At 40.3% G+C, this 253,261-nt stretch overlaps 9 protein-coding genes across 43 annotated transcripts in view; 7 read left to right on the top strand and 2 right to left on the bottom strand.

Annotated features, from left to right (window-relative positions):
- Positions 1-4,941, top strand: part of salm (spalt major) — a 71,396-nt gene extending 66,455 nt beyond the window's left edge. For 4 of the 7 annotated variants that reach the window (XM_069120921.1, XM_069120922.1, XM_069120920.1 and 1 more), the window contains exons 4-8: positions 1,339-1,614; positions 2,065-2,332; positions 2,891-3,039; positions 3,506-3,679; positions 4,212-4,941. In XM_069120921.1, coding sequence (XP_068977022.1) covers positions 1,339-1,614; positions 2,065-2,332; positions 2,891-3,039; positions 3,506-3,679; positions 4,212-4,619 — 1,275 coding nt within the window. In that variant the 3' untranslated portion in view covers positions 4,620-4,941. The remainder of the gene's footprint in view (positions 1-1,338; positions 1,615-2,064; positions 2,333-2,890; positions 3,040-3,505; positions 3,680-4,211) is intronic. The other 3 variants (XM_069120923.1, XM_069120925.1, XM_069120926.1) reach the window with 3 other exon arrangements.
- Positions 4,942-10,152: 5,211 nt separating this feature from the next.
- Positions 10,153-16,403, top strand: LOC138182962 (uncharacterized). 2 transcript variants are annotated; one of them, XM_069119443.1, is made up of 5 exons: positions 10,153-11,503; positions 11,808-12,005; positions 13,411-13,627; positions 13,757-14,054; positions 14,307-16,403. In XM_069119443.1, exons 2-5 carry the CDS (start codon positions 11,919-11,921, stop codon positions 15,820-15,822), a joined length of 2,118 nt encoding a protein of 705 aa, XP_068975544.1. In that variant the 5' UTR covers positions 10,153-11,503; positions 11,808-11,918; the 3' UTR covers positions 15,823-16,403. The 2 variants fall into 2 exon arrangements, with proteins under 2 accessions (XP_068975544.1, XP_068975543.1); XM_069119442.1 differs by having other exon boundaries at positions 11,680-12,005.
- Positions 16,404-17,161: 758 nt separating this feature from the next.
- shv (DnaJ heat shock protein family member shriveled) lies at positions 17,162-19,580 on the bottom strand. The gene is made up of 4 exons (XM_069119445.1): positions 19,407-19,580; positions 18,684-19,068; positions 18,064-18,619; positions 17,162-17,981 (listed from the first exon to the last, which is right to left on the bottom strand). Exons 1-4 carry the CDS (start codon positions 19,499-19,501, stop codon positions 17,917-17,919), a joined length of 1,101 nt encoding a protein of 366 aa, XP_068975546.1. The 5' UTR covers positions 19,502-19,580; the 3' UTR covers positions 17,162-17,916.
- A 431-nt stretch (positions 19,581-20,011) lies between these two features.
- Positions 20,012-27,500, top strand: Als2 (Amyotrophic lateral sclerosis 2). Its single transcript, XM_069119441.1, has 14 exons — positions 20,012-20,644; positions 20,707-22,029; positions 22,108-22,674; positions 23,288-23,657; positions 23,744-23,945; positions 24,068-24,248; positions 24,333-24,499; positions 24,605-24,714; positions 24,784-24,995; positions 25,067-25,624; positions 25,722-25,898; positions 25,965-26,133; positions 26,199-26,381; positions 26,467-27,500. The coding sequence occupies exons 1-14, from the start codon at positions 20,304-20,306 to the stop codon at positions 26,512-26,514; spliced, it is 4,608 nt and encodes a 1,535-aa protein (XP_068975542.1). The 5' UTR covers positions 20,012-20,303; the 3' UTR covers positions 26,515-27,500.
- A 965-nt stretch (positions 27,501-28,465) lies between these two features.
- LOC138183671 (corrinoid adenosyltransferase MMAB) lies at positions 28,466-30,117 on the top strand. Of its 2 annotated transcripts, none has more exons than XM_069120962.1 (3): positions 28,466-28,667; positions 29,266-29,632; positions 29,700-30,117. In XM_069120962.1, the coding sequence occupies exons 1-3, from the start codon at positions 28,591-28,593 to the stop codon at positions 29,931-29,933; spliced, it is 678 nt and encodes a 225-aa protein (XP_068977063.1). In that variant the 5' UTR covers positions 28,466-28,590; the 3' UTR covers positions 29,934-30,117. The 2 variants fall into 2 exon arrangements, with proteins under 2 accessions (XP_068977063.1, XP_068977062.1); XM_069120961.1 differs by having other exon boundaries at positions 28,467-28,667; positions 29,263-29,632.
- A 503-nt stretch (positions 30,118-30,620) lies between these two features.
- Positions 30,621-31,789, bottom strand: Sbds (SBDS ribosome maturation factor). Its single transcript, XM_069120960.1, has 2 exons — positions 31,439-31,789; positions 30,621-31,266 (listed from the first exon to the last, which is right to left on the bottom strand). The coding sequence occupies exons 1-2, from the start codon at positions 31,567-31,569 to the stop codon at positions 30,639-30,641; spliced, it is 759 nt and encodes a 252-aa protein (XP_068977061.1). The 5' UTR covers positions 31,570-31,789; the 3' UTR covers positions 30,621-30,638.
- A 623-nt stretch (positions 31,790-32,412) lies between these two features.
- Positions 32,413-105,548, top strand: ssh (Protein phosphatase Slingshot). 6 transcript variants are annotated; one of them, XM_069120928.1, is made up of 9 exons: positions 32,413-32,638; positions 38,699-38,754; positions 57,419-57,578; positions 78,274-78,452; positions 83,186-83,251; positions 101,407-101,601; positions 101,813-102,082; positions 102,386-102,942; positions 103,050-105,548. In XM_069120928.1, exons 1-9 carry the CDS (start codon positions 32,582-32,584, stop codon positions 105,119-105,121), a joined length of 3,612 nt encoding a protein of 1,203 aa, XP_068977029.1. In that variant the 5' UTR covers positions 32,413-32,581; the 3' UTR covers positions 105,122-105,548. The 6 variants fall into 6 exon arrangements, with proteins under 6 accessions (XP_068977029.1, XP_068977030.1, XP_068977028.1 ...); XM_069120929.1 differs by lacking the exons at positions 32,413-32,638; positions 38,699-38,754 and adding an exon at positions 44,657-44,736; XM_069120927.1 differs by lacking the exons at positions 32,413-32,638; positions 38,699-38,754 and adding an exon at positions 47,463-47,945.
- A 9,040-nt stretch (positions 105,549-114,588) lies between these two features.
- Positions 114,589-137,490, top strand: Gprk1 (G protein-coupled receptor kinase 1). Of its 2 annotated transcripts, XM_069120957.1 has the most exons (15): positions 114,590-115,198; positions 124,647-124,723; positions 129,523-129,596; positions 129,699-129,800; positions 132,549-132,623; positions 133,081-133,142; positions 133,231-133,282; positions 133,403-133,594; positions 134,168-134,475; positions 134,557-134,731; positions 134,864-135,241; positions 135,335-135,389; positions 135,468-135,616; positions 136,200-136,292; positions 136,410-137,490. In XM_069120957.1, the coding sequence occupies exons 1-15, from the start codon at positions 115,086-115,088 to the stop codon at positions 136,566-136,568; spliced, it is 2,064 nt and encodes a 687-aa protein (XP_068977058.1). In that variant the 5' UTR covers positions 114,590-115,085; the 3' UTR covers positions 136,569-137,490. The 2 variants fall into 2 exon arrangements, with proteins under 2 accessions (XP_068977059.1, XP_068977058.1); XM_069120958.1 differs by lacking the exon at positions 132,549-132,623 and having other exon boundaries at positions 114,589-115,198.
- A 23,811-nt stretch (positions 137,491-161,301) lies between these two features.
- The window catches only part of LOC138183667 (protein muscleblind), a 401,637-nt gene continuing 309,677 nt past the window's right edge, over positions 161,302-253,261 (top strand). For 5 of the 21 annotated variants that reach the window (XM_069120953.1, XM_069120952.1, XM_069120942.1 and 2 more), the window contains exons 1-3: positions 161,313-162,207; positions 180,834-182,726; positions 183,640-183,995. In XM_069120953.1, the coding sequence (XP_068977054.1) occupies positions 183,810-183,995 (186 nt within the window). In that variant the 5' untranslated portion in view covers positions 161,313-162,207; positions 180,834-182,726; positions 183,640-183,809. Of the gene's footprint in view, positions 162,208-180,833; positions 182,727-183,634; positions 183,996-251,664; positions 252,096-253,261 lie in introns of those variants that run through there. The other 16 variants (XM_069120937.1, XM_069120941.1, XM_069120939.1 and 13 more) reach the window with 9 other exon arrangements.

Raw genomic sequence — 253,261 nt, 5'->3', positions numbered from 1 at the left:
GAACGCGAAGAAACGTTTGTACACGAAGGGAGGATTTTCGTAGGTGTAAGCGGACGCGTCTCGTGCCAATCCGTTAGACGGAAATTAAGATTTCGGATTTCGAGTGCATCGGATTGCTCTCTGTCTGCCGATATGTACGAATCGATGTAAAAGTAACGCTATATCATATCGATACTATATATATATATATATATGTCGGAGATGAAAGGAAAGCCGAAGCCGTTCCTTGGAAATTTTGGGAACATCCTCTAGTACTCTAGCCTGGATTTTATCATAGCTGTAATTGTTCGAAATTTGTGATAGAGAGATTGGGTTCGAGGTGACAATTGGTCGCCGAACGTAGCCACGGTCACGGGATGTACGTTTTGCCTAACGGAGGTCTGGAGTGGTTGTATGGGTTTTCCGAGAAATGTGGTTGTGGCCTCGGAAGCGGGCCTAGCCACGTGTGATACAATGGGTCGTACATTGTATTACGAATCAAACTCCAGGCAGAAACTGCCTAACAACGGCGTTTGAAACCTTCTCGATGCTTCCAAACGGGTATAGAAAAACAAATGCAATCGTACAGCGAGAAAAATCTCCACGAGGCTGGAGCATTCTTGCAACTGCTTTGGAGAGTGACACGTCGAGTTTTCAACCATCGTCTTTCTGTGCTTAAGATCAGTCTACGCTTAGTAAAGAGTTATCCCGTTGGCCGTGGATTCGTTTGAACTCAAAAATATTGTTAATAGCGTTCATTAAACTTATTGTTCGTAAATCATACTATTCATTGAACTTACTATTCGTTAAACTTATTATTCATTAGACTTATTATTTGTTAGACTTATTATTCGTTCAACTTATTATCCACTAACTTTATTATTTGTTAAGCTTATTATTCACATGACTTATTATTTGTTAATCTTTGTAGTAGACTTGTGTATACGTGTAAATATAATCTCGGTTGTGTAAAACAATGGTTAATTCGCGTGAAGAGTTGTTACGCGCCCAAAATTCCAACCATAACCCGACATATATATATATATATATATATATATATATATATATATATATATATACTAGGATTAACGCTACGACTAATACCACGTTTAAAAAAAATACACGCAAGTCGGCGATCCAGTTGCGCGATTCCTTCGCGGCGAACGCTTACGCTTTGTTGCTTTTAGAGAGGGAAATAGATACCAACGCGATATATCCGAATTAACGAATTAACGTATTAACGGAAACTCGAACGACGAATCGATAATCGTGAAAAAATAGAAAATGACGATGCAAATCGCGCCAGTCGGTCCAGGTTTGGCCAGCTCTGTATCTTTGTTTTTTCTACGATACTTTCAGAACGATGGTTCCGGGCAGCAAGCATGCATCTGTGCGTCTCAACCGTTGCCCGCTAACAGTTCGATCACTTCACCCGATCCTCAATTTGGATCAGCGTGCGCCAGTAGTCGAGAAAAAGCGAAACGCAGGCGGCGGCGGCGACCTGAGGATCGGAAGAACCGGGGGCGGAAAGGAGCCGGAGGGGGGCGGGGGCTGACGCCTGTCTATCCTGCCATCCGCCTACCCCCGCTGATGTCGCCCGCCCTCGGACTTCTACCCTCGGCGCACGGCCTCCTGGTAAGAGCCTGCTGCATTTTGACAATGAAACAACAACTATGATAACACCACTATGTATTCTTCGTTCGACCTTACGCCATTCATTTTCTCTTTCCTCTTTTCTTCTTTCTTCTCTCTTCTTTCTTCTCTCTTCTCTCTTCTCTCTTCTCTCTTATCTCTTCTCTCTTCTTTCTTCTTTTTTCCTGGCAAGACAAGCGTATAGAACGTCGACTCAATTTGGGCTAGTCGACTAATTGAAAAAGCCTTGGAATTTGTCGTACGATTCGACCGTGATTGCTCCTTTTGTCCGAATAACCTATAGAAAATATTTGTCTAAGTAAGGAAAAGTTGAAAAGCGATACGACGTCGAATCGCGAGAAATTATGCAGAGTGGTGTGATCGATGAAGTGATTGAACTCGAAGCCGTCTGGTTCGCGACGATGTAACCGAGCAATGTTTTCTCTCACACAGGGGAACATGAAGCAGCACATGCTGACTCACAAGATCCGCGACATGCCGCCGCATTTGTTCAGCGACTCGAAGCAGCAACACCAACAGCAATCTCAGGAGCACGAAACCTCGAGAAGTCCGATGTGCGCGGAGGATTCGAGCTTACCGCCGCCGCCGCCACCGCCCCCACCGCCTCCTCCGCCGATGCCTCCGACTTCGATGGAACAAAGCATCGCCGTGAAGAGATCGCCGCCAGAGGGGGAGCTACCAGCACCAAAGAGACCAGCCAGTAAGTAGCTCGGAAACCGGTTGAAAAGCGTTTGATCGGTCTGCTTCTTCATCGAGCACAGTTCGAACGATCCAAGAGGCTTCGCTTGCCAGGTTCAACCGTTTCTCGCTACCAGAGATCGCCGTCGAGCTTCGGTCTAAACGCGAAAGTAGCCACCGCTGTTTCACGTATATACACCAGCTTCGCTTACTCGTGCACTCGCTTACGCTTCCCTTCGCATCGCGCGCTTTCTCCCCTGCCGACAGGTTGCTTCGCTTTCTCTTTCATTTCTCGTTTCTTTCGTCTTCCGTCCTGAATCTCGCCCGCGAACGGATCATTTTTCCGAGATAAAACTCTCTCTCTCTCTCTCTCTCTCTATTTATCTATCTATCTATCTCTATCTATCTATCTCCCTCCTCTCTCTCTCTCTCCTCTCTCTCTCCCTCTCTCTCTCACTCTCTCTCTCTCTTTCTCTCTCTATCTCTCTCACTCTCTCTCGAAGAAAAGAGACAAGCTTGAGAACCTTCGTTAAACTTGCGTCAGGGTCTGTTCAGCGAAACTCTGTGTGTGTATTTGCAGGCGTGCCGAGCAAACACTTGTGCCAGATTTGCAATAAGAATTTCTCCTCATCTTCGGCGCTGCAGATCCATATGAGAACTCACACAGGCGACAAACCGTTCCGATGCACCGTCTGCCAGAAGGCGTTCACCACCAAGGGCAATCTCAAGGTATACGCATCATTTTTCCTGTTTCTCTCCGTCTGTCTGTCTCTCTCACTCTCACTCTCATTCTCACACTCTGTCTCTGTCTCTCTCTATGTCTCTCTCTCTCTCTCTCTCTCTCTCTCTCTATCTATCTATCTATCTATCTATCTATCTATCTATCTATCTATCTATATATATATCTCTCTCTCTCTGTCTTTCTTTCTATTTCTGTCTCTTACCGTTACTTTCTTTGTTATCCGTCAGTTTTCCCGTCTCTCTTCTCTTTCCGCTATCCTGTTATCCCCGTGTCTCTGGATTCTTCGAGTTTATTCACTAACATCAGCTAGCTGCTACCGCTTGTACTAACGCTGACGCGTAACGTACAGGAACGAAAAAGAAAGATACTGCAAAGCTCGATGAAAGATCAGCGACACCGAAGAAGATCGTTAACAGTCGCGTTGACTGGAGGTTTCGCTTCTTCTGATCGTAGGTACACATGGGTACTCATATGTGGACCAACGGAGCTTCTCGACGAGGTCGACGAATGTCCCTGGATCTGCCTCCCCTACCCATCACTCCCAAGGACTCGGAGTTTCTGCAGCGTCGGCCGGATCTTTTCTATCCGTATCTACCCGCGCCATTCCTTAACGGCGTGCAGCAGAAGGTGGGCGATTATTTGAAAATTTCTTATCGCGAAGAGAGATTTCGATCTCGTTTCGCCTCGATCGTTACCATTTCGATGATATCGAGCAGGATCGGAGGAATCGAACGGTACGGCTGCGTCGACTACTCGTTGACTCTTTGAATCGCCAGTGCTTGGAAACGCGCGGAGAAAAGCACGAAGACGGGATCGATCGGATTTCGATAAACGGGATAGTCGTGCATCGACCGAACCGCGTACGATACATTTTGACCTATCGTTATCAACTAAAAGCTAACTACCTGAAGAATAATGCCAGACAAAGTACCACCACTAAATGACCGGATACCGCGAAAGAAAAAACCGTGATCGTACTTTTTCTCCAACGATATGAAAATACGCGCGATCTAAAGAAGATATCGAGAAAGCCAAAGGGCCTGGTCCGGCATCTAGAGTCTGCGTCGCGATTCCGAAAAATAATCCTTCCTCTTAGTTGAGTAATTCCGTTCGATCGCCGTCGAATAAAACTAACGGGTGGGGCGCGCGTTGCTTACAGCTGAACGAGATCTCGGTGATTCAAAGCAACAACGGTCTACCGAGTCACTCGGTGGCCGCTGGCAAGTACGCTGGATTATTCGGCTCGGTGTACGCGGCTGGAGCTGGCTTCCCCCTCGACAAGCAACCGATGGTGGCAGCGAACAGTAACGGGCCGCTGCTCGACGGCAAGTCCTCGATACCGTCTGGCTCCATGCTCTTTCAAACGCCATCGCCCTCCCACTCACCGGGCACGCCGAGTTCCAACGGAAGCAATCAGAGCAGCGCGAACGTGTCCTCGTGGACAGGAGACGCTCTTCAGCATCATTTCGACAGGGAGCCGCCGACCAGATCGGAGGGCAACTCGACTCCACCTTCGGCTCGACTTCCGCCGCCCGCGGCGGCCAGGGGTGAAGGACTGGCCACGTGAACCTCCGTCAACGACACATATCCTTCTTCCTCGAGGCTTCACGTTTTCGGTGACTGAACTCCGTCCTGGCTGTCATACGGACATAGAGACAGGGAGAGCGAGAGAGAACGAGAGAGAACGAGAGAGAAAGAGAGAGAACGGGAGAGAGAGAGAATGAAAGAGAGAGAGAGAAAGAGAGAATGAGAGAGAGAGAGAGAATAAGAGAGAGAGAGAGAGAGAGAGCAACGAGACGTTTATATGAAGCCGGAAGTAGTGTTTCAGTGCATTTCGCGAGTCGAAGAACTCGGACGTGTCGAACGTCCGACGACATATCTTTCTTGATCCCCAGAGCCAGAGCAGATACCATGTTCCTATTGTCACACTAGTCTTAAACGCGATCGAGAGGACCTTGGAAGGAGCACGAACTTCGATAACCGGGTCCCTCTTGAGAACTCTTCCCCGCGTCACGTGCTTTCGCACGAGGGACGACGGACGCGGTGCCTAGACTGAGTCCACGAGGGCCGCAAGACACGTGGCGCCGCGACGTCCTGGCCCTCCACACTCTGACCGTCCATACGCGACAGTGGTGGTCACCTCACTTAGAGTTATCGTACGTTATTATTATAAAATGCGCCTATACGGGGTATATTGTCTGATCGATACCACCTCCGAACGTCGTGGTTCTCGTACGCGATGCAACACGGAGGTTAAAACGCGCGTCGTCGTCCATTTCAAAATTTCGGTGTCGATTGGAATCTCGAGCCGATCTCTTTTCGGCATTTCACTTTATTTCGTAAACGAAAATAAGAATGTTCGAGGTACAACCACCGGTTATACGAGATATCCCGTACAGGAAGATATAAATATATACATAAAGAAAGAAGATGATATATATATATATATATACATAAATATATATAAATATATAGATATATAAATATTGTATCGATGCGAAAATGTACGAGTTGTATACACGTGCGAGTACATGCGTCGCTTTCTTTCTCGTTTCTTCTTTTTTTCTTTCATTTTTTTTTTTTTCTTTTTTTCCTTTTTTTCCTCCGAGAGAACGACGTTTTTAGGAGTTTCGAAGCGGGCCCGGCAGCGCCCTCGCTGTGATACGAGAGGAGCAGCCTGCAATCATTTAAACCAATGTACTTATACTTTGTATCATAGTATTATTATTATTTACACTGGATGTACAGCGCGCACCGCCAACGTGTCCCGTCGTTATTTTATACGGAAAGACAGCCGACGTCGTTTTGCGTTCCCCCGATACCCATCGATCTCGAGTGTTTTCCTAGGTCCGACACCTCGTTCGACCGCCGTTCGGTCAAACTGCGATTCTTTCTCGGTCAACGATGCATCGTTACGCGTAGAATCGACGCTGTGTTATCAGGCACCTATGATTGCACGTGCGTTTATACGGAATCCACGAGACTGGTCTTCCTCTTTCTTCTGATTTCTTCTTATCCAAGATAAGTGTATCGTTACTACGTTGCATCGTAAACTAACTTCCGACGATGATCTATCGACGATCGAATTAAAAGAAACAGATAAAGTTACGGAGTAACTTGCGAGTAAAGTTTATATAAAAATTTGTTCACGCTTTTTATCCGATTTGTCATCGAACGTGAAAGATCGTAAGTATTGAAAGAAGAATGGAAAAAGCTAAACCGGGACAAGCGACGTTATTTTCTCGAAGAGTTGTTACGTGGAAGCGCGCGAACGATAATGTCGCTTGATCGGAGCGTGCGTTTGTCAGGTGGACATCGTGGATATGGAAGTGAAAAGCAGGCAAAGGTTGGAAATGGATATAGCGCGAGCTCAGTGGTTACGAAGAGACGCGTAACCTCGCTTAGCGAGGCCGCGTGGCGAGAAAGAACGGGAATTCGAAGAAATTATTCGTTATCGGTAATCGTACGTTGGAAAGAAATCTATCGAATACGATGCGAATACGAGACGATCGAACAGGCATACGTCGTGGACTGTGCGCGATCGATCGCGTTCGTTCGTACTCGAAAAGTTAATACTCTCGTGTATAATGGCTTTCCTGTATGTTCTCGCGTCTAATCGTCAAATGCGAGCAAAGGATAGATAAATAAATAAAAATACTAATAATAGATGAGATACGATACGCATGTAAAGAAACGTGTAAAAAGTAACGATAGCAATGCTGCATACGTGTGTCCATTAAGCACTTTACGTAACCTATCTGATTTTTAACTAGCTTAGATGTAACTTTTTAAGAACTCGGTCGATTCGACGACTCTCGTTGCAAAACAAGAGGATAATAACAGGAGCCACGGTGTATCGCGGTGTCGCGGTTCCCGGGATCTCCACGGTGGCTATACGTTGATCAAGAATTGCGGAAAACGACTAGTTATTACGATCGAGGACGTTAGATAGGAATGCTTGGCGAGTTTCAGACGAAAGTTTCGTACGAAGATACGCGGATACCGTGTAACGGTGGAAATAAAATATATATTTTAACAGAATCAGCCTTTTCGACGAATTGAAAGGAGAAAATATATTTGAAGGATATTCGATGGAACCGTCTCTGGTTTGCACGCCAATTTCTCTCTGTTCGATTCTCTCTGTTTTCGTATTTCTTAACAACGATTCGGTAACTCGGTGAAATTTCATTGCATCGTTGTATCCGCGTGAAAGCGAGAAAAGCGCGAACCGGATAAAAAACTAACGGCTTCGATCAGCAGGAATAAATTTGTATAAAATAAATTTGTATGGGACGAGTGTATGGAAGAAGCAGCCGAAAGAACAAAGGGTACGAATGTTTTTTAACGTTCTCGCGTAAATGTGTTTCTGAAAATATGGCTCACGAAACGGAATCGATTCACGGTCGACCGTCTGCCAGTGACGGTCGAATCCACCTGCCTTTAGCGGTATTTCGTTTCTTAGGTTCGTTGTGAAATTCGTTAAAAACCATGTCGATAAACATACGTGTCTATCTGTACGGCGGTTATGCGTTTATTTTACGATAGTAATCGTTGGTCGTGCGAATCCACGACAAAAGAAATTAACTGCGATAATTTATCACCGTTTTTTATAAAGAAACACGGTCCGATAATGATTGTCGATTCATCCCGGAACAACGAGAAGACAAAATGAAGCAACAAGAAGAAGAAGAAGAAGAAGAAACGGAAATTCGAGTAAATGTAAAATTCGAGTTAGAAAGGAAAAGAAGAAAACGATACGATTGATACTAGGAGAGAGAGCGCTCGAGAGTGTAAAAGGTAGCGTTTAGGGAAACAATCAAAAGGTCTCCTTTCACAGTGACTATCGTATACATATATACGTGTATATAGATACCGTTGTAAATAACAAACACACGATAAGTATAAAAGGCGAAAAAATGTCGGGTTAGAGAAGTGGATGTAAGTCGTTAGTGTGCTATTAAAAATGTTTCGTAAGTTATATGGAACGTTTACTAGTTTCACGAGTGCAGATGTTTCGCGTGCTTGCACACAATGGTCGTTTTTAAATTAAGGAATGGACGAGAAAAAGGAAAAATGAAAAAAGTAAAAGGAAAAGAGAAGAAAAGATGGGAAAGGGGGCACGGAAAGGCTGGCAGCTATTCCCCGATTGCGAGTCCTGTGAAGTTGTCCGAAACAAAGTATTGCTTGTACGATCTTAGGTTTTCTGTACATATTGTATAATCCATGTATAAACACGAATCTTGCTAGTTACGCAACTTGTCTCATTGTAGTTGAATTACGTTACGGATCATTATATCTATATCACTTCAACAATAAACAATTATTATGAGAACGAGCTGCATCCGGTGTTTTCATTTTCGTTTCGCTACGTGGAAATCGTTAAACGTCGATTTGCTTCGCGGCCTGCAAAAATACTTTTCATACTCGCGACGATCCATATTCGCAAATTTACGTTCGTTCGCGTTCTACTTTCCCGACCAGCCTGTATACCAACGTATCCGTCCCTATCGTACCGACTGTCGATATCGTGGCAAATGTAGCGATAACTACCGTATCGTAGAGTAGGAATAGACGCTCGTCTGCAATTTCAATGGAAAACGACTAGACGCGATAATCGCCACCGATACGCGTTGAATATGTCACCGACGAGGTACGTAGTCGATAATTTCATAGACTGTGAAACTAAACTTATACTCATAAAATATAACTCATAAAATGCCTTACCATCCGAACGTCCTATTTCGCGTTACCGACAAACGGATGGATGATGCATTAATTATAAAAATCCTAAATTCGATGGAAAATATTAAGACAAAAAGTCTTCTTTCTCCTCTTTTTTCCTTTTTCTTCTTTTTACTTTCTTTTTCTTTTTCTTTTTCTTTTTTCGTTTCATCAAGGAATGAACTCGCGTAGAATTTGCCAGAAGAACGTTTGCTACATAGCTTGACTTTGCATTTACGCGTGAACGTTTAAACGTTTATTTCTGCTTGTGTCGTCGGAACGAGTGACATTCCTGTGAAAATAACCGCGTGTACTGCCATGTAATTATCGTTTATTAGGCGCGCGTGAGTTTTCTGTACTTAAAGTTTCCTTAGAACGTCTATAGTGTACATACGATGTTCCTACGAATCGGCTAGGGTGACTTGGTCTTTTCCCTATATCGCGTCCTGTGTTTACCTATAATTTCCTCCGTTACGATTGATATTTTCCGGTCTTTCCTTCTTTTTCACCACTTCTAACGTATCACGGTGCACCGACCACTAGTTTACTAGCTTATCTTCGAGGAACGAATTTGGATGACGGCGCGACAAGCGCAAAATATCGGGCGTGTGTAGATTTTGGGTATTGCGGTGTTGTTTAACGAGATCGGCGTAGTTATTAGGAAATTTTCAAAGACCTTGCTCAAAATATACATTTTATCGTATCGTTGATCGCGATCAAAGTCATTTCCAAGAACCAGCACGGTTTTAATTTGAACGATTCTGTAAACTGACAATCGTCGGACGAAGCAAGAGGACGAGGAGAGTCACGCTTTAGTTTCTTTCGATTAGATGACTTTTTAAGCATAGTTTCGTAAGTTATTCTGTTATTCCGTGCTATTACGCGTCGCACGATTGTATTTTCAGTTATACAAGGACTTTGATTTGCAGATAACTGGCAGTGATAAATTTATCTTGTTCTTCGAGCAAAAAGGACGAAAAGAAAATCTATCGCGAACATATATTTGAAATATGATACGCGACGCAGATAGTCCGAATGCGACCAATTGATAATACCAACGTATAATAAAAGTAAAATCGGTATCAAGGTAATGATAAATAATATTTAATGATAAATAAAAGGTTGGCGAGTAGATAACGCTTGTTCGCGTTAGAGCCAGCGGCTCTGTTAAGCCGCTGCGCTGGACCAGAGTAAGAGGAAACGGCTGTTAACTGGCCCGTGGCGACGCGCGACGCGCGACGCGCGACGCGACGTATCGCCGAGGTGCAGAAGAGGCCGTGGGCGCGCGCGCGCGCGCCCGCTCTACCGCGTCTATCGACCAGATTCTCTCGTCTCTCCTCCTCTCGTTACCTCGCTGCCTATGGCCCCTGTATGTATTCCGCTAGGATCCCAGCCACGGCCACGGCAACGCCTCGTCGCTATCTCCGACGTGTTCCGGGAATTGGGGACTGACCGACGGTTCCCACGTGGCCACGTGGAGAACACGAGGAAAAGAAGATTGTTCGTTCTTCGATGACTCTGTTCCCGTTCCCGGACTACGTTTTACGCTCATTTTCCATCTTCGAACTGGTCCAGACGCTGCTCGCCGCATTATTTCATCCAGCGTCTCGTCGTGTCAACGTCGAGTACGGTCATCTAATCGTAAAATCGTTCGCACCGTCGTACCGCATCGTGCCTCCTAATCGTGTATCACCGTTCCGATCACGCTGTTGCAAGATCCGCGAGCGATCACGCAGGTATTCGTGGAGCAGTCGCAAAGTGAACAGCCGCAATGACGTAACACGCGGCGATGGTGATGGTGATGGTTTATGGCGATTTTGGCATCCGACAGTTCCGTTTATGCGGTCCGGTAAATTCGATCGGCGGGCATTGCGATCGGCAACCATTGCTGCGGACAATTGAACGGAAAAGGGTGTTCCGGCCGTGAAAGGGAAACCCGATGGAAACGCGTGAAATCCGACCTGTTCTGGAAAACAAGGAGATGCGAGTAAGGAGAGCGGCGCGAGGGCGGCGAGAAACTCGGCTGCCGAAACCACCACCCTCTCGTTAAAATGCATCGAGACGAGAACTTGGTTACGTTAAAGTGCACTGAATCGAACCTTCCTGACGTTAGACGACGTCGAATCGAGGCGTTCAGCGAGCCGTTCAACTGTGTCAAATTGCAGGATCGACGAATTTTCCTCGCAGACCATCGCCAATCTCGTACAAACGTCGCGTATATCATTACATAACCGTACTTGTGTGGTTTCATTTTGCACCCAAAGTATTTTTAAAGGAGAAACGAGTAAGCTGAATTTACAGATTTTTCAAAATCTCTGGAGGAACAGCAATTTGAAACCGAGTATTCGCTTATAGAGGAAACACAGCCTTGTTAACGGCCTGGTACTTGTTCGAAATAGCCAGCGAACAAACCCCCTTTGCGTCGAGAGTAAAGAGGACGAGTTTTTCAGGTGTGCAACCATCGTGCAGACGTATTTTCACACAGCCGCTTCCAAGCAATCGTCGAATCGATTGGCAAACGTTTCTCCATTTTTCTTCTCACCGCGAAAAATCGTGGTCGAACCGAGCAAAGTTTCATCGTGGAAATCGTGGAGATGCGATGAAATGGTGGAAGAAACCTGTTAAAAAGCTTAGTGAGATTTACTCAACGATGCCTGCGCTTGGGGTCGTTTCGATAGAGGCTGACGGTGAAAAAAGCGGCGGAAAAAGCAGGATCGAAAGAATCCATCGGTAAGTCGGATAATTTCGCTTTAACGCAAAATTAAAAGCTAACGGTTCAAATTAGAATCGGAATTAATAATATGCGTAAAGTACAGCGTAATTTTTCGTTCGCATTTCCCTTTCCAATCTCGTTTCTTTCTCCTTATCTGTCCTGTGATCGCGATTTTCGCCTCTTTCTTCTTTAGTTTCCTATCTCTGTTTAACATGCGATCGAGATAGCGCGATGTACGAAACATCTTACGATGTCTTACGATAACGTGATTTTATATTTTGCCAGTCGGTGCAATTTCTTGCGTGATTGCGAACATTACAGTTCGACGGGAAGGTCTAGTCGTAAATTACAGACGTCCGAATCTATACCAAAGACAACGACAACGACCTCGAATAATCCTCTTTACGATAAGATCTGGATATCGGATGATGCATGTACCTGTTTCCGGTATCTTTCAAACGTTCAAAGGTGATTAGCAAGGAAGGTTGGCCTGGCATGTGCGATCAATCTCAAAATAAGGTAAGTTAGGATATCGCTAATTTGCGATATTTTATCGTTGTCGTTCCTTCGATCCGAACTGTATCGAACCTCGTGAATCCAACGATAAACATAAAGTTCGAATATAATAATGGCGTTATAACGGTGAACAGGTATTTTTTAAATATTTGAGAAAGAACGTGAAAACCGAAGGGAATAAAGCGAACGAGACGTTACTTTTTTAATAGTCGAACGATACTTTTATAATATACGATTACCAAGCAATATCAGCAACCGATTACAACGACATTTTTAACAAAATTTTCACTCTTTCGAGAAGTCAACGACAAATTTTTATCGATTCTCGTCTTTTAATAAACGTGTATTTTTTTCAATCGATGGACATGCTCTTCGCGAATATCGCGATTTTATAAAAGCGAAAGAGAGTGAACTCTTCAACTTGGATTTATAACGGAAGAATCCTACTAATCTTGTTTTTACCTTCGCACCGCGCTCTCAGCCCAGTGAAAGTATCTTATATTTTCAAAAACTTCGTTACCTTTAAATTCGAATAGTTTGATTTGATGAAAGTGTTTCCAGTTAAATATAATATTCGATCCTATCGATTGCTTTTCATTATCATTTATAGTTATCATTTATAGTTGGTTAAGTTAAATTTGAGCAAATTAAGGAATATTTCTTTTTCATCGTTGACGAGTAAACTGTACTTATCGTGTGTGTACATTTCCAGTTTGGTTGTTATTATGCCTGTTTTTTATGTACTTTAGATTAAATTGTGTATTCAGATGAAAATTAATAACAAATCGCCAACTTCTCCGCTAAATTTGAATCGCTTCGCTACTTCTTCTTTCTTATTTATTCTTGTCGTTACATATACCGAGCATGGATATTCGGATGATATAGAAAGATATAAATATACGATGTAAAGATATACATATATTCAGGTCCGAACATACGCCGACAAACGAGAAGCTTGAATCACGAAAGCTTCGATTACTAAAAGTACCAATGTTTAAACATACATACATACATACTTATAGAGTATTCGAACGAATGTGTTAATCTATAAATGCCAATTTTCTTGTTTTATTTATCGAATTAGTTATTGGACGCGGAACTTTTAGTTTTCGATATATTATATTCTATATATACTATACTATATTCTATACTAATATCCTTCCTAATATACCGAATCGTGTCCTTTCTTAAAGAAACAAACCAAAGAGAAATCATTCGAATAGAAAAATGTATAAAGACAACGTAACGAGATGCAAGCGAAACTTTCTGACGATAAAATATCAGCAAAATCGTTTAAGCTATAAAACGGGTGAATGTTAAGTTCCATCAGAGCGGATGGAAATAATACGATAGGGTATTGTATCGAATATTTAACGATAATATTTTATCTGATAATTTGTATTTTTAGGTACTGTTTCGTGGCGATAAAAAAGCGCTAGATGACGAACCTGACACTTTTAATTTCGAGTTGCATAACAAAATATACAAAAGTCGATCGCGGCTACAAAAATGGTTAATAGGGCTGCTGATCTTCCTATTTGTATCGTTAATCGTGATAAACACGTTCAACACGGATCAGTTTCGAGCGACACGGTATGGAGCTATTATCAACGATACCTCGCAAGGTATACCTATACCTATTTTTACTAAAAGCATAGGACTAGGAGGACGTTTAAGCGAAGCTCGTTTAAACATCTCTCTGTCGTTGTTGATTAATTGATCGAACGAACGATGAACGTATACTTTATTTTCAGACAATTACGTGGAATTGAAGTCTTTGTTCGCGTCCATAGCGAACTCTGGTTTCGTAGTCCGCAACAAAGGTTGTCGAATTCCAGCGATGGATCCTTTCGATTCAGCGATCGCACGATTTATCGAGAAGGAAAAACCACTTATTTGCGAGCACGGAAGTCATTTACCGCTGGTCGATTCGAACGACACAGCGCTCTACATAAATCCAAATGCGATCGGCCATTTTTACAACAATTCAGGGGAAATCGATTGCTGCTGGCGCCCGTTCTGGCGAACGAAGGACGAAGATAACGTTGTTACGTCAGTAAGACTGATCATTCTTACTTTTATCGATCGTCTACGATTTCTTATCTCATTTTAGTGCATTGTTCGAACCACGTGCAATTTTATAGCAAGGTTTAGCGAAAACCGTAGCAGGATTAAATCTGTTATACGTATTTGCCTCTTTATCGCTTTAGTCTCTTTCTTAATTTCAAGCGTAATATATTTATTTGATATTCGTAATTTGTAATTCGTGATTCGTAATTCGTAATTCGTAATTCGTATTTATAGGTACGGTAACGAGTGTTTCAAATTCGAAAACGCGACGGCCGTAAACACCGAGTTTGTGAAAGTGGAATGTTCGCGCAACAACGAGGTGATATACAAGGATTATCACGCGTTTGTACCTCGTTTGCAATCGGTAGAGAGGAAATACGAGCGAGCCAGAGCGACCAATATGAAAACTGAACAGCTCAGCGTGTTAATAATCGGCCTTGACTCGATTTCACGACTAAATTTTCATCGTATGATGCCGAATACTGTCCACGCGTTGAAAGAACTCGGAGCGGTTGAATTCTTGGGTTACACCAAAGTGGCTGATAACACGTATCCGAATTTAGTGCCTGTCTTAAGCGGTTTATCCGAGAAACAACTGCACGATCTATGTTGGCAAACTAAAGATAAAACGTTCGACGACTGCCCATTCATTTGGAAAAATTTCAGCGCATCTGGTTATCGAACGGGTTTCGGCGAGGATGCCTGTGGCATGACGACCTTCAATTATCTAAAACGAGGCTTCCGAGTTCAACCGACTGACTATTATCTCAGACCATTCTGTATCGCATCCGAGAAGGATATCGGTAATACGCACAAATTAAACGCGAATCTCTGCGTGGGAACCAGAAAAACGTTCGAAAACTTACTGGACTACGCTAAGAAATTCGCCTCGCGATTTTACAGGGACCCATACTTCGCGATGATCTGGCAAGCCAGCCTCACCCACGATTTCTTCAACTATCCGCAACTAGGTGACAATTCCTACTACAACCTCGTCACCTATTTGTTCACGAAACGGTTGCTAAATCAAACAGCGTTGATAGTGATGAGCGACCATGGTATGAGATGGGGAAGCTTTCGGCAGACTTATCAAGGAAGAATGGAGGACAGCCTTCCGTTTGTGTTCGTGGTGATGCCTCGATGGTGGAAGGAAAAGTATCAAGTAGCTTGGGCGAATTTCCGAAGAAACACGCGCAGTCTAACGACAGCTTTCGACTTGCACGAGACCTTGATGGACATACTGCATTCGGAAAATCTGCAGGAACCGCGTCTTAAGGCCCGACTTCGAGCGATGCCGAAAGATGACAATTTGCCCCGTGGAATCAGCTGGTTTTTGCCGATTCCTGACTACAGGACATGCTCCATGGCGGGTATAGCTAGTCATTGGTGCATGTGTCATAACAGCTACGATGTTTCTTCGGACGACGAAAGTCTTCGGGACAAGGCAGTTTTCTTGGTCTCGGAATTGAATAACATGCTGAACAAGTTCGTACAATGCGCGGTATTGAAATTGAAAGAAATTAAAGCCGCGAAAGCGTGGAAGGGCGACGGTGAGAAGAACCAACTGATCGATTACACGATCACGATTCAAACGGAACCTGGTGACGCGATATTCGAGGGTACGATACGGTATAGAAACGAGAGTAAGACCAACAAGTTGGTAGGGTCGGTTAGCAGATTGAACGCGTACGGAAAACAAAGCGCCTGTGTCGATGAATTCAATATGAGGCTATACTGCTATTGTTTGTAGCTTAATCTGCCTCTTTTTATCATCTTTTTTTCTTCTTTTCTTCTTCTTTTCTATTCATTTTTCGAAAACTTTAAGAGATTCGCTTTGACGAACATACTCTCGAATGACTCTCGAACGAAATTAGAGTACGGTAGCCAGTATACTGGTACAAAAAAGAAAAAAAAAAAAAAAAAAAAGAAAAAAGTCACACTGTGATAAAATGCTTGCTTTAAAGATGCGATTCACGGTAATTTCGTACTTAACAAATTAAGCGTCAACTAATAGTAGTATCGTTTTTATTGTGTACGATGATAATAAATACGCACAGTGTAATATGTTAATACACGAATAAGTAATAAGTAAACGTAATTGGCGTGGTGCAGCGATATCATTGAATTTAAACATGACCATATATACATGCGTTTAGTCTACTATGGGATACAAATGTACGTGTACAGACGTATGTATAAAAATGCAATTGCAGATAGATACGATCCTTTTACGTTACAAAAATACATTTTCTTCCTATATAGTAGTAAATGACAGCAACTTTTAAATACGACGTTTGATTTGTTAAGCATACTTAAGCATACTGTGAACAATTTTCAACTAAATTCAAAGAAAGACCTAATATGTGCTAGTATTTTAATTACTAGACGCGACTCGCAGACTTCCTGCGAAAATAAGTTAAAATACTTCATTCGTCTTTTTACAATAATATGCATTCGACGAAAAACACTGATATTACGTAAAATTACGGCTTTGCAATGGTCCTATTGTCCTGTAATTACCTAAAGATTTAACTAGCCTTCAACTCGAACAACTATCTTCTTGTGATTGTATTTTCTCAAACTTTTATTAACAACATTTGTATATTGTGTTTCACGTTTATGATACAGATTTATATATCTACGCCACAAAAAAAGGTATCAAATAATTTATTTATTATTTTGAGACAAGAGAAACAGAAAAGTCACATTATCGGTCTAACGATACCTGTCTTAAGATTTTGTCAAACTGATTAATCATTCGCTGAAAAAGAAAATATTTACCGCTAAACGCGTATGCGTATATTTTTCGATAGAACCATGATATCGTTCAATGATATTGGTTCAATGCGAATAACTTCTTTTACCTGTGCTAAAACGAGATGAAAGCAAGCTCGATTGTTCAATGGCCGAATACAGAGTTGCAGAGTTGCAGAATTAAAACCATCGGTTCGTAATAAAATGTTTGTGCGCTAATTTTTAATACGATTGTAAAACGAATCGGTGACATACTTGAGATAGTTATAGAAACTCAACTATAAATTAACAAAAACTACAGGTAATTACATAGGTAAGTACATTAGAATTACGTATAAAGATACAAAAATTATAATTTATTTATGGCCTCCTTTTTATGAGAGATTTTAAAGTTGCTGTGTACAAAGCAACAAAACGTTACAACATACCGTGTTGTATCTGACGAAAGAATTATACTTTAATTTTTGTAAATGAAGTGTACGCAAAGGTACTGAAATAAAATCTTTGTAAAATATAAACTAATGTACAATTTAATGCGAAACATTTTTAATAAGTATTTGAAACGCAAGTTAAATGATTGCACAATCCTTTAGAGTTATCGATGACAGATGGTGTTGTACATTTTATTGCGAATAATTTCAATAGAAAAATCGTAATACAATACTTTATTATTGGATACTAGGTCCGATATTTAAAAACATTTTTATCGAGTACTCCTCGCTATTTAAATGCAAAATTTCTGTTCATGTAAAACACTCATACATCACCCGCGCGTGTTAAAGGAAAAATAACTTATTTTGTTAAATAAACTGCACAACCATTCCTAACATCCGCATAAGTAATCGACAATAATATATATGACCAGTTTCTTATAATCAAAGAGGAAGTACGTGTACTCGCAATGGTTATTATGTTTGCTACATGTATCCATTTCGACTGACCTCATGGTTGGCTACCAAACCTGTTGGTATCCACATTTCAAGGAAGCGAAAGCACCACTTGGTATAGAAACACACTGAGTCAACACGCGCACCTCGGTTGTATGCACATTTTATACTGTCACTTTGTACATACGTTACACTTAAAGTTCTTAATTTCCCCTTATTCCATTATAAATTCGACTTACAGAATCTTGTTGTAGTAGATTTTTTATTTCTGCGAAAAGGGTAAAGAAAGATTGAACAAACACAAACGATCGTGTTATATCTCACGAGCGTTATATGTTAAAATAACTTACCTTCCTTTTGGGTATCCGTGAATTCTGTCTCAGGGAAAGCAACATCGAATGTAATATATAAGGTGCCATGAAGATTATTATTCTCGTAATTAGGCATGCCTTCTCCTTTTTTCCTAATACGGGCTCCCGGTTTGGTTACTTTATCCCTTTGAATAGCTACTTTGTGACCATCTAAATGTTCTATATCCATTTTAAAACCTATTAACGCGTCCTGCATAGATATAGTAACGTTCGTATATAGATCGTCGCCAATTCTTTCAAAAACTGGATGTGGTTGTGTTCGTATTTTTAAGATTAAATCTCCAGGTTCCCCATCCAAATGTGGTTCACCTTCTGCTATAAATTTAGTTTCTTGTCCATCTACCATGCCAGGTTCTACTTCAACCTCTAATACACGTTCTTCCGTAACAAATTTAACATTTGGACATTCTGAACAAACTGATTGTTGCATCATTTGAAATCTTCCATTTCCTAAATTGCGAGTAACCAATTCTTGTCTGCAATTACACTTTCTTGTTCCTTTTGCTGCCTTCGTAACTGGCTTATTTCTTGTTATCTGAAAGATAAACAATTTTGTATGTCCCGTTTACGTATCTTCTCGATTAGCTATAAAATCTTACCTCTATAAAATTTCCACTATATAATTCTTCTAAAGTAACTACTAAGTCCATTACAATATTAGATCCTTTAGGTGTTTCTTGCTGGTGATGAGATTCTCCGCCAAAGTGAAAGCCAAAATCACCAAAGAAACTTGCAAATGGATCAGCATTATTCATCATACCATCCTTTTTCAAACATTCTTCTCCGCATCTGTCATACATTTCTCTCTTTTCGTTATCCGACAGAACCTCGTAAGCTGCACCCAGATCTTGAAATTTCTGAGAGGCATTCGGATCGTCTTTATTTTTGTCAGGATGCAATTCTTTTGCCAATTTTCTGTATGCCTTTTTTATCGCATGTTGACTTGCTGTCGATGGTATGCCTAAAATGGCATAAAAATCTCTCCTGCAAAGATATATACATACTTTAATTCCTACTTCTAATGTATCATGTACTGTAAACACTTCAAATTAGCAGCCTAAATTGTTAGATCATTCGACATCAATTACATGAATGTATAACTATACAAGATTGTAATGTTTTTTTTAGTAGAATTCTTAACAGAAAACATAAATAATGAAGTCGATCTACAAACGTACTTTAAACTTTATTTAATCCTTTTCGTATTAATAGCTTCCGTAGATGGTTTACAAAGTAAAAGGTTATAAAATTATCATAAAGCAAATATCTTTGATATTCAAAATAATTAAATTTTATAAGCATAGACAAGGTTCTCCACTTACCCTGCCACAGTTAGAATTACACATATTATTAAATTTATTAATAAAGACCAAGTCAGTTTTATCGCTGCCATTCTAGCAGACGTTACAACAAACATCGGAGCTTAGGATCGTGGGTGCTCCTGATTGGTGGGTGCTCCGAATTCAATTTATCCGACTTTGATCGACGATAAATGAGTTTTTAGGCGCGTACATATTCAACGAAAATGCTTAGATTTAACGTTTGGCAGTAAAAAATGATTGGTTGAATTTGACACAGGTACAAGATTTTTTTATACTTCGGCACTATTTCTAAAAATATAAAACAAATTCCAATAAACTTAATCCTTTGACACTTAATTATATATTTTATTATTATAGATAAATCTTTGATTCCTACTTCTTGGATGAATATAATAAGTATTAACATGCAACAGGTGAAATGTTATGTAAAATTATTTTAAAATTATTTTGCTTTACTACGACTGGCAGTACAAAAATTTCTAATATTTGTCGCGCCTCAGTCTTATTTTAATAAAGTTAAATTATTAATATTCGTCTTAATTCTACTGAAAACCACACTTAACAATAAAAATCTACTCCCACCCCTACAATATAGTAAAATGATCATGTGACAGATCATATTGGGTATCAAAGTGTCAGTAACAGTGTAGCAAAAGTAAAGTGTACTGTACAGGTTTGTGGTACGTGTTGTTAAACCAACTCTCGGTATTGTAATAAGGAAATCATTAGTTTAATCATGTCAATATGTAAATTGCCTCGAGTACTCTTGCACGAAAATTCAGTGAAAGGGATTCAGTCAAGAATCACATGACGAAAGCATTATTGACTAAAAACACTATCCTCTAAAATAAGATATCTCTAGGTTATGCATAGTTTATCTGTCAAACATCCTACAAAATGGAGAAACACATGCATTTATGGAGAGGTGTTGATAAGTTATCATACATTTTCGGTGACCAACCAAATGGCATAATTTGTAGACTGGTTACCATTAAAGATCACATTTTTGTAGCAACAACTACTAACAGTCTATACTATGGAGAGGTATCATTTTTGGAGAACAGTCCTCCGTCATTGGTTTTCAAAAGGGCTCAATTTGATGTGATCGATATAGCATCCAATTCGGATTATTTATTTATTGTAGATAATAATGGACATGTTTTGAAAGTAAATCCTCAGGATATGAGTGTAACAGATACAATAATTCTAAAAGAAGAAGTTAAATGTTGTAGTCATGGGTAGGTTCCATAAAATCTTTATGTATTTTTACATTATACTCAAATAATTTATACCATTGCAGATATAAACAAGAAAATGAAATTGTCAAAGTGAAATCAATAGCTGTTAGTGATCAAGCAGCGTTATTTGTAACAGAAAACGGACAACTTTGGGCTAGTGGAAATCAATCTCAAATAGATATCAACAGTACAGAGCCTAAAAAGGTCAAGTTTTTCGAGGGTAGAACTGTGTCTGCTGTTGCATGTGGTTCAAACTTTAATGTAGTTGCAGTGAGAAAAACACCAAAAACTTTAAAAGATGATACTGACAGCGAGAATGAATTAGAAGAAGAAGTTTTCGTTAATTCATGTCCTCAGTGTCTCAACACCGTGCTGTTAAGTCCTACAAGTCTAACATCATCAGATACTTGTCCTACTGGACTTCATGTACAGCAATCTAGTGAAGATCACTCAACCAATTCTATTAGCGCTTTATCTGTTGCTAGTAAAGAACAAGAGATTTCATTTGCCGAAAATAGTAAAAAGGAACAAATTTCTGAAGTGGTAGAAAATGGAGAACTGTGTGCCAATAATCCTATAGATTCTGAAAAAGAAGAAAAAAGGAATGTTATTTTTATAAATACAGAAGCTGCAAGGCAATTCTTAACCAGACAATTGTCATGGGTTTCATCTTATGGAAGTGTTAAAGAAGATATACCTTTAGATAACATTGAAAAACCGACTAGACTAATAAAACAAAATGTATCTAATGTAGCTAATTTAGTATATGAAGGAGTGAAAAACGTGGGAGGTAAAGTTGTTACATTATCCAGGCATATGAGTGGAAGTTCAGATATAAATGAGTTTAAAGATGATAGTAGTGAACATTTGGAACTAGGAGAAGAATATCCAAAACCTGCTGCTACCAGTTTGGCACTCAGTTTACGCTGTGAAGAATTTCCTTGGTCATCAAGTACTGGTTCCTCTGAGCATGAATTGTCTCAACAAGGATTAAATGAAAGAATCAGTACACTAACTCGTACTGGCAATAGTATTCTATCTACTGAACTTTGGACGTGGGGTGATATTCAATATGGACAATTAGGAACAGGAGATATTGTTAAACGCTCGCGACCTATTTTGGTGGCAAAACTCAGTAATACTGGACTTAGAAAAATTTCATGTGGTGCATTTCATATTCTTGCTCTAACTCTAGATGGAAGAGTTTTTGCTTGGGGCAGGAATAACCATAAACAAGTGACATTGGAATCGAATGTGTATCAGAGTGCACCTCGTTTATTTACTACGAAATTATTTCCAAACGAAAGAGCTAAAGACATGGCAGCTGGTAGTTTTCATAGTTTAGTTATGATGCATCATGGTTTATACTTTATTGGACAGTCAAGGTAAATAATTTAATTATGAAAAGTATCAATAAGAAATGAGAGTTCTATTTACTCACAAAAGTTGTCATGTGGTTTCAGTAAAACTGGTGAAATGTTCCAACTTGATATTGAGACAAGCAATAAGTGCAGTCCCCAACAAATTTTTAGCTCTGGTAACTACAGTTGCTGTTCTGTGATAAATGAACCTAAGATAAATATCTCTGAGGATTTGATAAGTGAACAAATCTTCTTGGAAGAAATATTAATTGTTTACCAAAATTTAATTAGGCCATTCCAGAAAAGAGGAGGTGCTATGCAGGAATCAAATGTTTATGAAACATTATGTCGATGTTACACTGAGTTATTAAGTTTCAGTGTATTAAATGTTATTAGTTTATGGGATTATTTTAATCATATTGGTGAAGCATATGAAGTGACAATTGTAGCTAATGTTGAAGAATATATTACTGTATATAAATATTACTTGAATGCAGTGTGTGACATAATTTCTTTGAGTGGATTTACATATATTGCAAAAATAATTGAAATACCACAAGTAATAACAAATTTATTTATGGATAAATTAAAAACTAATGAAACCAAAAAAGTTGCTGATGAAATTACAATTACTATGGCATTGCAACATCCACTACATAAATTGAACAGGTAAATATATCTAAATATGTATTATTATTTATTTCTTATCTATGCTTTGAATAACTTCCAATTACATTTTCATTTACATTTGCATTTATATTTTACATTTTATCTAGCAGCCTTACAACCTAATTGTCTTAAGGTACATATCCACTTATGAGTAAAACTGTCGCGAGTTGCTCTCGGGAGTATTTCTTTCGTTGGCTACATTGAGAGCGATTATCTGAGTCACTATCAGATCAGATTCTGCTCCTCTTCCTCCACTTCCGCTGTTATGCATTTCATCTTTTTGCCCACAACCTCTGATTAGAGGTCCTCCTCATTTCTCCTTTTCTTTCCTCCCAGTTATATTTAGACACATAAGTGTAATAGCTTTCATTATTTTTTAACTATTAAAAATTGGCAAAATAATTATAAGAAAAGATTATTAGTTTACAAGAGGCAATGAATTTGCTGCCTCAAAAATAAAAATTATTCTTTATGTTATAAAGGATCGTTTAAGGAATTATATTCTTACATTATGTCAAACATATTTAAAAAATTAATATTGCTATAAACATCTTAAATATACTAGTGATCCATTATTTTCTTATTTATGATAACAGACATCATCTTTGTACAGATATAAGAATATGGTTTTAAATTTGATGAAATGTAATGGTGCAAGAATGGGTGTAGAACGATTACAAGAAGCATTAATAAAGTGGGAACAAATATGTGATGATCAGGAGAAACAACAAAAAGAAGCTGAAGTGACTAAATTATTTTGGGAAAGTTCTGGAAAACTTGGGGAATTATTAAGATTTCCTGATAGAAGACTTATTAGAGAGTCACGAGCACATCCTTTATCAATACTTAATTCTGGAAGATTTTCTACACATTGGTTTGTTTTATTAACTGATATATTTATCCATGTTACTGGTACATCTCATGTGGTACATCCACTTAAAACTCTATGGGTAGAACCTTTACCAGACTCTGAAATAGTACAAGTATGTTAAGTAAACCTCTTTGGAATTCAAATATAAATGTACATTTACAAATGTGCAATTTTTGTATTTGTATTTCTATGTTTCAGAATGCTATATCAGTAGTAGCTCCAGAGGACACATTTGTATTATATACTCCAACACCTTCTGAACGAAATGAATGGCTGTATGCTTTGCAAAATGGCATAAAATGTAGTCTACAAAGAGTTATTGGGCATGTGCCTCCAATAGTACGTTCTAGCTCATTCTCATTCACTAAGCACAGTGTTTTCAAAGATGCAAAATATACTGGTTCGTATGTCGTTAACAACAGTATTGTATCTCACGCGTTTTATATCATATTTCATATTCTGAAAATACATAAATATACATATATGTATACGAAAAATACTATCTTTTATTTTGGTACATAGGACGCTGGTTAAGTGGTAAGCCGCACGGTTCTGGAAAATTAGAATGGTCTGACGGACGAAAATATGCAGGACAATTTCATAAAGGTATTATTCATGGTACTGGTAAAATGGAAATTCCATCACAAGGTGTATACGAAGGACAGTGGAAAGATGGTCAACAGAATGGATATGGGACGATGAAGTCAGTTTTTAAATAACAATTTAAATTCTAAGCGTAAATAAATAAAATATACAATATATAAGAAGGTAATATAAACTATTCTAGATACAATAATGGAGACTTTTATGAAGGATATTTCAAAGACGGATTACCACATGGTCATGGTGTTAAAAAGGAAGGTCATTTTATGGCATCTGTAGCATCTGTTTATATTGGGGAATGGGCTGCAGGTGTTAAACAGGGATATGGAATTATGGACGACATTATGACAGGTAATTATAACGTAATTACAAATAGGAAAAGAAATCGTTGTTCTAGTAAAATTAAATCTTTATAAATAAGTATTGTTTTATTGAACAGTATGTATATTATTTCAGGCGAGAAATACTTAGGATCATGGAGTAATGGTATGAAACATGGTTGTGGTTTAATAGTAACTTTAGATGGTATTTACTATGAAGGAGTTTTCATGCAAGACGTTTTAACGGTAAATAATTAAAAATAATTCAAAATTTAGTAAATATAAAATATTGAAATAAAATGCTTATGTTAAAAGGGTCATGGAGTCATGGTGTTTGAAGATGGTACTCATTACGAAGGTGAATTTAAATCAGCTGGTATTTTTTATGGTAAAGGTACTTTAACCTTCACTAGTGGTGACAGACTAGAAGGTAATATGAATGGTGCATGGAACGAAGGAGTAAAAGTTATTGCAACATTACATATGAATAAAGCTAGCGGAAATATACAAACTAATTCGAAACCGACGTAAGTAGTTTATTGTGAGCAATATTTATTTGAGCGTAATTTTAAGTTTATTTGTTTTTTATTTAATACAGATCTTTTGGTAAATTATGTGTATCACCAGATCAAAAATGGAAAGCTATATTTAGGCAATGTTATCAACAACTTGGTGTACCTGAACCAGGTTCGAAAGCTATAGGTATAACTGATAAGTCTGCAGAGACACAACGTGTTTGGCAAAATATTGCTAGTATAATAACTAAGTCACATCAAAAAGCTTTACAACGAAAAAAACTTCTGACAATTACTAGTACCGGTAAAGAGAAAAATAACGAAGTAATTGATGAGTTGGATAAAATTCCTTGTTTCGGGAGAGATAAACTTACAATTCAAAGCTATAGAGAAATTCATAAGTACTTGATTAAAGCGTTTGATAGCTCACTTCATCCATTAGGAGCGCTTTTAACAGAAGTTGCTGCTGTATATACAGCTACGTATGGTGGTGTAAGAGTTCATCCTTTATTACTCAGTCATGCTGTGTCTGAACTTCGTAGTATCACATCAAGAATATATGAAATAGCTACTCTGTTATTTCCGGCGTTACCCCGAGGTGGTAAAGAATACGTATTAGAAACAGAAAATGAAGAAGAAGAGTATGTTTTAATTAATTTTCTATATGATTTATTATTTATTTATCATAATTATACAAATATCATGTTCCATTATTTTAACTTTGCACTTTGTTGTTAGTCAAGTTATAAGTGCTGCAGCGATACTTCATCCAATATTGTTACCTCGTGTGCATTCAGCACTTTTTGTACTGTATGCTTTACATAATAAGAAAGAAGATGATGCCTATTGGGAAAGATTAATGAAATGGAACAAACAACCTGATATAACGCTAATGGCTTTTTTGGACATCGATCAGTGAGTAATATCGTTGAAAATACAAAAATGACAGTGACTTTATTAAATTTTAAATAATAATTTCAGAAAATTTTGGAAGAATACAAACGTAATGAATTTAAACGAAAACGGATTACCGTATCAAAGTGAACCGTATTTTAGCGAGGCAATAGAAACATTACAACAATTGAAAACCACGTTTTCTCCGTTAGAAAAGTTATTAGTCGTTAGGAATACATTTGAACAAATGACACAAGTAAGCTAGCTTCTTTGCTGTATATTTTTATTTGTTTGTTAAATCTCACATGATTTTTATAACAGGCAGTTCAAAAGCAATTGGGGACTACATATTTATGGACAATGGATGAATTATTTCCTGTGTTTTGTTTTGTTGTTGTCCGTGCCAGCGTATTACAATTGGGCAGTGAAATACATTTTATAGAAGATTTTATGGAGCCTTATTTACAAAATGGAGAACTTGGAATTATGTTCACTACCCTTAAGGTAAAATATTATATTCGCGAGAAACTCTATATAAAATTTTAGAGCTTAAGCAATATATATATATATATAAATATATATCTTTTAGGCCTGCTACTACCAAATATTACAAGAAAAAATTAATGTGGGTGACTGAACATGACATAATAATTTTCATAAATAAATAGAATTATAAAATATAAAGGAAGTTTCAATGATAAATTATTATAATACATTGTTAATATAACAAATAAATAAAATATATGCACTCAACTCGATAAAGGGGTACCTCAAAATCTAACATTTAGTTGAAATAATATAATTTAATAAAATGTTAGACATCGTAAAATGAATTTTGTGCATTATGACTATTAAAAGTGATTATACTTATTTATTATAATTAATGAAAATAGAAGCTATAATATGTATGAAACAGATAGATTGTCAGGTCGTAATAATGTAAGTAGTAAAATTACATATCATGTTCTATAAAAGTATTAATGTACAGTGTATATACATTTAGAACGAATTTGAAGCTTTATTTATGTTAATTTTCTCGTTTCCAAGAAGGTAATTGTACAATAAAAGTTTATAGGAACAGCCATATATTTGAACATTTTGTTATAATTTTAAATATCACTGCATTTTAAGTTCAATTTTAATTTAGCATTTATTCATTACTATTGTATGAGATTGTTCAAAGCAAACTTAGAAATATATAAAGAATACTATGCTATACAGAATGATTTTTTGGTATTTCTACAAATAATATCAATACCAATATGATATAATTCTTTAATTCATCTAACTGCCATAAGTATCACTTAATAATATTATAATGTAATAATTTTTCTTTATTCTGTTATATTATTGATGTAATGAACTGTATTTAAAAGGCATTAATTGAAAAATTAATGTCAAATGATATACCTGTGTTATATATTTCATAATAACAGCAACTTTGTGATATTTCGTGCAATATCGTAAACCTATACATGCCATAAAAATAGTAATATAACGATTGGAATTTTATGTTACATATTGAATATGCATTTTAAATGTTTTATGCCTACTATGTATAGTTTATAAGTATCTGTATCAAATGAACAAAACTGTATGTTTAAAAATAGCAAATACATTTAATTCCATATTATAAATTACATATGTATTTCATAATTTTACCTTAGAATTTAAATACACAAACATAATTCATTTTACTATAATATAAATTTCCCGATTAAGTAATCTTAATAAATCAGTTATTAAGAGACAATTCTGTTGCTTTCTTTTACTAAATTTTATTTATTATTTCATAGCCTTATTTTGTATCGGGTTTCCCTTTTTTTCTTTAAATTATGATTTAATCAAGTTACCACTTTGTACATTAAATGTTTGCAATTTTTGAATAAATATGGAACGTAACTATGAAATAGAATATTTCATTCTGTAAAATTTTTAAATCAGCTCTTGTTTCACCAGTTGCGTACACATGTACGTACGTATGTAAGTATAGATTATATAACTTTTATATTAATAATTATATTAATATATTAATTATATATTATATTAATAATATATAATTATATTAATAAGTATAGATTATATAACTGTTATAACTATAAATGACTCCAATTATTTATTTAGGAGTTTTCCAAAGCTAGAATATGTGATAAAGACAAAGAGCCCATAATAAAAATTTAAATATTTAATGAAAAGTTCTGATATTAATCACTCAGGAATTTACCGTTTGTCGTTAAAACAATGCATGAAAATTTTTACATTCTTTTAATTGCCACATAGTTGATAAAATTTTGTATACATGCAAATCAGGCAATTTAAATCATACAAATAATAAAAAGCATTTCAAAAAATAAAATGTTTGCCCGTGAAATCTGGTTGTTTTCTTCTTACACACTAAATACATTTTTCTTAGTTACATATTTTGATATATATTTAGATATGTGTATTTTCTTGGAATAAAAATTCGATTCATACAAATTTTTTTGTAAATATATATAATCCCTTTATGTAGTATATTTAATCAAAACTTTTAAAAATCATCTGTAACGCGCAGGTTTAACCAGCAGCATGATCACAAATTACGAAGTAACTTAACGTCTAACGATTGATATGTCGTTATCGTTACTCTGTTACTTTAACTGAAGCTGTTACGCTTAGAAATACATACTATATTGACGTAATTACGTTTATGTTATAGATATTCATTATAGATATGGAAGTAATTAGAAATGTATGGAAAAATCCTATTTTGTTGTATAAAACTGTCTTACGGGCATCATTTAGAGATAGGTATTTATGTACATGACAAATGTTTAATATAACCTGAATCTTATTTTATACTTTATGATATAACATGTATTAATATCGGGCTATAAAATATATATTTTATTGTGATATTCTTTTTCTTATTATACTTTAATAGCCTTTATTATAATATAAGTATAAAATCTTAATTTGTTGTTGCATCTAAATATCATAGACATTAGTCTATAAATGTTTTATAGCTTTATTTTTATCAATTGCTACATTAACAGATTTGGTATATTTGCAACTTAGAAATATTATAGAAATTATTTGTCTTTATATAATCTATTGCTTTTGAGCACATGTTAATATATTCTTTTTGGATTATACGCTAGGAAACTATAAAAACTGTCGAGACTTGTTATATGTTCCTTTTGTTTGTTATATATAATGAAGTATATCTTTTAATAAATCTCCTTACTTTATCATAGATAAGAAAAAATGTAAAAAATATTCTGTAATAATGAATTAAATAATGGTTTTTTAGCATGTTCACATAAATGTAATTCTTAATAAATTGCAGAAAGTATGTATAAATAATTAGCAAAGGTAATATCAACATAAAATTATTTCATTGCAGTAGCAGTTCAGCATCAAAAGTAACGAAAAAGGAAAATGTTTCTATGCAAGACAGCGATTTACAATTATCAAGTATAGACACAGATGTAACTGCGCAAAATGATGTAACATTTAATGCTCTTGTTTCAACGGAAGAGTTATTAGCACAAATAGGGTTGGCAAGGGAATTTGCAACAGATAGTAAAGTTGAACATCCTTATGTTGATAAATTAAAGAGGGTGCAAATGATTCTGTTTGATTTGAGTCATGCTATATCAAAACCAATACCTGGAAAAGTTCAAGCATTTGAAAGTAAACATATTAATGATTTGGACGAATGGATAGCAGAATATGCCAATCAACTACCTCCCCAGGAAACATATATTATTCCGGTAAAAAGAACATTTCCATCTTACGCTTTCTGTTAAATATCTTACATTTCATTTTATATTCTAATAGGGTGGTGGTAAAGCTTGTTCTATGCTACACTCAGCAAAAGCGATATGCAAACGTGTAGAACGAAATGTTGCATCTTTGGTTCAACATGGCTTATTAAATAAGGAAGCACAAACATATTTAAACAAATTACAAAACTTTCTATTAACAACCTCAAGAATTGCAGCAAAGTGTGATCAACGTACAGAAAATATATATATTCCTAGAGTAGAGGTTGAAAAAAATGAGGATAACTGAATCATAGACTTTATAAAACAAAAATCTGTAGACTATTTCCTACTGCTTTTATTGTAAAAGTAATATAAATAACCGAATACTTTACATAAATATTTTGCAATAATATTATTTTTAAATATGTTTTTAAAGTAGGCACGTTGTAAATATTCTATAATGAGAAATTATAAATGTCAGTTACTGATTATATTCTATTACTATATTACTATATTATTAAATGTACATAGTAATTGATTAGTATATCAAAGTAGTTGATATATAAAGATTTAAAAAGAAAAAGTTAAAAGTACAGTATAGTCTTAAAATATTATACAAAGATTTTTTGACATATTGTCACATAAAGTGGTCACGATTCATAAAATGTTTTGTTAATTCTAAATAATTACATACGACTTCATTAAAATACATCTGTCTAAGTAACAAAAATAAAGTAGATCTTTAAAATTATATTATATATACATTAATAGATTGCTGAATAGGAATTTATCATTTTGCAATAAATTTTTGTTGCTATATATATATATACATATATGGTAGAAAAATATTTATAGAAAAAAATATTGTAAATGTACAATTTCAAATTTAAATATGAAAATAAATATATATATATACAATATACATATATATATATATATATATATATACACACACATATATACATATATATAAAGGTTAAAGACGATAACAACATTCAATAAAATTAATTATTTATTCCAAAACTTCATCCCCCTCAACAATTTCTTTTAAATTAAGTAATTCCAATAATCCAGAACCTTTAGTTTCGGATGTTACTAATTCATTTATCTCTCTATAATGTCCAGGATCAATTAAACAAATCAAATTTAACGTTCCGTTATCCCATTCTTCTGTCTCTAATTTTGTTATTGACTTTACTATTTTATCTCTTATCTTTTTAGCCTCCTTACCTGAGGCTAAAACTCTGAGTCTCATTTGAGCTCGTTCTAATGGCATTATAGTCTGTAATTGAGGAATTACATCCAAAGCTTGCTGTTTTGCATTTCGGTTTGGCTTTACTGAAAAATGTATATCCTTCATGGCTCTTTCTATCATAGTTACTGTATATGGACGTTTAGTTTCTGGATTTATACATTTGTTAGCAACAGTTGTAGCAATATCTTTAAACATAGAATCTAAAGCCAAATGCCGTTCTTTGTCAGAAACCTGAAGTTCTCCTTTTGTGAGAATCTCTTTACAAATTTCTGTCTGATCATCCGTACCAAAAGCTTTTACAAGATCTTCCTTCTTCGCTACTTGGCCTTTTGAAACGTTTATAAATACTGTATGTGTTTGTAAAACTTCATCGATGTCTTTTTCTCTGAAATGTAATTTTGTTATTACGATTAATAGAAAATTTAATATGTATTGTGTACATAAAAAGAGAGTAAGATATGTTATAAGGACAAAATACGTATAGGTTAGATGACACGAACGTACAATACGAATAATGTAACGTACGTTTTAGATTTGATCGTCTGATAAAGACTTACAGTTTATTTCTCCATGAGATAACCTTGTTCCTATAACAAGCAATTTCAAATCGCTTTCCTGCTTTTTTCATACGAACCACGGCAACGTTGGTTAATCTTATTTGATTTGTTGGTGTAAAAATTTTCGACATTTTTGAACAAATATAAATATAATACTGTCTTCTGGTTTAAGAAATATAAGATACGCAATTTTTATTTTACGTGTAATGCGATCTTTATGTATTATTGTATATATATCGTACAAACGTTTCCAATGCGATTTCGATCTCTCGATTTATAATCGATTCACTGACATATCCAATATTCAACTTCCTCTTCTAATATCGATAAACTTTTGAAACATCTTAAACGCATGAATTTACGCTACACATACGCAAATCAGTTCATAATTAATTTTATCAAAATAACAGAACACGCGAGCGCGACGATAACAATTTTTTGTAAAATTTTATACGAAATCTTCGATATCTTACAAAAATATGTCGATTATATATTATATGTATAGAAATATCTTTTCTCAAATATAATTATAGCCATAAATAAATGTAAACGTAGTAAATATAAATTTGTCGGTAGTTACAAGAAATGTTATAGAAAGTATGGAAAATAAAGAATTGTGTAAATATATTTTGTTTTATAACCTTTAAGAGGATAATATTCAAATGAAGTATAAATTAATTCAGAATTATATGATTACAAGAAAGATTTGAAAAGACGATTATTCGATGTTTTATAATTTTTACATGCTTATACTGTATATGTTAAAAATAAGTAACATCATTCAATGCAATCAGATTCTTAGAAAGGTACGGATTTAGGTTTATTTATAATTTTAATTTTATAATTTCGAGGTAAGTTTATTATACTTTATACTTAAAGAAATGAAAATGTGTAGTCCATGACTATGACGTCATTGTATGATAAGGAAAATCGCGGGTGTGCGCACGCCGTGGCTAGACGCATGCGTAGACTGGCCGCTACGTTAGACCGTATCGAATATGGCTGCCGCGAGCGTGATGCCGTTAGAAGTGCGTGAAAAATGATCGTTTTTCCGTGGTTCAAACGATCCGACCGTTTTTACGTGTGTGCATAGTGACAGTGAGTGTTGTCTCCAACATCTCAACAACGTGGCAGGTCCTTATCATGGCGTTGGTCACCGTGCAACGGTCTCCAAGTATATCCAATTCCCCGCAGAGTTCGGTAAGTTTTCTTGCTTCTGTGCGTCTTTGTCGATAGCTGCTGTCAATTTTTACTGGGAATGCATTGTTTTGAAATTTACCATTATCGCTGTTCGAAATACCGTGTCGCAAATACATTAGAGATCGTTCGGGTCTGTTCGAACAGCCTTTCCTTATTTGGCGTATTGATAGCCAATTGAAAAAGGGAATTGTGAAAATTCCATGTTCTCTACTCGATATACGTAGTGACGGTAAGCGAGGGAAGCTTATGGCCATAGATAAACTATGTCTGCGGTAAACAAAGAGTTGTTTTGACGTTTCCCTCCCGCGACCAAAGACTACAACGCAACACCGCACGAGTACGTGGTTAATCGTCACTTATCTAATTCGCTAGAGTCACACATGTTTGTATCATAGACTATGGTTCCTGGAAATCTATATCAATTAATTGTACAAAATGACTCGTTTCATGCGTGACTTATTATCGTACCTGGTATCTTTGTATCTTTTTCAATTGTGTGCGATTACATGATTTTTTAGACGCGCTTGCAAATCTAGTTGCATCAAGATCTTTGCGTTTCGTTTCATGAGAGAAGATAGATAGATTTTCAACAAAAATAAGAATGAAAATATAGCTAACGAATTTGTATAACACGGGCTATACAAACCTCATAATACGAACCACATGGATTATACCAATTCAGATACGAGGGATAAACATTTACATCTTTTACAACTATTAATCTTTCCATGTATATATAAACCAAACATAAACGTCGCATTAAGAAAAAAAGTTTTTTTTTATAGGTTAGCTATTTTTACATATCTTGGGAAGTCTAAATTTTTACTTTCGATCGGCCGCATATTATTAGATGAAAAGCAGAAAAGTTATTGCTTGTGGGAGTTACGAATAACATTGCGGTGGTATCGAAGGACGATAATGTTAAAATAAAATTCTCCTCTTGTGAATGAAATTTCAGTTATGACAGTCTTTAAGGGTTGATAATCAAAATTTCAAAATATCCTTTCCACGAACAAAAAGAGCTTCTTAGTTTCTGTTTCGCTGTTCGAGGAATGTAGCCCCGCATCGTCAGGGTTCGTCGCGTCGCGTCGCAATGCCACCGATTGTTTGTGACTTGTGACTGCGACACTCGTGTGCACCGGAGTCAGCAGTGGTGGCGTCGCGATGATGGTGACTGTCTTAGTCGAGTTAGAACTCGCTACGACACCGGTGCGACGAAAGAAAGTTGAAAAAGAGAGCGAAAGGAACACGTGGTTCCAGCGTATACGTATCTCCTATTCGAAAACGAGTGCCGTGACGAGTGCGTTTCCTTCCACCGGTAGAATGATTTTGCTGAAACGAGTAGAGTCTGCATTTCGCAAAATCTGCGTTTTGTCAGCTTCAACGATGACCAATCACGAGCTTGCCGTTGGTTTGTTCGTCCATCCTGATTTGGTTTGAAAACGGGGCGGTCCTTTCGACGAGTAGTTTTTTCCACGATGCAATCGGAAGACGAAGCGAGCTTTTCTGCGACATTGAACAGCTGTTTGACGAAAGAAAACGAAACGAAATTTAATTAATATGCCATACTTTCTTTAAAAATCTTTTACGTTCTTGCGAAAAATAACGGAGAAGTATTTCGGATCCTATTCTATTTAATCGTTATGCAACTCGCGTTATGTATATCGCGTTCGATATTAAGTAATTAAGTAATTGCAACGTAATTAAATAACGAACGAGAGAAATTTTCCTACGAGGCACTTTATGATTATTGCAAACAGATTGTTATAGGATTTTCTAGTAATTCGAGTGAAAATCTGCATGTGTCATCTATATCAACAATAACATGTTGTGAAATATCAAAAATAACATGTTTCGCGAATGTCTTGTTGCTACGATCGAACGTTCTTTCCACATTTCGCGTTTGCTTCGATTCATAATGGTTGGCTTCCTGCGAAGTAAATTTGGAGTTGATTGGGTTCCTACTAATTGCGAGAAATTTGCGATTTGAACTTTTCTTTGTGGTAGTACTTTTAACACTACATTCAACATGACATTACATTCTTTTCCACTAAAACTATTTACATCGTTTACCATGTAAACCCCTCAATTAGCGTGTATCGTTGTTTTTCACAAGGAAATATTTGTATTTCTATGGATAGTTTGGATCAAAATTTCACGTGTAATGCATTACTGATTATTGCACATCGCGAAGAAAGTAAACACGAATGTAGAAAATGTCTGGGAGTATGTCTTACGAAGTGGACCTATTGTTCAGTGTTTCTGAGATGGCCGTCTCAAGAGCTAATGTCTGGACACTGTCTTTAGCCTCTTGTCTTATATCATCTTGCTTGCTGTTTCATTTTAAAGATTTAATTATATTTTTTGTTATATCGTAAGTTTAATTCAAAAAAATTCCAAGCGAGATAATAAATAGTTTCCGAAGGGATCATTTCTCTCAAAAGCATCCTTTTCAGGCGTAGATCATTTTTCTATAATTATCTTGATAAACTTCCGTTTACTACAGATATATAGATGTATCTCGATCATTTTTTACTACTAACATCGAATGTATTTCAAAGCGCGTGCTAAAGATATTACAGGACATTACAGGACTAAGCTTATTTAAATTCCAGCAGCACGTGATAAACGTTCAGATCTGCCCTGTGGTACTTTATTTCTCTGATAAAGAGATGGCAAGTGGCGTTTCTTGTCCACCAAAGCCAGTTTACTTATCCAGATATGGAGAGTTCTATGGTCCGGTATTCTCGACATGGCAGAAGAAGCAACGTTCCGAGCTTTCTTTGCTTATAAACTTGATCAACTGAAACGAGCTGTAACTATGGAAATTATCGGTTTTTCTTCCGCTCTTATGGGCTCTTGCTTGGTGCGGAGAGATCTCGAGGATCGATACGATTCAAGGATGGGCGGGAAAGATAAAAGCTGCGTTAAGCTGTGCGAAGATGCCGTACTTGCGATTCTTTCCTTCCAACTTTGCACCATTTGCTATTTCGTTAGGAAATAAACTCGAACTTGATACGGAGAAAAGCTGCGCGAGATGATAATGGCAATGTGAAACGAAAGTTACGATAAATGGAGCGGAAAATAGCGCTCTTGTTTCTGCCAGTTGTAAAGTACAGTACTCAAAGTTTTTACCAGTTCGAAAGTACTCAGAATTTCTGCGAATTCCAAACCGACAAAAGTTTCTATGAGCGTAAAGAAGCGGTTAATCCCAGAGATTCGTAAAGTAAACAGGACAGAACGAAATAGACGATCGCCTCAAGTATATGAAAACTTTGGTCGACTCAACGTATCACGATAGTATGTAGTACATGTTAATAATTCATCGTAAATATAGTTTGCCAAAGTATAGAAAATGCTGTTAAATTAACTCGTTGAAAGCTATCGTTACGTGAATGTAGTATTTCATTTTCTAGCCGGTTTACGTTGTTGAATTCTATCTCTTAAAATCGTGATTACGAAGGGAAATTTCAAAGATTTTTTTATTATTTTTGTAGTGAATTTTCAAAAAACTGCGTCGCTCGTACCATATTTCCTCTGATCTTCTTACCTGGTCATGTTTCGAAAGTTGGGTGTACGTGCATATATCTTTGTAAATATTATGGCATTCGTATCAGCGTGCAATTCGGCTTGAAAATTACGATTAGAAGACTGTGGCGTAATTTTCTTTTTAGCGGACAAAACGGGTGCTAATAGCAACCGTTGCTTTATGACCGCGCAGGATGAATTCCCTCGAGAAATTCGAAGATAGATATAAACATAAACCCAGATGTTTATCTTTATTTTCGTGAACGCGAATTCTGATCGCTGATCGTTACTTCGCCGGTCCCTTCTACTATAATATTTCTTACTTTTTTTTTCTTTTTTTTTTTTTGTTTTTATTGCAAATTATTTTGGTAGACAGAACGACAGAATTTTATTACAACATATTTTTGTAACGTGTTATCATCATCAAAGTGGCAAGATATCGTGTTATTAGCTGTAAAAATAGTTGTTGATAAAGGCGGATAACTCAGTAACACGCGGTGTATTTAGGTGTATTTAAAGTTTTAGGTGTGTAGCTTTAACGATTTGGTATTTGCATAAAGTAGTACAAGTTCGCTGTTGTACGCAAAGGGTTGCGAGCGTCTGCCTTATGTGATTTTAGTTATCGCTTTTGCACTATTTGCAATTCATCGATGCGAAGGGCTTCCCTTTCCAGCTTAGTCCCCTTTCAAACACTCTGATCGAATCTCGTTTTACGATTGTTCTCGAACGAACATGTATTGCATTATTGATTGTATATCTTTATTTTTGCGCTGTTATCTACCTATCTACTATTACTAATTTTTCTTCTTTTTATAAAGTTTACATCACTTCTATTTTATCTTTCATAAACAGTTTTACCCGTTATTTTGAGGAAAACTAAAGTCTCGCACATCGCACGGCGAAAACCGTAATTACAAATTGCTATTGTTATAGTTGGCTTCAAGCAATTGTATCTAATTTTTCGAATCTTTCAAATTCGAGGAATAAACAGAGAATGGGGGATAGTGGAATTTAATGTTAATACAGATAATACATCTGATTGCGACGTTTATCTTAAAACGAATAACTTAGATTTGGTACGCGTCGAACCTTGGAATCTCGTGGGCGACGTTATGCGATACCGAAGGAAATGTTCCGCGATGCAATGAGAGATTCAGGGGGGTGACTAACTCGCAGGGTCCTTGGAGCAAGGGAGCCGAAAGAGGGTTCGCGTCTCCCATCATGCACTTTGCATGCGCTGAATGCTTCGCGGCCTACGAAGTGCACTCACCGTCCGAAAGGGTAGTTGCATTTTTCTAACGTGTCCAGAGGGGGTGGATTCGACAGGGGACACAGGCCTATTGATTTTAAAGGCTCGTTTTCTGCGTGGCATGCTCGACAGCGACAGTATCCTGGTACCCCTGTAATATTTTATTAACACGTTTGAAATTGATGGAATTAAACGACTCGGGGTAAAAGATTTGAAACGATTTCGCTCGATGTGTCTTTCGAACCTTCTTTGAAATCCTATACGGAATCTCCAGCGAGCGGTGGCTGGTTTTAGCCGAAAATAATTTGCTCTCTGCTCGTTTTACGTAAACTTTGTTCGAATAAATTTTGCTCGATGTCTTTGGTATCAGCGACGGTATCCTTTGTAGCGGGTGCGCGAATTATCGCATAACGACCCGCGGAAGGCAAGTGGTTGGCACTTTTGAGGCACAACGCGTAAAATCGTTTAACAAAGGCAGCCTTAACAGGTGCTTAGCTGGTGGCGTGGCGTTCTGCCTTTTTTTTTTTTTCACCACGCACACTCGAGTGTGCATCGGACACGTGTAAGTGCACGTGTGGTTTCATTCACCGACGTCGAGATTTACCTTTGTTGATAAAATAATCGACGCGTATTTTTGTAATTAACATACGCGACCGTTATGAATTTTTATTGCCATTCAAACAGCTATAACGCGGACACATATATACGTTAGAAATAGACGTACATACCTACTTGGATTTTTTCATGACGCGAGATTGCTGATTAAAGCGCTGAATATGTAAATCAGGAGGTTTTCCAATTCATTGGCTCGTGATATTTACGTTAGCAACAATTACGTTAGCTTAATTCTATTAGGTCGCTGCATAATAAACGTCGCTCTCAGATTAACGATATCCACAAATATAATTTCTTTCAAAATAGACAAATTTTAATTCGGTGAAAACTATGTACGGGCATATATGAATCTATATATATAGGAGGAATTTGTACTATTTTAACAGGTGGATATACATCCTGAACGAAATTGCTTTTAGCTCGAAAGCTACGTTCTTCGGGCTTTCCTTTCGCTCGCGTTTCAATTATCTTTGCTAGGGATCCAAGAAGCGTATATTCTCTTTATTCGGGAAGTGCTGTATTCCATTATGTACACAGATCAAATTAAAGACTCTAGATTCTAAAAGCAGCGATTACTAAAGTTGCTTTGCCAGATGAACAATTTTCAAATTATTAGACTGGCGGCACTTTGTTACTAATCAGGTTTGATTTTTCGTTTCTTTTTTCAGGATTCTGGTGCTGGTGCGCCAGCAGATGACGACGAAGCGGCGAGGAGTTGTAAAAGGTGAGTTTTAGACGTAAATTAGTATATCTAAAATTATTATGTTGTCAGACAAATATATTTTCAATTAGAGAACGGTAATCTGGATATGCTTTGGATCTTTTTGTGCCGTTTCCCAAAATAAGGATATTATATTTCCATATGATAATGTTCCCTTTTAATCGTTATCGGCCATCAGCACATAGAATTAAGCGAACCGCAATAATCCTAAAGAACCGTCATAAAACTAAGCATTTGTATTTTACCGTTAGGGCCCTTAATTGTTATAAAATACATTCAAGTCGAGACGTTCCTTATGGTTATTGTTCATTGTATGTATTGGTTGTTGTTGTATTGGGCAAACGTGGGTTTTACCCGCAAGCGACCAATAGTAGGGCGATCACCACCGAGTAAGAGTTTTCCTTTGCAACAGCATCGTCATACCGGACTTCACTGGTTCATCATCTTTAGAACAGTCAACATTTCTTTACCGGGTTTTCACCCTTCAATCATTCTCACCTAATAAACTTATACATTACGCACCAGCGTAACTATCATTTCTACAAAGTTGTTGGAGATATATAATATCTTTGAACTGTTAATCAAGCGTTATACTGATTAAACCACCTCTATTATCCTAACCGAAATAGGGGATCGATCAGTTCGTGGCGTCGATTGTCAAATCGTAACGGCAATTTACGAATCCCGTTGACGCGCTTCCTCGCGATCTCGTCTCTCCGCGACTGGTCGGAAAAACACTCGTATTAAAAATCCTTTGATACAACCGTGACCAGAATCTCAGCACCTTATCTCCTCGTATTTCTATCAATTCGCTTGCTCCGACACCAGAAACGTGTTAATTTCACTTCTGATTGATCGTTTGATTGCGCTATATCGCAAGGAAAATTATAACGGCACAGAATAAGACCTTGGTCGGTCTGCTCGAGATTCTATTTGATGGTGGAAATGTACAGCGATTTAAACCTGTTTCTAGTTGATACGAAACGTCATTGGCTACCGGCACCGTGGTTACATGTTAGAATCGAAACGCGTTTGTCAATCGGTCAGTCCCTCGAAGGGGTCCAGTTTCCAAAGGTCCAGAAGCTTCCATCTTAAGTGTATTGTAAGATATATACGAACGCGATCGTCTGTGTGTGCGTGTAAATACGCGTTTACGTACTCTGGCCTACAACTCCGATAAGATCGAATCGCGTGGTTCGTGCCATTAAGGCTGGTACAGCTACGGGTACACTAAAGTTGTCAACCGTCTTCCTTGGTATTCTCCCTCTTGTACCTCATACATGCCAAAAAAACTTTGGATATCGAGAAATTCCTGTATCGGTATCCCTCCTTTTTCGGTTTTCAAAACATCGAGTTTCAGATGAATCCTCCGTTGCATCCAAAGCGGTTTTTGTCCTTCGAATAAGTAAACGGATATACTACGTTTATTACGGCAGCCTGTCGATTTTTATCGCACGATGCAGCAAACGATTCGATTTTTCATTCGATCAACTAATTAATTCAAAAAGGGTTAGCTTTGGCGGAGTGTCTGTAATTTAGCTCGTACTGTCCATCGCTGAAATTCACGCAGAGTGGCTGTACCGAGAGGCTAGTCGTTCGCCAACATTTTTTTCTTATTAAAACCTGTCTTCGAGGCTTGTGGTCGCACGTTTCGTTGCCAAGTATAAGCCATCTAAACCATCTTTTGACTATCGAGAAGCGAACGTTGTCGTGCAAACGGGATAATCTGTATGACGCGACATTTTCAATGATTTTTCGATGGATATTTATATTCAGTCGTGCTTTTTCTTTTTTCCGCTTTTACTTCTGGCGGATCTGCTTGGTTGAAATTTGCCACAAGTATTCCACAGTGGCGAACAAAAGAAAGTACAATTGACAACGGCCATGTATAGGTGTAACGTGTATTATGTAACTCTCATAGACTATGTGAATCAGAATATGTGACCCTTAGGTACGTGATGAGAAATGTACTATTCAAATTTTACTGTAATATTCGTAATATAGGTAGACCATTCGTATACCAATTTTAAGCTTCCCTTAGTTCGTCATTTCATATCCAATTATCTAGTCTTTGTCATAAATCTTTTATGACTCGTTTTAATCTTTCTAATACATGGAAATCTTCTGATCTTCGCAGAAAATTTCTATATACATTTAATTTCCCTATTTGCATTCTATGAAACTATCCATTTGCATGAACATCCGGAGTCTAACGATAAGCGTACTTAGGTTAAGTAAGCACCGTTCGATTTCCTCGGTGCGACGCGCCGGATCAAATTAATCGAAAGCAAGCGTTCGCGAACTCGGTTCTCAGGAAATAATTTCAGGACAAGGAACTGTTACTTAATCAGGCAGACGAGTTCCTTTCTTGGGAAAAAGACTTCTCGTCCCCGCGGCTTCCTTCTTCTGGCAATAATTCAATTAAGCCAGCTGCACGGCCTAAGGAAAGTCTCGTGCGAACTTCCTTGAGTCTTTGCGATGTAAACATTCGTTAATTTGCAGGAAGTCGAAGCGAGCTCGTCTCTTTTCTTGCCTTAATCGTTCGACTTTCTACGCTGCGGGTTGCGTAATCTGTGTAAGTCGCGACCGTGTAATATCATCACCCTCTCTGAGAGTCAGGAAAGGTGCCGGAAATGAAGGTTCCTCGTTTCGTGAACGGCGACGCACTTTCACAGTTTGGGAGATCAGGTCAATTGCCTCAGACGACGTTTTTCACATCTTCCGCGACGAGGAGCAAAACGTTTTTAGAATTTGAGATAGCACAGAGGTGGGATGATGCTTCGCAGTCCGAAAACTCGCATGATACGATTTGACCAGCAAGTCTAACATCAGCGATGTCTATCTTTCCAGCAGAAGAAGATTGTAAATGTTTGTACAATAGATCTTTTTGCTGCGATACCTTTCTTTCCTTTCTTTTCAAAAATAATTTTTAAATCACGTAAATTACATTTGGGAAACGTGTATCGATGATAGTTTCTAGCAGCTTCGATGCTTTGCATACTATTTTTGGCCAAGCCATTTAGAAAACCGTTTTATAAACAGATACGTGACCTTTAGCCTAGCTGAAGTTAAAGGTCACGACGCGAAATAGTCCGACCCAGCCAAAGGAATGGTTTCCTCTTCATGGTGGAAAGAGAATCGTCGCTGATATTGGGTGCTTTCGCGAGCTTATTCTCTTCGAAATAGACTCGTGCGATGCGAGTCGGACGAAAAAACTTTGTACGACATGAGAATTATGATTGTCGTAGAGCGATGTAATTCATGCCAGCCGATTCATACAGCGGTGAACACCTCTCTGCAAACGTACATATACAGGGTGTCCTATTTTCAACAGCTAGCAACTGATAAATAGCAACTGATTGAGAAACGATTGATTACTTTTATGAACATAAGCATTTAATCGAAATCTACCGATCATTTGGATACTAAAAAGTTACTTATTAGGTCTTTCACGAGTTCGAACGTTCAATTCGTTCTTGGAAGGATCGAGAAATCCATGTTTCGCAAAGTTTATCGTTCAAATACTGAAAATTTCACTTTTTGCCTACGATAGTCTTTGGATTTCTTCCTTTCCAAAGATAGAAAAGAGTCGGATTTTTCGATTGATCTAATAGACTGAAAACGTACACCCCGTAAACGGTTCGACAAAGGTGACCGATATGTGTAGATCGTCGTAGATTGTAGATGAAACGAGAAGCTCTATATAAGAGAGCGTTCTCACATACAAACGAGGCAGATTTATGGACGCGCGAAAACGAATGATCGTCCCGCCGGCAGTATTTTACGTATAATTGAACTTGTCTTTAGAGCAATTCGATTTGGCTTGAGCGCGAATGAACAAAACGCTGATTATCTGTGCGCTGTTTATTATCGTGAAATCTGCTCCTCCTGCTTGCGGCATCTGATCACAGTTCTTTTGAAATAGTTAGAATGCAGGCCTGTGATAAAATTCGGTAAAATTCGGAAAAGTTTGAAAGTTTCTAGGAATCGTCGAAGAAAGATGATTGGGACAACTACTCTTCGTGTATAGATCAAGCAAACTTGCATCTTTGTGATTAAGCTTCAAGTTCGATATCGACCGAACAATAAAATATATGTTGTTCGCCTCTAAATACAGGAACTCTTTGATACATTAAAGAAAGCATAATTATCGAGCAATAAAATCTATGCCGTGCGATCTTGCAAATATTGAATCCTGCATCAAGTTCCATCGTCCGGAAGAAACGTCGCCAACAATGGAAGGAAGTTTTCCTTTTGAAGACGGCAAACCTCCGCACGAAGCTCCGTTCGGTTTATAGGCACGGGTTCCCGTGGCAGACGCTAATAAGTTTGCGGTCGGGTATTGAATTGACGGTAGGTCATACGGAACGTGAAAGTGCACCACAATCCCTGTTGTCGGAGCATCGCTGAGCATCGTACTCGATTCTGGTGAAATTGTATTTCTTTCCGTGGAACATGTTACATTTTCTTAGCTTTCCTATATAATTTCTTGATTAATGATCTTTATTAGATGAAACCTGTACAAATTTTCGAAGGATCGGATAATTCGAGCGATCGAGTAATCAGGCATGTGCGTTCGTATTTGAGGAACAATCGTGCTGAAATATCGAGTTTTCACTTGTAACGTCCATCGTGCCGCTCGCATCAGGTGAAAAGGAGAAACACAGGTTGCGAATAATTCTGACGACCCGTTTGGATATCGAAGCCGACCAAGGTAGTCTACCTTGAACGGAATTCTCGGTCGTTCGTAAATTTCACTAACAAAGACCCGCCACTCTCGTTGAGAATAATGGCCGGACGTTGCATATCTTTTCCTTCGTTAACGATGCTCGCCTGGACAATACCGATGGCACCTTGCACGAGTAAACAGCATAGATTCAAAATATGTACGTACTACGCGGTATCTCCGCTCTTTGATGCTCTCCATGGGGGAAAAACATATTAAATTTAGAATCGCTGTTGCGTGTCGGAATGAGTTTGTTTCATGATGCAGTGGCAGTCGAGTAACTGGAAACCATGGTATCAGCGAACGAAACGCTTCTATTTTTAAAAAATAGATAAGTAAGTTGAAGATGCCGTGCAGCTATTAATTGTACGTGGGAAAACGTGTATAATGTAAATTACGTTTGAAAATTGTCGATGATTTCTAAAGATATACATATACATACATGTGTCACATTATGGTGTAATAGAATAAAATATTTATAAGATAAAAAAAAATGTAGATGCTACGCGATTATTAAGCCCAATTGTTAGCATATCTACTAAACTGACGAAAGTCTCGTCAATTACAAGATTTTTATGCGAGATGTTATCAAGGCCTATATCTACACACCGATAATTAATACGTAGAATAATTCTGCAGACTGCATTGAATATTGCATTAGCCGCACAGAAGAAACAAAAAAGCACGGTATGCTGTTATTAATCATGGCACGTAGAAGCTGTTGTTAGACTAGCATATCATTCTAATCCAATCAGTCATCTGAGCAATGATGAAAATTGACGTTCTCTATTTAAATAACGGGCTAAGTTCTTAAACAAATACAAACAATGGATTCCCTTTTTTTTTTGTAAAATTAAGTTGTGAATTTCATTCGACTAATTAGCTTATCGGGACACTATACGAATTGATGATTCTTTTCGAATTACAAATTCAAAAAGTCACTTGAAAACCGGCAACATTTCAAAATACGGTTCCTCTTTAAGTTTGACTAACTTTTTCTAAGCCGCGGTTACTAATGAATTTTGCGTGTTTGATACCCCTCATTCACAAGACGAAGAAGAAGAAGAAGAAGACGAAGGAGAAGAAGAAAAAGGAGAAGAAGAAGAAAAAGAAAGAGGAGAAGGAGAAGAAGAAAAAGGAGAAGAAGAAGAAGAAGAAGAAAGGAAGAGGAGAAGAAGGGAAAGAAGTGACTCCGGTCGGGACGATTTCTCGGCATTAATTGCCCCCTGGTCGTAAATGGCATCGTTGCCAGGAACGAGGTAATGGTTTGTGCGTGCAGAAAACGCGTCGGGCATCGCAACGATCGCTGAAAGCGGATTCGCGCGAACTTGCGTGAAACAGACTAAACACAACCGTGTCCGAGAGAGAATAACACCTTGCGTATCTTATTGTGCCCGAGTATTTACGTAATGCATGGCACTTTCTGCATTTCTTCCCTGGTTTTTGCTCGATGCTGAACGCACAGAAGATGCGCACGGTAAAATGCGGAGCGTGTCTACACGGCCGTTACGCCATTTAGATACACTTACCGAGGAAAGCGACAGCCGTACAGGGTGTTTCATTTCAATCGAATTTCGCAAATATTTGTGAAACCGTTAACAAAACGTGACATCTTATTTGAAAATCCAATAAACGGTTGTATTCGATGCATGTGACAATTCGATTAAATTTCTTTTAACGTTATCGAAATAGTTTCTGCGATATCTACGATACGAACGAAGCACAAAATTGTATTTAAATTGTAAGCTAGGTGGAAATTTATTCGAACGCCGTTCGAATCGTAAAAGTTAAAGCATAGAATTCTTTCAATGTATCTATCGTTTTTGATTTTTGCCATGACTGTCGATAAGTACATCCGTGGCTGGATATACATTGATTTTTTTAGTTTGTAGTTCTCTTTAGAGGTCATTCACCTTCGACTCGTGCAGCCGCAGCTGCTGTTAGATTCTTCACTGTACTCTCTGTTTATCGCCCACTTGTCAATGGGCTTGGTAATGAGACGCACAAAACACTCGCTATTTATGTTTCTATCGCAGACGCGAATTTTTCTCGTTGACTGGTTCGAAAGGTCGCGCGTATTTCCTGTCGACGATGTTCCAGAGGCGGTATCGATATTCAACAATTGTGATGCTTGGTTAGCTTAAAGTTGATACGTTGAATTATAGCTTTACCACTAGATATTTTTGTTCGATAAATATTTAGTAGATTTTAAATATTTTGTGCTTTAATACAACAATTTGTACTGATTTCCTCATGGATTTTGCAAATCAAGTACTCTCGTTAGAGTTATGCAAATACGAGCGTCACGTCGTATCGCGTTTCAGAAGGAAAAATTCAATAGACGTGATATATTCTTTGTTGACACAATCGGAGTAGGCATCGCTAGATTTCTGGACAATCGATATCACTTTCCAAGGATTTCAGTATCCATTGCGCGACAATATCTATAATCCATCTATAGTCTATACGATCGTAAGGAACACCACGCTGGAAGGTTGTGGTCTCTTCGTTTCAAACAATGATTCACCAATTCATCGCGAGTAAGATTTTCAAGTTTTGATAACATAAAATAATCCCGCATTGTTTTCTTCTTAATATCTTGCATACAGCAACGAGTTACTTCGTTAAAAAAACGGTTTAATGATTATAAATAAATCACAAGCAACGTTAATAACTGTCATTCAATATCAAAGCGATCGATAGTTATACGCTTCGTTTCTATTCGTTTCTAATTCGTTTTTCTATTGGCGTCGGCTCGCTACTCTTTCAAGGCGATTAAAGTCCATGATCAACCACCAAACTGTGTAAAAAATAAGCAGTCATCGATTAGATCGCTTTGTGCGTGGAAAGAGCAAAGGGTTGCACAAGGGGAGAGAAAAGAGGGAAACGCAGCAGACGACGCCGTGCGGGTGAGTGGATTAGCGATCGAGTTAACGATCAGACGAGTTCTCCTTTGTCTACGTTCATCGGATGGTAAAAATTTTTGGCGGCTCACCGTCTGCCGATGAGATTTAAAACGAGAGAAAAGAAAAATATAGCTGATGGTTTACGCCTTCGTAGATACGAGCTTTTGTGATTGTGAATGGATATGCACACGTACGAGCAGAGAGAAAAAAAGGACTATGGTTGCGTATATCTGAAATCTCGGTGTTCCGTCGAGGGTGAAACGCATGACAGAAAATTCTCAAGGTCTTCCTTTGTATCTGCCCAAGATGAAAATACTGTGGATTCGTGATATACATTTTGCTGTCTATTACGTATTGTGTAATATTTAATTGAACGTGAAATTGTTATACCGTCGTATAACATAAAAATAATAAAGGGCACATAGTAATTAATTTTCATGGTCGAAAGTATATTTTTATTGAAACTGTAATTTATAATTTGTAACGATACTTGGAAAATTGTTCTTCGTTTTGTCAGCTTTTTACAGATCGATACCTCTTTGAGATTGGAACATATTTCAGATTTAGATTCTCCCTAATTTTCACTGTATCTGCCGTTCTTTGACATCCCGACGAGAACGAGGCGGGTCCTGAAGTAGGGGAATAAATATATGTATTTTTATATCCTGTAACAGATCGACGCTGTAATTCCTGTTTGCCTTCGAGTGTCATTTCCCTTTATCTACATTTTGTAAGCGTATCCCCTGTTTTCCAAGCAACATCTCCATTCGTTCTAAATTACGATAAGAGACGAACGGATAAAAGGGACAAAGGTAGAAGCGGAACGCATGCGCAAAGAAATTGTATATAGATAGACAGAGAATCGTAAACAGAGGGCGGAAATGTGTTATGGTGCCATGGAACACGTCCTTCCCTCCGTTTTCCATGCTTCCACACTTCCACGCTTTCCTCGATCGACCGACTCGCATTTCGGTCCGATAGGTTAGGTTAGGGTCGGTTGCGGTGCGAATAGCGGTGAGATGGAGGGGCGAGGGGACGAGAGGTATAACCGGACTCCCACTGTTCCACGATTCGCTCCGCACTTCAGTTGCCTCGCGTACGTTGAATCGTGAACGTCTATTCCGTTTCGTTCCTTCTCAGTTGCTTGAACACGTTGTTGTATCTCATTTTATCGCGTGCCCTTATCGGATTCTGACTAACGCGTAGTTCGCGCCACCGAATTTCCAAGTGTCTCCGTTCGAGTCCCTTCTTTACCGACCGATGGACTCGGAACGAAGGATTTTTGGTGATCAGTTTTCTCGCACGCGATGGTCGAGATTTCCGATAATAGTGTAAGATGCTTCTCCTCGAAGCATCGTTTGTGAACGGATTCGTGAGCCATGAAGTGAATCGGTGTGCAGTGTCTAGATTCGTCGAATGATCGAATCTCGTGACTCGTGGAAAGAGGTTTATGATCGCTGGCTCGTGGCATGTGTTGACTCGATGGTCTTCGAGAGCGTCGAGATGCGGAACCCGGGGTTCCTCCTCGAAGACGCCAGACATGGATATATCCAGTATATCAGGTACAGTTCTTGCGATGCTTTTCTATTTTTGTTTCGTTTTCTCGCCTTCCTTCGTCCACTGGGAATCATGGGAAAGGAAAAGTGGTTTCTTTGTAAACGCGTGCATTCTCACAATGCGTTATGCGTCCTGCAGCGATGTGAATAGAATAATGTGTCCATAAACCAGACATTGACTATGTATTGTTCGTGGTAGAGATGACTGTTCGCGGAAAGATCGATATTTCAGCGAGTATCGATCACGTCTGAGCCAGTTTCGCCGTTTTCGAACGCCGCGGTCTTCGATTTAGTTATCGGTTTATCGAAACTCACACTAACCCCCGAATGTTCCCGGATTATTTATTTGACAAGAAAAATTCGCTTGGATTTTTTGATGGAAAAAAAAAATACGAAATAGGCGTTTGAAATTATCCTAAAAGGGTTATAATAACAATTATTATTAATTTGTATTTACCCGTTTAAAATATTTCGGTCTTATCCTCTCGTTTGACCTTGATACTAATACTTAATTATAGAAAACGAAAATATGGAGATAATGTATCCGAGCTTTCGGCTATACAGAGTAGATCTCGCAATCAGCTTACTTACAATCCACGATAAAAGAAATGTACGCTTTACTAGGAAGTAAATGTCGATCAGTAGCTTTTGAATAAACATTTTCTTCCATATATAATCGATTCACGGCATTTGTGCGTTTCAGTCTTTTCTTATAAATGCATGTTTATAGTGAATTTTTACCGTGAATGAACTTTGTGTTAGGATAGTCGACGTGAACGGTGAGATAACTGAAATTCAACAAATTTCGTTTTGTTTGTTTCTCAAATCAAAATATTGCCTAGGACTTTGTATGTGTAATGTACCTACGTAGAGACTCGACTCTTCCTTTCTCTGTCTGTCTGTCTGTCTGTCTGTCTCTCTCTCTCTCCCTCTCTCTCTCTTTTAATAGAATTCGTTATAAATTCAGTAAATTCTATCTGTCTTACGTTCTGTGGATTTCTGTGAATTTCTGTGGAAAGGATCGCTAATATTTGAAATTGCGCAAAGACCTTGCGGATATTACGTAAAGTTGATTTTCGAAGCTAGGAACGATCGAAACGATTTAACACTGGAATCCCAAAAATTTCACTCTACTAGTGTATTTACCGTTTAGTTATTTCGTGCACATATGTGTACACGGTTATTACTATCTAATTCATGTAAAAAAAAATGCCTATATTTTCTTACTTTCAAGTTTTATTTTTACTTGTTATGCGTTACTGTTTCGTCGAATCGTATTTAATCGTCTTTCTATTCTATTTGCTAAATATAAAGATTAACCAATAATTCTATACGTAATTGTCGAAATTTGTAAAACTAACATATTTTATTTGAAATTCAACATATAGCGAACTAATATCAAGCTACAAAAACCTAGTAGTTTTAAATGGTTAGAAATAGCGTTTATCAAAATGAAAACGAGCGTATCCGGGATTCTAGCGTTAGCAGAAATGATCGTACTGTGTTCGTAAAGGCGAAGTGCTCAGGGGTCGAAATCCACATGTCGTTCATTTTCCTCTTATTGGACATCTTATTTTCGGAAATAGCATGCAAATCGGAGAGGCTGGCTCGAGTAATTCTGTGAGTCTCATTCTGCCACGATCCTCAATTTGACTCACGTGCGCATAAAATCTATTTTTGAGCTGTGTTCCAGTGAAATATGTTAGGAATATACGCCGCGTATGTAGTAATTTTATTTCCCAAAATCACCTTAATACAGAATTAGCATTTAGTCGATTTTAGAGCAAAAGGTAATTCTTTGTTCGAATATTACTCTTCGGTGCTTTTACATATCTTTCGTTGCAGATTTTCTTAATTTAAATAAGTTTAGTATTTATATATTATGAGTATTTGTCTATTACAGAATGTATATAATCTGCATGAATATATGTACGATAATAATATTTCTCTTTCTCTCTCCCTCCCTCCCTCTCTCTCTTTCTCTCTCTCTCTCTCTCTCTCTATCTATCTATCTGCCTGTCCGTCAATTTTCCGTAACTAATTTTCTTATATCGTGTGAAGGTAAATGTAAAAATTACTTAATGCGTAGATGGTATTTGATAGTACCAATATCCCTGTTTACCAGTAAGGTGGTTACATTTCGTGTCAGCTGACTCGGAGCAACAGCTGCACGCTTTGTACCATCGCGGATGAAAGGGGACCCTCGAAAGCAATTATTTTTCAGAGGAGAGTCGTCGAGAAGCTGCCTAGCTTTTTGTACAACTTTTGAATTTCTCACGGTAGTTGGTTCAAATCTTTGATCGATTCGTCGCCGACGCGTTTTGCTTTCAAGGCCATATAGTTGATCTTTTGGCAATAATAATTTGTCGAAATTTCACATCGTGTATAGATAGGTTTGTATATTTATAAATATTAAAATACGCAAGTTATTCATCTATAATAAATGTTAATGGAATGAGATTAAATTTCAATTATCAAAGTTGACAAGTTAAAAAAACTACAAACACGTCCATGTCGTATCGAGCGTGGAATTGTAGATATATAAATTGGATCTTGAAAATGAAAATGCTATCGATCGTAAAAATTGCGCAAACAATTTCGCGGCAGTTATGTATTTGAAATTCGCAAATGAGAGCGGAGAGTTGGTTCATCGGTCGAAATACGATACTTGCGCAATAATGTTGTCATACTTACTGGTGTTTATTTGTTGCGTTCGAAAGTTAATCCTAGGTGTATTCGTTTGTAAGTTTCACTAATTTCGACATCGTCTCGACGCGCAGTCGATCATCGTTTCTGGCGAATCGTACAGCAATGCGGTGTTGCTTAGAGACGGGGAACACAACACGAAGCTTCGCAGTCGATGTGATAATAATCGTTATTCAAATTTCGATAACCACTTTCTTAGCTGGCCGACACAGGGTATATATTATGACAGACAGACAGTATAACGTTTATAAATGGAGGGTAATTAAGGAAAGAAAGTGGATAATATCATGTAAGGCGTGTTGTAACATCGATGGCATTGCTTCCTGGTTTCGCGTTAGACAGGCTGGCGCCAGACTGGGTCGATATGTCATCGGACTGGAACTTATTTTGAATGCCATTAATATACCTCCCTTTGTGAAACGGTTTGAATATGCAAGCAAACCCGCGTTACGTACGATAATCGAGAAAAAATATTTTCATTAACATTTACCGTGTCTATCGATATTAGTTGTGTCGTATTCGTCGATATTGCGAGTCAAGATTATTAATCGCAAATGTATTTCGTACTTATCTGTTTGGAAACATAATTTGTTTCGAAGGATGCAAATAAGCTATATTAACACAATTATCGTTTTCTATAAGGGAACAATAATAGCGCAGTTCGTTATTTTCTCATTTCCTAACTTCTCTACACATTATTATCCATTATTATATCCATTACGTGCACTAATGATACATGCAATAACAAACACGAATAATCTAGTAACAATTTTCCAAGGTTTCCAAATGAAAGCTTAGTCAACGCCACTTTAGCCTTTTGCTCAGATCCTGCCGACTCGGCTCTTTTACCTTTGTCCAAAGTCTTCTTCTTTCGGTTCGCGATTTAAACTTGGGATCATCGGAACAGGTAGAGAGATGCTGAGGCATCTGTCGTGCTGTTTCCGATTGCTGCGCGAAGAGAAGAAACGTATAGGCGTATATAGTCGATGAAACAGACATATTAGCGAGATCGTATAGCAACGAGTATAGTAAACGTTAATTTAATACGATTTAATCTCAATCACACTGACGAATGTAACCGTGTTTAGAACTATATGGAATTTATCGTTAATTGTTATTTTTTATTATTTAATAATTATGTCAGATTTCTTTGTGACATCTGTGCATTACGTAAACGACAGCAAATTGCGCGTCTCTAGAGTGTATAATATACGCATTTTCTGAAAATATTCTACGAAGAAAGAAACAATTGTGAATTGTCACCGCGCAGTCCTCAACGAGATCTGAATTCTTTTTCAATTACTCGTACGTATGTCAAATTATTTGTTTCAATTCTCGGAACTTATGAATTTCAGTTCATCGATGACGATCGATTTTTGACAATTCCGCTGTATCTCTCGCAGCAATTATACGATTGAAAGAAGGAATCGGATTAAAGTTGGATCGAACGAGAGGAACACGTGTTCTCTGGAAGAAACTGGCCCAGGATCGCCAGCCAGGCCAATGTTTGTATTATCCCTTATTATCTGGCGCATCGTCCCCCTCCTCCCCCCTCCGCACCCGGTAGCTGCGCGCTTTTCTCCATTTCGATGCGGAGAATCGAAAGGCTTTGAAAGGTTGCCGCGATCTCCCGTTCGCCGGTGGTCGTCGTGTTCATCGTTTCCGCTCTAGTTGGCCGAGTTCCAGTGGTTCGTTGGACGTATTCTTTCTTCTCGACGCGGGACGCAATTTTCTCCATGTTAAACGTCGCTTTTTCCGTTCATCGCTCGTCGAGTTGCGTCACCGGGGATCACGGCCGCGGTGAAAGCGATCGTTCGATCGACTCTCGATGCGCGTGGAAGTGCACCGATGCTCGCGCGGACCGATTCGAACTTCCAGCAGAGATCGTTGTTCGATCCCGACCAGAGTTCATAATTTTAAATCGTGAGTCTCTCTGAAGACAAATCGATCGACTCAGCTTTTTGTTAAAATTTGTTTCTTAATTTCGGTATATAAGTGTCTATAAATAAGTGACTCGGCTTGTCTTGACTCGGAGAAATACAATGATCGCAGCAATATATTTAATAGGAAATTCTTCCGAGCCGCGTAAGGAAGAAGGCATTTTCTTTATTTAATAAGGAATCGTCGAAGACAGGGATAGATAACTAATTTTCGTCGGAACTATCGAAGCAACTTTCCATATTCTGTAATCTGTGCTAGCATACATGGTGTTTCCGCGGCAATTTTTCTAATCTCTACCGGGCAGCAAGACGCGTGGACGCAATTGCATGTGCATGCGTATCGAGTCACTGGAACTGATTACTTCAATGGCCGGAAAGTATGGTCAGGTTCATCGGGAAACCGCGTGCAATCCAACGGAATTACGTTGCCGATTTGTATCTTTCTCGTTATAATTGCGTCGTTGAATGCAGCGAATCCAAGGTGCTCGAACCATTGAACTTTGTTGCAAGACCGGTTTTGAAAAGATTTCTTTAGTCTCTTTTGATGTTCAAAGCGGACTAAGTAAAAGGAGAGGGAGAAATAAGCGATTTAACCAGTTAATCGGGACGAATGAGTCTTGGTTCAGATCTCCTATTTCCTATTTCTTGGATGGTGCAATTTCTTTATTTATGGATCTGCCATTTTGTAACGCGATAGCATCTATGTACGTATTTCTGTCAGAAATAGATTCTACTTGGGTATACTTATCGAGCTGTATAAACTTTACTTTAAGATATTTCATCCTGGAAATTCTATTCTTTGTTAGCAAGTGTTTTGAAAACGCGTGACGAACGTCATTAACGTCCATTAATGACCTTGTTCTAATAGCGACGCGACGGTGCGGCCTGTCGTTTCCGATCTGCACGTTAACCGATTTACCGGAAGTTTGCGTCGATTACACACGCGTCACGGTGGATGTGGTCCGTCGAAAGCTGTGTATATTGATAAGAAAACAGAACTGTTTCCGTGGTCGACCCTCTTCATACGAATGATTTTACTCGTTTTCTCTCGCATAGAAAGGAAAACAACAAAATAATAATACCTATAACGATCAAAGGAAAAGTGTCGTGCTTGCGTTTGAAATTCTTTTGCGATTAAAGTGTTGTTTGCGCTTTAACAGGTGAGAAACGATATAGCTTGTCACGTTAACGAGCAGACGCTCGTATATCGTGGTGAACGATATTTCATTAACAATCGGTAACAATAAGAATACTTTAGAGTAACGATGAGAGAAGAAACGACGAAACGATGTAGAAATATCGGCGCGAATGAACTTGTTCGATCCAATGGAAAAGAAGCTAGATCCAGGGACTGGAAATTGTAATTCGTTTAATCGATGTAACACGCGGCAAAAGATCAATTGGACGAATCTTTGAGAACGGAGAGTCATCGGAAGGCTCTGATATGGCGGTAACCAAGCGTAAAATCAGGTTTGCCGATGTTTGAGCGACGTGTACCGGTACGTGACACACTTTAACGGGGTTATGCGAATTGCATTTTGCTCGAAAGGTCCCCGTCGTACACCGATGACAATTGCAGATGCGATCTCGGATGCACATTCACCGGCGCGTTGTCGAGACGTTTCGCTCGACCTAAAGTCGTGCTACTCGTGTCAAATGACATCATCGCTGTTGCCTCCATTTGTATCTACATATCTGTTAAGGCGTAGGATAGACTGGATAAAGTCGAAGAATGTGTTATTTGTCATGAAAATCGTCGTTATACTCGTGTTATATCGTCGAATGCTCTTGTAACACGTTTAACGGTTAAAAGTATCAATTAATAAGTATTCCGCATGGATCTGTTTTTTATTTGTCCGTTTTGACATCTTGTTGAAACTTTTAATTCAACGTCACACGGATCAATACATATCGTTGATATATACACGAAGTGGTACTTTCTCTGGAACATTTATTTCTGCCAACAATGTTGCATGCAAATGAAACAAAGGCCAGACAAATGGAGAGAAAGTTTTAACGCAGATATCGTACCAATGCTTCAACGGAGCCTGATATAATTTTTTCCATGTTGTTGCTCAAGTTCTGCGCAAAAGTACAGAGCTTTTAAATCGCATTAATAGTTAGACTTCAACAGGGTGTCGCGAGTTCGCGCAAAGTTATCGAGCTTCAGCGATATCCAGTCACGGTGGTAGTTGTATATATATATACACGTACCGTTTCACTTGATATTTCGAGCGTCAGCAAAAGTGCAAAAATATCGTACTATGCAATGGAAATAAACTGTACATGTGCTACGAACTTGTAGATTTTTCTAACGTAGGAACACGTTATACACGTAATTTACGCGTAAATTTTGTTGGAATGCTTGTTTTAACGAGCTTCGAATAATTCGATTCGATAGGCGATGTCTGTTACGAGTCGAGCGTTCTCTTTAGCCAATTTCAATTCGATTGCCTCCTGGCTACATGCTTCTTACAAACGTTTCCAAGGAACGTGTTATGGATCATAAGAGAGGAATAAGATGCATTCATTTTGATAGCGTTTTATAAAGAACCTATATAGAAGATGAGATTAGTCGGGGAACAACGAGAAAAGATTCTGCTTTTCCATGAATTCTTTGGTTTTGCGAGCGCGAAAACGCGCGACAAGCAGCGTGCAATCTCCTCGCAGGCTAATAATACGAGCTGCAAAAGTCTGCTTGGCGAAGACGCGCCCACGCGTCGCAGTTTCTAGTTCGAATCTCGAGATGATTTTAGTATCTCGTCGTTCTTCGCCCTAATCGCGCGTCCGAGTTCCATTCTGTTCGCGTTTTCACACCGAAAAGGCGTTTCGCAGTTGGCGTGTTCGACGATCAAATTAATCGTCTACCTTCTTTTTCGATTTGTCGAAAAGGAATTATTGTTATATTTATGAATAGAAATCGTTTGATAATATTAACATTTTTAATAGATTTTTCGATGTACAGTTGGTCGTTCGCGAAAAAGTTGAGGTATATTCGTTCCCCTTGGAATTGGTGAATTTCGATCGGTGGTGATGTTTCTATAGTTCATCGAGGCGGCTATTGCGCTATTGACTATCGTTCGTGAAAGTTGTTCGAGAGCGCACCAATACGGAGAAGTCGGGAAAGGACACCCCTGCGAAAGAAAAGGCAGGGCTACCAACAAGCATTTGCGTAAACGGGTACGAAAATGCATTTCTTCGCGTTCGCTTTGTAGCTGATCTGTATCGACTATAATATCGGATTATTAAGAAAACGCTGCTATTGCTTTTCACGATCGACTATGTTGCCGATATTTTCTTCTCTTGTTTCTGAAAATGTAAAGTATAAGAAAAGCAAATGACCGTGAAAGTCTAAAACGTTAAACCGACTTGTAACTTTTTCCTCCTGGGGCATCGATCAGTCCGTTCGAGAGACGAGGTTGGATGATTCATAAAAATAATTGATTTCAAAATTAGTTGCGCATTCCGCGCGATAAATCTTCCTCTGACAGGCTCGTTGCCAACGTTGCCCACACTTGAACCAAAAAGACCATGTTCGTTAATGACTGTTGAAAAAATCTAACGTTCGCGAAGTAAATTATGGTTTCTCGTCGTCCGTTTTGTTCTGTGTCGTTTCCATGAAATTCTCATCTATCACGTTCCACCTAGAAATCCAGCGTGGTGCACGATCTCGGCGTTCACACCGAGATAAATCTCAGTTCCGTGAAAATCTCGTGGAGGGTTAATAATCGAGAAGTGGTGTGGAGCGAAGAAAAGTGGGGAAAAGTGGGAATTGGCGGTGCGGTGCGGTGGCAGGAGTGGGAGGATCAGGGGCGCGAAAATCACTACAGAGAAATCAAGTCGCTCCAGTTTTGCTAATAAGGCCGCCGTCGCTAATTGCTTTCCGTCACGGCAGCTGGTCCCTTATCGTGTGAAAGTAATCGTCACAGCTCTCGATAACGAAGATCGTGGAAGAGCGCATTGCCGAAGATAGATTCTCAGGTTTCTCTTTTCTACGGTTACTTACACGCGTGTAATCGCTACCCCTCGTGAAAGAGAAACTCTTCCCATTGTATGGCACGAGCGTAAACGCGCGTGCGCTACCGGAAGCTTACACGTGTACTTACTACTTCCTACTTACTACTTACTACTTACTACTTACTACTTACTACTTACTACTTACTACTTACTATCTACTATCTACTACGTATTACAGTTCGGTGCGTGAAACACCATGTGCGTCCGACGAGCGCACGATGCTCCTTACAACGAGAGTGTAGCTCTCCGCGACAGATTTGGCAGACGTTGGAGCACCGGCTAACTTTAACGCTTTCCCTGCTATAGAAATTTCATATTCTTTACGACTAACGGTGATACTATCTTTTTTTACCAGAAATATTTTTCAACCTAGTCCCTAGTTATCAAGCATTATTTCGGCAAATAATTGTCAAAAATCAGCGAGTAAAAACACTATCACTGACTCGCATATAAATCTCGCATTTTACTATTAAAATTAGTTTTTATTTATCATTTTATACGTAGCTAATATATATATGTATGGTAAAAAGTAAACATTGGAATTCTGTTCCTCTTAAACGATATTGTGATTATAGAAAGAAGTAAAAGAAGAAAGGTGAAAGCTTTTAGGCGTAAAAAGAGCGTAAATTCGTAGCGTAATTCTTTTTAATTAACTGCAGTGCCAAGACAAATTAAAGCGGTATATCGTGAATAATTGGCATCGAAACACGTTAAAATACGTGAGTTGTCCTTTAAATCTTAAACATTTACGTCGCACAGGCGTCGCCCATGACTTTCCACTCTATGTTAATAGACTTTTCCTTGTTTCTGTTGCAGCCTAAGCGAATGTTACTTCGCGGGCAAGGGCGCGGCCTTGGTTTTACCTCCGAACGAAAGGGCCAGACCGTCGAGAAAGGTTTCCGCAGCAGGATGCGACATTCAACAGCACCTGCAATCTATGTTTTATCTGCTCAGACCGGAGGAAACCCTCAAAATGGTGAGTTACGAGATCTTAGAAGATACAACCGTGTTTAGTTGCGAAGAAAGTTTTCTTTATAGCGAAAGATGGTTTTTTAGTTTACTAAGAACAAAGCATATATATCTGGTTGTAACGTTCGTTCGAACACTTACGATTCGTAAATGTAGATTACGCGAACAAGCGTATACGTATATAGTTTGTCTGCAGCGGTTTATGTAACGTTGAAAGTTGTTTCGCGTATCTTTTGCTCGAAACATTATTGGAAATTCTTTGGCGTTCCCCTTGCAACGGTACGATGAAAAAATCGCTACAAGGTAAAAACAAAGATAAAAACGGGCTTGCATGTATCGATTATGCGCATACGATCGATCGAGCACCGGCCATGACATTTTGCGCGGACAAAAGCTCAAGGATAGAATCTATTTTATTTGAAACGTGCGTTGCAATCGATATCTCGAGACCGCGAATTGTCTGCCAATTCCGGGATCTTGAAATTGACGGTAGAGGTTTGTTTAGATGTTCTGGCGCGCGGTTTCAACCATGTTTCTTGTCAACAGACGTAAGATATTTTCACGATTGACATTTATCTGCAATTTAATGACTAGACTGCGCATTTGTACGCATTCCTACATCTTTATGGACATACCTGAAGAAAGGGAATTTACATAGAAATTTGTTTCATCTACCAAATATTATTATAACAAATACACTCTATTTTGAGTATTTTATATAGGCATCTTTGCAAAAATTTCTTTTTCATTAGATCTAGCAAAAAATGCATAAAATTCCGGTAATTTCGATATTATTTTTCCGAATTTTTTTAACACCTTGCTTTCTTTCGAATTATTTATCTATTTTTGCTTAAAATATACAAAAAGCATTTCTCTCGTCAAAGACGAGCTAATGGTCGAGTATCCTTGAACGCATTTTCCATTGGAGAAATTGGAAACGAGCGTCTCGTCTAAAATTATCATGCTTCGCTATGTCGTTTACGTTGCCACTGCAGAAAGTCCAGAACCTGTGTGAACAACCGACAGGTAATAGCACCGTGACGTCAGGCAATCCTAACGAGAGCAAACCAGCGATCGGTGATTGCGAAATCTCTGACCAACGCGTAGCTTTCTACGTTCGGAATGAAAAGTGGTCACTGTTGTTTCGGAAAAACGTAGCTGCCTCGGTGCGATTCGAAAGTTAAAGACCGACCGATGTTGATCGTTACACGATTTCGGTTTATGTTAGTTTTGGAATACGAATAAACGTACGTTCATCGGAATTGGAAGCAATGTAAACGATATAAGTAACCATTTCGACCCTTTCGCGCGAAAACCTCGAATATGCAAATTTTCACTTTTACGGCAACGAAGTATCGATATCTTTTTCTTTCGTCCTTAATTGTATGAATCGAAGCAAGGAACGTGGGATGAGAAAGGTGACATTTTGCGTATTGAACGTACATAAGCATTCACCACCAAAGATCGATGAAACGGACTTTGACGCCGATATCAGTTCGTGAAGCGCGCGCACGAGGAAGTCTGGCTCGATGATAAGAAACTGGTCGCGTAAGTCTTTTGAAACGACAAACACGTCTCGAGTCGTTTGCCGAGCGGAAGCGGTCGTTTCTCATCGGCCGCGACCTCAATGTGTCGCGTTCGCCGACGACCCGCGCATGTGGGTCGCCTTTAGCCCACTTCGCGATAGTTCCAACGACACCAGCGACTCGTACCGATCCCACGTGGAAGATTCCAGGTCGTCACGCGTGTGTCGCGTGTTGGACGCGACGGTGACAGTACTTTTTGAATTAGAGCGACAACTCTCAATGCCGTTGACCCTATGTCTGATCATATGTCGAATTAGATTGGAGATTCTATTTCATTCGATTCTTTTAACTCCTCCCTCCGCCCCCTCCAATCTTTTTGTAATCACTTTAAGAAAAATTCGATTTCACCGTTTAAACTGTCTTAAATTCTAAATAAAAGCTAAAAGAAATGATCGAGCATGGTGCATTCCCTTTGTCCAGACGAGATTACGTATTTTTAATGCGATAGCACTATGCGAAAAAAGAAAAGAAAAAAAAAAAGACGAAAAGGCTCGTATCGAGTGCAGAAACACGAATTTCACGTCGTCCTTGACACGGGTCTACTCCGGCAGGGATGCAAACTGGCCTCTAGAAAAATAAGCTTCGACGAACCTCGACCCAGTTCAAACTTGTTACATCGCCGACGAGGAGCAGAATAGCGACTTCTGCGGATCGCCTGTTGTGTTTCAATAATAACCTTCGATCTGCATAACGATGGTCCACGATGCTCCTACGGAATGAAATTGAAATAAGAAACGGTTCGATCGTTACTGACAAGATGGTGTTAGCCGCTAGATGCTGTTGAAATTCAAATATTTTACGAAATCTGAAATATCGAATGTCACTTTTTGGAATTATACAAATTGAGTAATTTACGTTCAAGCTTAACGCTTTGATCCAACGAATTGGAATATAATATCTTCGGTTACTTTTTCAAGAAAGTCGGTAAACGTGTCTCTTCGTTACTTGCTTCAAATTTTTAATTTACAAACATTTAAAGTTATTAAACATTTAAAAATGTCGTACTCAATCGCAAATTAGATTATTTACTCGCATGACTAGTGTAATGATCAATGAAGTTCTAACCTAAATAGATCAGAGTTTCAACTAGGATTTTGAATTTCTCTTGTATAGGTTGTGTTCCGTTATTTAAAAAAAAAAAAGAAACAAAAGAAAAACAAGAAACGAAAACGTGGGAAATCAGTTGAAATAATACGTTATTTCGAGTTGTTATTTATCTGGCTATGTACTAATGGAAGAAAAGATCGACCGCTATCGGAGAAACACATCCACGTGACAATCAGCTGATCGGTCGTAGCCATTCAACTGCATAGAACTCAGGACCATTTGATCTTGACATTCTCTATAGCTGGCCAAGTTATCGACGTACGAGTCACGAAACAAGCAATAGGAACAGAATGTACGCGTTGGGTACGAGCGAAATATGGTATTAGAATTCTGGACGGAACAAGCATTCGCGCTTGTTAAAGCTGTCGGGATTCCTCTGCGAGCGGTTGCGGGACGAGAAACTGGTCCCTACAAGGACAACGAGGTAAGGGGAACGTATGATTCGCCACAGATCGTTTCGTCCACTGCTTTTCAGCAGGGCCCGTTACTTTTTACGCTCGCAGTTAAACGCACGCATGCAACTTGCCCTCGAGTCGAACCTTTTATGCGGAAAGTGTCAGTGACCCGGCCGACCATTAACCTATTCGCTTGCCCACTTCCGGTGCATTGTGCTTTTGGTTTTCGTTTATTCGCTGGAATCGGGATTTTTCCTGGTGACGCACGCTTCGATCGATCGTGTTTCGTTTTATTGGCGAAGGAAACTTCTAAACATTGTAGGTAGTTTTTCGCTTTTACAGGGATTTCAGCGTATGTTTTGTAGATAAAAATACGGCGTGAAATTGGTAAATTGGCTATCCGTTTCGATAAACGCGGTGGAAATAGCGTAGTAGTTGAGTGAAATTGGATCAACTAACTAAAATAGGTATCCATTTCTGAGGAAAACGATACATACGTACGTACATACATGCACATTCTCTTGTATATTTCGAGAAATGAAATGCTTTTATTGGTCTATATTAGCGTAATTAAATGGCAATACAACGCGGTTACATCAGGTGAATATACACGATGATGTAAACTATCCATATTCTATCGATATACGTTAGCCGCGCAGTAACGTAATCTGTAGTACGTTGTCTTGATCGAGCAGAACGAGTTGCCTATAATTAATTGAACGCGGATGAATGGCGATGAGATTGCTTTAGGTCGTCTAGTTAATGGTGAATGTCGTCAGCGATGATTTCAATGTGTCACAGGGATTCGCGATAAACAATGCTTCTGTCATTTGACGTACGATGTCGATTTCACGAATGTTGCGTTTGACTTTTGACAACGAATTTCTTCCCGATAAGACAATAATGTTCCCTATGTCGTGATTGATCGATTTGATATCATTTATAGTATGCTCTTTTTTTTACAAAGCAATGATATAAAAAGAGAATTATAAATTATGCATTCATACGGGATACGGGTAGATGTTGGACCGTTCGCGGTAGATCGCGTCAACGAGAGTCTCGTAAATTCTCGTTACGATTCGACAATCCACGCCACGAATTGGTCGATCTCCTATTTCGTTTAGGATAATGGAGGTGATTGACTGATTGTAACACTAAAGTAACAGCTTATAATATATACTTTATTCCAACAACTTTGTACATATAAATAGTTAGGCGACTTGCGTACAGACCTATTCTCAGAGACGTATAAATAGTAAGTTAATACCGATGACTGATCAACGAACGAAAAACCAGTCAAGACATTGACTGGTCAACGGATGAAAAACCAGTCGAGAGATGTTGACTCTAAGGCTGACAAACCAGTCAAGTTCGGTGACGATGCTGTCGCAGAGGAAAACTATTGCGGGAGGTCGGTCGCCCCACCATCGGTCGTTTGCGGGTGGAAATGACCGTCGAACATGGGAAAAAGCCGACCTGACTGAGCAATAACGATAAGAAACGTCTCGACTTGAATGTATTTTATAACAATTAAGGGCGCCAACGGTAAAATACATGTGCTTAGTTTTATGACAGTTCCTTAGGATTATTGCGGTCCGACTAATTATATTTGCACAGCTAGCTAGTGATCGCCTCGAACGTGGGATGGTTTCTTGTTTATGTAAAGAGCCACCGGACGTAACAGTAGACAGAGATTAAAGTTGTAAGACAAGAACGATATAGGTATGTCGGATTTGTCAGGTTGGCGCTGGTTTTATGGGCGCGTTGTGTTTCTTCGTTAGGACAAGCCATTGTAGTTGTTCAAAGAGGTTTATATTTACAGTGGTATGTACAAGTGTTGATTTAACAGTAAGAAAAGATTAGAGAAAGTAAAGACAATGTTCTTAGGTTCAAACGAATCCACGGTCAACGGGATAACTCTTTGTACAATTGGATATGTTTTGTAACTCAAAGTGACATTAGCTGTGACGTACGGTATCTTTCAGACTGACTGACCAGACGTTGTGCGTAAACTTTCCAAGGTGATCATAAGAATAAAAGACTGACACGATCGCACTTGTCAATTGCGTATTGATCGGGGTTATCGACAAAATTCCAGGTGCCGTTACTAGGCAGACTCGATATTGGTACTTCTACTGTTAAGTAAAACGTTCATCCCGTGACCGTGGCTACGTTCGGTGACCAGTTGTGTCACCTCGACCCCAAGCCCACTGTTATAATACTATAATGAACAGCTATAACGAACAGTTTAGACCAAAGTATTGGGAATCTTCCGAAAATTCCAAAAGAAAGGCCCGTTATCCCTACATCTCCGACAGGTATATACGTGTAATCATATTTCAATCTTGATAAGCCAACATCGATCGAAAGTTAACGTTAATTTTACCGAAAGCTTTGGTAAGTGTCGATAGTAATTTAAAAAAAAAGGTGGGGAGGGGGGAAGGAAAAATAAACTAAAACGAGTCGTTTCGTCGAGTTTGATAGTTGCGGTGATAAACCACGTGGCAGTCACGGACCAAACAGTACTCGTGTGATACTTATCGCGTAACATTAGTGGACGTAGTGGCAGGATAAATTGATCGAACGTACGCAACGTTTGAGCGTTCGTCTGGAGCTGAGATGATCGTCCGGAATATCGACGTCAACGTGGTTTTATCGGTAACGCTGACCTTACGAAACCGCGGAAAAGCAGTGTCGCGTGGGCGACGATAATTTATCGCGATAGTTCCGTCCACTGAACGGGAGAACGATTTATAGCCGCAGAAGCGTGTTTTAGATCCGGCCGAACTTGTTCTTTGCTACTGTATCAGCTATGTACCGCGACAGAGTTGAACGAAATTGGACGTCGCGTCGTGTCGCGTCGTTTCGCGTCGTTTCGCGTCGTGTCTTAAAAGCCAAGTTACCATAGGGAGTTGATAGGAACCGAGGAAGATTATATGTATAATGCGGTAGTTAGAAAGGAAGCCAATTTTCCAGATTTTTGTCCATCAGTGGAAAATTTTGTATCCGTAATCATCTATGTTTTTGAAAATGTAATATTTAATTCGAAATTATGACAGTCTTTCATAGGAGAGCTGTAAAAGGAATTCTCTCGAATGGTAGACGTGGCATAAAATGTACGAAATAAAATTAAAAGACACGAGTAAATATCGATAAAATTCTGCTTCGAACCGTAAAGAAACATCTATCGAACGTTATCGGAGAATCGGAACAAATCGTATAATTTATATTTACGTTACGATGAAAATCACCATATAGCTAATCAGCTATAAAAACGCGATTCACGATACTTTTATTTATTTGACCGATTGGAAACGTATTTCTTTTAAACGGATTTTATATTCGTTCGTCAAACAGATTTTCTATTCACGATGAAGCATCTCGTCGGAAGTCAACGAGTCTAATTTCAATGTTCGAACACTCTCTGAACAAAACTGGGCTATCTCGCCACTCGAGCTCTGCTAAAACGGGTTTTACGACCGGCTTCTGGCCACCACCTTTCTTGCTTCTTTTTGCTTCTCGTTCGATTCTTCTTGCCGCGCCCTGTTCAATTTCAAGGCACTGGCCTCGTGAAAATTCTCTTTTCTCGCCCTTCCTTCACTGTCAGATGCGTCGAGATTGCCTAACGCGTAACGCAGTCCACTCGATCGCACGCATCAAAAATATCTCATAGATGGGACAAAGGATCGTTTAAAAAAGTCTACTTTCCTGCCACTTTTGCCAAATTTAAATTTACGCAAGATTGTCGTACGAATATTCCGACTATTCGCGATATACTTATTATACGGTTTCTTAATATAGAATATACTTGATTCGTAGCAAATCTCTTCTTTAATTTCTTTCTTCTTTAATGCGATTGATCATTGACGACAGGATAACGTTTTGAGAGCGCCTTTGATCTGATAAAAAGCTTGAATCTTCTTTTTCATTTTTTAGATTTATACACGATTTTTCTTTTCGCGTTCCTACGAAAAGTAGCTATCGAACGAATAGCTTGCCCAAGAAATCAGTGACGTAAAATGTCGGTAAAATACGGTAGCCTGTCTCAATACCGTTGGCCGTTTTATTCCGACATAAATCCCGTGAAACGAATTTCTTCGAATCTTTTCGCCTGGACACCAGCCAATGGCCATTAAGCGCAGTCCGCCTATTACGCGATACCGTAACTTTTAAGTAGTTTTTCTGATCTGTACGTCCGGGTATGTCCCGTGAAGTGAACGCACGCATTCGGGCCACGATATACGCACAAGCTGTTGGTCTCAGTGTCTTTGGTACCTGTTCACCTTCGCTCCAACAGGATGCCGTGAATTTGCAAACGCAGGTGTAATTGGCCTGTCCGGCCGATCCTGCGAGTACCCACTTGGACGCGATGATAAGACCCATGTTTCCGACCACTTTCAAGATTTACGGTACTCTTTGGTGGTGGTTTCTCGTTTTCGCATTGTTTCCAGAGAAGAATGTATACGAGCGCGAAACGCGTGAAATCGATGCTATGCTAGGTTTTAAATTATGGTACTTTGGTATCGTTAACGAGATTTGTACACTTTGTCGAGAAACATTGAAAGGCAGAACAAAGATGAAACGTGGAGCGATTCGCGAATGTCGTTTAAAATCTTTTGTACAACACATTCGATATATTTCACCGTATGGATACCGATTTAGAAGGATTTCCGCAACGAAAACTTGTTGCACGAAGGCGGAAGGTCGTTGGTTAGCGACGATGACAAAGGTTCGAAGCAGGGAAGAAAATTCGCAAACGGCGCGATTACATAAATAAACGATGGTATCGCAGACCCGTTCGTCACGGTTCGCGACGAAGCAACTGGTCCGCGGACTTGAGCGATTCCATTCGCTGACAAAAGCCGCCACGGTTTTGCAACCGAGCCGTGTCAAAATGTGCACGCGGTGCTCTTGATATAATCGCGCTTGCCTAACGTGAGAAAAAATACGGTCTCGTTGCGTAATCGGTGATCCACGCAGCGATTTCGACGAAAGCCTTATTTTTCTTCGGTAATCGCGAAAGAGTACAGAGCTTTCGGGGTTGATAACGGTTTTATGGCTATAGAGATAAATTGGTAAATCGTAGAAAGTAATTTGTGAGCAGATGTGAGATAAGGTGTCGATAATAAATATGTTGATTTGTAAAGTATCAACGTGTCTGTTAACGTATAGCTAATTAAAAACTAATTTCAAATGAAAAGCTTATCGTTGATTAATTCTATTATTTGTACATTATTTTATCGTATTTCTGATTGGACGAAGACGATACAGGAGCTTAAATAATTTATTCAAAGTTGTAAATAATATTCCACCGTATCTGACTAATGGGCGGAACATCCCTTTTAAAATTTCGCTAAAATCCTCTATCTACTCTCGTTCTTTCAATCGTTATTCAGTTCTAACGATCCACTTTCCTCTAGGCATCCAGGAAGCGTTCAACGGCGCAAAGTCCAAAATTGAAAGAACGAGTTTGATCGAAAAGTTGCAACACAACTGAGATGAAATGTTAAAACTCTGACCGATGGAAGCCACGTACCGGTAGGCGCATTCGTTGTCGTCGAGCAACGCTGCTCGTATCTCGTCGACTTATAATTACTCGAGTTTTTACGCAGCGCAGAATCTCGGAGGACACCTGTGCAACTGGAACGAACATTCTCGGACAGTCTGGACTGCATCTCACAGAACTGGCGTTCGTTTCACCGATCTGCTTATTAGCTTGATAAAAACTCGTTAGTCGAGTCGTAGCCCGTCGAGTTTACGTGTGTGTACGTAAAGCTCGAGATAGAAGTCTACTTTAGAACGGGTTGCGCGTTCAGTTAGCGGTGAAATAACACTTATCCGTGTCTGTTTGTTTCCTTTTCACCGGATATGTATCGCGTTTGGTTCGGTCGTTGTTTTATTTTCTTTAAAATAATATATACTAGCACGAGAAAATTTGCGATATTGTTTCAGCGTGGTAATATTTCTGATGGTTTTTCGTAACATTTTGTTAGGATGAAAATCAAATATACCGGAGGTAACGACGATTTTCAAAATTAATCTGCTGTTGGAAATCTGGTCAATTCTTGGACGAAGCGAAGAAACTTAATCGGAAGTCTTAACTTGAACGATAGGTTCTATCGAAATTCCGAACATTCTCTTTTCACGTAATTAACACCTGCCGAGGAACGCCATTTTCTCTACGAAATTTTCTAAAATATCAATCGAACAGGTGTCGTAATTACGAAAATCAAAATCTATTCTGTCGATAAAAGTTAAATAAACACGACGATAGGATTCTCGATTCATATTAGAATTTCACGATAATGAGATTTGAAAATTATTCAATTTCAAAATCTTGGGATACGTAATACGATATATTCCAGCTATTAAATGAATCTTCCGATTCTCGTTGTCGCTTATACGATTAATCCTTTTTGTTACGCTAATGGTTTGGTATTTTTCGGACTGTGCACGAATTTTAGAATAACTAATCCGTCATGTCGGACCATGATTTGCGTTTACCAGTCGACTCACGTGCAAGTCGTTACACAATACCGTTACTCGTTTGACGAGCAGCCTGGGAAACGCTATTTATCGTCAAATACGCTTTCATAGCTACGATACAATGAACCTGATTTTTCTCATAATCAAGAAAATCATACGCGTAATCGGAGGTCAATGAAACACGGCAACAGCTTTGCTTATATAGCTTCAAGAAAATGGTTCGCTTCGCTGTAACTTCCTGATGCACCAGATCGCCACTGTGCTCCACTCTTTTATGTATAGACTTTTTCTGTTCGCGATCCTCCTTCAGATATTACGCGTATTAAAGAACATTGTTAGCAACGATCGACTTGTAACCGAATTGTATACTAAAGGATTACCTAACGGTAAGTAATAATAATGATAAGAAGAGCATTCTTCCGTCTTTTTCTAGAATGCTTTTATCTATGTGCCCATAGTCGTATCTCTGATGGATGCTAGATTCGGCAAATTCTCTGCAGGACGTGTTCGACAAACTCCTTCGTGATAAACCGCCTAATTTTTGACGGGTTAAGCGCTAATCGTGTCATTAGGCTAATAACAAAATCTCTAACTAACAGAAAAAGTGATAGTTTAAATTTTCGCTTACAAGATATAGACACGAGGCGTTTGAAATAAACTGCGATCAGCAACAGACAAGTCTTAATTTTCACGTATACTTACTGACTATGAATACCAGATCACTACGCTCACGAATTTATGTTACTTATATTTACAGACAAGGTTATCTTCCTATACACGCAGAAAGTTTTATCTATCGTTAAATGTTTCGATTTCAGGATATCGCTTATAAAGAAATAAATAAATTAAATGTAATGTTTAACGAATTGTTATACTCACGTTATACGACCAGACATTATAAAAGTTGAATCAAACGAGGAAGAGAGTAGGAAACGATATCACCGACACAAGTAAAATGCATCGTAATTACGTAAGTAACGAAACAACTTTTTCTTCCGCAATGAGAGAGCAGAGCAAAAAATTGTGAGTCATGTACGAAACATCGTATACACCAGTTAAAATGGAACCTAGTTTTTTTCTTTTTTTTTTTTTAAGTTCAGCAAGGAATTATTTTCAAAGAATATTGATATATAAAAGAATGTAACAATCATCGCGTTATATATGTCGGAGATGTAAGAACAGTGGGATTTTCCGTCTGGAATGTTGGGAAAAAATCCCAATACCCTAGTCCAGACTTTTACGATGGGAAAGGGATTCCGTCAGTTAAGTAGTCGTTGGACGAATCGCTGCTTGCATTATCGAGAAGGTTACCCGAGTCTTGCATTACGCCATCCCGTGTACCGTGGATTCGTTATCGAAACTGAATTCGTCGTCACCATCATCTCGACCATCCTATCGCCGCTATTGATCATAGCCTCTTGTAGAGTACACATTGGTACCGATAAACATTAGCTACATCCGCGATGGTAAAGGAAGTAAAGGTTCATCGAACGCCCCGAAAGTCCAACCTGACTCCGACATATACAATAGGAGAAGAAAGTTCAGCATTTTATTAGTTACGTTACTTTGAACTTTATGAGCGATAATATATTACTCCGAGTTTTCAAATACCATACAATTCAGTTTAACACGGTTTAGATATTATATATGTCGGAGATGAAAGAACATTGAAGCCTTCACTTTGGAATTTCGGGGAAATCCCCTAATGCCGTAATCTAGATTCTATCATAGGCGTAATTAAACAATTGTCGTCTTTCGATCCGATTGTATTTGTTCGAGATTTGTGATAATGAGCTTGCGCTCGAGGCGACCGCCAGTCGTCGAACGTAGCCGTGGTCACGGGATGAACGCTTTGTCTAACAAAGGTACGGAGTAATTCTATAGCTTTCCTCAAAAGAAATATTTGTAGCGGCACGCGACAGTAAACACTCCAACGGTTTCTGTCCCGTGGCTCGCCACACGCAGATCCTATTCTTCGGGTATGATGGTTACCAGATGTCGACGCGTCTCCACAGTACGTGATCAGCTAGCCCGAGGGTCGTTATAAACACTAAGATCTAGTTACCTAAAGTCCTTCAAACAGACAAACAGTCTTTGTCCCAACTACGGGAAGATGTATTTTTTTCAAGGAACGACGTCTCCCACTAGCAACTTTCCCTCGAGGGCGGCTAGCATCTTTTTCTAACCACCGATATGGAGATTGACCAATTAGCAGCAACGCCAATTTCCCTCACCTTCCGAACGAAGGCTATCCTCGACGAATCCGACGATCTCGTGTCCTTAGACACACCCCATCATAGTTTTCCTCTGTAGCATCATCGCGACGGAAAGTCATTCTCTCGTGAGGTCGTATCAGCGAGTTACTTAGCGTCTGTACGCTCGGTGGATATTCCCCGTTTTAACAAAGAGTCCGACTTAGATTTTGCGAGCATGTTCATCTATCATCCCGTTTACCGCGGATTCGTTATCGAACCTAGGATCATTGTCATTAGTCTCTCGAATATCTAATTACCACGGTTACTTGTCCAATTCTATAATAATCGTATTTGCACTAGTCAATGTCTTCTCTATTGCATAACGACAATGTGTGATCCAAACGAAGATTCGTTTCACGCCCCTAACCCTAATTCTAATGTAAACCCGACATATATGTAGTACGAATATTTATTACGATTGTTATGTTTTAGGAATTGCAGTTTTGCGATAAATGTTAAAGTAGAATCTTCCGTGATTTGTAGTAAAATGATTAAATCTATAATGGATTTTGAGGAGAATTAAACTTAGTATCATTACCATTTCTAACGAATTATATCGCTCATCCCATCCAAACTTTTTTTTTTTTTGAAACGAGCGACGATGAATAACCATCGATCTGTTGTTTTCCTAAATTTAGTTTTAAAATATAAAATATATAATTTTAAAACGGAGCATTCACAAATCCCGCAAGCTAAATGAAAGAAATTTGTTTGTCGACAGAACCGTTTTTCATCATTTTCACGTAATGTATTCGCTATTTTCGTTACGTGACGAGCATCGACGTGAAATACCTATTGCACAACACAAAGCGTGAAAAAGGTATCGATCTCGTAGAAGTGAAATCTCTGACAGTAACAAATATCGTGCCTCTCGAGAATATCGTGATGAAAAAATCCGTAATAAGATAGGAAAAGCAAAGTGACTCGAAAATAGAATACTATTGGCAATCAGAACGTTGAAACGATTCATTTTATACTAGGAAATTAAGATTAATCGATGAAAGAAACGGACGAAAGAAATCTAAAGATTCTGGTTAAATGCTTCTGGTTATTATCTCTGTACCTCTGTCTCTATACCTTCGCCAAATATTATTATTGGTTTGAAGCATAGCAGCACGAAATTAAACGAAAAAGAGTGGGGGAGAAAGAAACGAGAAACGTTTAATAGCCATGAGTTCAACGTAAATCGCTTGACGAAGAACGGTGTTAGCAAATACGGTGGAAAAGTGGGACAAGCTCGTAAATAATACCAGAAAACATGTAATTGAGTAAATGGAGTGATTTTTCCAGAAAGTTTGTCCTTTTTACGTACGATTCTCTGGCCGGCGACTTTCTATCGAGGTTAACGGAGAGTACAGAGATATTGTCGTAACCGAGTCGACGCGACGTTATGGACGAGAAAGACGCGTCCGATCCGTTGACCTCGATGTCTCTTGGTCGTACAAGATGTGGACAAAGTTGTGGTGTGCAAGAAATCACCTCGTCTGTCACGGCCCTCTTCCGACCAAGAAATTACCCATTAGACCAAGTATATTTTAAGTAGCTTCGAATCTGGCCAGAAAACTTTGAACGCTTCACGAGCACTTTGGAAATAAGATCGATACGTTTTGTTCGAACTCTTCATAAATGTCTTACCGATATGAATATTTCAAGAGATAATATGTGATCGATAGTTTCAAGTACGATCGAACATGGAATTAAAATTATAATTTAACTTGTTTTCAAAGGTTATGTCGTAGAAAGCGTGTGCCAAATAATAAAAAGTAAGTCACTTTCATCGCTAGAGAGAGAGTGTTTTTTTGTTTTCTTTTTAGAAAATAACCATAGTAATGAACATTAAGACGTCGTTAGGATAGACCTCCTGTCGTCCAGTGGAAAACGAATTAACCGTAATTAAGCACGGCGACATTGGGTTAAAAGACAACGTGACGCAGAACAGCTACGGCTAACCTGCCATCACGACATCCGATAAACTTGCTCCACTTTCGAAAGGGCCGACACGACGTTTTGCACCCGTGAAACTGGTTCGGCACGAGTTAACTCGCTACACCTTTTATCATGCGCGAGCGCGCGCGGGCACACACACTCACACCAGCATAACAATTGATATCGAATGGTACCACTCTTGGCCGTTCTCGTTTTTCTTCTTTCTATTGACGACTAGGCATTTTCAAAGGTTTTTAAAATGCTAGACTTTAATTGCAGAATTACAAATATATATGGTAGATAATTAAATATATAATTACTACATTTGTTAACAAATAAATTTAAACTTGATCTGACAATTGTCAGACACTTGTAACGAACGGTAACGTGACTAACATTTAGTTACAGGTAATAGACGCGCTGAATAATACGATACGATCCAACGATATAAAGTCAACGTCGCTATATTATGAATGCATAAATTTGTGATCGAAGCGTGCATCGATTACTCTTGTTCTCCGATCGAAAACCGACGGATGTCTGCGGTGAGCCAATACTCGCGAATGCTTCGTTCTCGTGTCGCAAGTAATTGGATCGTCCTGAGAAAGTTCACTGACTTTCGGAGCTCGTGTTCGAATCGGTCACAGTTTCTTGCTTCGACCAAATGGAGCCTCCTTTTGACCCAGTCAGCGTACGTTCCCTGCCCACTAAGAGAGGGTAAGAAATTGTTTCGTTGCTCGTATTGGACGTAGATACGCATTTTGGCTTGAGTTATTTCGCGTGAATGAGTTTAAACTCTTGATATTTCTTGGCGTGTGTTCTTCCCGCCTGCGCGAGATTTACGGATAGAATATGCTTCGGCTTATTTTGTTTCTCGATAAAACAAACCGTAGGATGATGATTAAAAGTAGCACTATCTTAAGGTCATGTGTAAAGTATGCGTCATCGTAGATGAGCCATCTAGCGTTCATTACCCGTTATAGCTACGTATTAATTCGATACGTCCATTTTTAGTGGTTACATTATTCTCCATATTACTCGATGTATTCGTCGTTACGCTTGTGGTATCGCTAGTATCGCTAGTATCGCTAGTATAGCAAGCTAAATTACTACGTTTCTATAGAAGAATATATGTATTTTGTCATACGTTTTAGCACAACGCACTGTCTTTGGCACGTCTAACCCTTTCACCGCGACGATGTTACAACAGGGATCGCTCTCGGACCATACAATGGCGTTAGCACACCTGCGAGCCAAGTCTCGAAACGATCAACGGACGAGCATGCCTAGCGCATCATCGCGGTCGTTGGTGACTTATGACAAAACTGATTTCTCATGTTGGCACCCATCGTGCGACCGCGATCTTCGTTTCCCAAAAGCTGGTGGTAGCTTTCGCGAAAACCACGTGGCTAACCAAAAACGTCGACATCGAAACGCGATCGTGGCTCTTCCGGCCAACTATTTCTACCGGCCTCTTGACAACACGAGCTGTTTACCGAACCGTTTACCGGAGCCACGTCCACCTGTACCGTATCAAGCAATAACGCTGTTTGCGACACGATATCGACGCTATAGCGTATACATCTCTCAAAGAGAAATATGCGAGTGTCTAGCGTCGAAGGTATTGACCATGATTTATTATACGATGAAGATGAAAATAATAGAACAGTAGATACCGAATATGTACGAGATTGCTCATCATCGTACGAACGAGATCAGAGTCATGGAGCGTTTTCAAGCTTTTGGCCGGTACTGTATCAGCTCGTTCGCTCGTACGGCCATTTCTCGATGTATTATTTCGCTCACACAACGAGAGAAAGAGAAAGAGAGTCGGTTGTGTATAGCGTGGGGCGATGGTAAGACTCGTTCGCAGAATGGAACGAAGCGACCGTGTGAATTTATCATCGATCGCGAATAGAAAGGGAAAAAGGAGCGACTGCGGCGAGGGGAAGCGGTGGATCGGGAACCTTTTAGTCCTGACTTCTGGCTGCGGGGTCCCGTTCGATGATCCGAAACGACGCGACGTCTCTCAACGATTCGCTTTCGTTTCACGACGCTGCAGCTGCACCGCGGCGACGCGGCACGCTCACGAAGCACAGGCATCGTCGATCGCGAAACACTTTCACGGTGGCCTTTCCCGATTCCTTCTCGTGGGATCCTCGTGGGATCCTCGTGGGATCCTCGTAGCTTCGTCGAATCGAATCATCTCGAGCTCGAACAGATCCTTCTTTCGATCGCCAGACACAGATAGCGGCAGGTACGGCGTGGTGGGATTGCCCAAGTCGACGCACAAAATCCTTGACGCGCTTGAAATTGAAAGTGAAATTGTGTTTAACAGCAGGGCGTACGATATTTCAATTACAGATCCTAGACAACGCTATCTCTTTTATTCAGGATGTTCCTACAATTGTTCCTACTATGTATTTAGCGCAGCATTTTTGCGATCTAGAATAATATTTATCAATTATTCTTTGTTTAAATTAAAAAATAAAATTGCGCGAAGAAATTTCAAACGATCAAACGTACACGTGTGTACATACAACGAAGTATGTAAAAAAAATATAGTGTAACCGAAATTTGTGGACCAATGGTATCGACCGGTATATTCGGTAATTTATCGACTACCGTTATCTAGCCAGACGAAGATCGATGTATTCTCGATGTAGAATCGATTTTGCAGAAATCAGCTTCGTTGGCGATTTGCGTGCTCTTTCGCGACCGATATCTCGAACTAGTTACACGATTGCGTTTCTTCTCGTCACGCGCATAATCGTATGACATAGGTACAACGACCCAGTTTGCTATCCTGTACGAGCTGATACGCATTTTCTCAGACCGAGCGGATACAACGCGCGTCTACGTTGCGATACTAGATGTGAGATTGCGAGAGACTCGCTCGTACGGACTGTTACGGTTCATCGGCCAACAATGTCCCGATAAAACGATCGAAGCTGCCCAACAATTAGACGTTTTGTTTAGTTTAAACGCTGCAACGATGATATCTCGCTGGTTTTTATTAAGAACCATAGCAAGTTGCAGTCATTTAACTCTAATAACTGGCGAGACCCTGAACGTAAAAGAGGAAAAGGTATAGCAGCGAGTAGGAAGAGACGATGGTTGCGTCAAAGCTGGTCAGCGTCGAAAGCGAGAGACGCGCAGTCGGACATCGAGAGGGAGAGTTTGATACGGGCAGAGCACGAGTTGCAGTTATACGAGGACGATAACATCTCCAGACGTTTCTGCCGAGCTCTCAGACGACACTCGAAAGCACGCTGCGTGCCGGCCACTGCTCGCGTCTCCTGCCTACTGAATATCTTCGGTTCTTCGTCACGCGTACGTCCTTGAAGAGGGCGAGTTGAGATGAACGCGGGACGAGTTATCCAAGGTCGCGTTTGCCAGCCACTCGAACGCGTTCTGGCCTTTTTCCATATCTTGCTCTCAGGTACGCGCGACAAAAGGGCTCGTGCGTGTTTGCGAAACACTCGGCCATTACCTCTTCCGGCGCCAACGTACCGTTCCATCGTCTTCGGTAAAATATTTTCCACCGAGAATGCGTTACCTGTATTTGGATGCCACCTTGTCGCCACACGGTCTCTGTCAAATACATGGCGGAGAAATTGTATAGCGGAAAACTGTGTGCACTTACAGTTTCGGATCTGTAACTTGATAATTTACGAAAGTATGCAAAATTGTACAGCTGATTTGTCTCTATTGTTCTTTTATATTTTTCTGTATATGACTCGAAGAGAAGGAAACAAACTTCTCCGCGGATTAATTCGTTCGACTGGATAAAAATATAGCGGATGAAATCGGGAGTATCTAATTCGAGATAACGTTTCTAGACTCGAACTCTCGTATGATCGTCGTTCGATGTTAATTTCCGGATGCCGTGATAGCCGTGTATAGCGGCTGGAACGAAAGACAACGTCGAGTCAGACTCGGTGGTTAATTACCTTTATCGAGCGATTTTATTCGCTAAACACGCGTTACAAAACTTTGGCAGCTAAACGCATCGCGGAAGGAAATAGGCATGGCTGCTGATGTTGTCCCATAAGGAGACGCGGTCTGCCTAATTAACCGTTTAACAGGGTTAAGTGTGGATAATTACTGGGCCCGGAAGTGCAATGTCCCAGCAATTGAACGCGCCACCACACAAAATGTACAGTCAACAGCTTCGTATCGCGAGTTATATTCCCTTGAAAATTTCACCGATAACGAGCAATTTGTTTATTTTTATGCTTTACTCGCTTTCTCATGCAAAATCATCCGATTAGATGCTTATCGGATACAGTTTGCTGGACATTGTTAAAAAGAAACAACACCGGTCGGGTTGTTTTACCTTAATTATTTTCTGCCGCTTGTAGAATAGCGTTTCGTGCAATATAACGATATAACGATGCAACAAAGTACATATACCAGAATACCTGCATAATTAGATATTAGATATTTCAAGCAGTTAATCGTTGTAGTTTCACTAGGAATAGGAGTATACCTACGTTCTCGGCACCTTAAGCTCAATTTCGTGAAAAAGGGCATTTCTCAAATTTACACAGGCAAATTGCGCCGAATCGTAAATCTTTACTTACTTTGTTTCTATTTATTTTATCTAGTTCGTTCTATGGTGTATGGTAATTATAACTTTTGTTGTAGTTGTGAAATAATATAATGGAATGTAGACTATTAAACTTCGTAAAGACTAGGAAAAGTGACTGTTTCGTGGCTTCTCAGAAGTAGTTACGGTTCGTAGTAACTTGAATAACAAAAGGAAAACGAAAAAGCAAAACATCCTACCAGGATGTTCTTACCGTAATTTCCTGACGCTGCGCTGGTTTCTTACCTGTCTCGGCTTCGCTCGAAAGTGACTTTACTTTTTCCATACTTCTAGATGCAACCTGCATAGCAATCGAACGTCCAATTTTTTAACGATACCGTTCATTCTATATTGTTACACGATAGAATCCTATCTCGTATTGTTTTCTTTCAAATAGCAAGTCGAATCAACTGCATTACAAATTTGGCGATTATAATTCCCTTTCTCTTGCTATCTATGCGTGGTATATCTCTGATCTCGTGTGTCTAATTATTATGAAAATGTTGGTCGAAGCGTGGTAAAATAAAAATGATAGAACAAGGCAAAAAAGGTTTGTGGGCCTAGCGAAACTTGTGGATCGAGCGAAACTGTCGACGTACGATCGATATTTATCAGCGAGTTTATCCACTAAATTCCGAATTTACTAGCTTCGCGATAGAATCGAGACGTTCGATTACGGTTACAGTAACTATAGGAACGAAATATTTTATTTTATCACCGTAAACACACCTGTCGTATTGGCGAATTGCAAGCTGAACTTGTTCGAAGGAGAAATAAAAACAAATTACTGTAACGCTCGTAGAGCGAGAAATTTATACGCTCATGAGAAAAAGAGTGCTACGGATTGTTGGTTGTTGTACCGTACCCGGAGATTCTTTACGTTTCGTCGCTTCGTTTAGTTTAATTAGAACGAATTAATGGACTGACCCAAAAGGTCTTACACGTTATGTAACCTAGACTGCGTGTTATTTAAAAAAAAAGATGAAGAAAAGGAGAGCTGTAGGGAACGCAATTCTAAAAATTGAAATATCGTTTGTAAGTCTACTGTAAATTTGATATAATTTTTTAAATAGAAATGATTATAGTGGATGCGCAGAGCTAATATCGACCGACAAATCAGTATTATGTTCGCGATGCATGCACTTTACCATTCATGAACACTTACTGATGCGTTTTATTAAGCGAGAAAGGATTTCAACGCCTCCTCTTCATTCGGATCTTGATTTCCATTCAGACAACGAGCCGAGTAAAATATTCGTTAATTCTATGTGTTTTCCTATGTTCGGTCTTTGGATTTAACTCGGTAAATTTATTCGGATATTAAGTAAACATTTGCTTAATATCTCGATAAGTAACAGTTTACTCAATATCCGAAGCTATTGATTTAAAATATTATAATTTAATTTTTCTACCTATTTTAAATACAAATTAAGTTTCCGTCTAGAGTAATATTTATCACAATATACGATGTAAGATTATTACGATTTATAATTAATTCCGTCTGTACTTATCGATTCAAGTACGTATAGTTTATGACAAATTAACTTATTAACCCAGCGGAAACATCAAGACGACAAACGCGTGTTATTCTGTATAATATTTGATCCGTCGTAACTAATACCACGTTCCCAAGGAATTTCTTAGAAATCTCGACACGCAGTTATTACTTTTCCGTTTCTCTTCTCTTGTTGCAACGAAATTATAGTCGCTATCAGTCGTAGCTCGTACAAAGAAAGAGAGAGTGGTAATAGACGTCGGGTTTAATATCGATATCGATAGAAGCAGGAAACAGTGGCGAAGCGGAAACGGTTGGGAACGTTACGGTTGTGCAACCGCACTTCGCGATGTCATTAACCTGCAGGAAACTCGTGTTTCGCGAAACGCGACTTTGCGATTGCGATCTCTGGTCCGATCAGAATCCTTCAACATTTTTATTTCTGTTTCCTCTTTGCTCTTCGTTGGGCCTAAATGTTGCAAAAATACTGTCTATAGTTTGTGTTGTTTCATGTCCATACTCTACCATGCTCTATCAGATGGAAAAGAAGTTAAATTATAAATCTAAATAGTATATCTTTCTGGACTAAAAACGAATACCTATCGGTGATAGAAATTACTGCTGTTTTACTTTCCTTTTCTTTTTCTTTTCTTTGCCGATTTACGTCTTGATAAAACGAACGAAGGTGGAATTAATAATGGAATTTAATTTCGCTACCAAAGAATTATATACGAAACAAAATTTTACCAAATATCTTTGAGAATCGACGATAAAAAGACAGAGTTCGATCGTTCTTTTCAGTTGGGAGTTTGCTTGACCGGAAGTTTAATCGGGCGTTCGTAACGTTCGTTCTGATTTCAGGCGGTGAAACTGGAGTCAGTGCATCCAGGAAGGACGAGATACCTGGTCGTAGTATCCTGCACTGGGAGGCAGGACGCGGAGGAGAGCTGCCTTCTTGGTATCGATTGTCACGCTAGGGCGACCGTTGGTCTTGTACTTCGGGTTCTGGCCGACACTGCCATTACTCTCGACGGCGACGGGTATGTTGGCTATTTTCGAATTTAACCGATCCCTGTATCTCTTGCTATCTTCCTGTCCGTTGCTTGCTACTTTATCGTCCAATCATCGCGATACATTCTTCCTACCTAGCTTTCGTTTAAACGAATCGCGCGCACACACACACATATACACAAGTTACACGATAAATTACAACGTGAAATTTAAATAAATTTATTCGATCGAAGTTCAAAATGAGTAGTCTTTTTCGACGATATTTTAATCGCATCGATATTTAACAGATCGAAGTTTGAAAACGCATTACATATCGGCATGATAGAAATGCGTAAGACAACTAGACGATAAGAAACGAAGAAAATAAACTCTTGGGAATAAAATGAATCCGATAGTTGATTGGCAGGCACGTCGATATGACGGAAAGAAATTGCTACCGAATGTTTTCAATTAGTTACAGAAGTAAGTACATGCGGTATATGATTTTATCCTGTTTTGTATGTGTATAGCCTGTTCTGCACGGTTTTGTGTAGGTTTCCCTCATTCCCGATTCGTTGAAGGCACGGCGAAAGTACGCCGGATTTTACAGGTTATCAGATTTTTGCTCCAGCCGGCAGATAGTTCCGTACTTTCTCCTCCAACTCGATATTCCCCTATTCCGCGTCGAATAAAAACGCGACGTAGCCGCGCGCGGACAAATCGCTCGACGCCGCGCCGCGCCAGCTTAACCCGCAATTAAAAGCTTGCCTTGCCATGCGTAACGGAGATTTTCGATCTCGCTAAAATCTGCCAATAAGGTATCCGATCGGTGAGCCGACCACTTTCTAACCGGTCGTACTCCGCTCGTCTCACGCGTGTTCATGCATTTGTGTGCGTACCCGTTTATGAAGTATAGTACAAAAGTCTTGGGCTATGTGCGATAGCCATCTTGCAATGGCGAGGAAATCGATCGTTCTTTTAGAAAACCTTATAGGATCCGCGTTCTTTCCATTACTAATTTTCGTCTCTGTCACGTAGTAACGATATCGTTTGCCGTTTCAACCTGGCAATTAAGACGGCGCAATAACCCAGACACACCGACATACAGAGGTATTTTTATGTTTACTCGTAAAAAGACAAAACGTATCATTTTGTTAAACGATCGAAGAATTTTGCACGGTACTGTATAGATACGTGTACGAGTGTCCGGTTCCTTTCAGCTCAGGCAGTGAGTCATTAGCGTGGCATGCGGCCGTATGCGAACTCTCGGTAATTAGGCGAATAAACCGCGGCTCGAAACGGTACATCGGGCCGTGGATCGAGAAACGAACGCACCGCTCGAGCTACCGCGGTGCGGAAAGGTGAACGCGAAGGTCAGCACCGCTCTCTTTTGCACGAGACTCATACGTACGTACGTCGGCTGTAGGGAAATGGAGCGCGTTACCGTAAGCCGTGTTAGAGCAGCAAGGTGCTTGACAGGTGAGCACCAAGGTCACGATGGAAGGTCGTGCTCCACGATCGCCAAGCCATTTTTCAGAGTTCGTTGGTTTCGTGATCTTGAAAGTGCCAGGATGCTCTTGCCGAAAATCATACCAAACGCAACTACGTTTGAACGAATTCCAGTTACACGAGATCATCTTTATATCGTTCCGACTTTGTATCTTTTTGATTTTTCACTCTCACTCTACTTCACTCTCACTCGCTCAACTACCAACTAACAAACCGAAGGGACATAACAAATCTTCGATTACAAGAACACCCATCGCGATTAATAATTATGATTATATAATTTTGCTATTGCCATATATATCGTTATATACGTATGTAATTGTAGCCAGAATTATTAACCCGCTGGAAAACTAATCAAGTAAAAGAAAATGTTCACGATCAAAGTGTACGGAGTTTGAAATTTACCATCGTCGTAGCATGTTCATTCGGTGAAACAAAAGCCACTAACGATGACAAATTTCTTCTCGTTTGCTCCCTGTTTCTTTTGCTCGAGTATGCTATATAGTCGGTTCGCCTACACAAGAACGAATCTAAACGGTTTGAGACAGTGAATCACGCGAGCAATTCGCGGCAAATTAGCGATAAAGAGGCGGCCGTTCGCCAGAAAAGGATCGAGAACGAAAAGAAAATGAGCACAAGTACTGGTCAGCTCGCGTTCCTGCGTCGTGGATCATTTTTGTATCATCTTTTTCTCCGTTCGTTCTTTCCCCCTTTTCTATAAACGCTCCGCCGTCGCGGCAGTCTTTTTCCTTCTTTCTTCCTTTAATTGCACGTGACTCGATAAATCCTTTTTCCATTAATTTCTAGTCGAGGCAACGGTCGTTGAACGAAGAATTTAAGCAATTATCTTGTATCGTGCGCGAAGTTTCAAACAGATATCGTACAAGTTAAGAAACGGCAAAAGTAACGTAAAGTAAGTCTCGTAAAAATATGCAGCGTTGATGGCTGCGTTTCAAAGTACTTGCCGAATAAGAAACAAAAAATTCATAAGATTCAACAAGATTTACCGCTTGAAAAGATTATTGTTTAAAATGAAAAAGTCATTGCTTACGATATTTGGTGATATTGGCTATTATAATATTAACAAAATTCGCTTACGTTATTTCACTTATCGTTAGTTGTCAAATATCCTTTAACATCGCATAGACGACTGCATAGACTGACGTTCTCTCGTTCGAAGCAATGTGTCTTTCTATCGATACATTTTCGACCGATAATTTTTTTTACAATTGACATTCACCAAGTGGTGAAAGTGGTCAAAGTGGTCAAAACGAATCAAGAACGAATGCCCCGTCGAGCCGTAAAGTTAATTCGGTGTATCGTTGTTAACGGCGTGCGTGGCCGTAATGACGAACCAGTACCGTTTCCTCGGGGAAAGCTGATCGCGGAATCGACATGGGTTTCCCGGAAACGTCGGTCGAGAACTTGTGCCTCTGGTCGGAATAAAGCGACGCGGCGGCGTGACGTTCACTTGGTCACCGATTTTGCACGAATCCCTCCGCTCTTTACATAATGCGTAATTAACGGTTATGTTGGATGTGTGTAACGCGTGTCGTAACGCGATGCAAGAGGGGAATTGTGTTACCGTTGTAATTTCGAGTTGAGAGTTTGCTCGACCGCGTGGCCACGATTACAACTTGGAAATCGAGGCTCGGAGCTGTCGTGACGGAAATCATTTTAAAGTAGCAATAAACAGTATTTTAAAGTTGCAATCGGAAGGAGTAGACGGTACGAGCGAGTGAAAAAGCGTGCGTTATTATGTTTGGACAGTGAGAGGCGATCTTTTTTGCGCGACTTATCGTGCTCGGTTTTAATTCGAAGACGAGTTAATTGATTTATCGCTCTATCTTGTAGCATGTCGTCCGTTTCTCTGAGATAGAAGAGCGAGATAGAAGTCTAGTTTGTACGTAGTACGGGCATATCCGAAAAGCAACGCGTTCTTAGTTGGTTGCATTGGTTCGTTTTTAGAAATAGATACGCGATATTCCCCGGAAATGGCACCAACTTTAATACGAAAGTTATTTTTACGCGACAGAGATCCGTTCCGTTGTGCGCTGTTTAATACTGTACGCTCGCTTCGATCTACGATACGTGACCTCGGAATTATATCTGACTCTTTGTTAATCTTTCATAATCATTGCGAGCTACGTAACGAGCAAATTGTACGCCGCTTTAGGATACTCATGCAGCAACCTACGACTAACTTTAGAAGCCCTTTCACTCTAAAAACGTTCTTTGTCTGTGTTACCACTCCTTGAAAGTATTCGAACGTGTAATTTGGCTTCTATCGCGCTCTGAATGTTGTGCTTTACCAAACTGGAAAACTCGTTTTTGCAGTGTACGATTTTACGAACGATCGTATATGAATCGAATTGGTTATGAATTATATTTTATAAAGCTAATAATTAGTGGTAATTAATAGCAGAGAGCTAACAATTGAAACCAAGGCTGCGTACAGTTACATTTCGCAGGTTTAACGAATAAATTTATTCGTAGAAAGAAAGATATTATATATAATTGTGTAATTGCAAATTTTATATTTGAAATTCTAACGATATCTAATCCTGTAGCGCAGAAAGATAATTGACGTCTGAATCTATTAAGATGCTAACCTTTCCACTTCTTTCTTTCTTTCTTCTCTCTGTTTTTTTTTCTTTTTTTTTTCTTGCCTTAATAGTTCTCGTTTTGTTGCGAAATATTTTCATCCTATCGTACTATGAACAGAATACATTTTATTCTCGAAGGCTTTACCACAACGCGAGGGATAACTTTTGGCTCTTACGTTTCTGGACGATACCCGAAACATATAAAAACGATCCCTAGCACCTGCCTCAGTAAGTAGAACGTCCCTGAAAGGTTCGAACGAAGTTTCGGTACGAAACGTAGGAACTATTGCGTAATAAAGAAGAGTAATACATCTTCGTCGATAATTTAACTAAACTAAACAGGATTAAACATAAGACTTGGAAGATTTTCTTATCTTCTATCAATTTTGCCCAAAGTTTCTTACTTTACGAGTGGATCCGCAATTTTCAGAATCTTTTACAATGTAGGAAAACCGTGTTTCCAAAGCACGAGGGTTACCTGTAACCAACCGAGCTTGCTCGAAAATAACCAGCGAGTTTCGTAGAACGGAGAAGTTGGCCCGCTTCGGCTGGCAATAAAATAGCTCGTCGATTCGATCGGCTGACCATCCTGTATAAGGTGAATGGTGTGACCCTCGATGCTTCCCGAAGGCACGCGTTCTGATTCTTTTTCTCTTTTTCCGTTGCAGAGGCTTCAGCGTCAGCGTCTGCGGTTCGCAGCACATCTTCAAGCCAGTATCGGTACAGGCGATGTGGTAAGTCGAGTTTTTCGATATTTTACAGCTCATGCTCCGTGATTAGAAAAGCGTGGCCTTAAACCGTTTTTTAAAATAGCGAAATAACGAAACGATTCCTTCATCTTGGAGTTGGACGATCGTTGTTATTATTAGCAGTTGTATATTACCACGTTGGCAATGACCGTTTCGTCGTGGTTACGAATAGCTTCGCGAATTTCTCATTGTAATCGTAAGAATGTTTAATTCGATCGAAAAGTTGCACGCGCCGTTTCGAAAATAAACGACTCGGTTAAAGAGGAATGGTCTCATCGCGGTATACCTAATAGCCGTGACTAATAAATAACCTCGTATAATTACAACGGGATGGTCCGAGACACGATGCGACACCCACGGAAGACATATAGGGTCAGTCGATAGAACGTATGAAAGGGTTCGACCCACGTAGGCACGGGCTGCGATCGATGTTCTAAATGAAACTAATAATAAGCGCAGTCCTGTTGCACATGCAGACGTGTCTTTCGCTTTTTTCTTGCCAACAGACCCATTCGTATTAACACGATTCACATTCAAAAAGAGAAAAAATTGTTTGATTATTCCGACTGAATATTCCATTTTCGTCAACCAGAACTTTTTTTTTTGCGCTTTATATCTTATCGTAATTTTAGTCAATCGTTGCATAGCTACAGGCTACAGCTAAGATTGTACGATCCATAATTATCAGGCAAGCCATGGAACGTACGCTTTTGCTTTTTTAGTATTTTTCGATATTCCTACTGCGTTCCTGCTGTATTTCTGCCGTATTCCTGCTGTATTCCTGTTGTATTTCTGGTGTATTCCTACCGTATTCCTACAGTTCACTGTCGTACGAAGATAAACTTTTCCGACGAAGCCTCGAATTTATATCATAGTATGTACATACGGAATAATAATTGTGCCGAACCGTTCATACTTTTATACTATAGCCTTGTGGATTTGATTCAAGATCAAAGTTAAACTACAGAGTTACCACGAAGATTATATCGCCTAAATTAATATCAGGCAATGGGTTACTAGGAATTTAGTAAAGAAATTAAGATTCGATCGAAGTTGCTTTAGTGGTCTGGAAAAGAAATACCTTATAGACTTGGCAACTCGATTATGGATGCTTTTACGACTAAACAGAAATGATAATGCCAGTTTGATAAAAATTCTATATAAAATTACCGCAATGATATTTCCGATGGTGCGATCCATCATTGAAAAGAGAAAGCAGAAAAAATAGTGTAAAATGTTTGCGAAGCTTTATAATGGTTAAATGCCTATTGTTAGAATAGATCGCAGAATCTGGGCGAAGAAAAATCGTTTGTCAACGGAGACAGGAGGCTGGAAAAGAAGAATCGAAGCGCAACCGAGATGCTATCGACGCGGAAGAGGATCAAACTGAATGGAAAGAAAAATGAAGCGTGGGCCGTGGCTTAATTGGTCGGTATCGCAATTGTTTTATGCAGGACTGGACGAAGAGGAACTTTCTTACCTGCCCAACCTCTTCCGTTCGCGGATTTTTCAGCGCGGGTGAAAACACGCTTGCTCTGCCCACGTGAATTCTCTTCTTGCGATTGTTTCGCTATAAACAATGACCGGGAAAAATAAATTTTCAGGAAATGAAAGTTCGAGACGGAAAATTACCCGCAATTCGATCATTTACCGATCGACGAATCTTTTTTGTTTTACAATTTTCGAGTAAAATAGTCTTTGAGTTTTAAGCTATATCGCTATGCGACAGTGTAATAAGGTTAACGATATTAAAGTTGATACTGCAAACTTTAGAACGACGAACAGCTTTAAACGTAAAGGCTTTTAGTTTTCGCTGGTATAGAACATGTTGATTTGAAAAATCAGTTGGCTTCGTGTGGACACGATAAAGTGTCATCGACGAGTTGCAACAACCTTCGTGGCATCTATTGTCGGGAAACAGACGGCGTGAAGTTCGTCACGGCACCGGGAACTCCGTCGGTCTATCGTCGTTGATGTTGTCGTCGTCCTATTTTTGGAGAAGCCTCGTTGGACCCGACCATCATCGTGGTGGGGTTGCTCGCGACCATGGACCACCGGCCGCGCCATTTATGGGCGCGCTGCGTCGCGTGGTCACTTTGTATAATTCTACTTTGCAACCCCGAGATTACTCGCGTTCTTGTCACCCCAATTACTACAGACGTTATGCTCTGCTTTAACTTTCGACTTTGTTTTATCGAGCGTAACGTTATTATTAGCAGTAGCAACTCGTTCGATCGAACGTTTTCGATCGAATTTTAACAACGAATGAAGATTTATCAGTTTTTATTAGGATTAAAAAATTAAATAAACGAACGAGAAAATTGTTGAATTGTAACGAAAAAAGTACGAATGGGAGGGACATTGGATAGTAAAAGTAGTTTCATCCCGGGACAATAATTTCTCACTCACTCGTAAGGAAAGTTCTCTGCTGATGAGACATTTGCCTGACAAATTCTAACACTTTCTCCCACGGGTCATGTTTCTCCGAGAAGTTCTTCGCCGCACAGATTTAAAGAGTCAATATATTTAACGAGTTCCAGCAACGAGTCAATCTTGCTCGAACAGATAATCGAAAAACCATGCGATCAAACAAATTGACGATCGTTACATCGTCTGCATAAACAAGATAAACGAAAGTTGGCAAACCACTTAATCTCTGTTCGGTTATTTGCAGTGAGTTTTCATTGACATATCGTGCATTTCAATTTTTAACTAATCAGTCGCAATATATATACCGCTGTTATAAATCAAATCTTTATCAGATTTGTAAACATACCGAAATATATGGAATATGTGGAATACGCTATAATTTGCCATGTTTAGAGCTATTTTTAAGAAAGGAAGCACAAGGAATCGATGGATAGATCGGTCGAAAGAAGATTTAATAACCCGGTTATCCGTCCACGTATATCGGTCGCATACGTCCTCCACTCCCATTCTGCACTTCTATCTAACTTCTATCGAGTTGTCGTAGTGAGCACGGTTTATGGTCGAAACGCCATAGTTCTATTCAAATTCATATTTAAATAACGGTAAGAGATATACTGTGATTTACCAAGGATATACCACGATCGATGACTTATCAAGCTGGTTTGAAAAGCTAGCTTGTCTGACATCGATCTCTTTCCGAGATGTTCTCATCGATTTTCTTTGGCATGGCGCTACGGCTTGACACAGAAATCACGAACGAGCTGCTAACCGGTCTAATAATAGACAATAATAGGCAAAGAATATTAATTAATGCGCATAACACTGCATAATTCTGTCGCTGAAGAGTAAAAGGTAGAATCGAGACTCGATGTTCTTCGCGCCTAAAATTTTCATAAATTATATCGTTAGATCGTTTCGTGAGAAGAAAACACGTTGAATCGAGAGGCGTATTCAACGTCAACGAGGGATAAATAATTATCGCACCTCGCGATGGTATTTACATAAGTAATTAACGATCGTGAAGGAGGAGACTCGTCGAACTCGAAGGCAGGTGACTTATGGTTCTCTTGGCCCGTCTACTTTCACTGTACTATCGCTGCTGCACGTTGATTCGCAATGCTGCATAGTATGTATCGGTACGTTAGATAATCTATGAATAAACGGAGCGACAGCACAGAAAGAAAGTGTTGCTTCGTCGAGGAATTTCGAGCTTCGAATGTATCGCGAATCAAACGCGAGATTGTCGACGGAAAAAGAGATTCTTCGGAGCAGGAAAGTAGAGAAGGAACAAGGGAAAAGTTGTTCGGATCGTCGTTGTTGTATACGCTAGTCTGATAATTTTTAGTATATTTTTCGACAGTTTTCGAAAGCTCGTTTTAATAGAGGAAATATAACTTGAAATTACAAGATAATTCGAATTCTTAAGATTCTTTCCAAGAAATTTCTGAAGTTTCAACGAATCGATGTACAACGCGTTCTTTTGTGTCGTTTCTGTCACGAGTAAGTTCATCGAACCAACAGAACAGATTTGAATTAACTCTACCTGATATTCAATTCATACACAAATCCCAAGCCTTGGTAAAAATTCTCAACGAACACGAAGTAGACCTCAATTATATTTTTATCGCGGTTAATTAAATTTCAGTTTGCATTAAATGTAATTCGAGTTTTATCGGCGCTTTAGATCTTCTGAATCTCTAGGTTATTAAATATAATTATTCGTCTGCGAAAGGAATACCGTTTACTATAGAATAAAGGGAGAAAGAAAGATCGTAAGAACTGCGCTTTATCTGTTTTGCAATATTCCTCGTGATAGATAATTGTGGTTTAGCTTAGATACAGAGGATTAATGCTAGTTGTTTTTTTTTATCAATTTATTTAAGCATTATTTAAACATTCGATTAACTTAAGTATTCTTTATCCAGCAAACGGATGTATGTTATTTCATAAATTTAATCTCTAGTTCGTAAATATCGTTTTATTATATTCACCATGGATTGATTACTTACTTTCATTACGTACTACGATAAATATATATTTTACATTTTGTGGAGTATCTATCGAAACGATCGCCAATACGACGGCCTAGTTTCTTTTAACAGTTATCCGCAGGATAGCCAGTTTGCTTTAGCTTAATTTTACGATTAGAACTATTCTGTACAATCTTGGCGTTTTTTCTCCTTCGTTTTGGCCGATAATCTCTAATTTCCTACCAAATATTTCGTTTAATTCTATCGACGATCGATGGCAGCTGCAATTAGCAGTGGCTCTAAACGAGTAGAAAATTGTTGGCTAATTACTTGGATCGTTAAACAAACTGCAAACACGGCATGAAATTTTATCAGATACTTTTAATGATCCTATTGCTTATTATACGGGATAAGCATCGTAATTAGAACAAGTTAGTTTCCTCGTTTTTATTGGCATCGAAGAGGAAACGGTAAAAGAAGAGAATCTATTTAGGTATGGCCTAACGTCTGCTAATTTTAACCTTTGAGATAAATATAACGATGTAGCTGTGGAATGCTGTTTCATTGTACTAAACTTGCGATATTGTTTACGATATTTTGCACGCGATTATTAGAGTAATGTATTCAACGAAGTTAAGATGACGCGATCAAGTCACCAGAGCCCGGTGAAATATTGTAAAGAAAGTAAATAAAAAAGAAATGAAATATTGTCGGCGTTTAAGCCCCGTACTACGAAGAGCACGGTTTTATCTCAGTAAACGTTGGTATTATCTTTTTGTCGAAAGCAACCGTAGTATACCTTTCGCAGAAAGAAAATTTGTCACTTATAGCTCTAAACCTATTATCGTTAATGTGCGTATAAAAATCAACTCCTAAGAGCTATAGAGCTATAGAGCTATAGATCTAAGTCTTTCTTAATCTTCTTCTTAATCTCGCAGTATTTCTCATTCTCGACTAATTCGAATTAACAGGCTGGCAAACTATGTGGCAATTAATAAATATCAGTGTAACAGTGTAATCGTGTAACAGACGGTTCGCAAATCGAGTACATAAATTGCCGTGAAAATCTCGCGCGTTTCCTGCAACGTTATTCATCGTTCAGCATCCAGGTAGCCACTTCTCCGAGAAGGCTTCCCCTTAGTCCGGTTTTTATTCTGCCAGCGCATAAAAGATGTCGAGTTTGCCGGTTTCCAGGTCGCCACTAACAGGTTTGGGCGTGGTGACTGTCCAGAGATAAGTGTGTTCCTCTTTCTCGGGCATGCAAAACGTTCCACCTTCGATTCTCATTAACCATAAGCGTCGATTTCGATTACGGCTCTTATCCTTCGACTTCTTTATACCGTATCTCGACTTATTAACGCGACTATTTCTCCACTTTCTTCTTTCCCTTTCCGAATCCTCTTTTTAATCAGAGCAGGAAGAGCTTCTCGGATTAGCGAAGAATCAATGAACCTTGGCGAGTCTCGAACCGGTTTCCAGCCGGATGACGTTACAACGAAATGACACCTGGTTCCACGATAAGGAGCCAGTGATGGGATCAACTTCGATATAGATGGATAGTTATCGATGCGAGTCAGTTGCCATACAAATATTTTCCTTCGCGATACTCGGAAAGAATTCTCTTATCCGGAGCAGGTTCGAGTCTGCCTTAAAGTCATTGTTTCCTCTTTTCAAACTATTCGTAAGTTATTCGAAACTTTCTAGATAAACACGAGGCTACTTGCAATGCGTGTACGTATGCATACTTGATTCCATCGCTAATAAGATCCACCGATATTCCATCCACTGGATATTCTCGATGGTCTGGTCGGACCTGAGATTTCATAGCTTCGGCCGAGCCTATCGTTGCTGCTTCTTTGCCGATTCGATTATAGGTTCGACGACCAGCGTGATATCGCGAGACGCAACTTTCGTCAGAGTCTCCTTTTTACGTCATCGCGAGAGACTCGTTCATACTGCGTGGCGTTCACCGATCTCTGCTGGCCGTTTTCACTTTTTGTCAGAGAAATCGCGGTGTCTGTCCCTGTACGCCACTGTACGCCACGGGTACGCCACGGGTACGCCACGGGTACGCCACGTACCGAATACCTCTTGGCGACGAGCGTATGAACCATGAAACCGCTGGTCGTGTCACTCGAGCCGAGATGCACCGGAGGAAGATGGTCGAAATTTGTTTCTTGGAGATATCGTGTCGATCTGCACAGATGTTTTCCTACAATTAGAAATCACGCGAACGAACTTTGAATCGTGCAAGTGCAGTTTGATTAGTCTGTCAACCGGATTCTCTGTTAGAAATTTTCCTAGACATGGAATTATCGGAGAATTATGAAGCAAACGTTGACAGAGCCGAATTGGTTTACGCTACCATTCAGAAGTAAAAAAATAAGTCGAACGAGCATTTTTGTTGGCTCGGTGAAACGACAGTGTCACGATCAGGCGCGATACCGAGAGGAACGATTTTTATCGAAGACCGTTCGGTGGGCGTGAATCGGCAACAGCTTTCGAAACTGGTTCCGCCTATCAAAGCGGCGGACGTCAATGGATAACAACAGGTTGCTGTACGTCGTATTATCAGAATAATACAGAACCGAGCCAGTGATAATGACAGCTGATGAAAACGGATCGGCACAATGGATCGTCGTTGATCGACGCCCATCGGCTGGCTCTGCCAACCACGGCCAACTCGCGCTCATCCATCCTCCTGTGAACACTATAGCGGTCTATGTCTACTACGCATATAGGTTTATGCGTGTACCTACTCTATATGCGTATACCAGCTCTGATTAATAGACTGTGGATGTTTATGCAAGTTAAATACGCAAGGAACACACGATGTTTCTACACTTAAAATATCTATGCAGATATACGTGAAAAATATGCGCATGTTATATACGAGCGTTATACATATATTTAACCCTGGATAATATCTCTAACTAACGTTTCGTAAAAATGACAATCGCAACATTAGTAATAACGTTACTCGCAAGTAGCTCAGTTATCTAGGGTTAAATACCAAATATCGTGTACGGTACGATATTTAACGATTGATTAATGTTTGCAAATCTAATATATCGAATACTCTCCGTACAATACGATGTCTTATAAATCGTACGATATACGTGCCCGTATGCATTTTGTTTTTGCACGTGAACTCTGTTAATTGAGAGGATTCTTTTGCCTGTACGAGTGTCAATCGCCATGTATGTGGCTGAACTATGACGACGAACGATCGTGACGTTTTTCTTCCGCTGCGTCCGATGTGTTGCTAAAGTATCATCCTGTTATGATTACTTCCGTTTCATTGTTTGCCGCGTTTCAATTGAAATATCGATTGTATAGTCTAGCTGTGCGGACGATCGATCGCGTCGTTGTGTTTAACAATAACCTATTGTATAGATTCTTGTCGGATAAATTTTCGTGTTCTATTCGTTAAAAACGCAAATCTATTACAGGTCTGTCGACGCAGGAAATACTTTTTAACGATCGAGGGTTTCGTTTCGAGAAGAAAGAAGCGATAAACGTTGGTAAATTTATTCGTACGGTAGACTTCTTTCGTTCCCGATAAAATCGGCACAAGCGATGATCTCGATGTCACGAGTATCGCTATAGAAGCGTGAATGGAGTAACCAAGTGATTAAATTTTAAATGACTGGCGGACGATCCTCGGGTTTGTTACGACTGGTGAGAAAAGTGTACAGCGGTTTGCCTCGACAGTAAAGAGACTCGGGGTAGATCGTTATCGACGGTAGTTAATGCAGCGACTACAGGCATTGTTGATGTCACCGGCTGTTCTCGCCGCGTCCCCGTGTGCAATAACGCGCGTGTCACACTATAATCGCTTCTATTCCTTTCACTGTTGTCACTACGACATAGAACAGGTTGCAGGGTTATAACACGAGGAATCGTGCACGCAGCTCGTTCTGCTTCGCGGAATAACCGTTCGTAAGCCGCGTTGTCACGATCTAGATCCATTCGCGGATCATTACATCGGATGATCCGGGAGAATAGCCATGCCATGCCGAGGCGATCGGACGGTGTGTTTCGTCGCTGCTGATGGACCTTCTTCGATGGACGCTTTACTCGGCTGTTTAATCTTTTATAACTATAAAGTATATGCGATTAAGATAGCAACTATCGGTCCTAAAAGTATAGAATTGCGCCAGTACACGTTGCATGTTCATTTAAGACGCAATATGTACTGAATATGTCTATTTTTTCAGAAAAATAATTACAAGTTATCTAATTTTATTTTACGATTTCTGTAGTAGTACTAGTCGTACCACCTAACTTAACTTTTCGATCTTAATTTGAGATGGTTAGATTTTTTTTTTTTTTTTTTAAATAGCTATCGGCAATTAAGAATCTAATACATTCGGTCTAGATCTGAAACAAAGGAAAAGTATGGCAATATTGGAAAAAAGTTCCATTACTTCTGAGTTAAGTGGTTTCGATGCTTTCTCCACCATTGTAAACGATTCGAGACGATTCGACGCGATTCGACGCGATTCGACGCGATTCGAAACGATTCGAGACAACGTGATACACATGTGTACATATTCGGAACGCGCGGCTTCACTTTCGATAACCACGCTCGATCGTCTCTCGTTATCACGACACGCGAAAGCTCAGCGACCCGTTGCCCATTGTAAAGTGACGATCGGCAACAGCGGAGAAGCCGATCGCTGGCGACTTTCACGATTCTTTTAGCAACGGGCCGGCACGATTATTTCTGGTCGGGATTGTTCCACTTTTGCGACGCGCCCGTAAACTTCTCGCGCTGCGAAACACGAAGAACGAGTCCGGCAACGCTTTGAAACTCGGTCGAATTACTCTATAGCCTCCTTACGACGCTACGACGAATTTCCTTCGACGATCGGAGCACGAAACAACGTGCTTTATGATTTTCCCCGTTCCACGTATTTTATGATCGCACCTGATGATTGTTCGTTGTTCGGGCATTATGCGTGCACAGATTTCTAAGAAGGATTGCAGAGAATGATCAACCTCGCTTACTCGTAAATTATGAATTTCATGAACGACTCTGAGCAAAAATTTAAGAACCCACCAGTCTCGCTTATTAATTCTTTGTTTTCTGTACATTTATTTATTTATTTATTTATTTACACGTCTCCATCGATACATTGTAGTTTTTGGATACGATCGATTGCCCTAAACCTATAAAACAGTCTTACCTAGATCATAAACGTAAAACCTGGGACCTACAACTTATACACAGTTAACCTGTACGGTACGAACTCCTTAGTTAGGAATTTCGATTAGTTACTGCTCTTAAAAGTATTAAATTAAATAAGAGTAGAGCTACATGGGTCTCTCTCAAACTAGAAACGATCGTGTAGGAACCTCAAAGGTGATGGATTAATTCCTTCACCACGAGTTTTCAAATCGACCAAGATTTTTGTTCGTTGTTCAACATCGCCGTTCCTAGACCCATTGACCGATAAAACACATCCAAAAAGAACTAGTCCAAGGTCAAACCACGAACAAATCAAGATCAACACACTTACGCGATATGCATCGACGAGCAAAACTTTCCTTTTCAAGGAACGATAATTAAATTACAAAACGTTGGAATCAGACGTTCTCAGACGTCCGTCGTAGATTAAATGGAAGAGAAGATGGTAGATTCAGCGCGTTTCTCATAATTCAGCCATTGTTAGTATCGGCACTGGTGGTCACAGGTTGAATAAGTCCATATACCGTATGCGTGCTTCTAAAATGACTCACCTTCGCTTCGAAGATTGCACAAACGAAAAGCATAGTCGCAGGTGCGTCCTCTGGTGCATCGTGAGGTGCATCTGCCTCGTCAAACAGACTTCCATTGTTTCTTCGACGATGGCGAATGATTTATCGGAGATTATTGTTGTTCGATCGAATTATCCGATAAATATGAAATAGCAGACGCTGGAGGTGAAGCGAATTCTTGGCCACTGTTCGTACGTAACATTTGAAAAATGGTTATTCGAGTAACGAAAATAAACGTGCGAAACAGGTAAAATAAAAATGCGGATCTAACAGCCCGGTGACGATTCTGTGGCACGCGTATAGACTTTCAAGAAACTTGTCCGCGAAATGAGCGTAAAACCTCGATTTCTTAAGAAGCGTCGATAACAAGAACGACGATCTGTGTGACGATTCCTCGAATTGTAAAAGACTGCGACCCACGCGCCTATAGTCTCCAACCAATGGACTTGTAAAACTTCGCCCAGGTCAAGATCCACTTTCTTTTCCGCGACGAGAGATTATGCTCCTTTCTCCTGCTTCCGGTACTGGCGTTGTTGCGCGTTGTTGATGAGACTGGTCTCTTTTGAACACGCGAAAAAAAACCGCCGACACATCGACACTCTAAATATGGCTGGAGTCGGTCGTTTGTCACGACCCCACCACTCGGCAAAGCCTGTCCTACGCATACTATTCTGATTTGCCAGATCCTACGATTCGATCGGAGCTTGTTCCGCCAGTCGACGGAACGTGGCCGTGCTAAGAAAAACTCGTCGAAATTTAGACTCTCAGCGTCTGTTGATCCTCGAGCTATAGACGTCTGGTTTCTCCGACTGCTCGACTGGTCTTCCCAACAAACACCGGATATTCGGAAGTTTCCCGGCTATGTTTTGACAAGCATTTCTTCTATTTCCAACCATGGAATAATCTTTGAACAGATATTACGAGCTTCGTTTATGCGCGACGGGAAATCAGTTTGTATCGCGTATACACGTGAGATCGACGAAAGACATAGTAGGCGACGTAATTTGCGCTGGACACGATTTTATAATCGGTAGCTTGGGATAGTTCTAAGCGTACAAAGTCGGCTGTGAAAGCTTCTAATTTTTATCTAGAATTAGTTCGATTCGAGATTATAGTTGATTCGAAGAGGAGTGTTCGGAGGTTAGGAAAGCGAGTAAGACGCTGGAGCCGGAAGTTGGTTGATTCGACCGAGCTCGAGGAAGAGACGGGTCGATAAGAAGAGAGAGGATCGCTCTTTCGTTCCTAATGCCGACTGTTAGTTGGTCATCCGCGTTGCGACAAAGGATACGTGGAAAACTGATGCGAATTCAGCATCGAAACGGGTAGCTTGGATTTACCTGGAATCGAGCTAATCAACGTTGGAACAAAGCCGTTGGAACTAGTCTGAAAAAGGGGCAATGGACTCTTTAACCGGGGCGGTCCGATGACCTTGACGAGAATAACTCGCAAGGCCGGACATCAGCCTGAGAGGAAACATGGTGACGCGTGGTTCCGTTTACGTGGCGGTTCTCTTTGTTTTGCCTTTGATCCTCTGGGTCTTTGGAAACCACAGAAGAAGCAAGATCCTCGCCGACGTCCTGGAAGCCGCTAGGTAAGAGCCCTTGCGGAACTCTGTCGGGTTTCCTGTCATTGTTGGATTTCCGCGAAGGAATGTAGCCAGGGAACACGCATTGGTGATGCGTTAGCGAGATGTGGTGGATGAACGTTGTTTCTGTGATGAACGTACAGCGTGTACATCGATAGCAACGAATGTGGCATGCGACGTGTTGTTTAACTCGGGTAGCACGATAGTACTGGCTTCGGTGGATCGTAGGTAGCTATATTATAACAAGCGTGTCGAGATAAGACCGGTTAATTTTTAATCTCTTCGGAGTCGAATTCTTTTTACCCTTGAAATGAATATTTCTTCTATTATTAGGTATCAACGGTAGAAATGAAAATTCGCAGGAACCAGTCTTACCGTAAAGAAGCGTATTTGTCGCGTAATTGATAATTTGCTAAAGAACGATACCGCGTGCACACAAGCATGCAACGGTTGAATAGTTTTTTTCTTCCTTTGCGTATACGAACACACGGTGTTATAAAGCGTTGATTCGAGCGGAAAGGCGTGAATATCCGAATATAGGAAGCTCGGAAGGGTAACCGCAATTGCATCGCTTAAAGTCTTGAGTGCTTTTCCAAATAAGAAATTTCAGGCAACGCGCGACCCGCTCAGATTTATTATTTTTATTCCACTGGACTATTATGTCTCAGGTATTTCAGCGTGAACGCGATTCAGCATGTGCCGTTGCTCCGATATTCTTTGTCCTTTCGTACGCCGATCCGTTTTATGCTGCTCTTTCTCTTTCCTCTCCGTTGCGCTGGCAGCTGGCCAGCCGGGAATTCGCCCAGGAAAATATGCGCGTGTAACGAGACGTTCTTCTCGGGCTCGGTGCACTGATCTTTTTGCGATTATCGCCTTCTGTCTCGAATTTTTTTCTTTTTTTTTTTTTTTAAGGTAAAATAACGTCGATACATGAAACGCAGACGTATCGGACGTACGATAGATTAGACAAAGGTATCGGTGAGTCTCGAACGAGATAAAATTACGAAGAAGAATAATATTAAATTATCATAGATACCGAGGGAATAATATTACGAAACTGTAAAAGCAACGTTTGAGTAATTTTTAAATTGCAGCAGTAACGATTACGTTGCAGATGTGGTATGAAAAAATTGATCGTTGGAAAGAGTGCACGGAATATATCATGTGGAGATTATTCTTATTTAACGTTAGATATATCCAAGAAATTATGCGCGATTAAAGCTTTAATTGTGAAAACAGAATGCATCTACCCGATACGATAAAACACTCTCACTTATCCGCAACGAAGATACCCTGCTCTAACTAATTGCCCATCTAACGGTCTGCTTTGCTGTGGAAACAATTCTTCCACGATAAAACGGTGTTGCTCCTAAAACGCTTTCACCTGTTCTTAGTTATAACTAGCTTTATAATTATGCAAACAGTAGTAGTAGCATTCGGTTGTCGGTACTTGGCATAAACTTGTCAAACCGTGCGAGAGCACTACGTTCGCCAAAACGATTCTCTAAGAATTTGATCAAACCATCTGTGGAAATGTGGAAAGGGATGGAAAGACGGTTCTATAAATATATTCAAGTCCATTTCCTTAGTCAGCGTCAACAGGTTCGCAGTAAGTTGAATTCTCGTCGACTCTTGTCGATTCTCGTCGTCTCCGATCAATTAACCGCATAACGGATGGACGGCGACGACATCGAGTTGGATTCGTGATCGAGCAATCGAATCGTCATTGCTTGCTTCATCGGCCGTTCCATTTAGGATCACCCGATGACGCGACACATTATAATTACGATGCTACGCCTCGAGTCTCAGTCTCTACCGTGCTATCGTCCTCGCTTGTTGCGCAAACCGACAGAACGTCCACTTGCGATTAATCGATCGTCCGCGATTCGTCGTGCTTTTTACGCTACGTTTACCTGAACGTGAACACGTGGACGTCGAACGGTACCAACGTATAAAGCATTCGTAAGTTTGATCGGTATCGGCGAATAGAAAATTCGATGACTCGAGGATTCTTAATTGCGCTATCGGTAAACATAAGTATGTTTTGTCATACCTTGTCGTTTCGATCATAAGCCACAAGCCTAAATTCATGTTACTTCGCGATAGAAATATCTCTGTATAAATAGCTTTTCTCTATTTCTATCGCATTAATACGACGATCTATCAGTGTCTGACGTTCCATCTTTATCTTCGCGCACAAGCGTAAGACGCGTAGAATTTCTATGCAGAAGAAGAAAGATTCTGTTCTCGAAAGCCGCAATTGGCATCGGCCAAGCTGAACCAGGCTATCGACAGAATCGGTACCGGTTAAATGTGAACGCGTTACGTAAAATGTTTAATTATAAATACGCTTACCGTCCTCGTCGTTGAGGATCGTTGTCACTGTTGTCAGTTACGCAAAACCATGCGAAGGCTTGTTCTCGATCGACAGGGCGAGGAACGAGTTAAATCGACCAGACCTCCGACGGTCTTGGCATGGTTCGCGTCGGAAGCATAAAAAAGCCGGAAACGGTTTTATCTAATCGCTGTGCAAGAAGTGGAAGGGAAAGGTCTACGCTTACTCGACGATCCAAGCGTATCGTATGCTATCTCTAGATACCGATAAAAATAAACTGCCTCTTAAGTGTACCTCGTGGTGTCTAAATTTAATTCTACGTACAACGAGACACGAAACTCGCGTTTTTCTGGATGATATTCTAACTTGAAGTTGATCCGTTGATCCGTTGATTCATCCGCTTCGCAGACCCTACAATCTCGGTTCGCACTCAACGTCGTAACAGTTACGAAACGCTCGATACTAAGATTTTTAAGGCCACGTTCCCTTGGGGCTGTACAAGCAAAAACGTCTACCAAACGTAGATACCGCGGATTTTCTGCGTTATCGATCGCTTTCACCGTTAGAACGATACTCAATATAACGACGCAAGAAAGTATTAAGTATTTTTCAAATAAACGAGTTAATAAGAGCTATTACTACCTTTATACCCAACTATCGCATTGGTAAATATTATAAATCTACATACGATAGTTGCTCGTTGTAACACGGAGCGATAATTTTTACGTGTAAAACTTTTACGTAATCTCGGTGTTGGATATTCAGGGAGCGCGGGATTTCCAGCATTTTGCAAGCAAGCTTCGATCGTTGGAAGATCTGTTGATTAGGAATAAACCACGCCGCTTGAGGCGGTCGTTTCGTTCGTCAAAAAACTGCTGATTGTTCGAAAAGTTACCTCACAGTTGCCTAAGAAGTTAGTTTATACCGAATAACAGATCACCAAGTTACGTCACGTTTCTTAAATATCTTGCAACATTCGTTCCGGGCTTGTGAATCGTGAGAGGATTTCTTCGGCTTCGGTTTCCTTATTACCTCAGATTCGCTTTGATACATTTCTTCGACTTTCCTCTGATTATTACATAAACGCTATACATACTACGCTTTTCGAAATGATCGAAAATAAGATTAGAACGCTTCGAGACAAAGTAATTTTGGGTGAAAAGTAAGGCGATCGGGTAAAGGTGATTTTTTCCCAATTAATTATAGAAGCGCGTTGTTTGTTCGCGTATATGAAACTCGGAGAATGTTACGTACATTGTTCAAGTAAATAGAAGTTGGTAGATAACGAACGAACGAACGAGGACGTGAAAGCAGTTACGAAGCAGTTACTCTAGCTCGAAATAAATTAGATAGAAGGACAACAAGGATGAAGGAGAAAACATACGCATGCACACGCCGTCAGGTGCAAACAAATCGAATCGTTGGACGCTTAACCACGGCCAACTGGGTTATCTTTATCGTAGAGAAACGATGCGATCGTCCGTCTTGTGCCGTTTATCGCGGCTAATCTGTCGTTAGCGGTTTCCTAGGTTTCCTAAGGAGCGTGGTTCGTAAATTCTCCTACCAATCGCGTCACAATACGATCTTCTTGGGTACGGTGCGTGCGCTCTTCCTAGATATCTGGATCCTCGGAACGTTATGACTTGGATTTTCACGGGAATTTCCGACCAGCCGGTTTTTCCTTTCGCCGTTTCATCGACGGGCGTGAGAAACGCGCGAACCTATAGCGAGAATGCTGGCAAAGAAAACCAAATCGCATTCTGGCTCTGGTAAAGTTCAGCTGCAGTCGTAAAGGATCGACTTAGCATCGGTTCAAAGAATTTTATCCGCGATGAAGTTTTACGACGAAAGATTTGGAGTTCGATGGTCAATGACGATGGTCTTGCGCGATGCATGATACTGTTACTTTTAGTGTCTTTCGCGTTTGGTAGATTCGATAGATTCGAGTAGATCGAAGTTTTCTTACTGCCTAAGCGTGTCAATGTTTATACGTTGTCTCTTCTCTTTTGATAAACATTGCGTCCGCTAAACTCGCCACATTCGTATTTATTCGAGGCTGTTACAAATACAGATTTAACATTTGCCTTATATCTTAGGTTAAGAAGAGCTCGACTCGATGAAAACTTATGTTGAGAGATTTGTTAAGTTATGTGGATCGTCGCGATTCTCGAAGAAAAATAAATATGTAATTAGGACTCGCGATGTGAATTTACGATACGATTCAATTATGTATATATTTATTTATTTATCTTATAAGATGCGTAAGGATTTCGTTCTGCAAATCGACTATTGGAAAATCCATCGAACGTTGGCATTCCTCGATATTTCGCGCAAACCTTAAAGTAGAAACTTTCTATTATTCCAAAAAAAAACCGCAATTCGCTGCGATTAAGGCGAGGGTAAAAAGACAAAGTATGTATATGCATCTAATATCAACGGCCATTAATATGTCAACTTTGATCGCCACTGACGATCGAAACATGTCGAAAGTTTACACGCGATTACATCGGAAAAAAACAGTAGGAAAAAACGAGTCAAACGACAACCTTCGAACTTTAAGGGAAAATTAAACGATCAACTGGAATGGTGTAAGAGGCGAGAAGAAGAAACGTTCTCTCTTCGTACGATATTTTTTGCTCTCTTCGTCCTACGGTCGAACGATCACGATGAGCGATCACAAAATTTCGTCATTTATCAAGGTAGCCAGACGTCGTTGCGAACATTTGTCATTTGCGCGTTGTTACGTTTTCAATGCAAAAACCGGACTACTGTTCGAGTAGAAATGTTCACAGATAGATCTCTCTTTGACTAGATACCGTCATCCAACGATACACCGGCAATTTTGTCATCCGTTTAACCGAGACTGAGTTCGATCCGAGACTCCAGGAGTCTTCGATTCATCGTTCAAAGGAGAAACGAAAGGATCTTTTGCGATATTTGCGAGAAAATATCGATAATCAGTCGCACGAGATTGATCTGGAATTATGCCGAAGATGGAGAAAAAGAATAAAGGCGGAAAAGAAGGGGAAGGGAAAGATAAAAATAGATGGAAAGGGAAGTTACCTGTTAGCTTTACTCTGCCGGGGCCAAATCAATATCGATATCAAATATTACGAAACAGCTGATATAATTGCTGCTCTTATCGAGCGATGTTCCTTTGTTTCGCCTGAAACTTTGTGCACCGAGTAACTTTATAGCGCATATCTTAGATACTGCGAAGCTTTTATATATCATCTGGTTGATATGGTTTCCGTATTAATGACTTGATAGGAACACGTTGTTGTAATTTTATCGGTTACTATCTTTTAACCGCGAAACGATTACGTCTATCCGTTTAAAGCGTCGGTATTTTCCTAGCGATGTCCGTGAAACGGCAATGCATTCGCCGATACAAACGTACAGAGCTCTGAATAATATATTTAACCGTTAAAACACGATCTTCTTTATGATCGAATGCTTGAAAATGTAAAAATCGTAATTTAAAAGTTGCAGCGTAGAAAGTGTAAAAGCGCGCAAATGGAATCCAGTTATAGATGGAAGCTGGCGCGAAATATTCCGCTGTATCGAAGTAAAATTATATGAGTCGCGATACGAAGAACTAATTTCTTTTATCCCGAATATAACGAACTCGAACCACTGAGAAAGGAAAGACAACCAAACCAAGTATGTATTTGCTGTTGCCTGGAAGCGGAAGCGGTTTGCGTTCGAGATAAGTAATTCTCTTTGACCATTCGGTCTAAGCTTTGCTTCGTCACCGAAAAGTTAACGATGACTTCTCTTTCACCTGTTTGAGGGAATGCGTGTATAAACCTTTCGCGATTACCGTGCTGGAATGTTATTTTCGATCAACGATAGGAGACGCGAGAATCCCTCGATCTTACCGCGATGAAACGTTCCATCGAGTTTTCTGACTTTCTCGCAGCATATCATGGTAAATGGTTTCACGACGGTGATCGAAGCTTTTCTAAACAAAGAGGCCATCTTTAAAATGCTCAAACTTGCAGAAAGATAGCAAACGATTATAATAATTTGAAATTTTCATGCAACTTTTGTACAGGTCGGCCTTGCAGACGTTGCACAAAGTGTCGAGTAAGGCACGCGAACAGAACTACTTCCTGGGTGGGCTGTCACACGACTGGGTCAGTTACTATGAGCAACGAATCGAGAGCGATCGCTCGTGTCTTAACGAGTGGCATACTATGGACAACCTGGAATCTCGAAGACCACCGTCGCCGGACAGCGTACGCACCAAGTAAGTTCGTTAATTACCATCTCTGGTTACTTTATAGCACTATTTACGCCATACTGCTTATGTTGAAGCAAATTCGTACCTTTTTTCGGCTCGACTAAAAAAGCGATACCCCCGAGTAAAGATTTCTTTTATCCCTGAGATACTGTAATGTGTATTTTATTTCGGACATTTTGGCCTTTTTCGTTTCTAAATATGTATTCGTTGGCGACAGACCCAGAGAAAGGGACGAGACTGAGCGCGTGATCCGATCGACGTTGAAGGAGATCATGATGTCCGTGGACCTCGACGAGGTAACCTCGAAGTACATTCGAGGTCGTCTCGAGGAAGACCTCGACATGGATCTCGGGGAGTTTAAGCCATTCATCGATCAGGAGATGCTCACCATTCTGGGTCAGATGGACGCGCCGACTGAAATATTTGACCACGTTTATCTAGGAAGCGAGTGGAACGCGAGCAACTTGGAGGAGCTCCAGAAGAATGGGTGAGTCCCTATCTTCCTGTTACCTCGAGATCCTTCCGTCCTTTTAGCTTTATCCGATTTGCAGTTGACCATTCTGTCCATTTAAGCTTGCGCTGTTTACTCGAGAACGACCTCATTTTTCCAATCATAGTAGAGTAACGTTAAATTCGAATATATGGTAATAAGGATTTATCTCGTACAAATATTCGTTGCATTGTTATCGAACCGCCAAGAACAAGTTTTGCTACGCTACGTACAGATTGATAATAATTCACAATTATCTCTGAATAATCTTCCCTATACTAAAAATTCTTTAATATCCAGTGTCAGGCATATCCTGAACGTAACTCGAGAGATCGACAACTTCTTCCCCGGGATGTTCACGTATTTGAACGTACGCGTGTATGACGACGAAAAGACCGATCTGCTGAAGCACTGGGACGATACGTTCAAATACATCACGAAGGCAAAGAAAGAAGGTTCGAAAGTGCTGGTGCACTGTAAAATGGGAGTGTCAAGATCTGCCTCGGTAGTGATCGCGTACGCGATGAAAGCGTATAACTGGGACTTCTCTCAAGCCTGGAAGCACGTAAAAGAGAAACGGAACTGCATCAAACCTAACAACAGCTTTCTGCTGCAATTGGAGACCTATCAGGGTATACTGGACGCGATGAAAAACAAGGAGAAGCTTCAGAGGTCCAAGTCGGATACGAACTTGAAGTCTCCTACGTCGACGAAAGATCAGTCGAAGAAGGAGGAAAAGTCTGGCAACGTGGACAATGATTTGCAAACTGTATCGGGCTTTGAATTAAAAAAGACCAGCCAGAGGCCGAAAAGTTGGTCGCCGAATGTGAAAATTAGCGAAACCATGTTGCCTTCTGGTACGTTTACTACTCGTTTAATTCCATTTTATTAAGTTTGGCATGCTATTTTTATAGTTATGTTTATATTGTAATCTCGAACTCGACCTGTTTTCGTTCCCTTTTAGTTCCTCTTTCGCAGTCCCTCGAAAGCATCGATAAGACAGGAAGTACGGAAGTGACCAGAGAAGATCTGCTACGTTCCAACAACCAGAAGACCAGTATGTCGCAAGAAGCTCGGAACGTTTTGATGCCATGCGGCAACGGACAATCCTACAGCGTATCTCAAAACAAAATCGTCCACCTACCAGGTCCCTCGCCAGACACTCCGACCGTGAAGAACCGAATTAGCAAGTTAGAAACGCAGCAGGGTCAAAGGAGGAAAGGATTGGTGCTGAACCTGACGAATCAATTCGAAGCAGTCAGCAGCAAGCCATCTTCTCCGAGTTCCGATTCAGACGGCGGGAAACCGTTGCCACAGAGTCCGATCTCCGAACTGAACGAGAATGGACTCGGTATGCAGAAGCCTTCGTCGGAAGCTTCGTCTACGGTGGCAGTGAAGCAAAGCGTGTGGGATCCCGGCGAGAAGCAAAGCAAGAGAACGGAAATCGGTAGTAATAGTGAATGTCTAGTCTGGACTGCATCATCGTCCGATGCAACATGTACCAATTCGTGTAGTAACGCTAAGACTAACAGAGAAGTGAGTGCGGAGAGTGAGTGTATCGCGACGACCACGACGACCACGACAACGACAACGACGACAGTGTATCCTGGTACGTTAACGCGAAAGACCAAGAAGGACGGTGACCCGTTTAGTACGCACGTTGACCGAGTGTTCGATCGGGAAGAAAGGCAAGGCGAGCCGGTGACGAGAGACTCTCCGAGCCGACAGAGCTCTTGGAGCAGTTACGACAGTGCCGTAGTCCTCGATAACAATTCGGTGCACAGCTCCTGGGCCACGTTACCGTCGAGGAACAGCTCTTGGGGCTCGTACGACATGCGGCCTTCGGATCTGCTCGGATCCAGTGGCCTCTTCCCTTACGACAAGGAGGAGATACCTTGGCACCCAGGCACAGTGAAACGTACGAAGCAAAAGCTCGAGGAGAACACCAGCTCAGGGACGGTGAAACGCGTGTGCACGCAAAATTCCGACACGGAAGAGAAAGACAGATTACCAGTTGAGGAAGAATCGTACAATCCGGTACTTCTTCAGCATGCCGCGTCGCCAACGCCACGAAGGAGGGATTCCTCGCCTAGCCAGGAACACGGTTTGAAGGTAGATCCTGCTAGAAATTCTCCAAGTCCTATCAGAGGAATAGACATCTCACCAGCGTCGATTCGTCAAGTTGGAAGACTATCGACGAGCGCTCCGGCGCCATCTTCTCTCTCTTCGGACTCGGACTTACCCCTATCCTTGAGATCCTGCAGGTCAGAGAGCGAAACATCCAGTCCGTGCGTGGTCAACACTACTCAGTGTCTTTCGGTGAAGCAACACAAGATGGTCTTGGAGAACCTGAGTAACAAATCTATATTTAACAAACGTTGTTTGTCGGTAGACGATTCGCCAGACACCGAGTGTCCGCGAAGTACCTCCGGTATCGTAAAGAATCTCAAGAAGGAATTCGAGGCGAAGTCGACGAAGTCGGAAAAGAGTCCGGAGAACAGCTTCGAGAACGACTCGTCGATTACGGTCTGTCGACCGAAAAGGGACGTAAAGATCAGAAGTTTGCCCTCCTCACCGGTGATTCCCCACAACGAATCGAAGATCCAAGCCCCGTCCGAGGTCAAAGAGAAAGAGAAGTCGAGCGCCGACTCGATGACGGCTACTCAGGACAACTTGGAAGACAGGTCGGTGAGAGTTTTGGTTGGTAAGTACGAGGTGAAGCCCGAGTCCAGGAAGTCCTCGGAGATCCAGCTGCGTGTGCACAAAGACAAGGATTGGGAGTCGGTGGACTCACAACACAGCAACAAGTCGAAAATTGGTGTAGAATATAGTAGGAGGTCTGCACCGATCATGATTAACAATCATTCATCTGCTCCTCTGTTTAATGAAGCGCCGGAAGCACCTGGCAGGCCACCAGTCCCATCGGCTGGTGTTGTGGCAGCTAGTAAGAAGCAGCAACAGCACGGCAGAACGCATCCTCTTGCCAGGCTGCAGGTCAGGCCTAGGCACAGCAGTCCGGTTTACAACACCATGTAAGAAAGGAAAAAAAAGGGAAACTTTTACGCGTTTGGTTGTTTCTCTCTCCCATTGAGTCGAATCTAAGCGCTCGTACCTGAATGCATGGGTATGTTGCGTTATCGTGGCCACGATGTGAAACTGTGTGATCTCTATTTGATGCCAACGAGTCGAGGATCGTTTCTCTTCGAGCTCGACGACTAAATCGACGGGGACACAGGATTTTTCTATAGATTCGTTTCCCACCATCTCTTCGATGTACAATTCTAATCTTTGCGAGAACGTCCTATACTATGCTGTGCGACGATACGACAGAGCACCCGTATTTTTTCGATGCTTCTTCAAACGGACACGGTGTACAAGCTTCTCGTATCTACCTGGCAAAGCCATGCTTTTTGTGTGTGTGTGCGTGTGCGTGTGCGCGTGTGTGTGCGTGTGTGTGAGAGAGAAAGAGAGAGAGAGAGAGAGAGAGAGAGAGAGAGAGAGAGAGAGAGCAAAATCATTTGCGATGTTTTTGTGTTCGTTAGCTTTAGTGTTATTGTTGGAGCAAAATTTACACAGTTTGTATTCTTTAATTCCTGTACGAGCAAGTATTAATTATTTGCGATGTCGAAGAACAGCCCGAATAATAGCTTCTGAAATACTACGTTTTGTCCAAATTTTTAGGTAGAAATTAATGTGAATTAGAAATTAATTGTATTTATCACCGCCATCCTATTTAAACGCTACATATTATGTATTCGTCCAGCAGAGTATGTTCGCGTGGAATATTTAATAAGCAGTTTGATAAGCAGATACATAGTTGATAAGCGAAGTGAAAATGAAAAAGGAAGAAAGACAAAAGAGAAACGACCAGTTTCTACGTTGGTATAGATTTCAAGGGATATCGAAAAGATACAAGTGCCTTGTCCTACCGTCAACGACTGTATACATATAATTGTAAAAAGGCACGTTCAAGGTCCTTCAACGTTTTATGTTCCTTCTTCGTCAGACGTGTCCTTGGCCTGCTCTTAATTAGTTCAATTATTTTTTAAGCTGGAAATGCAACAATTCTCGGAGGACGCGGAAAACACTGTTATTCCTACGACGTGTCGTCACCTAATAGACCTAATATGGGCTTGGAATCAAACGTGATGTGTTGTGTATGCGGGGATGTTGCGTAGAAGTTGGAGCCAGCGTGTTCTTGAATCGGGACACAAGATAGCGTCGGCTCCGGTCAGGCTGTGAACGAAAGGTCCGGGCCTCGCGTTATGTACTAAAATATCGCTCTGACTCCTCCTTCTGCTGTCTACGTTGTGATCGCCGAGGCGTATGCAAGATACAGATTCTATACATATAAAGAGACACACCTCGGAACGACGACGTGTAACGTTTAAGCTGTACTAATTAGTATTTTAGAGTGAAAGATGTGATTAGAATGGTGCACAGTATGCGAGGAGAGACGAAAGTAGCAACCCCCCCACCCTACACTCCCCTTTATCCCGAGGGGAGCTGCCTCGAATCGTTTGAACGATTTGATCGGTTCTTCTACTCTCTTTATACTCATGTCAGTTTGTATATCGTGTGTAAAGCATCGTCGCGCGAATCCAATTTCTTTCTTGTATATTTCATTTTCGCTTTTCAGTTCGATCGTCCTGTCTTATTTCTTCTTCTATTCTTCTCTTTCTGTTCCCATTTCCCCTCTTTATGCTCTTTACTCCTTCTCCCTTTTTTCTTCATTGACCAGTGACGATAATTGTTTATCGAACATTTTACCGTAATTGCAACTTGAGAAAGTACAATGAGAAAACGCGGCTCGATATCAACGTTCGTCGTTCTTAGACATATCATCGGACCGTTCATTCTTATTTGCATTCGCAAAGCCATGTCGACCAATTTTATACTACTGTCCTAATATTGATGATGATGTTCATGATGATGATGATGAAGATGAAGATGAAGATGATTGATGATGATGATAATAATAATGAAGATGATGATGATGATGATGATGAAGAAGATGATAATGATGATGATGATGATGATGATGATGTTGCTGTTGATGATGATGATGATGATGATGATGATGATGGTGGTGGTGGTGGTGGTGGCGATGATGATGTTCATGATGATGATGATGATGAAGATGATTGATGATGATGATGATGATGATTGATGATGATGATGAAGATGGATGATAATAATGATGATGATTATGATGATTGATGATGATGATGACGGTAATGATGATGATGGTGATGATAACAACGGTGGTGGTGGTGGTGATGATGATGATGATGATGATGATGATGATGATGAATGCGAGGCTCATTTTTTGATAAGATGCGCCGCGACCACTGTGTGCGTAGAAATATATTTTATTACTGAGATAATTTTGCGGATAATTTTCTCATACGTTTGTTCTAACCTCTGTTCGTTCTTCCTCGGAAGAAACAGATCCGGGGTGTGAAACGATCCTGAGACCGAATGCTACTGAAAAACTGTAACACATTAAGTTAGAATAAAAATGTTACATTGTCAATGCTGTGCTTTACGACTGATATTCAGCACGAAACTGATTATTCGTTAGATCGTTTCCTTTTTCTTTGTGGCTTCGCGATGATATTCTTCTCGAGCTGTGCGTACCACCGGTGGCTCGTATCGTCATTTTCGAAAATTTTTATCGAATATCGGTGTTCTGCGTGACGTTAAACACTGGAACATACCAGTCGACTTAAAAATTATTATTTTCGCTATCACGAATTATTTACTTCTAAAGAATAAGATAACTGTTGAACGTCTTCAGGGACAGATATCCCTCAAGACGTTGAAATAAGAGTAACGAGTATATTTCAGAGAAATGTCAAGAAAAATAAGCTCTGGTATTTCTAGCGTTAATGTGCTAAACTAATTTATATAATTTATACAATTTCGATACGAAACGAACGAAAAATTTCTCTTCATGAATTATCTTCGTGATGAAAGAAATAAAGAAAATCTACGCTATTCGAATTATACTACTTCTTAAGTGCATATCTAGCATCTAGTGTCGTAATTACAAACTAGAAAAAGAACACATCGATTCGCTTTCGTGGCAGAGTTTAATTTTCACGGACAAGACATAGAGCGACTGAAGAAAGATGGACGATCAACTTGGTTGCGCGTCTATCTCGAATATCCGCTTGCCAGCACAGAACGCAAGTTGTGGTACGACGGAGATGGTCCTCGTTTTCTTTGCGTGCTTTGGGTTTATCGGGCCAATGTCCAAGCTGTACGTACCACCTCTTAAATTCCTGATCATCGCCAACGTCTGTCGAAAAAAATAATCGTCGTCGTCATCATCTGTGTAACGAGTATACTCGACGGAAAGGATATAGTCAGGTTATTTAAAAATACGACGTTTTGTTATCCGTACGAGTATGTGAAAGTTTCACGATGCGTTGATCATATCTTGTTTGACTTACTAATTGTCAACTTTTTTCTGCAAATTATTATGTAATTCTATAGGTTTGAATTTCAGGTCAGAACTAATGAAAATCTATTTCTAAAGTATCAGATGTACAGAATGCTGGCACTTTGATTTTAGTCAAATTTTGGCAAAGTGATCATTTTTAAACGTAATTTTAGATCTGATGCGACGAAGAGACGAAAACTATTTTCAAATTTATACCTGTTATCTTTTTTATGTTACATGTTACATAGATGTGCGAACGAAGTGTGTGAAATGAATGAAAGTGCCAGATTCCAAAAGTCTGAAATCTCGATGCACATTCGATGTTTTATATGCTATCGTATGCTACGTCTTATTACTACTACTACGTACTACGAAATATGGAATATCGACAGGAGGCTTTCGATACTTTGAAAACTTCCGATTCTTTCGGAACTTACGATTAAACTTTGAAGACGCAACAGCCTTAAGAATCGAAGCATGTTCGAAGTGTTCCGATTTTATGCCGCGTGTACATACACATACGTATGTGTATATTCAGAACGCATCGCTATAGTTGTGAATTTAGACGCAGATTAATATTTTAATTTACGACTTGACTATATCGTTTCTACCGACTGTGCACTGCGAGCGAACGAAATCCGTATGAGAAATCTGTATTTACGGCGTGAGATCGCAAGTCGATCACTCTGAAGAGATTGGTATCCGTGCCACCGCAAGCGATGAACATGTTCGACACGTATTTGCCACAGTAGAGCAGGGAAGGATAGCTGTCGGGTTCCAAGGAAGCAAGCAACTTTCCGCTACCGTAGTCCCACAATTGTATGGGATTCTCTCTTTGCCACGCGCACGACAAAATCTGTTCGTAATATAGTTGTTTGTTAATAAAAAAGAAAAAACGAAGAAAACACCCGCAACGTCTGATTCCTAAGCGAGAGATTAGCACGTGTAGCGTATTCTTTTAATAATTTGTAAAGATTCTTCTTACACGTTACGTTTTACTTTTCATTCGAACACCTTTCATTTAGGTGGTAAACCAAGAGGTTAAGAATTACGAGCGAGAGATTGTTGCATGATGATGGCTTAATCCCGGTAGGGTGAGTGTTGGGTCAATTTGGCTCATTTCTTTCCAGTATGTATATAGAAATTTAACGTTACATGTTGAAAAATTTGGCGATTCTTTTGCTAATTCGAAAGATGTGTTCCTTTTATGTTTTTATACAAATTATCTATTTCTAATTTAGCTATCTCTATAAACAGTATTAATGCATTTTTGCTTTCTTGCGTTGTTGGAACAATATTCAAATAACTTGTGGATAAAATTTCGAATTTTTGTATCCACTTTGACAGAATTACGGTGTATGATTTTGTAAACCGGAGAAAGACTATAGCTGCTTTTTCGATGCTATGTTACTGCCAAACATAATTGCACTCTTTGTTACGTAGAACTGTGGATTTTGGTGCGATAAATCAATTTTTCTCGTTGATCTGTACGTAAAACTATTGTTAAAATGTGATCGCTGACGAATAAATCGAACAAGAAATTACAGTACCGCATATTTTTGTATGCAAAACAATGAGAAACGTCGATATTCGATTATATCCGAGAAAAGTACAATGTTACTGTCCGAAGAAAAGATGCGATATTTACAATACATACAAATTTTGAAAATATGTATACTGCCCTCTTTTAATGTTTTTCTACTCTCATGTTGGGTGAAAAGGAACTACGGAATCATCTTTTCTATATCGAGTAATATTAAATCAAACTGACCCACCGTTTACCGTACGAGAATCGACAATTGTAAAATATCGATTATCCGATATCGCGAATGATTTCCGATTTGTTGAAAAAGTAAACGCGACGAAAGGCGTATCGAGAGAGCGGATGCGTCGTTTCAGGACCAGAATTTGGTTTGAAGAAACGAACTGCTACAATTTTTATATACTTGCCGTGTGAATAAGAACGTGTTAAGGTGGATATAGTTGGACTTTGAATTCTGGATATAAATATGTGTACCTCTCTTCCATTCCTACTGATATCGAGTCCATCGCCGCACATATGAACACCCGATATTCTCCTGAGTGCGTATGGTTGCCTAGTGTCCCAAAATTGAATAGTATTGTCCCAACCACCGCTTATCAGCTCATGTGCCGATCTGGGGTTGAAACACGCGCAGAACACTCTAGATTTATGACCGTCCATGGCTTCCAATGACTCGCTAGAATGTGATAAAAAGCAGGAAATAAATAAATAAGAGAAGAGAACGTGACAAAAAGGAAATATTCGTATGCGAAAGTTCTAGCGGGATTCGAAGAGATGCTGTAAATAGAAAGAGAGGGTGAAGCAAGTTGTAGCGAATAAAATTTTAGCCAACTGTGAACGCCGAAGACCGCTAAAAAGCTTGTTTTTCTCTACATAGATCGAAAAAAGTGTGTATGACTTGTAGTAGTCGGTGATATTTTTCTATCGTTGGACAAAGTTGTACAAATTGAAACGTCTGTAAACTGGAATCATTCTAAATAACTATTAGCGAAACTACGGTTTGTAAATAGGAACGAACGTTGGCTATTGTCCGCGTGGCGGGTAATTGCGTTTAAGATGGTCGCCGAGTCGTTCCGTTTGTAAATGAAACGTAACTGAAGAGAACGCGAATAGAAGCGCACATTATCTTACGCGCGTTGTGTGTTATACGTGCGAAAACGTAATCGCTTTTCCTTCTAACGATTATTTTATACCGTGATAGGAATATCGATAACGATGTGCAAGATTTTAGTTCCTTTTTACCGATCCTCTGTTAGTACTGTTTCTTAGTAGTCTATTAGTACTACTGTACATATTAATAGAAAGCAGAGAAACGCGATTGTACGAAGGATTTTTCGTTAAGTGTCTTTGGAAGTTGTGGACCACTCGCAATACGAGTGACAAAGAAATGAATTTTATATCAAGTTAAATGTGTCGTAGCAGAGCAATCAATCTATCTGTTTAACTGGGAAATCTACTGTCAGTGGACACCTGGTGCGAGTTTATTTGATTTGAAACGACCCTGAGCAGTTAGTCTTGATCAGGAACGAGCTACAATCACGTTTAACGAGATCAAGGTGACTTTGAAGTCTTCCACTCTCTAGGACGTTGTTACAAGACGTAGATCTGTTGAAACAAATTGATTCTGATCTAAAACATTTGAATCGTCCGTAGAGATCGTCGTACCCAATGATCGACAAATATACACAGCTCTATAGCACCATTGATTCTGTAATATAGAGAACTGTTCGATTCGTTGTCGTATCTAAATTATTGCAGCCTAAATTATATGGTCGAAAGACATTTTAAAAGCAAGGAAAACTTCGAAATACTGTTTTTACATTTTGCTTTTCCACTGCAACCAAGACAATAATGATGAAATATATTTCAGTAATGATAGGAAACCTTGCGTGAAATACTCTTTCCTGCGTCTTGGTTTCTTCGTCGTAAAGAATAAGCTTCGCATCGTCGCCTAAAGTTAGGAACTTTGGCAGACGAAAATGGTAAGCTAAACCCAGCACCTGCCTCTTTTCCCGTATCGTGTAAAGACACTGTGAAGTTGGATAATGCCAGCATTTCACGCAGCCACTAGCATCTGGACCAACGAAATATGGTAAAAGGAGAAAGAACCGAGCGAAAAATTAATCCTTCGTCGCTTCGCAGCAATATAAAGAATAAATTGACAATGAGTACTAACAGGTTGCAAGGACGGTACGCGAGATTGGATGAGATTTGTGGACAGGTCTGTGCTTAATCGCGGTCGTCGGACTTGGTTTCTGCATCATTTCAGTGTCACGCAGCGTCAACACTTCGTCCGATCTGGTTTTGTACAATTTTACCGTACCATCCACAAGGCCAGCGGCCAAAAAGTCATAGGTCTCCGTGTAACAAATGCAAAGAATATCCTGCCCGGCCTCTCTAAAACAATATCCTTTTATCGGCTAAAGTTTTATCGGTCGAAATATCGATAAAATAAACTTTGCATTGCTTAATTTTCGTTAATCCTGAAAACATTGCCAGATGGGCAATTTTTATTAATCGTTATTAAGGCAATTATTATTAATTACTCAACGTGTTGCTTGTGATTTCTTAATAGATTTCTTAATAAGTAGCGAAATGTTTATTAACGAATGATTCTATAATCGACGATAGTTTGTACGAAAACAAACGAATCTTTGACCACTGAATTTCGAAAAATTTCTGTTTAAATTTAATTTATTACAGTACGAGATCCCAAAGATGTTCTCTTAAATCGCAAATAAGCGCAATTAGTTTCAAACAACTTACTGCGTCTCTTTTATTTTTGTTTAAAGGAAATTTTGCATACATTTGTCTAATGACAGTTACGTTGTCATCCATATACATTCGTTCTTGATCCATTATGATTATTATTGCTTTCGGCAAGGCTGGTTCAACTTCATCGACACTATTAATAACATACAGGAAACAAATTACCACAAAATATAATAAATTGCACTATTATACATTGTTTAGGTAAATAAATAGCGATCATGAATAAAACTGGGTAATAAAATGTACAAAACGATATTTAGAACTTTAAATAAACGATGTACTGTATAATAATATAATATGCAGCATGTTGTTGAACGTGATTTATGGATAGATCCTGTCGTTAAAGTGAAATAAACGTACCATTGCAGATGGAATTGAACTTAAAACTTTGTTTTCGACGTTCTATTCGGTGGCAAGGCATTCATGCTCTATTACATTGATTACGTATATTAGTTTTAGACTCATCTTTTATTGCCACTTAACGAATTTGAGGCTATAATTTCCGCATATTCAAAGTGACGATCAGTTTTGGAAAACTTCAGCCGCGTGTTTCAGAATTGTTCATCCTTCGATTCTACAAATCCGATACGTTATATTTACAGTCGTTCCGAATCGTATAAAACGCAGCGTGGTATTCATAAACTATCACATTTCTTATTTCGTACAATCTTTCGTCGTTCCGTTATTATTCTAATTCTTGGATTCTTTAAAGAAAAGGTTTTCGAAGATATACAACGATCGTATACGTAGTTAATTTGAAAACGTTAGGTAGTAGTCACCTTTCTTATCGATATTGGATAAAAAAGTTTCCTAGTGCGTACGTTGGTATATATCACCGACTTACAATTACCAATTAGTCACTGGTACGTATGTAATTTCATTGACTAATCGACTCTCGTCAGAGGACTAACGTTTCTGGTGATTTTTCCTATGATTAGTTACGATGGTAACGTCACGTAACGTTTCATGTCATCGAAAATAAATTTCAAACTTTAATATGCATTCGTAACAATATAATCTCCGTTACGTTTTCCTCTGACTGAAGATTGAATTTGGCACTCACTCATTCATAACACACGCATATAAATTTACCAGCTTGAAATACAAATATTTGCTACGTTTGATCATTTGCAAATATTTGTCCGATCGATTAGGTCGAACTATCGTTGGTGTTTAGTTCAGTTTAAATCGAACATAACGAATATGAGTAACAGTTTTGCACTGGTGTTAAAAGTAGTTTTCAAAAACTCGCCATCCAACAGATAAAAAGAATATAAATAAACTACTATATTTATATACAGAATATGATATATATATATATTCTGTACATAAATAAATAAATAAATAAATAAATAAATAAATAAATATATACATATATATATAAAATATTCAAAATAACGTACTCGATAAGTATGTATGTATATTTTGAGTGAGTTAAACGAATCTCTATGTCGCGCTTCTTTAATTTAATTACGATCACAAAAGTATGAATATCTATAAAAATTCGGAGTTTAAGATAATAACATTAACTTGCCATAAACCTTTCGAAAGAATAATGGACATATTCGAATAAAAGTAGAGAAAAGCTGAAGAGAAGCTATGATAATCCAACGATAAGGGAGCTGTTAGTGAAATCAAATTAGTTCGTAATCCCTATGATAGGCGTCGCTAGCAAGCTTGTGAAAAAGAGAGACGAACGAAACACAGAGCAATCCACCAATCAGCACACAAATGCGCGCGGGCTCGAGGCTTCGTAGCTCTCTAGCTGTCAGTCGGTAAGCAGTAGCTTCCCTACGACTTTGTCCATGCCCATTGTCGTGAATGACCGTGTATAAAACCGCGTCTCGGTTGCACGTTCCCCGATCGTTTTCGTCAACTAAAGAGCACTCACAATGAGCAGTTGGAAGATCGACTCTGTCTCGCCCGCGTGAATGGTAAACAAGTTGCGCGGGTGATTGTGTTGTGTTCGAAGGGAGTGTCGTTAACCTCGAGCAGAGAGAGCTCGTCGAATTAGTGGTTCCCTCGGTAGAAATCGCGCGTAGATACCCGACGGAGCTGTCAGTCTCGCGAAGTTCGTTGCACGTCGGTCGTTCGATCAGAATGTCGGCGTCGGTAGCGTTCCCGGCGTCGCGACAGTGAGAAGAACACGTACGCGACAGTGAACCGAGTGTCGTCGAGAAAACAGCTCCAGGGTGAGCCGTGTCCAACATCGAGAGATTTAGAGACCACCGAGGAAAATGGCGGACCTCGAGGCGGTGCTGGCCGACGTCAGCTACTTGATGGCTATGGAGAAGAGCAAGAGCACACCGGCTGCTCGTGCGAGCAAGAAGATCATCTTGCCAGATCCTAGGTATATCTCGCAATAGTTGTCGATCTGCCGTCGCGTTTTGCCCATACGACCACCGTCTCGTAGTCTCGATTGTAGCGATGGGAACGACCTACTCGTGAGCGGTGCTTCGAGTACTACGTGTATATACGGTAGAGTTGCGTTTATTCAAACGTGGAGATAGAACAGTTTATTAGATAATAGTAGAGGTTTCCACGATACAAATTCACTAGCTACCTCCTACCATTCTTCTTAGTTCAGATAATAAGAGATGATACATAGAAAATCGAAATCGAGCACGCCCGTATAACATTGTTAACATTCGACTACGGGCGACTAATGTATAAAACGCGAATGATATGGCTATGACGAACGAATCTATATGACACAAGAAAAACAAGCTTTTATCTACAATCAGTCGTAAAAGTCTATATAGAACGTAACACGCCTTTTAGATATAAGAGATTATATATTAAGAACGTTAGCTGTACGAATCCTTTGATAAATGTAACACGATTTATTCAGAGTCTCGAAGGCTTTGCTATTGGTTTGAATAGTAACGATTTATTCATATTCACCTTCGTTAAGAGAGGAACAGAAATATAGAATACAGTCTTGCAAAAATTATACACACGTGTTGTATCTTCGTGAAATTATAAAAATAATAAACTTAATATTATATTAGTATTTTTCATAGAAAAACAATAACGTTCTACCATTATTATCTTATATATTCTTATCGTCTAAAGAATCAAGGGCTTTAAAATTTTCTGACGCGATCTTATCCCAATATTTTGGCGAGTTAAAGGTTTCGGTTTTTGTAATTCCTTTTGGAATTACGTTAATAATTGATATCTAAGCGTAAATAATTTCGTAACAAAGTACGTTTTCGTTTTGTTCGGTAAGCCAGATACGCAAAGTTGGACAGGTGTACGTAAGCTATCGTGAAAGGCTGTGTGTATGTATCTAAACAAAAATTATTCAACTTACCCAAAACACACGGTTAAACAGTTATAAAATTCCTATGAATAAGCACAGTTCTACCGTAGTGGCGCGTTAACTGACCGAAATTTTGTTTCCTTAACCGGCCAGCGTTATTCCCTCCATATCGGTTCTTGAAACCGATGAAGCATCGCGTATATAAAATAAACAAAAAAAGAAAAAAAAAAGGCCTCGTTAACTGACCTCCGTCATTCCCATCATTTCACGGGTATGTACCTTTACATCGTTCATTTGTTAAATCGTTGATACTGCGATTCATCGTTGGTAATGATCGCTCCGATATTTCATGCGATATATCGATACGTATGCGTTAGATAAATACTTTCAAATGGAAAATCTGTTTGCGATGGAGCTAAATGATCGTCAACGGTGTAGAGGCTGATGCACATTCAGAAATGATAATCGAGTTACACCCATCGCTACGTCTCACCACGTTTCCTGTCCCTCCCTTCTTCTTCTTCGAGCACTTCCTTGTCTGGTACAAGCCCAACGTCTCGGTTTCTCTTCGTTTCTTTGCGCATACGTAGCGACGCGATGCCTCGGTTCTTTGGCTTCGTTCGCTTCAGCGGCGCGCCATTCCAGAAATATGTTTACAAACAGTGGGCTGTGTCGATCGGAAGTGACGGAAGTAACGACCAAAGACGATGGAAATATTGTTTTTCTAATCGGAAGACGGAGAATTTCATTGATTAACGCAGCTTCGTCTTTCTATTTTAATTTAAAATCGCATCGCTTCGTACTATTTATTACAATATAGTCCTTAAGAAGCTACGCACGTGACCTATTATCATATTTACTCTTAAGATCTGAATAAAAGTCAATTTAGTCCGTAAATATATCCACAGCGATGAGACTATAAAGACAACGACGAAAACGAATAACAGAAACGTGCAAATTGCACGCGAGCAACGAATAATCCAAACGCTAGACGATATTTTCTCTGATTCGTAATTTCGATAAGAATTCATTCACGTGGGTATTTCCTAAATTTAGATATAACCTACCAATGATGTCATTAATTTCCATGAACTTTAATTTAGGCGTATATGTGTATGTTCATGCACTTTTTATCATTGCCTAATCGTTTATTGCCATTGTAGGCAAACATATTACATACTACTGTTACACAGATACTGGGTTTCTAAGATAATTGGAGTAGCTAGAGATTAATAATTGTAACTAGAATTCCTATGTATTTACACATATACGATCCTACGATCTGTGTTTACGATCTTTTCTTATTTTTCCCCGGAACATTTACAACCAACAGAAATACATAGAACCATTTTATGGACGTTTTGCCGGTTGACTTCCTTAGAAGGAACGATATTTTCCTCGACAAGAGAAAAAAATACTTCGATACAGGATGATCAATTCTAGAAATTGTCTGGCTCGGTAGTCGTGGAATGTTTCTCGAGGGTTGCGTTTTACCCTAGCGCCTTGTTCGGTTAGTCTCAGCGAAAGATAAGAAAATCTTTCTCGTATATCGTTCGAACTGTATATTACCAGGAATTCCACGTCGAACGTCACGAATGGAGCATCGTATTTCTTCGAAATATACGAGAAGATTAATTTTGTGCGGCCTATTCTAATTCCTGAAATTACGATCTGGTCCTGCGAGCAGGTCTTGAAAGGAAATTTAAGGATTTTGATTAAGAATTACGCAGGATTGCAAATTTTTATACTTACAGTTATCTATAGTATCGTGTTATTATCGTATTCTTTTCGTCGAATATATGGCAAAATCGTCGATCGACATAACGCTGCCCTTCCGAGACCATCGTCGAGCATAAACAGTTTTTTTACCGACTAAGGAAAAAGGTGGAAGTGTCTAGTTATATCGGAGAAAGTTGCAGGTGGGAGCCTCGTCGCTCCGAAGAAGCTCTAAAGAAAAAATATCGTCGCTTTTGTTGTTTTTGTTGGTGGAAGGTAGTACGTCCGCCGAAATTGTTGGTACAAGCCCTCGGTCCGGTAACAGCGTAATTTATTGCGAAGCAAGATTTAGTACGGGACAAAGCATTTGAAACAGGAAAGAAGTTTCTTGTGTGTGACGAGGAGAAGTTGACAAGGCCTTTTATCATCTGAGTCATTGGCGCGATGTAAAATTGGTTAAGGATGTAGTCAGAAACGTGTCTGTCTAACCGAATGAAAACCGTTTATGAGAGGTCGGGCAAAGGGTATTCTAGCTTTCAGAATCTCATTTTTTCGCCTTAATCGTCAATCAGACTTTTAGATAATGTCTATGGATAACTTACTTTGAGTAACGAGTCAAAAGTTCTAGATCTCGATGTATTTACAAAATTAATGACTTTAAATCGTTTGAAATCGAATAACGAGCAACTAAGCTTCGATATTTCGTGTTATTAGCGTTATCTGCAATGTTGAAGGTTTGGTTGCGTCCAATAACAGTCGGATATCAACGATTCGGCGATATTACAGTCTGATAGTAAAGACGTATTCCGACTTTGATTCTCCTATTTTTATCTGTGACTGCGTCATGTATCGTCGAGTGTTCTATACAGGGAATACAATTTTTTACTACATCGTTTTACCAATTGATCATTAATTAATAAGTAATTGCTCGAATCATCGATATAAAAAGGTGCTGCATGTAACTTTTCTCTGACATTTTTTATCTTCGTTTATACTATACTTTCGAAATTTAAAAGTACGCACATATTTAAAAATCTTTCCTCTATAATTCCCCGGTAATCCCTTAATAACTCGCTGTTTGTCACACGAAGGAAAATTTTCATAGAATGTTTTAAACGTCTACGTAGTACTTGGACGTTGATTGAAGTTTCGAAGACGAGTATCAATTCCCTTTTTCTTTCGATATCAAATGTAACGACGCGATGAATGTACAGCAGTCTAGTTGTTATAACGCTATAGTTATTTCAATATTTGAAACTCGGATAAAGCTGTAAGTTGTATTCGAAAGAAGCATACGAAGAAGGACACGAAGTCGGTCCTCGAAGTTCTTTTTCATAATCACAATGTCGGCGAAGAGAATCAAATTATATAAATCGAACGAAGAAAGGTAAGAAATATGATTGACCGAGTGAAGCGTTTGTTTGAAGATATAAAATGTGCAAGTCAATATGTAATTTTAAACGATAGAAGATTGAGTAACAGTTCTTTATAAGTTCATGGAACACGTGTGGTGACGATCGATGTGTTTCTAAGAAAATACGATATAAAATCAGCTGATTACGAGGAAATATCGAAAACGCGTCATAATTAAATTCATAACGTTACTTTAATATTCGTCCAAACTCAACTTTACAGAGAAAGAGAGAGAGAGAGAGAGAGAGATCACACTTAAAAGCTGCTGTTTTTTGATTTATAGCTGCGGTGAAAAGACCAAATTTTATCGTTAAATTGGATTTTATTGCAAATTCTGTGTATTCGATGAACGTGATGTACACTCGATAAAATATTTCACCGCTAATTTAAAAGTGAAATGGAAACGGTTGCAAATAACGTAAATACGTGCTACGATGTTTCGGTATTTCGGTATTTCGGTATTTCAGTCCAATTTGAATAATTCAAAAATATTCAGAAATTATATCTCTTACAACGAACATATCATAATTGAAATAAATAGTTTTTAAAATGGAAGTAACGTTAAAATTATGGACGAATATAACGTTCCCTGATATTTTTAAATTCTTTGCCTTGAACGGTAACGATAGGTATATCGTTTACGAGTAACTTTGATATTTTTAAAGTAATTTACATAAATTGTCCTTAATGCCCTTGATTTGATCTTTCGGTTAATATTTTCTTATCGCTTTTTCAATGTTCTTGAGATCTGCATCTGTTCAAAGTAAAATATTAATTAAGAAAATAGGCAACTAAGAAATATCGCGGTTTTGACAGTTAGAGAATACGATTTCGTGGGAAATCGATAACAGAGGATAACAGAATTTACGAAACCACCAGATGTAAATAAAATCTCAAAAGCGGCGGAACTTGGTCGCGCTCAACCTAACGTCGAATTAATTCAGACTCGTGTACTTACATATTCAGAAGTTATCCCCGTCGCTACTATGATTCATTGAATGCCATTTTTTTCCCTCTGTTCGTTGCTTGGTTTTCCCAGGTGAGTATTAAGAAGGCCTTTGAATGTCGGGAAGGCCAAGGACCTTAGAAAGGTGCAGTTGATGGCTTCTTTATGGTGTTCGTTCGCTTTGCGAATCCGTGCTAACATTTAATCCAAAGAACAATCGACCATCGTAAAAGAATACAAATTCTTGCAAATCACTCGTTAGAAACTCCAGTTTGTACGCCTTCTTATTCCATTTATTTTTACTTGGTGGATTATGAGAATTTAAAATCCCGAGAGAGGAGAGAGAGAGAGAGAGAGAGAGAGAGAGAGAGAGAGAGAGAGTCGTTAATTTTTTATTTCCTTTTCGATTTTAAGTGTTTCCGCAGGGTTGTAACGGACGAAGTGACTGCGATGTTTACGTGCACGGATAAATTTATTGCAGGTATAAAGTGTTTCTTTCTCCATGGGTTTAAACGTTTAAACATTACCTTGCGTTTTTTGACTGGCGAGGCAAAATCGATTATTGCAAATGAACAAACTTTCGTTCGGGTAAAGGGAATCTACGAGAACAATTTGACTTTATGTAAGTAACGTGTAAACGCAGCAGTGATTTTACGTAATGTTTATATTTTTTATCCTAGATACGAATTCATTAAATCGATAGCACGCTAATTCGATTATATGTATCAAACGTATATTTTCGTCTCTGTGTACACACTTGACTACATTGTATAAAATAAATATACAATTTATTTACTTTATGGAAGGATTCCAAGTTCGAGATTTCCAAGTTCCAAAAAGTAAAAAAGTAAATTTAACTTTCAAATAGAATCATAAAGAAATTCCAATATATCGTATGGGTATACTTTTAGGCCGAAAGAAAATAGACATTGCATGGATTAGAATAACTTTGCTTTCCCCTTCATGGCGGCTTACTTTGGGAATACGCGGTCTTCCAAACCTTTCGACAAAATGAATTCTTCGGAAATCAGATCCGTTGTTTCGAAAGGGACGCAACGCGTCCACGACAGGTAAATGTCCACGTGATCCATCCAAGGATAATACAACTCGCGTTGAATTCGATTGCCTCGCGCTAATCGTATTACCGTTCCGCGAATGTCAAAGGGAGTGTAACGGCTTCCGGTACAAACCTTGATCGATACTGCACATCGATTATAATGTGCCAATGTTTACACTGCCGATGTTATTTTCGATCCGTAAAACACGGACGTTACGAAGGTACGCCGTGAATATAAGTCGATTCGATAGCAGGCTTCCTCTTTGCTGGCAGTTTGCCAGCGTCTATACCAAGATCTCGTGAGCCTGAACGAGCCTGGATAAGGCAAATCGACCTATGAAACGTACCAAGAATCCTTTAACAGCTTTTACATCTATTTTATACGTATTTATGTCGCACGAAGCGAGTCACTGTTTATGAATTTTTCACGCGTTTACATTTTTCTTTCTTTTTCTTTTCTTTTCTTTTTTTTTCTTTTTTTTTCTTCTTTTTTTCTAATCTTGTTTCAATAGAAAAAGGTACGATATTTGCAAAACCTTAGGCACTCGTTGACTCGCTATGAATTTTTAAACGTTGCTGTCCTGTGACGTCTAAGAAGACGCGTTTGAGATTCATATCCGAAGCAGGTATGTTCAAATATCGAAGATATATCTTTATAGAATATGTTTTCTTACTCTTTACTTTTTGTAGAGTAATTCGACTCGTAGAATTGTCGCGAACAAAGGTAAAGACACGTTATCGAAGTATGTCTTGAAGACTAACGCGCAGAGTACGCAGAAGTTATTTTCATTTTTATCCTATAAGATAAACTATCGAAAGTCGTACAAATATAAAAATACCAAGCGAGCGAAACATCGAAAACTGTCGATATTTATCCACGCTTACTATCACCGTGTGTTTCACAAATTGCGAACGATCGAACGAAGAGAGGAAGAAACTATGCCATACCCTTCGTACTTCGAAAATTTTCAAACGATGAGAGTTTCGTTTAAAAATACAGCATTGTATAGGTTACAATTAAATATATTCGGTCTGGTCGACCGTGTCAAAGTAAAACGGGAAATCGAGTCGTATCGTAGTTCATAAAGCGAGAGAAACAAATTCCTCGAAATTCGAATGCGGTAATAATTTGCCATGCTTTCATAAAGCGATCCAAATTTTTACGCACGTTGTTTGTACTTGGAGAAGTCAGCCGTATTTCTCGCGGTACAAGTTGAATAGGATTATTTCGGTAACTGAATCTAAACAGTATTTCTTTCCTAACTTTCTCAACCGATGACAAACGTAGTCATAGTTCGGAAGTATCTCGAGGATAACGGACATTCGTAAAAACAGATAAATTCTATTTGAAATAAAAGTAAAAAATCATAATTTGAAACGATAAATATAATTACTTGGTATAGCTGCGCAACGGTATATAACGATATAGCGACCAAGTATAGTAACAGCACGATAAGTTCTTTACAGTCGGTCGTTACGCGTAATTCGCTTACAGTTAGAATTTCGCTATATCGAACCGACGGACGTTGGAGCCATTCGACGATTGGAGCTTTACACGACGAACGAGGAAAGCGCGTGTAGTTGCTGGAAAATTGGGAGCCCGCGGTTCTGAGAAATGGAGATTGGTACCATTAAAGAATCGGGCGAATAAGAATGGCTCGGATCTCTGATAAATCGTACATTCCACCTGGTTTTGTTAAACCTCGGACCGGTTCGCAACAATATGACAAAGCAAGACAACGCTCCCCTCCAATCAACCACTACCCCTTCCCCTATCGTCGTCTATCTATATATGACGTATGTATGCGTGCATGTGGATCTGTGTATCTGCGCGAGGCAGATGCGCAGAACTAGCGCGTCGTTGAACGTTCGATCAAGCGGATCGAACAAAAGCATTTGACGCGTATGTGCGATAAATGCGATCGACGTGTTTCTATCTATTTAACTTGAACGATAGAATAGTATAACTGTATTAATCGAGAATGACTCTCCCCCCTCTCCCTCCCCAAAAAAAAGAAAAAGAAAAAAGAAAAAAACGCAGCAGGATTAAATCCTGTATATTTTACAGAGAACGAAAAGTTGGAAAAATTATTCGGCGTAAACTCGAGCAGGCTGAATACAGCTCGCGCATTAAGGTAGACCAAATCGTAGAATATCGAGGCAAGTATCACTACAGAGAAGTAGAGCGGCAGGTTTCGGAATATTTACAAGTGCCGATCTAAATTTATGGCGTTTCTTTTTTATTCGGAACCTTCGGGTCGGCACGTGCTTACGAAATCGCACTTATTTAGGGGAAAATTTAAATATTTAGCGAACGTCAGAAGCGGTTCCAGCGAGTAGAACCGATACTGGTTTTCGTTTTCGTTTGGCAACGTTTGGACTAGCCGAGAGAATTGTTTTGATTGTTGGCCGCGCGTGAACATATACCAGTGGAACAGCTAAACGATTTCTGCTCACGGCGATTAGAGTCGGAACGATCCGATTAATTTCCATTCGTTTGAGATTTCCTTCTTCTTTTATAATTTGTCTTCTCGTTTAATTTATCAACAGGAACATATATTTTTCAAGTGCTTATCGGGAAAGTTACATCGATACAGCGAACAATCGTAATGATTAAACGGTTTTATCAAATAACGATCCATACTCGGTAAAGTGCAAAGGTATCATCTTTCATCACGGTGGTAATCGATCATTCGGTCCAATAGAAACGTAGACTAAACATGTTAAGTACGCCTGAACGAGAAACTCTATTACACCTACGATATATAGTATCCAGTCGCTATAGATATCCAATAAATGCCCATTTGTTCCGTTACAAGCTAATAACGAAGTTTCACGCTCTTGACGCTAAAGTCGCAAAGAAATTTAGTACGATAAAAGGTAGCATTTATCTTTGGAAATCAAAGAGAGGGGAAAGAAGAAAAGACCGACTGATCAATCGAGAAATAGGGAAAGTTGAATGTTGCATCGATTCGTGCATGTTACGTTGAATCGTAGGTACGTTACAGTTGCAATTGTACAAAGCTTTTACATAATACATGACTGGTGTTACGAAACGAACTTTTGTTCGACCGTTTGCGATTTCTTATATCTGGCAATTTGCGTTTTTCGATCTTGTTTTAATAATACACGATTTTATCCAGAAAGAGAGTGAAACGCGTTGAGTGATCGACAACCTTAAAAAGGGAGACCGTTTAATGCGCAGCCGGATAAGAGGCGGTCTGTGGTTATAAGCGTAAGATAACTTTATATCAAAAATGTTAACCAAAAGGAATTTCACCGTCGTCCGTATAGATACTTCTTTTATAATTTATACAATTAGTCTAGTTTATAATATATACAATTAGGAAATAACAATTGTCCGAATATTAACGTTACACCGCGTACTTTTTCTGTTGCAGTGTGAGAAGCGTAATGCACAAATATCTGGAAAAGAAGAGGGAAGTTAACTTCGATAAGATATTCAATCAAATGTTTGGTGAGCAACTTTCAAGTATACTTTGTTGTTATCGTGGTGTTAACGTAATCGTGTGGTTCCATTTAGTGTCAATTTACGTCGAGATAACGATCGTCGATGAATTAACGCAGAAAATGTATTAACGCAGCTATTGAAAAAGAAAAAAAGGAAAAGAAAAGGAAAAAAAACGGCTCTAGCCAACAAGTCACAAGAGCAGCGGTCGTGGTATTTGGAATTAATGGAACGTCGTGTAACTACCGATAGAAACAATAAAATGTATTCGTACAGAAGATGCAAATTAATAACAGAATAGATAGTAAAAACTTTACGAAATCCTTTAATCTAAGTCGACTCGCGTTTCGTTTTTTTTTTTCTTTTCATTTCTTTCCTTTACCAAAGTACCTTTGTTGGCATTATCAGATCAAGAGTTAACAAGGATTCATTGATTATATAAGAACAAGACAACGAGATAAGAGAGCAGTAAGGCTCTCCTAATTAAACCTTTAACTACGCCGTGCTTAGAAGGAAAAGTCGTTCGAGCTGTAGGTTAGGAGCGTTAAATTTCCCATCAGATTTTTATGTTCTGCATGCAAACGACGCGTCTTTCGTTACAATCCGTTTGAATTGCTACGAAATTTCCTTGGAAAATTTAGAGCGGCTTCGAGATTACCATTCGTCGGTTTAATAACATTTTTCCGATACAAGTACGTTGTATGTAATTAATCGCCAGTTCGTGCGATCAGAATGTCAGTTACGTGGGTTTTCACAGTGGAAGGAATCGGAATATTCGATTTACAACACGAGACGACACGAGACGAGTACTGGATTTGTGTTCGAATCGGCGGGAAAAGAGAGGAAAATCAATATTTGCGGTGAATTTTTCGTTTTTTTTTTTTTTCCTTTTCATCGTACAGATCATTTCTTGTTCCTCTAAGTATAGTTGGTCTGCAAATATCTCCGCTTTTAACGCGTAATTATAGCCTCGCAACGATATTCATCCCGCAAAGAGAATTGAAAATCAATTTTACAACGCTCATTGAACTGTACGCTGATTGACCGACAAAACGTATTTCTTTCCATTTATTCAGATAGTAAGTTCCAGTGATCGAGCTATCGATTAAGTTTCCGTTGAAACGTAGAGACGATAAGAATTCTTACTTTACAAGAACCGTTGCTTTCGAAAAATCACTTCCTTGGCAAATAATAGTTTGTTTTTAACGTACAACGTATCGTTGGAAGGAGCTGTATTTACATTGTGTCACTGATTAAGCAGTTCTTGATCCGTTAATGACTATTACAAGCCATTGAAATTTTAGATCTTTATTTTTTAAAACCTCCCCGTGTTATTTAAGCTAGAATCGTATTAAAAAAAAGTATTACACGAAAGGATTATTCGACGAATGTAAATGTATACATGTTAGCTCGTAAATACGTATTTACGAAGTGGATGACTAAATAAATAATCCTTCGTTGAAATTCTTAAAAGACATCTAAAGCAGAAGCGATACGTTGCATGTAAATGAGGCAAAATCAGGGAACGGTAGTTTTGTATAATGTGGAGTCTAGCGTCTTTATTGAGATTCCTCCTTTCGTTGCAATTTAAAACGCTTCGATTTTCATTGCAAAAGGCTGCAACGTTATCGATCTGGCAGTGGTTTAAAATAAGATTCACCTAAATATAACATTTAATAAAAAAAAAAAAAAAAAGATGTAATTTGTATCAGTATACATATTTTAAGAAAAAGTCTACGTATTTCTATTTACACTTTTTCTTTTTCTTATAATGTTAAATACACACGAATAAAAATAGTTTTTTGCGTCAGCAAAGTTAAGGATCTCGTTAAGCCTACGGTTAAGCTTTCGGTTTAATTTGAAATATAAAGGTTGCTCGAGCGAGTTTTAATGAAAAAATTTGCCAAAACGATCGCAAAGATCATGTTGGTTGAACCATCGTGCTACTACTTATTTATTTTGTATCTACGCATCATTGGATTCCTGTGACACAAAAGTGACGCATTTTGGCAAATTGGCAATCTTCGGAGAAATCGTCGATTTGCCTGCAAAATGCTACTTTGCAAGTGGAATAGTTTCTAAGATAAGTTTATATTATTTTATATAATAAAGTTGTGCTACTTAATAAGAAAGATATAGAATGTCTCGATTCGAAAATTTAGTTTTAGCAGCCCATTTCTTACGTACAAATATCAAAGATTATTACCTAAATTGTACGAAATATCAAAACTGTAGCTGGATAAAACGGTTTGAACTTTGTCGGCTTATACGTAATTGCTTCTTTACGCGAATTAACTTTACTTAATACCAAAACGATGAAAAATAACCGTTCGATGTAACTTCTTCACTCGTGTCACGTACGAAGGTTTACAAGGTTCCAAACGTATTACGTTTAAAGGTTGGATGCATGTTGGAGTCGCGAAAGCGTCGGAAAGAAAAAAAGAACTGCATACATATGTAGATCGAATGACGTCTTGCTTCTTAATTACATTTTGTTTTTCTTCTTAAAGTGCCTGTGGACGACTGTGTTAGACCTCTTCACAGTTTTCTGTCCTAATTAGAAAACAAAGTTTCTCACGCGAATAGTGTCTGATATCGATGTCTTTCAAATGTAAATTTTTAGGCATACCGCTACGAGATAAATCGATATTTCAAATATTACGAGGAAATATATCGAGGAGGTCAATTAATAAAATAACGCTTTATTGGCCAGTCACGACCGTACTCGTGTTTGCTCGTAGATCGATTTGCGCAACTATTAAAATATGAAATTGCGTAAATTGTCGTTATATTGTTCCTTGTGTTGGATATAATCTGTTTCAAATTACTCGTATTACATATTCCGACTCAATTAAGATATCGAAATTTATCCAATTTGTTTTATTCGAACATGGAACTAGCCGGTGGCGTGCTTTAAAGCGTTAGTTTTTATTTTATCGCTACGTAAGATAGCTGGTCAATAATATGTTAAAGGCTACAGTCGCTAACAAGATAGCTAGATAACTAACAGACAGCAAATAACCGAATAACAAGCGAATAGTTTATACATGGGTCAACGTAACCACTCTAATTTTACGATTATGTATTCGTTTCAATGTTAATGATCGCATATAAATTACCGAGAGCCAATTAAAATTTTGTCCGACGAATGATTTCTAAAATCAACGATTTTAACAAGTAATTCCAATTTCCAATTATTTTTAAACAAATTCTTACTTTTTACTGTACTTTTTACATGTTGCAAACGATAATGATCTCTCTCCGTAATCTGTGTTTGCCGCGAGAAAATCAGATAAGTACACAATGCACGCAACAGGAAGTGTGTGTGTGTGTGAAATAATTCCCAAACGATCATACAAGTGGCAGGTTAATTCGTAAAACTAATCACTACGTGTTTTCCGGTATCAAAAATAAAACAACGTTAAGTGCATGTCATAAGTCTACCAAGTGATGTAAACGATTATCCTTAAAAGCTAATAATGCGCCAATAAAAATCAATTAATTATTTACACATGTATATGTACATGTATACGTTTTAGTTAAAGCAGCTAAGGCGAAGTAGAGAGCGTGTAGCTTCTTTTACATTCACCGCAACATGCCAAATCGATGCACGATGTGATCGGGGGCTGAGGGAAAAAATTCATTAAATTATCGATCGGATATTCTGTTTTGTTTTTCTTTTTTGTCTTTTTTTTTTAAAATTTTTATAGAGTTTCTAAAAAATACGATTCCTTCATTGAAAAATGTCAAGATGACGTGCACGTGTACAAAACTTCATCGAATCACTTTCGAGAACAGCTACATCGTAGTAAAAATTTCACTATTATAAACAAGTAGCGATAAAACGCTGCGTAATACGTTTGAGTTGAACCTATGTATAAGCATTACGTGTAGTATATTATTTATCTTGCTGAGAGTCTTGCTGAATGACCTAATCTAAAGCATTGCGTATAAATACGTGCACGGTATATCGAACAAATTGAAACGTGAATTTGCAGAATCCTTTCTTGTCGATTTATAGAACGAGTGCCTGTAAATGAGAATAGAATAAAATTGAAAGAGAGCGACTGAGAAAATAACGTGACTTTCATGTTCTTGTAACGTTAAATATCTCTATGGGAATTATACTAAAATAGGGCAATGATTACGTACATACCGATTGAGCATTGTTCAGGACAATGCCGTTTCGAGCCCTTAATGAAATACATCCGTTGCTTAACGTCGAGTCTCTGTATACACGAAATCCGCTCTATCGCGCAATCGATCCCTGAGACCATTCATTTCGAATAATTTCGAATCGTTATTTATACTTGACTATAATTGACATACGACTGACGTATAATTATACTTGACGAACGTAGATACTAAAGGTGGTTTAGATTTGAGTTAAATTACATATTTTACATAGTTGTAGCTTAGTTAGGCTTAGTCGTTGTCGCTGAGCCGTACCGTTGATGAAATTAATCTTTTTATCGAACTCGACGCCTTGAACAACTGCTTGGTACTTGGCAAAGAGTAGTACAGCTCGATAAGCTAAGAAATGAATTGGCTGACCGATCGTCGATGTTATCACTGCTAATTAATTTCTGTGATAGGTAATTTTATTTTGCGATTTTTCAACGTTGTTCACGCTTTTGTACAAATCTTGCTTAAACGTAAAGAAAATTAACACGTAATACGTACTTTCGTAGATACAGCCGACAGGTAAAATTAATTGGACCGATGGAAAGTGAATTTTTTGGAAAGACGCGAAGAATCGATCGATCGAAGCATGCATTGTTTTTTCCCCCGTTACCTTGTGATTGCAGGTTACCTCTTATTCAAAGACTACTGCGAGAATGTGGCGGAGGAGCCGATTCCGCAACTTAGCTTTTACGAAGAGGTTCGTTTTAGCTCGCACACAAAACTATTTAAGTTGCAGTAGCGTGGTGGCACGCATCGTCATCTCCAACTCCATAAGGAATTTCTCATTTATGCATTGTAGATCAAGGTGTACGAGAAGCTGGAATGCCCGGAAGAAAGGAGGATACTTGCCAAAGAGATCTACGATAATTTCATCATGAAGGAGCTGCTGGCACACTCCCATGTGAGTAACATCTCATTCATCGAATGTAGCTTTTACGTTAGCCAGGAATGACGATATAGCAACGGTGTAAACGAAATCGTCCACAAATGTGACGCATTGTAGACGTTGGACCGCGTGTGCCTACTCGAGATCGTACGTTAATATCCGAGAATAATTTTATTTCCAGTTCGAAGCCTGATCCACGAGGATAGGTCTTTCGTTGAAATTTCCTGAAAATAGATTAGATTCACATCTAGCTACTACGGTTTCACATATTTACGCAGTCGTATATCTGTTAATTTCTTTTATCTCGCAAGTACGATCGTCTCGACTCTAGATCTAGACAAACTTTTCCAATTTCGTCCTACACATCGTCTCCATTTTGCCTGAGAAAAGTTGTCGTTGCTCGCGTAAGGACGTAAGGACAGTGCCGAGCGAAAAAATTTGCCGATATCGTAAAAGCTTCCTCCTCCGACTCCATTGTGTTCGCTATTGTGTCCGAAAGTTTACTACGTTGCACGTTTATCCACCATCCCGATGATTATATTCTTTTATGTTGGCGAGCTGCAAGTTCCAGCACTTTTCGAAGCTCGAAACTTTTAAACCGAACAGACGTTGATGTATATTGAAATCGCGAGTCTTCGAATAAAGCTACAATTTGCACTAGAGCCTACCTCTCTCTCTCTCTCTCTCTCTCTCTCTCTCTATTTCTATTTATTCGTTTTCATCTTCTGTGTCTATGGAGATTACGCTATGAGTGTAGGCTTAAAGAAAAATAGGGTAAATTAAAAGATTTGGAAGTTCGTAGGTATTCATATTGAAATTGATTTCATCTCTGAATGGACATTTTCAGCGTTGCTTCGAGGAGTCGGGAAAACGTTTCCACCTGTGCATCGGTTCCCAAAGGAACTGCTTTGACGGCGTTCGCTTCAATTCTTAAAAACGTAACCCAGAATAAATACGGTCATAAATACGGTCTTAGTACATTGACAAACAACGTAATCCAGTTTGTTTTCGCATTTCTGCAAAGTACTTTTGAAAGATGATTTAAAAATCTTAAACGTTCCTTAACTTATCCGGAAGCTTAAAGATCGATTTTCTTTCACTTTCCTAAGCGGTATATCTCCTTGAAACGCCCGCGATTACCTCGAACGTGCGCGTTTAGGATGTTGATTCAAAAAGAAAAAAAGAAGAGAAAGGTAAACACGAGAAATATACGCTTTTTATCCGTGAACTGGCGAGAAAGCGGCCGAAAATCGCTTTCTCCAAACGATGAAAAAGAGAACCGCGTAAAAGATTGAACCGCTCCTCTGATTCTTCAGGCTTTGCATGAATGTTTGAATCCGGAAGGATCCGAAATAGGTCTCTTCGCGGCGGACGAGGGCTCCTAATCTCTGGCCCTCGATGTCTTCGCAAGAGGAACTATTTCCGTGGCTTTTTCACGCGACTTTTCCCCCGGTTAGTTTGCCCCTAATTTTAGCCTCGACTTTGATCGCTATGTGCTCACAATTTTCCCCTTCGACACGTTACGGAATCTTCTTCGCTGGCACAAGTTTCTGTCCATGCTAAAGCGAACGAAATAATCGTCTTCGATCGCTTCTACACGGTTATTTTCAAGCGTAGCATTTAGTTGCTCGTTGTTAAAAGCACAGCGATCACGTAAAATGCAAAACGCTTGTTTTTCGATCGTCCGAAGTATCGTTACGTGTCATTGGGACGAACAAAATACGCGATACAACTGCATTTATTGAAACGGAAATCGCACCGATTGGATCCGCTTGCATACGAGTTCCATTCCTATTGTCCATATTTTAATAAGGCGCGATAGACCTACTAGGAAGAATCAGTGTAGTGTCATTATAGAAACTTGAGTTATACGATCCGCGTTTATAAATTATAACTTATAAGTTATGACTAGATATGTTTCTATCTATCTAGATATGTTAACTAATAGAATAGAAGAGGTTTCAGCGCGCAATATTTGATACGTCGCTTAGAATTTGTCATCGTGTTGCATATTAAGTAAAGGAAATCGTGGTACTGTCTTGAAAGTATATAGACGGATTTGAAGAAATCTTATCAAAATCTACGCGTTATAACTTATTTTACTAAATTTCATATTGTAACAACTAGAAGCCTGTGTAAGAGGATATCACATTTTACGAATGAAAATTTCTATGTAAATCTTGAAATGTCTTCGAGTTAGAACATTTGGAGGAAATTATTCGACGTATCGACGAATAAACTACGTGAAAAACCTGTGAATATATTAGAAAAGTTATCGTTATTGACATACTTCCAAGAATTTCCTCTATAAATGACTATCAAATTGGTCGTGTAAGATGTTTGATATCTATACATAGACTGTAGTATAGCATGCGAGGTGGTATGTCTAGTACGTATACCGACTTCTCAGAATCCCTCGTCTGTCAGTAATTAATGCGGCGGAAAATTGTCATTGCCGACATAGAAACATCGATTTAAGCAGCTCCGTTTTCTTAATTTTACTTGTTAGCATCAAACGAAAGCAAAATTCTACTTCAAACTCGTATATATTTCCAGATCAGACGTATCTTTTCCTAAATGTTTCGTTGTACGAAGTATTCCTGACGAAATGGATAGTAATCTCCTTGTGTACGTAAAAGCAAAGGCGCAATATAATAAAACGCTTACGAAAGAATCGACAAAAATATTTCTACATTCGTAGTATTTCGCCTGTAAGCAGGCTATCAGTTTATCATTTTAATAGTACGGTGATTTTGGTTTCAGGAATACTCCGCGGAAGCGGTGTCCCACGTTCACAAATACCTTATGAAAAACGAGGTTCCCGTTAATTTATTCGAGGTTGGTTCCTTTTAACGTTTTATTGCCTTGCGATTGTAAAAATATGTGAGATAGTAATTAGAGGTTTCTATTTCACGAGAAAATAATTATTTGCTACCAATACAATGGTGTAACAATGCAGCACGATTTGATAATGATAACTAAATAAACACAGAATTAATCTTAGAATACTAGTGTAGCGGGGTAGTACGTTTGTCACTCGATTTTCCTGTAATTATTTCTCACAGATGTTAGTTTATCTATGTTATACACACATAACGTATTTTTCGCTAACAGCATCAGGGATACTGTGCGTATCTCTGTATAAAAAAAGAGGAGTAATCTTATTCTTACGATAGGCGGCAACAGCATGTTTATTTTGACCGAAAAAAACGGACATTTCGCGTGTGAGCCGCCAACGCATTTAGTAATGTATATTATCGAAATCTTATTCAAATTAGAAATTGAATCCTTCCAGCCGTACATAGAAGAGATTTTTAATCACTTAAGGGGAGAGCCGTTCAAACAGTTTCTAGAGAGGTATGTCGTATGGCCAGAGTATGGCCAGCTAGCAAAAGAGAAACTAGTCGTTGGAAAATTTTTAAGAAGTTCTGTTTCATATTTTCAGCGAGAAGTATACTCGTTTCTGTCAGTGGAAAAATCTAGAACTGAACATGCAGGTAAGCGAGGAAGCTCGTGATCGTGCTGTAATTACAACGGAATTAAAATTGCGATAAATAGTAGTTAATCGTAGAATAATAATTTATATTTATATCGTCGAACAAAAACTATTGTTTCAGTTAACGATGAACGACTTCAGTGTGCATCGAATAATAGGAAGAGGCGGTTTCGGGGAGGTTTACGGGTGCCGGAAGGCAGACACAGGGAAAATGTACGCAATGAAGTGCCTCGACAAGAAGCGAATAAAAATGAAGCAAGGCGAAACTTTAGCGCTCAACGAAAGGATAATGCTTTCGGCAGTCAGTACCGGAGTAAGCTTTACTCAAGGATGTAATATCCTAAAAATATGGTAGACTGTAAACCGTAGGATATAGTATAGTAACCCTTCGCTCCATCTTGTCGACTTTGTAATCACCCAGCGTGTTAAAAAGGACACGTATATAGAGATTCACAAGAGCACATAGAGGTGTCAAACTCGCATCGTTTATTGCATCCGCCGTAGGCGTGAAACAAGTCGTAAAATTGACGATAGTTCTAATTTCAGAGATCGATACCGAAAGACTTCCCTTCTATCACGTTTTCCTTAAATCGGTGATACATAGAGACAATATACAAATGAACCATGCGCTTTAACAAATCGGCTACATATGAACAGTATGAATATAATTCACGAAAGAGAAAAGAGCAATTTTTAGAAGACAAAAAAAAAGAAGAAAAAAAAAGAAAAAGCGAGAAATACTCGGATAGAGAAAATCGTCGATTATCGTTGAAAGCGATATCTCATATTTTATCCATAAATTTTTAAATCGTTTCTGAAAACGACGTATAAAATAAATTACTCGCGTACAGTCTAGATACTCTAAACGATAACGATTACTTTTCAGGTGGATTGTCCATTTATAGTGTGCATGACATACGCCTTCCAAACGCCGGACAAGCTCTGTTTCATCCTGGATTTGATGAACGGCGGCGATCTTCATTATCACCTTAGCCAGCATGGGGTGTTTAACGAACGGGAGATGAAGTTCTACGCGGCGGAAGTGATATTGGGATTAGAGCACATGCATCGTAGGTACATCGTTTACAGGGACTTGAAGCCGGCGAACATTCTCTTGGACGAACACGGTCATGTCAGAATATCGGATCTGGGGCTAGCTTGCGATTTTTCCAAAAAGAAACCGCACGCCAGTGTGTAAGTAACTGTGCACATCTGCGTTACAATCTCAGACGACTAATATTCTCGTCACATATAATGAAAAATATTCCGTTGCAGAGGAACACACGGATATATGGCGCCGGAAGTCCTCTCGAAGGGGGTAACCTACGATTCCAGTGCCGATTGGTTTTCGCTTGGCTGTGTGTTGCATAAATTGCTAAAGGGACACAGTCCATTCAGGCAACATAAAATGAAAGACAAACACGAGATAGATCAAATGACACTAACTAAGGTTTGTTACTTTCATGCTACATTTACCTGACTATCCATACTTTGATCGCTGATCGATTTCTAATCGCTACATCGCGGTTCGTATTCCGTCATTCTAACGAAAAGGTTAAAGAACTGATAAAAATTATTTTAGAACGTCGAGCTGCCGGAAACGTTCTCGCGAGATTTGCGCTCGTTGCTGGAAGGTCTGCTACAACGAGACGTAAATAACAGACTCGGCTGCCTTGGCGAAGGTGCGGACGAGTTAAAAGAACACGCGTTTTTCAGTGGTATCGATTGGCAACAAGTTTATCTCCAGAAATACACGCCGCCACTTATACCACCGCGCGGCGAGGTAAACGCCGCAGACGCCTTTGATATCGGCTCCTTTGACGAGGAGGACACCAAGGGTATCAAACTTACGGACGCGGATCAAGAGCTGTACAAAAATTTCCCTCTAACCATCTCAGAGAGATGGCAGGCCGAAGTAGCCGAGACTGTATTCGAGACAATCAATAACGAAGCAGACAAGGTACGAATCGTTCACTCGTTCGGTAATTTCTTTTTATCCTTCGACTTTTTCCTTCGCCTTTCTTTTTCTAAACCATCTTTTCGTTTCTCGTAGTTGGAAAATAAGAAGAAAGCTAAGCAGAAGCAACGGTTCGACACGGATGAGAAAGGTACAACCATTGGTAGTTTATTCGTTCGATAATGTTTCGAATAAGGATAATCGTCTAATCGAAAGGTATTTGTTACAGGATCTGATTGCATTTTACACGGTTATATTAAGAAATTAGGCGGTCCTTTCGCGAGTGCGTGGCAAACACGTTATGCAAAACTTTATCCTAATAGATTAGAATTGTACCCTGAGTCGACGACGAAGCCTGAACTGGTTTTTCTTGATCAGGTAAACGGATGAATAAATTTAATAGCGATGCTTGATGAACGTGCTAATTAAATCTCGTGATCAAACGAGTGACATAAGATTGAAATAAGCGAGGCGAGGCTAGGAGTACGATTGCAAGTAAACTAGATTCGTTAACTGAAATTATTGTATGATTCGAAAATATAGCCTTTAAAAACGTTATTTATATAAATACTGTAGTATTGGAAAGTTAGTTTTTTAATCAGAGGCAAAAGGATTTGAAATGTAAATGTAATCTTGTTACAATCCTCTCTAATATCCTTCTCTTTATTCAACTACACTTTTGCAATTTACTCATTAATATCCTTATGAATTTTAAATGTCTTAATATTTTGCTAATGAAATCTGAAATATACATGCATTATAGATAGCGTTTACTTTCGCGTAGTGCACTAACAGGTATATCATCGTCATATGATATAACCGACGATTTAAATCTTAGAAAATTGAGAATAGTAACTATCCCACTTCTTCTTTTTTCTTTTTTCTTTTTTCTTTTTTCTTTTTATTAGATAGTATTTGTAAAAGCTGCAATATGTTAATACGATCTTGAATAAACTGTTAGGTCGAGGAAGTTAGTGCGGATCTTCAGCACGTGAAAGGAGAACAGTGTATCGTCGTCCGTATGAGAGACGCAAAAATAGTACTTACGAATCCCGTAAGTATATTTTTATGGCGTATCTAAAGAATGATTATTATTAGAGTACCATTATATTAGCCGACGATGTATAAAAACGATAGTTGTATCGCTGTAAATAAGAAATTTCATTTTCAGGATGAAATCAGTTTGAAAGAATGGGCATTGTCACTGAGATCCGCGCACAAATGCTCGATGGAGATGCTGGGTAGCATGGCAAAGAAAGCTGGTAAGATTTACGGGACTGAACGAGACGCGGTGATTCCGGCAATGCAGCGCTCGACGAACGGCAACTAGCCCATTGCTAAAACGTACACGCCGTCATCATACTCCAGTCCCACTGCCCCCCAGCAGCAGCAACTTTTTTTATACTGATAATCAACGCAGAGAGACGAGACACCTAGAAGAATGTTCAACGAGTGAATCGATCGGGTAATTGGGAGGCGATTCTTCCAATGTAACCGGCAAACCGGAACCCGAAAGCCGGAACCCGATAGCCGGGACTCGGCATCCGGAACCCGAAAGCCGGAACCCGATAGCCGGGACTCGGCATCCGGAACCCGGAACTCGAAACCAGTACTATCTCTAAGACTCGAAACAGCCCCAAAGAAAAAACTTCCCTTGAACGGCGGGTAGCGTCGCGCTGTATAGAGACTATAGGAAGTAGTGTCGTACGAATCGTCGCGTCGTTATATTTGTACGTTAGCTGTATGTGCAATGTGGCATAGGAACTAGCGACTGAACAATGCCCATCGACACCCACGCGAGCGCGCGCGCTCACGCAGAGAATCCACACGAGAGACATACATGCACGCATACACGTACACATGTACACATAAAGAACACGAAAATGCAACCGGTAGTGTATTATTGTTATATCAAATACGAAATACACCCTGAATCCCGATTATACTTCTATACCGCTCGTTTACTTAATTTATTTACTAATGCAGGACGATTTTATATTGTCGTTACGTAAACGGTAACGCACGCGCGCGAATTCGTTTATTTATTGCGTTGAAGGAAACAAGAGACAAACGGAGGAAGAACTCGATACAGTTTGTGTACATTGTCGGTAGTCGATCGAGGACACCTGTAATAACGAACAAAAAAAAAAAAAAAAAGTAAATAAATAAATAAAACGAAAACATCAACTATGTACGTTCGAGTGGATAAAGACGAGTTCGCTCCGGCAATAAAATTGTGCGACGAATGCAGATTTCACGTCTATATTTTTTCATTCTTCTCAGCCCTATGTCCAATGCACGGAAGTAAGTAGGTTTTAAGTGGATCGAGTAACTCGACACGAAATAAGAAACGTCTTCGACCTTACTTTCTTTTTCTTTACGAACAATTACGCTATCATCTAATATGTAATCTTTATATATTTCCAGCTAAAGGTAATCATAATAAAAAAAGTGGACATGAAACAGTTTTCACCATGACAAATACGAACAAGATTTGAAATCGTAATAAATAAACGCTAGGAAGTGACACGACTGATACGGTCGATATCATCACTATGGCCCGTATGTATTTGTGTTTACTATGAAAATATTGTATAAATTGTTTTATGTATTTTTACATGTGCATAATTTAATTACACCAAGTTTTATTTATACGAATACAAACAGCAATTTATCACTTATCGATGTTCGAAGATTCGTCTAAAAAATTAAATGTTTTTTAACGGTTTAACAAGTCTCTACGACAATATTGCAATAATGTTACAACAAATTTTTAATCATTAATAATTTAAAAAAATGTGAACTCTACGCAGTTGTATTTTTAATTTATTGTTTTTTAATTCGATTTTCACGATTGATTAGAAATTTCCTAGAAAATATAGCGTATGTAGAACGTGTTCTTTATATTAATTTCTTAGACGTACTCTTAGTAACGTGTTTCATTTCCGATTTGCATAGTTTTTATCGCGTTGTCATAATTTTCTGAGATATTTATTAGGCTAACAAGAAAACGTATCGCAGACAGAAAGAAAAACAAGATTTATTGACATAACATTAAACGAAATATAAGATGAAATTCTTATTGTTGCGTGTCGTTTCCGGGCTAGTCCGTTTATCATTTTCATGTCACTTGCGATATTACCGATTTAGCATTGAATAAGATCTTAGCATTACTAGTGGCTAGAATTGAAATTAATATAATGTTAATGCTAATACGTATCTTAGGAGAGCGAACTTTCTTACCATTGGAGTATCGCTTCCAACGTTACCGATTCGCTATAGAATAAGATTACAACATTAGTAGCGATTGCTGTTAGTACTAAATGCTATTAATAGTAGCTTCTAGATTCTAGATTCTGGATGTTTAGCAATTAGAAGCTGCGCGTACCGTGTTAAATATTTTTTCGCAACTCTTTGAAATTTACACGAAGAATATTTAACTTGGTAGATACTTTCATTATTAAATTACTCGAAACTTCGCATATGCGATTAACAGTTAACGTAGCGTGCACTTGTTATAGCAGGATCGCTACAGAGGGATCGATTACGTTTCGATTATTCGAGCAGGGAGATGAATAGTCGAAAGCAAATTATAACGAAACTTATTAAAATTATTAAGGCGTGGACGTGATTAGGTTTGATTATGCCGAGCCATGCGCCTCTAGTTATTGCGTATGCCTGCTTTATACATTGTCTTCGTGACAGCTCTTGACACAAGTAATCACTGTACTACGTAGGTTCCGCTCTTTGAACCTACTCTAGGGTCAATGGGTGCATGAATTTTAAACATCGTCACTGGCTTCCACGCTCTAATTAGACGCTGTCTTAGATCTTTACACTCTACGTCACAGCTGTTTCCAGCGGTATCTTTTTTATCCTTACGTAGAATTTTTATCGGTCTATCTCGAAAAAGGTGGAAGCGCTAACGAACGAAATGGGTTTACGACACAGCTATGATCCAACGACGCTATCGATAAATATATCAACTATATTAAATGATCGTTGCATTCCTTAGCGTGTAAACGAATAGTACTTTGTTCCAATAAACCGAGCAATATTAATTAGCGCGTAGGAAAAATAAAGTAGGCTAAGGATACTTGTCAGAAAGACTAGAAACGGGAAGAACGGTTTATCGAAAAAATTGATGCATCCGTATATTATTTCGTAGCGGTTGCCTCGCTTGACCTCGTTCGATGATTCGAACGAGACCAGTATTATGGATCGTTATTAAAGGAACCCAGTTTACTCTTACGCGTCTTGCAACGAAACACCGCTGGACCAAACGAAGAGGGAAGGAAACGAAGTCGGAAGCTACGCGTCGAGATCGTCGTAGAAAAATGACCGGTTATTGACGCTGAACACTCGGCTTCGTACGTACGGGTTACCTTAAGGGTGGAGATGGACGTCTGGCGATCGCGTTCCGGTCGTTCAAAAGGGTTTGAGCGTGAGAGCTTTTCATCGGGCACGGTAATTACCCCCAGCGGTCAGTGTCGACGGGAAAGCGAGGCTTCAACCCCCTTCTGGTTCGGTGTACCAGGATCCTGCATTCCCTCGTCGTTGCATTAAGCGGAACGGATTAACGAACACATTGAATCCGGTCGTATCGTTCGGTCTCTAGCTGCGATCACACCCCCTTCGGCTCGCGCCTCTTTTACCGCGTTTTCGATAGTAGGAGATGGGAAAAGGGTTCCGAAGTTGGTAGAATTTTCCACCCGGTTGTTTAACTTTATCCGTACATAGTCGTTACTAATAAAAGTATCGCTACAGATCGGACTGGCGCGTCGTTTATTCGAGACATTTTATTTTAGTGAAATATATTTTATTCGAACGAGTATTTCTTGAAATTATCTCTGGAATAAAATTTTCAAAATTATATCTCTTCTAATTTTGTTAATCAACGGTTTCGATATAAACGAAACGACGAAATCCAGCAATATTCGAAGTTTCCAATAGACGTTGTCAAAAACACGCTGCACTTTTCTTGAAAGATTAGGGTGTCACGACTTGGAAATGCCAAAGCGAAGAATCTCTCTCTCTCTCTCTCTCTCTCTTTCGCTCTCTCTATCTGCCGTCGCCCCTTCAGTCTTTGCACCCTGGTCGAACACAGGTTGCGACGAAGCTCGTGCAATGCGATTAAGTTCATTGTCTCCCTAATTAACCGGCAACTTGGGCCAACTCGTGTCGAGGAATCCCTTTCTTCTGTTTACAAATATTTAATTATACGGTGACACGTGCGGGATTGCAGAGAGGGCTCGTTCTCGTGTGTTCGCAGGACGCGTTTAAAGTAGATAAGTAAGTACCTAACCGAGATTAGCCGGAAGTTTGCACGCACTTGATTGCCCGACGTCTGAGAGTTCGACAAGAGCCCGAGGGATTAGCTTCATCGTCCTCCTTCGCGACTACGCTGGTCGTCTAGTAGAAGCTGATAAGCATAAAAAGTCGAGGCTTGCCTCGTACAAAGTACAAAACGTCTGCATCGTCTTTTAAAGTTTAAAGTGGTTGTTCGATATCGCGTTGCCGATTAGATCGTCATTGTTGTCGATCGATAGTTAAATTTTATTAATGTGGCCGGCTAGGTTGCAAAAATATATGCATGGTATACGTATATGTTACGTTTATATCCATTTTATATCTTTTCTTTTGGAACGTTATAGAAAATCAATTCGATAGAAGATCACTCGTCACGGTGCAGAAAGAAATCTGCTAAACCGCAAGCGTTCGAAATAAAATTTGTACGCGTAATCGTTGTCGTTCGATGATCTAACGAGCGGTCGGCGGCATCTGACGTAAAATTGGAAGGCAAAAGAGCGACGAATAGGAGGCAGAGACGCGTGCACGCGCGTGCATATCGATCGACGCACGATGCAAGCAATTCTCGGTGCGAATAAATTTCCCGATATCGTCTCAGGCAGCATAAAAGTCTTTCTTAAACGTAGTACACAGGCCAAATTGACTGCGCGATACCCATGTTCCCGTTATTGCTTATGCGACTCCGTCGTTGTCGCAGGAGCTCGCAGTTAACAGAGTGGCTGCTAAGCAACAAATCTTCGTACGGCCGTTTAGAAAGGATAAGGGGCGGGTTAAGCGACACTTTAAATCAGGCTAAACAAATTTTACGTTCTCTCGTCTTTACGAGCTAACGAAACGTCGAGAGAAAGAATCGATAGTACGCGATGTACGCGAGCGTAGAGTCGGAAGGGAAGATAAAAGAAACGGAAGAACGTAAGAGAGCGTGGAAGGAATTGGAATGTGTTTGGTGTTCCTGAGAACACGCAGAGAAAATTCAATTTTTTATAAAGCAGCGTAGAACTTTTTAGCCTTATTACGCGTACCCAGATACCTCAACGGTGAATTAACTCGTCAACGATCTTCGAATAACGTCAATCGCGATACTTTAACTCGTAACCGGCTATTTAAAAGGCGTCGTTCAACCGGCGATCGTCGGAAATTTATCCAAGTCGAACGAGGGAACTTTTGCCGAAGTTACCAAAGTTCGTAAACATTTCTCCGACTAGTTACTTTAATTCGAGTCCGCGTTCGCTGTTCGTACACGTACTCTAAAAAATTCAGTAAGTCGTCGGTAAGTGCAAGTGACTAAATCGGGACGCGTCGAACTGACGTTAAGTTCAATTGCGTTTTGACTCTGCCCTTGATACAGTTCCGACGATATAGTTCTTGGAGGAAAAGAACGGAAGAACGTGAAACGAACAGGCTCTGGGAAAGTAAGTAATTGTCTCGATAGTCTACATAGAAGCGACCGATAATCGAGGAAATTATGTTTTTTCAAAACTGCGTTTCGAAGAGAACGCTCTCTCCTTACTTTCTTCTCGCACTTGCTGTGCAGGCTACCGTTCGAACGTTAACGCAATGGTTAACTCGGCGAGGTCAGGTTCCAATCCCGGTTACGAACGAGTCACGAACGAAAAGCTGCAGTCACGAAACCAACGATTCTCCATGCTGCTCGCGAAATCGTTATATTACCGCGTCTCGGGCTTCCCTCCGCGTGTAATACCTATATGATCGTATACCATAAACTAGGCGAACGTTACCAGGTTTTTACGTCGTTTTCCTATCTAGCGTAAAAATGAAAAATCAAAACTTCCGTGTGCCGTAGAAAATTTAACGAGTTACGATGTACATCTGCTTTAAATATTTTGTAATGTTATCCGTATAGTGATTCGATCACTCGAGAAAGACACAAAATTATAAAAATAATAATCTTCTCATTAGCGGCAAAATGCTACACAGTGTCTAGATAGGTAGCTTTAATAAAATATCAAACGTCTTTACGTAACGATTCTCTATAAATCTAGAGCGATTAGAAATGTCCAGCTCCAAATAAGAAATGACAAATTTGTATGGTAAAATTTCGCTTCGGCGAGAGTGAAATTTTAACTCGAAATTTTCCCCAGAAGGCAGGAAATTTTCAACATTGACCACGATTCCTCCCAACACGTACTTTCTATAAAGCAACCCTTAAACCAAATCGACGCAGCAACGACCGATCGATCGGAAAGATTTTTATTTCGAAAAGACTTTATTTCGAAGAAAGAAGGGCTTAGCCGATTCGTTGTATCTCGGTGTTGGTAGGAAATTTGGCTTAAAGTTGCGCAGAGCGTTCTATGGCCGTCTGCCTGTTCCAGTATTAATGCTTGTAATGCATTTTGAACCGGGCGATCTTTGCGGATTCGTTTGTTCGTTCGTTCGTTCGCGCTCGTGACTCGTTGCCAACCGAACCGACGAAAATAAAGACCGAACGAAAAATTTAACGTCGCTGGTGGAAAGAAGCATTAACCGATTCGACGAATGGCCCACTCGTCTATCGAACAAAGCTCGTGGAAAGGCAGAAAGATCGAAAGCGCGTCTTGACACGAGAATGGAAGAATAGGCGACTCGTGGCCGTCGTCCAAAATCAACTTTATGACCCAGGAGAAATATTAATTTGTAGCTGCGTTAAAAGCATCCCATTCTGCTACGTTATATCGATCTTTCTTTCGTCGCGATGGCTACGCGTTTCTTACGTTCTGGAAATTCTCTTTGATCGATGTAACGCAAACATTTTGGGATAGTTGTTGTATTTGCTTCGAGATTGGAAAAGGTTACGTAACTTTTAAAGGGTAGATAGACTCGATTCTTTACAGGGAAAAGATCGCCAGTCGAAAATATAAATGAATTGTTGGAAATAGCAAAAAAGGAAAGAACGAAATCGTACAACTTGCCATCACGGACTAAATTATACGCGATAGCGTAGATGAAACGTGTTTTCTTCTTCTTCTCATTTACCTATCTTTTTTAAGCGGTACTTCGAAGATGTGCTAACTGTTTCAGTTTGATATATAGGGGTTGATTTTAGAAACTGGGTCGAGTTACTTTACTTTCTTTCTAAGGGAAACTGGGGAAAATTTGTGGAAGCAGAAGTTGCATGATTTAACGAGGACTATTCCGAGACACGAGACTTTCCTTAGGCGCGGTGGCGAGCAGATCTGTTTCTTAATTTGTAGTTTGTAGTCCGACATCTTGTTACGTAATTATTTTATGTTGTATACTATTTTCAGCGTATGGTATATAAGAAGTTACATACGATCGAACGTAAGTTGAATGGTATTTACGAATATAGTATAACGATATCGTAAAATCCTGTAGCTCGTCCACGATCGAAATATCGTAATCGACGAATCGACGATAGAACCCAATTGACGAATAATTAAGTAGTCGTTTAAAGATTTAGAAACGAAAGTCGGATACGATGATTTGACTTTGCATTCGTTCCTGCATAGTAATAAATATTACTCAAGGGAAAATATATATATGGACAAATTTTCCGCATCGAGTCATGCTAAACTTTCAGACATAATTTCCGTTGGATCGCACAGATGGAGCTCTGTACACGAGATCTTACTTCCTTCGCGCGATACAAGCATAAGCGTCGAATGCTCGACGACGTTTTACCTAAACTAATCGTATCAGCCTTCCTTCTACTATACCGTACTTAGACCATAATCGTTATTTCCTTACATTGTAATTTCGCTTACACAGGTACTGTAGATATCGTTTGGCCCGATCTCGACCGAACCTACGTCTCCCGTACGTCCACCGTACGTCTGACTCATCGCTCTTTCGATAGGTTGATCGCGGGCGGGAATGGACCGTGCCATGGCTCCCACCGGTATCCACGGTACTCGTCTCCGGAACTTTGGTAAACATCTTGCGAGACGTGATTTTCAAGGTTCGTCGAGTCCGTCATAAATGGAGCGAGGGAGCAACGTAGGCGGCGAAACGTGGAAGCGGGGAACGCTCGCGAAGAAACGCAGAGAAACGTACGGAGACGGGTCTAAAGATGAAAAACAACGGTCGACTTAAACCATCGGAGATACTAGTCGAGTTATTTTATGTATTCGTGTGAGTTACGTAGGTGTAATACGGTCGTGAACGCGTTACAGGAGGAGCACGGGGAGCAAGAGGCGAAGGCTGAGGCAGGACAGAGAGAAATAGGCGGAATGAGTTCATCTCCGCTAATGCAACGAGCTAAGTTAACTCGCACATCCTTCTTAACGTGCATAACCTAGCGATTATGCGAGGCACGCCGAGTCCGCCGACCGACGAATATTCGAGTAATCGCTCTGCGATGTACGATCGTCGAAACCCGTACAGACGATGCCGTGTCATCGCTCGGACCAACCAGCGGAATTTCGAAAGTGACACACCGCTCTATACTACGTTGCGGCTGAATTCCGATAACAGAGAGTTTGACTTCTCTAATGGATTTTTCCCCGAGGCGGCGTATTTTACCCATCGAAAATTATTATTGCTCGTTTCGCGACAAATAGATTGCTCGTAAACAGATCGAAGAAAAATGCTATGAATTTTTAGGCACGTTTATTAGAAAATCTAGTATTCCGGACTCCGTTCGACCACGTTAAATTTCATTGGAATCTCGAAAACACAAACATTACCATGTTCTTTCGTTTGGAAAGCTTAGAAGATCGCTATTGCAACGAAGACCGAGACCGAGAACGTATCGTCCCACCAACGCCTATAGTCCGCGCGAACCCGTTTCAACGCGTTTTCTTCTTTTTTCGATAATTCGCTCGTGGAAACGGAGCTCGAGTATAATTTAAGCGTTATTTAATTCCGCCGTAGCCCTGCCGAATAGCCGATTTGATGCACGTGTCGAGTTTCATTTCGGTGGATATAGGCTCGCGTTCGATCGTTCTCCGTTTTCCAACGGCTTCTCGTAAGATGCAAATTACGGTATCGCGCGAAATATGCAACATCGTTCCGAGCTGTACGTATGATGACGCTTTATCCAAATCTCTGATGTTCCGCTTATGTAACTGCTATTTTTCTTTTTAATAAAATAGACAGCGAGAGATTCGTGCGATCGTAATCGTTATTCCGATTTAAGTAGATCGAACGTAACTCGCACGATAGAGTTACTCGCTCCAGTAATTCCTGTACTCCGTCTCGCAAACTTATTTTTACAAACCACTTTCACACTTGCACGATCAACCGTCCACCAAGAAGACGAAATATACTTTTTCCGCTTTCTCTTGTGTGTTTTTTTCTTATCTCCGTTCTATGTACATATATACGTACGTTATGTTTCGGTCCTGGCAACCCGAATGGCTTTTCTTCGTTCAGGGTCCGTTTTACGCCACGTGCGAATGCGAGCTGCCCTGGGGGAAACGTACACACGCATACACGCACAGCGTGTCCAGCGAATAAGAGACAATATGTAAAATCGTTAAATCCTCCTACGTAAAATTCTCCCATTCGATCTATGCATTACGTCATTGAAATATTTTGCACGATACCGGAGAACCGTGGCTCTCGCTTCGGAAGTTTCATCGCTATGGGAAGGAAAAGATGTGCAGGCACCGGGTACGTCGGGTAGTTTATGAAAATATGGCAGCGCGATGCTCCGCGTGACCAATCGTTGATGCGGCTGAACAAAGTTCCAGATAAATAATTTTTTCGTATTTATTAAAACGGGAATCGCTAAGAAAATATCCATGCATCGAAAATTTATAGTTATTTAGGATGAATAATTTATAATCGATTCGCGTCATGGCGATTCTGCGAATATCGTAGCAAAAATTTCACACCACGGTAGAGAGATACGAGATAATTTCGCTGATATCTTTATACGTAGCTTTTTTGCTAGATTCTTTAGTTGTATTTTGCGTGTACACTGCACACTGTACACGTTACTATCGTTGAGTCCGAGGTCACGCTTCGTTTGATGGTTCCATGGATTATTCATCGGTGAATTGTATGCAGGAGGCACGTATTTTGACCGTTATGTTTCAGCAGGGGAATGATGTTGTTTCGTTTAAAGAAGCGAATTTTTTTCCTTTCTTTTTCTTCTTTTTTTTTTTTTCTTTTTGCATGAAACAGAAGCCACCATTCGTGAGTTCTCTTTATATTTTACGTAGTAGCGTTTTTTAAAAGCTCCAATAAAACGAAAACATTGATACAATTGGCCGGGCTTTTATTTTCTACGATATGACAGTTTAGAATAATATACGTCATATATATATATATATAAAACAATAACATACCGGTAATTAAGTGGAAATAAAATTCTGATTAATGTAAAATTTCTCAAAGTCATATCTGAAAGAATCATATCTGATTAACAGAGGTTAAAATCAATTTTATAGTTCCTTCGGTCTTTCATTAGCATCGCAGTTGAAAATTCGAAGCATCGACCGAACGAACAAACTATCCTACTTTCTCCTTTGAAATCTTCTTTATCCGATATTTCCGGACGCGAAAGACGACTACTTTGACAATTTGCGAGCTCGAACACATTCCTACACCGAGAAAAACTACGTTCTTACGTTTACGACTTTTACTCAAAGGGCAGCTAACGCGGCGAATTTTCTCGGCTACGGCCAATTTATAACGAACGTCTAGCATCCAATTAATTTTACGCAGTCATCGCGTCGGTTCGATTCAGACTTATCCAGCTTTTTTAATTAAATCAATTACCGCTAGTTTAATGCGCAGGGAATTAGGTAAGCAAACCGCGTGAACGTTCTTTAAACTTTAATACACTCTTTGCAATTTAATAACCTCGCTGCCACATTTATATTAATTTTCACGGAGCTAATTAAGCTCGAATTGCATGACACGAGCGTGCAATACCATGCACGCTACGTACAATAATATGGGTTATATCTTAGCGACGCTTAAAAAAGGAAAGAACAGTAATAAATAAGAGGACATTGTATCGAACGAATAAAATTTAATATTTCTCGCTACACTGAGAAAAATAAATTGTTCATTGTTCGCGAAATCGGCTTGAAATATTATAGAAAGTTTGAAGTAGAAATCAATTACACAACTGTGAACAAGTCTTGTTCATACACTTTTCCACTCATACACGCTTCAAGCTCTCAATAAATGCGTAAACACTCGGTCTAATTCCAATACTCTTATTCTAGGAAATAGTTTACTTTTAGAATTAACGTTTGCGGATATCTGGAAAGCGTCGATTTTTTCAGATTCGCAGCTCTTCTATCGTGATTGCACTTTGACCTAATAAATTCGATTAAAGATTTTATCTAGCGTCCCCACATGCGTTCTATATTTACGTGTATATTGTAACCGTCGAATCGACGGTTAATTTTAGAATTTTGTAATCGACGCTGTGCGGCATTTCACGAGGTTTGGACGCGTGTCTGGCCAAAGATCAAACGAAAACTCGATTTCAATGAAGCGCCGCCAATAAATACATGGTTACACGACAACGTAATTGTAAGCCAACCGGTCTCGAACGATGCATTTCACCGATTCCTAACAACGTCCTCCAGTGAACCAATAAATCGCTACCTAGGCGTCGCTTAAGAATTTAATCGATTTTTCAGACGGAAATTGATCGAAATCCAACGATCAACTTCGAAGTTTATCCAAAATCTCCTGAAACAAACGATCAGTATGGCTTTACATGGTCATGTAACTTTGTTCGTTTGAGGGAAACTCTTTTCTAAAGATACTAGTATACGATCGAGCTCTATCCCTACAGAAGAATTTCATATCATATTCATACCTTTAAAGAAATTTCGCCATAAAGTTGAAACGAGAGACTCGAGAAATTCTGTAATCGAATGTTAAATTTAAAAGATATTGTAACAATGGAATATAATTATATCGAGAATCGAGATTACTCTTGCTGTCGGAAATCACGAGTAATGCTTTACGTCCTTAATTTATTGAGATAGCACTCGTTGAAATAAAAATTGCGCCGGGAAACATTCGATTTTCACAGCAAGTCTCTCGTAAAGAAAGATTACAACGGGCAAGCTACAAGAAGGGAAATACAGTGTGAAAGGAGGTGTAGGTGGGTTACTCTGGAAGAGTATATAGAGTTCTGGACGCTAGCCATTTCCTAATTGTGTAACCTTTCTGGCGTCTAGCCTGGTAAAGGTCTAATAGGTCTAATAGGTCAGGTAGAACAGTCTGCTCCTGCATCTGTGACCAATATTCTGGTTCACCTTCGCCTCTACGAATGCAATTGCGCGCAGACGAATTTTATTAACTATAGGTACTGATACAGTTTTAAACGCACGAAACGAGCGAACTTTTCACAAAGATCTAACGTTGCGTCGATTTTTTAAAAGATAAGGCCTATCAATTTCTAAAAAATTAATAAATCGCACCAAACATGTGCAGACGAACTATGTACATTTTACAAAATTAGAAAATTCTTAGGTGAAAGAATAACGAGTATAGTTAGTCTTTTCGAATCTTTCACCGTCCTATAATTGTTTTGGAATGTATAGCTTCTCCCAACGAATCAATTTCAGAGATATTTCTTCTCCGAGCACTATGCAGATTCGCTTTCTCTTACATCGCCATTTGAAAGATATGCGTTGTTGGTCATAGCCTCTCTACCTTCTTTTCCGGTGACCTATCAAAGACCTCGAAAGACCGCCTTTTCTAAATCTGCGTAGGAAATACACATACGTGCAAAGGACTCTGGTAAACAAAACAGCATATGCGACTCAATTTCGTGAATGATCGAATCGTTGTTTCGTATAAATTTTGATTAAATTTTATTTATAAAGTACGTTATCTGTCTACTTACAGTTTGCACTAGAGTTTTTCCTATACAATTTAGATAAATATCGTGCACAACACGTTTATAATAATTTATCACTTTCACAATTTTGCATTGACATATACATATATTCGATGACTGAATTTATATTTTAATTTTCATGAATTCTCGAATGGGATTTAAGCTTTACACGACGAGGTCAACGAATCCGAAAATCCATTCGTCTCAAGAAACATCTTGGAAATGTTGAGAAAATCGTAACTGAATCTGAAACCAAAAAAATATATCTCGCAAAACAAATAGGTACTGTACAAACACTCGCTGAGTAATTTAACGAAGACAGCAGTACAGCACAGATAAAATCAACATCTTCACGACACATCTCGATTTCCAGTAACGCACCTTTACGGAAAGAACCAGTTCGTCAAACTTCTTTCCAAACAAATACTCCGTTTAACGACACGGCACTTCGTGAACAAGATATCTTTAACTTTCTCTGAAATATCGATGAGACTCTTGACTGAGGAGCGCCCGAACTAACCACGACTAACACGAACAAATCAAGGAGAACTTAAAGTTGCAAAGTAAACGTTCAAGACAGAAACGCCCCATACAAAAAAATTCCCTTTAAAGTATTTCCATGGTCTACAAATCGGATTTAATATTCTTTACACCTATATACGATCCAATATATAGGAAAAATTTCGACAAGCACATACTCGATCAATTCTGGCCAGCAATAGAAACGATATTGACCAACTAGACCGATAGCCTTATATTTCTAATAGTGAAATCGCACGCTTTTGTGCATTGCATCGTTAAATATCCCATCCTTAGTCTTAGACTAAACTACCGTTTCGAATAGGTGTAGTCAATATTCGTGCATGGCTGTTAAATCGACGATCTATTTCATTGGCGACAAAAGATCGACGCCGGATGCCGTCTCGAGTCCGCGTCTTTCGAATTTACAGAGTATATCCGGCAAAGCAGCTTAATACCTACTCCTAGCGAATCTTGTCAACGTCGTTAGGAAAAAGATAAGATGGATCCGTGGCTGGAGTAGCGCCAAAACCGGTCTTATCGTAAAGAACTAGAGAGGAGAGGAGACGCCGGCAATCCTTCTTTCGATTTATATTAAATGCCGCGTAGCCCCTGCGGTAACCTGTCTGCAAGAAATTATGCGCATGAATAAAGCTGCTGCCCAGCTATTTTTCGAGGGTTGATCGCAGCTTGTTGCTGTAACGTGCAAACGTTGAACGGCAGACGTCGTCCGACGAAGACCACCACCACCATCACCAACTGCATTGAAATTGAAAGAATCGACGTTGAGACTGGTCATGGTTCCTCTTTGAATATCTACTGGAACAAGAAGCAATCTGGAACCGATGAAAGGCTTTGGACCAGCCGCGGGACTAGTAGAGGTCACGAATGATCGGGATCTCTTAGGCGACAGATCTTTATATTTATCATCTTCTTGGCTCATTACCCGTGGAACTTGTTCCGTGGCCTCTCTGATACCGGAAAAGAAGTGGTGTATGTGTCGAAATTGTTCGAGGTGAATGTCGTTCCTTGTTCGAAGAAAGCAGAAACAAAATCGACAAATTAAAAGAGAATATCTAATAACAACGTAATAATGTCTGAATATGATATATGTAATATGAATCAACGTCAATAAAAATTTACGTTATATCGAATCTTTAATAAACGGGGACGACAAAATATCGGAATTTTAAGTTTACCAATATTTCCAACAAGATTTTTACGAGATTATCATTTACGAGAAGCGGAAAAGAAAACCAATAAATAATCGATTTGAGAAACATCGAATCCAATACCATAGTTTCGATATGACGCAATATTGTAGCGTCGAAAATAAAATACAGCGACTGATGGTTCTCCATGCTCATCGTGTAATCGTATCCCAGCTGTTCTTCTATGCAGAAAAATGTCTCATCGGTAAACGCATCTGGATACGCGCCAGACATGTGCATGTGTGTGATGTTATTCCGCATTGATTTCCTGCTATCTGGTCGGCACTTAGGAAAATCCTTTTTGGATTTACATTTTTCATATTGTTAAATTATCTTATTGGAATCGATACACTTCAAGAGAGCAAAGAAAGTTTGAGCTATAATAATATAAATATAAAAGAGGGAGAGAGAGAGAGAGAAAGTATTTTATACTTCGTAATGTTTAAAAATCTCGAATTAATTTTATTTAATTTATTAATTTCGAATTAGCGTCTAGTCGACGTGACACTTAGGAAAATTGTCTCGCTATTAGGACAACGCGCAATATACCGCACGAGATTTATGTACCAATGCGAATGGCAATAATATTCGGAACGAATGTTTCTTCGACGTAACAATGACAGATACTCGTAAATCGAAGGTGGACATTGAAAATTGGCTACGCTATACTGGCACGTTAATACACGAATTAACTTGGCATACGAGAAAACTTTGTTTCTACATGTTGTTCCTATTCTCAACCGAATGACAGTAAAAATGTAATATCATGCAGAAATTCGATAAGTTCCAGTTATATTGGAAACGTCGTTAATTTGTATTGGTGAAATTTATACAAGTACATACTGATATATAGTCAAATTACTTAATTATAAGTAGTTTTGTACAAGATTACAGTTACATGTTCAATTAATATTTTCATAGGAAAGATTTAGAAGAACGATGCAACTGTTCGAGCCTATATAACTGCATGGATATGTACGAGTGTGCATAAATTATCAGATATCTATATTTACATAACATGGAAGCCAAGCAGAGTTGAAAGAGTTGAAAGAAGGAGATACATATGTAGAAAGATTGATGTTGCAATAGCGGATAAACGTTTCTTCTAATCGTTTGATTGTGAGTAATTACTCAATTATATATGTCAGATAATTATTAAATAATAGAACAGTATTAATTAGAAAGATAATTCAGAAACTATGATACAAACAGTATCAGAATTAAATAAAATCACACACATGAGAGAAATAGTAAGGAAATAAAATATTATAGATTCGATAATGGAAACTGACAAAAGTAACGAAATATTGAGAAAGCCGTCTCAATTTAAAGAGCAAACAGAGAGTGTATAGAGTAACTATAGAGTATATAGAGTATAAACTCGATACAGTTATTAACGATAATTTTCTCTCGGTATAATTAATTCTCCTGATCCTAATCCCCAGACAGAGGGGAGTGGAGAAAAAAAGTTAAGAGAGCCATTGTAGTTTCGATCGATGCGACGGACTTTCGTGTAAATATTCAGTAACCGCCCGTTCGTTTTATCATCGTTCCAGGAAAGAAAAAATTTAAAGGAAAAGGACGCGCATTGCACGGCAGACGGGATTCCTCAAGAATGTCCATCATTTTCCTTCAAGAAGATTCTAGGGAAAACAACGTGCTTCGCGGACGTACGCTGGACGAAACATGAAAAATTCTCTTTCGCTGAACCTACGTTGACGAAAATTGATGAAAGATCAAGCAGGTATCGTGCGGTTACCATCGGGACGAAATAGGAATGATTTTGATGACACCGCGAATCTAACGGTACCGTTTTTTCGAATGCGCGTGTAAGGAATAAATGTAAACGGGTAAGTTAGTCGATAAAAAAGAAAAAGACGAATATAGAGGGGCGAAACGAAGGAGGGCGTAATACTGGCAAAGAAACTTCTAATCTGTTCTGGTAGAACTACTCTTACGTCGTAGAAGTTTGTTATTTAGTAAAGTAGACCGAAAAGAAGAGAGTGGAATTTCCCTAAAAAGTAACTACTTTTCTCATGGAACCAAGATTTCGTGGAAATTTTATCTCCGTTCACGTATACAAAAGACTATCGACACTATCCTCGTAGAGGCTAACAAGATCAGCGATGGTAGGACACGTGGTGTGAATAAATTTCGACAAAGACGTTCCGTCATCCAGCGTCATCGGGGTTCTAAACGCGTTTACGATAAGACTGACACGACGAGGATTCCTAGTAGAAACGGCCAGGACGCAACATTACTTCTATTCGTTTGTTCGTTGCTGTTCGATCGATCGTAATTTCCGTCAGTGACTCATGAAAGAAGAGGGACTCGAGCGCGTATATACATGCAACGATAGAGAGGAGACACACAGGGTGTGTAAGCAAGGGCTGACTAATCGTGAAGCTAAACTCCCCCCGCCCGTTGATTACGAGCCCGGTTTCTTAGAATCGGTCTCGGTCCTCGTCCTCGGTATTACCCACCATTTATAGAAGAATGCCAAATCGATGGATATTAAGAGAAACTTCTGACGGTTATTACCGTAGTATTTTGGTACACGGAGCAAATTGCCTTGCGTCATCGTGATACGCGCTAGATGAAAATTACTGTGCGATCGAACCGAGCGAACATACTATCGCTGTTGTACTATACTTTAATACGTAATGATTCCGCCTGATTGACCCTCCTCGTGTCGTTCATTTATCGTTCAAAATTAAATCCAAAAAATACGATCAGTTGGCGGAAACCGGTTAAAATTGTGCCGGATAAGATATACGGTGCTATAGTCAATTTTTTGTTATCTCTTTTTAATCCGAACTAACGTTGTATTTTTAGACGTACAGGGGTAAGAGATATCGTTATCCGACGGGTAGGATAGATTCGAAAAGAATATCAGACGCAACAACAACATCGTAAAAGGACGAGATTTATTTCTCGAAAATTTTCCTTCTGCCACGAATCTTCGCTTCATTGCCAAACTAAACATCACGTCCCTCTTTCAATTCAGCTAACACCGTCTTCCTTTTCTTCCTCTACTTTTGCTTCTACCCCTTCTTGTTCTTCGTTTTCTTCCGCTCGTTTCCGATGACAGGAGTAATTACATTTTTATGTTGTTTCGACACGAGACCGTACGTGACTGCAGCGAGATCAATTTGTCTCGAAGTCCGGCGTGTTCGCAATGGTAAATGTTATTTACTCGGAATAACGTCAAGAAAGTGAAGAGAAAGAAATATAGGGAGAGTAATGAAAACACGATTGTACGGCGCAACGTCTGCATCGGGCTTCCCTCAGGTTCGTCGGTCTTTTTATAAATATAGTACTCAAATATTTAGGTGTTTGCACGGCATAATGAAATTTCTTCGAGAATGATTGGCAATCGTCAATCGATAACCTCATTCTCTCCGATTCGTATTAAGATGAATTATTAGGTCACTCGTTCCGTTGAGAAACTTTTAATCTTACAGTTGATCATCGCAGTAATCTCAATCCACTGTTATTTTCGATTACATATTTTCAATTATCAAATAAAATTAACAAAAAATTCTAGTTTATGAAAATTATGCAATTACGAAAATGTCCACCAAAGTATTATTAATTGCAATGTACCTGTTTATGATTTATGAAATGGAAAGATAGTTCTGCGTTGAAGCTCGCAGGAGATACCTATACGCAAAAGTTTCGCAAATTTATTACTAAGTTTAAAGCATGTGAAGCATATTTTATCGCTAATTATTGGTCTTAGATTTTACGAGTGAACATCGTTGCCGATTTTCGCAATAAACACTCCAAGACCGCTTATTTCAGTGACGTTGATGCGCCTGGCCGACCGGCCGTCGCGCAAAATGTACTTCAATTAATCGATCACCTTCAACGTAATCCCGATTGACTTACAACTGGGTCGTTTATAATCCGTAACACGGCAAATGCTGTCGGATGATTTAATGTTTCGATACTTAAAATGATCGTACGAGCCTGTAGTACGTGATGTATCAAGAACGTTTATGCCAGATCGCCATCTTGGTGCATGATACCGTAACCCTATGGTCGTGAATTCGCACGATGCGAAAATAGAACAGAGATACTAAGGCAAGTTGAGAAAAATACGATGCAGCTATTTTAATAAGGATGAAGTCGTACGAACGAAGCTGACGAAGACAAACGACAGCTAGTCGTTAATTCCATTCAACATTTTAGCATGGCGGAATAATTAAAATTAATGTGCTCGGCGACATTAATGCAATACGTACGATTTCGCCTCGTGAACGTCGTTTTACGCTGGAAAGGCAGATCGAATGAAAATTACCCATTAATGAATTAACAAAAGCTGTTGTTCTCGCTAATCGGTATAATTACCAGTCTAATATTTTATAATTTTACGACCACGTGCATCTTTTACTCGATCTAAACGTTGTTTCTTTTCTTTCAGTGTCATTATCTTCAATTCATATCTCAAAGTTGTTTCTGTCCCTTCGAACGGTGTTTTCCCATAGATCTGTCGACTTCGTTCTTTAACTTCTCAATGGAACTCGAGTCGATCGAGCAATTGTATTTGCAATAATTCCTTCACACTTACGCAATTCTTACACGCGTTTATATAAATCTATTTAAATCTTCTCACAAGTCTATTTAAAACCTAAAATACTGAAATAATCGATGTTATTCATGTAACATCGTACTTTACATTTGTAATTTACATTTGACGCGAAATATGTATAATGTACGTATGTGTTTGTCAGCATCGTTCGTATAGTCGTTAAACTAGACAGATATGACTATGATTCGATTACTTATATACCTGATACGGAAGAAATATACTGGAGCGTGAAATTTCTTTGGTAACTCTCGTTACATACCAGGTTATGGTTACTACGGCGAGTGTCTGTCTCCCATGAGATGGAAATGGCACGACCGCGCGTTGAATAGCAGGCAATTTTATCGCTTGGAGAAGATTATGAGTCCAGCGTCTTCTCTGGTGAAGATTAGGCTACTCGTGGGGGGTGTGGTGGCTGGAGTGGGGTGGGGGGAGGCAAAATATCGTGTGTGGAACGTATTTACGGTGCCAAGGAGCACGTCGAGTTATCCACGAAAGTCAGGTTAGCACGGAGAAGCCCTCCCCACAGCTTGTTATCTTATTGTATTGTTAGTATGCCGCGATGCGCCGTCTTGGAGCAGGTTTTCTTCCCCTTAATACGTCCTTCTCCCTTTTACACTGGTTCCCTTCTTGCTTTGTCATCGCTGTTTCTCTCTCTCTCTCTCTATACTCCTCCCTTTCTTCCAGGGCTACTCGACCCTTTACTCTTGCGCGTTCTTTGCCAACACTCATCGCACTGCCAAACTATAGATCTTCTTCGTAAAACCGAGACAAAACTGTAAGAACCTATTAACGTGCAATTAAAATCTCTTCTTACGTTGTTCGTCCTGCAAATATTCTTTGTCCGTCGAATGTTACAATTTACCGTTTATTTGTTAATATAACTGGTGTGATTTTTTTGGCTTGGTGGAAAATGTAAAAAACACACAACAAAATTTAACAATATATATCCCCTTTACATTATATTCCCATATTATGGACAAAAAATAAAATGTCATTCGCTAAACTTTTGTCTTGTATTTTTCTTCCTCTTTCAGCTTATTTAATGTCTTTCCTTTTTAAGCTTTATTCAGAATTTTCGCGTCGTTACCGTAATATTTTATACAAGCAGTTTAAATGGAAAGAGGAAACAGATGATCAGATAGGTGAATAGACAGACATAGAGAAGAAAGAGGGAGAATGAACGTATGTGTGTGTGTGTGGGTGGGAGTGTGCGTGCGCGCGCGCATGTGGCGTGACTGGCGAAAGAGAGGGACACGCGTTGCCCGAGAGAACGAGAAGAGACGAACTGTCTTCATTATGCTAATGCCGTGCAACTACAGCTGACCGTGGCCAAAAATAGATGTAGATATCGTGGGATGCTGACTCGAACCTCGAGGGGGTTTTTATCCTCTCCTCACTCTGTCTTTCTCGTAGCCCTATGGCCATCCTTCTATTTCATTCTCTTCATTCGCTCAACGTTACGCTTGTTTCTCGATTCGGAAGATTCCCCGGCTTTGTCCTGCAATGAAATGGTTCCGAGGATGAAGATCGAATCGCACTTCTGCTATTCCTACTTTACGCCGTTGAAAATTTTTTCTCCCCCCTCTCGCTCTGGTCGGTTCCGACTGGCGGTCGATTTCTTCCTTTTTGTATGAAAGCCGCGCTCATTAGCTTCACCTTTGCCGAGGAGCACAATGCTTCTACGAGGGAAACTTCCTTTTCAAAAAGCAATGATTAGTTACGTAATGATACTTGTTTTTCAGGGACGTTGTGAAGACCATTGGTCAGCATCGTTAAATGCTTCATTCCTCAATTTGCCAATGGTTACACGGGCCATAAAGACGGTTCGTTAAATATTAAGTATAAAATTATGATCTCTAACACTGATGAAAAATCACGAAATCACATCCAAATTCATCTAAGCTATTCTCACCTAACATTCGTTTAAAATAACGGTACGCTAAATTAAAGGGAAAAGACTGCTATATCTAGATTCTATATATCCAATAAATATGTATATCCATCGAAGAAATGTTTATATCAACTACCACGTTATTCAAGCACTAAGAAATTAAATTTTCATGATATGTAGAAATTGCACTTCTTTATTGACTCCTCTAAAATTAGCCGACGCTGTGTCCGCAATAGACTCAACCGCATTTCCGTTTTACATCCCGTTTACGTGGTTTGTGGTCACGTTGATACCGTTGTTACGGAGGAAACGCGTGGCTGCATTAACAATCTTCCTTCGTTATCTTTTCGCTAAATTGCGAGGAGGTTTACACCGTTCTGTGTTCATAAAACAATACTGTAAAAGTGGCGCAGCGGTTTAGCACGTGAACATTAACGTAAACCGAATCACGCTCGTGCAATGGATATCTACCACCTACCACTGTCAAACGACGCTCGTACCGCATATAATTACCTTTCCAACAAACCGTACGAAGAAGGGAGAAAAATTATTTGCGAGACTTTAACGTCGTTGTTCTTGGTATTTTACCGACCGTACTTTCAATATTTCACGAAAGTTACATACAATCGTGCATGCAGATAAATTTCACCGTGTGATGGTGCTTCAAATAGGGGTTCCTCGTATTTTCGGTAACGCGGTGTCACTCTAAGGAAAAAGAAGCGACGGACACTAAGAGTGAGAAAGATGCCAGCGGACTGGTTGCAGAGCAGAAAAGAAGGAATAGAAGCTAGAGTAATGTAGCGAGTCAGCAGTTTTTGTTAAAAATTTATTCGGTTCAGTTTCATGAGAAATATCACCTTGTACCCCCTCAACGTTCCGTATCACACCTCAGCGGCTGCCTCCGGCCCCACTCTTCAGTCTTGCGTTCCACAATCCACCCTCCATTCGGCGCTTTCTTCTTCTATCTCCTCTCTTTCTAACTTTTATGTACACGTAAGTACGTATACCTGACTTGCTACGTTATATCTACCGCCGCTAGAACGGGCTATTCATTTTTCAAAGGTGCCAGAATATTCGATACGCATTGCCCCGGAACGATTTCGACAGAATTAAACGTAGATAACTGTGTTCTCAAAAATTACATTTGATGCACCGGTTTTACGATTGATGATCCGTCACACGACTAATAGGACATATTGTCATTTCTTATCGAGAGCCGAGAGATATTAAGATAACGTGTTTCAAGTGCAACGCGCTGGATTTTCGTATTTTGGAAACGGAAAGTACGTTTATATGTAGGTAGCAGAATGCTTGGCTTATCAGAGTCTGCGAGGCGAGAATGGTGCGCTTCCGCTTCCGCCTTGTCGTTGGTATCGAGAATCCCTCAAGAAAGAGTTTCGAACCGAAGGTAAAATTCGAGTTTTATCCACTATTTATCGAGGTTATAATAGTCTACGTAGATAGGGATGCTATTAACGTCTATCAATAATTGATCGATACTTATTGAAATACCAATAATATTGTCAAGATGACAGTAACTGAAGTAGAGTGACACGTAACATAATTTATCACTCAGTCCCTTTTTCCTAATCAAACTTTATTCTTATATCAGAAATTTTTCTCATCGTAGAAGTTAATTCTTCGACATCGAAGAAAAAGCTTCTCGATATCATCGATATGTATTGATATTGTTACTAATAGCAATATTTCTAATTAGTGAGCATTTTAAGATACAAATGAGAATTCGTATTATGCGGCTGTTAGTTCCTTTTTCAGTAACAAGAGCGAGGAGGCAAAATATAAAATGAAAGTGAACCGAAGAACGAATCGTAACAATGGGTCATGATAAGTTTGTGTACGTAAAGTGTACGTGCAATGTACCGTCAGAGATATTCGTGCAAACGATATGCACGGTCCTTCTGTATCAGACACCAGGATCTTTTCCTGCTGTGAACCGTAGCACACAGAGACCGTCGGTGTTGGTCTAAAGAATTTTCTACGGATCTCACTCGTTGCCTCCCTCGTACATTGTCACCTTGCCCCTTCTTTCCTGTATGCCAGGAGAACGAGATTCAGCAGGTGTATAGTATGCGCCAGAAGTTCCTTCGTCTTGTTTTTTTGGTACGAAAATGCGCTTACTTACTTTGTTACTCGATGCATTTTCACGTAGCGTAAATAGGAAATCAAGCGTGACGTGTGAAAGTGATCTCTATCGAAGCGTCGCTGTAGTACGATCGCTACATGGAAGAACCGGTATCGAAGAAAAGGATCGATTGTGAACTGTGAATCATCTCGCAACATCGTGATTTTTTTGTGAGCATGTCGTTCTTGCGTATATATGTATGATACTTATACAACTGGTGTATCTGTGCGAATGTTACGCGGTGGTCCAGGTCTATCGTATCTAAGAATCTCTGCTCGTTGCTCGCAGTGGCACATTCAAAGAGCATTGCTTTGGAATATAAAGAATTTTCCTTCGGATCTTACTACCCCTTACTTGTTTTTTCTTTGGTCGATCCTTCTCTTGCTCCGTCTTTTTTCTTGAGCGCGAGCGCATGGAGAAACAAGATTACGCTGAGGTATAGTACATGCGTTGGAAGTTCTGTTTCCTAGAGGCACAAACGAGAAGAGGAGAGAGAGAGAGAGACGGGAGAGCAAAGAAAAAGTAAGAAAGAGAGATCGACTAACCCCCTTTCACCCGCGGCGAGCGTGATAGTCAGTGGGCGATGAGCGACCAAACCTAACCTAACTCCGTTGCCGGTTCTCTACCAGGGTAAGCAGTAAGCAGGCTGGGTCGCCAGGCGACGTTGGAGAGAAAGAGATAAACTAATAAAGAGTGTGGGTGGTGGGGACTAGATCGGCGCATGCGCGCCAACGATGCTTATTGAGCCATGGAGAGGGGCGGTTGGTGCCTCATCGTCGGCGGCGGCGGTGGCGGCGGCGGCGGCGGCGGCGGCGGCGGCGGCGGCGGCGGCAGCGGCAGCGGCAGCGGCAACGGTGGTGGCGGTGACGGCGACGTGGCATGGTATACGGCCGCATGGGTGCAGCGAGGGGTGAGACGGGTAGCATATTATGCGGAGGAGGGGATCATGGCTCCTCGTAGTCGGAGAAAGGAGAGAAAAGGAAGATAAACGATGGTGAAACAGAGACAAAAGGGGAACGAACGAGACAGAGGGAGAGAGAATGAGAGAGAAGGAGAACGAGACGGTGTGTGTCACGAAAGTTCGTACGTACGATCAAGCGAGACGAAGCCGGGTGATCCAACGAAGATAGGGTGAGAATGATAAAGCGAGGGGGTAACGGAAAGGGGAGTGGAACAGTGAGAGAGAAAGCTTTAGGGGGTTGAAATTAGTGAGAGGGTGCATAGTTGTGCGATAGACGGCAGAAAGAGAAAGAAAGAAAACATAAATCTATTGCATATTAGACGAAGAACGAGAGAGACAAAATGTTGGAGAAAGAGAAGCTACGAAATGATGGTCGAGTGTGTGAATCGTGCAAGACCGTAGGTGTGATTAAGCGAGACAGACGGAGGGGAATACAGAAAAACGAATGAAATAGAAGGAGAAAGCGGCTGGAGGGAAGGGGAGAGAGAGAGAGAGAGAGAGAGTGAAAGAGAGAGAGAGAGAGAGAGAAGTAGGAGAAGTAGGTTTGTGTTGTGTGGTATGGAAAAGAGCGAGAAAGGTAGAAGGCGGGCAAGTAGTAGTGGAGGAGTGGTGGGACAGACGAGGTGGGAGCGAAAGGGGCAGGGTAGAGGGGAGGGGGAGGGGAGAGGGGGCGCTGGCATCGGACAGTCGGTGTCGCGCCAGGCCCCCGCTAGCGGCTAGCCAAGCAAGCAGCAAGCAGTCGCAATCCCGTCGCCTAACCAGCATTGCTCGCCTTACCTTTTCACCCTCTTACAAAATCGCATTCGAGGCTTCCGTCAGCTGCATATATTTGCCCCGTTCCATCAACCGGTCCCTCCGACGTCGTCCGTCGTTGCACGTCGTCGCCATTGCCGCCGCCACCGCCGCCGTTGCCGCTGCTGCTACTGCCGTCGTCATCGTCGAACACGCAGTACGTCGTCGTTATTGCCCTCGCAATCGTCGTTTAGTCGCGCGTGATTTCTTAGCAGCGGCCGTACTGAAGGGAAAAACGCGAGCGAATATATAAAAAAAATACGGAATTCTTTTGTGATCGAGTAAGCCGATTATGAGTTGGAACAGTGCAGCAGTTCACAGCAAGCACGCATCATCCGGGCCAGCGTTGTTCAAGTGAGAAAACAAGTTTTCGTGGTTTTTGGTGTCGCGAGATCCGGCTGATCGACCGGAACTGTATGGTGAGAGTAGTAAAACGGAAAGTACCTTTTTCGCCGTTTCTTCTATCTTTAGTGAGGAAGAGAGCAAGTGCAGCGTCCTTAAAGGCTATTAAATTCGCAGCTCGTATGTTACACGTTCAAAGGACAAGCCGTGTCATTGTTGATATAAGTGCTGACAAATAAGATATATATATATATACATATATACATATCTTATATATATGTATCTACTATTGGTGTGTTGTTCGTTACCACAGTGAGAAGTTGCAAACTCCAGAAGAACCAACGAGAAGGCTCGCCGACCGCCTAACCTGTCACGGTGACCGACATCACGGCGAGATCGCGGCTGATACCTCCGCGTGTTCCGGCGCAAGGTAGTACAGAGCTCTCTCTATTTTACGATACATATGTATGTGTACGCGTACATCTATATACATATGTTCGTATATACGTGCAGCTATAGAGCAATAAGTCGTACACGCCATTGCCCGCGCGTGGGCGCTGTGCTATATGCATTTGGACATATATTACGGTTCACGTCGTCATGCCAGTGACGTCATCGTTTTCGTAATTGCGTTTTTACGCCGTTGCGGAAACGATGATGTTACTGTTTCCGTTGTTTATGCTATTCAAGAGTACGTAGATTACTTAACGAAATTCATTTTACACGTTCCTCATGTCCGAGCGTTCATTCTGCTTATCGTGTTTCGATTCATTCGAATTAAAGTTGAGATTGGCAGCTGACTTGATCATTGCTCCATATTGCACGGGTTTTCGTTCGCCATACGGAGACGGACGTTGTCATACGAAACATAACCTTCGAGCCGTAGGTATGTTTGCAATTATCGAAATACGCGCGTGCGTTATCGCTGTTTTCTTCGTTACCATTGCGACGCAGAAAAAAACGCGCGCAAGTTTGTGTGTTGTTATAGCTGTTAGTTTTAAACGTGAAATGATAGACAGGCATTTTGATCTGTCACGTTTTGGTCTGGGACGAATCATATATTGACAATCGTTTTAACGTTCCATTGTACATAAGTATTTTGCAAAATATATGAATTGAAGCCGTGTAATGCGCGTTACGTGCGTAAATGTGAGTCGACCGATTAACCACGTGTCATTAATTCCTCGTTTCTTCACGCTGTCGAAGTACGAGATTTATTTATTCAAAGTAACGGTTACTAGCGCGGCAAATTTTATTTGATCATATTTCGATAATGTCAATTCGGTTTTTTTATTATTATCTTAATACTGGAACTACCAAGAATTTCTTGCATAATAATACCAATGAATTGATGAGAAGTTACAAGTTGTAGACTTTTCTTTTATAATTTTACAACTTTAATCAAATTCAATGGAATAATTAATTAATTTGTAATTCATAAAGCGTGCTTGTAGAAGTTAATCTCTCTCATTATCAAATTTGCCAACTTCTCACTTATGGCTTGTAAAATTTAATCAATAATGCTAGTTCACTTACGCAATAGAAATTTTATATATTTATAATGCTTCATTTTTTGGAAGTTTGAATGTTCCGGTAAAGTGTATGGACGCAAGCTCGTTTCTTTTCTTGCTGTGATTTTTTTTTTAAAGTTTTATCTGTTAGTCGACGGTAGTTCTAGTATTTTAAATTGATGCATAGTTTCTCATTTTCGTCGCTTTCGTAACGAGAATAGTACGTATATAATTTAATGTTCCGGTGTTCGTGATCTTTGACAAAAGTGTTCGATGATGTAATTCCGTGAAATAATCCTTCCGCGGACAAAAATATTCCCGTGGACGTAGATAGGTTCGAAGCTTGGTTACCGATGTAGATGCATCACCTGTGCCATGCACGTTCCTAAAACAAGATAACGTGATGCGTGAGAAAAACACTCGCGAAACTCGTTACTTTAGATCTATCTAAGTATCTAGCTGGTGGCTGTGATAAATATTCTGACCACTATTTTTTTCACAAGCAATATGTAAAATGCTGTTTGACCACTTTTCATGGCATTTTCATCGCCGTAATCGTACATAATCATTTCTCGATTAGAATTAAAATATTTTTTGAATATACCTTCCTGTAAACTGTTCTGAACTTCTGAAAAGCATGGACTACCAATCAAGCTCAGTTATATTTATATTTCATAAATATTTAGTTGCGTGGCAATTGACGGATGAAATAATCTACGTGCGATTAAAAATTTAGGTAGATTATTTTCTTAGGTAAATGAGTAGCCGGTTTAACTTTGAAAAGTGTTTCGGTTGTATAAGACACGGAGGCACTTCGACCCCCTCGCATTCCAGTAGAAACAGGTATATGACCTGTTATCCTTAGATATAATCTTATTTTTTCAAGATACTGGACTTTCGAAAATCGCTTGTCTTATCCCGACGTCTTTCTAAGTTATTTTATCACTTGCGCGTGTACTTCCAAATATGTAGGAGACAATTATATTTCGCGAATGTTTCACTTGCACTACTGGATATAAGTTTGAGACCAAACTTGCAATTGGATATCTCGTGCAAGTTTCTTTAAATCGGAATGAAAGATATCGTTTGTTTTATTTATATTAGTCACATATCTTACGTATCCTGTAATTAATGACTTATTCTGTTTCTAGATTCTTAGATATAGTTTCTGTTAATTTAATTAATGGTATATCTTCATTTATTTTCAAAGAAATAATTACATTGTAAGTATTTCAAGAGAAATAATTACATCAAAATTCTATTAAGACTACGACATTATTAGCTTTTGCAATGCTTCATCTTAAACATTTTTCCTTTTAATCATTTCATTATGCTTAATAATAATAATAATAATAATAATAATAATAAATGCCATCATGTTGATTATGCACTTGAAAATCATTTGTACGAATTGGTGGATTTGCCAACTGAAGAATGTGCATTGTTTCGTATATATTTGTTTGTATTGTTCTCTCATTCACTTTAAATACTTCAATAAAGAAGTTAATCACGATACGAAACGATTATTGCAGCGTTATTCTATGTGTAAATGAATGGGGCATATAGCTGTTTACTGACGAGGATTACGGTCTCAAATTTATACTGTGTGTAGTGTACGGCATTATAAGATCATTGCTTAAACAAGATTGCTTCAGGATAGTTGTTGGATTTGAGAAAAACTCAACTTTTCTATTAACCTGTTTGAAACTAGATTCAATGTGCTAATAAGTTTGTAATATATGTTAAGTTTTCTTTGATTACTTCCTGCTTGTTCTTGAAGTCATTGGAGTATTCCATTTGTAACGGCACAAATATTTTAAAATATTAAAAATACTTTCAATATTATGCATTTTGTGACCCTTAGCTTGTAGAATTTTCTCTTTGATGCCATTACACATAAGGTGTTAACGCGTCTAAAATTAATCTCATATTGAATGTTCAATAGGCTAAATAATGGGAAATGATATGACGATAGACGAACAATAAAATAGATATGAAGTTTTTGGGTAATAAATGGATGTTCTACTGTATCGTCGATAGTCGGAGGATTAATTAACGGAATACAAGGCGAATAGATAAATGATATCTCCGTAATAGGACATAATGGAAGGCAAATTTCTACGTGGCGTAAGGATGTCGAACGAATTGATGTGTAAGTGTGTGGAGTGCATCCTACACGTATCGGTGTGCGTGGCCTAACGCATCGAATTACAGTACCATCGTGGGCGTGTCCCACTAACATTCCGACCTCGGTGTCTTTTATCTTATTGAGTCTTACTACATACTACTCCATGCCGCGAACCCTTTTTAAAACGTGATGTCCTTGTTTACGACGGTCGCAGGAAGTCACACCTATGGCGTTGCCGTGTAGGCTGTATGCATGTCAGAGGATCGTTGCAGATCGAAACGAGTATGTAATAGGAAGAGTAATAGGATGAGTAATAGGATGCAAACTGCTCTGCGCTTATGGCTGGAACAATCGTTGCGCCGCGTCGCGTCATTTCTTTATATCCGTGCTTTTGATTTGCTACTTACAGTTCAGTTTGTTTTAGATGCTTGAATGATGTTAAAAACAACCCGGTTGATCGATGATTCCACTAGAATTGAAATTGAGCTAGAACCCGTGTTAGTTGTTCATATAGTACCCTAAAAACACTGGAGTTCGTTCTGATTATTTAGAACTACCTTAGAGTTACTGGCAATCAATACTAGAAATCTGGATTCTGTTCTGACTCTTCCTCCTTCTTCCGTATTCTCAAGTATCGTATAAGTATCTAGGATATTTTTATTCCAGTGTTGTACACCTACAGTTACACACACACACACACACACACACACACACACACACACACACACACACACACACACACACACACACAGTGTAACCACATAATACAATATATCAATTTAAGTAATTTTTATGAATTTGATTGCTTTGATAGTACTTATGTTAAAGGAATTTCATTTTTTTAATCGGCTTCAAGTATATCCATAAATAAATGATAGACATTTTTGAGTCGTTTTTTCTGATACACCTTGACAGTTAGGTTGACAGTGTCCACATATATTTGCAGCGCAGGAATTTTATCTTCGTTACATCTCCATTATCTTCGCTGCGCACGTTGATGATTATGGCACGGTAGTTTTTACTCATAAATTGATAAGCGATGCACTTGTGTTAAACGTATTTATTGCACACGGTAAAATATTTGTATTTTCTTATCTGAACAAATTGTTGAATTGCATAAAGCGTATCACTAACTGTTACTATTTCATATTTCAGAGATATTATCTGTTTTATTGTTATCTTCCATTCTTATTATCGTGTTTGCCGTAGGTGAAGATAGTTCCAACTATTGTTCAATTCTGCCTGCAGGAAGATTTAAAAATAGATATCATGTATTTGCTATTAGGCTATGAATTTCATTTTATCATTTATTAGAACTACCAAGTTTCAATATACGTATCTTAATGTAGTTGTCGTGCACCCCTATATCTTTTTAGTAAAAACAAACAAATCGTAAAAACAAGATATTTATGATGCGCCATTTTAACACATTTGGCAGTTTAGTGTTAAAAGGAAATTTCCAACGGAGATGATTGTGAATAGTTCTTCTAGAATCGGTAGGAATTACCCCATGACATCATCGTTCGTGATCACGATTCACGATACTAAGATACAAGAAGCGAAATACATAGAAGTAAAGATAGAGAGGGAGAAAGATAGAGTAACCGGCGTGTTATGGATTGTGTGACGTAACTGAGTCGAAATTATCTTGGTTAATAGTGTGTCAGAAGTTTTAGTTCCCCGTGAGCCGCTCGGCTCCGTGCGTTTTCACGTTTTTGTCACGCTTTTACGGTAAAACCGTTCCCGAAAATAAAACACAGAAATTGTGTATAGAGTTACAAACGCGGTAGGGATCCCCGGCGAGGAACTTCTATTTATACCATTTCGTGTTGGTCGTGTGCCAAACAGAAAATCACATTTATATCAAATGTCGTTAATTTACAATCTTCACAAAACATCCGTGGACGAATTTTCGCTGGGTCGTGGCTGTGCAGGATCTATACGTAGTTGGCCCACGAAGTCGTAAATCGTTTCACAGATCGCCCGGTCGGTTACACGCGACGCCACGACGTGGCGTAAGGCGTAAGATATATGTCCTTCTAATCGCGGTATTTCTGCCTCCGTGTAGTCGCGCGACTCTTCTAGGACAACATAATCACCACAATTCCGCGGTCGGTACGGAAAACTTATCGACGCCCGGTCGATCGATAACGCGAGAAGGCCATCTAGATTACGAACTCTCTACGTCCGACAAAATTTCGTTTTCGTGTAATATATATATATATATATATATATATATATATATATATATATATATATATATATGCATAGAGATGCTCGCGCACCAGTTGCGTCTATGTGAACCCTGAAAGCGTACGAAAAAAAAGACGCGCGCGATGACAAGAATCATCGTAGTCGTGTGACACGGTGAAAGTGAGGACATAGAAGCAGATACGTTGTGAGCGTATAACGTTGCATGCGCTTATTAGAAACTCATCAAAGAAAGTCGATGGGGAGGGAACAGGAAGAGGTAGTGGCGCGCGCAAGAAGTACACTTGCGAACGACAACGCAATTCGTGAGACATGGCATCGCTTTGCGTTAAAGGACAGGCGAGTCGTCGAGGCTGAAAGCACAAAGGGGGTAAGGAACAACGATAAGGGACAAACGTAAAGTGCAGGATGTATCAAAAACTTCAGAAGTATATAATACTCGTGAAAACGAGCAAAATAGCGGTAGCAGGCGCGAGTTCAGGTATCACTATCTCGGCAATTATAAGATATTTTTATATCGTTTGTTTAATATGACTTCCGTTCGACAAGGGTTTCGATGCGTTCCCTCATAAAAGCACGCACTAGCACGTTGAAAGATCACTAGCTTTCCCCTTATCTTTCGATAATAGATGACAATCTTCGATTCATCGTGTTAATTTATCCAACGGTTAACCGGTTTACTGTACGCCATATTTTTCTAAATGGCGTGGCGGACAACACGATAGTTCGTTAGACTATTACAGGCTCATAGTAGAAATTTTCTTACAACTTCGGAACCAATGATACCTAGATCCACGTTTAATGATGTATTTTTCCTTCCTTTGACGAGCACCAGACGCCTCTGAAGTTTGACCACAATTTTTTGGAACACCCTGTATATATGTAGTATATAACGCGTTGCCAACGTTAACGACGAAAAAGAGAAAGGGAGAGAAAGCTCGAAGCCTTAAGGTCGATTTTAGTGTCTGTCCCTGAACATTTCTGGGCATCGCGTATATGTGTAGGCGGGGTGGGTGTGCCTCGTTTTAATTTTAGTCCCGTGACAGCCTGCTCCCGCGAGGGAGAGATAGGTGGCGTTGACCCGCCAACGTAACCTACAAATATTTCTCTCTCTTTCTCTCTCTCTCTCTCTCTCTCTCTCTCCCCCTCTCTCTCTCTCCTGTCATCAAGCCCGATCTATCGGTGTCCCTTTCTCTCCGGACCACTGGCGCGCATATGCCTCGAGCGATACATCAACGAAAATCCACGGGCGTTCTTACGTTCCCCTTTTTCGGACGCTTGAACGAACTTATAGTCTTACTACATTCCTTTCTCTCTCTTTTCAACCGAATCTTCATGTGTATCTCGGCCTGCGTCCCTCTTTGCCCTCGTGGCTGACCTATCTCTTCGCGTTACGTGTAGAGACCAATCGAAAAATTGCATCCTATGGAGATGAATTTTTATTTCACGTTTGGGATGTATGCATCTGTTTATTTGCAAAGCGCTACGAAACATAGTTTTATAGAAAATTAGGCTGTTGCGTGAAAAATTTTTCTATTTCTTTCGCCTATTTCTCCAAAAGATGTAGTAGTTATATGTATGTATTTTCCCCCTTATTTCCCTGTTGTAAATTTAGTTATTTTTTCCCATTTGCGTAGTATAATTCAAGTAGAATTTTCAATAAAATTGTTATTCCAATTTGCGTTACTTTAGAGAAATCAACTAAAAAATTCCTTAACAAGTTATCCATAGGTTAGTATTCCTAAAGCCATGTATGTATATTTCGAGTTCGTAATAAATTTTGTCCCTAGTGATGCTATGTTTTTCGACGTAGCTTCGGAGCAGAAAAAAGGGAGTTCATAGGGATGGAGGTGGAAAACGGTCGGGTTGTTTTTAATTTAAAAGCGGGCCGATCGTAATTCTGTTTTCCTACCGAACTAGCCGGGGCTGATGGTACATTCATTGCGATAGAATTTGATTTCGCAGAAAACGATAAATATTCAAGGGCACAGGGTCGAAACGCGCTCGCCTAGCTGGGTCGTTGCGCGCACGCGTGCACACGACTGTGCAGAATGTTCCCATGTGGAATTTCATCGTTGAGAGCATTTTGCTGTGACGGTACACGTATAGCGGCCGACTTCTCGACAATGAGTCAGAATGAATGATTTGCAAGCGTTGAAATGCATGAACGAGCAAGCCGAGCGCGACGTCCGATTGGACGACTGCCTCTCCGTAGTCGCGCCCTCGCCATCCTGCACGAATTTATGGCTTCAAAGCGTCCCGATGCATCTACTCTGTGGCGTCAAATTGCTTTCCAGCGGTTTTTTACCACCCCTCCACGTCCTTGTATATTGCGACAGTTTTATGTTTTATCTAATTATATTTTCCCGACCGACGATAGTTTGGTCAGAGCTGGGAGATGTGTACATTAACTTTTCTACTTTTTCACCCCTTCTTTCTACGATTTTGTTATAGGCTCGAATATTTGTCTCATCTGCAAATTATTTCTCGTTTTTCAACCTTTCGCTGTTGCCACTTTTTCATTTTTATTTCTATCGCCTTTCATCTTTCGAGCGGTGCAAGACCCGGCATAGAAGAAAATAATAAAATTACATAAATAACTCTAATACAATGTTCGCAAATCTGTACCTAAATAAACAATTTAATCTATCAGCCATATGCTTTAGCGTGTTACAATGACAAGGAGCTAAAATTCGGTAAGCAATCGCGTTAAAAAAATATAGTAGAAAACTCAGGAACGATGTATCTCGTGACCCGTGCTGCCGCGTAGTAAAATTCAAATTAGTGTAACGTGTTTCGTGGGGTGTCCATCTCGACGAGAGAAACAGCTACCTATCGAAAGAATGGATTCGGTGTGAGGAAAGGCGGCTCGGTACATTAGGCAAAGCATACGCATCGCGACGAGTCTCAACGTATCGTAGTATCGTTTTCACCAAGCTCGACGACGCAACCACCGTACCCCTCGACTGTTTAGGTAGGAATAGCCGTGTAATTACGCAACGAATATTTCCCGTCGGAACGAGTTTCTATGCGCCGACCGCTTTTTTCAACAGAAGGCGACATCCCATCCACCCTATTCATTTTCGGAATCGAATCAGAGAATGGGATAAATTACTGAGAATCTCTTCTGTCTACGATATGAGACATGTTTTAGGAACTATAAGGAAACGAAAATATGGTTTTCTCTTTAGTAACGGATACCTAATTCCGTGGAAGACAAATTAAAATGTGAGCTTGTTCAGAGAGGAGTACATTTTTAGCAAAGGAAAATTTTCTTGGAAAATCGGTAATGTTCTCATTTGCGAGCCAATTTTGCTTAAACGTTTGACAAATTGTATAGAGTGTCTGGTCATCTTTATCCGCGATATTTTTCGACTGTACTCTCTTTAGCTAGAATGTCTTTGATGATGTGAGTTGCTGTCTAAATATTGTGCGGGTTAAAAAAAGAAATACAAAACATGCGTTAGAATCGATAGATGTATGTTTTTAGCGGAAGTTTATTGGGGAAAGTTAAGAAATCAGCTCGAATTATACGTTAAAAAAAGAAATCAACGATATACCAGAAATAACTCGTTAAAAAATGGAAAAAAATATATTAAGATAAGAGACCAATAATAAATTATAAATAAATTGCTTCATTTCGATCCGTTCGAAGAACTTGTGATTTATTTATAAGATGACATGATAAATTTCTGTTGCAATGTGAATTTCAAATCGATAGCAAAATCAGTTGGAAATATAATGTCTGTACGATCGGACAAACCGCGTGGAACTTTCCACCAGTGTTATATGAAGCCAGAAATTTTTACAATCTCGGAATTAAAAGTCGATAAGGACACATTCGTTTAGGTCAGTTTTAATCTTCGTACGAATGTAAATACGTAATTTATTTTTTACTGAAAGGAAACTACACGCGAATGTAGGTGTAGGTAATCCATAAGTAAAATAATTATTAAATTTGGGAAATTGGAAATCTGACTGACAGTTTGTTAGTGTTCCCGAATTATATCCGAACGATCACACGCTGACAGTCGCATTTTTCTTCGAAGGAATTTACCGCGGTATTTGCTCATGGACCAATACAAATTCAAAGGGTAGAGATAATTCTCCAGAGTTCACCGGTATTTCACGAAATGTGCGGTAACTTGTTAATTCATAGGCACTTAAATTCGGAAAATGTGGGTGTAAAGCGGAGCGTGATCGCGCGTGTGCGTGCCACCCACGTACATTACCGCCCAAAAGTATCTGGACGCTAGATTGCCTTTGTCAGTATACATAAGACGAGAGATTTTTCCTCAGAAGCCAAAGTGATTTTTTCAATAATTTCGTCTAGGTTTATAAACCATATCGGGGAATATATCGTAGTAGATACTTTCAATAATTCTCAATAATTCGAACGACTCTGTTCGATAACTGCTTTAGTGTGAGCAGACGGTAACATATTTAACTAAAAAAACGAAGAAAATTATTTCAAGCAGGAGAAAAATGACGAATCGATTATTGCTGATTAATCGTAATATGTTGTTACTGAGCTTTTAACTGGAATTTATAAAGTTTATTATGAGTAAGAATTCATATAATAATTGGAATTTATGCAGTCTGCTAACTCTACAAGGACTCGTTAAGTACCGATAATCGTTTAAATTTACGTATTGTCACCAGAAATTCGCCAAAAGCGTCCAGATATTTATGAACGATAGTGTACACACATAGACGCAGACATACGTGAAATGGTGTAGGTTGGAACCGATGCCCGCGAATCGCCGATCAATATCGCCATTGTTTTCCATTCAGCTGATAATACCGGCGGCTTTTGGAGTATGGCGTTCGGTCTTATTGTAGAAGTTGGCTCGTTCAGCTTAGTTCCACGAGGAAACATTTCAGTTGTTTTCGCGTTAAATACTTAGCAAACCAGCGGGGCTATTATATTTAGTTCGGTAACTTTCCTTTCGTCGTAACGATTGATCGTTTCTGATTATATCGTAAGCGAGAAGCGTGCGCGTTAAATCGTACGCGTTTCTTTCCCCGTTACACCACTGGATCACTTACTTGCAGGTTTCGCAAAACATTGAAAAGTTTAACACTTTTGGTGACTTTGTTTTTCCATTTTTCTCTTCTTTATAGTTGGAAGTATTTTACGCGAACAATACGCACAATGATGTTAACGAATGTAAATTTGAGATAAAAATACCGGTGGATGTGTGGTAGCAGGGAACAAAGTGTGCATTGAAGTCTAATGCGGATGATATCATGGGTAATTGCTGGATGAAATCACCTGTTATTTGGAGAACTTGCGTGGATTTCTAGTTTCAGAATAGGACATTGCGTTGGTGCGATATGCGGTATAAAATAATTATAGGTAAAATAAGAAACAATTGCTACGAAAATCAAAAAGTAAATACATGCGCCGTCATATTAATACCGTTAACAATTTCCTATAGATACGTTATATAGTATGACAAATGCTTATCTCCTTATACAAGACGTCCTACGCAATGAATTTGGCGATAACGAGCCTCGGAATTTAACAAGGTGCGACTCTCTATGATTTGATTAATCGTAGAAAATATTATGGAAAATCTTAAACGATTCGATAGGAAGGAGTCCAAGCTGTGTAATTACCAGCAGATTACTGTAACTAACATCTGTTAGCGATTAAAGTCAATACAATGGCCTATAGGGACAGGTCGCGAGGTCGCAATAGACTCGTCTGAAATGTTTTCCTAGTGAAATCAAAACCGTCGAGGAGCACGCTTTTTACCTTTCCGTGATGTTTGACTTTTGCTAACCTTTTAAGAAGATTGTCGGGTTGTAGGTATACTTCTATAGAATTGTGTTCTTTTGTGCGGGGCCATCGAGGGAAGGTACTTTGCAGGGAAAACCTCTGTCTGCGGAGCAATAAAAGCTCAAGGTCTTGTTCCGATACCACTGGATCCTTTCATCGATCCGCATTCACCACAGTTGACACGTATTTCACGGTGAACTGTTCTGACAGGTGTTAGACAATCATCGATTATCTTCGGTGTGTCTGTTTTCTATTCAACCTGCGGTTTCTCGCTTCTCCAGGTTGCATTTTACTTTCTTGTCCCTTTTCTCGGCGACCTTAACTTGGTATACCATAAGTCTAATAAGCAGATGTCTATATAAATCATTTATTTTACAAATATCTACGTAAAGCGTCTGTTTGAATTTCAGCTATGCGTTTTGTTTGTAATAAAATTTCGGTGGATGAAATTATTCGGAACATCGGCATTAATATCAATCGATTAAAATATATCAAAATGTATATTCACAATTGCTAGAATTAACAACTTCTTTGAAAGCAAAATGAGAGATCAAATTATTAAATTTTGTCCTTTACTTTCGTGGAAGCTCCCTTGTCCGCTTTTTGGCGAGTATTCGTAAAATAGACGGTAAATTCCACAGCCAATTACTTTTAGCGCGTTTATCAAGAATTTCGTACGGTTGGTAATCTCTTTAATGAACGAACTTGGAATCGACGAATCGTCCGTGAACGTATGTCTGCGGATATCCTGAAAGTTTCTTGAAGTTTCTTGAAGTTCATCGACGCAGAAGAGCTCGTGATCGTCGCGCGAGACGACACTGTCGTCTTCGTGTTCCTATACATATATCCAGATGCCCTGGAATGCGGGGATGCATATGCAAAAACGAACAAGAAGAAATACTTGTTGTCGGCAGGAAGACATCAGACCGCGTTGGAATTCGTGCGGAGGTTTTAGACTCGCGTACACAGATGCACAGTATTCGCACAGTGAATGAGGAAGACGTCTTTCTCTTCGCTGCTTGACTAGGTGAATTTCAACATCCTTCTAAAGAATTTGTTTCTCGTTCGTTTTTTCTAATATGCCCTCTTTCTTTTCTTGCCTCCTGGTGCACATACTGCGTTCAATAGAATGCAAACGTACGACGGCGGTGGGAATCGTCGTAAATATTGCTGCCCCCGAAAGTATCAGAAATAACGCTTCCACCTCGGCGACTCTGACAATCTAAAAATGTATTCCTCTCCTTGCGATTTCGTTCTACCGTTTTGCTCGAAGCTTTCCGCTTCGGCGAAACGATTTCTTCGCATAGGCTTTCTTACAAACGATCTATAGACACAGAGTGGATCAATTTTTCCTTCGAACGGATTATAACGATTATTCTTTAACACGGCTTGACGATGTCGATGACACGATTTTATAAATTACAAGATAAGGATAAGAATTTTAAAGGTTTGATTTGCAATATCGTTAAATTGAAGTAAATACTTGTAAGAAATTCTCTATTTCTCGCAGACACTGATATTAACGATATATCGTTGGCACGCACGGCCGTCCTTTTTATAGCCTCTTAGTCATTTTAGAGAAAATTTAATCGCAAGTCGGTTGTCGTTAATGCGTTAACAGCCCATTTACCTATGTTTTATCGGGGATTTTATTTCCTGCCAAATCCGCTACTTATCTCGATTTCGAGAACTCGTGCGATAATTATCTCGATTGCTTGATCTAAAAGAATTTATTTCACCCGACTAGCTAACGATAAGTATCTAACACGATAATTTAAATTTGCCCAGTTAAAGCATGATCGGGAATCACCTCGTCTTTTTCTTTTTTTCACTAACCTGAACGCGTTTTCGATTAACTCGCCCCCGATGGGAAATATTTCATGGCGGTACCGTCCCACGATCCCCGCTATCATAATCTCTATCCATCTAATTAACGATGTCGTTAATTTTACGGGCTACGTGTCGGTGTACACGCAGCGAAAGAACAGTTTTCACCTGTAACAATATTGAAACCGGCGCACCGTCTACCTCGCTGTATGCCCAAAATCCTTTTAGTTAATTTAATCGGTTCTAATTCCGTTACAGCCAGCGACAACTCTTAAGCTCGTTGCGCGGAGAGGGTACAGACCGGGATGGTCGTTTTCATTGTTTCATTCCGTTAATTCCAATTCCTCTCTTTTTATCCTCTTCGTTTCTTTTTTTTCCTATCCTGGACACGCCGATGACTGGGATATCAAAAATCCAATACCTGTAAACGATAACAGTCAAAATGTTTATTCCAGATTTTTCCCAGTAGAATTTAACGTTACCCAGAGCTTTTCCAAATAAAGATTTTGTCATTTATAACGTCACTATTTTTCACTGTATTTTATTTCTAAATTCTATAATTCTAAAATCTTGGTTCAGACGTAGATCGGGTTGGTCAGAGGGTTGATCGAGGCCGAGCGAAGGAAAAATCGTGGAACAAATTCGTACGGAGTGACCTACCGCGTGTGACGGCGTTGTTCGCTCGTTTCAGTCTGGTTAATCAGGAGCAGTCGATCGGAAAGGTTAAAAATTATTTTTCTCCCGTCCGCAATTTCTCTCGTTCCTCTTCATCCCCTGGCCTATTCACCTCCCTTTATTTTTGTTCTCGCTCTCGCTCTCCGTTAGACGACCCGACGTCAACAACCGTGGTACTAGCATGGTTATCCGGATCAGTGGACGTTTACAGTCGAACGGAATCCCGTAGCAAGCCGTGTTCAATTCTAGCAGAGGCATTATAAAATAGACACGAAACTGTAGGTGCAAAGTGGATGCGTCTCGAAGGTGAAACGTCAAACTTTCGCGTGATCTGCATCAAAGGGGTGCAGTCGTTCGTGGGATGCGATTAACGAGTATTACCTTGTTTATTTGCGTTGGTTCTTTATGGATATCGAGATGAAGAGACTTTACGAGGCTCGATCAACGATCAAAGCATTCGACGATATTCTCGACATTCTTAAAGGCACGTTGAAGGCTGATATTCGATTGACGCATTTCGTTTGCAAGTGAATCAGATATCTTATATTCTACTTTGATATGTATCATTATGGGAGTATATTAACGAAAAAAAAAAAATAAAAAAGAAAAGAAAGAATATGCTACAACGATAGAAAATTTATGCGTGAAACCGTAGAAAGGATCACTGTCTCCTGACGTCGATGATTTTTGGATATCTGTCTGAAACCTATATAAGCTGTAAACAAAGGATAAGAATTAGGTTTGGATTAGGCGTTATTTTATCCGGATGCCTCGTAGGAGCCGATAACCAACGATAACGGTGCCATAGACGCGCGGCTAGGGGCAGAATTCAATGGCTAGTATCGGTAGTATTTCGTGAACATCTCGGAAACTAAGCGAGTGCAGACCTTATACGTATAGGGGAAAGTTGTTAAAAATATCAATTTCTACGACGTATCCAAAGATCATCGAAATCGGAGAATAGTCAGTCTTTTTACGGTTTCACCAATTTTATCATTTCATTTTAGATGATTTCAAATCGATCAAATGGATGTAATTACGCGTAGGTGTTTTTATGCAAACTTACATTTCATAATTCAGGTTAATCCTCACTCCTGGACTTAAACGCGAATTCTGATTAAACTAAGAATATCAATGATTTGGAACACGGATGATACCCTAAATTGCCAGTTAATCACGAAGCAGTATCTAATTTGTCGCGATCCCTGTTCGTAGTTGGACGAAGCTGGTTGTTGTTTAGTGGGTGTAAGGTTTCGAACTCCGTTAGACTGTCATACAAAGGAACAATTAGGTATTCAGTAGATCGCACGAATTCGATGCAGACGTCAAGGACGTCCTTCGATGGTAGGACGAGTCGAATGAGCTGTGCGGCGTCCTCGACGACGTCGACGTCGACGTCGACGATCACGAAAAGTCTGTGTGAGATATTGATTTGGTCGTCCCTCTTTTTCTGCGGTAGTCACGTGAAAGAAGTGGACGAAGCTCGAAGCCGCATTCGTGCACGTATATCGATTCGACCGAGAGAGCCGAACGAAGTCTTTCGAGAGTACGCGAAAAACTAGTCACGAGGCAGAGATACGTGGTATACCATGCCAATACGTGGTTGATACTCTTCGTATTCCACTGCTCTTATCTTTGTTCGCAGTACCGGCTGTAACAGTTCATTCATAAAGTTATTTTATTATATTTTAATAATCGGCTGTTCCGTATTCGTTGATCACTACGATTGAGTCAATGGATCGAAAGGTCGTATCTGTTAACCCTCCAATTCTCACATACCTCAGATTATGTCGCAATGTGGGAAATTGGACCAATTTCTATCTCTATCGATACGAAACGGAACGTTTCGACAGTTTATTTCGAAACACGTGTAAATTATTATTTCTTATTTTTATTGTAATTTACAAGTCTGTTTGCCGTATTCCAGTGCATGTTTTAACGAAGAGTAGTTGTAACGAATAAAAAATTGTAGGATAAGGGAACAACGATAGCCAGCTGGGAAATATCTTTTATCGATGCTAGTTAATAGGTTAATTTGCAAGTAATCTTTTAGATTGAATTAGTTGCGTGAAAAGGGGAAGCTACTCGTGCAATACACCGGGACATTTGTACTGAATATCGAAGTTCCACGAAGTACAGGTTGCTTGGACGTTATCGAGTATCTTTCGAAACGATAAAGTTCGATCATCGAACGATAGCGGAAGTCTTGATAAAAATGAAGTCTCGAACGAATGTCGCTATCTTCTGTTACGGTAAATTCGTTTCGTTTTAGCTTACTTTTCATGAAAAATCTTTTCACTAGTTCGTCGATTCGGCGCTAAAGACCGGACAATTATTATCGTAAAGCTGGAAAAGTATATATATATATATATGAAAGCAAAAGAGAAGCAGCGAAATAAGAACAAAGAGAGAGTTCGCGTTTGTTCGTTACGCTGTATGAATACCGTTATAGGAGTTTTAGTAGTTTCCTTGTTTCATCGTTTAAAATTATCGCGAAACGATAATTTAGCGAATTCGAACCTTCGCTTAAAGTTACTATAGAATGGTATTTCACTAAAGTTACCTATTTATTGTCATCTATCGTTTGATATATCGCTGTGTTACGAAAACGAATAACACGCGGCGTTCTAACGAAGACAAAGAAGAGAGGAAAAACGACAGGAAGCAGCTTTTCGTTCGCAGTTCGAGAGCAATCTTATTAGCAAGTACCTCCTTAGGTTTCGTAGCAAGTTTCAAAATCTATCACAGCGAAAATTCGATATTCATTTGTACGAATATGTTTGTTAGATGTTACGAATAGAGTGGTTAGATGAGAAGTTTCGAGAGTTCGATACTAATACGATACTTTTCGTAAAGAGTTGTGTTCTTGTTCGCATCGAGGATAGAGTTAACATAATTACTAACGACGCGATCGTTTCGTCGATTTTTACTTAAGAAGCAATACGAGCAATTCGTTTTATCACCGCGTTGGAAAATGTCAGTGACAAGAAAATTCGACGAGATCTTATTTAATCGCGAGAAACTCGGGTACGATTGCCGCTGGTCGGTCAGAATCGACGCGTCGAATCGTTTCGAATGGCAACGATTTTCGTAGCCACGAAAATCCCCGCGAAAACAAACGGTTCGAACGAAAACGTTTTTCTTCCCGGCATTTTCTAGCGCGTTGAACGCGCGCATACGTCCCCATAACTCTTCCTGGGTAACATGAGAAACGAGTGGAGCGCCTCGGGCCCGCTTTTCGTAAGCGGCTTACTCGCGTGACGGAAAATTGTACTATGTTTCTCTCGCCGACCCTCTTCGGCCGTTTCTTTTTCTTTACCTTAACTGTTTCTGACTCGTACATAAAGCAAATGCTAGACCGTGTATAGTTGCCGAGAGAGAGAGACGCTGAGCGAAGTCGTAAAGTTGATATCGTTGGTTTGCCGGCAGAGAATAGAAAGTCATCAAATCCGAGATATTTCGAAAGTTTGATCAAAGACTCTGAAAGTTTCGAGATTTATAAGCTACGTTATAAAGGGGCAACAAATTTTTCGTCGTCGAGTGACCGAACGATCGGTATTCTCCCACTTCAACTTTTTATCCGAGACTGATTTCTTGGAAAATTTACGCTACGCGTATGTCTGAAATTACTGTTCCGGTTCTCGAGACGCGTAAACTTAAATACCAAACCGATTTTACGACCTCGCTGTATCTCTTTCACCGACGATACGCTTACATCAACGAGAGGGCCGCTATTTAGTACTTCGATTTACGATCTCGCTACATCGGTTCCACTAACTGTACTTACGGTAGCGTTTGCTTCCGAATCGATTACTCGTGTCGCGCGCGGCGAAAGTTTTCGTCGATCGGTCATCACCGATCACGCGAATTCAATATTTTTTTGCGAGATATTGATAAGAATCGCGTAATTTTGCCCGTTGAATACCTGCACTTACGCAATTTCATACCTGACGACTCGATGACCGAAGCAATGTCCCATATATGTACTTCTTATTTTAATATTTATATCGTAATCGTACGGAATTCGGAACGTCGCTGTTTTTATTCGATCGGTACAATTGATATTTCTTCTCGAGCATTGAACGAAATATTAAATGACAGGAATTGCGCGCACTAGACGTACATTTCGTTGTCTGGACGTGGCACGTGTCCGTGGAATCGCGTTATAAACATTACATCGAGAAAGCATCGTTAATTGATAGGATTTTTATATCGCCATTATCTCTAATCTAATTAGCATTTATTTTTCGTTTCTTTCGCGCGAATGATGGAATTACACCCGATAGAAAAACCGTACGATCAGTTTCGTTTTTATCGTGACTCCATATACAATGGCGAACGAAAGATGATAGAATTTAAAATATAGATACGTATAAAATATCGCACGGAGATATGAATTTTAAACTTTCTTTTGGCCGCCATTGCGTAATAAGTTATCGATCGACCAAGGATCGCGCGTCCTCGATGCCTTCACTTACTCGATTAAGCGTGCTTGCATTGGTAGTCCTGCGCTTTTTCTACTTTACCTTTGCCCATTCGCGGCCTCTGCTTTATCATCCATTTACACTTGGCCCTCTACACGTACATATACAAATCCCTACGAACATATATCCTTTGTCTATCTCTATCGATCTATCTATCTATCTATCTATCTATCTATCTATCTATCTATCTATCTATCTATCTATCTATCTATCTATCTTTCTATCTATCTATCTATATATCTACGTATCTATCTATTTATTTATCCGTCTATCTATATCTATCTACAGTATCTTTCTGTTCGAAAGCCAAAGCCTTTCACCGAGTCTGATCGTCACCCTTCCCACAACCCTCCACAAGCAGCCCCCAGAAACAAGAAGCATTTTAAGCCTTTGCATCCGCAGTAACGCGAGTTTTCGCTTTTGGTATGTTTCCAGAACAGCAGAATCCGGAGTTCGACCGCGGGAGGAACCAGGAGTGCGCCGAATAAATGACGTAAATCCGAGGAACGGAAACGCAACGTCACTCGCTAACTCGCAACCCCCCTTCCCCCTACCGAACCTCCCCCATTCTGTCTTTCTCTTTTACCGTTTCCACGTTTCTCCTATCCCACCCCCCTTCCCTTTGCCCGATCCAGCACACCACCGCGACCCGACCCTTCCATCGCATACGATCTCCACGATCCGACACACGACTGGACCCCTGACCCCCTGCCTCTTTACCCGCTTTGTCGCCTACCGCCTTCTTTCGTGCTTACTCTCAAATCTGCTCCAACCTTCGAGTCTTCTTCTCCCTCCGTTTCTTTCCAACGTTTCGCTCCGACGTTTTCCTCCCATCCACCGTTCCTCAACAGTATCACGCCACCGTTGCTCCTTATCTCGCCCCCTTATCTCGCCCCTTCTCCAAGAAGCGCAACCGTGGCTAAGGTGATCTTTCCGAAAAATTCGAGAGCTCCGTTTTCTCTTACGGCCTACTACTACTAGTACTACTACTATTACTACTACTACCTCCTCGGAGTCGTCCTTCCTCGTCCAAGTAGACTACACACAAGACACGCGTTAGCTTCAGAACCGGCTTGAAGGACACCACGACCGGCTTTTTGACACACACACACACCTCTCTCTCTTTATATATATATATATATACATATTATATATATATATTATATTATATTATATATATATATATATATCTCTGTGCAACAAAACTCGAATGCAGCAACAATCAGCCTATATATTCGATAAAGAGCAAAATCAACGCGTTCCTAGAGAGCATACACTCGTTGGTCGACGTTTATAGCTTCTCGAAGGCTTTCAAGCTTTGCCCAAACTACTACTACTACTTGCTCTAGTTGCTAAAGCGCCCTCCAAAAGCTCTCCGAGTGCATCGTGCGAAGATAAAAGGAAGATCGAAGCAAGTCGAATATCGGTAGGAAGAATCAAAAAGGAGAGAGAGGATCTTTCGTGCGCTAGCTTGTCTCTAGAGGCAAAGCAGGTCGACCGTGGCAGAAGCTCGACGCAAAACGCCTAAAAACGCAGAAAAGCCAGAGCGCCTAATCGCTGACAATATACACACATAAATATCACCATAAATATCTTCTACTTCACTTTCTTTCGCACTGTGAGAATATATCTTCCTCTGCCAACTTTCCTCGAGTAGAAGGGTGCAACGCGTTCCTCTTCCAGCCAACCGTTTCTACGTGAATCATCGAAAGAGTCGAGACGCGACAATCAACCTACACGTCTACCAAACTAGCTGGAATTACAAAGTCTCTCGAAAGAAAGAAAAAGGAACGGAAACAGCTCTCTTTCTCTTTTACGCCACCTGGCAAGCACACAGCTAACCGAAACTCGGTCTCTGCGTTACGACTGAACGTACCGCGATCGATAACAACTGTGTTTGATAAAGAGCAGCCAGGCGATAACGGTGTGTGCGTGTGTGTGTGTGTGTGTGTGATCATCGACGGTCTAAATATAGTTTAGAATTTCTCGTAGAACTGGCGCTGACAATCGCGAGCCTTTTACGCTACGCACGGTGTTCGATAATACGCGACAACGAATCATAGGCAATTAAAACGGAGGAGAGGAAATCGAGAAATTCAGAAAAGGAAAGGATAATCGAGAAGAAACGTGTAACGACGGGTTAATTCGCGCTCAAACACACGGATAAAGTAAAATCTTCGTTACGTCGTCCGGTTTCCGCGAGTTTTCAATCGTGATTCATCTACAAGGAAGATCGTCCGAGCTCTTGGAAGATCATCGACTCGCCACAGGACTCGTTCATGGGACAATAAGATCGCACCCTACTGAAAGAAATACTTCTTGCGTAAGGTACCACTATTTACCATAGTATCGAAGCTCGAGGCACCTGCGAGCATTTCGACGAGCTATCGTGCGAATAGGTGTGAGTTTTCGAACGAACGTGGTCGATAGAGCGCGGATATTTATGCATTTATGGAAACTTCACTTTTTCATCAATTCGATAACTTTCTTTTAGTCGTAGTATGCTTTTATTATAAAATCATTTTAGATAAATATCTGCACGGTCATTTGCTTGTATCGCTAGCGAAGTGTCTGTTTCAACTCTTTATCTTTTGAATTACGTTCTACGTTAATACGTAAATACATGTTAGAATCAGTACAACGTAAACGAATATATAAAATTTCACGAGAGGAGCATGTATTTCTAAAAAGGTAGCGTACCGTTCTAACGAAAACGATCCTTTAAACTACCATCGAGGCATAAAACGTTTAGATAACGCTTCTCCGACGGTATAACAAACTACTTTCGTCAACTTGGATCTCGATAAAATTGAATTTTCTACTATCATAAAATCGGCTCGTTTCGACCATCGAACCTTTATACCCGTCGAAGTCGTTCCATTGATGAAAAGACAAAGGGAACGAAAGCGGACGCTTCGTAGGTTACGATTCATCGGTTGTGCACGCGAATGAAAGGCCTGGTGTGATTGAAAGCGGAAGCAATACGTGTCGTATCGTAGTCGATAGTCTGAAAGAACCAACACGCGAATCGAAAGAGAAAGCAAGAAAGAAAGAAAGAAAGAAAGAAAGAAAGAAAGAAAGAAAGGAACGAAAGAAGTAAGGAAGAAAGAGGGAAAGAAAGAAAGAAAGAACGAACGGATATGAATTTCTTTAGCTCGTCGAAATTCTTGTAAGTGCAAATGAGCGCTCGCGACTCGATTTGAATAAAAAAGCGAAACAATTGTATCCTTGGGAAGATTAGCCGGTGCGAGTGAACAAGATTAAAGAGTCGAGGCTACGTGGAAGAGCAGCATACGGACAGCCACGGTTTACGGAGGAAGGAGGATAAACTAGAGTCGGTAGAAAAAACCAGACTTTGTGTTAGTCCCTGCCTAAAGAGAGGAGTCCCGCGATCTTCCAGGGCCAGAAATTATGGCAATGGTCAACATGAATAACCTACTGAACGGCAAGGACTCTCGATGGCTTCAGCTAGAGGTTTGCAGGGAGTTCCAGCGCAACAAGTGTACCAGGCCTGACACGGAGTGCAAGTTCGCCCATCCACCAGCTAACGTCGAGGTGCAGAACGGACGGGTCACTGCTTGCTACGACAGTATCAAGGTAACGAACAACACATTGTGTATAATCGAGTTTCCACATCGGGTTACCTGATAATCCATCTTTTCGGCTACTCTCTGTGGCTGCTAAGCATTATCTCCTCTTCTATCCATCTCGCGCACACGTATCTATTATCGTAGATACACGTATTCGCGTCACCTATAGGATCAGTGCTGTCCTTAATCAGGTTTTAATTACGTCCAGAAAGAATCACGAACAGCCACGACTAAAATAGCCGTTGACGATTTATTTATTATTCGAGTTGTTCGTTCCACGCCTGAGAAATCTTTACTCGTTATTCGTTTTTATATTTCCTTTGTACCGTGCACAAGTATACGTATATACTCTTTCTTGTATAATAAATGACGCGAAGAAGGATGATATTGGGTAAGTTTGCGGATAGCACTGACCTACGTGAATAATCACCCTATCGAACTCTCGAAACAGGTAGCTGCCATTTTTACAGCGTTTATATATGTGCGTTCTATACCCTATGCAATACGCGAATCGCGAATTTCATGGATCTTTAGACTTGTAACTCGTTCTATACGTATGTAGTCAATTTTATACGAATGTATTTGTATCGTCGAAGGTTTGCTAAATTTCTCATTTACGAATTAGTATACCGCATAGTAGCTCTCTCGCGCTAATCGGACGAGCTTTCTCTAGTGAAATTCATCTCGGGAACGTTCAATTTCGCGTAACGAATAGGGACGACTTCTAATAAAGCTGTCGTTGTAGAAATGTCTCCAAGAAGAGCAAATACGTATACGCAGGAGAGAAAAAAGAGAAAAAAGAGAAAAAAGATACGACTAGGGCGCGGCTCGATAGTCTCGTCGTCCCGTAGATATTAAATTCGAGGATTGAATTTGCAGTTATTGATAGCGACAATTACTCACCGCGTGATCGGACTAGATGAAAAACTGGCTCGACGACTTTGATGAATCAGAATTGATCTTACCGGCGTGGATCTGGCGCAAAAATTTGACATCTTTTTGCCAATAGTCTGACAGAGTTTACGAGAAGAGTTTGCCGTGATAATGATACGCGCGAACCAGTAACAGCGACGAGATAAAACGAAAGGAAATATTCCGAGCGTAGCCTCCGACTCGGTCGAACCTTGGTATTTCTTGCGAAATGTGTTTCAAAGTTCTCGGAATTCACTTCTACGATGTTATTCTAAATTGTACTTTCAGATCTCTGGATATCCAACAAAATTTTAGCGTCGTATATGCGAAGTTTTCTTGTTCGTTCGAAGTAGGAAGGTATTTAAACTGCAACCAGACGAGTAACGGCAAACGCGTCTTCATCGATTCTAGAGTTTCGATGGGGAGCGTTCGCTCAGAAACGACACGACTTGAGCGTAAAAAGCAGGAACGACTCTGTGCCGGTTTTTCCCGAGTTGGCTTTACGTTCTCTCTCGCAGTCTGCGAAATTAAGTCGGATGATTAAACGGTTAGATTATTCTTGGTATCGGTCACGGGGACGATAGAGAACGGCGTGCTACGTACATCATCGTCGTACATCAACGTGCGACAGCGATGTATATGTACGTCGGTACGTGAGTGGTGCCACGTTGCCCGAGTCGTGGTTTAATTCTGGAAACCATTAACGTCGATGAAGACACTCGGCTAAAGGTCCGCGTTGTTCGTCGATCCTCGGCCATCTCTTCGCATCGTTCGCTGCTCGCACGTTCTTACTCGATAGTGGCACTCGTTACGTTTAATTGTTTCGACCGGATAGAACATCGCGTCTATGCGGGCCTCGCGTTTAATCTGCCTTCGTGCCTCTGTACATCGTGCATCGTGTACTGGTTTGTACTCGGCCACCGGTACACGCAAGAACTCGTCCAATTGTCTGGTTACTGTTTTTTCTTCCATCCTTTTTCTATCGATGTTGGCGATGTCGATCGAATTTTGGGAGTATTTTATACAGGCTGTTCTGGCAAATGCGACACCGCGTTGGTTTAAAATTCAAAAGAATTAGTCGAAAACGTAGGATAGTTTTTGAAGAGAACTTTTGCTTTTCCCTCTGAGAAGATCGAAGCTCGCGATCGAAAGAACCGAAATATTATAAATATTTTATAATTATAGAATAACCGAAACAAGATCTCGTCGATGAACGTTTACCTATTATTCGACGATCTAATAGCGTATTCCATTTGTGGGATAGAATGCGATAAAATTGTTAGTAGAACGAAACGATACTTTCGTCTTACGAATGTTCGTTCGGTTTCAAATTATCCGATGGACCGTGTAAAACGCGAATGTAAATATATCGGCAGGAACAGTGATAGAAGTCGAACGAACCGTTTCTTGCAGCTCTCCGCGGAATATAAGAGAAACTTGTAGCTTAAGAGGCGCGAACCAATATTACTTGGAAGAAATATTAACGATAAACCATTGCATTAGGTAGACGAAGACTTTGGCCGAGGGTGGCAGCAGGGGGGGGGGGAGACCATACCGACTTCTCCGCTATAACAGAGTCTACTCCTCGTTTCTTGCGCCGTTTAGGTGGCAGAAGCGCGGCTCTCCTTACGCTCCACCGATGAAATAAAGGCTCATTTTTCGAGCTGAGAATAAAAGGGGAACAGGCTATTGCCGTTTCGTACGTCTACCATCAGCGTTTAATGTTCGAGAGAGTATCGTACGGTAAAAGCTAGATTAATTTGCTGGAAGGAAGAAAATTGTGGCCGAAAATCGGGAGCTATTCTTCCGCGTACTATCGAGGGAATCGCTAAGGGGGTTCATGGCGCGTAAGTAACGATTCCCTTCGGACTCGTAGATTATCCTACGCGCATACGAGTAATTCACGCGATCGTGCCAATATCCGCGGATTCTTACAAGAGAGAGTATTCTCTCGTAAGAGATGCGTGGACCACCTTTTCTATCGGTTTACTATCAACGTCGGGTTAGTCGTCTCCGCTAATTCGAACAACGTCCATTCTGCATACGCAGTAGGACTGTGCGTAAATTCACGCTGTAAGAGCTTGAAATTGAAAATGTTCCGATACGTTTGACCCAAGCATCGATCGAGCCCCGATCTTCCGAGACACGCTGTGTACAGGACTACACGCGCGGCGAAACGTTACGATCTGCCAGACCACATCCTCGTGAAATTCGTACGTTCGATTCCAATTAGACCGATTGGATGGGAGCGGGATATTAAAGTAGACCTGGGGCCTAATCATGGTCGTTCTACACTCTGCTTCGCCGGAATATACAATATCAGAGGTGGCGGGTGTAAGAGAGGAACCATTGCAAGAAGGAATATGACCGAGTTAGAGAGAACGGTTCCAACGATGTTCCCCCTCGATCGTCTCTGTCTCTCGAGGCTCTTCCTGGTATTTCCGGTGCCGCTGGAGGACTCCCGTGAACCCTTCGACCACCTCCGAAGGGCCGACTGCCCGCTGCTGCCTCTTATTCACCTCGGCGTTATCGATTCCAATTACCTTAAAACTTTCAATTAATTTGACTGTCAAGCGTTTTACGCTTGTCGGAAAACGACATCGGGTGCCAGCCATTTCTTGGTTGCAGATGTCGCGAGCTCGACGTCGAAAACTCCTGCCAGTGCGACTGTTTTATCGGTTCGTCACGCCCCGCCGACGATTGGACTTTTCTTTCTTCCTTTATCGCTCGTTCCCTGCTCTGTGGTTCTCGTACACGCGCGTATCTACCTACAAATGTACATACAGGGTGTTCAGTATCTTTAAACATTTTGCCCTTATACGTTCTAAAACGATTAGGCGTTATAATTTCCGTGACGGTATGATTTTTCTTGACTGTGAATCACTCTGCAGGGTTTTCATAGCGTTCTTTGTTTCTCTTTGCGGTGACACCAAATCTATGTAGTGTACGCGTATCTATACAGGCTGATTCGGTTTTTCCGATGTCGTTCTTTGTCAGGATAATATCTATAACATAATGTCTATAAGATGATGATATCTATACTAACGAACATTCATAGCTTAATCGTAATAACTTCGAGTTTGTTGCCACTCCCTTCGTATTTCCTACTTTTGTTCAACTGCACGGTAAAATTTCATACCCATACGACACCCCAAACTCCTGAAAGCTTGATCGGAAAAAATTGGGATACCCTATATAAACATACGTCCACCTACACCGTGAATAAAGCGGTGAATGTGCACGAGGATACGTCTTTTTTTTTCATTCGACCGTTTTCCAATTCGCATGCGTCCGGTACGTGGGACGATAAAGCCTCGTTCCCACGTTGATAACTCGCAGCCGAGCATACGAAATGGAACGACGCGTTTGGTGATCTGTGAACTGTTCGTCGAAACGATTCGTTCAGTCACAAATGCGAAAAAGGAATTAGCCGAACGAAGTGTAACTCGTTATATGCTGAACGAACGATTATTAACGACGAGATAATTTTCAATATATACACAAAGTGTTCTGTAATTACCAGTACAACCGGGGGGGGGGGGGAGGAAGGAAATCGAAAATATGGAATAAAATCTGTTGATACCTAATTTCATTCGTAACAAAATTGTCTATATTGTCCGATCTAATTCTGTAGAATTTTGTTTATAGGGTCACGTAAAATTAACTTTATAACCCGAAAGAATTACAAGCATCGTACACCATCGTTACGAGTATTCTACTCTGCGCATTATGTCTGTTCTCCGAAGCAACAAATACATAAATTTGCGGTTTACTCGCGAGAATTGAGTTTAAATACACTGGAGTATATTCGCGACGTATCTGATCCTATCTCTAACGATCACATTCGATGATGTAATAACGTTAGGCAATCGGGTTGTACAAAGAGCGTTTTAATCGATCGAGATGTATTCCGGTTATCTTCGGGCGTAGTATTTCAGGTGGCTGCCACCTATGCGAATAATTCGTCGCCGGGAGACACGGTAATTCTGTCGCTATCCGATACACGCGACCAGTGTGTATCGTTCGTGTCTGCAGACTGTTGAGAAGCCATGGGGCGCAGTGGCGGATCCTAAAAGTAACTAAAGGTTAAGATTATCGATCTCATCGAATTTTGAAAAATTTGTCAAGTATATATTGAATGTGAATTTTACTATTCAAGCTATAGTATAAGATAGAGATATTAAAATATACATTACGGGAAAATTTTCACTCTTGTAAAGGAAACTTCGCACATTCTTTCTAAGGTAAATCTATTGCCTCTCAAGATGCTTGTCGTTTCACTCGTTTAGTTTCTAGATAGTAGCGTATTCTTCGCAACGATGTAACCAAGTATAATTTTAAGTTTGTCCTCAGCTTTTAAGAATTAAGACCAACGGTCATAAATAGTTATAATTAACTTTTGATAAGTACTGTATTTCCAAACTTATTAAGAGAAAAATAGTTTCAGACTTTAATCAAAGTTGACAACCGTAAAACTCAATGTTTAATAAGGTAATTTAAAAGGGTAAAAAGGCAATTCGTTCTTCTTTAAAAGGGTAATTCATAATTTTTCCACAAACAGTTAAAAATTTGCTCTTTTTTAAAACAATACCGTCCAAGATTCGAACGGTGCGGTTTATCCTTGGCCATGCGTACAAAGAACGGTACTTAAACGGCTAATGCACGACCATCGAACGCGTAAGAATACGAAGGAAGTGGTCGCTGGTGGTACAGAGACGCAGCGACGTCGAACGAAAGGTTTTGTTCCGTGAGACGATTCCGTTCGCGAGTTACGTCGCGTCGTTTCGTATTTTAGTCTCGCGTTAACGGACGCGACAGGTGCCGGAGGGAAAGATAGACGAAGACAGAACGAAAAGAGAGTGCAAAGGAGGGTAAGAGAGAAACGACGAGACGGCGGTGGCGGCGCGGCGATGGTGACGGTAGCAGCTGTTAACTATGTTTTTCGTGTCTACTACCGTGAAACGTCTCTCCTCCTCTCTTTCCTTCCTCCGCAGCCCACCAATGCGATTTTCTGATCCCGACACGGAAATACGACGCTGTCGTTGGCCGGTGAATCCCGCAAGAATCTAAAGTTACTGTGCAAGCTCGACACCGGACCCCGGGAAATACATACTCCTGCATGCTGTGCACACCGCTCTGCGTCGATCGCGCCACGATACAATCCGGAAACATGATTTTTGGGACCTTGCCAGTTTTTGCCGCCAGAATCGCTTTGATATCGGTTCTTTGATAGCGATCGACGATAGGTACTCGTTACAGCGTTATAGAGAGATACCAGGTGACGACGGGTGTCTCGTTAAGTGGAATTTTTGGAAATTTAACCCTTTGGATTTCTTTCGTTTCGTAATGGCAACGAATAATTCTAGCTTTAAGCGTCAAACAAATTTGTCACGAAAGAGACACGAATCAAAGGGACGATCGTTTAATTCCAACTACGTACCATTACGACTATATACGCGTGTACCAAACACGCGGAGAATGGTTCCGTCACGAAAGAACAGACATTCGTCCGACGATTGGCCGCCGACGAAAGACACTTGTTAACTGCGTGCATCGGAGCAAGAGGTGAACGTTTTTCAGCCCCGTCTTTCGTTCGGGGTTAAAGGCCGACGCATCGTCGAAGTGCTTGACCTCCTTCCCGTGTATGGCACGCGAACTCCGACGTGCCACGAGTTGGTTCGATTCGTTCGTTGGCACCGCCTCGTGGATGCTGTGCGTTGTTGCAACACCATGAAAGAGAGACACAAAGCGAAAAAGAGGGATGGGTCGAGGATTTATATTTATCGCGGTGTACGCTTTCCCGTTGGTCGGTTTCTTTTTTTCACGGGCGCGCTCTGAATTTCAATTTCGGAGAGTTGTCGCGTTAATGCGTTTTTAGGGGTGGAGCAGCAGAGAATAGAAAATCGAAAAGTCTCGTGATATATGTTAAGGAGAACGATCAGTGCGGGAACAACTAGAGGGACGGAGAAGCGTGCAATGGCTCATAGCCCGTGCATTGTTAGTTTCGGAATCGATTCGAGTTGGGCGACATAAGGCAGACAGACAGACAAACGGGGCCGTACAGTGCGCTGCAAAAGCCTCGGACCATTTACCAAACGGACGTGTTTTCGTTTATGAAAGAATAGCAGGATACTTGCTGTTATTTTACGTCTATCGTTAGTTTTTAAGAAGTATTTCGTTTAATTCGCTAAAAGAATCGATTCTAATATCGAGATTAATACTCTGTGCGGTCTTGCTTCTTTCTCTCGGTAGAGGGGACCGTTCGAGGATTTTCTTAAATAACTTTTTAGGCTGATTCGTTTCTGATTATGCGTTAATTCGTTCGTAATATTTTAAACGATTCACTTAGGTTTTTCATCCTCTTTCTTCTCCAAGTATTCTCTAAAAATCTTAGGTAACAGGAAAAGTTACGAAGACAATGCGCGAAGATTCTTTTCCGTCCAACACCGTACGATGTGGTAATATTTCTTAGAAATATGTGATTAGTTACCGTTATGAGATCGCCATGGCAGCTGGCCTATGCACGGTGTTGTAAATATATCGAAGAGACCGACCTCGACCAACCCGAGCTGAGAGACAGACAGTCGTGCGAGCAAGCAGGCAGACTGGCAGGTTCTCGTGTATTACTTCTAGCCCACAAACTACGTCTCTTCTCCTTCCCGATATTACCTCTCTGATATCTCGGAGTGCTCACCGGAATATCTTACGTAGGAACCGTCTCTAAACGTTTGCCATTCTAGCCGAGTGGAAATTCATTTAATTGCCTCGAAAGATCAAGAGCTCTTCTCTCTCTTTGGCGTATCTCTTACCTGCCTCTCTCCTACCATAGACTTTGGCGTTCGCCTTTTTCCTCTATTTTTCTCTGTCTCATCCGGTCCCTAGAGAGACGCGGTTTTCACATGTATATATGTATACGTCTCTTTGTGTGTGTGTGTGTGTGTACATCGTCGAGTGGACACGCTTCTGTCGCTTTCACGTTTCTTTTTCACAGTCTCGGAAGATCTATAAAAAGGACAAGAGTGGAAAGAAAGTGATTCGAACTGCATGCTTTTTAACGTATCGTTTGGTATCGTTGTTGGTGGTTATCGCCGAATGGCGATGGTACGTTTCCGATTAATCGAATTATTTCTCATTTTGCGTACGATATCGCAAGTATTAATCGCATGCAAAACGTGCGAGTCGATTCAGATTGTCGGTAATACGATTGATTCGTAAAAGATTAATGTTCACCCGAGACAAGGATCGGGAACAGGCGACGAAAGTTTGTACAAATTATTCGAAAAGATACGTCAAAATGATGAAAACGTTTGCTGTTGCAAAACTTAACGTATCGCGGCAAATCAGCGAAATTTCGAAAGCGAAGCTCGTAGTATCGCAATTTTCAACGAAATAAACGAGCCGAAAAAGCACGTTATTCGTCGCTATAACGATCGTTTGTCAAAGAAGTCTCCCGTTGCACCTTTATTAACCCGTTCGTACTCGTATTTTTCGATTCAGTGGTTATTCGAAAGAAGGGGGTGGGGGACGCGCGATCGCGATATCTCTGTTGCGTCTAGCTGTGTACAGGCACCTTTCGATACCTGCGTACCTTTCGAAAGGGTTCCCGGTGTCCCCGGTTATAGTCAGCTTCGCAAGCCAGATACCTCTATAGCTGGTGTATAGGTCTGTGGTCGCGTAGGTCAGAGCGAATCGACCTGAGTGCACCGGGCTAAGGGCGAAGTTAAAAATCGTACAGGTGCGGTACCGCCTAGGTTACCGTCTATCGCTTGCACGTAATTTACGGCTGAACGGCATTAGCCGCAATGCCTGTCGCTGTAATAGAACGGTCGGAACGGTTGGCACCAAAGGTTACAAGGGGATGGAAGAGGAAACGTACTGCATGGTCGAAGGAAGAGTGGAGAGGCGGACGCGAGGGGGATGGGATAGGTGGCTACCGTGCCTATCCGTGCACACACACGAGCGGTGAGCTGCACGGGCGTGCATTTCCGTGCGTGTGTCCTGGGGATGCAACTGGCCGGGAGGCAGGGGTAAAGAGGCGAGTTAGGGACACGAGGGTGATGGGAGGTGCGCGGATGGCATTCTGTGGTCAGTCCAGTATGTGCCTATATGCCGTCATGTGTTATCGATTCCTGGCCCGTAGCCCTGCTGCCTTCGGTGCCTATGCCCGTGCCAGACGATATAGTTGCTTTCCTGTCTTGAGCTATGCGAGATAAACCCTTCTCTCCGAGTCTCTGGATCGTACTCCTCCATCTTCTTCCGCCTCTTTTTTCTTCGTTTTCTGTGAATCTGTCTTCTCTTTGCACCTCGATAAGAGCAATAGGAGCGTCTGAGATAGAACGTAACGTGTAAGTAATAAACTTTATCGCTCGACAATTCCTCTTTGGTACAACGATATTCTTGGGTTATACGCAAAATGGTCGGATTTAGACACCAGGCCCCAGGCCATTTGGAGAGATAGCTGGAGTCTGTCTGTATAATTTTTGCGTCAGGTGTAGAGTTTACGTGTGTACGATATGGAGGGGATGGCTATCGATTGGAGAGCATCGGGTATTCGTTCGAAATGGATGCCGCGTAATAAATCAAATAAATTAAGTCTCGACTGGCAGGTCGGCACACTTGTTACGTAACCAGAACACTCGATTCGAATCGGATCAAAAATGGCCATTACCCGCGTTTCGTTCGCTCGAATGAGTATCAACGTTGCATTAATTTGTTATGATACTTTTATCTCTTTCGTGAAAGATATATACATACGTACAAAGAAATCGTATACGACGACGTATACGACGTATCGTGAACGAGCAAACGCGATTTATTTGCTATGGTGGCGAGATCGGTGGTACGCTTCTTTCGAAAAAACAACACCGAGACTCGGTCTCGATTCTCCTCGTCGACGGGATTGCGGCGTAGGAAGCAACTTTCCCCGAAGGAATTATCTATCCAGAAGGCTTTCACGATGCCAGAGTTTTGTCGTTCATAGTCGTGGTAGTCTTCCGGGTGTAAGCCGTATCCTTTTAGAAGAGCGTTACGACGTTTCACCGGCGCGGCGTTGCAGCTGGCTTCGTCAGAAGTCTGAGAACGCGCTAATGAAGCGCTGATCGCTGCTTTCTCAGACCCTTAGCGGAACCAACTACAACGACGGAGAAACTTTATCGTAAATTTGCTCGAGTACCGATCGCTCTTGCATCCGGAAGCTGACACAGAGTGACACAAAAGTAATGCCAGTCTAAATTTCGACGCTTCAAACGTGTTATGGACGATAAGTTGAAAGTATTACGGTGTATAACGGCAATGGCGAATTACTTTAATGGCTAACTTTAATGGCCGTAAAACGTTGTTTCGCTGCGAAGAGCGGAATTCTTTGCGAGAAAAGAAATCGTGAACAACGAAGATGTAAATTTACCGTGACTACTATATTATGTCTTGTTTTCTTTGTAAAAAAAAAAAAAAAAAAAAAAAAATAAGATAAGTCGTGAGAAAAAGGGGTTAATGGTGGAACGCGAACGAACGATCGAGAGGCAACGGCGTTTCAGAAGTAAATTCGAAACGCGTATGGTTTAGAGATGGCTACGAGTTCTATTCACGAGGGAGGAAAGCGTACGTGACTCGGGTGTACTTAAACGTTGCGTGACTCTATACGTCACTAGGTATTCACGATTGTGACGCGCGTCCTCCATTTTTAAATACAATAAGAGACACAGCGGTGCGTGTTCAACGGTTAGTTAGATAACATCGTTGCGAAACTTGATTGGACTGGTATCATCGATGAGACAACGCGTCGATGCTCTTTGAAATTCATCCGTGAGTCATCGATTATGACACGTGGTATCGTAAATACTGTTTCGGTGTTTTTGCTTTCGTTGCGCGTTCAAACGATGACTCCTCTTCTCCGTGTGAATATCTGAATTTTGTTCGACGTCTAGAGTTTTGAGTATTTTTGCTGATAAAGTAGTTAGACTCGCTGTTTGTGTTAACTTTCACGCTGCATAAATTTGTGTATTTTAGAATATGATTCATTTCGCCTTTTAGTTTACACCTACGCGTTCTTTCAGAGTTTAGACCGTCATAGTACAAGTTTAATATCTCAAATATTTATAAGAACGGAATTCCTGGAACGATTTCAGTTCCCGTTTAAACGCGAATCAAACGTTTTACTAATTTTCAATAAGAATAGCCTCTTCCATTTGTTACCACGATATATTCGATTGGTACGAAAAAGTCTTTTCGAAAAATTCTGGATGCTTTTACGGAGGTTGGTAGTCGTTAATTTCCAAACGAACGCCACTTTGTTTCGTTAGTTTTACAGACAGGTGTAACAGAGAGCGAGAGGGTGAAATTTTTGTCGGAACGGGCAATTAAAGGTTAAATATCGCCAGCGATTAATCGGAGCGGTTAATCGAATTCCGGTGGAAGCCACGGCGTTGATTCTTCATCGTCGTGCGTTGAAACGCGTTTTTACACTTTGTTTCGTTAGTCCGGTTCAATGTCGTTCTTTGCGCGGAGAACGACAACGAGATGGAATACACAGGAGTTTTCGTAACGGAAATGACACTTGCGGGATACCTGTTTCAAGACGGATAGTCTGTTTCGTTTCCGTATGATAATTACTAATCAGGAGGGTACTTTGACATACCTGTTTCGAATCCTTCTGTTTTTATTAAAGTTAAGGTAAACGAAGAAAATTAAATTATAAATTCGTACGGATGAATATTTCATTGCGTTCGATGCGTTATTATTTCGTTGATGTAATAAATTTATAAGAATTTTGGAATATATTTGTAAGAAATTTATAAGAATTTGTGTACATTTGTATAAAGCTGCAGGCTATATACTTATCGAAACTGAAATGTGCGTGTATATATGTATATTTCAAGGTACGCTCGCCTGTCGTTATATTGCACAAACGAATGATAGTTGGCGACAAGTGGCGAACAGACAGGATAGTACCGTATCTGGGTCGCGATAGATCCAGGCGTAATACGACGAGGGTTAAAGTTAAAAGATCGAAGTAGGCCAGGCCGTGGGCCTGATGCTTGGAGCTGATAGAGAAGGAACGTGGTGAAACGGATTTCCTTCGTGTCGAATATGCGGGGAATACGCTTCTTTCCGGTTTCGCGCGTACGTGTAAAGATAATAAAAGCCGCTGCTGGAAAGAGTCGTGGCCGCGCGCGATAACGGATGAACTGGTGCTTGCACAATAGGTACGCGCACATTCGTGCGTGAAATACGCTAAAGTGCGAAGGTGGTGGAGGAGTTTTAATGATCCTCGCTCGTCGGTATATTTCACGGCATTTTTTCCTGTCACGCTTTTCCTTTTTTCACCTCTTTCGCCGTCTATTTGCGTGTCTCTGCGTGTGTACGTGTCCTTTTTCTTTTTTCTTTTATTCCGCATCCGCGAATTCCCATGGCGTACGGAATCGTCCGCGGCGTCCTATACCGACGTAAATTTTCCCTCCGTGTCACGGTGTTGCGATCTCGACAGAACAGTGCCTGGTTTTGCTCAGTTTTGAACCACAACGGGCACAACAAATTTTCGCTACAGGATGTGTAATGCCGTTTTAAAGGAAGTTTAACTCCCCGTAAAATTCTAATCCGTTGCAATTCGTCTGAAATATTTCCAATGAAACTTTGATCGGATCGGATTATTTGAACTTTTGCAAATAATTGGAAAATTTGACAATATGTTTTATTCGAATTTTGTCATCTTCGATCGTGAATCGTCCACTTTGTACCGACGAACGGAGATGCAAAGTTGCAGCTACTCTAAACGCTAAACGCGCTTCTCTCCTCTCGTGGCTCGGAATCGATCAAGAAGGATAACGCTGTGTTTCGTTTGCACGACGAAACGCATGGAAAAAACACGTGGCGAAACGTATACACGGGAAGGGGATGAAAGTTTCGGGAAAAGTTTGGCAAAAGGGAGACAGAGTAACGCGGTTCCGTTGGTTTCTTCCTAGGCTGGTCTGCCACTTGCTCGTTCGACGAAGAGGAAACACGCGACGATATATCCGAGGGTATGTGGCGTGGTTTAATAATAGTACCCGGCACGTCTATCCTCGTCTGTTACTCGTTGCCAGCCGCCAGAAAATACTCACCATATTTCCCGCGTGTGGTCCCCGCGTAGTTACATCATTTGATGCTAAAATGGTCTTGAGACGGTGCCTGAGTACAAAAACATGTTACCACTAAAAACTCTGTTATATATAGGCGGTTGTTTCTTACGGCGGGAATTTTCTTTCACGTGGCGCATCCCCGACACGACGAGACGCGACACGACGAGACGCGACGCGACGCGACGCGACGCGACGCGACGCGGTGCGTAGCTTTTGGCGTTGGGAGGCCGCCGTCATTCACTCGCAATCCTTCGAAGGAACGAGCAACCTTCTCCTTTCATGGATAATATTAGGTCGCTGAATAAGTTCCGCCCGTCAGATTACGTTTTCTACAAAATCCGAGTTTTGAAATTCCGAGTCAGATTACGAGACCTAATAACGACACGTTCTTTCCGAACTCGTTGCATAAATACGACGGTATTATACTAATATCCTTTTATATATCTGTATATTTCCTTTATGAAACTTCGTCTTATAGCGAAAATGAACACGGCTCCCGGTCATAATTTTTCAATACGTAGAAATTAAAATTTTTATTCGCCCGTCTTATTTCCCCGAATACCTTCTCTAGACCAAACTCGATTATATATAATTATCGCTCTGTGTCTATAAAACGCGCCGCGAAGAATACAATCGCAACACGTCGCCTACTTATTTAAACGACCGAACGTTTGTCTGTCTATCTTCCATTTGATCTGGAGGAAAGTCGCAGGTGCAGCAGCCATTGAGAAGACAGAAGTCTCTGAAAATTGTACTCCGTCGCGGAAGATATATTTTGTCCCTTCTCTGGTTTTTCTCTTCTTTTTTTTCCGTGGTTCCTCGAGTGTATCCACGAACGCGTCGAAAAGCCTCGACAAAGAATTTCCTTTCGTTCCAGCGCACGTCGATTTCTCTGATAGCGGCTTGTTACGCGAGTCCTCTGTATACGCTGTACGTGGAAATTCTTATTTCTCGGGTAGAAGATATCGACGCGTGTCGAAGCGATCGTATACGCGGCATATGTGGAGAAGCGTATTCGGCATATCGTATGGCATGCAGCGAGAGGCACTTCGTGTCAGCCAATTTCTTTAAAAGCACAGGCTACGGTACGTGGCCCGCCGGCATACGATCTCCGACTTTTATTTCAATTTCGGCTGTTCGCTTTTATTTATCGCGTGATCCAGCGATCGAGCGTGTTTTCCCGCTCCGAGTAGATTAGTGCCTCTCTTCAACGATGCTGGATATCACCAGCGAGGGTTGATAGCGAGGGAGATACATATCGAAAGGTCGCATAAACGGGATCGTGTCAGGCGTCTATCATAATTTGACGGTGTCTGAAAGCGGCGATGGTACGGAAGCGACGAGACGATGGGTGCAAGGACAGTCGTTTCGGTTGCGAAGCTATCCGCTAAAATCGAGGAATTCACTGGAAAGAAGACGCGCGTCGTAATACCAGAAATTTAAGATGAAAGGCGGGTTTCGAGCAAAGTAATTTCTTCGAGACACGGCGATTATAGTCTGGCGATTAACGTTGTCTCGATACATTTTCCAGCTACGGTAAGATTCGCTACGAATTTTGAACAAGTTGCTTAACAACTAGCAAGGAGGAATTGTCGCGTGATTTACGGTATTTGCGGTGTATTTAGCCGAGTCCACTTGGCCGCTTATAGCGTGGTGAAAAGAGAAAGTGGGGAAAAAATCCGATGAAAACGTATATAGTAAATCGACGAAGGGAGAAAGGAAGGCGTGGGAAAAATTGCTGCAATTACGACCTGTTATCTATCGATATATCATAGAGTTAGTATTAGGGTCAGGGTTAGGGTTAGGGTTAGAGCGATCGAGTCAGAAAATAGATAAAATTAGAGGCTGGACTCTCGCGCAACGATGGAACGTGGCCGTTTGAAAGTTTGTCGAAAGAAAAGTACAAGTGGATGGCGGACGTAAGGCCGTTGAATTTAATTCCGGCTATTTGACGAACATCGAGACGTCCGGACACCTGTTTGCTTTCTTTTTTTCCATATGCATTTACGTATGTAGGATGTCGAAAACTTTCTAACATATACAACGTCGTTTGAAATTTTGTCAAAAGCGTTTAACACGTTGTTTCGTGTAATCTCGTGTTGTGTAAATCTTTCGATTATACCAGAAGAATATCGTACCTATAATGCGACTCTTCGATTTTCAGTCATCGTACAAGGGTATAAAATTCGTGGCAAAAATCTCGCAACGTTTTATTCTCGTGTCGCGAGAAGTTGAACGATTCGTTGACGGATACGATACGAATGAAATGATTTTTTAGTGGCGCGTGTCGATTCTCGCGGATCCTCGGGCTTGTAATCGATAAAACGTAAAACAGGATCGCGGGTGGCGCGGATCGTGGAATTTTCGTGGTGCGAGAGAGGCGCGCGTGCTGGGAATTTTCCGGCGAGCTACGCGCACGCACACGGGGAAACGGGGAAAAGACAAGTGGTTGAGAACAGACAGGAAGGTGGAAAAAAACTCGTTGGGTGATTTTCGAGCGTTTTATTTCCGTTCTGTTCCAGGCCGCTCGTTCTCTCTTTCCCCGGACTGCGAGTGTAGAGAGCGGCATACTAGATTAACAATGCATTAATTACGTTTCGCGGCGCGCGGCTATCCGAATTTCCAAATTATACGCCGACAGATTACTCGAATAAAATTCGACGCGTGCACCAGTGGTTTGCATGTCGCGATGGCGAGACGCGTTATACGTTCGCCGTCTTCGAATACCGTTTGTTCCACTTCATTCAACAAACGAAATACGTTTTATTCGTCGACGCAAAATATATTACGATGTAAAATATATTTTAAACGAGGTAAAACAACGAAACGTTTGACTAAATTGATCGTACGCGAGACCCAGCTAACGCGAGTGTAGAGAACGATTGAAGAAGATAAGATGGTGGATGAGCCGATTAGAGCTGTAATCGCGCTATCATAAATTGTCAATTTGCCCAAGGTAAATAGCGATATTACACAATTTTCTCGACAATTGTCCCGGGACTGCGTTCACCGTGTCTCTGAACCTGTATAGTCACGAGACTAGGCTGATCGTCTCGTTTCTTTGTACGTTTATAAAGCAACGGTGTGCGCAGTGTTGCTGTACATGCCTTCACGTCGATGATATCAACGTAGCGAGCAGGAACGTTCTTCGAACTTTGAAAGTTCTTTGTTCGCGTCGCCACTCGGCGGCCAGAACAGACTCTCACTATTTCCTGGGTCGTATTTTCCACGACAAGCAACATCCTGATGCATCGGTAAAATTATTTTTCTAGTTTTCGGTCGATCGCTGTAATCGCGAAACGGACACATTCTATCGGTAGTCTTAAAAAGTCTATCGTTGCCTTAAAAAACGAAGGAAGACAGAGTGGAAAATTATAAAGGAACAGACAGTTGCTTAGACGTTTAGGGCGTTTAGACGGAGTAAAAGATCGAAGAGGGGGTATATCAAAGAGGATAAAATTAAAATAGAAGTTGAAGGGCTGGGGTAAAGGGGATTGGAGTTTACAATAATGGTAGAATAACGGCATAGCGATAAGATAGATAAAACAGTCGAGTTTTGACCGAGTGTTGTAGTAAAAGCGTTCTAAAATTCTACGAAACGTTGGTTGTGTGATTTATTTCAAAATTACCAGTTTTTATAAATATGTACGTAGAAATATATAGATATAGACGCGTATCGTGTTTCGTACGAACAAAAATTCCACGAGCCGCGCATTGTCTGGTCGAGGGCTAGGCGACGCACCAGAATAATAAGATAATAAGAGCCGGTTATCCGTTTCTCGAATCGCCTTTAAAGAGAGAACGATTACGTTGAAAAATTCAGGAAAACCACGAAAGTAGCCGGGTATATTGCCAGACCTCGGCCGTATCTTCGGGATTATTTCATCCCGTAAGACTCCGTCGGCATCAAATCTCCTTAAGATAGTCTCGAGTTTGCGATACCAATGGCCCGGCCCCGATGCAAAGGGGCTGAAGAAGAAGAAGAAGAAGAAGAAGAAGAAGAAGAAGAAGAAGACGAAGAAGAGAAGGAGGAGGAAGGCGGAGGCGGAAGATTTAGAAGGAGTCACGGGATAGGGAAAAAAGAAGCAAAAGAGATGGAAAAGGCGCGCGGTAGAGGAGAGTAGAGTAGAGGAGCGGAGAGGAGCGGAGAGGAGAAGAGAGGAGAGGAGAAGTGGGAATAGTGACGGGAAGGGAAGTCGATATTCTGGGAGGTAAGTACTTGGTCGAAGCGACTCTTACCTCGGCCATGCACGCGTGAGAGTGGGAGAGAGAAGAAGAGCGAAAGGAACAGTAACGTAAAAAAGAAGGCCGGTTGAGTGCGAAGAAGAGCGAAAAAGGAGAAATCCTATCCAAGAAGATTATTGTATCTCCGCGAGGAACGGCAATGCCGTTTCGAATTTTTCTTGCGATAATTCGGGTCAGCGATATCGGTGTCCCGTTTAGCGTCCGACGCACGGTTGACGAGCAAGAGAAATGGAGTGAAAAAGTGGGAGCTACGAGCTGGAAAATGGACCCCGTTGGTTCCCGGCACCTAAAAAGATGTCATCGATAGATGCAATAACGTCGCCAGACTTAATTTGTAGCGGACGCGGTTCGTTCGACCGATACGTGAAAAATCGTTTTAGAAATCTAGAATCTACGATGCTTGTCGTTGAGAAGTAAATCTCTATACCTTCGATTTCGATACAGACGCGTAATATTGGTGTTTGCTAGGGATATCGTAGACGTTTTACACATTCGTAAACTGAAGGTACTCGTTGATTTATTCAGCCGGTCATTTCGTGCATTCCTATCGTTCGATTTTCTCCGTTTCATAGTGGCCAGTAATAATAGGAACAAGCCAGTCCATTGGTAACGAGCAAATAAAATTGTTCGTATCCAAATACGAGAATCAAACCGAAGGAAAAAGAAAGGGGAAGGTGAAAAACGTGGACGTTGCTGAAAGCTATCGTCGATTACGATAACTGAAAGGGAGTAGAAAATTATCAAGACCGTAAGAGATCGCTAAACCGAGAGTGGGAGGATAATGCTAGGTGCAGGCTGCTCGACGACGATCGAGATAACATTACGGACGGCGATTGAACCCACGATCACACGCTGGAATCGCGCGATTCCACTGAAAAATTCCGAGAGGCTGCGACGACGGTCAGTCTGTTATCTCGCGATCGTATCTCTCGGCCTATTTAATTCCTCGAGGCGGCGCTCACTCGAATTCCTCGCCAAAGATAACGCAACTATGCTTTGCGAGTATCAAAAAGAGACAAAAGCGACCGAATCAACGAGAAAAGTGCGAAGAAATTAGAAAAGATCGCGCGACGTTTCCAAGAGGGAATGTTGTTTCACGAAACTACCTACGCGCTGCAACCATCTGTAATTCGCTGTAATCTTCGCCTTCTTCTCTCTTCTCCTCTTCCTCTTTGTACGGCGTGTTTATAAAACGTATCGCAAGGCGATGCGATCGATGAGAAAGTAAGTAGGAGAATCGATATCACCGTGGCAGTTGTACTGGAAGAGAGAGGAGCAAACTCGAGCGATCTTTGGCAACAAAGGGACGGAAGGGTAAAGAAGAAGGAAGAAGAAACGCGAGGGTGAGAGAACGAAAGAAGGAAAAGATGGCAGGTGGGGAACGTGTGCTAGAGTGAGCAGGCGATGACGAGAAGCGAGGGTAGACAGGGGCGAAAGACAAAACGAAGGGGGAAGGGGCGTGGACGAACGAGCAACAGTCGCTGCTCTTTTGTTTTCTGGGACAAGAGGATGGCTTCGTTGGCTGAAAATCTTCGCTAGACCAGATAGCTCCGGCTAGATACGCCTTTCCTTCTTTCCTTCTCTTTCTCTCTATTTCTCTCTCTTCTTCTCTATCTTTTAAAATGAAAAAATACGTCTATCAGTGGGCCGTTCGTTCCATTCGACATCTCTTCCGTCGCTCTCTATCCGCTTTCCTTCGGCCCGTTATACTTTTTCTTCTTTTTCATTCTTCCTTGTCTCTAGCTTCGCGACAATTAGTGGAATCGTCCTGGATCTCGCGTTGGTTATTGTCTCCGCGAATCTTCCAGGCGGTATTCGCTCGATGTTGATCCGTCCGAACGTATTTTTTCCCTTTTCTATCTCTTGGAAGTCGAAGTACTACTCAAGCAAATCGCTCAACAGTCTGCAGTTTACTTGGGACGAATGTCGATAGCGGGAAAAACGAGCGGCGGCGATCTAAGCTCCGGCACTTTGCTTCTCCATTTAGCCAAGACCCGAGTTTTGCTCGAGGTGTCTCTGGACGATTAATAAAAAATGGGACAAAAATTGAATCGGACGTATCGAGCCTCTCGACGTATCTGCTTCGAACACGGATGCTTGTAGTTTTGTTTTATACGATAGAGGATGTCCTGGAACGCGCGTTGGAGACATAATAGAACGCGTGAAACTTCGCCCCGATGGTCCGTGATATGATCGCGGAAAAAAAGCTATTTTGGAGTGAACGTGTTACGGTATTGACTACCGTAAGATAACAGTTAGTCTCTTGGACAACAGCTTTAGAATTTGTAATTCTCTGCATACTCGATGGCCGAACGTGTATCGTAAGAGTTTCTAAAGGAAACAAATTGTCTTACACGATAACGGCATTTGCTCTGAAAACTTCGCTTGTTCTCGCAACCCTCGAACATTAAGTTTACGCGAGATAGCGTCGCGCTCGCGTCGTATCTCATAGAAAATTGAATTATTTTAAACGGAAATTATTCGAGTGACAAGGTTGGTTTAGTGCCGCGTGCGTGGCAGATTAACGGCCTAAAAAATGACACACGTCGTTGCCAATGGTTGTTTGGTGGGTTTCTTTATCGTAGGAACAAAAAGACGCGCTTGCACAAGCTGATAAAACATCTGGCAGTTTGCTACCGTTTGCTACAGTTTGCTGGCTATACGCTGGCGATATGTACACATCTACCGCGATATAATGAGAACATCGTACCCGGAAGTGATAGTCGCATTGTTATTCCTGTCCTTTTTCCCTCTTTCCCTTTTTTCCGCTTTGGACCTCTCCTTTACTTTCTGGCACGCGACTGTTTCGTCGCTGCCTACTCTTTCTCGTCTTTTCTCTCCTCTTGTTCCACCTGCACGCGAACGTTCCGCAGTTTAATCCTTTCCTCGGTGTTTCCTCTGGACGTACAAAGTTCTGACAGTGCGAGAAACAAAACCCTAATATCGCGCCGACGCAAATATTAACCTTGACTATAGACGATAAATATTTCAATTCAAAAAACCAGCGAGTCTTAGGTGCATCTACCTTTAGTTTATATCGTTTTTAAATCGTAGCTTTCCAAGAATGGCAACGAAAATTAATTACGTAGCGTAAACGTTAAAATATAGTAGATCCTACGTCCTCTTATAAAGTGGACTGCAGCCTGGAATCGATTAAGCTGTCGAAGATCGAACGAGGCTGTTCCTGGACAGGGACACGGTTTAGCCTGTGCATTTTTGAGCATGGTGGATATACGTACGAGTGAGACTGGGGAATTTAAGGGATACGTTATACGCGAGCAGCAAGGGCTAGTTTCAGTTAAGCGTAATCAATAGTATTACCCTGCCTCCATTATAGCAGCAGGCTACAGGCTACAATGGTGGATCATTAGGAATAGGAGATAACACCGTAGCAAGATCGATTCCGCTTTGAGGTTACTGGTTGGTTGGTTCGAGCCGAACAAATTGCTTCCGTTATAATAGTATTAAGACGCATTTTCTCCCCAACTATGCAATTATATAGCGTATCATTGCAAATTCTCTCAGACGGTCCTGAAATTTCCATTTTTCACTCTGATATTACATCGTTAAGATCGGCTTCTTAATTACGATACTTATCGTATCAAGTAGTGACGCTTATATACCGAGCCAAATTGTAACGAAACGCAGTCGCACGAAAATCTATCGGAACCTCTTTTTAGACAGGCAACTGAACTCGACGATTCTCCGAGTCACTTTCCTTCCATTATCCAACATCTCGACAAAGCTGAATTCCAACAAAGTACTTCGTTGCTTCATCTTCGGCGTTCGTCGGCCGATTTGTTAAACATTCTGCCCTTCTTCTCCTTTCGTCTCTTAATCAGCTCTCCATCGTTCGAAATTGACTAAAAACAGATCCCTTAATTACTCTTGAAATCTACCTCCCGTTGAACTGTGGCCGCTAATTTCCATGCAAAAGCTTGATCTCGATATTAGGCTTTTCCTTCGTTGTCATGTCAAAGAGAAAGAGAGAGGGAGAGAGAGAGTAGAGGGGGAAGACGGAGGGTCGACTTGGCGTCGATTTAACCTGAGTTTTGTTTTTAACGTATTTGGTGGCTGGATAGGGGGCGGCGATGGCTGGACGGGTGGTTCGACCGGAAAAAATAAAGGAACGAGCATAAAATCTGACGCGGAGATTCGGCGTTCCATCTTCTTAACGTGGCTGAGGTCAGTTGCCAGTCATTTGTCTGGCGGGATAGAAACACTCCTTAGGAAGAGTTTCTTTCCCCTGGACTGGCATACACACGCGTCCATCTAAATTAGCCTCTTCAATCACAGTACAATGGTTACACACCAAGGGTAGGGTTTTCAAAGGCAGCACCGTGAATCGTTGGAAGTTTCCTATTGGCTGTTTACTATCGAGTCGGTCGAGCCACGGTACCCACTGCCGAACTGGCAAATGGCCAATAGAGATGCCCCTATATCGCGCTGGCACCGCAATCGCTCATTGCGAGAATCGAGCTTTCGCAGGCTTGTTTGAAATTCGTTAACGATAAAAGGCTCGAACAAAAGAACCAGCCGGTTACATCCTCATCAGTCATAGCTCCGATCTTTTTTATCGTTCTCCGTGTCTCCGTATACAGCGTGTTACATAGAGTACATGGTATACAGCGTACAGAATGTTTGAAAATGCTCGTCATCGAGCGAAAATGATCGTCGGGTGTACTTATGTACTACTCGAGTCGAGTAAAAATATCTTCCAACTTTCGAGTCCGTTCTTTATTCTGCCCAATTTCTCAACGAAGAATCGACCAGTTGTCACTCCGTATGTTTTATCACGATCCTTTGATAAAGCCTATGTGCGTCCCACGTTTCCCACTCTAACGTACGCACGTGAATCCTGATCATCTATCTTTGAAACACCCTGTAGTGAATATCATGGTCTGCGTTCTCTCTATGTTTGTACCTTTAAACGGGAGATCCACTGGATCCGATCGGCAGGTTCGACATCGGCTCACGTGAATTCATAGTCGCGTGTTTATGGGCGTCGAATCGCGTTTACGCATCCCGCGTAATTGCGGCACGAAAAGTAATCAGCTAATTCGTCGGTTGGGAAAAATATCGCGTATCGCGACCAGAGATACGCTAGCTGCAAAGCGCGCGTTTCGTTTTTAGAGAAATTGCCGTTCGATTTCTCTCTCTCTCTCTCTCTCTCTCCCTCACTCTTTTGTCTTGCTTCCTCTCTTTGCTCGCTTTCCCATTCAGAATCGAAGCGACCATAAAATTCGGCCTGGCAACGAATCGGTGTTTTTTTGTTTAATTAAGCATCACTTGCATTAATCGAATCGAATCGTCCGAGCTGAAACGTTTCAGCGTTATTTTCTTTCCCTCTTTGTTTTTTTTTTTTTCATCAAATTTGTATTTCATCTCGCCATTTCCCTCACTTTTTTTATTCTTCAGGTATATTTTTTTTTATTTGCCGTTTAATTTTCGATAATATCGACGGCTCATGGAATGATTAATTAATTTTCTGAAATCGCTACGAGTCGTTGGGCCGATGTGAATTCAAAATCGAAGAATTTCCCTTTGGCTGGTTGCGTTTATTTGCGTATATTCAGCTTTTCGGCTAGTAAGCTAGTCGTTAAAGGGAAACATTAATCAAATCACTTAATGGAAATCTGTTTTTAGCGAAGCGACCCGATACACCGGACACTTCTAATTTCGTTAATTTTTCCATCTGCGAAAGCTATCGGTTTTCCTAATTTAATCAACTAACAGGCATAGTAAAACCGACTTTATGTGCGCGGCTGTACTCATTGTGTTTTTCGTCCTCTTTTTTACGTCTTTTGTGCCTTGCGACCTTTAATCTTCTATGCACATATATATATAGGGAATATGGAAGGTTTAGATCGAACATTGCACCTGTCGATAAACATTCTACAGACATTTGTTTACTGCTCTGATAATTATACCTTGCGGGAGAACGTTTCTGATATTATTTGACAAAATATTAAACATTTGTGAAAATACAAGCGTTTGGAATGGGTATCTGTCGAGAAAAGGATGTAAAATCTGTATTGGAAGAAATAATGGGTGGAAAAGTTTGAGCGATATTTCGCGGTATACTGAGAATTTTAGTGGAATAGAAGAGTAATTCGGCGCCTCTGAAAAGTATTTGTTCCAGATGATGCTTAATTTAGCAAGTCCATCGAGGATATAAAAATGTATTAGGCAACAATAGAGTATATCAACGAAATGCCGTTTGGAAACTCTTGGCGAACGAGGGATTCACGCGCAGTCGCGCGTTAAATTTCGATGACGCACCGCTCGCGTTTATGCAACTGCCCTGTACAACGAAAAATTTTGATTTGTTCTTTTTCTACTGTGCAATGGAATTACCGTGTTTCTAGCGTCGTGAAAGTTGACTTTAATTTCGAAAAATTCAAATGCGATCTCGAGATAGAAAGTTTGCTTTGAAATACTCGAGCGTATTTCGTCTTTTGAGCAGAATATTTCCAAGTGGGGTTCGCGTGAAACATTTTAGTATACAATTAGCAGACAAAGCGAGTAAGTTTTATCTTGATATATTTGCAAAATTATTATAGTAACAAAGCTTTTTTTTAAAAATCAAAGAACGTTCTCGTTCGAGGGACGTGATGCGTTATGCGGTAAAGTTTAAATTGCGCTGGCCGCGAGCACAAACACCCCTTCTTTCGTCACACGCGTGATTTTATTAAATCTCCGGGCTCGCTGTAACGTCCTGGTCGCGCTTGTTAAGCGCGAGTCGGCTCTCTCGATCGGCCGTTTCATCACGGAAAAAAGTTTCCCGAAGGAAATCCGCGTGTTATCCGTCTCTTCGTAGCGGAGATCGTTCCCTGACGCGTCTATATGCGTCGTCGTAAGTTTGTATCTGAACGCTCGAATATCCATGGTAAATCGCGAACCGAGTTACGAATTATTTGCAAATTATTAAATTACGAATTATTAGAACTCTTCGAGTAATTTCGTAGTTTCGTTTCGACGAAATTGTAGAATATAGCTGTATCGATCGAAAGACTGGGTGAGGAAATTTTCTTCCATTTGTTCGAACTGTTCAAGCATCCGGAGACTCGCGATGCAGAAGCTCGCGCGCGAAGCTACGACGATCGGTTGAAAATAGAAGCGGGACGTTGAATTCGTAGCGGTTTCCACGGCTAGAGTTTCTCGCGAGCAAAGATAGATGCTGGTAGGTAGCCGCGAATGCTATTACCAACGCTATTAATGCCGTGTGTGGCGCGGTGAGGCAACGACAGCCGCGACAACAGTGTTTATCGCTATGGTAAAGCAACGCGTGCGACCTAACTGGCTCCCATGGGCCTCCTAGGCTGAGAATTCTAACAATGCTCGAATCAGCCAACCATTGACATCAAGGAACTGTTCAAAAGGACCTGTATCGGGTTTCCGTGCTGTTTATTTCTAATATTCTGATGTTAATTGCTCGGTCCCGATCGATGTGTTACAAAAGTGGATAGGTCACCCGGTGCCTGCCAGGCACTGCTTTGGTCCTTCGATTTATATAATAAACGTTTTTGTATCTGCCAGCGGTCGTTAGTGGTTTTTTGTAGGGTAGTGTATAGAGAAAATGCTGGTATGGGATTTGAATGGAATAGTTTCCAGAAATCGATATATTGTTGAATCGAAGTTTGTCCTTACGTTCGTTATTTTTTTCACCACGCGCTAAAAAGAAAAAAAAAAAGGAAAAAGGGAGAAAAGAGTTATTAAAGTTTATAATTATAGGGTATAATAATATTTACTTATAATCGTATAGACTATGATTCTGTAAATTTACAGCTTGACGTTCCAAAAATAGTTACGTCCTATTAGTTCGTCGTAAGCCTGCGACGAAACATACTTGGGTCTGTCTTTATGCAACATTTTCCTCGTATTTTTACCCTGTAACACCTGGTACGGTTTGGTCGATAAAGTCTGGCACACTCTGCTTTTGTAAGTAACAGACAGAAATAAGAACTGAACTCTCTTTGAAACGGATAACTTTTACCTTCTCGAAATCGAATGCACGCGACGCGGCGACGTAGAGACACGCGTATTTCGAATCGCGCGCAAGATTATTTTATGCTTTTTATATCCAACCGGCCTTTAATTACGTCTATTAGCCGCATAAAACTTTCGACTTTTGATAAAAGTCTAAATCTAAGTGGGAAAGTTAGGCTGTAATTAAATTATGCTAAATATTTGATGTTTTTCTTTCAATGCGCTAGGAAACTATCGGAGAACATTTTTACCAGCGTGATAAAACTTTCTTCCCGGGATTCGATATCGTGAAAATACTTTCTATTTATTTGCCTATTTATTTTCAAGCGAGGAACTGAATCGCGTTTAACCGAGGGAAAGTAGTAAAAATTTCGACGATGTATATTTTTTACATTTTTCATAATTTTTTATTATCTTTTTACCTAAAGTATCACACAGATTTTGCGGTAACAGTATCTCGAAAGAAATAGACGATTCACACCGAGTGTCTCTGGTATCAGGCTTTCCAAGCGAATGGAATATATCTGCGCACGGGTATCGCGTTCTTGGCTGACATTGCAACTTCTGCGTACGACTCTGTGCACATCGGTTCGAGTATATTTGCATAGCAAAGAAATTTTTCACCGGCTAAACCGCGATCGTTTCGGTTGCTGCTTGGCTTGGCTGCCGAGCGGAAGTTGTACGTAGAACGGAAGAACCGCGTGGTGATACGTTGGGTCAAGAACGTTTCAGATTTTACGCTCGAGTCAAAAATCGTCTAGCCGGCAAAAACGATTTAATTTTGTTGGGAAACGATGGTCGACAGTGGTTGAAACTAGACACGAGGAAAAAGAGGTGAAAGCCGGTAAAGGGTAAGAAAGAAGAAGCACGAAACCACGGCGTAACTGGAATACCCGATCGATAGCCGCTGTTCCTCCTACAAAAGTTGCCTTATATATTTCCTGCGAGTATATTTTATTGGGCTATGGATCATGTCTGTGCACGTGGCACGATGCTAAATCCGATTAACTTCTAAGGCGCTGCGAAGGTCGATATTGCTATACATAGATACATTGTGGTCGACGGAAATGGAAAACTTTCGCAGACAAACGAGCGTTCTCCATGCTGTTGCGATAAAAGCCGTCTGTCGGACCGTGGATTATATTTTACGCGTGATCGAGATGACGTCCGAAGGGATCGGAATCGTTCGTTGGGAAAGGAAGTTTGTTGCGGAGGGTCGATAGCGTAAACATTTTAGACAAGATATATTTGCGCTACAATTAGATACGACGAATGATATAGCCACGATAGTAGCTAAGTGCGGTCGAAATTTACGAAGTTATCGAATGAAATTTGTCGTTTTCGTTGCGAAAAGAGAGCACCGTAACCTGGATCGTTTTCATCGGGCAAATCAAGGTTTCGAAAGTTTATACTTTTTCGGTCCTTTGTTTCGACGGTAAAACAAAATATCTAGAAAAATCCATGCGAGGAATACGATTCGATTCGGACATATTAATGTCGCGCATTGATTCGACAGTGCGATCAACTTCTTCACAGCCATTTATCTCTCCATACGTTCCATACTACCGTCATCGTCGCAGACGCCGCAGTCGCGTCGTGTAAATTCACCGGTATTCCTCATCGACAACGTGCCTGTTACGACCATTCCATTCGAGTCGAGACAAATGGAATAGAGAATGAACCGGAGTTGACGCGTCGAGTATCGCTTGGCCAGCTTTATTTCCGGGCCGTTCACTTTCACCCGGCGAGACTGACGAAGAGACTACGGCGTCCTCCGGTTTTTCTTTCGTTGCCTGTTCGTTTTCATCACGGCACCTTCCAGCGTAAGCGAGAAAAGAATCGTAGTCGAAGGTGGGCCGCGAGGATATTTTATTGCCCCCCGAAGCGTCTCGCCTCCTCTCGTCCAAACAGAATTTGAAAGGATGGGAGTGTAGCGTGCTATGATTCTTCGTTTGGACGATTAGGCGTACGCGCTACTTTCCCGATATTCGACGTCGTGAATTTCCTCTCCTACTGCCTCCGCGTCCCCTGCCCACGTTCCTCGTGTCTGGTTATGAACGAATTCGTATTCGACGCAGCGCATAGGGCGTAGAGCGATATTTTAGAAATCTGCGCCTGGCTCCACGAAATTACCGAAATAAAAGATCGATTTTTTAATTCATAGTCCGTAAAAGAATTGGATCCAGTTCCGGCGAATAAGAATAATTCAAACGTGCGATATCGGAGTAAACGTCGTGGACGCAGGATAAGATCGGCTACGAAGGACAATTCTTTTTCGACGATAGCTCTTGCTCGTGATCCCCCGAAAGGCTTTGTGCGTCTTTGTAGTCTCTCTGGTCTCTCGGTCTCTTTCGCGCGTCTCCTCTTGACACGATCTGCCGCGTTATCGTTGGTAATTTTTCCCAACTGCTAGCCAGCCGCTACGAAGTCTACCAAGGACCGATCCGATAACGTGGAATATCTTTGCAGAGCCAGCCTCCGTTCCAATCCTTTGAGCGCTCGTTCTCGAGTATCGGACGCGACGGTCAAAGTCGTATCGAAAGCACGGTCTGTTTCGCGGAGAAAACTTTTATCCGAAGATCCAAGTTCCTTCTCTTCCTTCCAGACGTTTCGATTCGATGTTTCGGTTGCCCACGCCCGGCGGGGGAATACATCCCTCGCGAAAATGTTTCTCGCCTTCTCCATCTCGTAAATACATTTCCCAATATACGTACTTAACTTGCAACGAAAGTTCCGCGTCCCTTGCAACGTTTCTATTAAATATTTCATTTTCGGGAATGTATTTCGTCTAGTACGAAGCTGCATTTGTCATAATTATTTCTAGCTGGTACACCTTTTCTGTCTGTAGGTTGGGCGATAAGCTCCGTGCGAGAATGATGCATTTTGATGGATGAAGGAGAAAGTTACAATAATATACTTGTACGATATATATTCGCTTTTTATTTGATATTGATATATCCACGCGAAGACGAAGATACATCGCAGTCGATCGTTTTTGTCTCTGAAAAATGTGTACGGACAGCGGACGTAAAGTTGAAGCTTACCATGGCAAATTTGCTCGTCTTTCCCACGAATAATCAAAAACCCAACGCTGCAACTATGTTGGCTGCTCTAATATTCAAGCCTATCAAAGCCACGAAACGTTCGAATTCTCCGGACGATTCTCTCAGCACCTCCATTGAGAACGTTATCCTGGAAGATCTGGTGCGAGCCTCGAGCGGATTGCTTCGGGTTTAACGGCCTCTTTAAGGGCAATCGTCGTACTGGCACGATGTATCCGGTCGTTTCCACGCGAAACACCCGGTAGATTTTCGGCGCGGTTGTACGAGTGGCGGTGCGCGGGGGGCTTAATTAAAAATTAAACGAGCCCGCCGGGAGCGTGGCGGTCGGCGAAATTCGTGGCCGCTCGGCCCATAAAGTCGAGGATCGTCGCTCCTCGCTCCTCGCAATGTCGTCTCTCTGCAAACGAACGCTTCGTTCGTCTACGATGTACGGTTGCCATGCAGTTTCACTCGCACTTGCTCCGGGACAAGCTTCGAAGGGACATCCACGTGTGTTCCCCCACCGGGAAGATTCGTCGCAGATATCAGCGTTGTCGACCAGATTAAGTTCGAGTAAATACCATTCCGCCAATTCTGCTCTCTGATCGCGCAGATTTGCGATCATTTGTCGCTTTCCTTATTTATTCAACGTATTATCTGATTTCAAGCGCTATCAATTTTCTACCTTTCCTTGTTAGGTGCGAGAATTCGACGAATCGAGTTGATTTGGACCAGAATGAAACTGCATGCGACTCGACATCCTCTTTCTCGCTTCATCCGCAATTGCGTACTATGAAGCGACGTTCTTTCAACCTAATTCGTGTCGCCTATTCGAGTTCCCCTTCGCGAGTGTGAATTTGTTTAATATCGCAACACTAGTCAATTTTCTTCGTCGAGGTTACATTCTTCGCAAAAATTAAAACTTGCACTTCGAGCAAAGCAACGAACATTCGCCACAGCATTATACAAACTCCGTTTCCTGCTGCAACATTCTCGCCGATATACAGTTTTTAAATTTCTCCTGCACATCTTTCGATTAGAGAAAATTTTCCAACAACGGAACTCGTTTACTTCGTCCCCCGCAACTCCTTGTCTCGTCTTTCCGTTTCTTCGTTGCCAACCATTTTACCAAAATACATATACATATGTTATGCTTATACATATGCTTGCACAACGTTCCTCGTGGAACGCCAAAGAATTAACAATGGTCCCAGCGTAGACAAAAATTAACGGTCGACGCGTATTCCTTTCGAATCCTCGCTCGATTCACCGTGTTTCGACCGGAGATCGGCAAGCCAGATCCGACCGATTATTTCATCGATAAGTTTTGCGAATATTACTTGAACTTTGTTTAGTTTTCCATTTACAAATCTTTGCTAATTAGAGTCTTTGTTCTTTCAATTTGTACGTGAAATTTATTACTAGGTCGCGGATGTTGGTGTAAATGCGCGCGTTGTAAAATGCAGGTAGAGGTATGAAAGCTAGTTAGAAAGTTACGCGATCAGAAAATTATAAGAGAGGTGTTTCGATGAAGCATCGTAAGCGGTATAGTTTCGATGAAATTTGCAATTTAATTTTAAAGACTCTTAAAAGATTGAGAAGATTTCGCTTATAACGGGTACATCCTATAATAGTGGCTACACGAACAGATGTCGCGCCACTTGATGCTTTAATTTACCGCTTCGCTATATGCGATTTCGGCGACTCTACGACAGAGTCCCTTTTTCACGAACGAATGACCCATTTATACCATTGCTATCTATTCGAACAAGCTCGAGGCGAATCTCGCTGCTAGTAGGAACACTGGGGAGTTGCTGGATTACCCTGCGGAAATCCGTCCTCGCCGAATGCCCAGACTTCCGTGCTCCGTTACAAAGCAAACGTTAAACAGAGAGAGATCATCCTGTTTCTGGTGGTTCTTCGGCTTCTGGACGCATCGTACTCTTCTCCCTTTTTTCCCCTTCTTTCTTTGTTCCTTTTTTACGCGTTTGCGAGCGTGTCCATGTGCAAGGTAGGTTTTTGCTTCGTTTTCGACCAGTTGCTTTTGTTCGCCTCGATGCGATGGCAAAAAACACGCGACAGAGAAACATTTTTTCCTTCCTTTTCCTTTCTCTTTTTTTTTTTTCGCAACGAGCAGTGCTGAAAACTTGTGTTTTCGAGCGGTTTGATGGTTCTCGTGGATGGTATAGGACTTCGATATCGCGGGCCAAGCGACTTTGTCTAAGCGGGTAGCAGGGATGGGGAGGGGGTTATACGGCAAATATTAACTTTCAGATCGGGCCCGTTTGAAACGTGGTCGAAGCGTTACGGGGTCGATCGGTAGCAACGATTCGCCAGATCGGATCGAAAGGAACTTCGCGCTCGCATTGTCACCGCGACTACCGTTGAATTTTTAGCGACTCATCGCTATACGGTTTTGTTTAGATTCGCGTTATTGGCTTTAGGGAATATGCGCGGGCCATGGTTGTCTGCTTCCAAGAGTTTCGAAAACACCGCGGGGCAAATTGATTTTGTTAATTTCATTTCGAGATTTGAGATTCGAAGATTCGAGTTTTCGCGAACTCGATATAATTTCCTCCAAATATTTCGCCGATTTCGTTGCGTAATCGTCATATTTATTTCCGATTACATCTCTTCGACTTTCATTTATTTCAATAATTTTCACAGACAAAATCGAAGGGGTTGAAGAAAAAAGAAAGAAAGCTCGTCTTAAGACTATCTAGCAGGCTTGTGCCTTAGACACGGGGATAGGAGAGGTCATATCGGAAGTTGTATTTATGGGAACAAGTAGTTGAAGCGACTGCTGGTAAAGCGTCGGCGTATCGTAGACCTCTGGTGGCAGAGTAAGCAGTGTCCCTGCAAGGGAATTATTAAATAATTTGTTTGTATTGTTGATCGTTTATATTATTTATATTCTAGCGTATAAGGGACGTCGCGAGTAACTGAAAAACTTCAGTAAAATTGAGATAATGTGTGTTATCCAGTAGTCTGCCCGGAGGCATCGGAAGTGCTTCTTCTTGTCAAAAGGCGCCGCGCTGTTGAGCGTTCTCGTTAGAACTGGACCTTCTCATCGTCTTTCTTACCTGCGATCGGTCTTTTAACGAAAAATGTGCCGCGAACGAATGTTCAAATGAAACTAAACACCGATGATTCTGTCTTATCAGCGTAATGGAATACATACATATATAACGTAAAATATTATCCCATACTCTAGCTACGTTAAATAAATCGTTCGCAGACGAAAATTTTTATCGTACGTTCATGTAGCGGAGATTTTCATTTTCTATTTATAACCCGATGCGCTATTATGCTTCGCTTCCGCGGAAAAAAATGAGAGGTCCAGAATCAAATTTCATCGAGATATTATCCCGCGGACACAAAGGCGAGTTATGCAGAGATAGAGTTCGAAGGGTTTGTTTTAGGACGGCGAATTCTTTTGTTGTACCCTGACGTTTCCCGAAGGGTTTACTTACCGGGTACAATCGACGTACAGTCGTCTTGCACGACCGAACAATGAGTCATTGGCGCGATGAACTCGCGCGGCCGAAATCTTTTTGGCCATGCATCGAGAATCGGTCCATAGTATAATACGTTTTGAATAGATACTAGCACGAGTGTAAAGTTTTTGCCTTTGTATCCTATTAGATACATAGATACTGTTATAGTACCTTTATGGAACATTGACGTATCATAATGCTATCGATGCTATTCATGTATCGTCATTATTATGCCATATAATTATATATCGCTATCTGCTATATTAACAATTACAGTATAATCTCCGTTACTCTGTAATCTTTAGTTAATCTGCTAATATTCGAACGAACAATAGTACGATTATATACTTATACGTATGCTAATTAATTATGTGTCTGTAGTCCAGCAATTGTGCTATAATCGGCAATAGAGTGATTATAAGTGAAAAACACGTCGAAAATCGACGTAGAATACAATTCTTCCGTATGACGCTTGATTTTCCAGAAAATCGGTTTTCAATATTCGTCAAGCATATCTAAACTTGGCTAATTATAGACTAATAAGTCAAAAAGAATAACAAAAAACGACGAAATAAGTAAGAAATGTGAAATAAGATGTTTCTCTTTTAGGCCCTTTTCACGTTTTTTCAAGAAAATGGAGTTAAGAACTGACTTGGTTGCCGGCACATGATTTTCAAATTTACCTTTCTCTAGAACAATGCGTCTTATGAAAAAATTCGATTCTACGTTTTTCACTTATTCGCGTGTAGAACAACCTCCTATTTTTCCACGTAGAAACACGCTGTTGCCGATTGTACCGCAGTTATCGGCGGCGGGAGGGGAGAGGACTTTATATAGAACAATTACGGGACAATTATCGTTCCATAAACACCTGACAGTCGATACGATGCGATGCTCTGAAATTCAAAGACATCTTTACGGAATTGAAAACAGGAGTTCTTCGTGATTTTACGGTCTTGTTTGACCATAATTAACAATGCAAACAGAAACGAGTTCTCCCTGTTGACGCAGGCAAAAGTTGACAAGCTTGGCACTCAAACTTTTTCGTTTTAACTTTCGATCGAACTCCGAGGAAGCGCTTATTCGTCGACCGTTAGATATCTTAATCGATACGTTGTTTTGTACCAATTTGTAGAGTCAGAAAATATGAATAATTTGGGAAGAAACTCGACGAGGCTTTTTTCTATATAAAAAATATTTCAAGAAATACTTTCCAACAAATACGTTCGTTTTTCTAAGCTACTTATTTTCACAAATGTTTCAATTTTTTCATAGTCAAATATTATACCGTAACCGTTAGAGGTTCTTTCGAAAACAAGGACGATAACTCCTTCGCGATTTATTCCAAAATTTCGACACTTGCCAGTGAACGGTCTCTATCTACGCACAGTATCGCGTAAAATTAAAGCACGAGCAAGTAAAAACCGAGGGACAAGAAATGCGAGTCTCGCTGACAAGGAATGAGAATAGGCGGAGCAGAATCGAAATTCGAGCCGGTTCGTTTCGTGTCGATTATTCAGCGGTAAGAACAGGCTGTCTGGCGAGAATTTTTTTCGTGCATCGGGTGTCTGTAAAATAATTTCGCCAATCGCACTGAAAGATCGCCAGGCGTTTTTCCATACGGAGGAAAATTTTAATACGCGTTCTGGTCGGTTATCGAGCCGCGACTTGATTCGCGCCGCGCAATTGCTAATGCGAATACCGCATCAACTCGGAAAGCGACCCAACGAACGTTTCCTTTCTCCGTTCCCTCCATCCTTTTTCCCTTTTCCAAACAATCCTCTCGTGTTAAATTCTTGGTTCACGTAAGGAGCATCTCTCTATCCTGCTTCGATCGCAACGGTCTGACAGGTTAGCTAAATGATTCCAGCTGTGTGGTATATATTACGAGGATTTGGAGATTGCTTTTGCTTCTTCGTGAATTCTGTAGTAGGAAGAGTCAAATCGGTCGAACGTCGAGAATGAAATTCTCATTAGGTATAACCTAAACGATTTTATGAAAGTAAATCTAAGTGGAGAGATTCCGCTTCGAAGACGTATAAGATATTTATCTGGAATGTAGCGCTATTTTATGCTGCATGTATCTCATCGTACAAAGGATCAACAACAAAAGATCGTTAAAGATTTAATCTACATATCTAACGCCATATACACATTTAACGAGAGTGTATGATCGTATCGCTATGAATATATAAGACGACGGTTAGTCGTATAAATCCGGTTACTCTTAAATTCTTCGGCTTGAAATCCCCGAGTTAAGTAACGCGACCAATAAAACTGAGCAATAGTGCACGTAGATATATGACCGAGCATTTACCGAGCTATTACCGAGCTATTACCGAGCATGCTCGCTAATCTGAGAATTCTTGCAATCCGAACGCATAATTCGATCACGTTTGATAATCCTCGTACGTTCGATCCATATAATTCTTTATTCTTCTCGCGCCTTTCACCTTCTACGCGTTACGTCATCGCAACCAGACGATCCTCTCGCACATTCGCGTGAATATCAGCAACGAATATCAGCAACGGTGTTGACGAAACATGGAGTGGGCGAGAGATGGAAAGCTTGACCGAAACATCGACAGACGTGGTTGAACGTGGTTGAACGTGGTTGAACGGCGTCGTTGCCACGTCGTTTATTCCGTCGGCGCGAGTCGTTTCGCCGCTCGTCGTCGTCGATGCGAATACCGCATCGGTTTAGCCTTGACGTAAGAGTCTCCTTGCCGGCAGTAAACTCGATCCATTCACGGTTACAGTCGTACCGGTTCTCTTCAAATTGTAATCGCGCGAAAGAGACGAAAACAAAGATAGCGACGCGGGGAGTAGAGAGCGAGAAGAGGCAGTGAAGGGGATAAGAGAGTGAGAAAACACGAGCAGAGGATTGGAAATAGGTACGACAGAAGCGTTTCGTCGGAAGGATTTTCAGAGGTTTAGGTCGGACGAGAGGAGATCACTAGACTTCCGTGTTTCCACCCTTCTCGAGACTGTAAGCTCGTCTCGCAACATGCTTCAACTTACACGACAGTCTTCCGGCTTATTTTTAAAATCGTCGCGCGGATAACATCGCCGTTTCGCGTCTCTTTTTATTAGATGTATCGTAAGGTGGTTTTGATTCGACGTTCGGATTTCTAGCTCTTTTGAACGACGAGGAAACGTAGAATTTGACGCGTGGTCGTAGTTTTCAGGGCGCGGTACAGTTCGCCGTTAGATATTTGGTGCATCTGAAACGCATAAACGCTTGCATCCCTTTCAGTCATCGATCGGTCGTTTGTCGTAGCAACGTCTCTCTGAATATTCGCTGCTAAAGGTTAATCGAGTATCTAGCTACTTTTGAACGACGGTATATCCACGAGCAATCTGTGCGATGTACCTACGCATTGTATTCCGTGTAACAGGACGCAGCTTCGAACGGCAAAAATGGTCGAGTTAAAATATCGAAGACGTTCGTTCGAGGTTCTTGTTAGAACACCGTTCGACCATAATAAGGGTATTACACGAAAGCAACGGCTGCTACCGGGGAAACGAGTTTTCTTACAAATTTTACCCCGTGTAACGCACAAAAGCGCTATCCAGAAGTCTCGTCGACGCGATGTTGGTTTTTCGGTGGAAATTCGTTGAAAATTTCATCGGGCCCGTCGCAATGGACGTTGCGGATACCAGAAGCGTAATCGCAGCTGCAGTCCTCGCTGCAACCGTTGCTGCTAAACTCCGCCTAGGTTATAGTACAGCAACGAGAACGTTTCTCTGGGTCCGTGGGGGATTTAAGGGGTTTACGTTGCGCTGTAGCCTGCTGTTCTAGCTTGTAGAACCCTGTCGTTTATGGTCCAGCCTCGAGTTTCGAAGGAACGATCGATCGGACCGCCTCTAAAAGGTTTAATTACGATGGAAAATGCAACGGCCGTGTCACGTGACTCGGGTCAATCGTCCAGTCCTTTTTTCCTCTTCTTTTTTTCTTCGCTTTTCCTTTTTTTTTAGATAGATAGATAGATGGAAGGAAGATCGAACGATGGCGTTGACGTACGATGTTGGATACGCTTTGAAGTTTTCGGGGAATTTGAACAAGTTTCGTGTCGCGTGAATCGTTGATAGCTGGCAGAAACGAAACTTTTATCGAGCAAATAAAAATAGGTATCCTCCGTTATATTATTCGAGGAAGGTACAATGTCGTTGATATCTTTAAAAGACTTAACTTTGTCCGAATATGTATCATAAAGAATCGAAATTTCAAACATTTCGTACGGTACAATGTCAGCTAAAAGTTCCACCTGCGACGATTCGCTTTGTATAATTTTTGGAAAAGCGAAAGCACGATGATTGCCGTTGATTAAAATGGAAAAAAAGCTGTTCATCTATTGCTACATTTACCACACGACGCTACTCTTATTCGCGGCACATCTTACGCCGTAAGCGATTCATCATTCGTCCAATGGAACGTTAAAAAGAGTTCTCACAAGAGAAAGTATCGTATTTTTCTCAGACAGATGCCAACAGTAATGAATTTTCTCTCTATAACCATAGACACGGGTATCTGTATCTGTGTACAATGTACGTATACAAATACGTGTATTTCGTCGAAATAGTGGATCTTCAAGAGAGACTCGGGAAGGACTGTAATAATATTTTATTTCGTCGATTATCTCCCGAATCTATTTTTACACAAGAAATCAGCCCTTGTCCGCTTATTGGTAACTTTCTAGTACGTTTTACATGACATACGAAAGCGATTATAAGATAAATTTTCTATCTAAAACCAAGAAATCACGTGCGATTAATGTTATTTCATTTGTAAACCCCAGCCTGTATAATCTTCCGAGAAGTGAAAGTTCAATCTCTCTCTCTCTCTCTCTCTCTCTCTCTCTCTCTCTCTCTCTCAAATAAAACCCAATGAACAGGTCGTCGATTAAAGTACAACATCGTTCCCTTTCTCGATGAATCTTTCGCTACTTGACGGTTCGTCATCCATTCTACTGAATACGTACTCGTACTCGTCAGTCGGTATTTCTTCGCCGTAAAGATATACGCTCGTAAACGCTCTACAAGCTATAATTCGATGTACCAGTTGGAATCTCTGTGAATTTATCGGCCGCCGTAGACGCGTAAATCGTAATTCGTCGGTGGACATGGCGTCTCGATGCCGCGCGACGAGAGGTATGCTGCGCTACCAGTTTACATCGGTTCCTCCGTGAAAATTTCATTGTTTATTTTCTTATTTGTCAAAGCACGAACAAAGCAACTGTCTGTCACAGTTTTTAAGAAATATTTCGTTTGTTCGTTCATTAAAGGAATAGAAGTAAAACGACATGTTGGGAACGAAAGGGGAGCGTTATATAGCAAGAAATTACGAAGCTTTTAAGACAAAATGTTTTTACTTGTATTATTCATTTTGTTCAATAATCGTTCATTACCGTCTGATTGGGAATATTTGCATGCTGTGGTAGTTTACGTACCTATAGTTTAAACCACATAATATACATACACGTAATAAACATACATATAGTTACACAGAATTCTAACGAATTTGTGAACGATCGATGTTAGTCCAAACGAGCAGCCACGTGAATAATTGCAGGTTAGATAAAAGAAGAACGAAGGGGTATATTATAGCGGATTAAAAGTTGGGACGAGTTTTTTGTCGGATATACGGGAAATTTCGAACTTTCAGACATAATTTTCCCACCAAGTTCCGAACGTTCGGAAATTTTGCGCCTCGCTATGTCGGTTGCTGTGGCTAACAATTGCGAAATAGCCAAGAATGTAATTGCTCTTGCAAAAAACGAATAGACGTTGTTAGATAGAATCGTTTCGTTTAAAGGAGGCTTTGCTTACGGGGAAATTGGTCTTGAAAATTCGCAAATATTCGCGCATTTGTGTGTCTCGCGGCTGCAAAAATATATTTATATATTTGCGCCACGCGCGGCATCGACTAGTGGACGTATCGCGTAAAATTACGTACCCTTACAATCTACTGGGTGTGCCGTACAAATTGAACGCGAACACGATCCAACCTCTGGTCGTAATTCACGGTAATTACGGTGAAAGACACAGGAGACACGGCATCGGTGTTCGACGAAAGACGAGATCGCCTGACCGTCCAAGTATAATAATTGATTCGTTTGCACGCTGGTAATTACAGTAATTGGAATAATGATCATTGGTGAACTAGCGATAACGAAATCTGTCTGACGATAATACGGCTCGTTCCCTGTGGTAACTCGTGATCGGGCATTGGTCGAGGGATTGCCTTGCTCTTGTTGAATCTTCCGAAATTGCGCGATTCGAGCTTCCATCGAAACGATCGGTTCCATCGATCGTCTCTTTGTCTTCGTCGAATCCAGTTATCGAACGTAGAATTAGACGTTAGCGCGTGTGTGTATGTGCGTGAACTTGGATTGCATTCTTATCGAAATTGTTTATTTCGAAATATAGAATTTAATGTTTTAAATGATATTCCAAATAGGCATTTCTCGAGCCGTTAAACGGACGAATAAAGAAAGAGATAGTTAGACACGAAACGGTATAATTCTTATGATTGTTTCGTCGCTTTTTTCGGAACACGAACGAAGAAAATCGGTGAAAGGAACGGTTCGCGCTCGTTTTATACGCTGCGGCGTTAAAAGAGACAAAAAGGGGAGGCTATTTCGGGTGAAGCACATTTCCTACATCCCCCTATCCGCAACTATAATTTCACCGAAGATGATTTCGTGAAAGATACTGGCGGCTCGCGTTTTAAGCTAGTCGTAGATTCGAAACATTTTAATACTTGGCGTAATTAAAACGGTTATCCGACTAATGGAATGCACGGTCGTAACCTCGAATTTTTGATAGCTCGCGAGATCTCGAGGCAGCGAAAGACTGGATCGAACGTGTACCCAGAAAACGTGGCTTTAATCGTTCCACTTGGCGCTTTTGCTTTTAACAATTTCCTCGAATTGTATACCGTTTCTCGGAACAGAGCTTGATCGATACCGCGACGGAAAACTTGTCAGAGAATATGTAAAGATATACGTAAAGATATGTGAAAGAATATGTAAAGAGTTATGGTATTTTAATTTTAAAATTGTTCAAGCATAGACGGTATAAACAAATATATTCTTTGAATGTATTTATATTGGGAATATATCCTATTTCCATTTGTATGTTCGAATATATTAAAAGATACTTCGCAGATATGTCAGTCTCGTAATATAAACATGTACTAAATTAACGATTATTCGAACCGTTGGTAGTTAAATGGTGTTTTGTAACCAGAGCGCCAACGTTTATGCATTTATGGTTCGTTTTGTTCGACCGCGTAATAGTTGATTATCAAAAGCGTGAGATGTACTTTCACGAACACCCTGTATGACCGTAGACGACGTGGGCCAGCGAGGAAACCGGTCTTGAGGCTCTCTTGAAGTCGTCGACTCGTGACCTTCAAAGCGGCGAGCAGCGGAGCACGCTGCTATGCAGTTACCATGCAATATCGTGCTGCCCCCTTCGAAACGGCCCACGTAGTCTCTCCTCGTCTTTTACGGTTTGCAAAGTCCATCTCGAGCTATCTGCAGCTATCTCGAGACGCTCAGCTTCGCTCTCCACTCGAGATAGTTTGTTCCCCAACTTTGAAATATCGTATACACGTATGTAGGTATATCGGACGCGCTTGCCAGGGAATGGTCGATTCCGCCTAGATTCCACCTTGATTCGCGCCTCCACGGAAATTACACGAGGAATACGGTGCTTCCGTGTGCTACGAAGCAACTGCCACCGACTCGATGGGATGGCTTCTTAATTCTTAAACGATCGTGAGAAAATCGCCGCTCGTTAGACGGGTTCTTTGCGTAATTCGTTCCCTCTTTAAATCGATCCTTTGTTTCTGTTTCACCGGCTTGGGCACCTTTTCCTATCTTTTGCCACGTAAGATTCAATACGTGAATTCGAGTACGCGGCAAGTTTGTTTCTATCACGCAAGATCTTTTAGCAACGCTTCGTTTAATATTTAATAACGCATATAATATTGTGTTTATTCTTTCGTTCATTTTTCTAATATTTTTCTCAAACGTCGAAAAGAACGATCGAACCGTTTCACGATCCAATTTGTTGTAACCGCTGCAACGGTACAAAAGGCAGAAATCTCTGTCGGGAAAATTCCGAATCGAACGAACGGGCTTATTACCCCTGCAATTAAAAAACCGTCGATCACGGTTAAACGAAGAATTCGATCGATTCGTTAAATCGGCACCTGGACGGAGAGAATCGGATAGATGGAAAGGAAAGAAAGGAGAAGGTAGAGGAAGGGAGAAAGACTTTAGAATTTGGAGGACGATCCGCGCGACATCAGGACCTGGAACTCTGTACTGGACTATATACAACTGGTATAGAGAGGAATGAGAAAACGAGAGGAAGGGGAACAGAGAGGAGGATTTTTTGCGAGCAAAGTTCGGCGGCGGGACGCGAAGACAGAAAACGGCGGAGATTTTTCGCGATGGCCGTGTGGCTGGTCTTGGTCGCCGGTATCCAGTGGGAGGACCGGTTTTACAGTGGCTTAAATCCTGTTATGCCCGCGCGAGCCTCTCGCTTTCATGGACGCGCGTCCTCGCGTACACCCCCGTTCATAAGTATTAGCACACTTACGGAGGATGAAGTAAAACTCTTAAAAAAAAAAAAAAAAATGTGTAGCTCGTTAAAAAAAACACAATTACGTCGCGCCACTATCTCGTTATTTAATCAATTTTTACGTTTGCTACCGATTCAAGTTCTGGATCAGACTTTCTCGAATTTTTTATCTAATTTACCTCAAGTACCAACGTAGGCGAGAGGTTGGATAGGGAAATTTCAGGACCACGAGAACACGTAATTTATACATTATTTTCTTAAGAGTCTCTCGCAATTGATCGTTACAAAATTTCCTCTATATTTCCTATCGTCATCTTATTTTATCAATAAGTTTCTAATTCTCTGCTTGATAATCTACGTTAATTCGCGTACCACATAATATCAGCATCGATATAAGCCTCAATACTTATATACGGGAGTGTACAGTGCGTGTACGTTGTGTCGTTTCCTTGCTTCTTCTTATCGTTCTCATCGTTGTCGTCGTCGTTGCCGTTGCCGTTGTCGTTGTCTCTGCGTCCTTGTTCTTTTTCTTTGCCCTTAATTTTTTGCAGTTTTTCTCTTTTTGGTCAGGCTGTTGCTTCTCAAGAGTCAAGAGCGGCGTTACCTGGAAGGGGCAAAGTTTCCGCTAAAAATACGTACCAACTGGATGTTATTACACGGACGGATCGTAAAGATCGTGAGGGTGGTGCGAGTCGGAGGGGAGGAATTTTTCTCGCCTCGATAACGACCCATTGTCCGGCCGTGCCACCGTACCGGTAAAAAGGATGGATTTACCAGCCGGCAGTGGCGAAATTTCTCGGCCATGCGTTTTCATTATCGATTCGACCGCGATCTCGTCGGTGCCTGTTAACTTCAACGTCGTTGTAAGCTCCCTGTGAATGAGTTATCGTAAGACGGGGGAAAAGGCCATGGCCTCGGCCTATCTGTTTCGCGGATCGTTTCCTTGTAATTTCGAACGGAGAACGATGGTAAGTCCCGACGAAAGACGAAATCCGCGGAAGAGGATGGAGCGGCTGTATTGGTCACCGTGGACTGCCCGCGAACGATTATCGCTTGGATACCGATAACGCAGTTTCGAATACGTAAAGTAGAATTCGAAGGGTTTCATTTATTTTTTTGTTCGAGGGGACAAAGCTTCTAGTTGCAGAAAATTTGCATCGATCCTACGTGACTTTTGGATCTGCGAATTTGAAGACTAATGGTTTGCCTATGTAATTGTGTTGTATTTACACCTTGCCTTCGTATTTTATCTCGGTTGAAAGATGGTAATCGTTCTTCGCACGTTAGATATCGTCGACGCAATGGCGGCAAGAAGCAAGGAACATCGGTTTTGTATTTGATGTCTACCGGTCTAAATACATTGTTTGTCGCGATATATCAGCAGGGTATAAAACGACGCTATTATCCCGGCGGTATCTCTTGGCGGTGGTGGGCAACATATCCGAGCGGATCGGTCGAAAATTTCGCTGTTGCTCCCATAAATGTTCCCCGGCGGCGTTTCAGAGAGGATTTAACTGCGATCGTTTGCTCCCGAAAATACTTCGTTCACGGTGGGCAAAACGACGATTGTAAATCTTCGTAACGCCGCGACTCGGAAAGTCCACGATGGCGACAATGTCGTCGTCGAGGACGACGATGTTGAGACCTTGACACACGCGAATTGGACAATATCTCGACTATGGCGATGTTACGCCAGCCATGTATGATAATTTTATCGTGATAAAATTGCAGTGGTACACGGTCGGTAGAGATTGGGACGCTCCTTTGGTCGATTTGCATCATCGGTTACCGAATATCGCGAAATATACGAATTCGCGACAAATTGATAGACGAAAGAAAAATACCTATCAGCGTTTTATCAAATCGACGAATCGTAGATATAAATCGTTCATTGAAAAGTTTACCAATAAGAAGAAAAGTATTTATATTTATAAAAAAAGTATTTTATAAGCACAGCGTGACACAGAGCCGAGAATAGAATAGAGACGCGTCGATAGGTAGTGGTCAATTTCGCGTCACCGTTCAATAGAAGTTAGCGAACTGCTCGCACAGGTGAATAAGCGAGAACGAACGTTCCGATCATGGAAAATCAACGATCGAGAGAACTTCGTTTTGCTTCTTTGTTAATTTTCGATATCGAACGGCGCGGTGTGATCGCGTCCGTTGAAATTAGTTCGGATTTTATGAAATATCGTCGCTCTGACCGATGATTCGCTGCGCACTTGAGGTTTCGTTAGCGTTTGAGAGGTGAACCGGAATATTCCGACAAAGGGAACGTATCTAGAAAAATATAGGCCTGCAGAGTTGCAAATCTATGCAGTGTATGTATTAGGTGATAACTGAAAATCGATTTAACCAATATTTCCACTTGTTCCTATCGATCGAAGAATCTCAGGCAATCGTTATTCGATAGTCGCGAAAACGTTTTCTCGATGTTACATAGATTATCCATTATATTTCGTAATTTAGATAGATTTCCATTATATTTGCGCGGATTAATAACTTTTTCGTAACGATGCTTCGTGTTATCCACATAGAAGAAGGGAATTCGAAATATGAGAACGAGAACGTTCGAATTTCTCTTTCATAGCAGAAAATATACATACGTAGAAAAGTCTATGCGAAAATTTGGGACAGATTCAAGTAACTCGACACAATCTAGAAAGACGCCGCGTTGCCAAAGATTCTTGACAACGTATAAAATGTAATTTCAACATAGGTATATTGTACGTGCTTTGAGGACGATCTTTAGCTTAAATTACGCGTGAAACTAATTCTTCGTTCGAACACGAACGCATTGCGACCTGGAGTAAACGAATAAAAAAGACCAGCTCTAACTACAGTGAATCATGGCAAAGAGGTATTAACGCGCATGTTACGTCTTTCGTTACGCAAGTTACACGTTAAATACATGCAACGCGACTCTGTTTTCTCTGTGTGGCGGATGTTATATCAACGACGGTTCGGTCGTTCCGAGAACGAAGCAGCGTGTTAGAGATAGAGAAAGATGGAAGAGTGAAAACGGGTGGCGTGGGTGGGTTGGACAGAGTTATCGCGGCAGCTGGGCGGGGGTTAATGGGTTTCGAGGACAGTGGCGTTACACCTCGAAATCTCACGCTTCGTCTGTTAAGAACGACGAAGCCGCCGCACCGCCTCCGCGAGGCGTTTAGGCTGCAGGAATACGTGACGCGAAAAGGATTTCTTCCGTGGCGGCTCCGGCTGGTGAATTTAAATCGGCGGGTTGGCTTCGAAATCGAAGGAAAGGGTCACGGTCGCAGTTGCCCACGGATAACCACGATTCTCACCGAATCGTTTTCAAAGGGCCGCGAGACACGTTTGCCAAGATTTTATCGCAGGATAGACCGTGGGAAGGTGCGATGAAAATAGCTTTGTTAGAAGAGTGTCCTGCCTCCAGTGACCTGATCCAAGTTTAGTTTAGTTTTAATAGTTAACAGTTACAGATTCAAAATACAATTTATTACGACCTTTTTGCTAATTTTGACTTCGACTTCGTCTCTTTGAAACTCTCTACACCGATATATTTGTCCGTTTTGACTATTTTTACCGATCGCAACAGTCGGATCCATTGTGTCGTTTCGTTTCGAGAGTCCGTCGCCGGTTGGAGCACAGTGTGTCCCTTTATGGCTAGTCTGGTATTGAGAGGCACGCGCGAAAAGCCGCCATACATCAGCGCCATGTACGCGGGCTCGAGGACACCGTGTGACTCACCGCGGTGACTGATTAGATACCGATCCATCTGCCGCCGATAGCCGCATCGAGCCAGGGAGATTAATCGCATTGGATCCCCGTGATAAACGACTCGGCCGCCGTTGCTAATGATATTACCGACCCCGAACTTCATTTTACGCGGCTCGACCGCGCTGAAAACTCCTCGAACCCTGCGACGAATCTGGCCGATCGCGATCGCTGAAACGATAGCGTAACGAGATCTCGTTTTCTTCTTAACTCGTCACCGATGATTCTTCGGTGGTCCGCTGTTCGTGTTGTTGGAACTTTTGTTTCACATTTCACATTTCTGCGAGCAAGTGGATTCTTTTAGGCGTTAAGTTCTATTTTATCGGCGGTTTAAATTAATACCGGCGTGTTAAATCCAAACTTATCCAAATCGATTCTCGATCGAATTCGACTCGCGCGAAAAATAAAATCAATCCAAATCTATCCGAATTGATCCTGTTCGATTCAGATCGACGTAAATCGGACCGAACAAACCTAAATCAGTCCGAATAGATTCGACTCTGTTCACATCGGATTGTACAAGGATCGATAAATATATGCATATATGTATATATAGTGGGCCGCTGGGAAGAAATCTCGCGGGACGGCACAGGGGCAAGGCAGATATTCTCTATCGCTCACCGTTGCTTTACGTCGCATTGTTTTATTCGTATACGTGTCTCTTTCGGTCAATACGCGCGCTTATCTCTTTACGATTGTGTCGAGTCTGACAGAAATAACCAATCGAACTCGCGTTCCTCCCGCGGCACTTGTTTTTAACAGCGCACAGTAGGTACATGTAATTATAACGTAAAACTGACTAAATAAAACTATAAAAAGGATTAAAAGTAGAAAAATTAGAAGAACCTTTTGCTCCTACATGCGTTTAAATATTCTCTGCGGCGATTCTGAACGATCTACGTTTCCACTACGGTTTGATAGTCCCAACGAAGAATTTAACTATGTACGCGTTTATACGCGAGACGCTTACGTTAACAGGCAGCTGCTGGTTGCGTCATCGATTCGTTGAAGAAATCACAGGTCCATCGTTCGTTCGATTCGTACGTACGTCTGTTCGTGCAACAGGAACACCAATGGCTGGATGTAAACCGAGAGTGCATATATTTAGCACGGTGCGATGTACAGCGAACCCGTGGTCGAAAACGTTTCCGCGGTATTCTACGTACGCGACTGACGATTTTCACGCGAGTATCTCGGGCAAAAGCAACACGCGGTTCGAATAGTCCGAGAATTTACGAGCACTTGCCGGTTGCATGGAATCAGTAGCAGATGTCATGGAGCCCGGCGATACTCGCTGTTCGTCCAATTTCTTGGGTTATTCTACATTTGTTTTTATGATCGTTAGAAGTTGGATAGAAACGAGTGCCGGCGGATTTAATGTCGATTTTGATAGCTACGAAATGTTTCGATTACCCTTAGGTAAAGCGGTCGTAAAAGCGACTAAAATATGCGAATGTTGACGAAGTGTGATTTTAGTTTTGCTTTCTTTCGTCGATCGACGCTACATTGGAATGTGATTGTTTCTTTTTCTTCTGTACCAGATAATACCGAAATAATGCTTTCGTAAGAAACGAGGTGTCAGCGTCTCCCGATACCAGATGTTAATCGTTAGTGATCATTTTTCCAAATTCGTTGTTCTTTGCTTTTTGCCACGGTATTGGATAATATATTTTATACCAACACTGTTGGCACAAAGAACGATAAGCTAGAACTATCGCCTTCAAACACGGGCTCTTAACTTGCAATACGAATGAAAAACCTTATTCGAGATGCAAACGTTGCGCAGAGAGATATTCGTTCGAAAATCTGCGATCGCGATATGTTAATGGCCACGTATCGATGAATCGAGCGTTGGTGCTACACGAGCCAGATCAGGAACTTGGGAAAGAATCAAATAAAAAGAAGAAAGGAAAATATCGAAGTCGTATCGGAGTGAAAGGAAACCACACGGAATGTACTCTACTGAAATAAGATAAAAACGTAACGGAGGAAATTTACATCGTTAGCGATAATCGTTTGCTTTCACATCACACGCAACGGACGATCGTAGACTGTTAAATCGGGCAACTCCTATAGGCAGCACTACGTTAACTAGCGTTATTAAGTCGAAACGTACGAAACAACCATTTTCCTTATTCGGAATAAATATATCGTTGTTTTGCATTTTATTAAATCTTCGTAGAACTATTAAGCTTAAATTACGCCTTAAGTGAGCGACGCAGCGAAGCTTGTTTCGAAGGAAAGATACACCTAACGAAAGAGTATAAGTAGACGATCGATTTTATGTAAATTACATCGTAAGCAAACGATACATCTCTCGGAACAAGCCAGACGACGAATTTGATGCGTTCGGACGAACATTTCGTATACACCGACCCAGTAATTATTTATTAAACGGACTTGCAACGGTACTTAAACAACGAAGAAGAATAGGAGGATTACGTTAGAACAGCTGGAGTAACGGAAAAGCAGGAAGCGATGCTTTTAATTTTCCGGCCTGACCTATCTCTAAGCGACGATACAATTCCCTGATCCTTTCGAAAACGAAACTTTCAGATTTCCGTCAGCGGTACCGCGAACACTTCGAAGCGCGTGGAAACGACCAACCGGGTCGTCGAACCCTTCAAAATTGGGAACAGACTTCTTACATACGTATCTTACGCACGCGAAATTTATATCTCGCAATTACTTGCCGCCGCGCTTTCGTTCCTTTCTCATTGCACGCAGCCGTTCTATCGATCGATACGAGTGCCCCGCGTTCGTTGTAGATTCTATCGTGCGATTCTTTGCGCGACGTGCGCGACGAGACAATTTCACTTTTTTAACGTAAAAGATGAAAAATAGCGGCTATTTCTCGATGTTCGAGAAAAGTAAAGTTTTATAACTCTTTTTACTAAACGGAATTTTAGTCACTATTTCGGAACAGTCTGTAGAATTGTGCAATTACAAGTAAACATAGGATATAAATAGCAATCGATTAAATATCAACATGAATATTTTGAAACGATTATTCGCGTTTGAGATCGAAGATTCTCGAAAAGTACTTAATTTTTAGCGAATGAAATTAAAAAGAAAATATTCAGGTGATTTAGTTAAGCGATGAAACGTTTCATTGAATCGGATTTGCTTGTATTTTACATGGATTTTAGGAACTCAATATCCGTCGATATTTAAATAATTCATCAAACAAATGAAAAAAAGAGAGAAAAACTGTCACGGTATGATACACAACCAATATATATTATAAACCCAAATTCCACGTTGTATCGTTTAAACGTTCAATCTCTTTTTCGTCGTATTGTTCACTGTTCGCGAAATAAATTCAGATCTAAATCGGTTCAAACCAAAGTGAAATTGATCTTTCGTTTTCTGGAAATTATTATATAACGATTATATAATGATAATTTTAGGCGATATCAACTAGTACGCTGCCCTTAAATTAAAGTCCCACAAATACGATCGACTCGACACCATTCGCTAATTCCGCGATACCCTAGAATTATCGAAGGAGTTTCTGTTCATCGACAGATTCACAGTTTTTAAGGTAATCGAACCATCGCTTCTCCAAGAGAAACACGACCGGAATGGTCCAATTGACTCGGCGGTAGTCATCCAATAAACGAAAAACCTTGATCCAGCTGTCCGATCAACCGTTTCTTCTCCCTTTTGGTCGTGTAATATAGAAAGCTGGCAAGGAACCAATTAAGACTTCAAAGGTCTTTTCTGACAATGAGACGAAGAATCGTCGCTGTGGAACAACATCGTGATCAGAAAAGTTCAACAAAGAATTACTCTTCCACGAAATGTTTAAAGTTACGATCGAAAAGTAGAGACGATAAACGACGCGAATCTCGGAAGCGAAAATTTCCAATAGAAACACAAAACGCTATGGACTTTCGGCATTTATCGCCTTTACAGAGTTTCGTTCATATAATATCTATGTACAATGACGTGAAAGTCGAGTACTTGCACTTACGAACGGTAGCGTATACACACGCACGCCTGGCAGATGGTAAACAACGTTAAAGCTCGATTCCAAGCAAGTAATACATAGCGCGCGCACGTAGATATAAGTACCGGTAGTTATGTGGTCACACGATATCGGAGGTCGATATCGTTAACGTTGGTTAACGATAGTTACGATGTTACGCGACTGTTACAACGTTGCCAGCGACTTAAACAAAAGACGCGAGACCAGGAAGAAAGTGAAAAGGTAGGTAGTGGCTTACGACCTGGAAGCGATAGAAACGCGATCGTTGCGATCGATGTAAACCAGGTTACACGCTGTTACATTCGTGAATTTTGTTTGAATTCGTAATCTAAAGGCGTACCGTTATGGTCGTCAAGACCTATATATTTGGCAAATATCAATCGCGACACTTTGTGCAGCTACGGTAACTCCTTATTCGCCGATCTATTGTAACTTTCGTTACGATCGAGATTGTACTATTTAGGATCTTTTGTCGCCATTATAATTTTAATCATGAGCAAATCTATCGAAACTGGAACGATCGTGAGAGATTGGACGGTATAAATAAATTGTACAAAGAAAAAAGAGGAACATTCGGTGAAAAAGTCAGGAGTAAGAAAATCAGCGTAACCCATGCATACCAATATCGAGGAATACGAATAGGAATACCAATACCGAAGGCGACGTAATGGTTAAACAACGACACCGTTGAATAACGACGAAGAAGACCGGGTTCTGAAGGGTCTGTTATCGCGAACGTAGACCTCTCGTCCCGTGAAAAGAGGCATAAAATCCAAGGGAAAGAATCGTGAACAGCGGCCAATGAACGGAGTCGTAAACGCGCGATGCAAATGGCGCGGGTGTTATTAAAAGTTGGCAACGAGGTTCGAGGAAACGTAGGAATAGCCGCGGTGTATTTAAAAGGCCGGATATACACAGCTTCCAAGAATCGAATGACACCGTTCTACATGAAAAGCGAGGGCATAGAGTGAACTATGCCAAGCTGTGTAGAACTAGAGACTACGAATCGCTGATAACAAGGCCGCTGATATCGACGAGTCGATAATCGTTAGGGGACGCTAACGGCCGGGCGGGTATTCCTTCCATGATCGTTCAGGCACGAAGCAAGAGAAAGGAAGAAGTCTCTATTCTGAACGAGGGCGAATAAAAAATGATCGTGACTTTTGCACAGACAAGTTTCGTACGGACAGACGTAACTGAGAAACGTTTGTTAAAAAACTATCCCGTACTTTTGAAAGGACGAAAACGATACACGTCGTTTTCCATTAAGACTTCGTTATTAAGATTTCATAATTTTGCAGTGTATTTCTTGAAATAATTGGAAAGGTACATGGAAAATTACGATTATAGAAACACCCCCTTAAGATGCCGACTTCGTCGTGACAGTCGTCGATGCTCGTTGCCGGCAGCGAGCTTAGCGTGGGAAGCCGAGCAGCGCTCTTTAACGATCGGCACAAGCACGCACGCACGCACACGCACGCACACACACACACGACCACGTACGTGTACCCATGCAAATGCAATAAAATGCAGTGGGACATTGGACGTGCGAGGCAGAGAATTGTTTCGGTGCTGGCCGTGCACCGACCTGTATACGCTTACCGCGTGTGCTCATCGAGTCATGCTGGTCACTGACACGTACCAGCCATCCCGTGCTGCTGACTCTGTCCGATAATCACATTTCGTCGCTGGATAATCATCATAGAATCCCGTGACGGATGACGGGGATTGCATTGATTCACACCGCGCGCATCCTGCTCCTGTTTTAAGCCTCGCTGCAAACGAACCAGTTTCCGCCGTCTCTCGTTGCATCGTATTTCTCTAACGATTCTTATTGTCGGAATTTTTATTACAGTATTTTTGTAAAGGCAATTCGAAACAGTAGCATTCGCACACGGAATAAATTTTGTAAAAGTCTCTGATTTACAGTTGCGATTAAGTCAATTTGTCGTTAAATGGAAACTAGTTGACAAATATAAGGGCCGAATATCGGTACCGTTGTTATTTCTATGATCGTGAATATTTGATAATTTACTACGTCCTTTACGAATTAGAAAGGAAAAATTTATTCGACTTAAGCGAAAAGACTCGGAATAAACTGGGAATACGTGCTTCGATGACTAAATGTTTCTCCTTCTTCTATTTCGATGCGAATGAAAGACGTTTGAATATAGCGCAAGTGCACGGTCTTGGACGACATCAGGTCGTCGTTGCACAACGGTCAAGTAGTGGATCGGAGAGAGTTGGTGATTCGAATGGTTCGCAGAAAATACTGGAAAATAGAAGTGACTCGGTGGCATGGGAATTACTGGCAAGTATAAAATAGGTCTGCGAAGCCATTAGGGGCTCACGGTAACGGAGGAGGGCTGATCGTATGCGCACCTGCTGTCGTGCCTTGTTTCTACGGTACGACCAGCATTTTCCTTCGTCTTCGTTTAGCTCGTGGTCGTCTCTCTCGCGAGCACGATCGCACCCCTTCTCGTCGCCAGGCAAATGATTTGATTAGAGAACAATGGCTTTCCATTAACAATCCTGTCTCTCCTTTCACCCTTTCTGGCCATCCCTGGCAAGCGTCGGCGTGCTGTCTGTCAGCTGACTGTCGACCCCGACGGCGAACGCTTTCTCCGACGTCGCTGAAAATCGCAGCGCCGTTAGCGAAATTTGTTCGAAAATCCAGTCTCCGCACCAGCAGGAATCTCGCAGACGCCGTTTGTGTATTACTGGACGATGGTCTTGGATAAATATACGTACGAGCGGCGAGTGAATCGATTCGATACTATTTGTTTCGTTTTATAGACATAAACCCGTCTAGAAAATAAAAATTAATTATTTTCATGTGTTTACATCAAATATTTCTGCTAATTGTAATTAAGGTTATTCTCTGAAGAATAATCGTTTAAAGATCGACCAAGCGATCTGTTATTTGCGACGCATACACCTATAACGGACAGGTAGATCGATAAATTTATTCGCCCGGAGTAATATTCTTTGCGAATATTAACTATCGGCAGTTTAATGTGATCAACGATAACAAGTTACGGTAATGCAAACGATTGTAATACGTAGAATGATAGAAGAAGTAGCAGCAGTACCTAATTATCGTAATATGTTAATGTGATAATACCAGTAGATAACGATAATCGCCAAGTCGTAAAACGAGAAAACAAAGGACCGTTATTGTTATTGGTATTATCGCTGAGACGACGACGTTTCGACTATTAATTTCTATCATTTGTAAATTTTCATAGAATAGAATTTCGCGAGGAAACGTCAAACGGCGCTGGATGCATTTTTTGTGCCTCTCTTACGAACTTGTAAAATTAGACAACAAAACATTTCGTTGAAACGAATTCTTCTACGAATGCTTTCAACATTCGACGTAATGTAAGAAAAAATTTCACGCAAAATATAGGTAGACGGTGACGCTACGTCCTCCATCAGAGAATTGTGTACGCGTAAAAATGATTTTTTTCTTGGGCAAGCGCGCGCGCGGTCATTCGTTGAAATTTCACCCTGCGAGAGAACGGTTAATCGGGAAGCCGTGTCGAGGAAATAGGTTATCGATCCCACGGACAGTGATTCGTTTTGACAATGCATTGAGGAGCGACGACGTCGCGATAGCCGTACGCGATAACAGAAACAAATTTCCTACGCCATTTGCAGCGAATGCCCGTTCTGCGTGCGGTTTTCATCAGCATTCGGACTGACGTTTGAATCAGCCAGCTTTTTTCATCGACGTCTCTCTGTTTCGCTCCTGTCCTCTTCTCCTCTTTCTACCTGTCTGTCTATCCCTCTATACCTGTGTTGTGTCGCGTGTTCAACCGCGCGTCCAACATCTTCTAGGTTCAGCAAGGGACAGAGAAAGTTCAATTTACGAGCGTGCAAGAGTCCATTCGAGTCGCAATTTTTGCGTCGAGATTCCACGAACTTTGGCTAATATGCTCGTAAGTCGATGACGATCAACTACGAAGAACGTAATACGTAATATAACTTTCTTATTCTATTTGAATAGAATATGTCGTAAGAATCGTATATTTCGTCGTGTATTATATGTTGTTTAAAATATCGAAGTCGCGAGAACCGTAGGAGGTCTAAAATGTCCTACTTATTTTCGAAGGATATTTATCTCGTGTAGCTCGACGTTTCGATCGTTTCCATAATACGCGTTCGGACGACTAAAAATAATTCCACCATTTTTTTAATGAAATCGGCGATTTATCTTTTCATGGCGCGACATGGAACTTGTTAACCACGTGAGAAGTATTCTCCACTCGAGCGCAGTAACAAAATCCACGCGATCTCATTGTGCCTTTTATCAGACGCGAAAAGCAGTCTCGTATTCCCGATCAGTTTTGTTCGCTTCGAATCGTTCTGGCAAATGAGGCGCTCTATATCTCGGTGCGCTACACCCTTCCCTTTCTTCTCACATTGTTTTTCCCTCCGTTTCCATCCCACTTGTCCTCTCTGGACGCGTCTCTAGTCGTTCCACACCCCTTCGATTTTCCCCTGTGTGATTGCAGCCACGTTGCACCGTTCGTTTCCTCGGTATCTTCTCGTTCACCGAAATATTCGCTGCAAGTATTGCACGTTGCAGCTGCGAGCGATTGGCAAAACTCGCGAGATGAATATTTGCGCCGGATGGACGAATTCATTACGTTTCCGTTGTCTCACCAAATTTCGCCAATTCCTACTTGCTGTTCGTATCGCTAAATACGTATTTAAACGTGCTTCGTTTCTCCCTATTACGTGTATTCTCGTATTTCTCGTTAGGATGCTGACAGGACGTTGGCGTTTTTATGTGCTATTTTATACGATGTTGACACAACCCGTTACTATTTATCTGCTAGTTCGGTCGAGTATCGGTTTCACGAGCGCAACTAGAGAGATGAAATGTAAGTAAGAACTCGGCTAGATTGTTAAATATTTTAGCGGCACTTTTAGTCTGTCTGGATATCCTATAGTATAGTTATAGTATAGTTATATTTCAGATTTTCCAACAAATACCTATTTACCAACTATATACCTATATATTACCAGTTTTCTAACGTTTTCCATCTGTAGAATATAGTACTTGCGTTAAAATCGAAATCAATGGACGACTCAAGGAGAAGATCTCGCGACGACAATTCAAATCTCTATTAAGATTTGTATTAGCATTCGAGAATTCGGTGTTTCCTGACGAAATTAGACGCATTATTAGGAACAGTTGCATTATTGCAGAATGTGCTCAGTTTGTTTGCCGCATTAGGGGAGCTTCTGCCGTTCTGTAACCGGGCGTGCCGACTTAATCTTGATTCGCGACAGGATTGTCGGAGCGCATTATCGCGAGCTTATATATTTCGCGCTGCGCCACTCAGATTAGCACAGAGGAAATCACTTCACGGCGAGTCGTTAAGTGAATCGCTAAGTAAACACTGCTTGCTCAAGGACGTGCGTAAATATTGTATCCGTTCTGCAAACACGTCGATGCAAACGGCCCGCGCGAAATTTCTTCTTTTCAGTAACGCTTGAATCGCCATGGTAATAACGCTCTTACAAAGCCTTACAGCCATTCACGACTAATTTATCATTTATCATCCTATTACTTTGTCCTTGTTTTCCGTTGTTTCCCTCTTGAGAAAGATATTCCAACTTGCAGCGATTATGTAATAAGATGTTAACCGGGTGAATTTGGTTTTGAACGATATACCATATTCTGCAAAGGTGTTGGGATATCTACGCCGCCGGTCTTGCAACGCCGACTAAACACATTTTCAGGATATGCTTCTTCTACCGATCTCTACGTATAGTATACGTTCATGTGACTTTGCATATGTCTTCGTTTACGAGTTTTCCTTTTTCAAAAATTGAATATGAAATCGAATAATAAACACGGTCCCGAGTAAAATATTACAAAACGCGTTTGTGATCGGAGAACGAGTCAAGAGTGGAAGATCGGCGCTTCAAAACAGATACCAAGAAGCGAATGGAAGAAAATGCAAAATAAGTTTGTATCGAGTAAGTTGTTTAAGTGAAAAACTAACCACGGACACGTACATAGGCAGTAAAAGTGATAACGGATAGAATACGGTGGTTCGCGAAACAACATCTCGGCAAAAAGGAATTCTCCCGATCCATTTGCAAATCGCGTTTACGAAGTCTGAGTTGGAAGCAGTAGAAAATGTCTGACCAGACAGTAGTATACGGCGTATACTACTAAGCGCGTTTCCACCCAGACAATGACCCCGGTTATCGTTCGGTCGACCCGTACGTAATTTCGAATCGCGTTAAGTGTCAACCGATTTCGCATTTACGCCGGCCTGTCAGTTATTACCGAACAGAACTATGACGCAGCCGACAGTGTAAATAATTCAGAGCTCAATTACGCAAATTGCGAGGCAACGTGTCCCTCTTCCCCTTGTCTTTCCCTCTCTCTCTCCCCCTCTCCCTCGCCCCTTTCCGATCCCTTTCTATCAAGCCCCTCTCTGATACGCGCTCTACACCGCATCATTCCGTCATTCTCTCTTACTTTCTCTTTACCCTTCCTCCACACACAGCGCCCAACCCTTCAACGTGCAATTAATAATTAGTTATAGTTTCACGAGCGCTGCCAACTTAACAAAATTCGTTCTTTCCTTTATTTTCATTCGCGATTCCACTTTTTGCGATCGCACGGTATATTTCGGAATGGCTAGGTACTTACGGCATCACGTATATAGTATCACGTATCACGAAAACTTCCTGGATGTACAGAGATGAAAATAGAAAATGATCGGTTCTTTTGTAATACGAAATTGAGAAAGAGAGTTTTTCAGCGATTTAAGCCGAGATTCTATAGATTTGGTTGTTTTTATGGTCCGTGGTTTGCGTTTTTCTATCGGACAGTTGGCTCGACCGTTGATCGTTTCTTCGAATCGATTTAATTCGATGGTGCGACTGTTTCCATTCGGGGAACGATACGCTAGAACGAGTTTGGTATTTACGGGGGTGAGGGTTAGAAGCGAAAACGCCCTTTTTCGATGAGTCACCCTGGAAATTACAGGACTGATGAGCTGTTTAGACTCTGCTTCGAGGGGTATCTGATCACTGATCGCTTGTTTTCGGGATAAATGGCGTTGAAAGACGCAATCGAAGATCTCTGCGTTCGTACGAATTTGTACAATTTTCTGATTGACACGAATTTATATCATTAAACGAGAGAAGCTGCTATTGTATAATTCATCGATGCAATTGGTATGTATTAGTCGCGCAAACGTTTTCCGAATCAAACGTTTCGATGAATATGTCTTGTTTTAAAAAGAAAATTGAAATTTTACCATCGTGTATTAAAGCTGTGGAAAAACTACCAGAGAACAGCGTGATAAGGAAAAGAGAGACTAAAGGAACTTGTATCAAATTTATAAACGAACGTTTCAAGAACATTTAACGTTCTTAACAACGTGAAGTCTTGTTCCACAGGAGAAAATGCTTAAGCGATGATTTCACGTGATTTTGGTGGTATACCTATACTCGTTTGTAACACGTGTTAAGTCGATGGAGAAACTTACGTTCCTTTGTTCGTGCATCGTGTAAGACTTTCTAAATATCGCTTGCAACCGGTGAACGTGATTCGTGATTGTACAGATTCATTACGGTGCAGCGGTATAAGACAGAGAAAAAATACGAGTTTCGAAGTCGATTGTCTGTCAGTTGACCGCTGCTCCTTTATTTAGTGCTCGTCAGCCTCGAATTAATCTTCGTAATAGTGACTGGGTTTCCGTCTCTGGAACTTGTTTGGTATTGTCGAGAGATTTGGTGTAATAGTAATGGGATTAGAATTTTTCCTCTTTCATATGAAGATGCAAATGGGATTTGCGACGTCATTAATAACTCGATGAATGACGATCAAAGTATATATGTTCTTTCGCGTTATGCCGAATCTCCTTTAAAATTATGAATTCTTAGATGAATTTTTATACGAAGAAAAATGAATCGTCTTAATTCTCATTGTGTTGAAAGAACCAGAGATTCGTTTGTCAAAGTTTTACATACGATTCATGACATATATATCGATGTACGAAGTTGCTGTTACCGGTCTTCGCTGATTTAAGTTCATTTAATCGAATTATTCCGAGTAACATAATTATCTGCATCGGCGAGACTTTACTAACGTTTCACAGGCAAACTGACTAGTAAGGAGGATGTAGTGTGATACTCTACCTCTCAAGAAAAAAAAAAAGAAAAAAAAAAAAAAATAAAGAGAAAATAAGGAAGAAGGAGGGAAAAATGAGATGGATGATAAGGGAGGATGGAAAAGAAGCAGGAAAGGGAAGAGATTCGCGAAACTTTGAAATTAACGAGGATAGAGGTTCGCGACCAACTGAAACTTTTGTAGAGACCATTCAACTTCCAGCCATATAACCTCTCAGGGTTGAAGACGCGTACCATAATCTGGGATAACAACGTGCCAGAAAATACCTCCCCTTTTCGTTTGCATACTCGCAACTGCTATACCATCGAACGCAAAACGATACTCACCCGCTTGCTCGAATTTATACCGTTTGTCCTCCCTTCGTCTCGTCTAATTTCTCACTGATTATTCGTTCAATGCGTCAATTAGTCGTCGACAAACGATCGGATAAATATATGGCTGAAATTAGCGCCTGAAATTTCCTGAAACGCTGGCCATTATTATACGAAAAAACGATCTCTCGTTCGTTTATGCGCATCGGTAAAATTAGATATTTATTAATTAGATGTTTATTAATTAAGTTGTATCTTGCTAGCATACCATGACATTGGAACCAAATGATCTGTCCAATAATTATCAGACTGTAGATTGTATACCAAAGTGAAAAATTATAGCGAATTATAATCTCGTTTTCTCATAAGCGAACCAAATTCTGGTTATAGGGGGTTAAGTCTAGATCCCACGAAATGGAACATTAATAACGCGTTTCGTAACGGACGATCTATTTATTCGTCATTCTCGAAGCTTCTTTAATTTATCGATGTCTGTACGGCCGTGCGTCGGTGAGATCTTGAAAGTAATTCTCTGCATTTATCAGGAGCGGTTACGAAGCGCGCTTAATGATTAAATTTTTTTTTTGTCTAGTTCCAATTTCGTTTCGCTATAAACATTATTGCAGGACGAACGAGCTCCGACTGAACTTGGTTAACTGACATTAATTGTGAAGAATCGGAGAAGATTGATTCCGGCCGACGTATAATTGACTCATTAATTCCCAGACGTTGCATCATGCGTAGGCGCGATGCTTGCAACGTTTCATTAGCCGCTAATGAGATCATCGGTATAGGGAAACGTTTCGAAGAGAGCGATTTTGTTCTCGGCCCTTTCGCAATTGTTTTCGCCTCGTGCTCTTTTGCCGAACCGTTGCGCGAATCTTCTACGTTCAATTGTATCAAGTTGTCTCGTAAGTTAATTTGTCTTATTTTGTAATTGAAATTCCTCGAGCAAAATCAAATGGTAGTTTGAACGAAATTCTATCGAAGTCTAGTATCGACAACTCAAACAATTATACACAGTGTTAGTACAACAACGAATGGCAGGAATAGTTAGTAAAATTTGCGACAACCTTCGTCAGTCTTTACGGACTTGTAAATTCGTGACGCGATCAGCTTGTTTGCTTTGGTTTCGTCTTTCGACGGTTGTACGAGTGGTTGGTATTTTAGGAACGGGAATAATGGAAGCAGTGTTACGTTTTAGTGACGCAACCGAAAATTTGTCGAGCGTCGAATACTAGCGATGAAAGAGACTAAAAGCAGCAAGCTGTTAGCATAAATATCAATGGCTATATTGGCTTGTTATTTCCAATGACATTTATATTTTGGTTGAAGATGTTTTAAAGATGTAGATATCTGTTTCGTTAATAGTATTTGTCTCAGCGGGCAACAGTTTTGGTTCAAGTTATAAACATAACTATTAGAAAGAAGAAAAAGACCGAACAGCTTTCAGAATTTTCTAAAAAAAAGTTATCGCTTTCTGTTTCAGGTAAGTCAATGGCAACTTTATTTAAACGTAAAACATCGACGTTCGAATCTTCGTAAACGTAAGTGACAAAATATATTGGATTCTCGCTCTTTCCAACGTCCATAATTGTTGTCAAATGTTAAAGCACCGTTGCATTGTGATTTCAATTTTGTATTCGTGCGTTGCAAGTTCTCCCGACAAAATTAACGGCTCTATTGGCAAAGTAGCCGATTATTCAGATTAATGTTTCAGAAACGATCCCATAGCTATACGAACCCATGCAGCATATACGTACTACAACCGATATCCACCACTGAAAATATTCATTAGGTTTCCAATTGCGGATCTGAATAGCGTCCTTCGTCCAGGAGTGTCGAGACGGCCGCGTGTCGCTCTCGAGTAAATACACGTTTCGCTCTTTTCTCACCGCCTCGTCGTCTGGCTTTTCCCTTTTTCCCCTAAATGCACGTGTCGCGTAACGCGGCTTCGCCTCCCTCTTTTGTGTACAAATGACACCTCTCGCATCGCCGGCCTCCTCCGGCAACTCCCAACCAGTAAAGGGATATACCTTGTAGTCGCTGGATGCGCGACTTGCTAGATAATCCGCGAACCACCTCGTCCCCTTTGCCCTCTCCTCCTCTTCGCCTTTTGTCCTGCATTTTTCTCCTCTTTTTTTTCCCATGGCACATTTCATCGCTATTTCTGCTCGCACGAACAACGAGTTGCCAAGAAAATCGTGGATGAATCCCGTGTCGAGTGAAACACGTCCGTGCTTACGCTATTTGTCCACGAGATGTTCCTCCTCGAGCGATCTAGTTTGGCAGATAGCGACTCTTTTCCGTGTACGATAACTTACCGCTTGGGAGCCATCTAACTTTGTTCCATTCATGGCAAACGCGAAGAAAATGCACGTATGGCACGCTTCTCTCTCTCCCCCTCCTCTCCCTAATTACATCAGGCGATGACGCTTCATCAAAATTGTCAAAAAAATTGTGTCTTCTGTTAATAGCTTATCGGCTAACTTTTCTTTCTATTTACTGTTCTCGCGAAAAAGTCTACTGGAAATAGGTGGTGCCATACTGTTATTTTATTTTTACTTAAACTATAAATGATTTTTTTGTTTTAATAAAAATAAATTATTTTTCTTTGGCCTTATTGAATTTATTTTGTATGCTAATTTATTATAACATTAATTGGTAAATACCTCTATAACCGCTGCACATCGTACAGCAAAAAAAGAAAAACGATGGAAGAAATTTAATTACATACTACTTTTAGGGAGCTAAATCGAAATAATATTCAAATTATATATTCAAATTAATATTTTACGTGGTTTTAACGTGAAATATTGAGCATTTCGACAATCATGATTTTTAACGAGCTATTGATAGCGACGATTAACGTTAAGATGCTACTGATTACCAAGAAACAGGGAAGAAATAATTAATTTGATGAGATCGTGCTGTTGTTACCTTGAATATAGTAATACATGGATCAATCCGGTTTCGATATTATAGCCTCCAACTTCCTATTAATTCGAAGGCTCAGCCATCTTCTATATCAAGCATATTACGAGGTATACGTATACTACTTTCGTGATATAACGCTCTTCTGTTTGTTAAAGGAAAATAGCATATCAGAAATAATTCTTCCCTTTTATAAAGGTTGTAAAAGCTTAACACGGTATGACATTTTCCAACGTAAATGTAGTGGAAATTGTAAGCTGCGCAAGCGTTAAATCAAAAGAGGTTCTGCGAGTTTGGTCTGAACAGATGCGTATGCGACGTATCTACTTTGCTCTTTATGAAATGAGAAAATAGTTTTTACAAATATAACGAGTAAAGCTTATTTATAAAAATTTTAACGACTAATTTTATTTAAAAAATAAGCGATTCAGAGCGACATTTAATGAGGCAATTTAAGAGGCAACGTTGTGCAACGGTATCGGTAGTACGTACACCTTTGTGAAATTGTTAAAATATTACGGCGGATAACGTGAAACAACGCGAAGCATTTCCTAATCATTTCGATTAATTTGAAACTTGCCGAACGGATTATTAAATCCTTGCTACCTAGCATTACTGTTCGAGTCGCCTGAAAGACATATCTGCGAGTGTACGAAATCGCGTCGAAGAAGGAGTGCCGAGAGACCGTCGCAAAGCGTGAAGAAGAAGGAACAGCGTGCGAAACGGTCGCAATTAGCGTGACTGTTTGACTGGCTAACAAACGGTGTTCGTCGCTCGAACGAAATAACACCCACGCGATAAAAATCACGCCGGCAGTCACTTAACGCACTGGAACCGGTGGAAACGTTATTAGGAAGAGTCGTACCTTCCTAGTTACATTCCATTTCCGCGCGTTCCATCAACCGAGCTTCTCTTTCTTTCTCTCTCTCTCTCTCTCGTTTCTCAGCAGGTTCGTTCGCTCCCTTTTCCCAGCTACTCGAACCCACTTGTTCCTAACCCCTCCTGTCACCCCTCACGGTTTTTGTTTCTCCTTTGGGCTTTCATCGAGCCTGCTAGCGAACGACTTCGCCGCTTTTATCGGCTCGTTCCTTTTTTTTTTCTTTCGTTTCTTTGGCGGAGAAAGGAAGGAACGAGGGTAGTTTGTTGGGGTGACTTTGCCATTTAATGGAGTGTTTAAGTGATATGCGAAATATCTAGCGAAGTTGGTGTTAATAATACAGTATGTCGATTGATAGTCAAGTACTCGATGATAATGGACGTAACGATGGATGTTCTGCGTCATGTGAGTTGCATAGATGGAATGTTAAATTTTTCGTTCGTAATCGATAATCGATAGCATAATTGAATATAATCATCGAAGTGCTAAAATTTAGATTTTTAGATATCGATAATTCCTGTTCAATAACGTGTTGCGAATATGTCTCTACGTATCGGTTATTTATTAAATTTTCATATTAACGTGGCTAATTTCTTTTATGTTAAAAGAGAAGTTTTGAATTTCATCATTTTATGGAATTTTTCTCGTTTTAAATGAATCAAACCAAGTTCACCATGCACGGCTACGTCACCTTGTAACATCGAGGTGGAAAAGTACTTCCAAGAGCGCAAGCATCAAGTATATAATTAATCATGCCGCTCCACGGGTTCACAGTCGCAGTAATTAAATTCCTAATTTCATTAACAAATTACAGTGACCTTTTCTACTTCGTTTTTCTACTTGACATCTATGTTTCATCTACCAATCGAATTCCCCAAATATTTCACAACATACTTGTTTCTTGAATTCCCTAAAAAATGTACGTCTATCCACGAATTTTTAGTTCTCCAAGGGCTCGTTTTTTATTCCCTGTTTAAATCCATTTAAACTTCAAAAGATTCGTTATTTAAATTCTGAAATTGTTAGCAATTCATTTCATACTTACCGACTTTCTCTGTCTTTTCTGTCTTTTTGTTCATTCGAAAGAGTCGCGTATCATCCTTCCCTACGAGAATTTATATTCATTCACCCAGAACTCAATTCCTAAGTAAGACTGTTGCCTGCGTAGCTATACAAGCATATAAACCCTAAGATCAACTCGATCAACACTGCTCTATAGTGGCGTAACGACGCCCGAGTGGAGACAACGAAGATTACAGTGTCCAAACAACTGGCGTCGATCGTCCACCCTATCTTCCCAACAAATTCTCCTGCTAACCCTTACTCCATGGCAAACTTCGTCCAACGAGTTTTACTTCTTACTCGTCAGTGGTCCACGTAGCATGTAACGCGTTAACTTATCCAATTTTATATCCAGCTGTAATTTTGTTTTAACCTATTATTCATTTCGTCGAATATTTTAATTGTAATTATTGTAATTGTTACTCAATTATAAATATTGTAATTGTAATTATCTTTCACGAATCTCTGTAATGTTCTTAACTAGATAAGAGTAACGTAATGCGAATCTCCATAATGTTCCTAAATGGAAAGAAGAGTATTTTTTCTTTTACAGCTGACGAAATATAACTATCCGTACAACCTGTATACGGTATGACAAAATAGCAGATGCACACTTACGGTCCCCATATCTGCTAGAAAGTAATTACTTTTTGCCAACAATCTGAACGCACTTTAAACGTAATATACGCATATATGCGGCTACGAGCCAAAGGGACCTTCTTGCTCCAAGCCCATATATGCGCTAACAGTGCTCAAAGGTTTAAAAAGTGTATGATAAAAGTCGTTAAAAAGCTGGATTGCATTTACTGGTTAAAGTAACATTTTACTTTGCTTCAAAGTGGACTTATATACTCTAAATAAGCTTTCTTCGTATTTTACCCTGCGTTGAAGTGAAAAGTTCGATCAACTCGTGGAACATACTTAATCGTTAAAGTGAACAACACAGCCTGCTATCAGTCAGTGAATAAATCAAAAACGCGTCACTTCTATTTTGATTTAGATGAAACATTATTTCCTATGTAATGGTTAAAATCGACGAGCGCGTGTTCCAACTATTCCCTTGCCAAGCGTAAGTCAATCACCCAAAAAATACTAATAACGTTTTTCACGACTAAACTCGATCGCGATATTATAAGGGCCAATAGTAATAAAAGGGTTGATATCACCAAATCGCATTCATTTCGAGCGTCTCTCATTGGTTGTCGTTCCATAGCCATCGTCTGGCGAGCGCTTCGCTTCTCGTTAACCTTTTTTATTATTTCGTAGCCCTTTTAATTAAAGTAACCGCGAACTTTCTTATAGTCGCTTTTACGAGCGGTGCTATCTTACGACACGTATACTTGCATCGCGATAACTCCTTAACTTAAGTTAGGTGCCTATCTATGCATTATACGTACGTACAAATAGGGATAAAGGAATGTGCCGAAGGTAGCAAACCATGGTAGCAGATCGATCAATTACACGTTAATTGATCTCTATTTATGTATACAGAGTATTTAGTTTAATATTTCTTTACCGGATTAATTGTACTTGCGAGACAAAATTGGATATTTTATAGTTGAAAATTTAGTATTTAAGTTAGTATTTAAGTTAGTGTTAGTAATTTAGTATGTATGTATTATCGAGTATCTAATACGGTATCGAATTAATTGAATTTTATTAACAGCAAGAAGAAACTCGTACATTTTCGTAGTTCGTGTTGTAGACTCTTTTCACGGCCGGCCTCTGCCCGCGAAAAAGATACTTTCTTCTTCAAGCTGGTCCTCTTCAGCGACCGCGAAAGCCGGAGATAAGTAGATAGCCCACTCGTGGTAATTACACGCCTCTCTCCCCCGTGGTTCTGCCACATTTTATACTCTTTTCCTGCAAACACCGCTAATCCCAAAAGCGGTGGTAGCTACTGGCCAACTGGAACCGTTCCGTGCATTCGATTTTAACCGATCGCCACCCGTCCCTCTCGCGAATAGGATCGGTTTAGACGATTCGGACTTGGTCTATCGGGAATTCCCTTCAAATAAGAATTTTACGACGAGAACACTGGAACAGAGTAAACAGTGTACGATAAAAGTTACGTACCGATGTTATTTCGGGTTATTCCAGTTTGTTGGAATTATTATGACCGGTTCTTTAACCTACGAAGAAGGGACAAATGATATGCCGTTTTGATATTTTTTGCCTTCATAATGCGATAGTTCGTTTTACGTGGTCTCTCTTAAGACGTAGCCTTTTCGGAATATCGTCAAAGAATATCATCAAAATTTCGCAGCGAGAAAATAAACTATATACGTGTCCTATCTTTGGTTTACTTTGAATTCTAAACATGACATTACTTGGTTTATTTACTTTCACGATAGACATTATTTATCTTTAAGGTATCGTCGTCGCGATAATCGCGATAAGAGGAACGAATTGTCCTTGTAAGAAGGGAATTGCAACTGCTCCTACAATGTCATACAACGCGTCCAGATCTGAATAGGTATCAATGACGGTATCAGACAGACCACAATTATCATATCTGTCTCCGTGAATGCTTGTTTCCGATACGACACAGGCGATTGAATGTAATTGGAAGATACGTTCAATGGCAATTTGAATTACTGAATTTACAATGATGTTCTTAATAGAGAATTTGAAGAATCAATGGAGAAACGGATGAAGGATACTTTTCACTCTTTTGTACGTTTCGTTACGTCAGCTAGCTTTTTCGCTTGTCCTTTTAGCTGCTTCGATTTGTTCGTGCTTTATCGAAATTTATTGTTCTCTTTAATTTGACTGGCGTAGTTGTCCTGATTGGTTTGAGTACAATTTTATTTACAATTAGTCGGATTCCAATATGATAGAACTATTAGGTCGTTCGTACGAAATGACACGTCTAAATAGTACATGTCGCGCGCCAATTTGAAGCTGGGCAAGATTCGCTATAATATTGGCAGACAATAGGTACTATAAAAACTAATTTACGACATAAGCGTTTGTTATACACATTTCTTAAATATATCGAACGTATGACATTTTAAGGAAACTACGAGTAATTAGATTTTTACTAGAGAAAGAAGAACGCGTCATGCACGTATATCAAGCCAATGTCAATTTTTATCGCAAAATTTTACATTTATAACTCGGACGAAAAAATGATAATGTCAAGTAACCTCACGTTCCTCTCGACTTGCTCCGTTTCTCAAACAGAACGTAGAGACTCCATTCACCAAGGTTCGCAAATCTCAGTAACCTCCATTGGTTCTCGCGCGGAATCTTTTCGCGCGAATTCTAATCCGGCTTGTAAAGTCGTTCAATGGAATCCCGATGCAATCACGCTCTCCTAGCCGTTCCTTTCCAAAAGAGTTCGCTGTACTGTAGAGTAGAAGGACAAGGCATTTACCAGGAAATGCAATAATTGCAAATTGTAACGGGACGGCCGAGCTATCATCGCTTATCAGCCATCCTGATATTCCCTTTCTCGTCGTTCTTTTTGCCTTCCTAAATCCCTAGCCGCGTGTCTTTCCCCAATGTACTCTTGGAACCGCGTATTAACGAAACACCTGCTCGGAGATGTTTCCTCTCTTGCATAGAAATAGTCCGTGCTACGTAGTTGACCTTTCGCACTTAACCGGAAATATCCGCGTGAAAGCGTTCCAGTGTAAAGGACAGGTACTGGCGCGGCGCGGCGTGGCGAGATTCTTCACTTTCCACTGAAATTGATGGAAATGAATAAATGCTTTTGTTATGGTTTTTAACGGGCACCTTGCCATTTCGAAATTGAAAGAAAATTTAAGTTTCCCTTATCTCTGAAAGCTAAATTGAATAGGTTAATTAAATTTTTGCTCCGCTAACTTTTCCCGGGAAATAATTGCTCGTTTTTTTTCAAAATACATATCTGCGTATTAAAGCGAGATAAAGGTTTCTCGAAGTAACCGATTAATTAGAAAATTTAAGCGCGTTATTTTGAAATTGAGAAAATAGCGCGATGAGTTTTGGAATCGGAACAGATAACAAATGGGTACAGGTATCTTTTCATCCGGTCTTTTCATCCGAATGTCTTTATAAGAGAATATTTTCACTCGCTCCAGAGTATCTGTTAGAGATTATTACCAGTCGTCCTGTGATGGAAATATTACATTACGAATATGTAGCTATATATTTCGTTCGAAGTTCACGTGGATACGATAGCGGAACGACGTCGGTAGGTACATCCTTAGAAATAATATAAAATAACATAGAAAATATTGCATCGAATAATAAACTATCGATTTCGAGCGTAAAATTTTAACGTATTTGCTAAATTATTTGTTGATTGTTATTTGTTCGTTGATCGAATTAGTATCGTTTCGTTCTTGTCCGTTATCAATGTGACACCATATTCGAACGTCACTTTCTTGCACAGTTATGTAAAATTCAACTGGAGCGCGATTTGCAGCAAGGTCGTTTTATTTTTATCAGCGACCGATAACGATAAACGGATAGTATCGCTTCCGCCATTTTGGCGCGGACCATCAATCTGTTGAAGTAACTAATTAATGCGAGGTCTACTTTACGCTTCGAAGCACGTACAAGTATTCATATATTTTTCACCGTGTAGTTGTGCACGGTGACAGCTGATAAAATATAAACACGGTCGAACTCGATGTAAAGCGGGCTTAATGTATTTCTCTTGGCTTGGATTCCCGTGGCGATGAGTCGCGGTAAGTTTCCTGTGGAAATAGCGCGTACGATTCTTATGCAACTGGTGTGGCTGTATCGTAATACCAGCTAAGCAAAAAGCTTGCAGATGAAATACTTGTTAGTAGGCAACGCATAACTAGAAGCCAAAAGTAAACGAGGCTTTGCTTCTTTTTCGGATAATGATTTCTTATTTTCAACGGGTCGTGCGTTTTCCACGTGGTCAAACCTTATTCGGATCAGTCGAGTTACCCGAATTTAAAGAACTCGAATTCGAGTATCTTGAAGCCTCTTTACCAGCTAATTCGAAACGGAGCAAAGTTAAAGTTGCTTCGTTTTTCCAATTTCCAAAGAGGAAGGAAAAAGTCTGACGATCCGTGGTAACTCGCGTAAATTGGTAGTAGACGTCTTTTTCGGAAGCATTAAAAACGTCGATGTATACTTTTGCTGCTTCGTCTTTGACTTAATTAATCTTTGAGTTATCTCCTCTGGTTTATGTAATCTTTCAGCTAGCCAATAGCTTGGCGTCGTTGATTACGGGCCCGAAACTTTTACGATCGATGATTTTAGTACCGTTTCTTTTAAAACTTAAATATAAATTACTCGATGGAAGAAACGAGCGTCAAGGTATTCTAGACGATTGCTCGCGTTTTTAGTATCCAGTATCGAGCGAAAGTTTGCATCAGCTTCGATGTTCATCGGCAAACCGGATTTAGGGAAAGATAAGATGCTATTATCGCGTCACTCGCCACGACAAGCACAGTTTTGCTGCTTGCGGCGCTGTCGTTGATTCTTTCGAGAACCGAACATGATTTACACGGAAAATGTAAACGGCAAAGGTTTCGTTAATTATTTCGAGAGAAACGATATAAATTCGTTTTGCATCGATAAGCGTAAAGATCGACGCAGTTATCGAGGCTGTGAGCTGTCGTAGTAACCGAGTAATACAACTTTAATCGCTTTTATTTTACTATTATTTCTATGAATTGGATGTATTCGCTCGCGTATAACGTACGTTGTGTTGTGCTAGTTGATCGATAACTGCTAGTTTGTAATTGTATCGCAGTTTATTGGAACAATGGAGATCTTCTGATAGATTGATGCGACACTCCATTTACTCTAGTGACGTCTTCTGCAATAAAATTCGCATTTCTCGCGCCTACACCAACCATTCTTTCCTTTATGAACTGCAATAGCGTTTTATCGCACTTTCCTGGCATTGACATCTATTTCTTGTCCATTCTATTTTAGTATCGAACAATGACAACGAGATAATGCAAGCAACAGAGATACGTTATTTATCCACCAGCATTTATCGTATTTATGATATCGATAAACTAACTGCACAGTTTGTTTTTCTACGTCCGGTATTTAGATCCATTTACGATCTTTTGGAATCTTCCCTCGTTGAACGTATACAAAACTTCTTTTTCCTGTCGCAGAAATTTGTCAAAGTAAATGTAAACGTGCTTGTTGGAGGACGCACCAACGATGAATGTTTCGATGAAATAAAATCCTGTTTTCGTACACGACGTTTTAATGCCGATGCGTAACGTCGCAGTTTCGAAGGAATCGGTATCGTTCCGCGTCTCGCGTGCTTCGTTTCATTTGGTTCGAACGAATAAAATCGTGGAGAATTATACGTTCAGCGAAATTCTTGACAGCTTTGTCTTTGGGAGAACGTGGACAAAATTGTAGAGCAGCTGCACACCTATATAAGACCTGTAAAAGACTTTAGAATGGTTGGCAGCCGAGCTACGTAGTCATTCGCAATTCTGATCTCTGTGGTTCTCTGTGGTCGTGAGGGATCTTTTTGATGATACCGTAGTGGGCGTTGTATAGGAGATTTACTGGACATTCGGTGAGGGAAGAAAGACACGCTCCTCTAAAAAGAAAAGTTATATCGAAATCTTCGGAACAACAGCATCGTAAAGAAGTTTTCCTCCTCGATACGCAAAGTAAACTTTATTTGGAATATTTTTTCATACAACGTGTAGCTCGAACGTCGACGCAGAATAGATATATCGAAAAATATCACTTTTAATTATACGATGTAGTAACACGTAGCCGGACTTATTTCGCTGGTAAACCCGATTTCTATCGTTCGTTTTAGAAAACGATTTCGTAATAGTTAATCCATTGGTGAATCGGGCGAATTACGCTCGCGAAGAGTTAATTGTCCTGACGACTCAGTGGCGGACTTTTAAAAAGCAACGATTAATCCCGACTTACCTCTAATTACCGCGAGACAGGGTGAAAGTGGGTGTAATTAATCCGTCGTCGGTCGACCGTTCGGTAATTCAGTGCAGGTTCTCGTTCGAGCTTTCAATAAATCGCGGCGAGCGTTTTTTATTGATCGTCGGAAGACACACGGACGCAAACAGTCACGGCGATGGCCATCCTTGTTAAAACCGATGCGGTACATGACGTACACATCGTTCCCACGCGCAATAAAATGTTCCAGGATTACGCAATGAAGCTTATGGCCAAGTCCACCGTGTACTGCGCAATTCCGCGTGGCATAAAAGTTCTCTCCTGCCCCGATAATGTATCATACAACGAAACGCTATCGTGCCATAGCGTATATTATTTTTCCCTCGGCTTTTCCTTTCTTCTTTCTCTTTCTCTTTTTTTATATTGGTTTAGGTTTAGACGCTAGGTAAGGTTACCAAAGATTCGTTCGGTTCGTACCGAATTGATAAGAGGAAAGGTTATAGTACAGATACAGAAACTTTGAGAGATTTTAGAGTTTACGATGGAATATAGGAAGTTTTAATTTCGAATTTTGAAAGAAAGAAAGAAATTCTAAATACTTGTAAGTTTATATCTCTATTGATTTGTTCATTTTTACTCGTTTTTATTCATTTTTATTAATTATATCAATACCTCGTATTGTATTTCCAACGATCTTTATTTACAATGAAATTACGATAATAGCAGTCATATAGACATTGATAAAAAGCGCACCTTTCAACAACAGATCAACGTAAAAGCAGAGGAATTTAGATATATTCGATTCAAATGACATTAATATATCACGATTCTTTGGTACGTATTTCGCGTTTATAATAAAGCTTTCACAACGTACGCATCTTCCATTAATACTTATTACAACATGCTGTTG

This window comes from Bombus flavifrons, chromosome 9 (assembly GCF_040668555.2).
Source record: "Bombus flavifrons isolate JBK064 chromosome 9, iyBomFlav1_principal, whole genome shotgun sequence".
NCBI classification, from domain to species: domain Eukaryota; kingdom Metazoa; phylum Arthropoda; class Insecta; order Hymenoptera; family Apidae; genus Bombus; species Bombus flavifrons.
The sequence above is the reverse complement of the archived record's forward strand: the minus strand, read 5'-3'. Positions and strand labels throughout refer to the sequence as shown.

Coding starts and splice junctions, on each gene's coding strand:
- LOC138182962 (XM_069119443.1), top strand. CDS start 11,919: ATGTACCTGTTTCCGGTATCTTTCAAACGTTCAAAGGTGATTAGCAAG. Junction 12,006..13,410: donor GCGATCAATCTCAAAATAAG/GTAAGTTAGGAT, acceptor TTGTATTTTTAG/GTACTGTTTCGTGGCGATAA. Junction 13,628..13,756: donor TATCAACGATACCTCGCAAG/GTATACCTATAC, acceptor CTTTATTTTCAG/ACAATTACGTGGAATTGAAG.
- shv (XM_069119445.1), bottom strand. CDS start 19,501: ATGTTTGTTGTAACGTCTGCTAGAATGGCAGCGATAAAACTGACTTGG. Junction 19,069..19,406: donor GTAATTCTAACTGTGGCAGG/GTAAGTGGAGAA, acceptor ATATCTTTGCAG/GAGAGATTTTTATGCCATTT. Junction 18,620..18,683: donor ATAGTGGAAATTTTATAGAG/GTAAGATTTTAT, acceptor TTTATCTTTCAG/ATAACAAGAAATAAGCCAGT.
- Als2 (XM_069119441.1), top strand. CDS start 20,304: ATGGAGAAACACATGCATTTATGGAGAGGTGTTGATAAGTTATCATAC. Junction 20,645..20,706: donor GTTAAATGTTGTAGTCATGG/GTAGGTTCCATA, acceptor ATACCATTGCAG/ATATAAACAAGAAAATGAAA. Junction 24,500..24,604: donor TATGGACGACATTATGACAG/GTAATTATAACG, acceptor ATATTATTTCAG/GCGAGAAATACTTAGGATCA.
- LOC138183671 (XM_069120961.1), top strand. CDS start 28,591: ATGGAAGTAATTAGAAATGTATGGAAAAATCCTATTTTGTTGTATAAA. Junction 28,668..29,262: donor CGGGCATCATTTAGAGATAG/GTATTTATGTAC, acceptor ATTTCATTGCAG/TAGCAGTTCAGCATCAAAAG. Junction 29,633..29,699: donor AGGAAACATATATTATTCCG/GTAAAAAGAACA, acceptor ATATTCTAATAG/GGTGGTGGTAAAGCTTGTTC.
- Sbds (XM_069120960.1), bottom strand. CDS start 31,569: ATGTCGAAAATTTTTACACCAACAAATCAAATAAGATTAACCAACGTT. Junction 31,267..31,438: donor ATCTCATGGAGAAATAAACT/GTAAGTCTTTAT, acceptor ATTACATTTCAG/AGAAAAAGACATCGATGAAG.
- ssh (XM_069120927.1), top strand. CDS start 47,800: ATGATCGAATCTCGTGACTCGTGGAAAGAGGTTTATGATCGCTGGCTC. Junction 83,252..101,406: donor GTATCGGTACAGGCGATGTG/GTAAGTCGAGTT, acceptor ACTTTTGTACAG/GTCGGCCTTGCAGACGTTGC. Junction 101,602..101,812: donor CCGGACAGCGTACGCACCAA/GTAAGTTCGTTA, acceptor CGTTGGCGACAG/ACCCAGAGAAAGGGACGAGA.
- Gprk1 (XM_069120957.1), top strand. CDS start 115,086: ATGGCGGACCTCGAGGCGGTGCTGGCCGACGTCAGCTACTTGATGGCT. Junction 129,801..132,548: donor AGCTGCTGGCACACTCCCAT/GTGAGTAACATC, acceptor TTTTGGTTTCAG/GAATACTCCGCGGAAGCGGT. Junction 134,732..134,863: donor ATCAAATGACACTAACTAAG/GTTTGTTACTTT, acceptor AAATTATTTTAG/AACGTCGAGCTGCCGGAAAC.